The sequence below is a fragment of the Neopsephotus bourkii genome, unplaced genomic scaffold, assembly GCF_033783945.1.
Source record: "Neopsephotus bourkii isolate Nb327-2 ecotype Australia unplaced genomic scaffold, CSIRO-AGI_Nbou_v1 NB_1572, whole genome shotgun sequence".
In the NCBI taxonomy this organism is placed as follows: domain Eukaryota; kingdom Metazoa; phylum Chordata; class Aves; order Psittaciformes; family Psittacidae; genus Neopsephotus; species Neopsephotus bourkii.
In genome coordinates, this window is record NW_026902048.1 from 314,411 (window position 1) to 570,000 (window position 255,590).

General features: G+C 49.4%; 8 protein-coding genes and 1 long non-coding RNA gene across 19 annotated transcripts in view; 3 read left to right on the plus strand and 6 right to left on the minus strand.

Moving 5' to 3' along the window:
• Positions 1 to 3,370: 3,370 nt before the first annotated feature.
• Positions 3,371 to 36,394, minus strand: CORO2B (coronin 2B). The gene is made up of 12 exons (XM_061371118.1): positions 36,236 to 36,394; positions 18,682 to 18,882; positions 8,963 to 9,079; positions 7,259 to 7,408; positions 6,709 to 6,873; positions 6,019 to 6,135; positions 5,829 to 5,933; positions 5,443 to 5,539; positions 5,074 to 5,186; positions 4,592 to 4,682; positions 4,353 to 4,492; positions 3,371 to 3,940 (listed from the first exon to the last, which is right to left on the minus strand). The coding sequence occupies exons 1-12, from the start codon at positions 36,248 to 36,250 to the stop codon at positions 3,809 to 3,811; spliced, it is 1,443 nt and encodes a 480-aa protein (XP_061227102.1). The 5' UTR covers positions 36,251 to 36,394; the 3' UTR covers positions 3,371 to 3,808.
• Positions 36,395 to 57,878: 21,484 nt separating this feature from the next.
• ITGA11 (integrin subunit alpha 11) lies at positions 57,879 to 100,876 on the plus strand. Of its 2 annotated transcripts, XM_061371119.1 has the most exons (30): positions 57,879 to 58,055; positions 64,100 to 64,211; positions 74,429 to 74,538; positions 77,146 to 77,237; positions 77,471 to 77,585; positions 79,070 to 79,197; positions 79,822 to 79,970; positions 80,770 to 80,914; positions 81,294 to 81,459; positions 82,015 to 82,085; positions 82,873 to 83,017; positions 84,701 to 84,849; positions 85,067 to 85,207; positions 86,110 to 86,313; positions 86,770 to 86,900; positions 87,544 to 87,710; positions 89,953 to 90,095; positions 90,921 to 91,031; positions 91,240 to 91,325; positions 92,676 to 92,883; positions 94,398 to 94,496; positions 95,674 to 95,750; positions 96,450 to 96,539; positions 97,620 to 97,710; positions 97,816 to 97,929; positions 98,631 to 98,717; positions 98,891 to 99,001; positions 99,367 to 99,462; positions 99,591 to 99,704; positions 99,926 to 100,876. In XM_061371119.1, exons 1-30 carry the CDS (start codon positions 58,004 to 58,006, stop codon positions 99,995 to 99,997), a joined length of 3,576 nt encoding a protein of 1,191 aa, XP_061227103.1. In that variant the 5' UTR covers positions 57,879 to 58,003; the 3' UTR covers positions 99,998 to 100,876. The 2 variants fall into 2 exon arrangements, with proteins under 2 accessions (XP_061227103.1, XP_061227104.1); XM_061371120.1 differs by lacking the exons at positions 77,146 to 77,237; positions 77,471 to 77,585.
• Positions 100,877 to 105,440: 4,564 nt separating this feature from the next.
• FEM1B (fem-1 homolog B) lies at positions 105,441 to 111,410 on the minus strand. 2 transcript variants are annotated; one of them, XR_009728105.1, is made up of 3 exons: positions 110,932 to 111,410; positions 106,325 to 108,504; positions 105,441 to 105,946 (listed from the first exon to the last, which is right to left on the minus strand). XR_009728105.1 is itself a non-coding variant. In XM_061371140.1 (2 exons), exons 1-2 carry the CDS (start codon positions 111,177 to 111,179, stop codon positions 106,869 to 106,871), a joined length of 1,884 nt encoding a protein of 627 aa, XP_061227124.1. In that variant the 5' UTR covers positions 111,180 to 111,410; the 3' UTR covers positions 105,441 to 106,868. The 2 variants fall into 2 exon arrangements, 1 of the variants encoding a protein (XP_061227124.1); XM_061371140.1 differs by having other exon boundaries at positions 105,441 to 108,504.
• Positions 111,411 to 114,241: 2,831 nt separating this feature from the next.
• CLN6 (CLN6 transmembrane ER protein) lies at positions 114,242 to 121,254 on the plus strand. Its single transcript, XM_061371157.1, has 7 exons — positions 114,242 to 114,354; positions 115,254 to 115,368; positions 116,097 to 116,195; positions 118,455 to 118,643; positions 118,755 to 118,810; positions 119,644 to 119,766; positions 120,872 to 121,254. Exons 1-7 carry the CDS (start codon positions 114,272 to 114,274, stop codon positions 121,158 to 121,160), a joined length of 954 nt encoding a protein of 317 aa, XP_061227141.1. The 5' UTR covers positions 114,242 to 114,271; the 3' UTR covers positions 121,161 to 121,254.
• Positions 121,255 to 122,498: 1,244 nt separating this feature from the next.
• On the plus strand, positions 122,499 to 127,439 carry CALML4 (calmodulin like 4). 2 transcript variants are annotated; one of them, XM_061371090.1, is made up of 5 exons: positions 122,499 to 123,081; positions 123,189 to 123,219; positions 124,500 to 124,640; positions 125,803 to 125,991; positions 127,126 to 127,439. In XM_061371090.1, the coding sequence occupies exons 1-5, from the start codon at positions 123,079 to 123,081 to the stop codon at positions 127,221 to 127,223; spliced, it is 462 nt and encodes a 153-aa protein (XP_061227074.1). In that variant the 5' UTR covers positions 122,499 to 123,078; the 3' UTR covers positions 127,224 to 127,439. The 2 variants fall into 2 exon arrangements, with proteins under 2 accessions (XP_061227074.1, XP_061227075.1); XM_061371091.1 differs by having other exon boundaries at positions 123,069 to 123,081; positions 124,532 to 124,640.
• A 2,518-nt stretch (positions 127,440 to 129,957) lies between these two features.
• PIAS1 (protein inhibitor of activated STAT 1) lies at positions 129,958 to 192,057 on the minus strand. Of its 4 annotated transcripts, none has more exons than XM_061371139.1 (14): positions 191,556 to 191,714; positions 166,625 to 167,069; positions 152,118 to 152,202; positions 151,452 to 151,499; positions 150,100 to 150,190; positions 149,740 to 149,874; positions 146,529 to 146,634; positions 145,005 to 145,078; positions 139,372 to 139,532; positions 137,491 to 137,621; positions 137,004 to 137,181; positions 135,771 to 135,913; positions 135,427 to 135,464; positions 129,958 to 133,817 (listed from the first exon to the last, which is right to left on the minus strand). In XM_061371139.1, exons 1-14 carry the CDS (start codon positions 191,577 to 191,579, stop codon positions 133,782 to 133,784), a joined length of 1,695 nt encoding a protein of 564 aa, XP_061227123.1. In that variant the 5' UTR covers positions 191,580 to 191,714; the 3' UTR covers positions 129,958 to 133,781. The 4 variants fall into 4 exon arrangements, with proteins under 4 accessions (XP_061227123.1, XP_061227119.1, XP_061227121.1 ...); XM_061371135.1 differs by having other exon boundaries at positions 129,958 to 134,017; XM_061371137.1 differs by lacking the exon at positions 166,625 to 167,069 and having other exon boundaries at positions 191,556 to 192,057.
• A 1,866-nt stretch (positions 192,058 to 193,923) lies between these two features.
• On the minus strand, positions 193,924 to 203,255 carry LOC133221915 (uncharacterized). The gene is made up of 3 exons (XR_009728109.1): positions 200,161 to 203,255; positions 195,193 to 195,270; positions 193,924 to 194,379 (listed from the first exon to the last, which is right to left on the minus strand). It is a non-coding gene; the product is annotated as an uncharacterized LOC133221915 (long non-coding RNA).
• An 8,788-nt stretch (positions 203,256 to 212,043) lies between these two features.
• Positions 212,044 to 217,481, minus strand: SKOR1 (SKI family transcriptional corepressor 1). The gene is made up of 9 exons (XM_061371092.1): positions 217,348 to 217,481; positions 214,569 to 216,540; positions 214,386 to 214,482; positions 213,904 to 214,011; positions 213,752 to 213,823; positions 213,476 to 213,550; positions 213,324 to 213,398; positions 212,761 to 212,826; positions 212,044 to 212,659 (listed from the first exon to the last, which is right to left on the minus strand). The coding sequence occupies exons 2-9, from the start codon at positions 216,522 to 216,524 to the stop codon at positions 212,562 to 212,564; spliced, it is 2,547 nt and encodes an 848-aa protein (XP_061227076.1). The 5' UTR covers positions 216,525 to 216,540; positions 217,348 to 217,481; the 3' UTR covers positions 212,044 to 212,561.
• Positions 217,482 to 224,377: 6,896 nt separating this feature from the next.
• MAP2K5 (mitogen-activated protein kinase kinase 5) overlaps positions 224,378 to 255,590 on the minus strand; it is a 121,959-nt gene continuing 90,746 nt past the window's right edge. For 3 of the 5 annotated variants that reach the window (XM_061371148.1, XM_061371146.1, XM_061371145.1), the window contains 2 exons: positions 244,815 to 244,876; positions 224,378 to 224,766 (listed from right to left, as the gene is read on the minus strand). In XM_061371148.1, the coding sequence (XP_061227132.1) occupies positions 224,436 to 224,766; positions 244,815 to 244,876 (393 nt within the window). In that variant the 3' untranslated portion in view covers positions 224,378 to 224,435. Of the gene's footprint in view, positions 224,767 to 242,467; positions 242,514 to 244,814; positions 244,877 to 255,590 lie in introns of all 5 variants that reach the window. The other 2 variants (XM_061371150.1, XM_061371149.1) reach the window with 1 other exon arrangement.

Below are 255,590 nucleotides of genomic sequence, written 5' to 3' on the forward strand. Positions count from 1 at the left end.
CTGTCACTGCTGATTCTGCTCCTTCTGCCCAGAGCCAACAAAAACCCAGTGAAGAACCTCCTGGCATGACTCGAGCTCTCTCTTTGGAGGTTTTCTTTTGCCATTGCACTTGGCACTTTTCAAACGTGTGCGGAGAAAGGAGGTGGCAGCAGAGCCAGCATCGGGCGGGCGCTTCACCCTGCACATCCTCCCATGAGGACCACCAGCGCTCCCTGCTCCAGCACCACAGCTTTGCTGGAAGTGCTTAAATCAGTGTGGTTTCCCAGTGCTGTTCAGGAAACACCAAGGGCCTGTGACACCATGATTCCCTCCTGAACCCTTGGGGGTGCTGTGGAACATCTGGAGCGCCACATCTGTCCGAAGGTATGTCCAAGCACTGTCATCAGGCAGGTAGGGTGATGGGGCACGTGGCATGTACCCGGCGCTCACCAAGACACAAAGCCTTTTGGAGCTCCATTTCTGCACCAAATTCCCCTTCTTGTGTTTAAAAGCCTCCGGGAGGGGATGGGGAAGCTGATTCTGGAGACCTCGGATCTCTGAGGATCCCCAGATCTTGGGGATTTCGGCCCAAAAGCAGCAGAATTCCTAAAGATGCACTGAATTTGTGAAAATGCTTCATACTTTTTGCATGGAGGGTCCCTGAGTGCGTGCCTGGAGCCAAGTTCTATGAGAGCAAAGCTCCCCTTGGTTTTAAGTGTGCCAGAAAAAGCAGGAACCAGCATCCTCAGCAAACGGGTGGGAAACTCCCATTTTCATTAAAACAACCCCCGTAGGGGCTTCTCCTCTGCATTTGGCCCATTTTAGCCCTGATTTTGTATCTTCACCTGCAGATTCAGGGGTGTTTTCGTCTGTTCAAGACGTTGGGAAGCAGAGAATTAACACTGATCCCAAGCTCGGAAGCGTACGAGGAAGCTGAGCCGCGAACAAAGCAGCGCCCTCCAGGAAGCAGAAAGTAGGTCAGGTTGATAAGGATGAGCACAGAGGGACAGCAGGGACATGGAGGGGAAAAGCAGAGCAGGGGATACATCACCCCGTGGCTGGAAGGAGGAAGGGGCTGTTTGCTGCAGGTAGCTGAGATCTGGAAGCCTTTCTCCTTTCCTTATCCCTGAGGATGCCTGCTGGGATGGGAGGTGATTGCAGTTAGCGGCAGGACAGGAAGGGTGAGACCTCAGCCTGGGTTTGCATGGGGACAGCTTGGGAAGTGCTGCAGATAAAATGGATGTGTGTGGAGTACTGGGGCTGGGTAAGGCTCCTGGAGGAGCTGGTCCTGGGAAGCATGGGGGGCTCTGCAGGAAGAAGGGGAAGGGGGAGAGGCTTGAAAGGAACTAGAATGTCTGCAGGAAAAGCAGGAGGTTACAGACCTCTTGGTCTTATTTAGACCCTTGAAAAGTACCCAGAAGCATCTAAAATACATCAGAACCTCAGGTTCATCGGGGCAAAGGGCAGGGACATAGGGCAGGGGCATAGGGCAGGGGCATAGGGCAGGGCTGGAGCAGGTCTCAGGGCTCCCATGTAGCCCTAAAGCTCCAGGATCAGGGGTGATGCAGCAGGTCCCTGCAGCGATGCAGGATTGCACCCAGCTGATGGGGCCCTGTGCTGTGCTCAAGTCATAAGGTTGCAGCAGTGCAGGGAGTTCAGGGCTAAAATCTGATGTATTTATTGCCCCCAAAACGGGCTTTTCTGCTTTAAATAGCACCGGATGGTGCAGGAGGAAATGCTGGGAAAGCCAGGAGCAAGCGGAATGGTCCAAGAGGAACAGCAGGAACCTGGGCCAGGGTTTTCCCTGGGAGCAGCACCACTGATTTTGGATGAATCCCAAAGGGTTCAGCAGCCCCGTGAGCACGTTTGGGGGCTGTTCCCTGCACTCCAAAGCCCACTCAGAGCCCAGGGGACAGCATCCTACATCCCCTCGCCCACAGCACCCCCAGGTTTGTGCTGCTGTTTGCAGGGCTGGAACTGGCTCATTAATCACCCAAGTGCCATTGGGGTCATTGTGCATTGATTCAGGGGGCTTTGGAGAAACCTTGGCTCTTCTTTTAAAAGAGATGATGTAGTGCAGGAGATCCCAACACACCTCTGTGACTGAGGCCCTAAGACATCAATAACCTCAGCTGAGATGTGGTTCTGCAGTGGTTTCTCCTCCCAGTTATGAGATGGGATAAAACCAGGGAACTCCAGACCCATCACCAAGTGATAACACAGTCCTCAGTGCCTGAATAAAAGGGGAAATAAAGCTTAAAGCTCTATTTCTGCCTGAGCAGCCCTCGTGCTGCCTTCTTGCTTGCTCTCGCAGCAGAACCACCTCAGATTTAGAGCCAGGCTATGCATAAGGGGGGTTATAAGAAAGATGAGGACAGATTTCTTAGGTAGGACCTGCAGGGACAGGCCAAGGGGAATGGCTTGAACCTGCCCGAGGGGAGACTGAGCTGAGCTCTTAGGCAGAAGCTCTTCCCTGTGAGGGTGCTGAGGCACTGGCACAGGGTGCCCAGAGAAGCTGTGGCTGCCCCATCCCTGGCAGTGTTCAAGGCCAGGTTGGACACAGGGGCTTGGAGCAAGCTGCTCCAGTGGAAGGGGTCCCTGCCCGTGGCAGCACCTCCTCTGCACAATCAGTGCCTGTGCTCCTTGTGCCTCACCCCTAACTCCTGTGCAGCCCACAGCATCACCCCAAGCATCCAGCCACCATCAATCCATGCTGCTGGGACCTCAGAGCCCAGGGGAGTTGCTGCAGCAGAAGCAGAATCCACCTCTGTGCGTACCCAAAAGCGCTCTTTTAGGTCCCACCACCCTCTGTCGGGTGGGAGCCAGCCCTTGGCAAGGAAACAAATGAGCAGGCAAGGGTTTGGTATCTTGAAAACATTTTATTTCATCACTATTCCGTGGTAGCATAAATAATAGGCAATGACAGCACATGTAAAGAGGGGGGGAGCAGCGGGTGCGGGCACAGGGTGAATGAACAGGGAGGAGAATCCATCGCACTGGTGGTGCTGGGCAGTTCAGCAGCTTGGTTTACTGAAAATATATATATATATATATATGTGTAAACCAGCAGTATTTGGTGTCATTCCTGTGCTCACCCACAATACACTGATTGTACAGGCGTGCTGAACCCACCACACGTGGCTCCCCACCACTGCGTCCATCCCTTGGGTACCATCACCCTCGGGGTGAGCTGGGTGACATCCGTCCCCCTCCCCATGGCACTGGCAGTGGACAGGAGGATGATGAGTCCCTCTTTGCAGAGACAAAGGGAGCAAACCCCTCTCTGTTTGGGAACCCAGCCCCTCGGGGGGGTTAAGGACACAGTGCATGTGCATGGATGCACGCACACATGCGGAGCGACCCCGTTCCGCAGGCTGTGACACTCACCGGCTGTGCCGGAGCTGTTCCACAGCCACTGCCATGGGAAGGGTCCCCACATCCCACCCTGTGTTTGTGACCGAAGCCCTTCCCACCCCTGGTCCAGTTCTGTGCCCGCCCTCCCATCTTTGCATAGGAAACACACGAACAGCAACGAAGCTTCGCGCTCGCCCCGTGCCGGCTCATCCCGACGGAGGGGATGCGGTTCCACTACTTACTCCAAGCTCATGGCCCGGGGGCTTGTGGGGACCCCCTGGCTGCCTCTCATGCAGTAGCTCTCGGTTAAAGCAGTTTTAGTGCTAGACGGGACGAGGAGGACGTTATTTCCAGTTAGCTTTGCGGGCTCTGGGCAGGTCACTTGGTGGTGGCTCCTGTGGTGTGTGAGTGGGGACAGGGAGAGTAAAGAGCGAGTATAAACAGAGAGAGTTCCTTTAGAAAAGAGCCCTGCAGGTTAATTGTTCTTGGGGTTGTTCCGCAGGTTCTTGAGGGTCAGGTGGAGCTGCCGGACCTGGATGTCCTTCTGTGAGAGCTCCTCCTTCAGCCGCCGGATCTCGTCCTGCTGCCGGAAGAACATCCGGAGGAGCTGGAAGGGAATGGATGGAGCTGGAGGGACCGGCCCTGGGGCTTCACCCTCTTGACAGCCCCCCCTGGAGCTGCTTCACAACTCAGCTCCGTCTGCAATACAGCTTGATCTGCTGCTCGCTCAGCTTCAATGAGCATCGGGATACCCCACACATGCAATGTGCCAACTCAGCTCCAGCCAAACAGATTCCATTCGGGACTCAATGCTTCTGCAGCGCCTCCATATGTTGTGCCCAGAGGGTTTTAAGTAAAAAAGAACTCATTTGGGAGCTGAACGCCGCTCCTTTGTGTGCTCTGTGGTGAACGTGAAGCTGGAGGCTTCAAGCCACAAGGAAACACAGTGCCCAGGTGCTGTTTGGGACCTGCAGAGCAGTGGCTGTTCCCATCCCCATCCCCATCCCACGCTGCCTTACCTCATTCTCCGTCCGTGGTGGCACGTTCTCCAGCAGGTCTATGCCATTCACAAGGACGCTCCTCTTCGCCTTCACCGGTGCCTTAAAGACGATTCCGGATGTCTTCTTGTAGCCCTCCTTCAGCGATATCAGGATGGGATCTGTGTGGAGCAGAGAGTGGGGTGCAGGAGGTCAGGGGGGGCCATGGTCCCATCCCGCATCCCTTGTCACCCCCCCCAGGACAGCATCCATGGCTTTACCTCGGTTGACCCCGCTGAGCCATTCATCTGGAGTGAGGGCTGGCTCCGTCCCCGGGGTCATGGGGTAGATGTCCTCTTGGTATGTCTCTGACTGCAGACAGGGGGATAGAAAAGCCACCTCCTTTGTGACTGCTCAGCCTGCCCTGCACATCCTACTGTGCTGCACGTGGTTGTGCTTAACCCTCTCCATTACCAGGGCAGCGGGAGGTGATGGACTGGGGTTTGCATCACTAACTTAGATGAGGAATGCCAGCAAGTCTGGGATGGCAAACACCAAACCCAGCTCCAGTGCTGGGACCAAACCCTGCTCCAGCTCCAAGATACTTCACCAGTAGCCTCACATGAGACAATTCCTAAAATCATTCCTATTGAGCCTAAAGTAACCCTGCTTGGGAATCCCATCATAACCGCAGCCATTGAAGCAGCACAATGGGATCATCCCCATCCCACCCAGCTTGCTCCAGGCCCCCCAGAGGACTCACCCTCCTCGGCACGATCATGGAGATGGGCTCGATGAGCCCCTTGAGCGTGACGAGCTTGTAGAACCGGAAGACCTCGCAGGCCGACACGTCCAGCCCGTACTTGGGCATCACTCCTGTGAGGAGGCACAGGCATAACCAGGGGTGCTGCACCCGGCTGGGCCCCATCCGCCTCCCCAGCACCGAGCACCCCAAACACCCATCTCCAGGTCTCCAATGAATCAATCCCTGCTGTCATCACATTGAGGACATGGGGCACAGACCTTGGTCACCCCAGGGACGTTGGGAAAGGGATGAGCAGCTTTCATTCAGCACAGAGCACCTTTTGTCAGCTGCCTCTTGCACATTGAGGACCAGCAGCTCCATCCTTACCCAGTCCTTTCTGCGGGGCCGGGGAGCGGAACTCCATGAGATAACTCAGGTAGGGCTTTTCCGAGCCGATCTCGTAATAGCGAATGTTCCCATCACCCTGGAGCAGGGAAGAGGGATGGTTTGCAGCACATGAGATTGAGTAAAGCCCATGATAACACCCCCCATCCTTAGGGAAATACAAGCTGGGGATGCTGCAGGCCTACATCACCCAGAGGGATGCATCGCCACCCATTCAACAGTGGTGGGCACCTCTCCAAACTAGGCTTTAGTGGCCAAAGAGCTGCATAACGCTTTGCTGGGGGCTCAGCACAGCCCTGCTCCATGGAGGGTTCCTTTTGCCTCCCCAGGAGGTGCCACAGCGATGGGATGGGATGCGCAGCCCGTACCTTGCCAGCCAAGTACAGCATGTGAGTGTCAGCATCATAGAACGGGAAGAGGAGCCCCGAGAGCCCGTCGATCTCCTCCTCTATCAAGGGCATGGTCAGGTCTTCCTGCAGCAGAGGTAAAAGCCCTTGATTGAGCAGCCATGACCCAGGGCTGGGGCTGGGGCTGGGGCTGGGGGGTCCCGGCACCCACCTGGTCCCAGAGCGCGATCTGCCGCGTGTTCCAGCGCGACACCCCCGTGGTGAGCAGCCGCTTGGTGCTGCCCAGGAACACCACCCGGTTCACGCGGTGGTTCTTGCAGCTCGCCTCCTGCAGCAGGGTTGGGGTGGGAGCAAGGCATGGCTTGGGTTGGAAGGGACCTTAAAGCTCATCCAGCTCCAACCCCTGCTGCCCAAAGGGCAGGGACTCCTTCCACTGGAGCAGCTTGCTCCAAGCCCCTGTGTCCAACCTGGCCTTGAGCACTGCCAGGGATGGGGCAGCCACAGCTTCTCTGGGCACCCTGTGCCAGCGCCTCAGCACCCTCACAGGGAAGAGCTTCTGCCTAAGAGCTCAGCTCAGTCTCCCCTCGGGCAGGTTCAAGCCATTCCCCTTGCCCTGTCCCTACATCCCTTGTCCCAAGCCCCTCTCCAGGTTTCCTGTTGGCCCCTTCAGGCACTTTCTGTGCCACCATCCCCTGATTTCTACTACTCTGCACCAACCCTAAATCAAATAAAACCTCCCAGCTCCTACGCTTGGGATGGGACCATCCCCTCCCCACAGCAGAGTTACCTACGGACCCTGACCCATCCAAACATCCCATCACGAGTACAGGTATTTGAACCCATTTCAGTGTGATTCCTCCCCTGCATCCCGTTTCCATCCCCTGCCTCTCACATCACCCACCTGCAGGACCCTGCCGGAGCGTGGCTCCACCACCCGCAGCTTCTTGTCCTTGCAGGTGGTGGCCAGGAGGCTGCCGTCTGTATTGAAGGACATGCAGAGGATGACGTCCTTGTGGCAGTCGATCATCTTCACCGGCTCCCCTACATCCAGGTTCCAGATGAGGACCTGTGCGAAGCAGGGACGTTATCCTTGTGTCTCCGCTCCTGCTACCTCCTGTTGTGGCTGGAACTGCTCCATCGTCACCCACAGAGCCCCTTCCCCTCCATCCAGGGCTGCCCTGAAGCTGCTGCTTGTGGATCATGGGATCCAGAGACCTCAGAGCAGCTCCAGTGCCTAAAGGGGCTGCAGGAAAGCTGGAGAGGGGCTTGGGACAAGGGCCTGTATGGGCAGGCCAAGGGAGTCTTTGCTCTTATGATGGGGTACAAGAGGGCTGCAGACACTGGGTCTTTTATTCCAGTGCGCAGAATCCTGCTGCCTCCCATGCCCCAAGCAGGGAAATCCTTTGCAAGGGCAGCCCCAGGCAGCAGGAATGGGGCTGGCCAGGACTCACCTTATAGTCATAGCCAGCGCTGAAGAGGATGTTGTTGGTGGTTGGGTGCCACTCCACAAGGCCAACGCGCCGGCTGTGCCCGTACAGCTCCAGGACAGCCTCTGTCATGTTCCTCTTCAGGCCGCCCTCGGGGATCTCCCAGATCCGCACCTACAGGGTAGGATGGGATGGGATTGGGATGGGTCAGGCACCGGGAGGGGTTTGGGAGCCCCAGGATGACCCTGACACCCCCCCAAAGGAGCTCTAAGCTGCTGCATCCCTGCAGTGCCTCAGTACCAGCAGCCTCATCCTGCACCCTAATGGGTGTCCTGAGGTTGATCTGGTCTCCCACAGGGGGGAGAGCTCAGGGAGGGTGATAATTGTTCCACAAGGACAAATATCCCATGGGAGAGCATCAGGAGAGGACAGATGCCATTATCCAAACCAGTCTGAATGGGTACAGATTTGATAGTGAGGGGATAACAGGCATGATGACAGGAAGGGTTTCAAGCAGAGCAATAACCCAGATGGCCCATGGGAGAGGGTAAAGCCATAGTGATGCCCCAGGGGTGAGGCTGCACAGGTCCTCTCCATGCAGGGCAGTATGGAGGGAAGCAGGAGTCTGGAGCAGGATGGGTTGGCAGCATCACTGTGCTCCCCCTGCAGTGGTGTCCCCAGCCTGGGACCAACAGTGACCAAGAGCATCCAAATGCTCTGTTTCCTGCAGCTCGGACTCCATGGGGGCCTGAGCATCCTCCCCTTGATACTGTTGGCCTGAAGCTCCTTACACCTCCTGGAAGGGAGAAGGGAAAGCCCAAAGGTGCAGAACCTGCCCATTAGCAGCACCATGGGATGGGTTCGCACCAGGAGCCATGAGCCCCATTGAGGGGACACCCCCCACCATAGGACAGGGGGGGAATTAACTTCATTTCCCAGGTTTAATGATCCTAGTGAAGGCTTCCCAGTATTCTCCCTCCCTCCCAGCACTTCCTATTCCCCAGCGACTGAATCTAAAGGTTATGACTCAAGCTGGGAGACAGCTCACCATGATTCATGGCCATGATCTGAATCTCTTTTCCCCACTCAATATCCTCCTTGACAAGCTTTCAGCTAATAATAAATGCCAATATACTGAGCTGCAGGAGAGGGTGAGCCATCAGGAGGTAATGCAGTGAAATGCTAAGCATCAGGAGAGGCAGATTTGTAACTGGTTAAGAACTGGATCACCCCAAACCCTGTCTTCTGCCATGCAGGATGGGCAGTGCTGTCTGATCTCTGTTGTACAAAGGCTTTCTTTGTGATGCAGCCTTTGGGATGGACTTGGGTCCAGAAAACAGAGGATGCAAATAACTAACAGCTATATAAAGATGATCTGATTCATCATCCCCCAGCCTTCTGCTCCCATCACTTGATGGATCAGCCCCTGCGGTCCATGAGAGCAAGAGGGATCAATACCAGCATTGCTGTTGGGCTTGGGGAAAATGAAAAGCCCTCGTTGTGCACAGCTCTATGGCTTATTTGCATGGGGGACATAGGAAGAGCAGCGCTGGGATGAGAAGTGATGCTGGGGACAAGCAAAGGAGCTGCCCCTGCACCATGACTGCGCCTATGGCTCTGCAGTGATCTCTTTTCCCCTCTGCTCCAGAGGTGGTTGATCCATCCCCTACCCGCAGTGCCTAAGCTGGGTATATTAAAGGCAGGAGGTGCATGGGGCACAGAGCTCACCGAGGTGTCTTCGGAGCAGGATGCGATGATGTTCTCAATGAAGGGATTCCACTTGATGTCCAGCACATTGCCCTGGTGGCCACAGACTTTGGGGTAGTTCGGTTCGATCCGGCCTGTCTGTAAAAAGAGGACAAAGAAGTGACCAATTTGGTCTTTTCAAGGCTGGAGCCTCAGGGGAGCGAGGTCCCCAGCACATCCCCGGATGGGGCTTTTGGCTGGAGGAGACACCCAGCCAAGCCAGGCATTGGTTTTCCCCTGTGAATATTCCATCTGAAACCACAGGCAAAGGGGCTGGAAGGGGCTCGAGAGGCTCTAAACCAACCCTCAGGTCTCCAGGTGGATCAACCATTGGGCCATGCGTGAAGCAGTTGGTACTTTCATCCCAAACTATGGAAGCAGTGTTGAGCAAGGTGTGTGCACTCCGCAGGCCAAATCCTGAGGGACTTTGGGATCAACATTTAATGATGCCAATCACCCAACCATGACCCCACTTGATGGGATCCTTCCACACAGATGGACATCCTTAGGGATGATCCAGTCCTGACGTCCCGGCAGAGCTCCATAGCAGGGGACAGTGCTCAGCCTCCCATCAAGGCCCCCATCCCCAGTGGGTTGCAGGGACCCTGCAGGGTCACCCCATCACCTTTCCTTCCCCTGTGCTGGCTCTGTGCCGCAGTGGGAGGTGCTGGCATGCCTGGAACGTGCAGGATAAAGTAGGTCAGCCTGGTAGAGCCACTAAATATTTGATGGCCCTTCCAGCACTGACCTCCTCCCGCATCGAGCTCCTGCATCCGCTTAACACGATCAGAGCCGTGCTGCGGGTACCACGCTGCACCTTTACCACCCACAGCAAAGGGCAGTGGGCAGGAGGGCCCCAAGCAGCCAGATGAGACCCAGGGGCTCCCCCTGCACTGTTGCTGATGGGGAGGTTAATTTGGATGAATCAGCTCCCAGGGAGATGGGGCTGCTAATCGCTGCAGCACTGCATGGAATCACAGAAGGGGTTGGGTTGGAAGGGACCTTAAAGCGCATCCAGTTCCAGCCCCCTGCAATGAGCAGGGATGCCTTCATCCAGATCAGGTTGCCCAGAACCACATCCAGCCTGGTTTGAATGTCTCCAGGGATGGGGCATCCACCAAATGCATGGTTGGTGGTGAACTCAAAGCAGTGAGCAACGCAGGGCCAGAGGAGGGATGGAGATGCAGAAAACCATCACTCTGGGTGCTGAGAATTACAGGCAAACACAACCCTCCCCACGCCTACTTCATTGATTTAAAAGCACTTTCTGTAAGCTTTATTATTAGAGCAAAAAGCCAGTTCTTGGTTAAATTGCTGCAACATCTCTAAGTCATCCCTTGGACACAACCCACATATATAAGATAAGAACTAGGCTGGCCTTAAAACACCGGGGACTCAGTTATATGGGTGGTTTGTGATCGAGTTAAAGGGATAAAAATAGCTGCCTTCAGGACATGGCCAAAGGGACACCTCCAGCTCCATCACTGGTGGGGTACCAGGCTCATTGCTCCCCTCTGCCCCTGGATGCATAGAACCATGGAGTGGTTATGTCCCCACATAACACAAATCAAGTGCTCCTCATTGCTCCAGCTAAGGGAGGGCTTTGAGGGGCTGAAGTTCCTGCAAGATCTGCTCCTTCAGGCCCATGCTATGGGTTACATCGGAGCCGCTGGAGCCTGGCACGTTCTCACTGGAGGGATGGAATCTGGGTCACCAAGCTTCTCCTGGGCAGGGATCAGGGATCCAGCGATTAGGATTCACCGCGGCTTAAAGCACAGCTGCTGGCAAGGTCCTTCTAAGAGTGGTTAAATGGGAAACTGCAGCATGAATCCCTTATTCCCATGGGGTTTCCTTCTTCTTTCTTTTACTTGGCTCCTTGTCCTCTTCCATTTGCCCTGGGCTCGGGCATAACCCACCCCTGCTCTTGCACCATCCCTTGCTGCAGCATCTCCTGCATCCTCACTGCATTCAACTTAATTTTAACCAAAACCTCTTGATTTCTTGGTCAGAAACCCTCCCTTGTAACCAAAGCGTGTTTCGTCCTCTTGAAAGCCTAATGAATTTTGACATTCCCATCAAATCTACTGGGCAAAGGGAATCAGTCGACTGGTTGCTTGGAATTAAAGTGATTGTGCATTAACTTATGCTGTTAAAAGGTCTGTCCGCCTGGAATTTACCAGCTGCTCCATGAATTCCTGCTCCAGACAGCGAGTTAATAATGGCATCCTTAATGCAAATAGGAAAATAAGGGGAAAGCTGGATAATTGGAGCCGTTTGGGGAAGGGATGTCTGCTGGTGTGCTTAATGTAATAACCGATCAAGCTGTGCTTTGCATCCCATTAATTCACAGGAGGGCTGCTGGAGGCAGAGCTGCGATGGTGCTGCATGGGAATGCTGGGGTTAGGTATTGAGGTGTTCTCAGTGAAAAGCATCATTTTCCTAACTCTTCCCCTCCATCCCTTTTGGAAAACTCAGTTTAGTGGAAAACTGACTTTTGGGGGGATGAAATCTGCTTTTTAGGCTCTGCATTGGGGAGGCTTCATTTGTATTTCAATGAAGGGCTTGTCTTCAATGATTTCCTTTGTGTTAAAGCCCATGTACTCTCAGTGCTTGGTCAGGCCATGCCCCTCCTTGGATCTCGCTTTTGCAGGGGGTCACTGGCTCCCAGCATGGAGATCTATGTCCTGGGGGATCCTGGAGGTGCTGGGGGGCATTGCCCCACTTCTGGTGTGACAGCATCTTCCCAAGGGGCTGTCTCTGCCTCTGAGTAAAAGGAAGCATTAAAATCCAATGGTGATGTGTGCTTTAATGTATTGCCCTTCCCATGGGATGCTCCAGGGTTTGCAGTGCCAATGGTGGAATCCAGGCAAAGAAAAGCCTCCTGGAGGGGATGAGGAGCTGGGGGCACTGAAGGGACCATCCCTCTGGCCATAGCATCATCCAGAGGCACCGGCGCCAGAGGCTTGGGTCACCCTGGCAGAGCTGTCACAAAGTCACTTGGTTTTACCTCTAGAATCCCAAACTGATTTAAAATAGAGCCAATAAGAGCCAAATCTGGGGCTTTAACCAGGAAAATGCCCCTTTAGCTGCTCGATAGTGTCAGAAATGTGCACTTCGATCACTGCTGCCCATCTGGGGTGAAGCTGCCAGGTCAATGCAGGGAATAAAGCACATTAGTAGCTGACAGGAGGCAGGTTGGGGACCAGGGCTGAGGGTGGCAGCTCAGATCCGAGCCAGGCTGTTTGCTGATGGGTTCAGGCTCTCTGAGCGAGCCAAAGTGATGCTGTCGGTGGCTGGAGGAGGAGGTGGGAGCAGGATCCGGGCTCTTCATCCATCCCTGCCCTGAAACTGGCCCTGATGCAGGTTCCATCACACCAACAGGTAACAGCCCCCGAAGGGAAGGGGGGGGACCTGGTGTAACCTGCCCTAACTAGAAGGAGGCTCCTGAGTTAGGAATGAGCCTTGTGTTCAGTGCCCATCACAGAGCGGCTGATGGGGATGCGATCCCGTGTCCCATGCAAGGGAATGAATGAGAGTGGGACCTGCTCTAGTGGAAGGTGTCCCTGCCCATGGCAGAGGGCTGGAACTGGATGAGCTTTAAGTTCCCTTCAACCCAAACAATTCCAGGATTCCATGTATTTCCTAAACCCGGCTTTGCACCAGCTTCCCTGGAAATCCAAACCCAGAACATTCCCCAGCCCTTCCATTTCCTACCTCAAACCAGTTGTGCATGGAACACTTGACAGGAACAGCAGTGTCCATGCAGCATTGATGCCAGCTCCTCCTGGCTGGGGAGCATCCCCAAGGAAGGAGCCCGAGGTCACCCTTCCCCACCCAGCAGCTTCCCCTGAATGCTCCCTAATCCCTTATTAGCTTGTAGAGGGATCAGGGAAGCGCTGCCTGAGCCGTAGGGGATTTAGAGGGTTTCCCAGGAAATCCTTGAGCACACACGAGTCTCCAGTGGCTGAGATTAAGAGTAAATACATTTAGTGCTGTGTTTTTAAAGGCCTCTCCTATTTGAGAGCCAAAGGGGAGGAGGTTACACCGATTCCCCTGACCTGGGGCAGATCCCTGGATGGTTTCGGTACATGGGAAGCTCGCCGCAGGTTAACTCCTCATTAGGAACCAAGCCAAATGGAACCAGCAAAAGCAACAGGGAAATGGGACAAACCCTTGGCAAGGACCCAGAAGACCCATTGCCATGGAGCGGGGCTGCTTCAGCATCGCCCCATGGAGTAGCAGGGCCCAGCCCCTGGGATGGGGGAGCAAGCAGAGGGCTCCGGGCCCATCTGGGCATCACATCTGCACCACAGATGTTGAAGCAAAGAGTGTGAGAGCCCGAATGCAAGGGAGGTGTTGCACCAAGAGGCAGCGTTTGCTGCCCCCAGCACTCGTGCAGTTGCACACAGAATTCCCCAAGGGAATTCCCACTTGCAGGTGGAAGGATGCTGCTATTGCTCCAACGATTGAATAGAGATGCCCCAAGCCTTTCTCCACCTTCACTGCTATTCCCTTGCATCCTCCCTTATGCCAGGATGCTCATCCAGCCTCCAGCAGTGCAAACCACCAGATGGGAGCCATTCATGGCCAGCCAAGACTGAGGAGATTGGTCAATCCCAGTGGGATCATCCCCTGGGAGGGATGGGACACACAGCTGACCTGCCTGGAAGCTGCTCCAGGGATTCGCAGTCCTATCAATCCACTCAGAAACCCAACCCCAAAGAAATCCATGCATGGAATAAACAACATTGTCCATGGAAACACCAATTCCAGGCATGGGAAAGGTCTGAGAGGGCTTTTGGGTCCTGCAGGGAGTAACCTGGTTGTTGTGGACACGCTGCCAAGCTTCCTGACTGCTCCTGTGGGTGGGAACAGGGAGTAAAGCACGAAGCCAAGAAGGAAACTGGGAAAGCTCAGCTCAGGCTCTGGCACCTGAGAGAAGCAGAGATTCCACCTCCAGGAGAGCAACACCAGCAGTGAGAGCAGCCTGGAGCACCTGGGAGATGCCAGCAGGGAAGGGGATGGGATGTGCCCTGTGCATCCTCCAGTACTGTATCCCTTACAACCACTCCTGGCCATCCTCATCCTCCACACCTTGAGCAAACAGCATCAGCCCCCGTGCCTCAGTTTCCCCAAGTGATGCTATCCCTGTCTCAGGGTTGCTTTGGGATAAACAGCCCCAGATTTGCCATGTTAATCACCATAAAATAATCACATCCACGTATAAGCCTCATTACCCTTTTTGTTATCCACTTAAGCCGTGGAAATCATAAAGCAGGGAAAGAAATCACCGCTGCTTCATGCTATTCTGGGGGAGAAGGAGGTTTTATCTCCGTTCCTCCTTTTGCATGGCTAGAAATGGGGTTCAACGGAACAGATGCGCCCCATCTCACCCTCATTGCCTGTGCGGCATCCCTGCTGCCCTGGGAACAAAGCGGCGCTTTATCCCGGCGAGGACAGGCTCTAACCGGCAGAGGGGGCCGGCAATTGCCGCTTGGGCTGCGCTCCATGGGCCCGACCCAAGGCTTTGCCGCAAATAGGGCGGCATCAATGGGGACAGGATCCCTATTTCCCCTCCCAAGCTCCTGCTGGTCCAAGGACCCCGTTTTCAATCTGATCACCAGCGTTGAAACCTCGAATTGATGCTTTTTGACTGATCCAGGTGCTTCCACCCAGACGAGTCCCAGCTCTGGGCTTCCCACAGCTGCTCTCCTGTTGTCTCCTTGATAAAGGCAAGGACATGGGATAACGGAGCAGCGCTGCTGATGTGTCAGTTCTTTCTGTAAGCCCCAGGCCTCTTTGTTTTATGGCCAGCTCCAGGTTAAAGCAGGAGCCTCCTGCAGACTACGAGGGAAGTTCACAGGGAAAAATAGGTAGCACAGAGCACAGGAGGCTCCTGTGTCCTCAGTTTAAAGATAGAAAACCTCCAAGGACATGAGAATTAGTTCATTGTATAGAGAAACAGAGAGAAACCTGCTGGTGCTCTGAAGCGCAGCAGAAGCAATGAGAGCAGACGTGTGATGAGTGCGTCTGTTCTCTGCCCAGCCTTGGCACAGAGCTGTCCCTATGGACGGGACGTGCACAGGGCTCCCATGGGTGATGCTGGGAGCACACAGGCAGAGCAGATGCCACCAGGAGCCTGAGCCAAGCCAGAGCCAGGGCAGGATGCCTGGAGCACACATCCTGCTCCTCCTGCTCGCCAGCTGCTGGCCTGGGGGTGTTCATTGAATCCCAGCCTGGTTTGGGTTGGAAGGGACCTCAAACCCCACCCAGCTCCAACCCCTGCAATGGACAGGGACCCCTTCCACTGGAGCAGCTTGCTCCAAGCCCCTGTGTCCAACCTGGCCTTGAGCACTGCCAGGGATGGGGCAGCCACAGCTTCTCTGGGCACCCTGTGCCAGCGCCTCAGCACCCTCACAGGGAAGAGCTTCTGCCTAAGAGCTCAGCTCAGTCTCCCCTCGGGCAGGTTCAAGCCATTCCCCTTGGCCTGTCCCTACAGGCTCTTGTCCCCAGCCCCTCTCCAGGTTCCCTGCAGCCCCTTTAGGCACTGGAGCTGCATTAAGGTCTCCCCTTCAGGAGCCTTCTCTTCTCCAGGCTGACCCAGCCCAGCTCTCTCAGCCTGGCTCCAGAGCAGAGCTGCTCCAGCCCTCACAGCACCTCCATGGCCCCCTCTGGACTCACTCCAGCAGCTCCACGTCCCTCTGGTGCTGTTGAACGCAGAGCTGCAGGTCTGGGACCCTTGGGATCAGCCATGGGGCTGTCACCTCCATGAGCAGCCTTGTACCAGCTCCTCTGGCTGCAGTGATGGGCATCAGTGTCCCACGCACACAGTGGGGCTCAGCCCATAGCACACACCATAGCACAGCCCCACAAACAGCTCCCAACCAACCCCATCTGTGATGTGAACAGCCTTGGAGTTCAGCTTCCTATGGGTAAACAGAGACTCCCCTTTCCTGCTCCGGCTTCCTCCAGGCACGCAGGCAGATAACATTGTCTGGCTGTGCAAAACAAGCTCCCTTCATCCCCAGAAGACAGAAACAAACCCCTCCTGCAGCAGGGCAGGTGGTGCCAAGCACCCTTCCCCTGCCTAAAGGAAGCCCTGCAGCACCCAGAGCAAGCTGCATTGCAGCCCACTCCCCTTAAAGCAGCTCCCAGCATCCTTCCACACCCCAACACCATTGAAATCAAGCTCATTCAATCACACACAGCTGAAACGGATCCACAGATGGAGGGAGCTTCCTTCTCCCTGGCTGTTTTGGCCAACCCCAGGTAAGGCAAAGCCGGTGCTGCCTGAGGCACCTATGGGAACGCTTCCTTTCTCCCAAGAAAAGCCTGGGAATGCCATAAAATGCACCCTGGAGTGTTTGGAAGGCCAGAAGGAGGTGAAGGATCACCCATGGGGCTTTGTGCTGTCAATGGGGATGCTGCATTTCAGTGTTGGCACTAAGGGATGTGTGAGATTGGGCTTTGCTCAGCCTCTTGCTGACTCACAACACAGGGATGTTTCTCCCTGCAGCTGAATTTGGGACCAAATCCTTCTGCTGCTTCCCTTTGGGAAGCAAATCCTCTTCTTCCCGAGCCTGAGCACGAGCTCTCCTTCGCCCCCTCTCCAGGGATATCTATAGCACAAAACCCTTGCAGGGATGGGGAGAAGCTGGATCCCAATGGAACCTGGGGTCGTGCACCGCATGGACAGGCTCGGGAGGGATGGGGAACACAGAGCAGCCGCGCTCCATCTCTCCAACCTCCTCAGGTCACGGAAGGGGATGCGCATCCCTGCGTGGCTATGGGGGTCCATGAGGAACCAGCCTCTGCTCTGCAGGCAGAGGAGCATATGGCCCAGCGTATGCAAATGCTTTGTCACTTGAAGCAGAAAGCAGAGGGGTTTCTGGTGAGCGTTTCTGAGCAGAACAGAGGGCAGACGTGGGGAGGGGGCGCGAGGAAGGGATGGCAGCAAATCAAAGCCGGCGCGGAGCTGCAGTATCTAGGTTACCTTCATTATGTGCAGCTAAATATGGATGCCAATTAATTAGAGGGCTGCTGATTTCCAAAGAAAATCAGTTTACTCTTAATGAGCTAATCAGAACCTATTTAAATATCAAATAAATAATGACATGATTAGTCTGCACAAAGGCGTGTGCAGGCCCTTGACACGGGCTGCTCCGGCTGGGATTTGGTGCGCTAGTGCCAGGGTTTCCACAGAGATCCCTTGGGAACAGGATGCAAACAGCATCGTGTTCCCTCTGCTCTGATCCCATCGGGACAGGGCTGTGTTTGATAGGGTAAAAAGGGGATTTGCTGGCAACACCCAGTGATTAGCTGAGGATTTAAGGGCAGGAGCAAGCGGTGCGTGGATGGGCATCCTCCTGGTCCTGCTCCATGGTGTGAGGCTCCGGGTGCTCAGACAGAGCTCCTGGTATTGTGAATGTTAATAGGAGCCAAGCTGTGCTCTGCAATTAAAACTCTGATTATAATTTCTCCCATCTGTGGCTGATTCTACTCCAGGAATCAAGGAGGGATTCGGAAGGGATGTGAGCATTACATGGGGAACGCATGTGGTGTGTCTTCAGGTCACATACAGTGACTGCATCCTTAAGGGGAGTGAGTGCAGCTCCTCCAGTGTTAAACTGCTCCTAAGAATGAGTGTCCCTCATTCACTTCCCCTCCTGCAGCCTGTGGATCCCCCAGGACATGGCATGGGATGAAGATGTTGGCTTGGAGCTGTTGGTCTGGAACACCGGTGGGACAGCAGCAGCAGCATCAGTGTAACGCTGGTACCCAACGGCAGCGCTCAAGTTGTGTGAGCAGATCAAAGCCAAGGTGATGCTTATTTCATGCTCAAGGTCGCTGCTGCCTGCCTGCATCTGCCAGGAGACCAAACGTGGTCCCATGGGGCAGCTCCTGAAGCAGCAGCTGAGTGTACAGGAGTTTAAAGCTGCAGGAGCAAGAGATGTGTGGATGCACAGGGAGCTGGGGAAGCAAATACACGAGGAAGGGAGTAAGGATGTGCGCTGCAGGCAGGGCGTAGAGCAGACTGCAAACAGGGCTACATGATGCCTCTGTACAAAGTCCTTTGGATGGGTTCAGCTACAAACTGAACCCCGAGGCCCTCTGCACAGCACATAGCTCCTGGGCACTGGTGATGGACCCTGACTATAGATCTTGTGTGAGGTGGCATCTGCTGCAGTGCACAGAGCAAAAACCCTGGGGTTTTGCACTAGGAAACGAGGGTGTGCAGCCAAGATCTCCCTCTCAGCATCAAATCTGAGGGCTGGGGTTGTACGGACGAGCTCAAGGGCGAGGACCTGCTGGGCAGGACAGGGGGGTCTCCCTACTTCCTGGGAGCTGTGGAATACCGGGCTCACAAACCCAAGTGGCATCTCCATAGGGTGGAATGCGCCCAGTGTCTGCCCTGCCAGCACCACTGGGAGATGCCAACCGTGCTTTTAACAACGGTCTCATTTTCTTCCCAAAGGGAAACCCAAGCCATTAAAGGAGCCCTAAATCCTCCCTGCACAAGGAAACCCCAGGAAAGGACACCATGGGAAGTGCTCAAGGTTGGATGGGGCTTGGAGCAAGCTGCTCTAGGGGAAGGGCTTGGAACTGGATGAGCTTTAAGGTCCCTTCCAACACAAACCATTCCAGTGCAGGAGGGGATGGATCCTGCATCCACACATCAGGACCAGTCCCGGAGCCGTTACCTGCTCGATGGGGATGACGAGGAAGGAGCCGCCGCCGGCGCTCTCCGTCACGATGGCGATGAAGCTGGCGTTGACGGCGCAGAAGTGGTTGTCGTGCACGTTCTTGGTGATGGGGACGCCGTCGAAGCAGTGCTCCCGGCTCGCCACCTTCCCGTAGACGTTCCGGAACTTGGAGCTGCGGTACTGCGGGCGCCATGACATCTGCAGGGCAACACAGAGGGCTCAGCATCCCCCAGTACCCCGCTTCCCACCCCGTGCTCCAATAGGGATTCTGCCTTTCAAGGCATGGCGGTAGCGGGGCGGCAAATAGGACACCCTTGATATCAATCTGAGGTGGCACAAGGGACCGCTCACAAAAGGCATTAAAAGGCTCTCTGCTGTTGCAAGATTGAAGCTGCTCTCCTTTGGAGCATGAGCTGTTATCTGGAGCACGCAGCACCAAGGCTCCGTGGGCATATGACAGATGCATTAAGGCTTTTAATGCGGTGGCTTGGAAATGGATCAGTCTGGACCACATGAACGCAGGCAGTGGGGCAGAAGAAGAGCACTTAAGGCAGGGAGTGAGCAGCGCAGAGCTGGTCCAGGCTGTGCTCAGCTGTCTCGGCTCATTCCGTACAGGTTTTCCCACTTGGAATAACCAACAGCTTTGTAGGAGCACTTGTTCCCACTGGTGAGATGCCCTCAGGTACTCACCAGCTCATCAGTGTGGACCAGAGATCCCACAGACCCACCAGCTCATTCCAGTGGACTCTAGGGATCCTATAGACCCATCAGCTGAGATCTCATGGGTCCACAAGCTCATCCCTCTTCCCCATAGCATGTCCAAGCACTGCAGAAATGAATGTGCTTTCTCTGCTCCTCACCACTTTGCTTTTCCTAAGTAAAACTATGGACTGTTTTCCCATTTCAGTCCTCTACGAGCATTCCTTATGGCAGCACAAGTATCCATGATGAAATCTATGAAGATTTAAGGCCCTTCAAGCTCGCAGGGCAGTCTAAGTGTTTAAGCCACCTTAAAGCCGCATAACTCTTCACTCTATCCATACACATGAGGGCTCGACACCACTCATGTCTTCATATCTATTGACAAGAGCATGTAAGTGTGCACTTAAGCACTGGAGCATCTCCTAGCAAAGGGCAATGCCAGAGAAACGCTCCAGTGGCTCCTCTAATCCTGAAGAAATCCAATTCCCTGTTTCCATCCCCAAAACCCAGCACCATGGGCACAAGGTTGGGAGCACCAAGTGGCTGACCTGCTCTAGTGGAAGGTGTCCCTGCCCAAGGCTCTAAGGTCCCTTCATCCCAAACCATTCCATGATCCTAAGCTCACCACCTCAACCCATGGCTATGGGGCAAAAGGCAGAGGTTCGGCCATCCCCAGGCTGCAAGGAGAAAGGACACAGATCCTTGCGGATTTAACCCAAAACGAGAGCAGAGAGTTGCTGTTTTCAGCTGGAGACATCTCTGCTCTGCAGAAATGCAGACTCACGTCCAACAAAGCCCTGGGGATCGTTGCCAAACCGAGTCGGAGCCAGGCAGGACAAGGGGAAACAGCCCGAGCACAGCCTGAGGAGTGCCTTTCATTGGGTTTCACTCTTGCATCTTCCTTTGTCTGAGCGGTTTTCGCATTGAAATTTAACCTTTTATTGTGCAAATGCAGCACTAAAATGTATTTTGAGGGTGTTTGAAGCTCCCGATTTGCTCCATGGTCCCCAGACTTTGATTTCTGCTGTCTGTGCCCCTCTGTTCCAGACTGACTGCAAAAAAAAAGCCCCATAATCTACCAAAATGGGCCTTTTCCCCCTATTTTTGCCCCTCTAAACTCTTCAGATGCCTCATAGCATCTCCCCACACAGGAGAAAACCCATGTGCCCCACTGCAGAAACCCCTCTGACCCTGTGGGGTAGCAGAAAAGAGGCTCCCAAGAGTTCTGCATCCAGGAATTCAACCTGACAAATCACCTCCAAGCAAAGCACCAGCACAAATAAGCTCTGAGAAGCCCAGAGGTGGGTTTTACCCTTCACATGGGTCCTCCCATGTGTGCTGTGGGTGCTCCGTATTCCCTGTGGTCCCCAGCCACCGGGGTGATGCTGCTCCAGCATCTTTTGCATCTGTTTTTCCCCACTCCTCCCTGTTCTATTCCTTCTCCAAAGGCAGGGCCAGGCTCCATTCAGGAGCTGGGAGGAAGGAATAAGCCCAAGTGCCTGTTTCCCTAGAGAAATCCAGAGTTTCTTTCCCTTAACCTCAGCCAGTGTTTCCTGTATCCGAACCTCACATCATCCCACAGCCCCAGGGCTGAAGCAGCCTGGAAACAACAGAATCCCTGCTCAGGGCTGCCCAGAGCCCACATTGTGCTGCGAGAGGCTCCCGGATGGGCCCCTTCCTGCAGATCCTTGGCTTTGGAAGGTGGAGGAGGCCTTCCCAAGCCAGGAATAGATCCTGTGCCACATGGAGAGCCAGAGGGTTTCAGCCCCATCGCTATCAGGGAGCACCAGCCTTTGGATGGGGAGGAGCAGGGAAACGCAGCCAATGGGCAGTTTCATGCTGATGGAGGATTTAAAGCCATTTACAGTCCCTGCATAGGCATTGCCTACAAACAGAAACCTAGAAAGATGGTCTGGCCAAAATAAAACCACCAGTTTCCCATCTGGGTTCTCCCATTTGGGTTATTTCCCATCGCATTATCCCATTTGGGTGTTGTCGTAATTGATGTCTCAGTTCCAGATTGATGAAAACTTTGAGTTTCCAAGCAGATGCCAGCTTTGGTTTTCCATTTAACTGCATTATTCATTCCTCCACTTATTTTCCCCCACTATAAAGACTTCGACCTTCGCTTTGAAACTGGTGCTGCAGACAGGGACATCTCATGGAGCTTCCAAGCACCCAGGGGATGGTGGAAGGAGCAGGAGCCCATTGGACACCACAGCTCTACCCAGGAAGATTTCCCTGGCACCCAACTGCTCCCAAAGGATGCAGAGAGAGCACAAGGCCTCTGAGTGACCTAAGGGATGCCAGGAAGAAGGAAACCAATGAAAAACCAACACGTGAATGGTGATGCACAGCCCCTATGTGCAAACGTGGCTGCTGACAGGTTCCATGTGGGGTGTCTTCCCAGCAGAATACATAGTTCCACAAGAAACCCCACTTTATGATGGAAAACTGTTGAAAACCAGGTGATTTTTCTAGCCAGGAGGATGGGAATCTCCTATCTCGCAGCCTCTGCAATCCAGAGCAGTGCTGTAGCTTCAAATGGGACATGGTTCTCTTATTTACTTATTTATTTTCCTTCCACATATTCCTTTGCAGAGTCCTTCACTCCCTGGGGTTTCCGGGCTCGGAGGAGGAGGAATGCTGGAGTTTGGAGCTGCACAAACATCCTATTTCCTGGGGAAGGCTTTTGAAGGCGAGGAGGGGATGGAGGGGAGATGTGGGATGCTGTGGTGTGATACAGCACAGAGCATTTTGCAGATGGTGCTGAGGAAACAGCCCCTTCCCCAAAGGAGTGAGACAAAGCAGGAGAGGAAAGGCTGGAAAAGACCCAGTCCCGGTTCCACCCTGATCCCAGTGCCCTGAGCTTCCTCCCAGGGGCACGGTGATGGTGCTGGGGGCTTTGGATGGGTTTTGCATGTGGAGATTGAAGCATCCCGTGGCCCACAGGGTGGGGGGACATTGGCCATGACCCCGATGTGGTGGCGTTGGTGTGCTCAAGGGGATGGGGCCTTCCCCAACACTTAAAGAGAGACTTAAAGAGCGGAATGGCTTGAACCTGCCCGAGGTTGGACACAGGGGCTTGGAGCAAGCTGCTCCAGTGGAAGGGGTCCCTGCCCGTGGCAGGGGTTGGAACTGGATGAACTTTAAGGTCCCTTCCAACCCAAACCAATTGGTGACTATTGCATTGCTGTCTTCACCTTGAACTGAAACCCTTGCATTTCAGCACCCATGGAGATGAGCAGCATTGCAAACTCTTGGTTGGGTTATTTTCCCCCAAATTTCTTTACCTTTTCCTTCTCACTCACAACTTCTTTGACTTTAAAACCGTGCTCAGAACTCATCGATCCCATTGCAAATCATCCCCCCTCTATGCCCACACTTTGCTATTCTCTAAAACAGAGAAATGGGAAGAGGAAACGGGGTGAATTCAGGGAAGATGGGGGATGCTGGAAGCTCATTTTAGCTCCTGTGTGCCTCTTGCCCTGGTGCACGTGCATGAAGCCACAGATGTTCCCGGAGCAATGGCTCTGATGGAGCTGCTTTTATCAAGGGCCCAGCTCTGGAAGCCGTTATCCCTATCCTTTGCAATCCTTCAATATGCAATTCCTATGAACCTTGCTTTTTGAGCAATTCCCCACGTCCTCCTGATGCTAACGGGTGGTTTTATTTTTCCATCACCTCACTCTCCATGGCTCAGAGGCATTAAAAGTAATATTATTGATTTATAGGAGTCATTTCCATCCATCTCTGGATCCGGAGCCGTGTGCCACCATTTCCAGGGTTCACTCTGGTCCTGTGTTATTCCTGGACTCTGGTTTTTCCTTCCATTACAAAACTCCTCTCTTGTTTTGAGCAGAACTTGCACAAAACCCGAGAATACCATCAAGCACTTTGAAGTGAGGCAATGAAATAAATCACAGCACCCAGCACCACCGTCAGCCCCATGAAACAAGCAGAGGAATTCTCTGCTCCGCTCTGGTGGTTTTAGGCTCATTGCAATGTTTGGCTTCTTTAAGTGCATGAGGGGAACAGCGTGTCCCACATCCCAAGCTGGGAGGAGGAAACCCCTTTGGCAACAGGTTAGAGCAGAAAGCTGCGCATTGGGAAGCCTTGAGCAGTGATGCAGGCCAGTGCTGAGCATCCAGTACCCCTGGATGGGAGGAGGAGGATGGGCAGCGCTGCCATCCCGCTCCTCCTCTCCAAACAAAAGAACAAAGCAGCTCATTGAGGTTTCATAATGGGAACAAGGATATCTGCACTGGGGCTGGGGAACATCCTGCCTGCAGCTGAAATATCCCATTGAGGAGAAAGGCAGAGAAGGGTTTGTGTGTCGCTTCCGAGCTGTTCCTCAAAACCAGAGGCAAACACAGAGCTGGAGGTGGGGAGCACCCCAGGAGCAGTGTTACAGGTGAGGAGGCAGGGGTTTGCAGCTCTGGGTGAAGCCTGTCACACTCCCTGCACCTCTGAAGGGCTGCACTGGTATCTGACTGTGGTCCTGCCCCACTGCACAAGCAGATACAGGGAGAAGACGGGCGGGAGCATGAGATGTAGGTCAGTCAGCAAGAGATTTTCCATACACCCAGGGCTGGGTTAAGGTGATGATGCCAAGGAGCAGCTGCAGCCTGCAGCAGGCTGGTCCATGCAGGAGTGGCAGGGCTCTGACTTGCCTCTTTGCCCCAGCTATCCCAGGAGCTGCAGTATTCCATCGTGTATCGCAGGGCTGAAGGGGGTCTATAGGGATGCTGGGGATGGACTCTTCATTAGGGACTGTAGTGACAGGAGCAGGGGTAATGCATTAAAACTGAAACAGGGGAAGTTTAGATTGATATAAGGAGGAAATTCTTTCCTGTGAGGGTGGTGAGGCACTGGAATGGGTGCCCAGGGAGGTTGTGAATGCTCCATCCCTGGCAGTGTTCAAGGCCAGGTTGGAAGAGGCCTTGGGTAATATGGGTTAGAGAGAGGTGTCCCTGCCCATGGCAGGGGGGTTGGAGCTGGATGTTCTTAAGGTCCTTTCCAACCCGAACTATTCTATGAGCAAGATCCAGGGGAGCTCCCAGGGATGAGGAGCAAACCAGCTCTGTGGCTGCAGAGGGGTCAGAGCTGCCCCACTGTGGCTCCTGCTTCTTGAAGAGAAGGAAATGAGCTTTGAAATGGGCCTTTCAGCCCTCATTCAGTTTCACAGCAGAGAGCAGCTTCTGGAGCGATTCCAGTAACACAAACCCAGACAACTTCGTATCTTGCAGGCTTTTCCCTCGGATGGAGGCTTGGTACCCACACCCCATCAGCCAGATGCCATGGGGGCAGGCAGCTCTAACCCGGCGGCACACACAAACCCCACAGGGACCAGCGCATCCCTCATCCCCCCGGGGACAGCTCTGCCGTTCGCCTGGAATAAAAGGAACCAAGGAGCAAAAGAATCCAGCCCCAGTTTGGAGGCTTTTCAGATGTGCTGGCAGCTCCAGGCTGTGCCTGCCAGGAGCAGCAGGACACGGGGCTTGTCTCAATGTGGTTGCTTTTAAATGCATCTTTTCAAGCCTCGGGACTCTTAGCAACAGCAGCCCGGAGGCAGCTCCAGAGCTCTCTAATCCCTAACTAATTCCTATATATAGCGCCGGTTCATCTGCCTCGATCACAGGAGCTGTCAGAGGAATGAATTCCTGCTTTCACCTGTACAGAGCAGTGGTTTGGGGGGGGGCTGGCAATAACCCCCAGCCCTGGTGCAATGGGAGCCCTTCCTCTGTGCTGGAGAGGTGATGGGGGCTGTGGCGCTCACAGAAGCTCTTTGGGCTACCACGATGGCACGTAGCCTCCCATGGCCTTGGAGAGGTTTTTAATGGGAAATCAGTGCTCTTTCACTGTGGTTTGGATTGGATTTAGGGTAGATTTAGGTTGGAGATAAAGCAGAGGCTCTTCCCTGTGAGGGTGCTGAGGCGCTGGCACAGGGTGCCCAGAGAAGCTGTGGCTGCCCCATCCCTGGCAGTGCTCAAGGCCAGGTTGGACACAGGGGCTTGGAGCAAGCTGCTCCGAGAGGATTAAACCCCTTCCCAAAGGATACGGCACCTATTGACCATGGACCTGGGGGGGAGCCCACGTCCTGGCACAGCCAGAGGCCCGTGAAGCACTGGGATGAGCAGAGCTGCCCTTGTAGCCTAAATCAACGCTGGCAAACAGCAGAACACTGTAATCGCTGTATGGTAGGGGAGTCCCCCACAGCCACCTCCTGCCCTAACCTCATTGCTTTGCTTGAGCACAGCCCGTATATTCGACTCTCTTCGAAATGCACAAGGAGGAGCTGAGTCCTGCCCTGTCTCCTCTCAACACAGAGATGGGGGCTGCGCTAGCAAAGCCTCTATGGAGGAATTCTGCTGCTCCCTAAGGAAAAGCTTGAAATGAAACATCTATTTTTCGACAAGACACCCAGCATCGCCAGAATTAGTCATCAAATGCTTATTGTTCCGTGCACATTAGATTAGAGCCAAACAAATGCTGATTTCAATCTCCCCAGTGCTCTAAGGCTCTGATGCTTCTCAATTCAACCTTGAAACCGGCTTTTGTTCACGTTAATGGCGTTCACGCTAACGAGGCTCGGTAAGATTTAACACTTGGGCACATCCTCTGCTTCATTATAATGGCAATTCCCCCGCCGGGAGCAACACGTTCTGGCAGCGTGGAGGCACAATGCAGGCACCAAACCCGCCTGCAAGCCCGGATCCAGCATTGCCACACCACTGATGATGCTTCGGCCCGGGTACCGGGGTGCGTTCGCAAGCCGAGGTTGATTTAAACGGAGCAGCAGGAGCTAAGAAACAAGCCCCTGGTGTAAATTAAGCGCTTTCTCCTTTGTGCCCAGGGACGTTGGGAGCAGAGGCAGCCGGTTGGGCTCTCGGCTTGCTTGGGCTGCTGTTCCTGTGCATCTCCCTGTCCCTGCCTTACGATGCCCTGTGCAGGATGCTCACCAGGCTGCTGTGCATGCACCCCCCCAGCACACCGGGCTGGTGGAGGTCCCTCATCGACTCGACAAGAGCTCATGCAGACAGGGAGAGCATTGAATGTCCCATTCAATTCGCCATCCCAGGGGGCTGAAGTAGAACGCACAACCCTTCATGCCTAGGAGACAAACCCATACGGGGATGCTCCCGGGTGATTCCGGCCCGAGCTGGAGCATCGCTGGTGGCAGGACATGAGGATGAGCCCTGTGAGCCATGAGAGAAGCCATCTGTGACCCTCACCTCCCTGCAACTGCCAGCCCCACTCCGGATAAACGTGCACCACCGCCTGCTTTGTTAGAACCATGGAATGGTTTGGGATGAAGGGACCTTAAAGCCCATCCAGTTCCAACCCCTACCACAGGCAGGGACCCCTTCCACTGGAGCAGCTTGCTCCAAGCCCCTGTGTCCAACCTGGCCTTGAGCACTGCCAGGGATGGGGCAGCCACAGCTTCTCTGGGCACCCTGTGCCAGAGCCTCAGCACCCTCACAGGGAAGAGCTTCTGCCTAAGAGCTCATCTCAGTCTCCCCTCAGGCAGGTTCAAGCCATTCCCCTTGGCCTGTCCCTACATCCCTTGTCCCAAGCCCCTCTCCAGGTTCCCTGCAGCCCCTTTAGGCACTGGAGCTGCTCTCAGGTCTCCCCTTCAGGAGCCTTCTCTTCTCCAGTCTGCCCCAGCCCAGCAATCTCAGCCTATTCTTCTAGAGAACAAAGTAATAAGTGATTTCAATGCAATTTTTGCTCCTGAGAGCAAATGGAAGCAGTTAATGTACAGGGCACATTACCTGACTCATGCACAGTCAAGGTGCTCATTAACCTGTCCAGAAACCCTGGGACCAGCAGCAGGGTGTAAAGCAACATCTATTCATGCATCTCTTCAGCCCCCTCTTCTCTCAGGGGGAAAAGATGAATCAGCCATGCAGGGACTGAGTTCTGCTCCCATCTCCCCCCACCGGCTCTGTTTGCATCACCTCTGTGATGCTGGGGCATCTTTATGTGTTTGTACCATGATGGGAGACTCCATGCCCCCATCCCCATCAGCCCTTTACACACACACAGCCCACAGAGCAGGGGAGAGCCCTCTAGCCTGCTCTTGACAGCACTCTGGAGACCCAAATCCTGCAGCAATCAGCAAAGTTCCTTGTTTTCTCCTTATTTATGGGCCTGGCTGATGGCACAAGCAGCTGGAGCAGCAGAGGGAATGGCTTCAGCTCTGCACCCACCACAGGAAACACCTTTTGGGCTCTAATAAACACCGGAACGAGTGCTCTGAGTGGGGCCTCACAGAAAACATGATGCTATGAAACAGGCTCTCATGTCCCCAGCCCCTCCGGCCCCTTCACCCTGCCTGGTACAGCTGCGCACCAGTGATGGGGATGAGGGTGCAGATGCACCACAAAGCTAAACCCCTGCTGTGGGGCAGCAGAGGTGATGGGGGTGTTTTGCAGGTTGCTCCACAGCAGGGAATGCTGGCATTCCATGGGGAGATGCTTTTACAAACCCCAAGGATGAATCCCATCACCGCAGACTACACAAAGGACAAAAGAGAGATGAACGATTCCGAAGCCTATCTGCCAGCTGAGTGCTTTCCAGCCTGAAGGAAGTGACTGGGATTTCCCTGGAGTTCAGCTCTTCAATGCTGTCTTCCTCCTAGCGAGCCCGGATTGCCTGGGAAGAGCCTCTCCTCCTCCCGACCCGCTGGGAAACAAGCACCAAGCGAGGCCAGATGTCCCCTGGCCACGGGGCCGGGCTGTCCCCATGAGTCCCCATCCCTCTGTGGCCACAGCGCTGCTTCCCCCTGTCCCCAGGCACTCCTCATGGTCCCACTGCTGTCATGGACCGCTCGAGAATGATGTGAAGCATCCCTGGCACCGGCATTTGTGGTACCAGCAGGGGCCCCGTTTTGGACCATTTTCCCCCACCAGGAAAGCTTCCATAGGAGAAAACCCAAACCCCTCCTGGGCCCGTGTGCTGGGAAGCAGCACAGATCTCACGCTCATCCATAAGCTCTGTAAACAAGCAGCTTTCCTCCCACTCTGTTTCCCAACTCCTTCCCACCCGGGCGAAGCCAGAGGAAACATCCTGATGGAGCACAAAGCAGTTCTGGCCCCCGGCGCTGCCCTGGGTCACTGACCACAGGATTCCACTCTCCTCCCTCCTCCAGCTCCTTGCAATAACGTTTCCTTGAGTGCAAACTATTGCAGCTTCTCCTCAGCTTGGGAATGGTTTAGGGAACTCTGAGAGGGGGAAAACCAGTCCCTGTTCACGCGTTGGGATGAGCAGGTACCGGAGCCAGGAGCTCGTCCATGAGGCTTGTTTCACATCCCATCACACATCATCAAGACAGAGCCAAGAGACTTGGTTGCAGCAGGTGTTTTCCAGCCAGGACCCAGCAGTTTGAAGCAGAATAAACAGGGCTGCTGTATAACAGGAGAAAGGGAGGGTGCCCTAAATCCAACCCCTCCCTAGGTAACCGGCTCTTCAATAGTAAGGAAGTGAAAAGCCACCCGGATGGGGATTGAAGAGCTGCAGGATGGCAGGGGGAAGGGTGGCTGCTGGACCCTATGGTAAGAAACTGCTTGGGAAGATGCTATGGGGGAAAAAAATCCAGGCAAAAAGGAATGCCGGGAGCACCAACATTCCTCCTTCTGTGATAGCCGGAAAACATCCTTACCAAGGCCCAGCTGGGCCAGGAGCCATTGAAACTCATTTATCCTGGCAAACAGGACTTCTGTAAAGCAGGGAGACAGAGCATTGCTTTCCACCCAAAACCTTCCCTGGAGATGAGCATCCAGGGGGGTCCTCAGGCCATGGGGCAGCATCCCACAGCCTGAGCTCTGGTTGCGCCTTTCCCATCGCAGCCATTCCCGCACAGAGCCATTCGCTCCCGTGCAGCTTACAGAACCACAGGGTGTTTTTGGGGGAAGTTTATCCCGGTTGGGGCTAAAAGGAAAAAGAAGGAATTAAAAATAACAGGAAGAAAGAAGAAACAGACACAACCTTCTGAAGGGTTCAGGCTTCAGAGACCCGCTGCCTGCCAGTGCCAGCGGCTGCCAGAGCCTGGGTGCATGAAGGCCGCATCCACCACGGGATGCAGGAGGTACCGAGCCCCCATCACCATCCTGCCCCGTTCCCAACAGGGAGCTGGAGCCCGGACAAGCCCTTCCTTGTGCACCAGCACCCAGGAAGAGGGAACCCATCCCCACAATGAAACGGAGCCGTGTTCTTCAGGCGCAGGGAAGCTCACGGAGGAGCAGTTGCGACATCCCTCCCCTGCTCTGCGATGCACCCACATTCCTCAAATCTTGCCTTTTCCCTGCTTCTCCTTGGTTTTTAGCACAGACTGCTCCAGAATTGGGTTTTTTTGCATTTTATATAATTCTAAGAGCAGCCAAAGTGACTCTGTTTGATGGAGATCCGCTGTGAATCCCTTGGGAAGGCACAGGAGCCACCTGAGCTCCCACGGATGCTCGCTGCACACCACAGCTCACCCGTGTTCACCCAAGCACTATTTCTGTACAGTCAGCTTTCTGGGTGCCTGCTTAAAGGACTCAGCATTTCCACAAGAACCAAGTTTTCCATGGATCTGCTCTCTACTGATGTACAAAGCTCCACTGGGATAGAGGGTCAAACTCTGGGAGGAGGAGAGCCGCTGCTGCACTCAATAAAGAATGCTTTTCAGGCCATACAACTGCCTGCCTGTCCCTCTGCAGAGCCATACGGGATGGCTGAGGGGCTGCTGGGCACGGTACCATGTCCCTGGGCTGTTTCCATCCCTCTCCATGCCCACCGAGGTCCATCGGGATCCTCACCTGCCCTGCTCTGCTTCGCGGGCTGAGGTGCCTCCGGACACAGGGATCAGAGAAACGTGGGTGCTCCTCGATCCTAGAACAAAGGGAAACCCTTTAGTTCAAACCGCACCGCTGCTGCCTGCCCCACTGGGCACGGAGCCTGGATCTCGGCTGCACCAAAAGCACTGGAGGGATGCTGGGTGCTAACATGCAGCGGGGGTGCAGCCACCGGTGCCAGTGCAGCTGCAGGCAGCTAATTCCTAATGATAATAAGGTTAATTCCAGGCCCCCCACTGCGAAACCACTGCTGAGAGGAGGGATTTCATCGGGCTGAGCCACCCCTCATTCACCACTGGGGATATCGAGTCTCAAAGCACCCAATGCAGAGGCTCTGGGTGCTGGCTGTTGGCATGGGGATGGCCCCACCGAGCCTGCAGCCACAGGTCCTGCAGCCATGGAATCTCCAGACATCATCCTGGTGGCCCCCATCACTCCGGATCTCCCCCAGCCAGTGTGCCTTGGGGCAGGCATGGAGGGGATGGACCTGTGCATGGACAGAGAGGCCATTATTCCTTTGGGGATTCATAGCAGCTGCTGTACAGGCAGAGAGCAGGATGCTCAGGGCTGGGCTCTGCAAAGGGGTGGCGATGGCTGCAAAGGGACCCTTGTCTGTGCATCGCTGACAGCTCAGGTTTGGCACCCAGCACCCCTACAAGTCCAGGATCAGACCTTTTAGGTCCTTCCTGTCACCAAACCCAAGCAGCATCTGCTCTGTGACAGCGATGCCTGGCCCTGGCACCTCCCTATCCCCAGTGCACATCCCCACGATGACCCCGAGCCTGATGGGGCTTTTTGCCTGCAATGTGGCTATTCCCAACTCTCTGGTGCAGGAGACGGGTGAGGATTTTCCCATAAGGGTTTTTCCCAACAGGTTGTTGAGGGATTCACACAGCAGGTGGAAGAAACAACCACTCTGAGGGGAAAATCCAGATCCACACCCCATTGGGAAGACAGGGGCTGCAGTTGGCACCCGGATGCTTGTAGGCACACCTCCCATCCCTGTGCTGAGCAGGAGCAGGCGCTTCCTTGACTGTGCTTCCATAAGAGCATGAAGAAACGGATTGGAAACCCTTATTTTGGGGGCAGAGAGGTGTCTGTCACCCTTCGCTGCACAGGCTCCCCATCAAGCAGGGTCCCTGTTGCGCTCTCCACCTACTTGCCGTAGCAAGACCCCAACGTGGGATTTAACCCTATTGAACCCTATGTCCCTACTGCCTTCAACTCAAACCCCATCTTGGCTGCTCCAGCACGGCCTCAGCACAGTTTTGCTCCCCAGTGATGCTCAGGGCTCTGCAGAGCAGCAGCAAAGGGGCTTTGCCAACAGCTCTGCCATGAACAAAGGAGCCGAGCCTGGCGCTGGTCCCCTCCCCATGCGGGAACGATGGGATTCATGGATTTGAGGGGGGCTCCAGCAGCTGGCTCCATCACGTAGGCTTTGCTGCTGCCAGGTTGGGTAATTACACACTGAGCCGGGAGATGGGAATCCGGGATCCGATCCTCGCCGCCATGAATTGAACTATTCATCATTTGATAAAATGTCCATGCAAAGAAGGGGGGGAAGAGGGGGGCTGACCCCGCGCTGCCTCTGCAGGGTATGAATTACAGAGCCCAGCCAGCCTGCTGGCCGCAGACAGGCGATATTAGAGCGCCAGATTAATGCTGCATTGAGTTGCAATTAAAACTCATTGCAAAGCTGCAGGCCAGACAAGTTGCCTTTGATGAGAGCGATGCTTCTTGAAACGGGAGCTTCCATTTTTAGGCTCAAAGCAGCCCGTTATGCTCGTTCCCAACCCCCCGAAATCCTTCCATAGCTAAAGATGAGGAACATCCCCGCTGTTGGAGACAAGGGGGTTTGTTCTGTGCCTCACCAACAGCTCAGGGCTGAGTGCCTTGTTCCAGCTGGTGAGCAATGTGATCCCCTTGCCTCCTTCCAGCCCTGGCACCATTATGTGATTGCCACCCATCACGTGCTGCAAAGGAGCTCCTCCAGAAGAGCCAGCATCCTCCCTACCTGCCTCCATCACCCTCCGGAGTCCACTTTGCACCGTGTCTCACTCATGTATGGGCAGCCCGAATGAGGGGAGGATTTTCCTATTGCCACATCGCCGAAAAGAGTGGGGTTTTGGAGCAGCAAGAGGCAGAAGAAGCCCCACTGCTCCCACATCCACCTTCACTGCTGCCTCCCTGTCTCGCTCCCACCAGGAAGAGCATCTGCCCTCGATCACAGCCCTGTGCCAGCAGCTCGGCTCTGCAGAGAGCAAGAGTTAAAGGAGCCCTATGGTTCTGAACACCATGAGCAAAACCCCAAGTAACAATAAATGTATTAATCTAGAGATGTTAATGGAATTAATCTAATTTATTTTCTAGAGATGTTGGCTATCCAGCACCTAATCCATTACCTGGAGTTTATTACTCTCGTTTGGAGTCCTCAAGCATCAGAGCACACAGAGTGCTTCATCAAATCCATCTTTATCAAACCACCTAGAGAAGACTTCACCCCTTATTTCCTTGGCAATAAAGTCAGGCTGGGCTTGCCTTACTGCTGCAAAGCCATTTCCCCTGATAACATGGCCCAGTGCCTCCAATCGAGCTTCCTATTGATTGAATCAGTATCAGCTTTTCCATGGGATCAGCATTTGCCCCAGACAATTTAAATCTGCCCTCATCACCAAGGCAGAGGACACCGTGACTTGCCATCAGGAGCATCATGGCATTGGAACCACACCATCCCCATCAAGGGCCTCTGCAGTAAGTACAGTTCTACCTGGGTTAGAGCATCATTCATTTACTGTGATCATGACAGGCCATGGTTACAATCTCCTCTCTGGCCTTTGGTTTCATCTGCTTGCTGAGCTATGAGGATGAGCTGTTATCTCAGCAGCGTGGCTTTAAGGACTTAACACCAATTAATACATGGTAAAGCCAGAGAGAGCACAGGATAATTCACCATGGGACCCCCCGGATGCACCCACTTTTAAACTGCATCTCCCACGTAAACCCTCCAGACATTTGAAAACTCCATTCCCAAAATGAACGCACCCCCAGGCCCAGTAGCTTGTGTTCATGGTTAAGTCTATTTAGGGCTTTGGAAACTGCCTCTGGTGATGGGCGGGAGCTGGAAGCACCATTGATATCCCAAGGGACTTCTGCCATGCCTCTGCCTGCCAAAACACACCCGGCACAACCCATGCTCTGGGGTTCAACTTGTCAAGCTCCTCCCTGGCCATAGGATTCCCACTTGGGTATTCCCAAAGAGCCCTTTAGCCTTTGGATGGCAGCTGAATCCCGCTTCTGCTCTCCATCCTGTGCCTCACATCGCCTGGCTCCATGCTCTTCCCATGAGGAGAAGCTCATCCTGGGTGAGGAATTACACACACAGCCCTGCTGAAGCAGGCTCCTGCCATGAGAGCTGCCCTGTCAGCACTGTTTGCTGTCGCTCTTGCAAGCAGACTGCTTTATCTCCATCACCTTTGGGCTGGTTTGATGTCTGCAAGCAACAGAGACCACACCTGAGCCCCAGGCCCTCGCAGCACCACCTGCAGCAGGGATGATGCTGCCCGGATGCCTACAGCATCTTCTCCGCTGATGCCTACACCACCACCTTGCTGGCTCCGAATGCCATGCCCTACAATGCAACAGCATACTTTGCCATACAAAGCAACACCGTGCCATGCCACGATGCCAGGGAAGTGTTGCAGGGTTTGGGCAGCTCCCTGAGCACAAGGAAACTCTTCCTGCGTTTCCATCGGCCTTTCTCCATCTGTTTATAACCCATGTAAACCCTCCTGGGTAGCAAACTCCCCCCGCAGAGCAAGGTCTGGGATGCTGCCGCTGCCTGCGCTTCCTCCTGTGGGAGGGAAGGGGGTGGCTTGGGACAGGGATGCAAACAGCTTGTTGCACATCCTGACAGCAGATATTCCTGCTCCCTTCTTCCTTCCCTCCCACCAAGAGAAGCATTCCGTGCCTCCCCAGCTCTGCCTGGCGTCAGCACCCACACTTCATTTTCCAACCAGTTTTTCCCTAAGGATCAATTGCTCGGGATTACTGGCGAAGTCTGTGAAATCCTGCCCATGGCTCCTGTTCCCAGCATAGCCTGGGAAGCACCCGCAGCGTGGGAGCAGCTGCAGGAATGCTGTAGATGCCTCTCCCTGACAGCACTGGGAGCTGTGGGCTGTACTGGTGGTAGTTGGACACCTGCTGCTGGGCAGGATGCAGACCCCCAAAGACCCCTTTGCCTGGCCCACTGTGGGAACACACACGCGATTCCTGGTCCCCAAACCCTCTTTCCCCCCATAACCTTGGGTCACTGGGCTCTTCCCTTCGCACTGAGTCCTGGCAGCCAAAACCACATGGAAAAGCATCCCCTCTCCCACAGGTGCTTGTGCCATTCTCTTCCCACACCACTGGGTACTATGGAAGGACCAGCACGTGAAGGACACATTGACCACCTCAGTGCTGGGGTCCATGCCTGTGGCCTGATGCTGTGGCAGGTCCGAAGCTGCTCTTGACATCAAGACATCACCAAGACAGTCCATATTGCAGGAAATAAAGTTTATAGGGTGCATTAGAGCTTTACAGTGCTCGAGTAAAAGCCTGCTTTGTGCACATGACATGGATCTTCCCATTTTCCACCCCCATTCCCCGAAATCCAACAGCAGGCTCCTTCCCCATCCTACTGAAGGTGCTTTCCCTTCGCCTTCCGGCCCTTTCTCAGCATAGCTCTGAATAGACCTATTTGCACTCAGCAAAACTCCTGTTAATGAGAACTGCAAATGAGCCAGCCTGGCTTAAACCCACGACACTTGATGCCAGTTTGTAGTTCTTGTAACCCAATTGACCTTCCAGGTCCATCCATCCCTCCCTCTTTCCCTCCATCCCTCCCTCAGCACCCAGGCAAGCTGGAAGCACACTTTGTCTTGAAGGCAGATGCTGCGGGACAGCATGGGATGCAGCACGGGGTGCTTGGAAACACACAACAACAAATGCAAACGCTGGTTGGTGCCCAGCAAAAGCCCAGCAGGCAAAATGCAAGTTATTTGTTAAGGATAATGATGGGAGAGAGGGGTTCCTGCCCTTCACTGGGGAGCGTGGGCATGCTTTCCAGGCTCTTTGGAGTGAGGAGGGCTTGGGTCAAGCAGGTCCAGCATGGACTGCTCTGCTCCCCACGGCTCCACAGTCCATAGGCAGCCCCTTCCCTCCGGATGCTGCCATACCGTTCCATGCCGCACTGACCCTGCTGAGTGCTCTGGACCACCCTGAACGCAGCATCCCCCTGGCACAACCTCGGCGCAGCGATTTGGGGGGCCCAGCAGCTCCCCATCACCTCCCACACCCATCAACTCTGCTGGGGGGGGGGGGGTTGCTCAGCCCCTTGCACCCCACAGCCCCCCCACACCACGGTGTCCGTCCCCCCACTCCCTAGGCCAGCAGCCACCTGTAGAGGCTCAGGGTCCAGTCTGTGTTTGGGGGGGCTCCGCTCTCCCCGGCCCCCCCGGGTATAACCTCCAAGGGTTAAAAATGCAGCACAGCAGCGAGCCGAGGGGGGGGCGAGCAGGAGGGAGAGGCAGGAAAACAATAAACCACGACGAAATAACGTCATAAATCAGTGCGAACGAACACAAATGGGTAATAAATAATCAGATAAATAATAATAGAGAATAAGTAGTAAAGTAACAAAAGTAAATAGAATTAAATAATCAAAATAAAACAGATAAAATAAATTAATAAAAATATAAGAAAGAATAAAAAATAAAATAAATTAAAGAGTGGAATAACGGAAAATAATAAAATAACATAAAATTAAAATAAAATAGAAATTAAAAATACAATACAAATACAGTAAAATTAAATTAAAATTAAACAAAAAATAAAATAATTAAAATTAAATGAAGTATTGAATTAAATATTGAATTAGAAGGAACTGGCCCCGCTCCGCTCCCCTGCGCGGCCCCATGCGGGCGGCCAGCACCGCGCAGTGGGTGCCAGGGCCCAGGCCGGCCGGTCCTTACCTTGGTGACAGTCATGCGGGAGGCGGCGGAGGGCTCGGGGAGCTCCGCGGGCGGCGGGAGATGCGCGGCGCGGATGGAGCAGGAGGAGGGCGGGTATAAAACAACGAGGAAAAGGCGGCTCGGGAGCGGGAGCCGCTGCGCTGGGAGGGGGACGGGGAACGGGGAATGGGCACGGGCAGGGACCGGAGCGCGGAGCCCGAGGCCCGGAGCCCGAGGACCGGAGCCCGGCGCCGCCCGCCCGGGGGAGCCGCCGCAGCCGTCGGTGCTAGCGCGGCGGTGATGTCAGCCCGCGCGCCGTGACGGAGCTGGGAGGGGGGGCAGGCAGGGGGCAGGCAGGGGACAGGCAAGGCGGGGGGGACACACGACGACACACGTTGACACACGCTGACACACACGGACACACATTGACACACGCTGACACACACTGACACACACTGACACACACTTCCCGTTATTTAACTCTTTCCCAGCCCGAATTCCCGACCGATTTTCCCGTTCCCGCACCTGCTGCCCCCCCCTCCCCTCGGCGATGCGCAGTGATGGGGGGGATGCGGGCAGTGGTGACCGGTTAGAGCAGCTCGCACACGCTGGGAGCGCAGCGGGTCTCCTATCGCCAAGGCGGTGTCGGTGGATGCGGGGCGGCTGCAGCCGAGTCACCGGCTTCCTGCAGCGGGAGATGGGGATGCGCTGCAGGGTTCACACCTTGCTGCCTGGTCCCTCGCATAGTAGGGTGCTATAGCATCCGTAAGGGTCCTGTAGCATCCGTTAGCGTCCTGTAGCATCCATAAGGGTCCTGTAGCATCCATAAGGGTCCTGTAGCATCCATTAGCGTCCTGTAGCATCCATTATCATCCTGTAGCACCCATTAAGGTCCTGTAGCATCCATTACGGTCCTATATCATCCATAAGCATCCATCCATGTGCTTTTTTCCCTTCACATACAAGGTTATTTGTATTTTCCCCCTATTATAGGCAGTGACAAGTGATGCAAGAATTTTTTCCTCGGATCTCATCTCAGTCTCCCCTATGTCAGGTTCAAGCCATTCCCCTTGGCCTGTCCCTACATCCCTTGTCCCAAGCCCCCCTCCAGGTTTCCTGCAGCCCCTTTAGGCACTGGAGCTGCTCTCAGGTCTCCCCTTCAGGAGCCTTCTCTTCTCCAGGCTGCCCCAGCCCAGCTCTCTCAGCCTGGCTCCAGAGCAGAGCTGCTCCAGCTCTCTCCATGTCCATGTCCATATCCATGGCCTTGCACCCTTCATGCCCTTGCTCCAGTCACAAACACAGGAATTCCCTCCTGTTTTTCAAGATCCATATCCCTGGAGATGAGAGAAGCGCTGCTTGGAACCAGCAGCATTTTAGCTCCTGTCTCCTGGTGACAGGGGAACGAAAGCAGCAGGATACAGCCCCAGCACCGAACCCTCCAGCCGTTAGATGAGACATTGCACCCATTTATTGTACTGTCGCTGCATTACGAACACTTGAGGCCCATTCCAAGCACATTGCCAGGTCCCCTTAAAGGAAAGGACTCTGCCAATAAACAAAGGATTTCCTCCTCATAAGGGGATTATTGAGCCAAGAGTCTGATGAGAGATTAGTGAGGTTTGTTCTGGTGCCCAGCCTCTCCACAAAACACGCATGGATCTGGTACCACTGAACCAAGAGCTGTAACAGACTGCTTGTTCCTCTGATAGTCTAAAACCCAACACTGGTTTTAAAGCTCTGGGTGAGCTGGGCTGGAAACTGTGAGCAAGGTTAATGCAATTAATGTAGGGCTAATGACATCAGCCACCTCTAATTCCCGATCCACCCAGCGATGACCTCTTCCCTACAAAAAGCCCATTTTCCTGGGAGCTGGGGATAGAAGAGGAAGGCTCTGTGGGAATGGAGATGATGCTTAAAACTAAGCAGAGCTTGGGAAGGGACCAACATGGGATACTGAGGCTCGAATAAGCCAAAGTGGGAGAAACTGGGCTCTTGCAAAGCCTCACAGGAGCTGACGTGTCCCGGCTGCCGCCGCTTGTGCCATGGAAACAGCAGCACCCGAAGCCTGCTGTGCCTCCTGCACCCGTCTGGGGCCACTGGGATTAATTAACACCAATTAGCTAATTGAAACAACCCGCTTGGAGCAGCCAACTAGGACATCTGGGGAAGGTAGGGTGAAAAAGGGAAGGCTGCTGGGAAGGCATAGGATCCCATGGATGGATGGATGGATGGATGGATGGATGGATGGAGGCTGCAGCCACTCGGCCTCTCCACATCTTGCATCCCCAAACCCCAAATGCTGCTGCTGGGGGATGTTGGGAAGGGCTGGGACCCCCTTTCAGGCAGTAGATGGAGTGGGAAGGGATGGGGAACACAGGATTCTCAGCCCTTTCTGGGAGCAGGAGGGATGCTGGGGCAGTTCAACCATTGCTGGGGTGGGAAAGGGGGGATTCTGCAGCATCAGTGCATGAGTCCTGGAAGAAAATGGCATTGATGGATGCATGAAGCACGGTGGAGAGCTGGAGGGGGCCATAGATGTGCCCCATAGCCATGAAAATACCACAGGCTCCTTGTTTCACCAGTACAGCACAGCAATTCCAACCCCAAATCATTCAGCCTTTGGTAGCCTGGAAAGGATTTTATTGTATTTTAGATCAATATTAAGCTAGTGATAAGGCTCGGGGGCTTTGCTATTGGGGTTTTGCTTTGAAGGTTTGTTGGGACCCCATTAAGGCTCCAGACTGGACTTGGGGGGCCAAAGAGGTCCATTTGTAGCCCTGCAATGCCAGCACCCGCTCCCCTGCTGCAGCCCCAGGGAAAGGGAGATGCTCAGAGCATGCAAAGAGCTGAAATCTCCTTCTGGCACTGGATCCAGCAGAGGAAATGAACATCAGACACACTGCATGGGGAGGGTCACTTGGTCCTCATCCTCTCGGGAGTGTGCCTCTGGTACCCCAGGAGGATGCCTATGGGATGGGCAACAGCAATGCTCCTATAGGGCAGGATAGGATATAGGCTGCAGCAGTGCAGCCCCAACCCAAAGAGCTGTGGAGCAGAGCCCTTGCTGGAAGGAGCCGCAATTCCCACCTGGAGATGGAATTTCCCACCGGCACCGTGGTCCTGGGTGATGGTGAGAGCGGAGCAGCCGCGGTGGGAGGGGACCTGGGTGGGTTCAGGGCTCTGGGGTGTCTTGGGCTCCCTCTCCTGGCTCTCTGAAGGTAGAATTGCTGCATGCACGGGGATGGGAAGCTCGCAAGCCTCCGGGCGCACGCTGCGGGGACAGGGCGGAGGATGCAGGGGGACCCCAGGGACACTGGATGGGGGGGAAGCGGCAGTGAGCATCGCTTTAGGCGGGTACAAGCCCATCACCACCGCTGCAGCAAAGCGAACCCAGGCAGGGGGATGCTCAGGGGGCTGAACTGGGTTAATTAACAAAGCCAGGCTGGAGGGGGGAACCGGAGCGCCCATTCCCTGCCCGCAGCATCTGGAGCCCATGCATGGAGCAGGGCTGCGGTTCCGTCCTTCCTGCCCGGCGGCTCCTCTCACCCCTCTGTCTGCGCGCTGGAGTGACCGGAGCTGCTGAGCAGGACAAGGAGATGCCGCTGCCTCCTCGGTGGATGCGATGCACTGCAAAAACTGGAGCCTGCCTGGCTGGGATGGGCTGAACTGGGCTGTGGGCATGGGATGCGTGAGGAGCGCGGCTCCTGATGCCTCTGGTCAGGGGCTTTGGGACACATAACTACAGACACATCTCTCTCCACAGCAATACACCGCCGTGCTAAGGGGAAGCTCCTGAGTGAAATACTGCTGGAGCCATCCTGAACTGTGAGTGTGAAGAGACTCACTCCTGAGCAAGCCATGGCTATGGGGCAAGCTGCCAGGCTGAACTGGTTATGCCACAGATGAGTTTTAGCCCTTCAGTTGATGGAACTCTTGGAAAGACACAGCTCCATCACACCAGGCAGCCTGTGGACATGTGAGGGTAATAACGACGCCACGCTGTAACACATAATTACTGTGTCACCAGAGAGCCCTGCCTAAGAGATGATTCATGAATGGAGCTGGCCAAGTCGCTTGCTGCATGATGGCTTTGCTCTGGGGATGCAGGTCAGGCCCCAGCTCTGCACAAAGTCAGGAGATGGAACTGCTCGGTGCTTAGGGCTGGCTGGAGCGCTGTAGGGATGGACCAATACCAGTGCTCCCATCGGATGTGGTGATCCTGATGCTGCCACAAGTCTTCATATCCCCCCATCAGCAATGCCATTCCCTCCAGAATGAAGGATGCATGGTCCTCCCTTAGCAAGTACTTCATTCTTAAGCAAAGATCCACCGAGCTGGTTCCTCGCTCCATCACTAATGAGTTATAGCTCTCAGCGATGCTCCCATTGCTGAACTGGTGGAGCAGGGCAGCCAAAGCTGAGCGCGCTGTTTGTGCTCGCTAAAATTACATTGGAATAAATATAGCATAGACACTACCTCCAGTCTGTGCATGGCAAATGGTCCTGGATCATCCCCAGAGGTACTGCAGCTGTGAATTATACAGAGGTTCGTGTGTGGATTCCATAGCGGATAATTTATAGAGAAGGCCAGGGACGGGCTTTCATCTGCTTTGATGGAAGCTCGTCTGGAATAACAATCCGTGGTAGAACCTGGCACTTGGACCTCACTACAAACTGAAGCCCTTCTGCTTGAAAGCAAGATGTTTCCATTTAAAACCACTGTTAGCAAGAACAAACATCTCTCTATTACGGCCTCCTTTCTCTTCCCCTCCTTTGGAGTCATCTGGTTCGGATTAGTCCTGGATAAGGTCCCATTTTTGCTCAGGGAAATGGGAGGGGAACTTGGAGCTATTTCGACTCGTTTCAAGAATGAGCTGAATGCGGTGCACAAAGGAAAACGCGATGCGCTCCAGCAGGCAAAGGGAATCAAAGGGACATGGGAGCTCCTCCGGGTGGAACATCGCTCCTAACGGCACAGGAGATGGATGGTGGGGGCTCCGTTTCCCACCTCACATCAGTGCCCTCGGTCCCCAGTTCCCAGATAACCACCAAACTGGTGGCAGTGACCCCTGCAAGGGGGATGCTGTGGTTGAAGGGTGGGTTTAGGGGGGGCAGAAACCCAGCTTGGTTAGGCCAGCCCCAGGGTTGGGGCTCCCAAACTGCTTTCGTGGCACCCCTCATCTCCTCACCCCAGTGGGAAGTGGCTGTTTTCTCCCTCAAGGAGAAGGGAACCTTCCTCATTCCTGTTCCTAGCAAGGCTGCACAAGCTGGCTGGGAGGAAACCCTCCTCTCACGAGTGGGAAAAGCTATTCCCAAGGAAAGCCAAGCCGGAGGGAGCCTCCCAACACCAGCGACTTAAACCCAGCCCCTTCTTGTGGCTTGCTGTTTACACAGCGCCTGTTTAGAGCCAGCTCCTGCCATAGCTGCTAATTTGATAGCATGTGATGGGGTGGAAACGCTCTGCAGAGGATGACAGAGGGGAAAAGAGACATCACGTCAGAGGCTGGAGCGGAGCAAGAGGCAAAGCGAAGCGAAGCTGGGGTGAAGAGATGCTTAGATTTGGGGTGGGGATATAAATATCACACATTGTCTCTAAGGATATAGATATTCCCTTTGGGGTGCTCAGAGCTTGACCCTGCCTGTGCATGCTCCTGCCATGCATGCAGGCTGGTGGGCGCTGCAGCACTCGAGCATCGCGGTTGGGATGTAGCCATGCCACAAGGCACAACCTGTAGCAAGAGGAGAGCTACTTGCAGGCAGCACAGCAAGGGGAGGATGGACACGTCCCGCAAGCAAAGACCTCAAAGAGAGTGATTCGATGTGAGCCTGAGTTCCTGATGGCAGCAGAAGTAGGGATGTGCTTGAAGATAACCACGTGTGTGTGGTTGCTGTCTGCTGCTTCACCCCGGTCCTGGCCTCACAAGGGGCTGCCCATCCTCACTGGTGTTTCCCATCTCAGCTCCCAGCGCTCTTGTCACCGTGCTCCGTGCTGAGTGCAGGTGGCTTCAGGCTGCCCTTGCCCTGCACACCAGTGACACTGGGAGCTGTGGGCTCTGGGGTGGAGAACACCCTGAGACCTTACAGGGAGCTCATTTCCTAACCCTCATCACCCTGCTCAGGGAGGCAGCTGAGATGGGGTTCCATCTAACCAGGGTCCAGACTCCAGGCAGCACCAAGTCCCGTCTCCTGCTAGGGAACAGCACCCATTGGACTTGGAAACCCGGAGGATACGGGGGCAGGTCGGAAAGTGGCCGGCCTGGGAGCTCTCCTTGCAGCACGGAGGGCATGGAAACCAGACTCCAGTTTAAGCAGAGCATCCTGGCAAGCGTCCTGGGCTGTGGGAAGCCAGCCCGGGCGATGGAAAGAAGGGTTTTCCATAGCTCGAGCTGTTGTTTGGTGAATGTGCTTGGCAGTTGCCTCCAACGCGCATCTTAAAGGCAAACCCGAAACCTGGCCCGCTTGCTCTTTTTCCCCTCGCACCCCCAAATCTCCCTGTGCTCCGGGGGAGCTGCAGGGTGGGCAAAGTGACCAGGTCCCCTCAATGACTCCCACTGACCCACAGGGGTGAGCTGCCAAGGGTCCCCACAATGATCACATTCCCAGGAATGGGATCTGTTTCCCAACTGGAAGACCCCAGTACCCCAAACCTCTCCAACCCCCACCCCATCTGCTGTTCCCATCCGGGTTGACCTGGAGAAGGAAAGTGCTGAGATGAGAAATGAGCCCTAAGCCAAACACTTCTTCAAGTGGCTTTTGTGCACTCAAACACTTCATTTTGGGTGCTGATCCATTTGGGGCGCTTCATTTTGGACACACAAGCACATTTTGGGGGTGCAGGACTGCAGCACTGCAGTACCCATCAGGGACCAAGCGCAGGGTGCACGGCAGCATCCTTACAGGGCTGAAGCTGGGGTACCGCAGCCTTTGGGGGGTGCCGAGCCGGGAGCACCGCAGTGTTGTGGCGGGTGATCCCCCCATGTGCTGCAGTGTCCAGGCTTGAAGCTGTGGCACAGTGCAGCCCCTGGGGGGGGTGAAACCTGCCTCAAACCCAGCCTTTGGGGGGGCTGAGCGCACCGCACGGGTACCCCCGCTCCCCTCGGCAGCCGCGGTAGCCCCAGCAGCGCCCTCTAGCGCCGCCCGCGGCACGTTCAGGCTGTCCCTGCCGTCCCAGCGACCCCAGCAGCTCCAGGGCGCGATGGGGTTGATAAAGACGCAGATTCCACCCCCTCGTCATCACCTATATAGGAAACCCCGCAGGAGGCTGCGGTGTAACCCGGCCAATAGCAAAGATGATCCTGACCCGTTGTGAGGGTGCTGAGGCGCTGGCACAGGGTGCCCAGAGAAGCTGTGGCTGCCCCATCCCTGGCAGTGCTCAAGGCCAGGTTGGACACAGGGGCTTGGAGCAAGCTGCTCCAGTGGAAGGGGTCCCTGCCCGTGGCAGGGGTAGGGCTGGTTGAACTTTAGGGTCCCTTCAACCCAAACCAGGCTGGGATTGTGTGATGCTGTGAAAAGCCACCCAAGCATCCCCCAGGATGATGGATAAAGGTTGTGCTGTTTCAATGTGGTCCAAATGCTGCTGGTGAGATGTCACTGCAGTCCCTGCACGGGAAAGCCACAAAACGCATGGAACAGGGCTGATGGGTGCGTTCCCAGCAGCCAGCATCCCCATCAGCTCTGCTGTGTTTTACACATGGAAGTCGCTGACCCTAAGACTCAGTGCAATGGGATCTGCAGGGGTGCTCGGCCATCCTCACCCCTCTGTGCCTCAATTTACCCAGGCAGCACATGGAAGCTGCTGCCTTCCAAGCACTGATTCGGACAGGCAGGGGGCTCCTGCAGTTCTCTGGGCATATTGGTCAGACAACGCTTCACCCTCCAAAACCAACATTTCTGGTCACCATTGCTAACAACTACATCCCTTTCCTAAGGGCTTTTGCGCCCAGGAGGGATGAGTTTTCATCCTGCAGCCCCTTGCTGTGGTCATGGAGCAGGCGCATCCGCTCCCTCCTGTGCTGGTGGTCTCAAGATGCTCTTTGACCCTCTCATGGGGCCAGCAGCTCTCCCATCCCACCCACATGTGCTGCACACGTTTTGTGTGGCTCCAGGTGGATTTTCCAGGGAATATCAGCAGGACCCCGTTGGAAACGTGGGGTTGGGGCTGGTGGGGAAGAGCCCACTTGCATGGGGGCTCACAGAGCGCCTCTCACTGCAGAAAGGTCTCTGTCACTTGGTGCATGTTTGCCTCTCATTCTCCTTCCCTGCTGACTTTTGTCACCCCCTGCCATGGGTCCTGGTAGGAAAGCCTGGGATTGCTCAGACTGGGAGGCTTCCATTGGCTTTGCCCAAGCATGGATGCTTCAGTCCTCCTGCCCCTCATGTCCCCATTGCAGTGCTGCAGCAGGAGTGTGCTGCCGGCTGTGAGCTGAAGGATCAATGAGCTCATTAGGCTGCAAGTGCTAATTAGGAAGCAGCCTTTGCTTAAAAGGGCTGGGGCTGGCTCACAGAAGGGGTTTTGGTGGTGCTGAGCTGTGGGTGTCCAACCTGGAGAGACACCAAAGCCTTTCTGCCTGGCTTTGCACCCAGGGGAAGGGGCTTCCCAGGCTGGGTCCATGTGTCTGTATGAGGGATGCTGTGCTGGAAGAGCTTCCCCTTGCCCAGCTGTGTATGGTGGTCCCCTGTGTGCTTGTAGGGGACTCAGCCCCTCAGTGACACCTCCTGCATGTGCTCCTCTGCATGGGGTAAGTGCTGGGGCCTGGGGCTGCTCAAGCATGGGGAAGGGAGGATACTGTCCTGCTTGGTCTGTGCCTGTTAGCAAGGCTCACCTGTATCCCCAGCAAAGCCTGATGGACCTCACTGCATCCGAACTATGGGAATCTGGGGCCTCTCCAAGTGCTGTGTGCTGATAACCGGGTTGTCCTTGAGGAGGCTGTGTCCTGCTTAAAGGGCCTTGCCATGGGGATGTGAATCCTGAATCTGAAACAGCTTCCCCCCCCCAAGTAATGCATTACATTGGAATGAAGGGTAGTGCCCAGCCTGCCTGCCATGCACAGCGGGCTCTTAGGAATGAAAATGGGCTTTTACCCTCAGTCCCATGCCATTCTTTGCAATGGGGTCAGGAAAAGGATGACCCAAAGCACTGAGTGCTGCCACCTTCACGTGTTGTCCCCCTAGCCCTGAGCTAGGAGGGCTTTGCAAGGGGGATAAAAACACCTTGAACATGCGAAGACCCTTCTGCCAGGTTCACTTTGGATGCTGCTGGGTCCAGAGCACCCCCAAGATGCCAGAAATACCCATTTTGGGGGTGGTTCAGCTTTGCTTTATATTCCCCTGCTCAGCCTTACAGTGAATGGGGGGGGGTCTGGCTGCAAAACCAACCTGGGTAAGCATGGGGCTGGATCAAAGGCATTCCCATTTGGTCCAGGTGCACTTAGCACTGGGGAAGGTGATGAAAAGGGGCTGTGTGCATGTGTGTGAAGTGAAAAATGCATTCAAGATCCCTCTCCTATAAATCCCTGCAGCTGAACCGGGGGCTGGGACCGGCTGCCAAGAGCTGCAGAGGAGAAACCCGGCCTCTGGGTTGATGTTTCCAGCAGACCTGGGTGAGCACAGCAGTGATTTAGAGCTCCCCATAATGGTTCTCAGGTGCAGGTACATAGCGTAACACGGGCTATAGCACTGAGTGAAGGGAATGGCGCTGCTTCCATAGATGTATTAACAACGCATCATACTTAGGAGTAATAGAGACTTGGCTATATAAAGCAAGATATTTTACACGATAGGAGCATGAAAAGAAAGGTTGAAATAGTAGTTTTACAGTTGTGATGTGCTGTAATGATGGTTATAGCAGGGTTTGGGACTGGAGAGATCCAGGCTGGGTCTGGATTTGGGGTGCTCAGGTATCAAAGGTATCTGATGGATGAAGGCCGTGCTGTTTCAACGTGGTCCAGATGCTGCTGGGGTTATTGTGGTGAGATGTCACTGCAGCCCCTGCATGGGCAGCTGGTCCCTGAGGTCTCACTGAGCTTGGAGCTGATGGGTGCCTTCTCCAGCATGGACCTGACTGGTCCCAGTGGAAGGGGGATGCTGGGGGAAGGTCCCTGGCTTTAACCCTCCCTGGCTTGCTGTGCAGGGGTGCAGGATCAGACTGGGGATGGATGTTGCCTTGGCTCCTTCCATCATCAGGATGGGAATGGGATTGGGGTGAAGGCACAGGAACCACCTCTTGCTGTGTTTCTAATACATCACTAACCCAAGAGGACCCTTGTGGGTGTGGGTATCCCCCATGAGCAATAAACCCTCAAATCAGTCTGAGCTCGCACCCAGGTTCCCTAATTCCCTGTGGTCTCCCACCGGTATTCATGCAACACAGATGGAATGAGGGGAGGGAAAAAGCACCCTTAAAGGGCTCGCCAAGTCCCTGCTCATTCCTACAGGAGACGTCTGGAGCTTTCATGACATCATTTAAAGCTTCCCCCCCCCTTTCCTCAACCCATAAACAAGTCCATTTGCTATGGGGCTGGCTTCCCTCGCCCTGGCCACCTGCACGGCTGGCTGCCGCTGATGGAACACGTGTTTTCCCAGCAGTCTGGCCTGGAGGAAAGCGTCTGTGCAATGACACATCCTTCCAGGTCCAGCCTGCAGCCTTGCTGGGCTTTCCTGCCCTAAAGTGCTAAATAGAATGGGGCTGCTTCTGCTGGCGCGGGGGTAAGAGGGAGCAGGGATGCTCTGCAGTGGTGCTGAGGAGCAGGAGCAAGGAAAACCCCCCTTTACCATGGGTAGTGCTTGAGGGGTGATGGAAGTTGCCTTTGCTTATTACAGGCTTAATTAAAAAGGAAGAAAAGGGGATACTTGCAAGTTCTCGCATCCAGCCAAGCTGGGTGGCTGAGCTGAGGGTCCCCCCTGGCGTGCATCAGCCCATCCCAATGGAAAAGGCTGGGTTTTAGCAGCAAACTGCATGGAAATAATTAAAGCTCCAGGTTTACGAGGTGATTTCGAGCTTTTTAAATTTGCAGCTACCAAAAGATGTCGAGAGCTTAAAGAATGCAGTGTTTTGACCAAAAAAAACCCCACCAGCTGAAATGGGAAAGTCGGGACGTGCCATAAGCAGCCAGTGGGGATTTGCATTGGTAACAGCGGATGTGGGCACCGATTCCTTGGGGTTTGAGGGCTCTGGAGGATGAGATTTGCTGTTAAATTATGAACAACCCATTTTGCTCTAAAGCCCCAAGCTGTTTTACATATCAGACACCAATGTCACCCCATGTGGGATAAGCACTTGGCTGTGCTTCCCCTTGGGGTTTGTTCCACCCCAATGGCATTCTGACATCGAAAGAGATGCCTTTATACCTAACACTTGACTCCATCACAAATACGGCATGCAGATGGTGTACCAACATCTATTTGTGAATTGAAAGGTCTTCAAACCTGCTTCCTGGCAGGTTTATTTAGTTTATGAAGGTGGTTGTTTATTGCAGCATTGCCTTTGGTATCTTTCATGAATGAAATAGCTTCTCAGTTCTCATCACTAGGAAAACTGAAAGCAGACGGCTGCTTCCTTTACTTTTATTTCATTCTGATGCATGGGTTGCTTTAGGTTAGGATTCTCTCAGTGGTGAAGAGCTTTACGTGTGTCTGCTCTGAGGCCAGGATCCCTGCAGCATCCCCAGGCTGGGGCAGGGGTGTCCCTGCTCTGGGCCAGGCTTGCAGAGGACCAACAGCAGGAGGGTCCTGGCTGCATCCCTTCCAACCCAAGCCATCTATGATGAACCCCCAGGCAGGTGGGCAGCCCTGGGGATAACCCCTGCTCTGAGTGGGTACCAGCTTGCTGCAGTCGCTGGCACATCCCTGGTGCGTGCTAACAGGGAGTTCTCTGTTCCTAATCTGTCCCAGGCCCGAGGCTGGTTTGGGCAGCAAAACATCTTTGTCCTGTTACAAGCCAGGGCAGGTTCTTGCTGATGCTGCATCGCTCCCCATACCAGCATTTCTGTGCCACTGACTCATCCCACTCTGAAACAGTGGCTTAGCCAGTTCCAGGTTCTCCAGCTGGGGATGGTTCCAAAGGGTGATCCCCAAAATCATAGGAATGATTTGGTTGGATGGGACCTGCAAGCTCATCCAGCTCCAACCCCTGCCATAGGGACCCCTTCCACTGGAGCAGCTTGCTCCAAGCCCCTGTGTCCAACCTGGCCTTGAGCACTGCCAGGGATGGGGCAGCCACAGCTTCTCTGGGCACCCTGTGCCAGCGCCTCAGCACCCTCACAGGGAAGAGCTTCTGCCTAAGAGCTCAGCTCAGTCTCCCCTCGGGCAGGTTCAAGCCAATCCCCTTGGCCTGTCCCTACAGCCCCTTGTCCCAAGCCCCCCTCTAGGTTTCCTGGAGCTGCTCTCAGGTCTCCCCTTCAGGAGCCTTCTCCTCTCCAGGCTGCCCCATTCCTGATGTTTCGGGGGTTTTTGCACAGATTTTATAAGACCAGAGGCCAAATCCTGGCTTTCCCAGGGAGGAAACCAGTTTGGGAGGGGAAATAACCAGAAGGGAGTGTGAGTTTAGACCCGCATGGCTGGGTGAAATCTCTGCAACTGCTCCAGCAAAGGGGTGGCTCTTCCTCCTTCCCATTTCATGGCAAAAGCCGTGGAGGAAGCCAAAATCCAAGCAAAGAGAAACCCTGACAACGCTGGTTTATGATTTCAAGCCAGTGATGGAGTTAAACCTTCAGTGAATTCCCAGACAGAAGCAGGAGCGAGCAGCTCCGATGCTCCTGTGGTTTCAAAGCGATCTTGTCCTGGGACATATCTGGGATGGTTTTATGGACTGGAGGGAAGCAAAGAAACCACCTGCTTATTGAGGTAATGCATTCCTTGGCCTGGAATGCTGCGTGTGTGGATGTCCAGGATCCGTGAGGCACTGGTTTAGGCAGTGAGGCTGGCTCAATGAGGACCGGTCTGTCGGCTGCCACTTTAAGTGCTTTCCCATGTCCCTTTTTCCATCTCTCTCTGTTCCTTCAGTTGGATCCTTTGGAAGGTGTTTCCTGCTGTGCAGACGGGGCTGCATGGCCGGGCTATGGCCATCAGCGCAGCCAGGGGAGGGTGGAAAGCAGGGTCAGCGTTGTCTATAGAGAACTGCCTGTCTTTGTGATGTCTCCAACCTTTTTCCTGGAAGAACTGCATGTGAGAACGTGCTGGCATTTGGCTTTGGAGCAAATCCTCTGGTTTCATTAACAAAGAAAGCACCTTCTTCTGGCTGAGCTTCGCTTACAAACCCAGCCTTCGAGTTCTCCTTTGGCAGAAGCAGGGAGCTTGGCACTGCCTCGGGTGTCAAACCTAAAGCAGAGCACACAGAGCTGATGCCGTGAGGAGGATGCGTTCCCTCTGCCTTGCCCTGCTGCCTTCATCACCCAACTGGGTGCAGTTCTGCATGGTGTGCCATGGCCAAGGTCAGTGTGTGTCTCCTCTGCTCTCCTTTCTAAGCTGATCACTGTTAAACCTCAGTGTTTGCAATGCATGGACAGGGTTTGCATTGTACAAGAGAGCATTTGGGGAACTGGAGATTCAACACCGTTCCCAGTTTCAGAGATGATGGCCAAAGGGCTGCTAAATGCAGCTGATCTTGTGCCCTCGTGCTTGCAACTCAGGGTGGTAGAAAAGCTTTTGACCTTCTGATAAACCAAAGGGTCACAAAGCCCCATGCAAGCAGATTCACAAATGGAAAGCAAAGAGGAGACACTTTAAAAGCCTAAAGGTCCATGTGTGAAGGTGTTGGCTCTGTAACACTAGTGGTGGGGAGGGAGAAGAGTGATTTGCCCTTTGGGAGAGTACACGCTGGGGACATGAAGCACATTGGGATGCTCTAGCAAGAGGCAAAGCCCCCTCCATTTGCCCCATTGCAAGGCAGTCACTGCCAACCACCCCTCATCCTTCATCAGGGGATGCTTAAGTTAATGCAGATGATGGCTCACAGGGCAGCAGGGATCTGCATGCATCCAGCAGAGGCAATGTCCCAGGCTGCCACCTTGGCACAGGGATGCGGCTGGCTCCCAGGCATTGGTGTCAGCCAGGCAGGGAGCACTCAGCCAGTAATGGGCTTCCCAGAGCATGGGCAGCCAGAGCCTGGAATGTGTTAAATCCATCTCCAGCTTCTAAAAATGGCTCTCACCCTCCCTTCCTTTCAGAGGAGACTGTCTAGAAAATGCCAGGGCCGAGTGCTCTTGGAGTCAGGTGAATGGGAGCTGGAACCTGGTTCTGCTGCTCCATGGCCTGTCTGGTTTGGAAAGGCACTTGGGCTGCTTGGAGGAAGGTTTGTTACAGTGACCCAGCTGTGCTCTGGAGTGGGAAATGTCATTACTGTCTGCAGAAATGACCAAAACCGTTCAGTTCCTAACCTGCATCCAAAGGAGCATCAATTCCCAATGAAAGCAATGCGAGGGCTGGGGCCACCATGGTTTTGGATTGGGGTTGGAAGCTGGTGTGGAGGAGAGTGTGGAGAAGGTGGTGGGATCATCTTGAGCATCAATAGATTTCAGATCGAGTTTGTATTTCTCTTCCTGAAGGTTCTGAAGCCCTCCAAAGCTTGTGCTGGGAGAGGTGGGAATGCTGCTTCCCTTTAAGAAGGAAAACCCACATCTTTGGTGTCAGTGTTAAAGCTCTCCTCCTTTTCCTTAGCATTCCCCAAAGCACATCCCCAAAAGCACCGAGCTCTGACAGAGCTGGCTGGGTGATGCTGTCCCCACACAGAGCCCATCAAATCAGTTTTATCTCCCCATCCTGCCTGAATTTACAGGATTCCCCCCTTGGTATAGCTAATGAAGGATGAAACTGTGCAGATGCAAGTGATATCCCTTGTTTAATCCATGCGGGACCATAAGCGACCCAAGAGGATGCTGCACGGAAGATGTATGGTGCATGGGAGGTAGATGATGGCCAGGAGATGGATGCAGCACCCTTCTCCCAGCTGTGCCTCCTCATCTCACACACAGGGAAGAAAGCAGGTCTGAAAAGCTCTTTTTCTCCCCCCTTTGCAGAAGATTCTGTGCCCAGAGTTACTTTTACCACCCTGTATTTTCGCCTTCAGGAGGTTCAGGAGCGTATGAATCTGACTCTGGTGCAGTGATTTATGGCCTGCCAACTGCACACAGCCAGTTTGGCATCTTCTCTGACAGCTCAAGGTTTAAATGGCTTTACCGTTTGTGTTTAGGGCTTAGCTCTGTGTGTCACTCCAGTAGAATTAAAAGGGAAAAGACCCCCCCTCCATACTTGAATTCCTATTGCTATGGGGTTGCTCCAGACAGGGAGGAATTGCTATGTGCAGGCAAGTGGAGAAGGCAGAAACCTGCAGCTTGGAGTGGGAGACAGCATAATATCCATAACAGATAACTCGGGGTAGTTACATGGAAGGGGCTGGTTTTCCGCAGTGGGAAATGTCCCAAGGGAAAGATTGTTTTGATAAGAGAGGTATTTAATTCCTTCATTTGAGTGCTTGGGATGCAAGGGCTTTCCCAGGGCCTCTGCAGGGTGATGCATGGGGGATGCACAGTGATTCGGCTTCTTCCTTATAGGGGAAAACCCCCTTACTGTATGATTCCTGTTTGCTGTATACATAGAAGAGATAGGAGAGGTTCCAAACTGTGGTACTTGGGAATATACCTATACATCATATGCCTATGGGTCGGGAAAGGAATCCGGACCACAGTTACGCAGCACAAGCTTCACCCCAAGGGATCCATCCTAATAGCTCATTATCCAGGCTGGGTGGATGTTTGTTCACTCACAGTAAGAAATAAACAGGGAAAGACTAAATAAATAGGGGGAAAAAATAATGCTGGCTAAGTAAGCAATGGAATTCCTACGTAGCAAACACTGCTTTTATGGTTAATGGTCCTTAAAAACCACATTGGGAAAGCTGCTTGGATCACGACGTCACCCCCAGACACCTGGGGAGCTTTGGGTCCAGGGTCCTGAGCTTTTGGAGTCTCGAGTCATCTGTTGAGATGGGGTTGCTTATAGCTGGGCAGTGATTGCGGGGGCAAGGACCACCTCTTGGGGAGCGAATGGCTCAGATGCTGGATTTTGTACCTATTTGCTGCAAAAAGAGGCTTTTCAGGGGGATTTCCACCTCCAAAAGGCCCCTGTGAGCCCTGGTGCAGTTATGGGAGCATTTGGCCTCAGCACAAGCTTGGTGGCATGGAAGAAGGGGAGAGAAGCGCTTTGGCAAAGCCTCATAAATATGGCTTAATCTAATTGAGTGCTGGGAGCTAAGGGCCAAAGTTCTTCCAAACACAGCGGAGGTGCCAAGTCCCTGCTTTCCAGAGCTTAACTTGCTTCCCTCTTCCATAAGAAAGAAAGGGAAACCAACGGGGCTCTGCAGCACCACTTCACCGGAAGGGTTTCTCTTGGTTTAGTCTGTATTTCATCCCATTGTTGTTCCTGGAGTCGGCAGTGTTCACAGATGCCTCCTCCTTAGTTTGCTTGGAGAACCATGTGGATGGGGTCTGTACCTGCCTGGGATGGGGAGTGTAGGGGACGGAACCCTGCAGCCAGTATGGGATGCTGAGAGCAGGAACCACAAACTGCTTCAGCAAGGAGGCTGATGTTCAATGTTAATCCTATGGGATAACCCAAGATCCTCCTGCTCTCATCGGTGACACTCCTGTAGGTGCCTAGAGCATCTTCTCTTCCTTACCCAGCCTGCAGTCTCCCTCTGCTCCTCTGGACCAGGCTGTACCCAGGGCCTGCAGGAGCAAGGTAAGGGGGGAATGGCTTGAACCTGCCCGAGGGGAGACTGAGCTGAGCTCTTAGGCAGAAGCTCTTCCCTGTGAGGGTGCTGAGGCGCTGGCACAGGGTGCCCAGAGGAGCTGTGGCTGCCCCATCCCTGGCAGTGCTCAAGGCCAGGTTGGACACAGGGGCTTGGAGCAAGCTGCTCCAGTGGAAGGGATTGGAACTGGATGGGCTTTAAGGTCCCTTCCAACCCAAACCAGGCTGGGATTCTCTCATTCCATGACGTTGCTCTTGTCCCCAGGGTAGTGTGAATGATGGGGAGACCCCAGGGCTTAGAATAACCCTGGAGCATCCTCACGTCGCTCCCTGCGGCCCTGCTCTGGCAGGGCTGGGGGGGCTCTCGCTGTCTCAGTCTCATGCTCTATGGAGATGTGAGGCTTCCTGGCTCCACACGGAGCTGCCGGGCTCTGGGCTCTCTGTTTACATCAGTTTTGTTTTGCACAACCGAGTCTCCAGAGCCCTGAGCTCAGTGTGGCTGCTGATGGCCAGGCTTGACCCCCCCACGTGCTCTGCTGGACCCTGCTTGGAGCTGCCTCCATCACCCACGAGTGACAACGGCCTTGCCAGAGCTGCCTGTGGGTGTGAGCCTGACTCCAGAGCCAGGCCTTGAGCAGCAGGGATGGGTAACCTCAGCATCCAACCCGCTCCCATCCATCCCCTGAACCTGGGCGAGAAGCACCCCTGGGAGCATCCCAGAACCAGCATCCCCCCGGGGCTCCCAGTTAAACCCCCATCAACCCTGCCTCCGTTTATATTGGTGGATTAGGGATTTTGTTTTCATTCCTGGCCTCTGTTTACATTCCTTGTATCCTAGCTCTAATTCATCCAAAACTCCACAAGCAATAGCATCCAATACATGACACCCTCCAAAAGGTCAGGCACAAGGAGGCTGGATAAAGTGACCACACGTGGGAAAACCTACAGTAAACTGCTGGGATGACTTCAAATATAGGGGAAGGAAGGTCAGGCAGCTGGTGAGAGGGTAACACAAGCTCATATAGGGTTTGGAGGTGTCGGGGTGAGAGTTTGAGCTGGGTCTTGAGGGAGACCTTATAACCTTAATATGTGATGGGGCTACAAGAGGCATGGAGAGGGGCTTTGGGCAAGGGCCTGGGGGTATGGAACTGGATGAGCTTTAAGGTCCCTTCAACCCAAACCAGTCTGGGATTGTGTGATTTGGATGCACGGATACAAGTAATGTCAGTTCTATCTCTGGTGCACAAAGGCTTGTCCGGTTCAGCTGTGCTGCTCGGGGTCATCCGCACACAAGCTGTTAAGGGCACGGTCAGTGCAGCGTTCTCCTCATCTAGCTTAGCTAAGAAGCCCATCCAAGGTTGTTAATTCAGGGAAGACACGAGATCTTCCCTTTGGGAATGGCTTGTGTAATTCCATGACCAGCTCTGCAGCCAGCTGAGCTCGCTGCCTGGGTTGAAGCCCTCCCTGCCTGTTTTCCCCTTGCTTTTTGCTGGTTTGTGCTGGCCTTTGAGGAAAAGGCTGATGGCTGGGGAGGTAAAAACCCTGCCCAGGGCTCAGGTGCAGGGGTTTACTCCTGGGTTTGCTCCTGCTTGAAGGGATGGGGTGGTTTAATCCTGGTTGGAGCATGGATGTGATCCCCAATGTGCACAAGCCTTAGTTTGCACCTCGATACTTTCCTTAGCAACTGTCAGGTTTGCAGAGGAAACAGGAGGGTTTCTTGGTCCCAACCTGCTGACATCTGAGCCATGAGCAGGAGCTTTTCCTGGGAGCCAGGCTGTTTTGGGGTTGGAAGCTGAGGGCTGCCATTCCCCATGGAAAGCTGCTGCTTTGCTTGATTTTCAGGATAGAACTGTCTTGTTCCTCACTTTCTCCACTGATTTATTCCTGGCTCACCAAGGGCCCTGAGGGCTCAATGCCATCCTCATGGGGTTGGTTTCACATGGTGGGATGAGCAGTTAACTGGTGGGGATGGATCCTGCAAGCACCTGCAGCACCCAGCATCCTGGCTCTGCGTATCCCCTACTCCTACATCCCCCAGGTTTTCCAACACAAGGAAAACCATCCCAAGGGCTCGCTGAGAGCCAGGCAGAGCTTGCAGCGAATCTTTTCCTACTGCCCTTCCAAGGCCCTGCATAGGGACCGGCTGTTTGTTTGCAGCCACTCTGGTCTCTATTGGAGATGGTTGGTGCGTGTCATCCCAGTGAGGAAGCAGCACTGCCGCCTGGTCCTCATCCCCCAGGATGCTCATGTGTGAAAGCGCTCCGCTTGCTGCTGCATCCATCACTATCAGCAGCTGGGAGATAGGGGGAAAACAACCCAAATGAAGACCAAACCCCTCTTCAGCTGCCTGAGTTTGTGTTTCACCTCGTGGCAGCACATCGGGATCTCGCTGCTGCAGGCTGAGGTTTGTTTGGGAAGCGCTGCCTGCATTGGCTGGAGCAGCGCTGTCATTGGAGCAGGATCCAAAAATGAAGTGGGAAGGCAGCTCTTAGGGCGCATCCAGCTTTTATTCACAGCATTAATATCATATGATGAATACAGGAACGTGATCTTATATAGGCTTCTCAGCCATTAAAGAGCACTGCTGCTGGCTTTTCTGCTGGGATTGAAATACTATTATTTCCATGGGTTTTGTTTTTGCATCCATCGCTTCCACCAACAGCTGTTTACAGTTTGGAAGTCGTACATCAGCGTTGGCACAGGATAACCCTGCTCCTTTGAGCTCTTCGGCGTTTCTTGCATGTGAAAAGAGGCTTGTTCACATTTAGATGTCCAAGGGCGAGCACTGATACCTTGGCAGAGACTGATGCAGCCGCATCAGTGACTTAACCAGAGTTTAAACCAGTTCTGTAGATCAGCCAGGCAAGACCCCGTTTCCTTGCTATCCCAAATGGATCCCATTCAGACTAATGCTAAGCCCCCAGGGATTTGCAAGCTGCGAAAGGAAGCAGAAGGGGTCTGATGGACATCACTCATGAACCCAATACAGCTCTTGGGGGTTTCTTCTTCTGCTTTGCTGCACAGGAACTGTGGCTGGTGCATGGGAACCTCTTCAGGGCAGTCCTTTATTCCCTGGAAATCCGACTTTCCGCTGGTTTCCAGATTGGAAAGTTTGAGGCTGCTTGGTTTTCCATGGAGCTGGGATGTTGTGCTTGAGACCAGACCTGCTCTGTTTGGGGAGACAAAGAGGACACGAGGGGCAGGAGCCTTTCCCTGATCCCATCTTTCTTCCAAATCCCTTCAAATCAGCTGCTTCCAGCAGCCACTTCCGAACACCCCCTCTGAAAGCCGAAGCAAGGTGCGAGCTGCAGGACTGTGTAGGCCTTCTGTGACTGTCTTTATCCCATAAAGACCAGTTTGCCTTCCCGCCATCCCAGAAACGCATCCTGTTCCTTCCAGCTGCTGCTCTCCCCTGAGGTTCTGCTCCTTGCTCCAGAGTTCCATAGGGGAAAACCAGTTGGGAATTGTAGTTAGGAACCGAATGTATCCGTAAAGCAGCATTGTGCTGGTGGACCACTGTGCAAACAAGCTACAGAGCATCCGCATCCCTGCGCTGCTTGGGATCCCGGTGCTGCTTTGATCCCTCTTCCACACACGTCCCCTCCCACCCGCAGACCCCAAATGTGTTTTTCCAGGAGGGAAGGGGGGAGAATGAAAAGAAATTGGATCTTCCAGGCACTCTGTGTCATCCACGAGCATCTCGAGAGGAGCTGATCCCCCTCCTGCAGACCCCAGACTCGGAGGACAGAGACAACGGTGCCTGCAGCCATCCCAAAGCATCTGTGCTCTTGGCTGGGTGGGAAGGGGGGGACAGTCCCCATCAGTGACCTTTGCTTGCTGTTTTGCTTCCAGGGGAGGAGAGCTGGCACCATGGTGGTGAATGAGGCACGCAGAGCGCGCTGGTTTTGCCTTACTGTTGGCTGGGAGGTTGGTCTCACTGAGCTTTATCACTGCAGGCAGCAGGACTTGTAGGGAAGGACCTCCTGGGTCACATCTACTGCATGAATATTAACCACAGACTGGGTTTAGCTTCTATGCCTGGAAAAAGCAGCCGCAAGGTGCTGGATGGTCCCTGCTGGAGCCACCCTGGCTGGGATGTGTCCCAGTCCCAAAGCCATGCTGGGAGCTGGGCTCCTGCTAAAGCTGCCTCCCAGGCATGTCTTCCAAAGGGTATCCCCAGCCTGAGGAGGAAGGGAATGGAGAAAGTCCCACCCTGGGAATGCTGATGTACTTTGTGTGATTTCATAGATAGGTTTGGGTTGGAAGGGCCCTTAAAGCTCTTCCAGCTCCAACCCCTTCCACTGGAGCAGCTTGCTCCAAGCCCCTGTGTCCAACCTGGCCTTGAGCACTGCCAGGGATGGGGCAGCCACAGCTTCTCTGGGCACCCTGTGCCAGCGCCTCAGCACCCTCACAGGGAAGAGCTTCTGCCTGATTCCTGCTCCTTTGCTGTTTGCCTCCCCGGGGCTCTCCTGGGTGCTTGTGTCTGGGTAGGTGCTGAGGAAAAGAAATGTTGTGACCGGTTCCCCCAGCACTGCAGTGCCTTGCGGCATCACAGCAGCCTCCTTGGTGCCGTGGGTACCAGCCCCCCCTCTTTTCCACCCCACCTGTGACATCTGTATGGGAGCGGTACCCAAGCAGAGGTGGCATCAAGCAGATGTAGCACCCCACAACCATCAGTGATCCCCTGCAGACCTTCCATCACCAAGTCCCCATTGGGGTGCAGGGCTCCAGGGGACCCCAGAGGGATGCTGCAGGGAGAAGACTGGGGTGATGCCATGGGCCTGAAGATCCCAACTGGCCCAGCCCTGCTGGGGGAGCCGATCCCTAAAGGGTGCCTGTGTCCATGCAAAGCCTGTCCCCTCTGCCGTCCTCTCCTGCTGTACCTCCTCCAAGTTTCGCTCGTCCCTCCCACTCCCTCCCAATGCTCGCCTTCTGTCAGGGAGCCGGGAAAGGCTGGGATAAGGAAAGGGCTCTGTGAGTGAGGCTACCAGTCTGGCTGGCTGCCTCCCGCGGATGCTCGGGGCCGGGGAGCAGGGCAGCCGGCGTTCCCATGGACCTCCCCAGCGGGATGCTCCTCGCCTGCTCCCTCTGCCTCCTGCCTGGTAAGTGACTGCTCCCCTTCCTGCGCCCACCCCGATTGCCAGCACAAGGGGAAAGAGCCGGGAATAACTTCTGCTTGTTCGGGAAAGCTGCTGGAGGAAGCCCAGGGTTAATGAGGGTGTTGGAAAACTCATGCCAATAAGGGGGATGGAAAGGGATGGAGACCTTTGGACTCTCCAGGAATGAGTGGGTTGCTCTGCATCCTCCCAGCCCCCTCCTCGGCTGGGCTGCAGTTAGAGCAGGATTAGCCCATGTTTTTCTTAAGCATCAGATGGTGGGGGAATAAAACACCCCCCATAAATCCAGACCCTTTTACCCAGATTTAACTTTCGTGCCCCACAAGTGGTTTGTCCCATGGCACACGAGAGGGGCTGTGCAAAAGACGATTGTTTGGGGTTAAATAAGTTAAAGAGGAGGTTTCAGGCAAGCGTTTGGTTGCAGGAGGCTGCAGCTTCCCCCCATACGTGCGGGACGAGCCCTGCCAGGGGCTGGGATGGGAACGGGAAGGGGGGTTTAATGCTGCTTCCTGGCCCCTCGCCGGCGCTTTGGGGCTCTATCCCTGCGGAAAGAGCCTGCCCAGCCGCGGTCATCGCTGCTGTAATTCCATCTGGCACCGTCCTGCACGCAGCCAGGCCGGGGCTGCTCAGTGCTGGGAAGCAGGGGGGGAAAGGAGCTTTTCCCCATTACGAGGAGCGCTGCCACCGGCTCCGAGCATCCCGATGGAAAAGCGCGCCCGGGCGGTTTCTTTCCCTTTCCCCCCCCTTTCTAATTGCGCTGCTGCTGCATCCTTTAAAGCAAGCCGCAGCCGAGCCGACTTCCTTTGCTTAATAGGGACCATGTGTGCGCCCTGCATGGAGGCATCGGGCGCGGGGCTGCCTGCGTGGAGCTCCGGCCCTTCTTACGTGGGCAACCGAGCCCAGAGGGGGAACCCCGTTAGGGAGATGCTGCTCCGAGATGTGTGATGGGTACTGGGGGGAGCTGGGGGATGTGGCAGCTCTGCGTTGGGGTGGACAGACATGCTCCACATGAGCGTTTTTGTCCATGGGTTTTGCTGTGTCTGATTCTATCCATAGGGGGTTCTATCCATGGATGTTTCAGCCCATGGTGTTCCTGCTCGGTTGTAGAGTAGCCAGCAATGGCAGTGCTGGCAAAAAGGGTTCACGCTTCCACTGCTCCATGGTGGTCTCCAGACTAGGCTATATTGTGGCAATGGGTTGATGTGTTTTGATGAGGACTAACGCTAGTGTTTTGTTACCTGGAGTAAAAGGAAGTTTGTGCAGTGTGTGATACCCTGCCATGGGCTGAGCTGAGGGTACCAGGTTGGGATGTGCATCCTTGGGGATGGTCCATTTGCCTGTGCTGTTGCAAACCTTCAGGTGCTTCACCCAAGGTGTCCCTAAACTTTGGGTTGGGTCAGTTCCTCTTCCTCAAGGCTTGGGTGCAGTTCTAGGCTGAAAGTAGGGATGCTGGGCCATGGGTTGTTGAATTAAACACCTTCAGTGGCAGTGACTGGCCCCGTTGATCACTGACACTGCAGCTTCCAGAAGGATCCAGGGAGGATGAGCTGAGATAGAATCATAGAATGGTTTGGGTTGGAAGAGGCCTAAAAGCTCATTGAATTCCTGAGAGCAAGGGACACCTTCCAGGTTGCTCCAAGCCCCATCCAGCCTGGCCTGGAAGCTGCTCTAAGGTCTCCCCTTCAGGAGCCTTCTCTCCAGGCTGACCCAGCCCAGCTCTCTCAGCCTGGCTCCAGAGCAGAGCTGCTTCAGCCCTCGCAGCATCCCTGTGGCCTCCTGTGTATTTGTGATAACTTCCTTTGTGTCAAAGCATGCATCTGTTTCCCCTCACTGGTCCAGTTTTCCAGAGGAGGTAGTTGGCTCCATCCCTCTCTAAAGGGTCTCCAATTGATAAAACCGTCGTGCTGGCTCCATAGGGCACATTTGGGATTGTCCAGGTGGGTTCCCAAGGGATTCAGGCTTTGATGGCGGCTTTCATTTGGGTGGCTGCATGGCCACAACAGTGGGGCCGAGTGGAAGCCCACCTATCCATTGTCCATCCACTGGCCAGGGAAGGTCTCATAAACAACCCCCTGAGGTACATGAGGCCCTGAGAATCCAACACCCCCGCCCTCCTCTTCATTCCATAGCCTAGCACTTTCCTGGGGTCTTCCTGGGAAACGGGGCAGTTAGAGACCTGCCCCTATTTATTCCTGTTGCCATTGGTGTTATCACTAAGGAATGTGCTGCAAGTGAATAACCAACACGTTCCTTAGGGCTGCAAAACGTGCCCATCAACCAGCTCATCCCCAGCTTTCGGGGCCCAGAAAGCTGGAGTTATGGCAGCACAAGGTACTGATGTAGCTGAGGCCCTGGAGCTGTTTGTCAGAGATCCTGTGGGTGACCAGGAATGTTACAACACAGGAGCCGACCATGACTGATCCTCTGTGCATCCTCAGTATTCCCTGGCTCTCCATCCACTGGTAGCAGCCACCAAATCCTGGGTTGTTTCCTAATAGCTGATGACAAATGCTGGCTTTGAGATAGGGACCTGGAGGAGAATCTGGTGCTTTCAGCATCTCATTCAGCTTCAGAGGGATTAAAGCCAGAGGGAAACAAGGATGCATTGCCCTCCTTGCTCCTTCTCAGGGCTTGATGGCGTTTGCCCAAATATAAAGCTTAAAGATTTTGTAGATAAGCTAAATATTTCCATCTTCAGAAAAGAAAAGGTAATGTGCATGGTTATAGAGGAGGATCTGATACCACCGGAGCCCATGTGGTGGTGAGGATGGGGTCAGCCCAGCACTGGGTGGCCAGCAGCATACCCAGTGATGCTGAGGATCACAGTGGCGATGCTGAGGTCCAGGGACCTGCTGCACCATTGCAGAGTTCACCTCTCCTCTATGTGCTTGAGCAAAGAGGGTGGAATCAGGAGCAAGAACAGCAAGGAGAGTTTCCAAGTGCCAGACTGAGCTGCTTGACCCTGCACGCTCCAGGTCCAGAAGGAAATTCTTTGCAGCAGCCCCATTGCCTGGCTCACATCTTCTTAAATCATAAAGCTTTGGGGCTAAAGCCCCAACCATCTCATTACAGCAGAATACAGGCTTGGGGCATCACAGCAAGCACCACCAGGATGTGTTATAGCACCTTCCTAGAGTCCCTTTGCAGAGGTGAATCCCATTGCCTGCCCAAAGGGTGCAGGCAGGAGGCACAGGCAGAGGTATGGGCAGGAGAATGATGCTAGGGCTCTGGGAGCATCCCCATCCTCGCGGTTGCCCTTACAGTGAGGACTTATTTTTATCCTTCCTGGCAGGAAAGGTGCCGTTTATTCCAGTATTGTTCCCCAAATGTGTTTTGCTCTTTTCTCCTTAGTATTTGACCTGACAAGAATCAAAAGCTTGCACTCGACAGAAGCTCCAGTTTGGAAGGGAGATCTTGGAGGCTTCCTGCCCTTGGCAGCCTCGCAAGCAAAACATGTGGCTTCTGGTCACTTCTTTATGACAGTGGTGTCACTCCCGACAAGAAGATGAGGCTTGGCTCTTTGGGCTGCTCAATCTCCCTGACAACCTCTCAAAAAGCTCCCATTAGCTTAAACCCACTTAAATATCCTCTGGTTATTTATTTCCTTTCCCTTTCTGCCTCTAATGCACCCACATCTGGCAGCTACTGGAAAACCCTCCCTTCTGTATCCAGTGCCTGGAAGCTTTCTCCCAGTTCATTTTGCTTTTCCAGCCCCACCACCTCTCCTGGTCCCTGCTACCTGCTGCATCCCTACCCAGGATGCTGCAGCACGATGAATGGCACAAGCTGTTTGCAGCCCTTCTCCCTGCTCCCCCTGGCTCAGACACATTTGCACCTTATGAAGCATTCCTGCTATTTATTTGGGGGTTTGTGTTGCTTTCCATGACCAGACTGGCTGCACAATGGTGTCCTAATGGGATGGGGGTCCCCAGCTTGTCCCAGTGCTCCCACTCCCCCAAAACCTCTGCTTGGGGCTCTGCAGTGCAAAACCTCTGCTGAATGCAATAAGATCAGAACCAAACCCATCACATCCTCTTTGACACTTGCTCTGCAACCCAAGTGGTGATGCCTCTGCATTAGCTGGAATTGGACCTTGCTTGATATATAAAGATACTGATATATAAAGATATTGATATATAAAGATATGGGATACATAAACTCAAAGACCCCCCTCTTCCAGGCAGGTCTAGGATGCCACCCCACGCTCCCAGCATCCCTATGACCTTCCCATCCCTCCCTTTATCCATCACTCCTCTCAATGGCTGGTCCTGGCCTCTGCGTCTCCAGTGGGAAACAGTTAACTCCGGGAGGTTTGAGTTTGTTTGGTGATGTTAAATCAGGTCAATGTACCACAGAATGTGCTGGCTCCCATCCCCGCCTCCTTCCCCTCCCTGCTTTCTAGAGTTTCTGTTTGTAGGATCTCAAAGCTCCTTACCTCAGCGATCCTTGGCCACGCTCCGCTCTTCTCTGCTCATGGAGCCAGTGCTGCAGATCTGGACTGCAAGAGTTGGGTTTATCCTGAACATTCCTGCCTATCAAAACAATTCCCATCCCGAATTCTTCTGCCTGGGAAGCGCCATTCCCAGCCTCTCCTGTTGAGACCCCCTTTATACTCCTTTAAGTACCAAACGTGATCCTTCTGCTGCTTTTAAAGCTGTCCTTCAGGAGGATGCTAAGATGCTTCATTGGCATGAACCACCCAGCAGGTACTCTCTGCCCAAAGGTGTGTGAACATCCAGGATACCCTGGCTACCAGCATCCATCCCCGCAGCTCCATCTCCCACATGCTCCTCCTGGGCCATGTCCCTCTGTGCTTCAGCAAAGCCAGGGAGGAAATAACATTGTTAAGATAAAACCCCAACATCTCCTTATAGAGGCTGTGAAGTCTTTGCACCCATGGAGGGTTCAGGTATGCTGCTGGCCTGAGCAAAGCATGTGGGTCTCTGGATAAAGATGTGCACTGGGTATCATGGGCTGATACCTGTGGGCTATGGGATGCTGACCATAGGATATCATAGAATCCCAGCCTGCTTTGGGTTCAAAGGACCTTAAGCTCATCCAGCTCCACCTTCCACTGGAGCAGGGTGCTCCAAGCCCCTGTGTCCAACCTGCCAGGGATGGGGCAGCCACAGCTTCTCTGGTCTGCAGCATTTTGCATCCACCAGGAACAGAGGCAGTGCAGAGCTGGAGCTCCCTGCACAGATACTGCTCTTCCCCCTGCCCAGGGGTTGTCTTTGCCCGCACCAGTTTCTCCATGAACGCACCCATGGAAGCTGTGGCCATGATTTGGGCAGCTCCCGCACCCATGGGTAGGCAAAGGGGCATCTCCAGCAGCCCCAAAGCACCTTGGCCCTGGGTCCAGCTTCTGACAGAGGGAGGAGATTCCAGACCAATCCACTAGGATTTGCTCCCTGGCAAGCAAGTTGCTGTTGGAGCTGTCAGAGGGGAAGAGGGTGCTCTCCTCTCCTCCCCATGCCTGTCCTGATCCACTTTTACAGCAGCCTGGAAGGAAGACACCTTCCTTTATCATGGTTTATCACCCTTCATCAAGATGGGGTAAACCCAGAGACACCCTTTTGCCCTGGTGGCATGCAGGCTGTTGAAAGGGTTAACTCCAGGGCTTGCACAGCTGAGGCCTCTAAAGCCTATAATTGAACCTGCTTAAAGCTGCAGCTTTGGGATAGCTCCTTCTTGGGTGCTCAGTGCTGGAGGGAGGAGCGCTGGGTGCCTGCAGGTGAGGATGGTGCAGCTTCCCCTCCATCACATCTATGGCATAGAGCTGCTGTGCTGGGGTAAATCCATCCCTGTTCCATGGAGGATGCTCCTGGGGCTCATTGGATGATTTGTGGGAACAGCATTCCCAGGAGCACCTCTGGAGGTCACCATCCCAAGCCCTGCTCAAGCAGGCTGTCCAGGGTGGGGGTTTGGGTATCTCCATGGATGGACACTGGCTCTGAGCGCAGTGAAAAGGGGTTTTCTCTTCCCATCACAGCACTTTGACTGACAGGATCCTCCTTTCCTCTCTCCAGGGCTCACTGACACCTTCAACATTGACACCAAGAGACCCAAAATCATAGCTGGCTCCAAGGAAGCGTATTTTGGCTACACAGTGCAGCAGCATGACATTGGAGGGAAGAAATGGTAAGTGAGCTCTGTGCCTGGCTCTGGGGAGGGGGAACAGAACATTGGAATTCTCCTTCTGCTCCATCTAACCACCAGTTTGGGGTAGGCAGTGCTGCTGCTTGAGGGAAACTGAGGTTTGCTCTTGGTGATGCTGGTGCCAAGCCAGCCTGAGTAGAAGAGAGAATAGAAGCATCCTTCCTTTTGAAAACAGGTTTCTATGGGGGATAACGGTGTGGTTTGTGTCTGATGAGTGTGTGTATGGAAGGTGCTGTGCATGGGGCTTTGCTCCAGGCAGGTCCATGGCTCCCAGGGCCCCTTGGCCTCCAATGCTTGCTGGGTTTTGGGTCGAGGCCATCCCCTTTAATACAGTTTCCACCGAGGTGCCGTGGTCTGCAGAAGCGCTCAGACCTGCCCGCGTCCGTCAGGAGCAGGGGATGGGGCTTGGATGGGCTTTGCTCAGGTTTTGGGTTTCGTGGCAGGTTTTGCTCCTCGCCAGGGCTGGGGGATCCTGCACAGATGTTGGCAGGGACCCTCGGTGCTCGGCAGGAGCACATCTGGATGCTGCAGGGATGAGGGCAGCTCAAAACCCCATCAAATTCCCTGCAGCTCAATGGCAGTGGAACTGAAGGATGTGCCCTATGGGTGGATGACAGCAAACATGGGATTAGTGCAGATGGATACCACTGGAACTCAGCCCTCAGACCTGCACTGATCTTTGCTGGTGGGGTCACAGGGCTGGACCCTGTCCTGTGCCCTCAAGCTGAGCTATTTCACTGCAAGGAGGAGCAGGGAGGTTTGGTTTAACCTTGCTCTCCCAAACTTCCATCAGCATGGCCTGCTCGCTGCTTCCCTAACGGAGGGCTGGGGCCAGAAGCCCAGGCACGCTGTGGTGAGCCTTCCCCCTGGCTCCAGCCCCAGCTTCCCACAGGGATTGTGTGCTTGTCCCAGATGGTCCCGTGCATGCAGTTAATGGGGTGATGCTGATGCTGTGGGTGCTGTCTGAGCTCCAGTGTCCCCACTGCATCCCAGGGAGCTGTTTGCAGTTAAACCTGTGCTGATGTTTCCACTCTCTGGGTCGCTGTTGCCTTCCAGCTGAGACCTGAGTTAATAGTCATAAAGCTGTGAATGGTGGGATAAGGCTCAGCTTCCCACTGGGAACGCATGCTATGGGATAGGCTGGGAAGGGAGGAGGTTGCCTGGGGTCCAGCCCATGAAGCTGCCTCTGTCCCATTGCAGATACGGGTCCTGAGGAGGTATTTTAACACCCAGCATCCCCTCTGAGGTTCAGACCCACATCTGTGTGATGGTGATGCTCAAGACCCTGCTTCAGTTCAAGACCAAGCACGAGGTTGCTCGTGGTCAAGCTGAGTCTCCCCAGAAGCATTACCATGTCCCGAGCATCCTTGCTAAGCCATTGGGTTCAGTGCCTGCTCAGGCTGGTTTTGTTGCTTTGCAGAGATTTCTTCCCAAAGCGAGCTCTCTGAGGGGAAGGCCCTATGGAGATTGGTGGAAAACACCTACTTTTTACTATTTTCAGCCTAATTTTAGGTGTAGGTGCTCTTCTAAACATGATCCTGGCTGTGCCCTGGCAGAGGGACTGCAATTCCTGTGCTATCTCGGGGCTCTTACGCCTTTTTAACCCTCTTGCCACCATCACTGATGGGCTGGTCAAGCACTGGGGACCAGGAAAGGGAGGGGTTTTCCTCCTTTCCCAGCAGGACACTGGAGCAAAACCCTCTCTGGTTCATTTTGGTCCTTTCCCATCTCTCCTGCCAGCAACAGGCAGGACCCAGCTGTAGTTTTCTCTCCTGTTGGTTCCTCTGCATGAGGGAAGGGGATGTTCCCTGCCCAGAGTGCGTGTGCCCCATATGTAAGCACAGCATCTTTTTGGCTGTGCAATTATGCCATACAAAATGCCTGTTAAATACGTGTCCACAGTTAAAAATGAAGCCACTGTGACTCACTGTGGTTAAAGGATAAATGACTGAGCAAACAAAGCATCTATAGCATAAACCAAGGGAGCACAGGCTGAGCAGGGTAATAGTGCTGCTGAGCCTCAGCCAACCCCAGGAGCTGGCAGGAGAAAGGGAGATGCAAAGATGCTGCTGGTAGAAGCCAGACGAGCATCGCTCAGTATCATCCCAGAGGAGCTCAACAAAGCCTTTTGAAATGCATTGGAGCTAAATGGTTATCTCAGAAGGGGTTCCTATAGGAGTGATGGTTATAACAACGTGCAGAGACCCCGCTGCCAAATACCAAATGTGGAATCTGAGGACTTTGGCACCTGTCCTTCAGTCTGAGTCTTTTAAAGCTGCTTTTGGCTAGTGTGGATGGCTTTAGAAGGGTTTCAAAGCAGCTTATATATACACACACACACACATACATACCTATATATGTATGTGTGTGTTTAAAGACATATTTGAGTGTATACAAGCCCATATATCATATTCTCCAGGTATATTTTTAGTTGTGGCCATGTCCCTTTTTCTAAGCTGCTGATGAAGGAGCCAGGTCATTTGCACATGGGGGCTGTGAGTGCAACCCCAAAAGTGGAAAATCTGGGAGGAAAGAATGCAGGTTATTAGACTCCAGGGGGAAAGAAGCTTGGAATACACTGCTCAGAGCGCTCATCAGTTCAAGGGGTGGCTTTTCTCTGCTCCCCATCTTCCAGAGCAGCAAGTGGCTTTCAGACTTCTCTCTCAGCGTGTTCTCTCCCTCTTTCATTAAGCTGGAGGTGCAACCCAAGTGCCTTCTCCAAGTATGGGAATGGAAAGAATGACAAGAGGCTGCTGACATTGACCCTAATGAGTGGCTCCATAGAGCAACAGTCAAGCAGTGGCTGCCCTGCTCTGGGGTGCTCCTGGTGTCAGCAGTGCAAGTGATACCCACGTTATGGAGTCTGAGCATCCTTGATGAGCGTCATGGGTGGAACCTGGGGAAAATGGGAGCTCTCTGTGCTTGGCAAAGTGGCCTGGCAGGAGCTCTGGTTGAAGGTAAGTGAGTTGCTATAAGAGCAGAGATGATGCTGGTGTTGACCTGAAGTGGTGAGCAGCCTCTTCCCCAAGTCATGCCTTCCTTCATGTCATTGTGAGGGTATTTAAGGTGTGAATCACCTAAGTCCAGGAAGACTTACTGCTGTAGTTGGAGGTATCTGAGCAAAACAAGTGTGTTCAAACATGCAGTGAGTTTCCACAAATGGGATGCGTGTCCCTCAAATGTGGAAGCTCCCATCTCCATGTGTGCTCTTCTCATGCTGCTTGTGGGTGTTTGTGGCCAACAAACTGTAATCATATGGATTTGGGGGGAAAATGTTCTTAGAGGTCCAGAACTGGGAGAAAAAGGTAAAAAAAGCCTGCTCCATCTTTCACCTCCTCTCCCTGTTGCTTTTCTTGATTGCTTCCCATCATCCCATAAGCAGGAACTGTGTCACTCCCTAAGGAAGGACCAAAGAACCCATTCCCTGCTCCCACATGTGCACAGGAGGACACACCAACCACCGCCCTCAGCTCTTCATTGCCACCAGACACCCCAGTACAGAAGCAGGAGAGGCAAAGGAGCCTGGGGTGCAGGTTGTGCCTCCATGGAGCAGAGAGCAGCATCCGTGATGCTCCATGCAGGGAGTGCTGGGACTTCTGCCCTGTGCTGGCTTGTGGATGGGGGACTCGAAAGCTTCCAGCTATGTGAAAAATGAAGCTTGAGGAGAACTGGTTGTGGAAGGAAAACCCTGGGAATAAACATCCATTAGCCTTCAGAAGCTGTAAAACTAATAAACAGCATTCCCAAGCTGGCTGTGGCTGGGCCTTTGCCGATGCTGCTGGTGAGATGGGGCAATGGGCTTCAAGGGATGCAGGTCCAGTGTTTGGGATGCTGGATGCTCTCTAGGTGCTCTCACCCTCCTGAGCTCATGTCTAGTGCTGTCCTCACCCTGCTTTGCAGCAAAGGGCTGCAAAAGGGAGGACCCCTTGAACCCCTCCGTGCACAGCTCCCCACTGCCCTCAGCAGGAGCTCATCCTTGCAAGGCTAACCCCATCCCATGGGTGCCTGGAATGGGGCATCCTCCTGAGCCCCATCCCCACGGCTCCTCCAGGCACAGACATGACATTTCCAGTCCGAGCCTGGCCGAAGGCAAAATAGGAGGAGGGAGAACAGAGAGAAGTCTGCTCGGTGGATTGAAGGCTATAATTGTGCTGATCTGGAAAAACAGTTAAAGGTTTGCTCTTTCCCTACTACTGCGAGCGGCTCTCTTGGCTCCCGTTCTGCTGTGGTTTGGCCGGTACCCGAGCGCCTGGATTATTTTGGTGAAAGGGTACATAACTGCAGAGCATTCCTCCGGCACAGGGATCATGTCTACTCCCAGCTCTCCCTCCCACCATGCTAGGGCTGCAGGCACGGGCTGCCCGCATGGTGTGGGATGCTCCAGCAGCCCACCCCACCTCCTGCGCTCAGGATGGTCCCTTCTCTGGGACAATACGGCCTTTTTACCCCAGAAAACCCCACTGGCTTTGTTACAGCATCGCTGGGCTCTTTGGGACTGCTTTGCCTGGCACTTTCCCAGGGTGTCTTCGAGGACATGGGACATCTGACATCCCTGCAGCAGATCCTCCTGGCCATAAAGCCCTGTGGTTATCAGAGGCTCAGGGCTGGTTTGCATCAGCTGCATGTTGGGCCCTTTCCTTTCTTTCATGTGCTTTTAGAAAGCATTTGATCTACTCAAAAAATAGATGTGGTCCTTTGTTACTCACTGCAGGGCTTGCAGGAGGACATCCCCTTGCAGGCAAGCCAACACTCAGCCTGGTACAAACCAAGAAGAGGAAGGATAGCGTTTGCCCCCCCATCCAGCAAGAAAGCACCATCCACTTGGTGTTCTTGTTCCCAAGGGATCTGATGGGTGCCACGTGCAGAAATGGGGATTTGGGCTACACAGCAAATCCAGCAGTGGAGAGCAGCTGCTCAGGGAGACCTTAGGGCAGCTCCAGTGCCTAAAGGGGCTGCAGGAAACCTGGAGAGAGCCTGCCTTTGCTTGCTGTGATGCACAGTTGGGCTTTCCCCTTTGAGATGTACCAAGGTTTTGAGGAAGAGCTGGGGAAGACCCACTAAGGCCAAGCCCTTGGATCACAAAGGAAAACTCCCTCCTTGGTGTTTTCTAAGGCATTCGTATTGCACCATAGCATTAGCATCTATTCACCAGTGCCGCTACTGTAGTGAGGCTGGAGGTGGATGGACACCGAGTCCTGCTGTGCCACCACAATATACATGTGCTGCTCACTTAAGGTCTCTATGGAGGAAGAGGGTCTTGATCCTTCCCAGTCTACGTTATTTATCCATTAAATGGCCTTTGCAACATCTTCATTATTTAGAGCCTGGGGGACCTTGGTGCCCAGTCCACAGCAGCTGGATTGAGCTGTGATACTGGAGCTAGTGACCCACCAGTGCCTCCCATGCAGAAATCCATGGGGGGGGGACCCCTCCGACACTGTTAACCAGTGATAATGGGTGACTGGGGAAGAAAGCAAGAGGCACCAGGCAAGAACCAGAGTCACAGATCAGCATCTGCTTTGGAAACCTGCAGGAGGAAGCCAAAGATCACACGAGTCCTGAGGAACACGCGCAGCCTACAGCTAACACAGAGCAGCAAATCACTGCACCGCACTGGAAACCCACAGCCAGGCCAAGGATCATTGAGAGGCCTTGCCTGTAAATACCTCTTTATTGCAATAGCCCTAAGTACAAGGGAAAATATTACAGCAGGAAAACCAAGCAAGCATCATTAGTGCTGACCGCAGTATGCTGCGAGCTCCTCAGACGCGTTCTGCAGCACCATCAGAGGCTATTTTAAGGAGAGCACCACTGATTTTGCTTACTGGGATGCTATGGGATTGCTGCAGCATCAAGCAGGGCTCAGACCCTGCTTGTGCCCATGTCCTGGTGCTGGGGCTGTTCCCATGACGTGGCTGTTTGGTGTGGAGGGAGATGGTTCCCCAGGTCCCGCCTGGACACAGGAGGGGTTTGCAGACGTGCTGTGGGAATGGGATGTGTAATTAGGAGCATCATTCCCGGCTCAGCCCGTCATGCACAGCCGCAGGGGAAATTACAGTTGTGTTTGTGTTTCCCTTTGCAATGAGAGGGTTTGTGCTAAAGCAGGAGGAACACTGATCAGCCTTTGAAGGAATAACAACCGAGGGTGCTTGGGAGCATCATTGGCAGATGGACACCTTCTGCAGGCAGAGAAACCCCCTAACCCGCCCCAGATGGGGATGGAGCTCTGTCGCGTTAGGTTGTCTATGAGGTTGTCTATTAAGTACTTAGTAGATGGTCTGTTAACGTTGTCTGTGTTCAAGGCCAGGTTGGACAGGGCTTGGAGCAAGCTGCTCTGGTGGAAGGTGTCCCTGCCCATAGCAGGGGGTTGGAACTGGATGAGCTTTAAGGTCCTTTCCAACCCAAAGCATTCCATGATTCTATTAACTGGGGTAATACAGGCAGACTGGGAGTGAGCCATGGGCTCTAACACCCACCATCTACTCCATCCTGCATGGCCTCTGCTCCTCAGCAGAGCTGTCTCCTATTGAAAGATGATAAATCAACCACAGGTTGGCCAAATGATTCGCCAGAGGCTGCACAGAAAGATGCCGTCAGCCCAAGGGCTCATCTTCAGGTCCCACATCCTCCTGTGCCCCCTCTCATTGCCTCCGCCACTGTTTCAGCCTCTCCTTGGAATCCCACTAAGGGTTTTTTTCCATCAATGTGGAGAAAAACATTTCAAGGTCCATTCCTCTGTCACACTCCCTCCAAGGAGCTCCGATCCCGGTTAAAGTTTTCCATAGCTGAGCCCTCCCTTTCCTGAACCTCCTGAATCACTTCTTCATCCAGTTCCATCTTGACTAAATTAACTGCAAGTGAATTTGCCTTACAGGAGATTAAGTGTCCCATTGATTGAAAAATCCTGTGAAAAGTATAGCAGCGTCTCCATTCCTTCCCTAATCCCTGCATTCCCGGCTCACTAGTGAGACATACCTTCCTTTCCTGATTTCTTTCCATTTAATCAAAACAACTTCAGGCTCAAAATGAGCTTTTCAACGTCTCCTCAATGCACCCGGGGAGCCTGATGTGCCAGGGGAGGGTTATTCCATTAAAAAGTCAGGAATTTGATCGATGCAGAAAGGTTGAGGGGTCTCTGTGGGATGCTCGGGTTGGGGTATGGGGTCATCATGTGTATGGGGCAAGGGCTGAGCTATATCTGGGCAAAGATACTGGTTAATACAGCCCTGGCAGGAGAAAGGGCTGGGAAAAGCCAACAGCACTTAAAGGGCAATGGGTAGAAACTAGCAATTAATGCAGTAGAGAATAATGAATTAAGATAAATAGGGATGGAATAACCGAAGCAGAACCAGAGCCAGGCCTGTCGGTTTGATGGTGGGATGCTGGGGATGGGCACATCCTTTTGGCTCAGTGCAGGAGCATGGGAATACATCCATGGATTCTGAAGGGATGAACCCTGTGAGAGATTTCCCAGGGGAACTGGTTTCTCCCTTATTGATGCCTTCAACTCAGGGATGGATGTTCTTCCAGGAGGCGTGCTGCAGCCGAACATCATTTATCAGGTTCGTTACCAAGATAAGTGCATGAATGAGTGTCTGTGACACGGGGGATTCCACCAGATTGTGTTCTGACTGAGAGAAAACCCCCAATAACTCAATCAGCTGCGAGCTGCTGTGATTTTAATTGTCTCAGACACTGAAGCACAGCAGCGGCTCATCGGGTTGTGTGCTGCACACGCTGCTCACGTGTAACAAACCCCCTTCGACCAGCGCTAAAAAGAGATGCAAATTGAGTTTAACACATCATTTTGATGTTTGCAGCCCGGGCAGGGCACCAGCAACAGGCCCCAGCATGGGGGCTTTGCTTGCAAAGCAGAAGCTGGTTTCCGCTCTGCTGGTTGTGCTGGGGCTCCTCGAGTATTTCCACCAACAGCCTGGTTTTCCTTATTCCTCTTGTTTTTCCCAGATGAAAGTTAAAAATACATCCTCAGACATGTTGCTCTGAGCAGTCTGTGCCTACTGCATTTAATCCCCTCTTCTATTTTGCTTTTGTTGTCCCCATACGGAGCGCATGAAAAGGAAGGCGAGGGCGGGCTTGTTTGGTTCTTATTTGCTTTTAAGGCTTCATTTATTAGCCAAGCCATGACGCAAGGGCCGGCTGCTGCAGAGGCTTTGCTTGTTTAGCAGCAGGCTGTGGCTGATGGGGGGGATTGTCACCCTCTGGGGAGATGTGGGGTGACCCAAGGGTGTGTGGGGAGGAGGAGAGCGGGGATGGAGCAGTGAGATGCTGTGATTGGATTTGGGTGATTTGGGATGGAATTTTTCCTTTTGACAGAAAAACAACATTTAAAGCACAGATTTGCAAACCACAGAGTGAAGGAAATGGTTTGCAAGCAGGGCGGTGAGCTGGTGAGCAGAGCAGCATCTCTGGCAGCCCCCTTTGGGGACCACTCACAGCATCCTTGTGACCGGCACCTTTCAAACAGCTGGAAAAGCCTCTTCCCGAGCTGCCAAGTTTCCATGAGAATTTGACAGCTTCAGCTAATTAATCACTTAAATGTAGCTGGAAAGGGAAAACGATTCCATTGTCTTCGGGAGACAAGAATTCTGGTTTCATGAGCTCCACATTGCTGGCAGCGGCTGCAAATAGTTGGGCTGTCTTTGAGCTCCCAGCCCTGACGTGGGGCTGGGAACTGGGGGAACGCGGTTTGCCCTCGTCATCGTCTCACATCTGGATGAGATGCTTCGACCTAATAACAGCTGGTGTTCAGGAATGTTTATTTATAGGAAGGGTGACAGTATTAATATGTGAGTGCTAATCAATGGGAAAATCCTGGATAGGATTCCAGAGGGGGAGGCGCATCAAGGTGGAGCTGCTCTGAGTTAATCTTAAATCTATTTATGTTAAACCTGTGGGCATTAAGAATTAGGAAAGGAGAACTTTATCTTCCCAAGAGTCCCAACCTTTTCTTCTTTTCATCTTCAAGGTCTTTTTCTCTCCCTCTCCCACATTTCACCTCTTCCATCTTCCCCCCATGTCCGACCATGAGCAAATGGGCATTGACAGTGTGGCAGAGGGGCATGGGCAAACTCCTTGTAGACATCATGGAGAAGGTACCAGACTTCCCTGAGCTTCTGGATGCTGTTGAGGGCACCTCCATAGGGTTGTTGTTTTCCCCTGGTTAATATCCTCGTTAACAAAGAAGCTGTAAGACAGGGAGTACTTCCATGAGAATCCTTGAACGCTGCTTAGGATTTGGAGCTTTTTGGTGGCAAATCCATTTTACAGGGATGGAATAAAAGAATGAGGGTTCAGTGTCTTTGTAAGCAGCAGTAGCTTCAAAAATGACCATTTCTGGTCTAACAGGGAACATCTGTGCTGGGGACAGCTGCTTTGCCAGCTGCCGGGGAGGGTGATGCAGAACAAAAGGGATCCTGTTCATCTGGGGATCCACCGATAGGATTTTGACAGCAAACAAAAGCAATGGAGCAGATGTATTTTGGGCAAACACGCTGGGAGCAGAAGATGCCAATAACTTGTGGTTGAGGGTATTTTTGAACCAGCCAGGAAGGAATGGTCAAATTCCTTGGGTCCTGCTCTCCCCCTCCTTTGGTTTGCAGTTTTGTGCTGGTTTGGTCAAGTCTTACAAGTACAAGTGAGAAAAATACCTCTGATGTCCCAGATGCAAAAGTTCCTTGTGGATCCCAGTGTGAGCTGCTGTTACTGCTGCATCACCTCCTTGCTATTTGTAGCATCATAGACTGGTTTGTGGTGGAAGGGACCTTAAAGCTCATCCAGTTCCAACCCCCTGCCATGGGCAGGGATGCCTTCCACTGGAGCAGCTTGCTCCAAGCCCCTGTGTCCAACCTGGCCTTGAGCACTGCCAGGGATGGGACAGCACATTATTATGTATTTATTATTAGGATATAAACCCTTCCTTTGGTATGTGATGGGCACTGCTTCCAAGCAGCACTGAGTCATCATCCCCAGCTTATTGTCATGCTGCTGTCATGGGAAGGGGAAGCTGAATTAGTGCCTTTACTGCTTGCACTGAGTCAGGTCAGGGGGATGATGGTGTCCCCTCTACTGACACCTCCTGAACCAAGCCAGAGACTTGGGCTGGGAGTTCCTTGTCTGTGGGTTCATTCCCACACCTCCCATCCAGCCTTTGTGCATTGATGGACCCCTCTTTCCCACAGGCTGGTGGTGGGAGCTCCCTATGAAACCAATGGCCAGCAGAAGACCGGAGATGTCTACAAGTGCCCAGTGACCAGTGACACCCACAGCAACTGCACCAAACTCAACCTAGGTACCGCACATGGAGGCGGGGGGAGATGGGTGTTTTAACATGGTGCTTGTTATCACTGCTTTGGTCTGTAAAGATGCGCCCTCTTGCCCCAAAAGGGCAAGATTGTCCCCAAAAGCAGGAGGACTGCATGTTTTTGGAGGATTTTTAAATAAGGAATTCTTGTTCTCCTGGTGCTGAGCTTTAAGCAACATGGGGTAAAATCAAGCAGAGCAGAATGAAGTAAAGAATTTGTTTAATATAGCTTAAACTGGTTTATTAAGCGATCAGAATGACCCTATCAATGGATAATGGCCCCTTTAGCAAATACCTGGCTGCACATAGCACTGTCTGTATTCCCTCTTCAGGGGATGCTCAGACAACGTGTCCACTGCAGTAATTCCCTCTGCAAAGGCATTTTGCTCCCAGGACCCAGCCTGCTCCCGTGGCTTTGCTATTTGGGAGTTATCACCCAGCCCCACCACCTCTGGGCCCCATCAGTGTTGTCACAGGAGCAGAGACCCCAGGGATGCTCCAATCCCACTGACATCCCAATCCCATCTCCCTGCATGGAGCAAGCAGGCTCTAGCACCAACCATGCCAATATCACAACATCAGGACATGGCCTTCCAGGGTCATGGCAGTGCAAGAGGTCCCCTTTGCCCAGAGTGGGATACCTGATGGACACATCCCCATCTCAGCAGGGAACTAGAGAACGAGGGACATTTTCCATGGTCCTGAGGGGCATCGCTGGGGTTTGGGCAAGGTTTTATCATTGGAGCAGCTGGAGCAGTTGTTCTCACTTCATTTTTCATCATAATGAATCTGAACTATCCTGCTTTCTATCAGAGCTGATAAAGGGAGGAGGAAATCTGGATGCTCTGCAGTAGTTCATTGATGGGCTCCAGACTTTTAAAGGTTTTTTTAAGCAGAATTTTCTTCTTTTTTTCATTTTTATGTATTATTTTCTGTGAGAACAGCGAGATTCTTCAGGGAGATAAACCTTTTGCATGTGTAAATTTGAGTCTTGCTGAACCAGTCTTTTCTCCATTGGAAATGGGATTTAAATGAAAAGATGGGCTCCATGAGCACATCCTATTTGATTCATTCCCAATCCACTCACTTGTCTGGTTAGCACTGAGGCCATTGAGTAAACCCAGGCACGGAGGTGCCCTGGGGGGGAAGCCAAGCTGGCAGTGAGCAGGCAGCAGAGATGTCCATAGTGTGGAGAAGCAGGGGCTGAGGTTCTTGGGTACCAGAGCAGGACAGCGGCTGGCAGCATCTGCAGCTGGGATGCTGGAGAATTGATGACATGGGATAAACCCCCTTTTCCTCTGGCTTTGCTGTGGTCTATGCCCATGGTGGGGTGAAGCAACCTCAGGGTTGCTCTGCAGGGGAGAAGGGAGGGCTGTTGGAAGCTGCTCAGCTTCAGGCTGAGCTCCTTTGAGCTCTGGGTTATAGATCTCGGGTTTTGAGCCTCCCCTCAATTTAAACCTCAGCAAGAAGCTTCCAAAGGCCACAGGAAATGAAACCAGCCCCCAGGTTTACCATTACCTGTCTAGTTTCCTCCCTCTCAGGTTGCTTCTCAGGCAAAATAGCAAAGAGGAGCCCTGGGTCACAGGGAGCTGCATCACTCTGAGCCCATAAATAGAGGAATGGCAGTGTCTGTGTCACAGCTCAGTGATAGTGGCATTAACAGGGCTGCCCTGGGGGCTGTTCCCACTTTCTGGCTTGTGAAACACGGGAAACGAAAGCAATGCACAACGATAAACCAGCCTACTGGTCAGGCAATAAACCTTGAGATGCTGGAGCTGCTCAGAGAGGGGTTTATTCCTAGACTGACAGTAGAAGAGGTGCCATCTCTGACTCACAGCTTCATTGCCTAGAAGACTTTTCTCTTTCTTGGTTGTGGTATCTGAGAGGGAAAAGCCAATTCTCATCTTGATGCTTCCAAAATAAATCAAAAGCACAAAGTCTGCAGTGTAAGCAGGCAGAGACCACTGCTGCAGCATTCACCTGGATCCCCCTTGCTCCAGAGATGAGGGGGAGCACCACGGGGATGTGGGATGGGTGCTCAGCATCCCTTCTCAGCATCCCTTCTCAGCATCCCTTCTCAGCATCCCTGCTCAGCATCCCTGCTCGGCATCCCTGCTCAGCATCCCTTCTCAGCATCCCTGCTCGGCATCCCTTCTCAGCATCCCTTCTCAGCATCCCTTCTCAGCATCCCTTCTCAGCATCCCTTCTCGGCACCCCTGCTCGGCACCCCTGCTCAGCATCCCTGCTCAGCATCCCTGCTCAGCATCCCTTCTCAGCATCCCTTCTCAGCATCCCTTCTCGGCACCCCTGCTCGGCACCCCTGCTCAGCATCCCTGCTCAGCATCCCTGCTCAGCATCCCTTCTCAGCATCCCTTCTCGGCACCCCTGCTCGGCATCCCTGCTCAGCATCCCTGCTCAGCATCCCTGCTCAACCTCCCTGCTCAGCATCCCTTCTCAGCATTTTGTTTTGGTTTTGGTTTTGGTGTGGTGTGGTGTGGTGTGGTTGCTCAGCATCCCTGCTCAGCATCCCTTCTCAGCATCCCTTCTCAGCATCCCTGCTCAGCAGTGGTCCCTAACCTCATCCTCTCTCCGAAGGACGGGTAACGCTCTCCAATGTCTCCGAGCGGAAGGACAACATGCGCCTTGGCCTCAGCCTGGCCACCAACCCCAAGGACAACAGCTTTCTGGTGAGGAAAGGGGGCTTTTACAACGGTCCATAAAACCAGGTGCATGTACAAGGGCATGTAAATGCATGCAAATGCACCTCTCGGTGTGTTTATACACATGCTGCATGCACTGCAGGGCTCAGAAGCCTCACCTTCCATGGGGAAAATGATGCCAAAGGAGAAGACAGCAGCGAAGCAGCGATTCAAAGGTGGCTGTTTTTAAGCCATCCCTGATGCTTTGTTTCCCTCCACAGGCCTGCAGCCCTCTCTGGTCCCACGAGTGCGGGAGCTCCTACTACACCACAGGGATGTGCTCCCGGGTCAACTCCAACTTCAGGTTCTCCAAGACAGTGGCTCCTGCTCTGCAGAGTACGGGAATCAGTGGTACCCTGCAGCTCTAACCCTGCCTTTGAAGCCCCAGGGGATCCCTGTTCTCTAATCCCTTCAGCCCCATTGAGAAAACAAAGAGATGCCAGTGCTTGAGAGAGCAGAGGAAGTGATTGCAGGGAAGTGTTTCAAAGGGGGTTACTGGACACAGACATCTGGTAACCATTTTCCTTTTGACTGACACCGGGGGAAGACAAACCCCACCTTCTTCTTCCAAAGCTGGGAATAAAAGGATCCAGAATATTTTATCAGCACAGCTAGGAAGGCAAAATAGGGAAAGAATTCGGACCTTGGCCACACAAAACAAAGTGCTCATTGACTGGAAGCTGAATAGCTTGGCCCAAATCTGTGATTTGGGATACGTGATTTCATTCTGAGGTACTAAATAAGCTTCCTGGCTTTCCTGTAACAGGTAATAAATTGCAGAAGCCTGTCCCGCAGCATCAGGGCTCCTGGAAGCTCCTTGTTCAGTTGGGCACAGGGCGCGATGTCCCAGATCCATCACCCTTTTGGTGTTGATTAATCCTCATGGCATAAAGCAGGGCATGGGAAAAAGGGACTTTTGGGTGGCAGAGGCAGTAAAGGCAAAGCCCATCATGAAATTCTCGGTGTCTCTGCCCTCTTTATGGCCAGGAAATGCTTTTAGCCCTTGCTGTAAAGGGCAAGTGGTGTTTTAGAGGGAAGCTTGTGGGTGAGCACGGTGTCATCATTCAATAAGTGGGATGCAGAGGCTCCTGGGGTGAGCAGGGGATCAAGGTGGTAGCACACAGCTGAGGACCACAAGGATGGAGTGATCCCCATGTGACTCCGGTCCATGGATGCCCTAACCCATAAATGCCTGCAGTAGATGGGAAGGGCCGATAAATCTGTCCCAGGAAAACCCAGCATCTCCTGGTTTCCTGCAACTTTCCTCAATAATACTGTAAAGTGTAAAGAAGACAGATGATGCTGAGCAATTTTCCCCACTGAAAACCAGCCGAGTGCTTAAACCCAGAGCTGAGCCCTGGGGTCCTCGCTGGGGTTTTTGGCCGCCTTTCGCAGAGGATTGAATGGGAAGGGGAGGAAATGCCCGACTGGTGTTCTATGGCGAGTTCAGGCAGGGCTGAGGAGTGACTCAGGGGGAAAGCATTGCTCTGCGGGAGGAAAGGAGGCCGGATCCTGCCTGCAGGGGCCACCCTTTGAAGTATGCAGTGATATTAGACCGGATGAAAGCTTAAATCTGAATCAGAAAAGATGCAGCTGAGTGCTATTCTTAGCAAGTTCTCCAGTCCTTTCTCGGCAGGGAGGGTGCTTGTGGCTTCTCTCTACCTTGCCGAAGCCCAAAGGTCCTTATAATGACTGAAATAAGACTTTTCCCCCAAACCAATCATAAGAGCAAGCACCTGACTGCGAGGAATGAAGCCCTAAACCTCCCCTTTGCGAGCGCTGCCAAAAGCTCTCAATAACCCACCATGTGTTTTTCGCAGGATGCCAAACGTACATGGACATAATCATAGTCCTGGATGGCTCAAACAGCATCTATCCTTGGGTTGAGGTGCAGCACTTCCTCATAAACATCCTGAAGAAGTTCTATATTGGCCCTGGCCAGATACAAGTAAGACCCTGCCCAACTCGTGTGTGCCCCCCGTGTCACTCAGAGTCCCTTGGCCACGCTCATGGGGCCCTTTTCAATGTCTGGTTTCTGCCAGTATGATGCTATTGGTGCTGTTGGTTCTCAAAAGGACCTTTCAATGTGTGGGCTTTAAAGCTGAGCCCATGGAAATACTGCTCACATTAATGAGCTATGGAGAGAGCAGCCCCCCACATTCCAGCCAGGCACAGGATGATTCTACGGAATCCTAATAGAAGTATGTCCCTGTAGCAAGGCAGCTGGGAATTCATTTCCCTTCTCTTCCTATAAGTAATCATGGGCTGGTGTGGGCAGGGATCTGTGCATCCATCAACACAAATAACACCATGTTTAGAGATGCTGGGGGCTGCAATGGGGCACAGCACATGTGCGTCACCCCAAACCTTTACAGCAGGGGAGGAAGGGGCTGGCAGAGACTGGAAATACATCTGAGCATTATCTATGATCCCATGGAGGGAAAACTGGAGCACATGGGGACAGAGGGACCGATTGTGAGAGGGGCTGTTATTCCATGCGGTTGACCAAGTGTGCAGCCCCCGGCTATGCAGCAGGGTGTTGCATCCTTTGTGATATTCCTTTAATCCCCAGGTTGGAGTTGTTCAGTACGGGGAAGACGTCGTCCATGAGTTTCATTTAAATGACTACAGGTCTGTAAAAGATGTGGTTGCAGCTGCCAGTCACATAGAGCAAAGAGGAGGTACAGAGACCAGGACTGCCTATGGGATAGAGTTTGCTCGGTAAAAACCGCTCACCTTCCTGTTCATTCTGAGAGCAAGTTTTAAATCACCATTTATTCTTCTTTCCTCTCCCTCATTTGCTGTTTCTTGCTGCTTAGAAAGCACCAGGCTAAAAATGCTTCTGCAAGAAGGCTCTGTCCTCAAGTAGTGCTTTACCAATGATGCCTGGCAAAGCTGCTCCATCCTCAGCTGCAGCTGGGCCAGAAGGAATCACAGCAATCCCAGACTGCTTTGTGTTGGAAGGGACCTTAAAGCCCATCCAGCTCCAACCCCTGCCACAGGCAGGGACCCCTTCCACTGGAGCAGCTTGCTCCAAGCCCCTGTGTCCAACCTGGCCTTGAGCACTGCCAGGGATGGGGCAGCCACAGCTTCTCTGGGCACCCTGTGCCAGCGCCTCAGCACCCTCACAGGGAACAGCTTCTGCCTAAGAGCTCAGCTCAGTCTCCCCTCGGGCAGGTTCAAGCCATTCCCCTTGGAAGTTGCAGAGCAGACTGAAGATGCTTCCTCCCTCTGAAAGCACCCAGAGCTGAGCTCTCAGCCCCCGACCAGCCCCAGTGTTCCTGATGCAGATTTAGGGCATTTTCCTTATTAAAGGCTCCTCTCCTTCCTATCCTTATCTCCAGGTGGATAAAAACCCTGCTTTAAAGCCCCGCAGTTCCCTGAGGGTCCCAATTGCACCTCCCTGAGGGCTACCAGCCCAAGCACCCCTCGAGGTGCTCTGATGCGGGCGATGGGGCGCACATCTGGGCAGCTGTGGCCTGGCGCGGCTGAGCAGCCCAGGGCATCTCTTCACTTGCAGCTCGGAAGCGTTTCAGAAAGGTGGCCGGAAAGGGGCAAAGAGAGTAATGATTGTAATCACAGATGGAGAGTCGCACGACAGCCCAGACCTGGAGAAGGTGATCGAGGACAGCGAGAAGGACAATGTCACCAGATACGCCGTGGCCGTAAGTGATAGTAAAAGCCATACTGATGCACCCCAATGCAATGGGGCTGGCAACGCAGCCCATCTCCACCTCTCCCAGCACCTCAACAAGGGTCCTTGCTGCTGGTCCTGCTTTTAGTGGGATGCTTGGCTCTGGATTTGGGTTCTGGAGCAGGCGCCATGGGCAGGGACAGGCAGGACCCTGCATTACATCAGGCACCTGAATTGAATGAGATGTGCTCATCCTGGGCTGCCTGGAGGAATTACAGCAGCTCCTCTGATTGCTCCCACAATGAGGTGCCTGGCAGGTTCATTCCACATGGACACCCCTCAGGTGCTTTGGGATGGCTTTATCCATCACACAAACACCCCTGAGTCTTGTGTTTCTCTTTCAAACCTAGGTACTGGGTTATTATAACCGAAGAGGAATCAATCCCGAAGCCTTTTTGAATGAGATAAAGTTCATAGCGAGCGACCCAGATGACAAGCATTTCTTTAATGTCACAGACGAAGCAGCTCTTAAGGACATTGTGGATGCTCTGGGGGAAAGGATATTTAGCTTGGAAGGTGAGTGATGCCTGACATGTCCTGGTTTCAGGTGGGCTGTCAGTCAGAATCTGCATGGCTCACACCAGGGGTTTCCCTAATACCTGCTTGATACAGAACCTGAAATCATGCTTTGAATAACTTCATATAGAAAGAAGCATCTTTAGTTTGAGTGCATCCCTCAAGCACCAGGAGCACCAATCCCCTCTATCCAAAGAACACCCCTCATCCTGGCCACTGCTCTTTGCAGAGCTCTGGTGGCTTCACCCAGTTGCAATTCGGAAGCAGAATGCTCTAAATGCACATTTCTGTGGGATCTGGCTGAGAACAGCACCAGGGCAAAGCCCCCAGTACCTGTTAGCAGCAGGGTTTTGTGGAATTGTGGTGGTTTAGGGAGGCACAGGCTCATCTGTGGCAGCTGAGGTCCTTTGCGCTCCAGGTGCAGTAGAGGTGGATGCTCAGCCCCTCCAGGAAAGCAAAGCTTTAATTAAATACAAATATATAAATTAAATATATTAATTAAATACATAAATTAAATACAAATTCCTGCTTTTTTTCTTTTTTTTTTTTTTTAAGGAACCAACAAGAATGAAATCTCCTTTGGACTGGAAATGTCCCAGACTGGGTTTTCATCCCATGTTGTGGAAGTAAGAGAGTAAATGTGGTGGGGTTTTTTAATCCATCCCATGCAAGAGGGCACCCCTGTTCCTTTTATCATCCCTGTAATGCCACTAGCTGATCCCATGAGGAAGGAAGACCAGTGCCTTCCTTGGGACCAGCCTCCAGCAGCTCCGCCTGATGCACACGTTGGGATGTGCCATAGAGGAAAACACTTGTTGATGGTGGGATGCATTAGGTCGGTCCCTTTCACCCATGGGCTCTGCAGGCTGGCAGGTCCAAGGGAAAAGCACGCAGGGATTTGTGCTTGGGGTTTTCCAGGGGTGGAAAAGCACGCTGGAAATATAGGAATGGGGAGGAAATGTCACTGCAGCATGGTTAAAAATCTCCATCTTTGCAGGTGTGCTTTAGAAAATGGGTTGCTTTCTATAGATACCATTATTATTATATATAGTTATATATATAGTGTTATATATTAGTATTATTATATATGTCTTCTCAGAGAAGCTGTGGCTGCCCCATCCCTGGCAGTGCTCAAGGCCAGGTTGGACACAGGGGCTTGGAGCAAGCTGCTCCAGTGGAAGGGGTCCCTGCCCGTGGCAGGGGTTGGAGCTGGAGGAGCTTTAAGGTCCCTTCCAACACAAAGCATTCCATGATTCCACATAGTCTAGAAGTTGAGCTTTTAGGGACCCCGATGCGTGTTCACAAACAAAAGCATCCCACTGGGTCCTCTCATCCATCTCGGCATGATGGACTTTGCCCATATGGGAGGCGTGGGGGAGAATTGCCCTTCAGACTCCTCCTGCTCTCCCACAGGACGGGATCTTGCTGGGAGCAGTGGGTGCCTATGACTGGAACGGGGCCGTCCTGAAGGAAACCAGCAGTGGGAAGGTCATTCCCTTGCGGGAATCTTATCTCCAGGAGTTCCCGGAGGAGCTGAAAAATCATGGAGCGTATTTAGGTAAGAAAGCTGAAGGAGGCTCTGCTGCCAGGGCTCAGCTCATGACTTCATGCTCAGTAGTAGGAAACACAACTATTTCCCAAGTGACTAATAGCAGCCAGTGCTCCCAGTGGTGGAGACTGTGCCTGGCTCTTTGCGAGCTCCCATTGGACCCGTGTTGCTCAGGGATGCAGCGTACGTGAGCATCCTCACCTGGGAAGAGCCCAGTGTCGACCATGGTGAGCAGCACAGAAGTGCTTTCAATGCAGAAGTAGCTCAGACACCGTTCAGCCCAGGTCATCTGCAGCACTTACTGGAATGGTTTAAAAAGCAGCGATGAAATTCCATGCCTAGGGAGGAAATACCTGCTGGGTTAATCCGTTCCATGTGCGGCTGCTGAGGCTCCGGAGCAGAAATAACAGCCTGCTTATAAAACCTCCGGAGATGTGCGTGCCAGGATGAGCTGCCCCAGGGTTGGGATGCTGTGGGGTTGACTGCCAGCGTGTCAGGGCTATTCCCTGTGCTGGGAATATGAACAGCTCCTGGACATGGGGGTCATCCCGTAGGGTGACAGCCTGGAGCGGGGATGGCTGTGGCTGTGCAAGGGAAATCCATGAGAGTGTGTGGGAGCTCAGCTGGACTCTCGTTCCCATTGTCTGGAGTAAGAAATCCAGAAATATTAAGGAAATGCTTGATTTCCTTACTATTTAATATATAAAAATGGAGAATCCCAGCTCTCCCAGTGCTGGGAAATGGGGATTTCAAGGCTGACGCTTGGTTTAGGAATATCCCTTGACAGACATCCCATATAGAGGCAATGCCCAGGGGAAGAGGTCCATAAACCCTGATAATCCCTAGAGATACTCACAATTCAACTGGATGTGATCCCAAGTGATCTGATCCAGCTTCATGATTGGCCATGCTTTCCTAATTAACTTCTAATACTTAATTTCCTAAATAATTTCTAATAATTTATTATTATTTCTTTCTAATAATTTCTAATAATTTTCACTGACTGTGAACATGGAGGATCCTGGAGCTGCATTTGAAAAACAGGATTTTGCAGCTCCAGTGTTATAGTCCTCCATAATTCCACCTGCAACCAGGGCAAGTGCTGCAGCCCAGCATGCAACGTGTGTTGGTGATGCCAGGGATTGCTCAGAGTCATTCACTTGCATGGGGTTATTTCCATAAGGACTCAGAAGGAATAGTCCTGATGGATTCATGGCTCTTATCAGACTGCGAGTGTTAACATCAAGCATCAGCAAAGTCTTTCATGCCTGGTTTGGGATGTGGTGTTGGAGGGGTCTCGAAGGAGCAGGTACCACAGCCTCCTGGTGTGCTCAACCGTGCTGGTGTCTGTTTAACTTGATGTGATCCATGCAGTAAAGCCCTCATCCAGCCAGGAATTGGGCTCACCTTGGTGAAAGAAGGATTTTGCACGGCTGCATTAGGCAGTGCCAGAACTCTCAGCTCAGGGTGTAGGTAGGACCTACATTAAAGAAAGGCAGCTCAGAGCCAAGGTTGGGGCACCAGGATTGATGTGAATGGCTTTATCTGTGAGGAAATCTGGGCTTCTTGTTTCCTGACCTGGGAAGTGGCCAGAGCTGTGTCAGCAGCTGGGGGCCAATGGAAAGCAGATCCAAGCAGCGCTGGGAGCAGGCAGTGCTCATCCATGCTCAACCCATGCCTGCCCCCTTCCAGGTTACACCGTCTCCTCCGTCATCTCCACCAAGCACGAGCGGATCTACGTCGCAGGAGCTCCCAGGTTCAACCACACCGGGAAGGTCATCCTTTTCAGCATGCACAACAACAGGAACCTCACCATCCACCAGGCGCTAAAGGGAGAGCAGGTAATGCCTGCTCAGAATACTGCATGGCTTAACCCATGCTTCTCCATCAATCCTCACCCTTTGTTCACAAATGGTCTTGTTCAAATAGCTCAGCGCTGCAGCACATCCATGGGATGCCCTGGCTGCTGCTGCATCCACAGCTCCAAGCCCCATGGGGTTGAAATGCCCCCACTGGGGCAGTACCCCTGCGTGCCATCCCTTCCTCTGTCTCCTCCAGATCGGCTCCTACTACGGCAGCGAGATCAACTCCCTTGATGTCAACGGCGATGGCATCACCGATGTGTTGCTGGTGGGAGCCCCCATGTACTTCAGCGAGGGCAGGGAGAGGGGCAAGGTCTATGTCTACACCCTGCAGGAGGTACGCGGGAGCACCACGGAGCTGGGTGCTAGCACAGAAACTGCATCTCTCCCCTTGTGTCACCTCCCCGGGCTGGCTCCAGGCTGCGCTCACCGACCAGCTTCCATCAGGCACCCACAGGGCACGGCAGCGCTGCCCGAAGGCAGCTGAGCTTGGCACTGCCTCTGCTTTGGAGTAGGATCTGTCTGCTTTCCTTGTTTAGAAGCAATCCCAAGGGGGTTGCTCGCTGCCAAAGGGAATCCAGCCCGTGCTGGAGCAGAGCTGCATCGCCTCAAGGCTTTGCTGCTCCCGGCTGGATGAGCTTCCCGGTACCAAGGAGGTGATACACGGGGTGCAAGGGGGGGGCTTTGCAACACGGGGATGTCTCTATGGGGAAAGCCCCCGTTCATTTTGCCTCCCCAAAAGGGTTTCCTCCACGGGCACCCTCCTGCCCAGAGGCACGGGGCTGTGGAGAGCAGCCAGGTTGGTCCCTCCACCATCACTGCAGGGCACAGACAGGACATGCACCATCCCCATCCCCTTCCAGTGCTCTGGGGCAGGACCAGCTTTGCTGCAGCCCCCAGACCTGGCTCAAACTGAGCCAAATCACACCGGCAATGAGCATCCACGCTCTATGAGCAAGGCTGCAGATCCCGCCTGCGGCAGCAGGAGTCCCCATAAGCAAAGCACAGCTTTTCGTGCCGTTATTTACATAGGTTGTTACAGAAGGAAGGCAAAGCTGATGCAGGGCTCAGCATGCTCAGCAGAAAGTCCTGCAGCCCCAGGAGAGTCACCTTCCCTATAGAAGCTGCTCACACACAGCGCATCATTCGCTTGCCTTTGGGGGGTTTCTCCCTTTGCCAGGCTCACTGCTGATGGTTTGGGGTTGGGTTTTCACCTTTTCTCTTTGGCTGGCCCTGCAGAACCGCTTCATTCCCAGCGGAGCCCTCCTGGATCTGCAGAGCTACCAGAATTCCCGCTTCGGCTCCTGCATCGCCGCCGTGCCTGACCTCAACCAGGACTCCTACAACGACCTGGTTGTCGGGGCTCCTCTGGAGGACGAGCACCAAGGGGCGATATACATCTTCCTTGGCTTCCAAGAGACCATCCTGAAGAAGTACAAGCAGGTAGGGATGGTTCCTGCGTGTGCTTCGATTGTCCTCACCCTCCATCAGAGCAAATGCCATGTAAGGACTGATGGAGCACGATAAATTCACATTGTGAGGGATGCAAGCGAAAGCAAACCTAAGGTATGGAAAACATGTTGGAAATCAGGGGCAATGCTCAGCACTTGGTGCAATGAATTGCAAGAGATGAATCCCAGACGGGTTTGGGTTGGAAGGGACCTTAAAGCTCATCCAGTTCTAACCCCCTGCCACATGTATGGAATAGTAAATACGCAGAGTAAATTCAGCAGGAATCTCTGGATGGTGTCTCCAAAGTAAAACTGCTCTCATTGCCTGGAAAACTGTAGTGCAGTCACTTGGGAAGGGGCATCTTCAGAGGCCAGGAGGTGAACCCCTCCTTCACAGGCAGGGATGCTCCAATGGGAAACCAGGCTGGATTCTCCCTTTTCCTTTCAGCGGATAGCAGCTGCGGACCTCGCACCGGGGCTGATGTACTTCGGATGCAGCATCCATGGACAGCTGGACCTGAACGAGGACAGGCTCGTGGACTTGGCCGTGGGCTCCCTGGGGAATGCCGTGCTGCTGTGGTTAGCTGGACCATCTCACTTGGCACCCTGCTCTTCCAATGCTCACTGCAACATGCTGCAATCTTTAGAGGGAAAACTGATCTCCCAACAATCTCGCCCACCTTCCCACAATAACAAGCCCCTGTTCGCTGGGCAGTGGGATTGCGATGCCATTGGGCCCTAGAAGGATGTCAGAATTGGTTTTGCATTGAACTTCATCATTAGTTCCCCAGGAGTCTCAGTCCAGCTCATTGGTTTGTGGTGATCAGCCCAGGCTCCCCCTGCTCTTATTAAATAATGATTTAGTGTTTTCAAACATTGAATAATGGTTTGGAAAGAGCCTTGAAGTTATTAGGATGGAGAGCAGCTGTGGCCAGCAGAGATGGGCCACCCTGGGGTCTGCTACACGCATGGAAGGGGCCACAAATCCTGCTCTTGGTGCTGCTTCAGTAGGAGGCAAATAAGTGCAAGATATTCTTCAATGCTATATAGATGACCTGAGAGTAGAGCAGGACGCTGTGGTGGCCTTTGGTCTTCCTCAGCACCTGCCTGATGTCAGGAAAAGGGTGAATCTGGAGGCTTCTGGGCCACCTCTGGAGGATGCTTTAGATGTGTTGTGCCTCCCATGCCACAGCCCATCTCCTGACCCTTGCTTGCCCCGCAGGTCCCGCAGCGTGGTCCAGATCAACGCCAGCATCCGCTTCGAGCCCCCCAAAATCAACATCTTCACCAAGGACTGCAAGCGGAACGGGAAGGATGCCACCTGCATGTCGGCCTTCATCTGCTTCACTGCTGTCTTCCTCTCAGCTCACTTCCAGACGTCCAGTGTGGGTGAGTGCAACAGAAACCCCAATGTGCTGTTTGGGTCTCAGCCCTGAGGGAGCACTCAGCTTATGCCATGTGCATCCCATAGCTTGACATGTCTGCAGCAGTGCACGTTGCCATCTGCCACATCCCTTTTTACCCACAAATGTGCCTCTATCCTGGCTCATGTAGCAGGGACGATGGCTCTGCTATTAAGCATTGTTGGGAAACACCCCAAGGATGCAAGCTTAACCGTGTGTAACCTCTTCCCTCCCCTATTCCCTTGGCCTAAGCTCTCCTGCCGCTTGCCTTGCCATGGTACGTGTGACAGGGATGTCACCATCACCTTGCCAGCCAGCAGGACAGGAGGGGATGTGCCTGGACCACGTCCTGCAGAGCTCGTCCATCCTCCCTGCTGCAGCAGCAGGACACATCTGCCGACCATATGTGCCTGCTTCCCTACTATCCCAGGGAATCTCATTGAAGCTATTGGCCAGCTCTGCTGTTAAACCCTTGCATGTTGCTGTGACCCCAAGTCTACCCAGTGGGTGCCTGTGACTCAGCTGGAGCGGGGGAAAGCGATAGTGCCTGGCAGATAGCAAACACTGTCATAGGAAAATCAGATCCCTAGGGAAAGAATCCTGATTTGCCCTATGAAATCCAGAGTTTTCCCCCCAGCTGCTGCCTTTGCCGAGCTCGCAAGGATGAAAAGCTGAGTGGGGTTTCCTTTATCTGTTTAATTTCACACTTATTCCTACCCAGAAGAGCCACCCCATGGACAGTGTGTGCCGGAGGGCGATGGCTGCTCTTTGCTGATGCACGGTCTGCATCACACTGGGGTAGCGGGTGCGAATCCCACCCTGCTTGGCACTGGTTGGGAACCTTTGGTTTCTTTTCCAAAGCACTGCAGGTGGCAAGTACCTCCAGTAAAGCATCAAGGAAAGTGCCTCAGGGTGCAATACCTCCAGCAGAAAGCTCCAGGGTACAATCCCTCCAGCATGTGAATGTATGAAGCAAATAATTAGATACCCTGCATAGATTTTGCACAGTGCCTTGTAATAATGTGTTTTTTAAAGCTCCTCATTTGACTTGGAGAGAAACAGGTATTTCTCTTGGGCTATTTTCTTTGCCTAAAAGAAATGCATGTTAGAAACAGCCAACACTAACCCGACTTCCCTCATTTTCCCATAGTGTGCTCCCTGCCACACTGCTCCCAGCAACAGGGGTTTGAGTGCACAAAAACCCATTTCTCTGACCTGGAGTTGCTATGTAGTGATGGCACTGCGTGGTGCTGATGGCACTGTGTGGTGCTCATGGCACTGCATGGTGCTGATGGCAGTGTGTGGTACCGATGGCACTGTGTGGTGCTGATGGTACTGTGTGATGCTGATGGCACTGCGTGGTGCTGATGGCCCCGTGAGGCGCTGATGGCACTGTGTGGTACCGATGGCACTGTGTGGTGCTGATGGTACTGTGTGATGCTGATGGCACTGTGTGGTGCTGATGGCCCCGTGAGGCGCTGATGGCACTGTGTGGTACCGATGGTACTGTGTGGTGCTGATGGCACTGTGTGGTTCTGATGGCACTGTGTGGTGCTGATGGTACGGTGTGGCTCTAATGGCAGTGTGTGGTGCTGATGTCACTGTGTTGCTTTAATGGCAGTGTGTGGTTCTGATGGCACCGTGTGGTACTGATGGCACTGTGTGGTGCTGATGGCACCGTGTGGTGCCGATGGCACCGTGTGGTACCGATGGCACTGTGTGGTACCGATGGCACTGTGTGGTGCCGATGGCACTGTGTGGCGCTGATGGCACTGTGTGATACCGATGGCACTGTGTGATACCGATGGCACTGTGTGGTGCCGATGGCACTGTGTGTTGCTGATGGCACTGTGTGATGCTGATGGCACTGTGTGGTGCCGATGGCACTGTGTGGTGCTGATGGCACTGTGTGGTGCTGATGGCACCGTGTGGCGCTGATGGCACTGTGTGGTACCGATGGCACTGTGTGGTACCGATGGCACTGTGTGATGCTGATGGCACTGTGTGATGCTGATGGCACTGTGTGGTACCGACGGCACTGTGTGGTACCGATGGCACTGTGTGATGCTGATGGCACTGTGTGGTGCTGTTGGCACTGTGTGGCGCTGATGGCACCATGTGATGCTGATGGCACCGGGTGGCTCTGATGGCACCATGTGGCTCTGATGACACTGTGTGGCGTTGATGGCATGGTGTGGTGCTGATGGCCCTGCTCTCCTTCCTTGCAGCGCTGCAGTACAACACCACCATCGACGAGCGCAGGTACACGCCGCGGGCTCACCTGGACGAGAGCGGGGAGCGGCACACGCAGAAGGAGCTGGTGCTGCTCGCAGGGCAGGAGCACTGTGACAGGCTCCAGTTCCACGTCCTGGTGAGTGCAATGGAGGACAAGGACGGGGTCTCCTCCTCTGCAAGCGACCAAGCAAGGATGCTCTTCAGCTTGTGCGAAGCAGTGATGCACTGGGAGATGGTTAGAGGAGCCTTTGGCTTCATGGGGCTGGAAATGAGCATCATCTCCCAGCCTGCATTTCTTCACACTGCATTTCATGGAACTGTAGAATTAACAAGTTTGGAAAAGACCTACTATATCATCAAGTCCAACCATTTGATGTGGTCAGGGATGGAGCCGCTGGGTCCCCAGGCACTGACTTCATTGCGGACCCAGCTTGTGCTGTGCTCTTTGCCATAAGCAACTAGCCATGCCCTCAGGGAGGCCATGAACTCCTGACTCCCGAGGCAGGCTGGTTCTCCAGCCCCAGAATCAATGAAAACTCATTCCATTGGGAAACAAATGCCTGCTTGCAAGTCCTCAGTGTCCTCGCTCTTTGCAGCCCTCTAACCACCAGGGTCCCTTTCCCTGGGTGCTGGAGCCGGCAAAACCTCTGCATCACTCGCAAGGAGCAGCTGATGCACAACCCTGGCTAAAATCAGACATTCCCAGGGAATGATGAGAATATTCCTTGGCCAGGGAAGGCCGAGCTGCCAGACTGGCCCAGCCCCAAGCCCCAGCCTGAACTGCCGTGAACTCCTGGGGAATTCGAGTCTGGAGCTCGGGATGGAGCTTGTGATTTATCCCAAGAAGCATCTCACTTCAGAGCATCCAACTGCAGCCCGTGCAGCTGCAGCAATGCATGGGGAGGTCTCATAGAGCAGCAGGAGCCCTGTCCTTCTCAGAGATGCTTTCTGTCTGTTGCAGGACACAGCTGACTACGTGAAGCCGGTGACGTTCTCCATTGATTATGAGCTTGGGCACCTTGAAAATGGCCCCATGCTGGATGATGGCTGGCCCACCTCGCTCAGGGTCTTGGTAGGTAGCAGCACTGAGCTCCCAGGGTGCCTTTTATCAGGTCAGAAGTTTTATCTCTGATTCATCTTTAATATCTCAGATTTATCCCCCTTGTGATAGCAAGTGTTGGACATTCACTCCAGCCTGGGGTCACAACCCATGTCCCTTCTGCTTGGAGTACAAACTGGAGCACAAATCGTCACCGACCGGCCCTTGTTGTCCCATTCAGGTCCCTTTCTGGAACGGGTGCAATGAGGATGAGCACTGTGTCCCTGACCTGGTCCTGGATGCCAAAAGCGATGTGCCCAGTGCCATGTGAGTAGGTCACTCGTAGCATCCTCCCAAAGCGTTATCTATCACACACAACCCATGCTCCATAGATTTGGGCATCACAACTGGTCCTTCTTCCAACGCCACCACCACGAGGTATTCCTCTGCCTGCTCATTGCCTGGAAGGAATTGGTGGTTTTCCAAGGAGCCCACAAAACTACTGATACTTGATGCCATGGTGATGAGCCCCATGGAGACAAGTCAGTAAATAACAGGGGGATAAATGCAAGGCTGCCATTGCCCACTTGGCAATTACAGGCTTGACTCACACAGCAGCAATAATTATACACTATATCTCATTGCTTAAAGAGCTCTTAAAGGTTATCGAGGAGCACAGGAGCCTGAACAACCACCTCCTGTTGACAGCACTGGGCTCTGCACCATGCTCATGACCAGTGCTGCTACCTGGGGGTTACTTGTACCCCATAAATCAGCATTTGTTGCTCTGTGTCTCCTCTAAAGCCTTGGCTGAGCTTTATAGGAGGTCCTGAGGCTATGACCCAGGGCTCAACCAGGAGGGTGCCCAGCCCTTGTTGGGCTGCACTGCAGGAGTTGCAAGTAGGGATTATGCATGGATCTTAGTGGCTGGAATCCTACAGACAACCATGGGCAGATTCTGCAGCTTGCCAGGGTGCCAGGCCTTTAATTTGGTTCCTCCTGAAGCCCATGAAGTTTTCCCCACAGCATCAGTAGGAACTGGGTCATTCCCTTCAACAGCAGCCAGTATGGAGGTGGTTTCTGCCAAGAAAACCACTTTGGGGGTGATTTGTAGCAACAGAGCTGTTCCTTCAAACGGGCATCCTGGTTGCTGTGCTGTAAGAGGCAGAAAGTGGCTCTGACAATGGCACCATCCTATACTTTCCTTTCCTTCTTATTTTTTATAGATAAATAAATATATGTATATAATAAATACATGTATCATAAATACATATATGAACATATATACACATATATGTGTGTATATATAAATAGATATATATAAAAACCATATATATATATAAAACCAATACTCAAACACCCCTCCAGCCTGCAAAAGCAGCTGCTGCTGCCATTGCAAAGTCTGTGATGGCAAACTCAGTGGGAGAGAGACCTCAACCAGACTGAAACCTTTTGCTGATGGTACGGGGTCTCTTTTCCTTACACCCCAGCTGCATTCAGGGCTCCTGACTGGCTCGGGGATGAGCCAAAGCAATGGTCCATGGGAGGAGCTCATGGATGCCTCTTTTCCATGGTGGTGCTGTAGAATGGAGGGAGAGCAGGGGTTTCCTTGCAGCATCCTACCCAGCCGTGCCCATCAGCGCCCTGGGGCTGGGATTTGCCACCCTCTTCCCACAGGGAATACTGCAGGCGCGCTCTGCGGAGGGCACCACCGGACTGCTCATCCTTCACCCTCTCCTTCGACACCTCCGTCTTCATCATCGAGAGCAGCAGGAGGAGGGTGGCGGTGGAGGCGGCGCTGGAGAACCGAGGGGAGAACGCCTACAGCACGGTCCTCAACATCTCCTTCTCCAGGAACCTCCAGTTCGCCAGCTTGATCCCCAAGGTGAGGCTGCGGGGGCAGATCCAGGGCTTTCCAGAGGCGCTCCTCATCCCGGCCCCATGAGAGAGCTGCGTCCTAAACCAGAGCCCAGAACTGCCTCCATCCCTCATAAATCAGACCTGTTTATGGGCTTCGTTTCTGAGCACTTCGCAGCCCTTTCAGCTCTTTGGTTTGGACCTTTGAAAGCGCTTGGGTTTTCAGAGCCTGGGAGAAGGTCAAACCCGGATGGGATGATTCCCTCTTCATTTTTCTACTCCAATACACTAAAACTGCTTCCTGCACGTGGCCAAGTTCCTGTCAGGGGGGAAGTTCTGCAGCTGAGATAGAACTGCTGGAAGGATGGGATGATAACGGGAATACGGCCGCAGCTCAGGTGATGCCACTTCTCTATGGGTGCCCATCACGCCCCATTCTCACCCTAACCAAGATTCCCCCTCCCTTTTCCCAGCTAGGTTTGGGAAATATGCTGATGCTGCTGAGCCCTCCCTCATCCCCCAATGACTTCATTCCCGCCCGCACATCCCATCGCCTGCCTTTGTTTTTATTAGAGCCGTGCCAAGGGAAAATTGTGGGGCACGTTGCCACAAGATGCATTTTTGGATAGATGATTGCAAGTGACGGGAGGGGGGAACCTTCCTGTGATGCTCCCAAGCAGAAAGCTCCGTGCAGGAAATCATTGTAGCTGGCTATGGAAGCATCGCTGCTCACGGGGTCCTGGATGCCGCTCCTCATAAATAAGGGGGCTGCCAGCTGGAAGGGATGGGTGTTTGTGTCAGAGGCTGTACAGAGACCCAGTGAAAAGTACTTGTGGCTCCAGGCAGCCCATAAAGTCAGCAGATGAGGCAGAAAGTTCCGGCTGTCACTGGTCATTGCCAAGGCATTTCCCTGAGGCTGGTGCTGGGGTGTTTCAGCACCTGGGTTGACTTCTCTGGTGGCAGCAGCTTAAACTAAGACCCTTGGAGGGTCCGGTCATCTCTTGGTGGGGATGGAACTCTGCATCCAACCAGGTTACAGCCTCTTGTAGGGTTGTTATGGCTTGTTTTCCCATCCCACCCCAGGCTGTGCTTGGGCTTTGTGATGGGCAGGAGCTCCCCCAGGCTGGCTGGGAGGTGTTCAAGCAGCAGGAACATAGCTGTTGGGACCAGGAAAGTCAGTATTAGTGCTTGGCCATGCAGAGCAATGGCTCTTGTTATCCTTGATACTTCCCTGGGACTCCTCTCTCACAGAAAATACTCTTCTTCCCAATTACAGTGCCCAGAATAACCAGGTTCATTCATTCGCTGCTGTTGTTAAATGTCTAAAGAGGCTTTAAATAGGAAAGATGGAAGTTGCCTGCTAGAAATGCCCCTCTCCAGGAACGGCCCTCAAAATGCAGCTGATGGGAAGGATTCCATGGGGTTGGTTGCTTCTGTTGCTTTTGCCAAATATGAAAGCCTCTTTTGGGCCCCATGGGTGTGTGTTTGCTGCTTCTGTATGGTCATGGGCCGGTATCATTGACACTTCGTGTCCCATTTTAGGATGACACCGACATCAACATCGACTGCATGACCGAGGACAAGAACCCCAACAAGAAAATGTGCAATGTGAGCTACCCCTTCTTCCGAGCCAGGGCCAAGGTAAAGCTATTCCCTCCTACCCATGGCATGGCTGCAGGGCTGTACCCATCCATCTTTGGGCTGCGGGGGGGGGGGGCTTTGAATCAGATTTTTAAGGATAAATGGTTGGTTTCTGCCCTTTCTCTGTGCATTGTGGGTGTTGGAAAAGCACATTAAGGAAGCCAGGATGGGTAGGATGCTGCCTTGATGGTAGCAGAGCTCCAAAATCCAACCCAGCTCCTCCAAGTGGAATGATTTGACTCAGTCCTTTGGAGCAATGTAATGCTGGTTTCAAACCACTGATGGTGACTTCCCAGAGCTCCTTCCTCACAGGATGAGGCATTCCCTGCATGAGAGGTTTTCCCCTCTCTGAACACCCAGGGTCCTTCTGGACCCTTCTCCAAGCCACCTTGGGCTGGTAGCATCCTCCTTACGGTAATTCCTAACACTTAGAGCAAGGCCAGGTCCAGTGAGCATCACTTTTATATGCCATAAACCCCTTTGCAAGCATTACACGCAGCATTAAGGTGGGCAAGGAAAAGGGGGAAGATGCCAGTCAGTCACTGGGGCTTTGTGTGAAATCCCATCTGGTCCTGGCCCCCCTTGGGAAAAGCAGCCAATACAAGTGGAATATGAAGGGAAAATCTTTCTCCCCCCCATGTCTGTGTGAAGCCTTTCCTTGTCAGAAGCCTGATAACACGGATGAGTTCCAGGCACCTCAAGCTCCCAAAGCATCCCTCCTGGATGCCTGTGGCTGCCCAAAGAGCTCAGCAGCCTGACTCCCCATGACCTATGGGGGCTGAGAATGCATCTGCGTGGCATCAGGTAGTCCAGGCCCTGCCAAAACAAAGACAAGCTGGGAATGGAAATCTGGCCTAAAGAGCAGCGGGAGCTTTAATATGTGACTGCCACAGCGCTCACAGATGGGACATCCATCATGGGTTATTGTGCTTGGCCGTTCCCCATGCGGATGGGAGCGAGCGGCCTCACTGCAGTGTTTCTCATCCAAAGAGAGGGATGCTCACTCCTCCAGTCTCAGACACAGTGCAGTGCATGCAGCTGAGAGCAAAGCCTGCAAGCCCCCCTTCTGTCCTCCCAGTGGGATCAGGGGGATGCTCCCATCCAGAGTTCCCACACCGCTCCTAGCTGGTCCTTGGGTGTTTTTTCCCTTCCTTGATGCTTTCTCCAATCCCCACAGGTCTCTTTCCGCCTGGATTTTGAGTTCAGCAAGGCCGTTTTCCTTCCAAGCTTGGAGATCTACTTGGTGGCCAACAGGTTAATGGGTGCTTTCCCTCTTGCATGTGCTTGCAAGGTCATCACAGGATGTTGCATGCCAGCACTGGGTTTCCTTCTTCCATAGCCAGAGGTGATGCTGGAAGCTTTATTCAGGAAATAGCCATGATACATATATATATATATAAGTATGCATATATACATATATATGTGTGTGTATATATATAATATCATATATAATTATCAATCATCTGCAATATATTATACATTATACATTATACATTATATATTCTATAACTAAGCCATGATATGTATGGATGTGCTTATGTGTGTATATGTATGCATATATACATATATATGTGTGTATATATATAAAATATCAGATATTATTATCTATTATCTATTATGTATTCTATACTTTATATTACATATTATGTATCTATAGTTGCATGCTATATATTATTTCTTCCCAGAGAAGCTGTGGCTGCCCCATCCCTGGCAGTGCTCAAGGCCAGGTTGGACACAGGGGCTTGGAGCAAGCTGCTCCAGTGGAAGGGGTCCCTGCCCATGGCAGGGGTTGGAGTTGGATGAGCTTTAAGGTCCCTTCCAACCCAACCCATTCCATGCTTCAGCCACAAAGCAAAGTTCATCCCTTCCCACCTGCTTCCTACGATCCCCCCCAAATCCATCAGAGTGGAGCCGGCTCCTGCCTCACCCCCCTTTGCTCTGCTGCTGTTTCAGTGACAGTGAGGAGAAGGAGAGCACCAAGGAGGACAACTTTGCCCACCTGAATTTGCACCTGAAGTACGAAGCCGACCTGCTCTTCACCAGGTGCGTGTTTGGAATGGGAATGGAGCTCATGGGGTTGGGATACGGCTCACAGGGAAAACCAGTGTGGGCCCAGTGGGAGCTGTGCTCAACCAGAGCCCAGTGCAAGCAGAGCTTTAGTTTGGGGGGATTCGGTTAGAAAAGGGGCTGAAGGAGCCATAAAACCAGGGGCATCCTGATAAAACTCACCCTTTTAAATGCACAAGTGTTATTAAATAGGTGCGAGGGCAATTCATTTAAGGGGGAAAAAGTACTTATTGTAGGGAATAATGTTCATAACATGTGTTAGAAGCCAGTGTCTGGGCCAGGAGCCATCCTGCTTTAGGGCTATGTGGGGAAGGGTTTGGGCATCAACAGTAACTAAAGTAGAGCATCCTTGGTCCAAGGAGAGCAGGAGCTAAGGCACAGATTTATTAACCTGATTATAAGTAAGACCCACGGGCCCCAGAAGCACATTCCTGGCACTGCTTTGCTGTAAATCTGAGCAGATTTGGGAGGCCTTCTGTTAGTTATTTTTTACACTAGACCCAATGGGGCACTGAGAATAAAGCCACTTTAATAAAGATTTATGGGGGGGGTGTTTCAATTTAATAAATATCAGCATCACCCTCATGGGAGGATAAAATCAAATCAAATTTGGGGGGGAAACAGGGACAGTTTGGGGGGATTTGTGCACCCTGTCAGGACACTGGTGAGCAGCATCCCATCACACGTGCTCCAGATGGGCGCCCATCGGATGCTCCTGACTCCTTTCCCTCCTTTCCAGCTGCTAAACAGAGATGTGTTTTATCTCCTCTGATTTACACAACATTCAAACCTGCAACCAGGCCCTTAGGCATCTCTGTTCTATTAAAAAGGCAAGGAAACAATCTACCAAGAGAGGGGAAATGGTGCAGAACCTGCAGGAAAACGCATCTTTTCTGCACGCGGTGGAGCCAGAGCATGGTGTCCATCCAAAAAGGGGCCACAAGACCCCTTCCTTTGGCAGTCTCCCTGCAGAGGGGCTGGGTGCTGGGGGCAGCTGGGTGCAGGGCTGCTTTGCTCCGAGCTCACCTCACGACTCGTGGTCCTTTGTCACGACAGAGCATCGAGCCTGGACTACTACGAAATCAGGTCCAACAGCTCCCTGGAGAGATACGACAGCATCGGCCCCCCCTTTCATTGCACCTTCAAGGTAAGGTGGGGGGTTTTCAACCCCAAGCACTGGACGTGCCATGGTCCCCCTGTTCATCCCAATCCCATGGGATGCTGTCACCCCATCACATCCCTGTCCTCGCAGTTGCAGAACCTGGGCTTCTTCCCTGTGGAAGGGGTGACCATCAAGCTCACCATCCCCGTGGCCACCCGGGCAGGCAACCGCCTCCTGCTCCTGACTGAATTCCTGGTGGACCAGGTAGGAGGGGGCTTCACCCCATTTAAGCACATGTGGGTCCCTTCTGCTCCAGGTGGGGATGGGGGCACCCCATGGGTCCCCTCATCCTTCTGCAACCCCCCCTCCCAATGCTCACACCTGCACAGGCAGCCTTGGCTCCTGCCTGGACCTCTCCATTTGTATGCATTTGGCTGGAAACATGGAAAATGGTAGCAGCCAAAGGGTTCAATCCAAGTATTTCTCTGAGCTAGACCTGCATCCAATGCAATGAGTTATTGAGGGGCTTGAAAGCATCAGCTCTGCATGGGATGGACTTGAGCAACCTAACAGAGGGCTAGGAGCAGACCCCGGGGCATCCCAAGCCTCCTGCAGTTGTGTGGGATTCACGTGCTGGTGATGGAATAGAGAGTTTATGGATGGATTTGGCCTCAGTGGGGGTGTTTTGTACTGCAGCTCTGCCAGAGCCCCCATGTCAGCCCAGCACACAGGCTGGCATCCAGGATGGGGATCAGTCCCAGGCTGATTTGTGCTGGGGAGAGGCACAAAACATGGGAATCATCACTTGCAGTAGGATGCTGGATGGGCTCCTTTGGGGCTGGGACTGTGTAGTGCAGTGACCCCAGCACCAGCAAAGCCCAGGATGGGTGCATGGAGCAGGATGCAGGGAGGTGGCCACTGTGGTCCCCATCCCCGTGCTTGGAACCCATTGGCTTTTCCTACAGGAAAACACGACCTGCAACACGTGGGGAAACACCACTGACTACCAGAGGACACCGGGCATGGAGGACCTGTCCCGCACCCCTCACTTGGTGCGTACCTCAATGGGCCTGATCCCAGCCCTAGGCTGAGCCCTGGTGCCCCCAGACCACAGAGAAATCCCCCAGCACAGGGACATCCCATGGGATTCAGCTCCCGCTCCCCTCAGTGAGTACCAGGGGGTTTTCATCCCCTTCTCCCACATCCCAACCTTCTCCCCTTGCAGAACCACAGCAACTCCGATGTCGTCTCCATCGACTGCAATGTGAAATTAGCCCCCAACGAGGAGCTGAGCTTGCACTTGCATGGCAACCTGTGGATGAAGTCTCTGAAAGCAGTAAGCCCTCCCCAAGCAGATGTGGCTTTTGAGGAGAAATCCCCCAAAGGAGCCCTTGCACCACAAAACCCCATGGTTTGGTTGGGGTTTTTCCCCTCCTGTGATTGCCTTTCCCCCACCCAGGAGTCCAGCCATGTGTGGGGTGATAAGACCACTTATTCTATGGGGGTGTGCATCCATCACCCCGCGCAGCACCTCAATGGGTGGTGTTTAATCCTCTTTGCTGTACTATAACCACACTCCTTGACCCACATCATCCTCCGCACTGATGCAGCACGCAGCATCCCAGCACGGATGTAACACCCGGATGGGGCTCTGGGTCCTCTCCCGTGTCTGATGCTCACATCCAGCCTCTCTTTGCGCAGCTGAAGTTCAAGTCACTGAAGCTCACCATGAACGCTGCTCTCCAAAGACGCTTCGGGAGCCCCTTCATCTTCCGGGAGGAGGATCCCAGCCGCCAGGTAGGACGGACACATCCGGATCCATTGGGAGCACTGGGAATGCTGCAGCATCCCCACCATCATTCTGTACCACCATCGATCCTCTCTTGCAGCCAGCAGCAGTGTAGTGTGATGTTCTCTCCCTGCAGATAACATTTGAGATCTCCAAGCCTGAGGAATCACAGATCCCCATCTGGATCATCCTGGGGAGCACCTTCGGAGGGCTCCTGCTCCTGGCCTTGCTTGTCCTTGCGCTCTGGAAGGTGAGCAGCCCTTAAGCTCAGCAGAGACCCGCATGTGTGGAGGGACCCCCTGGCCCCACAGCTCTGTGTCCATGAGCCAAAACCAGCCCTCTTCCTGCCTCCGTATCATTCATACTCAGGGTCTAAACCTCCCATCAATATCAAGATGAAGGGGAAGAGCTTCCCAGCCCCCAGCTGAAGTAATGGTGGCCTTTCCCTCTGTTTCTCTTTGATTCCTGCAGCTTGGATTCTTTAAAAGCGGGAGCCGCAGGCGGGCGGCAGAGCGGGAGCGCAGCACCCAGGGGCTGGAATGATGCTGCCAGGGCCACCAGCGCATCCCCTCCATGCCCCTTCCCAGCCCCTCGCTGGTTATGGAGCAGAGGTTTCCCCTCGATGCCGAGGGATTTGGGTGCTGAACTTGGGTTTGCGTCGAGCTGCGAGCACAGCCCTTGGTGTGTAACCACCCAAACAGCTCCGAATCGAAGACAAACCAAAGCCTGACACAGACCAAAACCCCGCTGCGAGAGGAGCTCCGAGCTGGGGTTGCAACCCGGTGGCAGCGGCGTGGGGACCGAGGGGCCACTGAAGCGACCGTGCCCATCACATGGGGCAAACCTCGGGGCTGCAGATACCTTTAATAGCCTTAAATAATGGGAATTGCTCATCCTCATGGCTGGGCTGTAGTAAGAGCCCTGGGCTTTGCTGGCCACAGCTCCCAAACTGCGCTGCGTTCCTTAACCAGAGCGATTAGGCGGAGATTTTAATTTGCCTTCTTAATGCACTGAATACAAATGATAGCAAATTAAAGCACCTTAATGCAGATCTCCCGTGCCCAGCTGTACATACTCATTCCAGACCCATTTACCTGTTTGAACAAAGGAGAAAACCCAAATCCAGTTCACTAAACCCAAAGAGCAGTTTGTAGCAAACCCCTCCAAGGGAGCAGTTTGGAAGAGCTCGTGGCCAGCACGGGCCCACTGGTGTATTATAGCTGTACATAGCAGGGGGTCACGGGAGGATCGGTGCTGATGGGTTGACAAAAATCTGTCTTTTTGCATAACAAACAGGATTATTTATGCTAATGTTAATTTTATGGACGCCCAGAAAGCAGCGTATGGGCCACCGGAGGTAATGAACTGTGTTAAATCCTGACCCAGTCTTTTGTGAGGATTCAAATACAGTACTTTAATGAACGGAGAGTCTCTGCTTCCCTTCTGTGCTTGTCCAGTTCTATGCCTGGGAATTAGAACGCTTGCACCCCTCTGGGATGCAGTGGATCAGGATGGGGCTCAGGCTTGCTCCTCCACTTACTCCCTGTGGGATGCAAGGCTTTCCCAGCCTGTTTATAGACGGATGCTGTCAGGTGGGATAAGCGAGGAGGAAGGTGTGATCCCGCATCAGCCCCAGGCAGCGCATAACATAGGGGGGGGACTAAAAAGCCTCTGATTTTTCCTTGCTGGATCTTCACCTTCCATGGGAAGTGTTCTTGTTGGGAGTTTCCAGCTGATTCGGATCTCAGATGCCCAGGGCCCGGCCGGGGTGCAGGGCTATGCTGGAGGGTGGGTACGAGGGTGGGTGCTTGGTGCTCCATGAATCCAGGGCAATGCTGACACTGTCAGAGCTCCCCTGGCCCTAAAGAGACCACGTTTCCCCAGTTTATCTCTTCCCTCTCTTCATGCTCACCCAATTCCCTGAGCACTGTTGGAAGCGCAGAGAAGGATGCACAAGGATAACAGTGGCATCCTTACAACCTTCTATGGCCAGGAAACAAACAGCCATGTGTGCGTGTGTGTGTTTGCATCAAGGCTTTGGCCAGAAGCATCTCAGCCCTTGGTGCTGACCTTCAGCAAGGAAAAGAGCTGATCATCAGCAAGGTTCCATCATCCTCCAAGGACACGGGGGTGCTGGGTGGCCTCCTGCTGCCATCCAGAGCCAGAGCCACATCTGAGGGCTTAAATACATGCCTGTGTGTATGTATTTATTATGTATTCTCTTTATATATATAGAAATAGATGTCTATGTGTGTATGTGTATGTATGTATACACACATACACACATACATATATATAAAATAGTTATATATATATAAAATGGATATATATACACTCCAGTTTGGTGAAACCAGGTTCACAGGCAAGACAGTGCAACAGCTTGAGTGTGTTCACACATATGCGTTTGTGTGTGAACATGTAGCTATGTATATGGGTACATGTATATAGGTTTGTGGCATATGTGTATCAGTAAGTGTGTGTGTATATAAGAAAGCATCTCCAGCCTCTAAATAGAGGAAGCTGTGGTCAGAGGGGACCCTGCACCAGCCAAGATCTCTCTGCATATGTATGCACACACACACATAATGTGTATATATATATGCACACATATATATATGTGTGTTTGTATGTGTATATGTGTGTGTGTGTGCATATGCTTATGTATTTGTGTGTATATAAAGCATAGCTGTATATAAGACAGGTATATGTGTGTTTGTGTCTCTATATATACATATATATATATATATATATATATATATACAAACACACAGGTCTATACTGCCCATATCCACATACCTCCTTCCCAGCAGCATCCAGGGCCTGCAGCAGTGGTTTTGCCTAGTGCCTGTCCCCTGCTGTGGGCTGATGGCTGTCAAAGCATCAGTGCTGCTCCAAAAACATAGAGGGTTTGTAACTACTGAGAACTCGGTTAAAGCCACTCACACCAACAGCTTGTACCAATTTAATCCCAATCAGTGCAGGTAAAGCAGCTGAGCTTTATTTCAGTTCACAGACTCAACAAGGGATGCTTTCCACCAGTGGTTTTCTTTGCTTGCTGACGCTGAGGCTCTAGGGTAGGGCTAAGCACCATTTCCCTCCACAGAGAGGCAGAAGTCTGTGGAATAAATAAGTGAAAAACTCAGCTCTTCACGCAGCTGCATGATGCCAGGACATTTGAGGGCTCTCTCCACCACTTAAGGACCACAGTTTAAGCAGAGCTGACCCAATGATATGAGCATTTTTAATGTCAGCTGCATCTCCCTCTGTGTGCAGTGGCACTGCCCTTTTGCATCCCTCTGCACAGAGGGACCAACATACTGGCAAGCAGGGATGAGGATTTGCTCAGCATCCCCCCAAGCACAGGCTGGCCTCAGCAAGGGGTATTTCTAAAGCCTGTTTGCTCTCCAACATCATCCCCCTGCACCAAGCCAGCTCTGTAAGTAACAGACCAGCCCCTATAGGCACATACACACACCACCCCTGGCAGAGGGGATGCTCTGCCCCCTTTTCCCAGTGAAAGAAGCACCTGTGGGGTTTGTAGGGAATTTTACCAAGAGCTTTAAATAACTCCACAAAGAACAATCACTCTCCTTCAGCTTTTAATGCTTGAAAGAGGGATTTCCATACTAAGGAGAGGGAAGGTCCTGGGACACTGAGAACTGAGCTAGACTCTGCTCATCCACAGGCGTGCAGGAACAGGCACCCAATGGCGGTTTTCTCCTGTCCTTTGGCCAAGAGCTCTCACTGCCATAGTGAAGGCAGCAGAACAGCACGTCCATGACAGCACCTCCCAGGGCTGCAGGCAAGCAGGGACCTGTCTTCATCAGGAACTGGGATGAAGACCAGGGACAGCGCTTGAGGCAGGAGCAGCTTTACCATCAGCTCCCGTCCATAGCACAGGCACTCCCTGTCTTTGTGAAGTGCTTTGCAACCCACTGACAAGAAGTCTGAGTGCTGCTTCTGGGTAACAGCATCGTCTCTTTTCAGGTCTTCACATACAGAAATCATCCCAGGAGCAGCATGGACAAAGCAGAATCTCAGCACACACCCTGCAACGCAGAAATAAAGCAGGAAAGGATAAGCACAAGGTACAGCAAGGGATGGAGACACAGCTTTTCCACACGATCATCTGGTGTAACATCTTTTTCTTATTAAAAAGGCAGAATTTGGGGAGGAGCAGCTTCCTTCACCTTATTATTACCAACAGGTATTTCAAGCACGCATGTTTGTTCCAGGAACGGTTTTATACAGGTATTTCACAAGAACACACCACTGGGAGTATCCGTGCCAAAACCAGGTCCTGAGTTAAAACAACAGTGCAAGGAAATACTGCCTTAACCAGCAACACAGCACCTCGACACAATTGCCAGTCCATGCGCTGCTTTGTCATGCAGCAAGCAGTACAAGCTGCGTTGGGTGCTCAGCCCTATCCCCTCCTTCCCCCCATTTCCCTGCATCAGAACCACCAATTCATTTTTAACATGTGTATCATGAATTATAAATCATAGAATCCCTGGTTTGTGTTGGAAGGGAGCTTAAAGCTCATCCAGCTGCAGCCCTTGCATGGGCAGGGACCCCTTCCACTGGAGCAGCTTGCTCCAAGCCCCTGTGTCCAACCTGGCCTTGAGCACTGCCAGGGATGGGGCAGCCACAGCTTCTCTGGGCACCCTGTGCCAGCCCCTCAGCACCCTCACAGGGAAGAGCTTCTGCCGAAGAGCTCAGCTCAGTCTTCCCATTTCAGAAGTGTAAAAAGCAGCAGGAAGGCATCAGGGCTCTGTTTGAAGCATGTGGCACACACACAACAGAGGAATTTTTCCTGTAATCCATACAATTTATATACTGGTTAATTTTAACTGAGTCAGCTCCGAGCAACCGTCATGGTTTAATCCCAGAGGGTAGCCCACAACCACGCAGCCCCTTGCTCACTCCCCCCCATACTCACCCCATGAAAGAATGTAAACCCCATGGGTTGAGGGAAGAGCAGTCCAGTAACCGAGGTGTAACACAAAACCAATAATAATAAGGGGAATAACAAGGGGAGAGAATATAACAGGTGAAAAGGAAACAACAAGCACAAGTGATGCACAATGTAATTGCTCAGCACCCACCAACCGATACCCAGCCTGACCCAAGCAGCAATCAGTCCCTCCCAGGTAACACCCCCCCCCTCCCAGTTTCTATACTGGGCATGGCGTGCTGGCTAGTTTGGGTCAGGCATCCTGTCTTTGCTTCCTCCCAGCTTCCCCTCCTCCCTGGCAGAGCATGAGAGTGAAAAGTCCTTGATCAGAGTCAACATTACTGGGCACCAACTAAAACCATCACTGTTATCAGTGCTGTTCCCAGCCTGAAAGTCAAAACCACAGTGCTGCACCAGCTACTAAGAAGGAGGAAAATAACTGCTACTGCTGAACCCAGGACACAGCTAAATAACAACCATCTGCTATGGGCACCCAAGTTGTCCGAGTTTTGGGTTCAAAGCTTCAGTACTAAGAGATGCAGCCCCAAACGGGACACTAAAAGCATTCCCCACATCTCACAATGAGCCACGGGTACTTAAACATTGGATTTTTCTGCACTTCCAACAGCCAGGCTAAAAATCACCACCATAAAAACTGAGCAAATACAAACCTGCAGCTTTCCTGATGACTTCAGGTGCATAGAGCAGGAGGAAGACCTTTAGGGTCGCAATTTACAGTAACACAAACACCTTCCCAACCATTTCATACCATCCACTTGCTGCATTAAGGCCCTGGGTGGCTGAATTTGGCTTTGCCATTCTGCCTCATGTTCAGCTGAGAGTCAAGGGGTTCTGAGTGTACCTGAGATACAAGTGACAGACACGTTTCTCATTTAGGAGCAGAGGAAGTTCACGGCTCAGAAGACATGGTACTTGTAAAGCTTTTCCCTGGAAGGAGACACAAGAGCCAGTGCTCGTGGTCCCATCCAATCCAAGCAGCACTAGACAAGAATGAGGGGTTAGGAGGTGATTCTTCCACATTCAAGGTTTATTTCTTTGTCATACAAATAGAAACGTGTGCCCAAATCTCGCCTTGAAGGAAGCTCTACCCCAGATTGTTTAAAAAAAACCAAACCCTACAGAACATTCTTTCATCATCTAACAGTTAAAAAGCTGCATTGAACAGAACCAGGGTTCTCAGTAGCCTGTCAAAACAAGTGACATTTCACTGCCGGAGCATCTGCGACTTCTCCCAAGGAGAAGCACTCTCTCAAGCAACGGCGTCATTATACAATCAGTTGCTTATCATAAAAGACCTTATGATAGGACAATTTTTTAAAAATCAGATTCAATAGAGATTTTCATAATGAAAGGAGTAAAAATCACATCAATTCCTCCAGTCCAATGCAGGGAGGCACAGACTCCGCTCATCCGGAAAGCCAGGCTCAAGCAGTTTCAAGGAAGACTCTCTTTGGCGACAGACTACTCCGTTAGGAAGATACAGCATCTGGAATCCAAGAGTGCAGTTTTACATACTTTGAGTCGATCAAGGTGCGTGTTGATCATTGAAACAACAGAAGAAAACCAAGTTAAAAGCAGTTTGAAATGTTGGGACACACAGACACAAATACCCTATCAATTTCTAGGTATCCATGCATGATCTTTAGAGATGAGCAACTCAGCTACATAAAGAAAGAAACCATGACTCGGGTTGGTTTTGTTCACTGTGCAAGTTCCTTTTTCAGAAGTTACTCCATACTTACTGCAGTTGTGTAAATGAAGAGCTTGACATTTCAACTCTTATGACACGAATGCATCGTAGCTGAATTGAAACCTGTATTTCCTAACAGAGCATTCCATACATCTGTATGTTGGTAACTGCTGTTCAAAACTTAACTTAAAAAATACAATACCTTTTATTAAACATTACCATCTTCGGCATTAACTGAAAGGCATAAGGAGATGGTGAGGTATGAGAGCAAGGGACTGCTCTGTACATCCAGACTTCATCTTAAACCAACTACCACGTTCCAATTGTTCTTTGCCACCTCACTCCAAGAAGGTTTAAAGTCCACAAAGCCACTGCCTCAGTGACACGGGCTTTCAGAGGCGCCTTTAAATAATACCTAAAGCTGCAGCTCCTCAGTGGAGATGTGCATTGGGAATAAAAACATTCTGCACAAGTGACACTGGCATTCTTTTCATTCTGTTTAGAAAAACAAAGAGATAACGAAGCAATTCTTTTAATCAAAAGAAACGACTCGAATCTCAAACATCAGCTGTTGACCACAGGGAAATGATGGGGCTTTTTCCTTTCCCCCCTCCCCGAGATCTGCAGACGGAATCCAAAGGAACCCAAAAGAACCGAGACAAAACAACTTCAGGTATACATATTCATTCTGCTGTCTGCAACTGATGTCGCCCTGGGATAGCACCAGCACAAAGGTTGGATGTAGCCTAGTGAAACTTCACAAATTCTTCCAGAGTTCTGGGGATCTGGTTTTGGTAGCTGATGTTGTAGATCCGTACTGCTCGGGCAGCCAGGCACTTGAGACTCAGCTTCATTTGAGTTTTAAGGAGTATTTCCGACACCCCTGTTGTACTTTTATCAAGAGGGGTTTTCTTCTGCTTATTCGTCATGTCTGTATGAGCACCGGCCTCCACCAGGTTAATGATGATGGAATGCAACGTCAAGAAGTCACTGATGGGCCGGTGGTACTGGACGATGATGTGGAGAGGGCTATTCCCTTCGTTGTCCACAGCATTCACGTCCGCACCACAGTCTAGCAAGAGCCTTGTGACAAGTGCATTGGGAAAGCTGCAGACATCATTCGTGTGGAAGTCGTCAACCGGAGTACTGGAGTTGACGGCGTGGTGCAGCAGGCTGGAGCCGTCCCGCGTCCTGGGGTCGAGGTGGATCAGGTTATAAATCTGCTTGTTGATCCGGGACCGATTCTCTTCGCTGCACTGGGTCTTAGTAGAGATGCAGACTAAGTAGAGAAAGGTGAAAATGTTGCATTCGTAGTTGTCCATGGCCGTGTGGATGTCAGAGTCTTGGGTGGTTTTGATCCGGGACATGCCTTGCTCTATTTCCAGGACACTGCACCTCAGAACACTCTCAATGTCCTTGGCTTTAACGGGCTCGTTCAAGTGTATCATCTGAGAGAAGACTTGAGCAAACCTCAGGAGGTCTTTATGAGTGTTCCTGTTGCCCTTTTGCCTTAGATGCAACGCATGGAGCCATAGCTTGATACACTGTTCAAACTCCATGTTATCCGCATAAACAGCCCCACGGTAAATAATGGGGTGAGAAACATCAATATTGTCCGAGCCCAGAATTCTCTCCCGCACAATGAGACCTTCCATGTGAAGGGCATCTCTGTCCTGCCTAATAGACTCTAATTCCTGAGGAGTCCTGCATTCAGTCCTGTTTCCATAAGCTTCAATTTGTGGAAGAACCTCTTTTTCAATGATATTCTCGCTGTCTCGGTACCTCTCCAGCATTGCTAAATATAAATAGTGGTAAGTCTTCATTATGTCATAGTTTTCTCTGTCATTTGCAAACGAGGCACCCAAAAGTTCCAGAGCTTCAATCCGGCTCCTCCGATCACAGTCGGAGTGAGCAAGCAGCAGCTCTACAACATCAGCTTTGCAGCTCTCAGCAGCCACTTTGAGCGGGGTCATCCCGTGGCCATTGACCATCATCGCCGCCTTCCACTTGACCAGCTCCTTCACTATCTCCAAGTGGCCGGCTTCGGCTGCGAAGTGCAACGCCGTGGCACCGCAGTGGGCTATGGCGTTGGGGTCGGCGTGCTGCTCGAGGAGGTACCTCACCACGTCCGTGTGGCCTTTGTAAGCCGCGATCATAAGGCAAGTGTTGTCATACTTGTTGGCGATGCTGATGTTGGCGTTGTTTTCCACCAGGTACTTCACGATGTCCAACCTGCCGTCGAAACACGCGGCCCTCAGCGGAGTCGAATTGGTCACCGTCGTGTGGTTCACGTTGGCACCATGACTCACCAGCAGCTTCACTACTTCAAAGTGGCCGGCTCCTGCCGCACACCACAGAGCTGTGGCTCCATCAATGACAAAGCTGAGAACACAAGGACAAGAAACAAGCAGTTACAATGACGCTCTTGGGAAAGCATCTTCTGCAAACGGCCACAGGCACGTACATACCCGGCCATCAAAAGGTGTTTTATAGCCTGACTGGGTTGTACTTGAAGGAATGTACCTGGACAGCCAAAGGAATGAGGGACTTACCAACACACAGACCCCTGAAAAGCAGCAGCGTTGGAAGCTGAACATGAAGCACTGGCACAGGGTGCCCTGAGAAGCTGTGGCTGCCCCATCCCTGGCAGTGCTCAAGGCCAGGTTGGACACAGGGGCTTGGAGCAAGCTGCTCCAGTGGAAGGGGTCCCTGCCCATGGCACGGTTGGACCTGGATGAGATTTAAGGTCCTTCCAATCTAAACCATTCCAAGGTTTTACAAAGCTTCAGAGCAGTCAGGATTTAAGCCATGTTTTGTTCCCAGGCTGCTCTGAAGACCCCACCTGCAAGCTCCAGCCCCCAGCCTATACAGAATGAACAGCCACAAGAATCACCACTACTTTGATGCCTTGCTCCACAAACTGACACGTTAAAAGACAGAGAAAAAGCTTTCAATTGACTTACTGACACAAACATACAAACTGTAACACAATACAGAGGCTCCAGCAGAAAAAAAGGCTTAAGAAGTTCCTACCTCTCCCCTTGTTGTCTCTCCCCAAGCTGCAGAATTGCCACTGCTTCCACTGCACCTGAGAGACTGCATCATAAAGCAGCCCAGCATTGTTACACAAATGGAACTCCAGGAATCAAATGCAATTTAAACAAGCAGAAGTTCTCATAAGCTGGGCTGCATGAGCTCTGTTCTGCGTCACGGCCTTGCAGACAGCTTGCTGGCGTTCGTAAATGAGGGGATAGTTTAGCAAAACATCACTTTTCCCTAAGTTGTTTTTATTCCCAAATCCCACAGTCATGTAATGACAAAGATAAAGGCTAAGGTCCTTTCCACCCCCCTGACTTCTGAAGTGTAGCAACAGGCAGCTCTCACACCGCAGTTAACACAAACACCCTCGAAGCATATCCCAAATCACAGAGGGATAAATCTCTTATTTCCATGCGCCCAAACAGTCACGTTTCCCAAAGTTAAAACATCATGAGACAGTGACTTAACAGTGATTTTTATCGTTCTATGATAAAGCTCTCACGTAGCCCAACAGGATTAGTTGTGGCTGTGGCTGTTTATAAAGCCAACCCCTCCAGACAACGCTGCAGAGGCTGTGCAAGGCCATCCACACCTTTATCCACAGTAAGAAGTTCCTCATTTTGCAAATAATGGCATTAAAATGCTTTCATATTAAATCAAGAGGAAAATCATGGCCTGGGATTTGTTCATCCCACCTCAATAGGAGGTACTTTATTAGCGTGCCACAGGTGTGCATTTACAAGCCGAAAGCCCGGAGCCCAAACAAGGGGAGCTGCTGTGCCACCTTATCTCACAAGAAGAATGACAGCAACGCAGGGATCACATGCCGCCTCTCCCCTTGGCTCCCACTGTGCCCATTGTGTCTCAGACAACACCTCCTTTAATGTGAGCCAGGCAGCGGCTCTGGCAAGCAGATCATCACCCCATCAAGGCCAGAAAACTCAGAGAGGAGGGGACACAGCCCTTCCTATTGCTTTCTGTCAAGGGAGGCCCTTTCTTTGGCCGAATTTGGGCAGACCTCACCCAAAGTTTTCTCAACTGGTTTTTGCCTGTGTTAAAAAAGGGCTGGAAGAGAAGGGGAAGGGAAAAAAACCCTAACAAACCACACAGGGAAGTTGCTTCCTCCCCTTTCATGCATGTAAAGACTAAGCCAGCCTGTCCCTGGGCCAGGCACAACTCCAGCTCCTCAAGTAGAAGCCCAATGAAAGATGTTCAAAAGACCAAGCTACCGTCACCATTAGTCAGCCCTATGTTGGAGATGGACATACAGGCGAGGCCTTGAACACTGCCAGGGATGAGGCAGCCACAGCTTCTCTGGGCACCCTGTGCCTCAGCACCCTCATAGTGAAGAATTTGACTCATTTCACTCCCAACCACCCCATACACCGCTCCCAGCAGTGACGAAGGGATGCTCCTCGGGATGCCTCATCTGGACCCTGGAAAACCCTCAGTTTGAGGGAGAAAGGCTCGCAGTGCACAGGTACCACCCCCCGCTGACCCATACCTGCTGTCACTGGCAGCACGGAGCAGTGTCACCCTTTGGCACAACCAGAGCAGACCATGCTCAACGACAGCATGGGGCAGGGGGGGAACCTCATGAGAGCAAAGGCATTTACTGCCCATCACCCATCAGGCACCGGCTCACACCCACCAAGGCGCTTTGACGGCTCCGAAACCCCCGTTCCCCCCCCCCCCGGGGGAGCGGTGGGTCCCGAGCCCCAAGCCGGTACCGACGCCCGGTGCCCGGCGGTGGCCATGAGCTCTACGTACCCGTCGAAGCGGACCGTGCCGGTCTGCTGCGTCTGCACGCGGTAGTGCTCGAGGAGCAGGCGGACCACCTTGGTGTGCCCGTTGCGGGCGGCGATGATGAGCGGCGTGGAGCGCTGCCCGCCGTGCTGGCTCACGTAGCCCAGCAGGTACTTGATGTCGCTCTCGGAGCGGTTCAGCAGCAGCGCGGCCAGGGTCAGCACTCGCCCCTCGCTCGCCGCCTTATACACGTACCCGGCCAGGCCCTCCATCGCCGCCTCCTCCTCCTCACGACTGCGGCCCCGACGACCGGGCCTGGGCTCGGGCCTGCCGGCCTGCCCCGCCGCCGGGGCGGCCTCTCCCTCCGCCTCCTCCTCCGTCCTGCCTCGGTGCCCACCGGGGGGCACATGCGGCCCCCTCGGGGACAGCCGCCCCACCCTGTGCCGGGCCAGCCCCCTCGGGCCGGCGGCGAGACGGGGCAACCCCAGCGCCCACCGCCGCCTCACCGGCACCGCGGCGGCCCGCGGAGCATCGCCCGTGGCGCGGCGGGGATCGAACCCGCGGCGCGGCCGCCGCCCGGTGCCGGGGGGGACCCGCGGAGGGGCTGCACCGCCACAGGCCGCGCACGGACCGCCGCCGCTCCGCCCCCGCCGCCGACTCCGGAAGCGAAACCGGAAGCGCCGCCATCTCTGCGGAGTCCCCCCGGCAACCCGCGGCGTTGCACGGGGGTTCCGGGCCGCGGCGGGACTCGAACCCGCGGTGGGACGAGGCCGCCTCCCCTTGTCCCAGGGTGTCCGGTGCTGCCCGCCCGACCCCGGTCCCGCTGCTCCGCTCGGGCTGTCCTGCACTGCTCCGGGCTCCGGTTCGGTCCGGTAGAGTTGGGTTGGGTTCAGATGGGCTGTGCCGGGGTGGGCCTGCTGCTGTGGGTAAGGGTTGGGTAGGGTTGGATTTAGTTGGGATGAGCTGGGCTGGGTTGGTTGGATTGGACAGGGTAGGTTTGGATTCATTGGGTATGGGTTGGTTGGATTGGGTTGGGTGGTGGTCACTTGAGTTCGGTTGGATTGGCTTGGGCTAGGTAGGATTGGATTCGGTAGGGATGAGTTGGTTGGCTTGGGCTGGGTTAGTTTGGGCCTGGTTCAGTTGAATGGGATATGGTAGAGTTGGATTCATTTGGGATGGTTTGGTTGGATTGAGTTAGGTAAGGTCAGGGTAAGTTGGATTGGATAGGGTAGGGTTGGATTCAGTAGGAGTGAGTTGGTTTGACTGGGTTGATTTCAGAGGGATTGGATTGGATTTGGTTAGGGTGGGTTTGGTTAGCAGGGATGGGTTCAGTTTGACTGGGTTGGCTGGATAGGGTTGGGTTAGGGGGATTGGGTTCAGTTGGATTGGGTTGGGTTGAGTTCAGCTGAATTGGGCTGGTTGGACTGATTTGGGTTAGGCTGGGTTGGGTTCAGTTGAACTGGAGTGGATTGGGTTCAGTTGGATTGGGTTGAATTGAGTTCAGCTGAATTGGGTTGGTTGAACTCAACTGGGTTAGGCTGGGTTGGGTTCAGTTGGATTGGGTTAGGTTGAGTGGGGTTCAGTGGGGCTGTATTTGCTGTTGTTCATATCAGTTTCTTGTTCCTTTAAAGGGATCAGCAGCTTTCATCGCCTCGGACGTGACTCCACCCCACCAAACCTGTCCTGCCCAGTGAGCACACGCAGGACCTTCATCCTTGGCTTCAGGGACACCATTACCAGACTCACCGCACGTGCATCACCTTAACAGAGAGCTGCATGCACCTCCCCTGCATGGCCACCTCTCCTTTCCTGCACACAGATGTCCCCTAGAGACCCTCGGGAGGTGCCCCACACTGTGATCAGTGACATGAGACCGATCAAGGCCGCGGTGAGTAACACGATACAGAGCCTGCGCCACCAGCTGTTCCGTGCTGTTGTCTTCAAGGGGGTTCAGTATCAGCTGCATTAATAGTTAAACTCATGCAACTGGAGCTGCAGCTCGTTGTGGAACGTTTGGCACAGGCTGGGCTGTGCATTATGTATGGGAGCCCAGCCATATGGCCAAAGGAGCCTTGGAGAGGCAAGAGGGAGGTGAGTCAGGCTGCGGTCATCTCCGCGTGTTCAGTCAAGGAGGATCGGCTTTTAACAGGCACGTAGGTGCGTAAGGTACAGCGTGACAAGCCAGGTTCATGGTGAGTTTAAGTGGACCTATCTCATCTCAGTGATCTCCTTCACTTCTCAAGGATATTTCAAGGCCAGGTTGGACACAGGGGCTTGGAGCAAGCTGCTCCAGTGGAAGGGGTCCCTGCCCAGGGCAGGGGTTGGAGCTGGAGGAGCTTTAAGGTCCCTTCCAACCCAAACCAGTCTGGGATTCAGTGTGTAAACCCCTGAGCTCCACCACGCTCTGGTCACTGGAATCCTCCAACAACAAGGTCAGAAGCCAAAGGCTTCCAGTGATCAAACCAATTAGCTCATTAAATGCTTGTGATGGCTGGAAAAACATCTTAAACTGTGTCTCCACTTGAGAAGTTCTGTGCGTTTCAAATGCAGATGCAGCTCCCAATTTAAACAAATTCCATAGGTACAAATCAAGTCCCAGTGGTGCAGATCCTTCCCTGCCTCACACTTTTACCACCCATGGGTTGCCCCAGTCTGACTGCATTTATCCAGGCAAAATGGGAGAGAGGGATCAGAGCATGGTGCCCACATCTCCCAGCCCATTGCAGTGATAATGTCCATTTTCCTTACAGCAAGCACAAGTCATGTCATTCCAGGCTAACGGAGATGGGATGTGCCACACGTACTGATTTGCTCGTGGCCGTAAGCGAAATTTGCAGCACCTTATTTCTGTTAAACCTCGGGTTTAAGGCGACACAGGGATGGCACGGAACAGGCTGTATTTAGCATGCTCTGCAGCAGGCTTTTCCCATCTCTGGATCTCATTTTCCAGGCTGAGTGGGGATGCATCTCAAGGCACCAGGGCCGAGAGCTCCTCACTGAACGAGGAATTAAGGAGTTAAACATCCTCCTTCTCCTCGTCCTCTCTTAAAACCAGCCAGGATCGAGCACTCGGGATCCGGAGAGGGAAGGGAAATAAAACGATGTGCATGGGGTGAAGGCTTGGCCGAGAGGAGCCGAGCGCGGCCGAGTAGTGACGAGTAGAGCCGAGGCTGACCGGGACGGGACGAGCCGAGCCGAGCCGAGTAGTGACGAGTAGAGCCGAGCCGAGCCGATCGGAGCCGCTCCGCTCCGCTCCGCCCCGCCCCGCCCCGGCCGGGGCGGTCCCGGTGCTCCCGGCCGCGCAGCCGCCGCTCGTCCCCGCGGGGCCGCGCCGGGACCGGGCTCAGCGGGGCCGGGCGGGCACATGCAGGGCGCGGCGCGGCGGCGGCCGTTCCCGGCGGCGGCCCCGGGCTCCCCGCAGCCCGCAGGGCCTCTGTACCCGGGCAGGTGAGCGGGGAGGGGGGGCGGGCACGGAAACGGGACCCTCCTCTTTGTTCCCCATCCACCCCCCCGTGCCCCCTGCGCCCCCATCCCGGGTACCAGCCCCATCAGGATGCTGCGGGTGTCCCGGGGGGTCCCAGCCGCACGGAGCGGTGCCCCCGCTCAGCCGTGCCCGGCGCATCCGGACTTACCTGGGTCCCCCCGGTGGGTCCGGGATCCTCATCGGCTTCCAGGGAACCGCGGCTCTCCCTGCTCATCCAGGGCACCCCGGCTTGTCCAGGTACCACCATCGCCTGCATCCATCGGGTTTGGACCACTGGAAGCACAAGCTCGTAGCTGATCTGCTCTGGGCACCAGAGGAGAGAATTTCCTCCACTTTCCCCATAGGGAGGTGAAGGTCCGGTGGTGCTGGAGCGTTATTTGATGTGAAGACCTTAGCAGGGTTGGATCAGGCCTCACTCTGCAGAGGCAGAGGATCGGAGTGGGAGATGAAGGTGCTAGTGCGTGCAGAGCATCCCTGTGCTGAGTACCACCGGGCAGCGATGCATGTTTAGCACTTGGAAGTGCCACGGGAGTTGGATTCTGCTTTGTCATGCAAAAGTTAAAAATAGTTGCACTTAATTCAGTACTTAAGCTTTTCATCCTGCTTTTGTGCTCACTTCTCACCCAGGAGCTGCCTTACGGGGATATTCCAGACTGTATTGACAACACTTTGCCTTTCCATGCTGCCTCCTACTCTCTTCACCTCTCAGTTTCGTTATTTCAGATCCCAAAGCCTGGATATGCACCAGCAGCAAGGGAAGCCCAGGGTTTGGGTAGGGATGCAGACCTGGAGGCTGCTCCCTTCCTCCTTGGGAACCTGTTCTAGGTCTAAAGGCTGACACTGTCACTTCTGTCACCTCCAGGCATGGAGCGGTCAAGAGCGAGGACACCTTCAAGACCTCCCCGTTTCACTTGGACCTGTGGTTCTACTTCACCCTGCAGAACTGGGTGCTGGACTTTGGGCGTCCCATTGCCATGGTGAGTGCAGCAGAGGCTGCCACTGCTCTCCTTCCTGTCGGCTTGTGTAGGGTGGAGGATGAGGACAGAGCCATGTGGGCTCCCTTGAGGAGCTGTCCTTGACACAAGGATCACTGCCATGTACTTGTGTAACTGGTACCAAGCGTGTTGCTCCAGTCGTGGGGCAGCTGGGATTCCTGCTCTTACAGAATGGGGTGGGTTGGAAGGGACCTTAAAGCCCATCCAGCTCCAACCCCTGCCACAGGCAGGGACCCCTTCCACTGGAGCAGCTTGCTCCAAGCCCCTGTGTCCAACCTGGCCTTGAGCACTGCCAGGGATGGGGCAGCCACAGCTTCTCTGGGCACCCTGTGCCAGCGCCTCAGCACCCTCACAGGGAAGAGCTTCTGCCTAAGAGCTCAGCTCAGCCTCCCCTCGGGCAGGTTCAAGCCATTCCCCTTGGCCTGTCCCTACAGGCCCTTGTCCCAAGCCCCTCTCTGGGTTTCTTGTAGCACTTCGGGCCCTGACTGAGGTGTAAATACCCCCATTTCCAGAGTGTGCTTTTAGGGATGCTCACTGCAAGAGGACACCCAGCTCCGTTACTAACAGCTACATGAAGCCAAGCTGCCACTTAGTGAGCAGCAGCAACCCAAAGCCAGGATTTTCTCTCTCTTTCAGCCAGCAATGGGGCTGTACCCATGAGCTGGGTGGTGGGGATGTCCTGATGTGCTTCTCTTCTCCCCCTTCCTCAGATAATCCTACCTTTGGAGTGGTTCCCTCTAAACAAACCGAGCGCTGGAGATTATTTCCACATGGCTTACAATGTCATCACACCGTTTCTTCTGCTCAAGGTAAACCTTGGGGTGCAACTGTTGGGTTTGTTGGGGTTTTTGATACTGTTGGTTGTAAAACCAGGGCAAACAGCACCGTTCTGGGAGGGCTGAGAGTTTGCTTGGAACTTGTGGTGTGAATGGGAAAGGATTTGTGGTGCCACCTTTTACAGAGCAGGGCAGTGACCATCTCAATACAACTCCATTCCCTGCATATACGAAGCACATTGCTTCCCCCAGGAATTCCACATTCCAGAGGAATCAGAGCCCTTCTCCCTGCCTGAGCCACAGCATGTTTTTAAGTCAACATCCGTGCCTTAAAAGACCTTTTGAGTCAGCTGGAACTGGAGTAGATTTTCTCAGTTGCTTACAGCTTAATTACACTTGCTCTTTGACATTAGAATTGTAGCTTTAGCTTGAATTCCTCTTGCTTCAGCTGCCAGGCACTGGCTCCTATAAACCATTTATGAGGTTAAAGACTCTCCTGTCGTTAGAAATCTCCTTACATTAAACACGCAGCAGTCAGAAGGTAGGCAAAAGCAATTATAAATCAGCTAAAAATTGAATGACATCCTAAGATGGAAATGATTTTCTCTCTCCTGAGCCTGGCTGGGGGACTTTAAATGCCGTTGTGGCCAAAAAGGAGCATTGAGGATCCATCCCTTTGTGGGATGCGGGAGCTCTGCAGCTCGACGTGACCCATTCCAGTCTGACACAGCCAATTCTGAAGCTTCCCATTTGCTGTCCTGGGCTCTGCCAGCAGCACAGCACGAGGGGTTGGTCCCTAGGAAAACCCATTTGTTATTCAGGGTGCGTTCCTGTGCCCAGTGTCCCCTTGAAGGACGCGTCCCATCGTCCTCCAGCAGCAGATGAGAGCTCTCCTGGTCCTCGTCCTCCCTGGATGCAGCAATTACAGAGAAAGGAGAGGTTAAGCCTCAAAATGAAACAGAAATAAGGAGCTTTTCGCTGTTGATGGAGGGCTGCAAAGCTGCTTTGGCAGCAGGGAGATGGGAGGCGAAGGTGGCCCCGGTTGATCCTGCACTGGGCTGATGCACATCCCCTGAGTGTGTCCCTGAGGCTGATCGGTGTCATCCCCAGTTCCGGAACCTCTTGAGCTGGGATTCGCATCCTTTGAGATCTTCCCCAAAAGAAGAGCTCCTTCATAGAGAGAAGCTCCTGCTCCTCATCCCCAGCCAGGCCTGCGGGAGATCACCCCAGGCTCCACATAGCACGGGGCTCCCACCAGCCTCACGTGGATGTCCCTGCCTCCACCCAGAGTGAGCTAAAGCTGATGTTCAGGGGCTGCCTCAACCGGTTTTGCTGCCACTCGGGTATTTCTAGACTGAGCTGAGCTCTTAGGCAGAAGCTCTTCCCTGTGAGGGTGCTGAGGCGCTGGCACAGGGTGCCCAGAGAAGCTGTGGCTGCCCCATCCCTGGCAGTGCTCAAGGCCAGGTTGGACACAGGGGCTTGGAGCAAGCTGCTCCAGTGGAAGGGGTCCCTGCCCGTGGCAGGGGTTGGAGCTGGATGAGCTTTAAGGTCCCTTCCAACCCAAACCAGGCTGGGATCCTATGGAATACAGAGATGAGTGCGATTCCTGCAGGAAAACAAAAACCAAACCCCAAGCAGTTCACCACGAGTCCTTTGAAAACCAGTCACTGGAGAGTTATACAGGAGCAAGTGGCTCTTAGCCAGGGGAGTCGAGTGTGTGGCTGAGTGCTGCTGGAGGCTCTCCCTGCCACTGGAGGGCACAGCCAGCCTTCCACATCCATAGACCCAGCCGTCTTCCACAGCAGAGGAACTGAGGAAAGCGGCTGCCTTTTTGTTTCTCATTAATCAGGTTTGATCTCATCTGGTGAAGAAATTGCTCCAAGTACTCCATTAGAAGTACTGGGTCACTGATTGGATCTCTGCATTGACTCGGGATGAGGGTTTGCTTTGCAGAAAGGGCCTAAAACCAGGGGTTGCAAACAGGGATAAAGGGTGGACACAAACCTGGAAGCCTTGTAGGCTGCTGGAAACCTGCCTGGGATGTGTTTGTGGAAAGCAGCCATCAGGGATGCTCATTCTGGTGTGCTTGTGTGGCTCTCCCTATGGCAGGACTGCGTTGTCCCTGCAGGGTGCTGCCCACCACAGCTCACAACTCCAGCAGCACAACCTGCAGCCCTCCCCTTGTGTTTTGGGGGTGATTTGTGCCAAGCACCATGAATTCAGGGTGGGCAGAACCTGTCCCGTGTCTCTGAGGGTCCTACCGCGCTCTTTAACACCCCTCTGTGCTTTTAGCTCATCGAGAGATCCCCCAAGACCTTACCAAGATCCATGATCTACGTCAGCATCATCATGTTTGTCATGGGCGCCAGCATCCACTTGGTCGGAGACTCCGTCAACCATCGCCTGATTTTCAGTGGGTACCAGCACCATCTGTCTGTAAGAGAGAACCCCATCATCAAGAACCTGAAGCCAGAGACGCTGGTAAAGAGGCTGCTTTCTACAAGCACTTAGCCAAAACCACATTGATTGCTTGGTGTTATATAAGAGCCTCCCGTTCCCTCTGCCCTTCTAAAGCTCTTTGTTGTGTTGCAGATTGATTCCTTTGAGCTGCTGTACTACTACGATGAATATTTAGGTCATTCGATGTGGTAAGTGACTCCGTCTGTGCAGCAGCTTCCGAATGCAACGGGAGGAAGGGCAGAGTTGAGCTGATCAGAGCTTAACAGGGGGAAAACACAAAGCCCAGCTGCTCATTGCTGGCTGGGGGTGGTGTAATCGGAGCCAGGGTGATCGCAGTGGATCTCTCCCTTGGAAAATCACCCCATTTCCCCTGGTTTTGTCTCTGTCTCAGTGATGTCTCTGGGATGTGGCAGTTGTTTGACAGCCATAGGGATCGATTGTCAAACCGTTGGCTGTCATCTCCCACAAGATGAGGCTCGAGCCCTTTATTCACTCCCCTCCTTCGCTGTGCATCCTCCAGCGAGAGGGCAGGATTGCTCTCAGTGACAGAGACCCCTTGGCCATGGGGATCCAGGAAGCTCAGTTAGGATCTGATTTCAGCGCTGTTGCCCCACGCTGATCCCAGAAATGCTTGGTCCAGATGGACAACGGGCTTCATCCAGCCTCACACGTACCCAGGGGCAGGAGCACAGGCAGTGCCAGAGGTGTCCATGCCCTGCTGCTCTGCCTGCACCAAGCACCCCAGAAGGGTCTGTTCCTTTATCCCCTGCCAGATAATCCTGAGGCTGCTCAGAGCAGGGGGAAATCCCTCCCCATGAGGCTTTCCCAGTTTATTCGCTGTTCCTGGAACGCTGCAAAGCAGCTAAATCCTGTTCTTTTATATTAGAAAGGGCTCGGAGGTTACTGAAGGCCTGGTCCCCATCCTGTGTTCCTGGCTCATGTGCATGGTTCAGACTGGGGGGGGGGGGTTTGAAACGCTCCCCAGGCTCCCACCACTGATCAGAGCTGTTTGTGCGTGCAGGTATATCCCTTTTTTCCTGATCCTCTTCATATACTTCACCGGCTGCTTCACCCCTGTTGAGGAGGAGAGCAGGATGCCAGTGGCTGCCTTGCTTCTGATGGGGCCCAGCAGCCTTTATTACTGGTAAGTGGCTTCTGCCTGCTCTGGACGGGTCAGGGATGAAGATGGAGTGGCCCAGAAATCCCAGAGGCAGCCCCGCAGTGTGCAGGGAGGGCTTGTACCTTCCCCAGGGCTGAACTTGCTGCAGTTTCTGCTCTGCAGGGCTGGAAAATCAAATTAAATCAAATCACATCAAATCCCATTGATATTTGCAGCCACTTGAAGCCTTTACAAGCTGGGATGAGTTCAGGGTCACCCATCAGCACTCCCATCCCTTCTTCAACCGCAGCTGGTCACATTGTGACTGCTGGAGCTCCATGGTATTTGCTGTCTCTCCCCCTTCAAAGGCTGCCCTTTGCTCCCCTGATGATTTTGGGGTGCTCACCCGGTGCCTGCAGCGCATCCAAGTGGTCTCAGCTCACTGGTGGCAATGGGGATGCTCTCACCAGCATCCAGACGTCACGCACAGAGCCCAGGCCATGCGGGTGCTGCTCAGGCGCTGCCTCCTCCTCTCGCCCTGCAGGTCCTCAATAGCCTTTTGAGAGAGGTCTTATTTATTTCCCATTCTCATTAGCCTCCTCTTCCCACACGGCTTCCCTGATGGCACCAAAGTGCTTCCCATTCATCTCCAGAGATGAGGCTCGCTCTCACCCGAGGCTTTGCCCCCTGCCGGGGCTGCTTTTATACAGGAAATTAAGTTCTGATAGTCAAAATCAGCAGCATGCATTGGTCAGTGCCCAGTTCCCCCAGTGCACTGCCTTTAACTCCATCAGCACAGAGCGTGAGTCCTCCTCTCCCTCCTAACACTCGCTCAGGGCAGGCTGCTCCCAGATACACAGGGATTTCGGGGCTAAATAAGCACAACATCCATGGGACAGAACCAGAGTCTGGGTTGGAGTCTGCTTCTGAGCATCCCAGAAACAGGGCCCAAAATCCCATTTCTCTTCATGGAACCCATACGGTTGTTAAATCCCTGATCAAGTGAAGCCAAATCACAGTTAAAAGCTGGCCAAAGGCAGCAGAGCTTTATGGGATGTAGAGCAGAAGGGGAGATGCTCGCTCCAGGCCAGGCTGGAAGCGCCGTGTTCTCCATGGGAGCACTAATGGGATGGGTGCCTTTGCTTTGCAGGTACCTCGTGACCGAGGGCCAGATTTTCATCCTCTACATTTTCACTTTCTTTGCCATGATGGCTTTGGTGATGCACCAGAAGCGCAAAGGACTCGTGCTGGACAGCAATGGGCTTTTCCTCTTCTACTCCTTCATCATCACGCTGGTCCTCATTGCCCTTTGGGTGGTTTGGCTGTGGAACGACAAAACCCTCAGGAAGAAGTACCCCGGTGTGATCTACATCCCCGAGCCGTGGGCATTTTACACCCTGCACATGAGCAGCCTGCAGCCAGCAAAGGAAAGTTTTTAAGTTTTGATATTTTAGAGGGATTTGGATTAAAAAAAAAAGAAAAAGAATTTAGTTTTTCTAAGTAGATGTGTTTCAAATAAACTCCTGACCAACACGAGCTGCACGAGGCGTGAGTCAGGCAGAGGCGAGGGGATGGTCCTTGTGACTTAAAGCCGGGGTGTTTAAAGGGGTTATGGCAGGGATGCAGCATCCCAACCCTGCAGTGGTCCAGGTACCGCCATTGCCACCCCAGGAGCATCCCAGCCTTTAACAGGAGTCAGGGATTGCAGGGAGAGCTCCCATCCTCCCCATGTCTTGGCATTGAGAGATGCATCCGCTGCTCCCACACTGCCCCCAGATGAATGAAGCACGCTGGGAAGGGGCTGAGCTGCCCTACCTTGGCTCCATGTGGCGGCTCCTGGGGTCCTGGCCATCAGTGCTAGGGTTAAGCCCTCATTGCTGAGTGCAGACACAAGTGCTGGTGGCAGAAGGACCAATTCCCCATGAATGCAGCCCAAAAGAGCATCCATGGGGCAGGGGGTGAGGTCCAGCACCCGGTGGGGTCTGTTCCCACTTGTCACTTTTCCAGGCTGAGGTGATGGAGCTGAGCCCCTGCACCTCCAGCTGCATCCCTGTGATGGGTTTATGTCTATGGGGTTTGTGTTGGAGCCCGGTGTGGCTGAATTCAAGTGGTAGAATTGAAAAGCCATTAGCAAAGCACAGCAAAGAAAAGCACTTGGTAAAAGCTGAGTGACTCTGGCTGCTCCCTGAAGCAGCTCTGCCCTTTGAAAGGAGGCTCTTGAGGTTTAAGGACCATGAACACGTCACTGTAACAGAGCAGGGTCCACCCTGGGAAGGGCTGGTCCATGCTGCAGTGGTCACTGTGGCCACTCAATCCTCTGTTCTTGGGTCTGGATCTCCACCACAACCTGGCATCGGGTACCTCGTCCCCTCTCACATGTGCTGACCCTGCTGCGGGGTTTCCTTTTGGGATGGTTCCAGCACCAGCAGATGCAGAGGGGCTCAGCACCACACCCCATGCACCCGCACCGCTGGCTCAGCCCCCCTGGTAGGGTCAGGATGGGACAAAATCAGATTCATCCATAGCCCTTGCTTTCCAATGGCGTGAACACCAGCGGGGTGGCAGCAGCAGTGCAGTGCTGGGAGGGACCAGAAGACGGGAGCAGGGCTGTTGGTCCGGGCTGGTCCAAAAGCAGCCAGGTTAAACCTCAGAAGTCTCCATCTCACTGCAGCTCCCCAGCAGCAGCATCCCCTCTCCGTGTGCAGCAAGACCTGGCAGCGCTGGAGATGTCCTATCCAGGCAGCTCAGCTGAAGAGATGCCAATGAGCAACAGTGCAGACAATGGGGAGCTTTAAATCCCTTACAAACCCTTCCCCTCCCTGCTGCCTGGTGCCCCAGCTCAGGGCACGGTGCCATGGCCAGCAGTGCCCAACACCCTGCACCGAGCCCCAAGCACCTCCTGCTGCTGCTGCCACCCCCAAACCCATGCACCAGCAACCTGTGGGGCTATAAATGCCCCTGCCCCGTCCCCAGCAGCCACCAGTGGGGTGGGTTTGTGCCCCAGCAGCAAAGCTTAGCACAAGGTGTGCAGCTATTGGGGATCATTGAACCCTTTGTGCTGCATGAGCCCATCTCCACCCATCCCGGCCCCAGCACCCATAAACCCCGACCCAGGGAAGCTCTCACCCCGCTCTTCGGTCCCATCGGAGGCTCTGGGAGCGCCGTTATCCCCATGGCGCGTGAGCGGGAGCCGCGGGATCCAGCCTGGCAGGGATCAGGTCTCGTAGCCATGGCAGCGGGGTATTTATTACAGCCTCTCTCCACCCCGGACTTTAGCCCTTAATCAAGGAGGAAAGCAGGAGCCGGCTCCTCCAAGCCTCAGCAGCAGCGCTGGACACGAGGAAGAGCCCCTAAATAATGGTGAGTGAAGCGTTTGGGCTGATACAAACCCCTCTGCACTGATTCCCATCTGCATTTTAAAGCTTTTCCTGTTCTCTTTCCTTCTCCTTCCCCTTTCCACGCTCCAGGCAAAATTTCTGTCCCAGGATCAGATCAATGGTACGTATGGGCTTGGTCTGGGTTTGGTTGTTTCTTCCTATTAGCAAGGTCAGCTTAAACCTGTGCATATAGATCTATATACGGATGGATAGGTGAGATTCGTTAAGTTTAGGTACCTATAAATGGCATTTCTCCCCTGTCGCCTCCTCCCAGCTCTCCAGGGGATCTCTCTGCCCTGAAACCAGAGAAATCTCCCCAATTCCAGCACAGTGCTGGGACCTGACCCCCCCATTCCCACCCACTGCATTGCAGCGGGACCAGCAACCTCCCAACCCCATGACCCCCCCCAGCCCTGGCCAAGCCGCAGCAGGGACCAGCACTTGCGGTGCTGGGGTTTCCTATAGGATGGGAGCAAAGGTGGAAGAGGAAGAAGGGGCCTGCAGGAAGTCACTGGGAGGCACCGGGGCTCTCCCCCAGGCTGCGATGGGAAGGGTTGGACAGGGAATGGCTTAGGCCATAAGAAGAGTATTAATGTAAACCTGATCGTCTGCAGCGGCCTTGGGAGGAGGCGGGCGGGGGGGGGGCACAGCACACACAGGGCACTCAGTACACTGCAATAGGGTGTAGAGAGCCTGGAGAAGAGGAGGCTCCTGAAGGGGGGACCTGAGAGCAACTCCAGTGCCTAAAGGGGCTGCAGGAACCTGGAGAGGGGCTTGGGACAAGGGCCTGTAGGGACAGGCCAAGGGGAATGGCTTGAACCTGCCCGAGGGGAGACTGAGCTGAGCTCTTAGGCAGAAGCTCTTCCCTGTGAGGGTGCTGAGGCGCTGGCACAGGGTGCCCAGAGAAGCTGTGGCTGCTCCAGCCCTGGCAGTGCTCAAGGCCAGGTTGGACACAGGGGCTTGGAGCAAGCTGCTCTAGTGGAAGGGGTCCCTGCCCGTGGCAGGGGTTGGAGCTGGATGGGCTTTAAGGTCCCTTCCAACCCAAACCATTCTGGGATTCCTCCCTTCCGCCTCCCTCCCTCAGCATCCTCTCCGACCCCACAAAGGCCAAGTACTCTCAAACACCGTTCTCCATGTGCAGCAGCCTGACTCCACTCTCTCACTTGCTCCGTTAGGCTCAGTGCCCCCCTTTAGCTCCGCTATCCCCAAGCATGGATTCTCACTGCCCTTGGCACTTACCAGGGCTGTGTGTGTCCCGGCCCCCCCATCCATCATCCTGAAACGAGACACCCCCAGCAGACACAGTATCCCTGCTGGAACCCGACCGGGCCGTGGGGAAGGAGGCGTCAGCGGCGGCTCCGCATCCCCCCGCAGGGAATAACGGCTTTGGGTTTTAATTAGAGTTCAAGGAATGTTTTTCCCTCTACGACAAGAAACAAAAGGGGAAGATCAAGGCCTCGGACCTGCTGGCAGTGATGCGGTGCCTGGGAGCCAGCCCCACGCCGGGGGAGGCGCAGAGACACCTCCACTTGCATAGGATCGGTGAGTGCAGCCCATGGGTAACACATGGAGATCAAACACGGGTAACACATGGAGATAACCCATGGGTAAGACATGGGGATAACATATGGGTAACACATGGAGATAACACACGGGTAACACATGGGGATCAAACATGGGTAACACATGGGGATCACACATGGGTAACACATGGGGATCAAACACGGGTAACACATGGGGATCAAACACCGGTAACATATGGGGATCAAACATGGGTAACACATGGAGATAACACATGGGGATCAAACATGGGTAACACATGGGGATCAAACACAGGTAACACATGGAGATAACACATGGGTAACATGGAGATAACACATGGGTAACACATGGGGATCAAACACGGGTAACACATGGGGTTCAAACATGGGTTAACACATGGAGATAACACATGGGTAACACATGGGGATCAAACATGGGTAACACATGGAGATAACACATGGGTAACACATGGAAATAACACATGGAGATAAAACACAGGTAACACATGGGTAACACATGGGGATCAAACACGGGTAGCACATGGAGATCACAGATGGGTAACACATGGAGATAACCCATGGGTAACACATGGAGATAACACACGGGTAACACACGGATGAAACAGATGGGGAAATGCAGCTTCCCTGGGGTCTGGAGGCTGCCTGGAGCCCCCCCAGGTGAAACAGGCAATGCAAACCAAGGGCAGTCACCAAAGCCTATGGTCCGATGGGATGGGAACAAAGCCAGATCAGTGCATGGGTTAAAGCAGTGCCATCGGGAAGGCTTCAAGGCACTTGTATTGACTGGATTTTGAGGCTGGGAACCCGTCCGGTCCAAGAAGAGCACTGACAGGTATTCATGTGCAGGTACACAGATGAATTCAAAGCACAGGACAAAGAGCAAAGAATCACGAGATAAAATGGGCCGGATTAAGAAGGCTGGATGCTAGGCCTGGCATAGACCTTATACACAGCAAACCTGGATACACAAGTGCTATAAATGGGTTTTAGGGCAGGAGAACCCCCAGGTATGGGCCATCCTGGTCCAGACCAGAGCCAGGCAAAAGGTGCCCAGGACAGGGGAAAGAGGAAGGGGATGCTGAGGGCAGGATGCACACTACAAAACTGAGCCATTCCTAAGGGATCTCCTCTTATTTTTCCAGACAAAAACGCAGAGTTGGATTTCTCCACTTTCCTCAACATCATGTACAGGCAAATGAAGCAAGAGGAGCCCGAGAGGGAAATCCTCACTGCCCTGTCCATGATAGACAGGCAGAAGAGAGGCATCATCACCGTCTCAGAGCTGAAAGCCAAGCTCACCCGCCTGGGCGAGAAGCTCTCCGAGGAAGAAGGTATTTGGCAGTTCAAAGATGCATCAAATGCCCCTCAGCTGATTTCCTCCCTGAATTCCCTTTGGGAAAGGACCAGGAGGAAGTCGCACACCCCAGGGAAGGGATGCACACACAATGCCCAGGGCACAGGCTCATAGCATCTTGCTGCTGTGTCCACCCCACCAGCACCAGTGTCACAGCCACACAGTGAGCTTGTGCCTTCATTGAAAAGGCTTTCCCCACATAAAACCAGAGCCCCCAGGGGAGCCCAGACACACACAGAGCAGGGAGCACTCCCCAAGCCAAAGAGAACCATTAGCACCATCAACTCTAATTAGATGCATGTGAGGACAAAGTCTCTTTGCTGTCATCAGCCTTTAGCCACACCACAATGGGCAAGCAGAGATGCTGTGTGTTGCAACCCAGATGCCTGTTCACCCAGAGCCCTCTTCCCTTGCTGGAGTTGCTCCCTGGGATGATGATTTATCACACAGAGATGCTGTATTTAGTGTTCAGGTGCTCAAGGCCAGGTTGGAGCTGGAGGAGCTTTAAGATCCCTTCCAACCCAAACCAGTCTGGGGTTCTATGATTCTAATGGCTTAGTCTGCATAAGAGAACACTGTAAGTCAGGCAGCTGCTGTCACTGCCAAGGAGTTCCCGAAGGCGGCATGAAAAGCATCCCACTGCTCCCAGGTGCCAACTGCACAGTTCCCACTTCTTCAGATGTATTTTCAGAGGGAGCCTTAGAGCTCCAGCTGAGATACTCTTCCTTTCCGAACATTAAAGGCCCACCAACATTAACAAGTTGGGCACACCACCTCTATGAGCACTAAGCCTGGGCTAAATTGAATAGGAGCAGGTTTGCTATTCAGCCCAAATAAGCCACCAGAAGCAATTAAAAGCTGGTTTAGACTAAATCTGTGAATGTTTTCCATGTGGATATCAAGGAGATAGGCACCTCTGCTCCAGAAAGTTAGAGATCTACATCCAAGTGTGAACTGGAGATAGCTCAAACCCCATGGGGATGGTACCAGAACTGATCCCAGAACTAACAAAACCGGTTTGAAACCCAAATCCTGCAATGCCGCTCTTGTGAAGAACACAATCTCTGTACCCTCTGCCTCTCTGACCTGTGGCTTTTGTCCCCTCTTTCAGTTGATGACCTGCTCAAAGAAGCCAAGGTTGGACCCAACGGAACCATCCGGTATGAAGAATTTGTCCACAAGATTGGTCTTCCAACAGTCGATTACTGAAACCGCGACCAAGAGATTTGGTAAGAGCAGAACCTGAGGCTTTCTTGACTTCAAGTTTTCCTACTTATTACTTGGACTCAGGAATCATCATTTGCCTTTAAAATCCCTCATTATGCCTTCACAACCGTGCTTACACTCACACAGGATCCCACCCCATGCCTGAAGGAATGCTGTCACCAAACCTGAGCTGTTATTTGAATAAACTGCATCTCACATCCCTTGTGTAACGTGTGTCCTGCTCAAATAGTAGCTAAAATAGAACAAATGGAAACTAATAATATCAAAAATGACTTTTAGAATGCATTTAAGTGCAGATTGTGGCGTGAATGGGAAGTTGTAGTTAAGGTCTCACAGTGACAGCATCCCAAGAAGTCAGCATCACCACAACCATTTCCTGCTTCCACACACCCAAGCTCTGTCTTTTGTGGAGGGATTCCCCTGGAAGCTCAACTGTGCAATGACAGTGGTAAACCCAGTACAACTATGCACAGCTCCTTGGATCCAGTGCATGATGCCATCAAGTCACCAGCCGCATCCCTGCCCACTATCCAGAGCATCACAGACACGCAGCACCAGCTCTCTGCTCCCCCCCATCAGTGATGCTCAGCAGAGAATAACGTCCCATTCTCCAATCACAGCAATGCCCTACAATCAGCACCTCGTTCTTCCTCTCCCACTCCTCCAGCACACAGCACCTCTGTCCTGTTGTGCCTCTGTCCCATTACTTGTAAAGGCACAGGGTCTTCAGCACCAAATCTCTGCGCGGTGAAGCTGGTTTTGAGGCAACCCACTGGAAATGCTGTGCTTGGTCAACGTATCTGCCCCAGGTTCTAGGCTACCCACCAGGGACAGCCTGGCAGGGAAGAACAGGGCCAGGCAATTCAGCTTCTCTGCAGCAGGGAACCTCACCCATCTCTCCTGGCGTTGGAGTGATGAAAACCACTCTGACCCAGACCGGTTATGACTGGTCTCACTCCACCTGGATCTGGGCAGCCTTAGTTAGGATCCACAGACCCTCATATGAGATTTAGGACCACATACAGCAGATCCTCTCTGGAGGCGGTCAGAAATCCACACAGACCATCACGCAGAAGCAGCCACATGCAGGGAAAGGCCATGTTCCTATGGGTCTGCAGTGGCTTCTCCCCATGGGAGGCCCTTCCCTCCCCTCGGCCTTCCCTCCTTCCTTGCTCCAATGCCAAATCTTGGCCACTGAAGCAACCAACTCATCCTTTGCTCTACCTGTGAACTGATCAGCAGTTAAATCCTCACAGCCATAGCACACACAATACATTTATCCCCTACTGAGACACGCTGCATTGCCTGAAGACCACGGAAAGCATCATCACGCAGGGCTGGCACACAGAACCAAACAGGACTGGTACTACCACAAATATGGTTAGAAACTGGAAAAATAAAACCAAAACTGAATTATGAGCCAGGCTGGACACAGGAGCTTGGAGCAAGCTGCTCCAGTGGAAGGGGTCCCTGCCCTTGGCAGGGGGTTGGAACTGGGTGAGCTTTAAGGTCCCTTCCATCCCAAACCATTCTCTGACATGAAATCCTAGCTCTTCCAAATCAGTGTCTCTGTAAGGCTAACAGTTATTCTCATGGAGTATTACACAGGGGGGGGAAAGGCACAAAAGACCAAATGAGATGCTGAATGCTGTGCAAGGAATGGAAGCGGATCCAGGATGTCCCTCTCAGTCCCGTATTTAAGACAAAGGGCAGTTTTGTGCCCAATCTCCCTTGATTCAGAGCCAAGCTGGAGAGCCTGCAGTTCTCAAGGCAGCAGTCCTGAGCTAACCCAGTAAGCTCAGACTCAGACCCTGATATGCCAACATGAAAAACCCTCTGAAGAGTAAAGGATTGTGCTTGGAGGGGAAATGAACTTTGCTCAGTGTAGAACTGACAGCCCTTGTCATGTCCGTCTAATGCATCAGCATCTTCTTACTCTATGGATAGAAAATGAACCGTTTCTCACATTTAGTGTTACAAGCAGCTCAGCACTCAAACACTCCAGAATAACAGCATACAGTGAAATAGAGCAAAGATTCACTCATGAAACCAGCTCCTACCAACAGCGAAGAATCAGACTTCCTATGTACCTCTCTTCCCACCTGTCACTGTTAATCCCAGTGTTTGGATACAAACCTCACCTACCTCACCATGGAGCCTTTCTGCTCCAGTGCCTTTAGGAGCTCTGCCTGCCCACCAGAGCCCTTCCAACCCTCTGCTGTGGAGGCATCGGTGATGGAAGCGAGCACAAACCTTGGCTGCTGTGAGCATAATCACCTTATGAAACATGGAGGGCATGTAGAAGCATTTGTTTCCAATATGCATCAATAACCACATTACAAATGATCCAATACACAGCTTAATACTTCCCTATTGACCAGAACAGCTGATGAACAAATCCTTTCAGCTGTAGACAGTATGAGAGCTTGTATGTCATGGGGATGGATGAGCTCAAAATCACTTCGGATTGCTCCACAGTGGGTCTGGGATCCTAACAGGGGGTCACCCTACCCAAATACAAGCAAACAGAAACCCCCCTTCACACGCACTCCAAAACCAAGCCATAAAAGCCTGGAGAGACAATACAGACATTCCATGGCACAAACCAAGCGGAGGCAAAGCATCCCTGGCCAAAAGGGACCTTTGCAACGCATCAGTTTGCAGAAAACACCCTCCTCTCCCCCCCCGTTTTAATTTCCCCCCAGGAAACACAACGTAACTGAATGCTTTTTATTACATCTAAAGATTTCTACATAAACAGGTAACATTCAATAGGTAAACCATTTTTTTTTTCCAATGCATATAATAAATATTTTCACTTGGTACTTTTATACAAACTGACATTGGTCTACTATACATTTTTAAAAGCCGTTTACTGGTTTGGCATGCCGTATGGAAACTAAGAGAAAGTTTTAAGGCAATGAATGACAGCTTTCAATTCATGGAATTAATGGTAATTTTAATATTCTGCTTATATACATTTTCCCTTTGTTAATTAGAACAATTAACAGCAGCACTTTCGGGGACCACCAGCAATTTTCCCTTGTTAGAAATCTAAGCTCTGTTGAAAAGGAGGAAAGAAAACTGGTTACACGGACAAAACAAACCCTTGTCTATTCAAAATGTGCTTAAACCCCTGAAAGGTTAAACTGCAGTGAAGAATTCTTTTGTCAAGCGTTCTCCTCACAGCCTCAGTGAGGGTCCAACAGAGTCCAATGACAACCTACCAGTCATCCCACCCTTGAAAGGCGTTGAGTCCTTGCCACGGGGAGGAAAGGGCGAGCCTGCAGTCGCTGTCACATCTATTGTTATGGAAGTGCTACCAAGATCTTAACGCATGGCCTAGGTTAGAGCATCTAAGGATGCACCAGTAATGCCCTCGGAGCTTTCAAAGCCACTTCCACCCTGCTATTAAACAGCTGTGTGCTCATACCTGACATAAAACAGGCACCAGTGTGTGCACACCCCACCTCTCTGGTGGAAGAACTGAAGGACAAGAGACCTCCAGGCTACGGATCACAGAAATTCTGCCACGGGCAGCGAAAGGAGCTCTGGACTGCTCTACAGCATCTTTGTTAATACATGAACTAATGGAGATCGAGTTTGGGAGTGACATTCGCGTGGAACTTGTCGAGAACTCAGACTGAGACTTCTACCAAGCAATGTTAACTGTGGTCAGAGGCACAGAGAATTATCAGCAATAAAGAACACCCTAGCATGAAACAGGAATACTCACAAAGCATATGGGATTAATACCACAAAGGAGGACTTCAGAACATGTCTGTCCCTTCTTTGTAGAGCCATGAGGTTCAAAAATATCACCGGTGAACTGAACAGCCTTCCTTCCCTTCAGGGTAACTCACGAGGAAATGGAAGTCGTCACCATCTGACCTTGCTTTCCGAAAGCTAAGCCAGGCATAAAGATGCCGGATCCTGTGTCACCACACACTCGCCACGGTTCATTTTAGATGTGGGTTAACAAGACTTTACTACCACTGTCAAGAGTGACACAAGCTGCTCCTCAGGTCATCTTTAACAACACAGTCAATGGAACGTCGCCACCATCGTCAGCACAACAGCCACCAGCTCTCCCAATGTCTCCTGGGTGGTTCAGAACCGGGGCCACACACGCTCCGCGTTACACCGACAGCACTTGTACTCCAGGTTTACAAAGGGTATTACAGCAAAGCATATGCTCTGAAGTTACCAGGTTAGTATTCATGACTAAAATGTATGAGATATATTCCTAGTGTAGGTTTAATCACTTCAAAATCAGACTGAGTTTAAAAAATAAGTATTTCCCATTTTCTATCCTTTTATTTATTTTTTTTTAACTGACATTTAATAAATTATAAAATTGGTGTATGGTGAAATATATATATCAGCCAGATATGTATGAAATACACATGCATGGGAAAAACTATTTAACTCACTTTGAACTCACACACACGGATCTATAAATACATATATACACACACATATACATATAAACACAAACAGTTGTTTCCAAAATTCAAGTCAACTATTTAGTGGCAGAGGGATGCTGTAAAAACACTAAAAACGATTTGGATGCCACATAAGGTGAACCTCTCAAATAACCATACGACTGATCATACAGCAATACCTAATGCTACTTGGATTAAAGAGGGAGGGTTTTTTTCCTTTTTTTTTCCTTTTTTTCCTTTTTTTTCTTTTTTTTCTTTTCTTTTTTCTTTTTTTTAATCAACGCAAGAGTTTTCAGACAACTTCATAGGCAAAAGGTGGCCCTCGTCAATGCTCAAAGCAACTAACTGCAATCAACGGGTTTGGACATGAAAAGGTCAGACAAGAATCTGCTCACTGTAGTATTCCTTAACTCTCTTTTCCTGATAAACTTGTTACCTGCACTTTCAACCAGCTATAAAAATAGTTTTCACACCAGAGGAAATATTTACTCTCTCTGACATGGACTTTGGGACACAAGAGAATCGCTTCCTTCCCTCCCCCTTCTCTTAACCTTAAAGAATCTCCTGAAAAACTGCATTCCAGCTATTTACACGTTTCACTCTTTAATAAGAACGGATCAGCCCAAATGACCCATCGGTTCTCAAACAAAAAGGTTTTTCTACGTCATGCACAACTTAAAAAGAGAAAAGAACCCAGGGAGTAAAGTATGGCTCAAAGTTCAACAGAAGTGTGTGGAAAACCCAGGGGAATCAAAGGAATTACAAGGCCAAAAAGAGAAAACTGAGTTTTGAAACCCACTACCCTAAGAGACTTCAATAGGTAGCAATCGTTTGAGTACATGGGCTACAGGGTGGGGCTTTGCTATAGGGTTGGGTTTTGGTTTAAAAGACTCACATCGAACATTGAGTATTCATTTTGATGGATGTGACCTCAGAAGACAGCGTGTACCAAGACCATTATTGGCTGCACAAACCATGCAATAGTGTGTTGGTATTTGTATTTTTGTCCTTTTGTTGAAGAGTTCACTTTGAAGCAGAAATCTGATCTACTGCAACTAAAAGTAGGCTTCTCCAGCCGGAACAAGTCAGGCCTCAATTCAATAGGCCACTTACACACGCATGGCTAACTTGAAAGCACAAGCAGCTCCACATATTTAAAACTGACACATGCTTAATAATTTGCTGAGTAGGATCTTAAGATATTCGACAAGGATTTCATAGTAAGTTCTTAGATACAAACCCCTACAGTCCAATGTGTCAATGCTTTTATCTGGGGCTAGAGCCTATAAAAGTTCTCTGTCTTGTCCCACATAAGCACAGCTAAGTAAATTCCTCAGCCTGAGATTTTATTGAGTCTGGCCCTCAAGAATAATTGGTGCACTAATGAGCTTGTAACATGCTTGACTAAAGCATGGAATTCAAAACGATCTGAAGAGAGGGTCACACAGAACCAGAAATGACCAAAACAAATCCCAAAAAGCCAAAGCCACTCCTGAAAGGCTCTGTCCTGTGAACAGAGGGGATGCTGTGGAACTCTTTTCAGTAGGCTTTCTTCCACTTGAAGCATAATGAAATCTGCACTAAGTGTGGGATGGGGGAATTAGATTCCACCACCAAAGGTAAATGACCCCAAGAGGAGAAAAACCCCTCTCATAAGTTTGAACTTTAAAAGTTCAGCTCCATTCCTGTTCATGTTACTGTGAAGAAAATAATGCCATTTGTGTCCAAACTAGGGGGGGGAGGGGGAAATAACTCACATGACAAATGCACAGGTGTAAAATCTTCAGCATCCATAGAAATGAACTGAAGCTCCTTGTTTTTGTTAATTTTTTTCTTGTTTTGTGTTTTTTTTTCTTATTTTTACCAGTGAGGCCATCTTAGGTTTATATACAAAAGTAAAACTGAAAATATACTTTTGTTCTCTGTACACATAAATTTTTTTCCCTAAAAAAGGAAAAAAACTTGTCTATGTTTCTAACAGAAAGTAAAACCAAGCACAAAGATTTCCTCGGACGAGTTCATATATTCCAAAAATCAGTCCAACGAAATAATGTCTGGTATGATACCAAAGATGGACGCCGTGTCCGTGCTGCTCCTACTTGCAACTGGATGACCATGATTCTCTCGCAGGCTGTTGGAGGAAACAAGACTGCTGTTACTGCCACTATTGCTACCATTTGTGGCTGGCAGAGAACTGCTTCCTCCTGCATTTAGCTGATCGAGAAACATCTGAGATGAAGTGTATGGGAAAAAACGAGAGTGTAAGAGTTCTTGATCATCTGATGCAGAAACTGCCGCGGCTGCAGCGGCAAGAAGGGAGGTGTTGTAATGCTGGGGGGGGAAAAACAACATTTGCAAGTTACATTTCAGACACTACAGTTGTGATTCAGACCAGCACAAAAGAAGGTATTTGTAAGCTAAAGCTCTGACAGGTTCTGGGTATCACACCAATCTGGCTACTCAATTGCTCTGTAAGGCAAGGACTGAGGCAGTGAGCTTCTACCTCTGCAACCCTTTATTTCTGAAGCCAAAAGATATTGGGAATACTAGTATCAGCAAGAACAAATGCTAAAGAGGTAACAGTACTGCAGGACACCCAAAGCAGTAAGGACATGGTCAGCAGCAGCACTCTTTTACCTCTTCATAAAATTCCCTGTTGGAAAAATTCCCCCAAATTCAACCCAACATTTTGCCATCCCTCTGCTCTGCTCAAAAGTCACAAACCAACCACCGCTGGTGAAACTATGTGCTTAATCACTGCTGGTGGAGGGAAGAATACTTCTGTGGGAAATGCATTTAGAAATAGCACCCTTAGTCCTGCTTGATGGCAGCAAGAGCTGTCCCAAGTTACGCTCTCTGCTGGCCAGCCCCTGAAAAGCAAGAACTGTAGCTATCAAGAATCGGGTTTTAAATATAATGTCTCTGCAGAGGAATTCCGCTCTGGATGTTTCTTTCCACTGTGATGAAACACACGTGGGCTATTCAGCCTTGTTCCCCCACATTCATGCACTAGTGTAATTGTATCATATCAGTGCATCAGATTCTGCACGACTTGTTTCAGAATAATTCTCGTATCTCTGTTTCACTCAATATCAAGATAGTTTTTCTGAATTCGAACTCTACAGTGCAGGCTCTGGTCTTAATTATGGGAAAGTATCCCCCTACAGTTAGTGCAATCCTCCTGCTTCAGACAGCAGAACGTGACGGGACCAAGGGCTTGTGAGCCACCTCAGCCCCTTGTTTTCTTGGAAGCACAGGAGGAAAAGTGACCCAGTGGGATCAAGCTGGCAATCACCACTCGCCAACCCAGGCTCCTTCTAGGGAATGACTTGCTTAGCTCCCACAACTAGAGGAGCCAGCACCAATCTAGCACATTTCAGTAAGTATTCACAGGAAGGTGGCAAGCAGAGTCTGACAAACTGTCAAGAGCCCAGGACACAAACTGAGGTGGCTGGGGGACCTTCAGTCATGGCTGAGGCTCACGTCACCCCACAACAGTGGCTGCCTGAGCTTAACCCTTGGGAACGGAAATGCTTCTCTTTTGTTAGCCCTTATCCTACACCCCTATTTAGGCAATGCTCGTGTTTGATCACGGTCTCTGTGTGCATAAAACAAAGCTGCAGGCTGCCTGTATTTACACCTACATCATACATCTGCTCCTTCCTTGCTTATGCATCGATGCCAGCAAGTCCTTCTCAGAAAAGAGTATCTGCCACATGACTTGATCTTCCTTGACTTACCTGATTGTCTCCTGACAGGAAAGGGAAGAAATCTAAACCTGTAAAGAGCCAAAGGAAAAAATTAAGATTCTCAAAACAAAACAGCACCTCCCCAGTTTCCCCCCCACTTAGGCCGAAATTAAGCCAGCATAATACTGGTGATGCTTCAGATTCTCTTCACTACCAGAGCCCTTATAAACCTTATAGTATTTTCAGGGGGTCTTAAATGCCATCTCATCCTCTGTGGATGCAAAACTGTATTTTGCACTACTGCACTGTCAAACCACTGCGTGTTTAAATCCTTCTGCAATAGTTATTACTGCATGGAGAGCTGTACTTACAGCTACCAACAGTCAGAAGCTCACCTTGCAAGTCATAAGGCATAGGTGTCATATGGAATGGATGCCTGTAGTCTTGGATAAGTGACGTATTGATGTAGCTGGTGTCAACAGCAGGAAGGCTTGGTGTTCTTGACACGGGTGATGCTTGATGGGGTAAATTTAAAATACTGGAAGAAACAAAAGGCTTGTTACAGGTGTCAAATACAGTCCTGGCTTTATTGCTGTCCCAAGCAGGGCAAGGCTATTTTCAAGTATAACACAAAGCCAACCTTGCAATATGCAGTATGGGCTTTGTGTCAGCTCCCCTATTAAATGCCAAAGCTTCACTACAAAGCATCACAATGCTACAGCTCCTCACCAAGTCTGGCAGGGAATGGAAGCAGGGAAGAGATAGGAGCATAACATGTTCCCCAAGCTTCCTTCTCGCAATTACATTTGATCAGGAAAGTTCATCCAGTCCAAGAGAGCTGAAGCTCAGCAAAATAAAAGCTAAGACAGGTTCAGGCTCAAACAGTAGAAACTGATTACTCTCACTATAAACAGCATTGGGATCTCTGCTATGAATATGTTACAAATACTAAGCCAGGACAATCCTAAAGGTTTACTGAACCCCGAAATCCCCCATACAAATCTGTGTAACCACACATTTATACCCTCCAAGGTAAGTGGCAATGGAAGACAGGCAAAAAGGTCTTGAGTTTTAAGTGATCACTGAGTCATTTACGTGACTGGAGTAGTAACCACTTCAACAACAGGATCTCTTCAGTGCAGCCTGTTTTCATCCCTACATGTTTATGTAAACAGGGTGCTATTAACAGCTTGGCTACTTAGGTGTAATCAGGTTATTCTGGCATCCTTTATTACTATGCTACTGGCAGCAATCACCAGCAAAACCCACACAACTCCCATACCACACCCATGTTTCTCATTGCTCACTCTCTCTATGGGCTGCTTTTACATTTCTTTAGGGAAGAAAAACATTTCCAGATTTGCAAAAACAAAATCCTCCTAAGCCACAACTTTCTGCACCATTTTATATTCATTTTCACAAACACAGCTGAAAACTGCATCACCTTACACACTTGACAACTCAAAAGTTATTTCAGTCTTGTTAAGCCTTGCGACCCAAGATTAAATCCATTTGCTATAAGCTTCTAATCCAGATACAGAGCTTTCTAGGTACAATTTCTTTTGAAATGTATTACTACTCTCCATCATGAGTACATTCTCTCTGCACTGGCCTGTTTTTATCCTCACCCCTTATTATTTAATGGTGATGCTGGAGATACGGAAGGACAGCTTCTCTTTGCAGATGGTTCTTCATCTTCTTCATCTGATGAGCTATCAATGGTTAAATCGATCACTTCCACCTTCTTGTTTTTATTTGACTGTTGGTGAGAAGACACCTGATGTTCCAGGGAAGAGCTTATGCATCCTATACAAAGTAAGTCAACATTGTAAGATGTAGATTACAGCACTGCTACGATCGTCGTAACATCAGAGCTTATTACATGTCTTCACAAAATAAACCTTACAACTCAGAATAAAAGACAACAAAATTACATAGCTTTGATAACTTAAAAGTACCATCAGCCCCAACAGGTATTACTCAAGTAATCTCTTACAAATGATCATGAAAAGCTTCAAACATAAGTGCAAAAATGAGCATTTTGAAAAGTTAAAAGGAACATCCGTACTTAACAGTTCAGTGTATCCAGTTCATACACCCCAAAACACAACTTACCATCAACTCCGTTGTAAGATGCAGTTACTTCCTGCACTTCCTTCTTTGATCTCATAGGAGCCCAGGATCCATCCTCCTTAAACTGAATTTCATCACAATCTGTACAATACTTCAGGATTTCCATGAATAACCTGTCAACCAAAACCATTGAATATCAGTCCTCAAACAGAGCTTAACACCTTTCTTACTCCAATACCTTTATTAGTCAGTGTAAATATGAATTACTGTTTCAAGAGTTGAAAGCTGCCATTGTTCTACCCTTCTTTCATCCATTTCCTTGATAAAAAGGAGTCACTGAAAAATGTAAAGGATTATCTAAAACTCTACACAATTACTTACTGCAAGAGAGGAATCCTGCTGAGCTCATGACACAGAACTCTGTTTCCCAAAAGGAAAGAAGAATGTGAACTAGCATTAAAAAAACCAATCTCCTCCTAACCCATACTTATCTTAAAGGAGTCAATATACGTGAGCATGTAATGACTACTATTTCCCAAAACCTCTTTAGAAGCTGAAACTTTCTACCAAAAGCTGAGCATGGGAATCTGAACTTGCAGCCTCTTCTACTAAGCTGCGTCTCCCAAAACTTGTAGGATCCTGGCACCACATCACTCCTAGTGGCAATTCCAGCTTTCGACCAAGACTATTCATGTGGTTCTGCAGGAAAAAGCTTTGCTTTAATTAGTGAGAAAGTTTGCTCTTTCCCGGATTGAATGCCTTCTACAAATAACCCTCTCTTTGGGATGCTGTAATTGCATCACTTGATCTCCAGTGTCTGTACCTAGCAACACAAGTAAGGAAAATGTGTTGTTTTAATTAGTACTACTCTGAGTCTTTCCTATTTTAGGCTGAAACACAGAACAAGGAACCCCACAGATCTTTGATCCAAAGCAGAGGACCTGAGAACCATGCAGATCCAAAGCAGCCTGTGCCAGCCCTAAGTGTCTCTTCAAAAGCTATTGCAAGGCCTCAGAGTGAACCCTGAGCAATCTCCTGCTTCGGTAGCAGGCCACCAAAATGAAGCACCTACTCACTAAATACAGATTCAGTCATTTGTGAGGTGGTTTTCTGGTGTTCTGTTTGTTTCAGGGGGTTTTAGTTTCACTTTTGGGAGGGTTTGTTTGTTTGGGATTTTTTTTTGGTTGGTTGGTTGTTGCCTCTTTTTGTGGTTTTTCTTTGAGGGAAACATTCTGAGAGTGTTCTCCAAAGATTCTGCTTGTTCTCTTTATCACACTTTGGAAAGAAGATTCCTACCTAAGGAATTAAAATGCAAACCCAGGACTACATACTTGGCATTTCTTCACGGAGGTGAATACTAGATTTCTTAGGGGGGGGGGGTATGTTTCAGAGGTAGGCAGGACCAAGGAATCAATCTCTGTCACTTTCTTTATACAGCAGCTCCCTAGCTGTGAAACTGTACATAGAATCATACATGCATTTGGGGGGGTGGTGTGGGGTGTGTGGCAGTATTTATTTGATCTAACATGAATGTCTGCTCTCAACTAGACCAGATTTGTGCCATTGCTCCATTAAAAGACAACATGTGCTGTTTTCACCTAGGAATGCAGCACTATGGAACACTGGGGGTAAAAAACCCCAAACCCACAACTATTCTAGGCAGGATAGGTCAAAAACCTACCTAGGATTGGAAAGAGCACCTTTCATTATTATTACCTTTAACAGTTTGATGACCACAGTTCTTCCAAAATACTGAATGAAGGGGTACCTTGTTAGTAATTCTTCACCAACAGCAGGGAAATTAAATAACTTAATCCAGATCACAGCCAGACAACCAAGATTTCAGATCACTGCATTCTGTGCAGCACAAGAACACTAAGCAGAGAGTGTAAAGTACTTTCTTTTGACTCAAGCTTTACTTACCCATCAATAATGAGATGTTCATAGGGAGCCTTCTTATCACAGACAGGGCAAACCCAAGTTGGTTTCTTTTCATTCATTTGAATATACAGAGTGGCATCAAAACACTGCAGGTGGGAGCAAGTCAGGGCCCTACAGGGTATAGTTAGCCGCATTTTACCAAGCTTTAAGAGAAAGAAAAGAACAAGATTAAATCATTTTGGTATGAAATTAACAGGCAGGGCTTTTCTGTCTGAAAAGAAACAGAGACTGGTCGAGTTCTACTCCACAAACTCTCACAAATGTGAGTTTTGATTAAAATACATGTCACATAAACCGTTCCCTCCTTCCTATAGGTTTGATTATTGCATAGAAGTTACTGGAAGTCTCATTTTTAACTACATTTTACCAAGGAAACTGAAGACTACATCCTTCCATATACCCTGGACAAAATACTGAGCTCAAGTAGCGTAGCAGTGTCCTGAATGAACCACAAGAAGACTTCTTCATCAGTACTTCAAATGCTGATGAGCGTGGGTCAGAGCTCTTCTATCCTCACACAGCTGAAGTCTGTATTCAAGTTGCTGTCTGTACCTCAGGCAGCAGGGTACCACCAGAACCACTTGTTTAACTTGACAGTCACAGAAGCAAGCACATAGAAAATGCATTCATGGATCATTTCCTGACATGTTTCTCTAACCATCATTTTCACTCCTTTCTCCAGGAAGTGACTACTCACAAAATAATCCACACCTGCTAACTATTAAACCATTTTATACTCCTCCTGCTGTGATAAACACCACTGCTATGTATCAGTTGTGAGCCAGCCTGAAATCTCCCTGCCTTTTTCTCATGTAAATACAAGTAACTGACTGTGCCCTAAAATACCATCATACCTTTTCAACACTGCAAAGGGCCTCCAACTGATAACAGAAGATGAGACGGGAGAAAAGGAAGAAGTTCTTTACTGTTAGGGTGGTGAGGCCCTGGAATGGGTTGCCCAAGGAAGTTGTGAACGCTCCATCCCTGGCAGCATTCAAGGCCAGGCTGGACAAAGTCTTGGGTGCCATGGTTTAGCGTGAGGTGTCCCTGCCCATGGCAGGGGGATTGGAACTAGATGATCTTAAGGTCCTTTCCAACCCTAACTATTCTATGATTCTAAAATGAGTTCTAAAGTGCACTTTGAGATGGGGACCACCCTTCCTTCAAGTCTGTAGTCAGTGGACAGTGAGGTTTTGCAGGTCAGCACAAAGCTTCCATGAGTTTAATACAAAAGGCACAGCTGAGTGCTCAAGCTGAGCAGGCAACATACGAATGCTACACAGCAAAGGTGCTTAGGCTAAATTGTACAACAGGACTATCTTTGGGTTGGATAAACCAATGCTAACCCAGACCATAGAACATCATCATACGATTACACTGAATGCAAAACTGATTACAGTGAAAGGCATTTCATCTTAATCTGAAATTAAAAATCTTGCTCTCCTCAAACAAACCCCAAGCTGTTGTTTTCTAGCAAAGTGCTTACGCTGCAGTTTCGGAGGGGCTTTAACTGACCACACTAAAGGTAAGAAGTAGGAATGTCTAAACAAGACTCTTCCCACATTAAAAAACAACAAAACAATTATATATTCAGCACTATTTATACTGCATATTTAGAAGTTATATATATTTGACTAAAATAAACACAACTACTTCATTCGAAAACCTTCAGCCCATTCTAGCAGTCGACAGGATGAGGAACTGACTTTAGTAGGGCTTAAAGCAAGCAGGGTGGCCACACATAGTGATTCTGAGCAATACAGGATGGGTGCCACAGGATGGCACTCAATCTCAGAATATCAGAAAACTAAAATCACATCAAGAACAAAGGCTCTACACACAGTCCACTACTTCCTCCATGATGCTTCTTCTCATGCATCCCCCGTAAACAGCAATCCCTCCACCCCATTCCCAGCAAACTCAGCTACACGAGTGGATCTGGCTTGTTTTGCTTCCTTTTGGCTCTCAGTCACTGTCACAAAACCCACCACCAGATGGGAGGGGAGCGGAGAACTCCCTAGGGAGCCGGCAGTAATGGTAGTGGTGAGCTCAGACTGCAGGAGGTGCTGTATGTGCCATGTGTTTGGCACCCCCTCCCCCAAAATCCATGACCAAGCACATTATTTCTATGCCATTGTCAACCCCCAACAAAGCAAGGCCCCCTGATCCATGTCTGTTAGGAATTCTTATCTCCCAGATGGCAGGTCAATGGCTCATTTGTCTTCTGGGCACAGTAAGAGTCTCCTAGTTTAGCGAGGATCAAGAGTAAGGGTACCACAGATAAAATCTAGATGCTTCTGTGTGATGCAAAAGAAAACTAAGGAAGGTCAAAGCCACGTGCTGCAGGAAGAACACAAATACCTGTCTCCTGAGAAAAAAAGCAGACTTAAACCAGAACATTTTTTGGTATAAAACCTCTTAATTTCTAGGCAGCGCTTGGATTTAACAGAAGCCATACACATGCAGATGGAATCAGCATACTCAGTGTTAACAAGTGGATGCCTCCTTTCCCATTTTTGGCATTGAACCTCCTGGATCAGCTCTGCCGTGCTGGCCAAGCTGTGTCAGAACCGACAAAAGAAAAGGTCATAAAAGAAGGGATGCATCCCAACTTGTGAAAAACTGTTTCCCAACACCGTTACTGTTTTGATTCCTGCCTGTCGGCAGCCAAAGACACACTGCCTTCACTGCTTTTACAAGCATACAAAACACTGCTATCTGTTCATGCTAAAATATGCACCTAAACCAGGAGCTGAGGAATTGTAAACAAAGCTGCAAGCCCTCCAGGAACATGCTGCATTTGGAATTTTTGTTCACTTCAATATCTGATCCGGCTGCAGAGCCTGTGGAGTTATTTATTTTCCTTTCAAAGGAAAAACAAGACCATGAATTCAAGTGTCTTCCTGACATACAGCCCCAGCCCTGCCCATTTGCTGGTGTATCTCGGATGGATGCAGGCAGCAGTTAAGGCCAGCTTTTTCAAACGTACTCCATGGGCTGGGAGGGAGAGGAGGCCTCTGTGCTAAAAAAAGCTCAGCAGCAAAACAAAACACGGTCAGAGGAAGCTGCCTCGCTCTGTGCTTTACTTTGAGGGCAAAAGAGAGGTTCTAAAGTCTAAACCTTCCCTGCCCAGGTAGGCAATTTCACTGAGTTTATTGAAGTACACACACAAGAGATTCGCCCCCCTGACAAAGGAGATGGGAGAACAGCAGCTCCCATTAACAGAGCTGAAGATGCACCGTTCTGTCATTTTTGGTTGTGCTGTTGGAGACCAAATCAGTGTTTTCAATGTGGACTTTCAAAGCATACGCTGTGCATTCAAGCATTAGAAAGGAAGCACAAAATATTGACCAAAAAATTCTCCCTGAGCCAAATGCTTACAAATGAGCAAGTAAAAATATGGGAGCTATAACAGAATTACATTCAGACCCGAGGACAGTCTGAATCATCCTAATAACATTTCTATTCATAGGCCAGGTTGAAAGGTACAGCCTCTGAACCAACGAGCTCTTGCAATGATGGATTATTCCAAGAGCTACAGTGAAATAAGACAGCACTGAGTGAGGAACATGCTGGAAAAAATGTCAAGTGTGTAGGTTTTGTAGAGAACAGAGATAAATGCACTCAAAATAATCTGCTATAGACTTTGTTTTGTATGCCTATCAAAGTAGTAGTGCATTTCAAAGAGGAAATACTGACAGGGGTAGGACTTCTGAAGAGCTACATCCTAACCTCTGATTCCTGTTTTGGTTTTACCCCTGGCAGGACTCTGAGAAAGCAAAGTTGAATTTGACATCTTTAGGTATAAGCAAACTTGGGAGTTTTACAAGCAGTGTTGTAGAGGATATTCCTGCTCTAACACTAACTCATCTGCATCACAGTCAGTAAGGAGATAAAAACGCATGTAAAAGCACTGCAGAAGAACTTTTACCAGTAACAGAGGCAACTGAGACAAACAGAAATGTGTCAGAACATTCCCATGGAATCATCTATAAATCAAAACAGGCGCCTCAAGTGGCAGCTCTGACAAATCAGGTACAAGTGAAGTAAAAATCTGTAGCTCCAAGACGTATGAAGGTTAGTTTAAGATAATGAATTAATACACAGGCACTTCCGCAGACATTTAATTCTTACTAACAGATTACTATTTTTGCCTGTACTGGAAACTCATTTTAAATGGTAAAACCATTGTGCCTAAAGAGTAACAGGGAACCCAGCAGGGCTCTCGTTGTGCTTTCTAGAACAACAAAGCCCTAACAGCACAACAAGAATTCAGCTATGACAGCTCAGCAAAAGCAGCTGCCAGGTGTGGACCTGAAACACTCCAGTGCTCTGCATCTGCAGCAGTTTTGATGCGGCATGTTTCATGGGTTTGAAATATTACAGGTTCTGAGGTTCTAAGTTTACAGATCAAGATATTATTTGTAAATGCAATCCCTTTATTTTTCTTACATGAGTTTTATCTTCCTTATAAATGTGTTATTAGTTAGCATCAGTGCTGATATGGAGAAAGTCTTAAGATTGAAGATCTTGAAAATACCACATTTAAGGATTTACAATAACCTAATGCATATACAAAAAGCAACCACAATGTCAAATATGCTTCTTCTGAAGCAAGGCTTATCTATCTAAAAGGTTTCTCTCTTCACACTGGGAAAGTTTAAAAACATACTAAATTACTTGAGAAATAAGCTTTAATTCTGCAAGAATAAAGCTAGTTTTCTTCCTAGATTTCAAAACTGAAAATTTCACGTCAAGCTTGAGCAGATTGAACCGAACCAGGAAACAGATGTATCCTTCAAAAGAGGTTAAAAAGCTATACTGCAGTAAAGATACCGCGTCAGTCACTACAGACAGCGAGTATTCTGAAGGTGCATGGGACTTGAAACAAGATCAAAAAAGCACACATAGTATTAATGTTGTGCAGTTTACCCGTGATAACATAAACCCGGGTATGAACTACCACTTACCTCTGTATCTGCTTGGTTAAAAAACAAGTGTAGGTCAAGATAAAGTACATCTCTGCCTCTTCCACGTTCAGAGAATCCCAGGTTGGAAGGGACTTCAAGGATCACCTGATCCAACCTTTAAGGTCCAACCTTCCATTCAGTGGAACTGTACTGTCCCACTTCAAAGTTGGAATAAATCCTGTCTGACCAACCTCTAGGAGACTGCTTCAGTTTTAATCTAACATTATTAAGTGCTCAAAGTGTACATCATATCATCAACTTCACTTAAAAGATGCTCAATTCTTTGACTGCAGACACTGGCTGAAGAGTGATTTTCTATCGGCAGATTCACTTACCTTTGATTCCACTGAAAGCGGTTTTATCATTACCAAGGACACAAACTGCACACTCTGATGATCAAGTGACAGATTTAAATGTATGCTTACATACACTTTTGAACAGCATTTTCAAGTTAATGGAATACTCATTTTCTCAGGGGGATATCACGTGCTTAAGCACAGTGGCAGGTACCTTCCACACTGGGTCCCTCTCCCCACAAAGCTAATACACAGGCAAACACAAGATAACCTCTACTGAATAAATGTCCCAGAACAGCCACATTTTGATCAGAATCAGTTTTGAGGGACTAAAAACCACAAAACTTACTGGACAAAGGAGAGAAACTCTTAAGCTTGTTGTTGCAATTTCACTGTCTGGATCGGCAGTCAGTTTCTCTTTAACTGTTATTGGAAAGAAGAAAAGGTTTATTTTACAGATGATCTCAAACACGAATTGGATGATAGAGAAATAAACCCAGTCTGAAACTTTCAGTTTGCCATAGGCACTGGAAGCAAGCAGCGGTGACCATTGTTTCAGGCTCACACAATAAGTATGTATCCTAAGCAGTCTCTACTCTTTAGAAAGACCATAAATGACAAGATTTAAGAAAGTGAAAAGCAGAAAAGCTCATGTTAAACCAAGATCCCTAGAAAATGTATTTATACAGAGATGTCTCTTCTCATATACATGCAACTTTGTGCTTGACAGTTATTTAAAATCTACCAACAAGATGAGCCACATTGACTTGACTGTTAACTCCAGGCACATTAAAAATGTGTTAGTAACTCCCACGTGGACAAGCACCACTGGAAACCTCTGAAATACTCATCAAGCAACGCTGTGATTTAAAATTGACGAGCAAACTGAGAAATAGGCTATCAGAAGTACCCTGACAAAATCTGAGTTTTAAATAACTGCAGTGAAATATTAGCACTGCAGAAGTCTTTCATCTCAACCCATCCTCTGCTTAAGGACTGGTTTATGTGCAGTCATTTGCTACATGAACAAGTCAGCTCCATGTTCCTCCTGCTCTGTGAACTGCTCCTACACCCTCATTCTCACCCTGTATACACAGGAAACTCTACATTTTTGTGCATACAAATCACCATTCTGCATTAGCACAAGCTAATGCCATCGCTGTGTACCACTGGCTTTACAGCATTTACTGGTGGGCTAATTCCTTCCCTTTCGGAGCAGGTCCTGTGCTGTGTACAATGCACATTATCTGAGTATTAAAGAGTATGACCCACAGCTGTCAGGTGCTGCATTTTCACCCTCTTTCCCAAAAAAAGCAGGTTTTGCTTGCATTTTTCTTACACAAACTTATACCAACATGTACTAGTCAGAGACAACAGTAAAGCAGGAAACCTCACACTCAAATTTGGAAGGGGGATGGGAGGAGCATTGTGCTGGACACTCTCTAGCAGCCCCCTCCACAACATCGTGCCAAAGGAACAAAAACTGTGTGGATGGTGACTTTCCTCCAGTATGTCGGCATCAAGGTTCGTATCAGGCACTTAGTCCAGCCTTGCTTGAGGTACTGAATTACCGGTTAACTATATAAATACAGTTGTCCTATTCTGAGGAAACAAAGCCAGTATGGCTGAACTGAAAGAGATTCTCTTGCATTTTTTCCCTTCACAGTGTCAACAGGGTTCCTGGCCTGGCTCCTAGTACAAACAAAAGCCTCTGAGTCTTTCAACTGGAACTGAATACAAAGAACACCACTATCAGATTCTCAAAACCCAGAGAACTGTAGGAAGTCCAAACCTCAGTTAGCACAGTCCTATTTCAAACCTCCTGTTACAAAAGCTATTTTTCTTTTTGAAACAAGTAGTACATCAGACATACTTAGTGCTCTAGAATGATCAGGGTTCCGTATTCCTTTTGCTCGCAACCTCTGCAGTAACACCGTCGAGGACAGCTGCTTTACCAGATAGACTGCCATGGAATAGTTCTAGAAAACAGAACAAAAGATCAAAGTAAGAACTGTTTTAAGCAAAAGACAGCTTGTAGTTTGTACAATGCTTATGCAATTTGTTATGTGATTACAGGGCACTGTGTTTTTAAAGCAGTTACAAGACTTTAAATGGCAAAGTTTTCAGACTAGAGAAAACCCATTTTGCTTCAGAAAGTTCACAGGGCTGGAGCCTGAGAGATGCAACAATAGTGACTTCACGCTTCACTGGTATTAGATTGAGCTGCAAACCAAGCTATTAGAACAGCATTTAGGGCACTTCTGGAAGTTTTACATTTAACATGGGACATGCAGTTAACAGCCCGTTTAAGGGTATTTTTAAACCAGTAACATCGGGTACTGCAGTTTTGGCAATACAATTAAGGGAGGTTGTCAAATCAAATACAATCAAAACTTCTTTATTTTTTTATTTTAAGAAAAGCTTAGCTTGTTTTCAAACAGGGAAATCAGCAGTGATGCCTCTTCAAAAGCAAAACATAAAAGGATTTATCATCTGCGGTACTCCCTACTCAGTCTGGAAGCACTCTTCAACCTTCTTTTTCTTATCTTTCTGCACTTTCTGTCTATGAAACGCTAGCCTCGCTGCCAAAGCTGAACAGGAGTAAGGCAGGTAAAGAGATTGAGAGCTCAGTGGGGTCAAGATGTACTCTAGTGAATACAGACTAAGCAGGCAAGAAGTCAGTGCTCCCAGCTGCCTGTCCTTTCCCTCTGGAAAAGGTTTGGTCACTTCCCCCATCACTCTCAACACAGCCCATAAGAACATTCCCTATCAGTGTCAGTAAAAAGCTGTGGATGTTCACTTCTGCCACTACAGAAGATAATCTGGCACACAAGCAGGTCACATGCAGCCTTAACATGGACTCTGCCAGCTCCCCTGTACACGGGTAAGGCTTCCTCCAAGGGATGAGCAGGAGGGCAGAGTCCTCCTCCTGGCATCGCTGATGGATCTCAAACCACAGCCTGGGATTCGGGAAGCTCTCATTTTTCTTGTAAGCTCCTAACAACAGCAGGTAATAACTGTCTGCCTGAAAATGTGATCTTGCATTAAGCATCCATCACCCCTCTCTGCCCCCACCCCCAAACCGGAAAGGACAAGATTTGTGTTCTCACATTAGGGTACATCAATTACTTTTCAATATAAGCAGTACTCACTAAACCCATAGCTGCACGGATACTCTTTAAATTGACAAATGAAAGGCTTCCCCAAGCTACTGTCATGCATGTTCCCACTAACAAAACAAACAAATCCATACAACTGTGACAACTACCATCCTTTATTTAGGATGCCACCCGAATCCAAAGCTGGGATTTCAGTAATCTATCTCACCATAAAACTGCACAAATTGAAGCAGCATCAGAAACACCCCATTTTAAATATTTTATTGTGACAATGACTGTTTCTCCCATCGTTAAAAACCACTACTGCTTTAACTTGCTTGCTTAATGCCTCAATTAGTATAGAAGTTAGAAAAATGCTAATTAACATTGTGAAATTATTTACCGACAGCTTGAATCTACAAAGCTAGGAACTCGCCCAAGGCAACTTGTACAGAAGGCTCTTGAAACAGATTGTGTAAAAATCACAATTATGACTTCAGGAAAGGTAGCGTACACCAGTTGAGACATGCAACTGGCTCTTAAGGGAAGGGGAGGAGGGGAATTCAAATGCAGTGCTAGACAGGCACATCCAAATAGAAAGCAATTCCTCACATTCAACTGCCAAGGTCTCGGACAATCACTTTAGGAAGAGCCTGAGTGGGGATGTTCTGAAGGGCATCTAATTCTCATCTAATACATCAAGAATTAGCCGCTCTCTCCGGTTTTGTTTTGCAAGCTAGAGATTAGCCAATACGGGTTTTATAACTGGAATATCCATGAAGCCTGAGAAACCACCTAGTTCACAAGAGACTGGCTTAAAGTCCACACAGGCTTGTGACATGTCTTTGCCCTCAACCCTCACCAGTATTCTTAAGCAAGAGTGCAGCCCTGTATTCAGAGCAATAGCCAGGATTCACCAACTTCCATGCAGGCACTTCCACAATGTAAACCAGAGCGGGTTCATTTTTAAAGGCTCATTTCTGATACCTGCAGTTCTCATTAGGTAAGAGAAGGCTTTTAAAGGAAGAATTCATCCATCATTTATACTCAATCTGAATGGAGACTGTTTTACGCTCCACAAGAAATCCATCATGAAATACCGCCGTGATGTTTTACAACTGGCTATTGTGCATGAATGGGCTGTAAGCATTTTTCCACACTGGTTCAGGAATCCTGGGCTTTGCACACTGACGAATTCTTGGACAAGGTTTCATCTCAGGACAATTCTCGGGCCTTCTGAAAACAGGATGGTTGCAACGGCAAAGCCGCTTTTTCAAGTACATGTTGGCCCTATGCTGCACAACCAGCACATTTTTTGCCATCAGTGAAAGCAGTGCACTAATTCATGGACTAATTTATTGAAGTAACTTTTGCAGCATGTTCCAGATTTAATTAGTCCAGTGGAACATCAGCAATTTTATAATACCACTCCCAACATCCTCCCCACAGACACAAAGTTATAAAACCACGACTTTTTAAATATTAAGTATAAGGGTAGCAGTTGTGAGAAGAGAAACGTAAAAAGAGCAAATTAAATCTCTTGGGCCCTGCTGAGTTGCTGGGCTTTGTGTCCACATTTACAGTTAGGAAAGACCACCCTGTACTGGATGTCATGTGCTAGATACAAGTTGAAGCCAAGATAAGGTTTGTTAAGACCCTAAAATCAGGCAAACCTTGTAGTGTGAAGTTAAATATGCAAAGAAAAGGTTTATGGGATGGCTTGCTCTTATTATCTTCTCGGTGCTCAGAGACGGGGGGGCAAGGGTAAAAAGGGAGAGATCACACCAAAATATTTGAGGGCTACTGCTCGAAGGGAGCACGTCCTATCTGCCTAGCATAAAGTAATACAATCAAAAGGAAGAGTCTAGTGCAAAACCATCAAGGATTTTCTGCACAATTAAATCAGCTTATCTTTCAGATCTTTCCAACAGATGCCAAGGCAGAAACTAATAGGCTTTAAGCAGCATGATGCACCAAGTTACTTACTCTTCCAATTTCTGCAGTCCATGAAACAACGATTGTGTTTGGTACCGTCGTAGACAACCTGACGAGTGAGGTAATGTTGATTGGTCGGCTGGGTCGCTTTGGTTCAACACCATTTTTGGTTGGTGGAAGATAGCCCTAGAAATCAAAGTATTTAATCCCTCAGCAAGAAACAGATTCAATACTGCTTTTGCCAGTTTCCCCTCTTACCACAACCCTGCCCTGATAAAAGCTGGGTCTCACCTGAACTGTGCTCCCTCTTCAATTTAAGGAGAGAGATACCAGACCATAAAAGCTGATTTCTGACAGACAGACCCTAATAATGCTATCCAAATGTATATATCAAAATAACACTTTACTTACTGGAAGGCTGCATGGTTTCCCATTTACTTTCACACACAAATTGGGTGGGAAGTGATCTTCTTGTGGACAACTGGTTTCCGATAAGCAAAACCTAAAAGCAAAGAAGTTCTGTCATCCTTCACTTTTGAAGTGATTTAAAAATCATCTCTTTCTGGAAGGAATGTCTTTTCCTCTGAGTTATGACAGCGTGACAGATCTTGCTAAACACAGCCCTCAGATTAGCTGTAGCGATCATTAAGCAGGAAAGCCCCCCAACATTACAGGTTTGGATTAAGATGGTTGTAGGTTCCTCCTCAGATTTCTTGAATTCCTCAGACTTACTCATTGTGATCTGCAGGTTCCTGTTACATGAGACAGATCATCCCAATTTCTTTCCTACCAGCTCTCCAGCCTGACCTCTTGATAAAAGCCCAATCTCTTCAACTCCCCCTCCTCCAGCTTTAGTAAAGCAGGCAGCTGTTCAGCCACAGCATCAGATGTTATCCTTGTGCCTATGTCAAGCCTCCTACAAAAGTTCAGGCAGTTTTATTTATTTACTTAAGTTCAGGCTTATTTGCTGCTGGAACTAAAGTAAGACACACCCTTCCTTGTCCTACCAAATGTGTGTAGGCCAAGCCCGTAGACAATAGGCATTCAAAGGACCTAAAAGAGCCTCTTACAGCTCCACTGGATTTCTTCCAGGGGACCTGTGCCATCCATGCAAACGTACCATCACATCAGGGTACGGCTACTGAACCCAGCTAACAGGCTGCTGCTCTCAAAGAGGGGGAGCTACCTTCTGTCCCTCTGTTCCCTCATGTCCTCCTCACTGCTTTGTCCATCTCACCCCACACCAAGCCAACCCAACTTGCTGATCAGCAGAAGGTATCCCAACAAGCAAGACTCAAAGCAGTTGCTTTCTGACTGGCAAGTTACAGCTCACCACACAGGCATGACAGCGGGATGAAAGGCAAGACATATGTTTTTGACAGGAGCAAAATCCAAGTCAGCTGTGCTCACAGCCCTCCATGGAATTACAGGGATACATAGGATTTCATCAACTTACATTTGTCAAAACCTCTAAAATAACCTACAGGTTAAGCCCCAGTAATCTACCATGTATGTTATCTATAGGCTCCATGAAGTGTTCTGACATGCCAGGTATCAGGCCACCAGCAACTTTTGGAAAGCTGCATGTAACAGGGACGAGTAGCTAAGTCTGCCCTTTTCAAAGCAGCTGACAGGAAGTTTTCCTCAGGAAAACAACAGGATGAGACTCTCCTCCACAAAGGAAAGCCTGACCTACTGGGTAGCAGAGATCTCATGTATTTTGGAAAACAACAGCATCAAGGACAGGCGATGCAAACACATACCTTAGCTGGACCTGTACTGTGAAGTCACATTTGGTCCCAGAAATATCCCTAGAAATAGCAGAACACGGGTTAAAACATACTGTTTACACACAGGTTCATCAATGCTTTCTCCGACTTTGCTCTAAGTTCAATGAATTTAAACCACACTTTCTCGTATATGCAATGCATACCACTCTTCCCTTCTGCTCAGTCAAATCACCACTCTCAATACACATTAAAAGGTCTATTTTCTATTAGTCAAAGTAAATCTACCAACTGCATTCTCACCTGAGCTCTGTAACTTCTTTTTGCTTTGTACAGCATAAGGAAAACTGATGGGTCATCATGAAGTACCATCTTTATAGTGACTAAACACAGAACTTGACAAAGGATCTGACAAAGGATCTGACAAAGGGCTGCACGAAGGAGAGTTATATATTTCTACAGCACTTCGTGCAAGAGAAACCTACCCAACAGTCACTGGACAGTGGTGGTATTTCATTCTCTCTTCCTCATCCTTTTGCTCTCCATCAGCTTACGTATAAAGGAGAAAAGAATTCCCCAGAAGAGGGAATCTACACACACACCTGTGTTCTTTAAGAACCCGTTTCAAAATGAAAGACAGGATAACCTAGTTCCTTGGCTTATCTCTTTCTATTTAAATGCCATACTACTGATCAGACTCACATTGAACTGCTGATTTGCTGCACTTGCTGTGGCGTCAGTGCAAACGCAAAGCAGGTTTCTCGAAAGCGCTGGCTGTTATCTGAGGCTGGAAGGAAACAAGAGATCATCACTTTACAAACACCAAATGGAGAATAATTAACAGAACATCTCCTTTCATTTAAGTGTCAACATATACACATAGAGTTTATAGCAAGCCCAACAGTACAACACACATCTGTTTCTGTAAAGAATTTTAGAGCCAACAAGAAAGTTGCCATTTCAACCCTCCTGTAAATAAAAATACAATGAACAAGCTCTATATGCATAGAAAGCAGGCATTTAAAAAAGTGATACAGATAACAGCAAAGCTGAGACAAATCAGCTCACGACTTTCCATCAGTCATGGTAACTTAACGCTAAATGTTCTTTGATATCAGATTAAAATAGCCTTAGGAATTCTCATCAATCACTTTTTTATTTCCTTTAACACAAGAGATCATGGATTAGCCTCTGAAAGCAGAGAGTGATCGAGAAGTGCAACACACACAGAGTTAAATGCACCAAATACTGAACATGCAAACAACTCATGAGATACACAAGCATGAAATCTGGTTTTAGAGTCCTTCAGCTCTGTGCCACAGTGCTCCATAGCGCATCAAGCACCTGCTGAAAACCAAAGTAATGTTAGATACCTCCCAGACAGTGCTTGTATCTAAATCACATCCCTTCCCCAGGGCTGCGGGCACCACTGCAGTACACAACCACACACACTGGCAATGAAAATGGCTTTTCTGAAAAACAGAATTACATTTAAAGGAAGAGCATCTCCCCAGACAACAGTCCAACATGCCCATCAACACACGCAGTAAAGCCGTGAGAAGCTTGCCATTCCATTTCATTATTCCCAATAATGTTATAAGGTTATGAATAACTATATTGTGTATTAAACACTGGGTAAATTCATCATTTTTTGTTTTACTATAACCCACTTCCTGACTCATCCCTGACTGACAGATGAGTGACTACTTCGGGGTGATACTTCAGAGACTTTCTTAAAAACAGCATGTGGTAGGTTGGAACCAACAATAGAAAAGACATTGACTTTATATAAATATTAACAGCAGCAATCTCACCAGATTACATTTATTTCTTTCTCGTATGACAATGCTGAGAGATCTGTACATTTTATTACATTATATGCAACAACCACACGCAGTTCATTATCAGTTGCTCAAAAGCCAGATGAACAGATAATATAGACCAAACAGCAACCTCTGTGAAAAACCTATTTAAAAGCATCCAGTTATATAAATGTTTGTATTTTATATGCATATATTTCTTCTTTTCCTCAATAATAAGCTGTACTGTAACGTCCAAAGCAGCATCCGGGCTGAGGTGCAGCCTCGTGTTACTGTTCAGATGCTCATGCTTACAGTACCCTGCTTCTATTTTTACTTTAATACCTTTTCGACTACACTTCTTCAAGTGAGAACCACGCTGAGCCTCAGACAACTGCCACTTGTGGTACCACAGTGCAGGGATTTGCAGGAAATATAAGCACAATGTATACAATTAACAATGAAAACCCATAACAATATTTGGTCTTCAATATCATTTTGTACCTATTTTTAGCTATAAATGGAAGGATCAGAACCATGTACTGTACTCAACAGAAGAATTAGCAAAGTCAATGCGCTGCAGACCAGAGAACTGAATGAACTCAGTTATTCTTTCAGATTTTTACAGGATTAAATGCAGCCTTATTCTGTTGGGTTTATTCTCCTCCCATGTGTTGTTTCTTTACCCTGGAAATTGTCAGCTCTGGCTTTATTAGAAACTGTCTGGAAGGTCTTTGTGAACTTTTGTTGTGAACTCCACCACCTTTAATTAAAGGACAAAGCTGCTGAATGTTTAACTTTCATTTGAAACAATTATCCAAAGATGCTAAACAACAGCTACCAAAAAAAAAAAAGAAGGCCTAGGCCCACATTTCCCAAGCAATCTTTCAACTGCTCATCTTTCTGCTTGCTTTGCTTTCGCAGCATCCTCAACTGAAAGAATCAAGCATGTGATACAGGAAACAAACAGGAGGAATTGAAAGTCACTGCACAGCAGGAAAACTATGGCACAGGGAATTACGGTGGGATGACTGCCACAACTGGAGTTTTCCTCTATTTGTTACTGGCTGGTATTAATGCAAGATGTATTTTTGTCACACAGTGATGTGTGATATTGAAAAGTGGGGGTCTAAGTTCTATGTTCAGTTTCATCATGCTCTTGCATGATTTACACATTACAAAGGCAGAAAATTCGGAAGTACATTCTTCAGGGCTGACACGGGAGCTTTGTAATTCCTGTTTTCTTCAGGAGCTGTGGCTGTAGCACATCTATAAGGTAGTAAATAGCTTGAATCAAAATCTTTACAAAAGAAATCGCCACTTCAAACTCATAGCCATTAAAATACCAGAGAAACACCGCTAAGCATTACCAGTATCTGCATTGTGCACATGGCAGTGAATGAAGTTACTCTTAACTAGAATCCACCTAAAATGAAGAAAAGGGAGGTGAGGTGTTGGAGTTGGGGGAGGCTGGTTGGCTTCAACACTATCAGTTTAGACTAAGAACAAAAAGGCTCCCAACATTTCCTCTTCTGCGGGCTATTAACTTCATAGAATCCCAGCCTGGTTTGTGTTGGAAGGGACCTTAAAGCCCACCCAGCTCCAACCCCTGCCACGGGCAGGGACCCCTTCCACTGGAGCACCTTGCTCCAAGCCCCTGTGTCCAACCTGGCCTTGAGCACTGCCAGGGATGGGGCAGCCACAGCTTCTCTGGGCACCCTGTGCCAGCGCCTCAGCACCCTCACAGGGAAGAGCTTCTGCCTAATGTCTAATCCAAATCTACCCTCTTCCAGTTTAAAGCCACTCCCCCTTGTACAATCACTACATGCCCTTGTAAAGAGCCACTCTCCAATACCCCTTCTTTTCATATGCACTCATCTTAATAACTGTAAGCCAAAGTCTATGAGCTGATAGATCAGTGGTCTTCAGTGACTGGAGATATACTTCATCACATGCTGCTTGATGTTTTCTTTGCTGCAAACCAGCATTAATATACACATGCCATGTTGCCAATACATTGCTTTTGTGTACAAGCAATCATTGTGATTACCACGGGAGCATGGCCAAATTGCAAAGAAGGAAGAAACAACTTGTTAATTAAGAAAAGATGATCCAAAAGCCAATCAAAATATTTCAAAACTCTTGACAGATCGAGAAGTAGAGACAAAGAAAGGCAGACAAGAAGCTACCTTACTCTAAACTATGGTCAGGCTCTTCAACTAGCTTTAGGATACAGCTCTAACACCTTGGATGTGGAACTAACTGGACAAAGCAAATTTTACACCAATTGCCCAGTTCAGTGTGTGCTACCACATGTAAATCTAGCCTTTAGGAACAGGCACATTTCAGACCATTATAAAGATATAATTTTAATCTTTACATTCAGCATGATATTAAGAACTGGCAAGAACAAACTATGCAAACAACAAACAGAATCAGTTTAACACAGGCACAAAAGGACTTGTAAAAGAGGCCAGGAACAACAGTGAAAATACCAGGCTATCACATTGGAAAGCACAGCTAAGTTTTACAAGGGCTGTGGTGGTTAAAAGCATTACTTCCCTTTTCCAGCTCTCGGCTGAACCCCACCATTGCCACTCTACCACCAAGACACCAGGCTAACTTCCCACCACCTGTGCCAGGGAACCCACTCCATAGCAGTGTTGGCAGCCAGGTGACCAAAAGGAAGGGAGGGCAAAATACACCTTCCATTACAAAGGCATGGGAAGTTAATTCAGTTAAATATGGCAAGGAAAAGTCAACAGCATTGTAAAGACTCTTGCTGCACTTGAAAACCAACTGCCTGCTGACTTTGCTGCCTCACCTGCAAAAACTAAGGCTGTGAAAGCGTTTGTTATGGGGAGTATGAGGGACACGAAAGGGGCAGGTTAGGGAGGAAGACCTTGTTTGTGCCTCTGAGGCTTGCCTAAGAGGAAGGAGAAATGCAGCAAACCGAGCCAAAAGCATCCTCTAGAAGAGAGATGAAATATGTTTTCTCTTTGTGGTTTTCTCTAATCTACTCCCATATGGTTTTGCTCAATCTTTTCATACCCATATCTATTCTTCTTAGACCTATTTATCCTACAAACAATGCACAAGAATTTCAACAAAACACATGAAACAGAGCTAATGTAGCAGCTTCACTATTAAATGCTAAGCTTACCTATGACTATATAAACTCCTCTACTTCCAAGGACTTCAGACTTCTTAAGGAAGAGACAGTGGAAATCTGGAATTTGAGAGTGTAGAAAAGCTAACAGATTTCTATTAGTTCATCTGCTGTATCTGCTGTGTTTAACACCACCGAACAGATCCTGGCAAGTCAAGCACATCATCTCCTTTCAAAGTTCTGGAGGATGATTAAAACCAGAAACACACAAATATAGAGTTTTCTACAAGAAAATCATTTTGATGGCAACCAACGCCCTGCAAACAACTATTATTATTTAACAAAAGGAAGGCAAAAATAGATCTGCAGTTGAAAACTGAGTGGATTAAAATAGACTTTCTAATCTAATAAAGCTGGAATCTAGCCAGGAGAACAGAGTTAATATGAATATTCTTAAAGTTGCCAGGAATGGGTTTGGGGGGTTGGGTTTGGGGCTTTTTTGTTAACTATGAATTATAAAGTTTTATAACCTGTTCTTCAGCACTCTGCAAATGGTACAGAGTCAGAGGATTAGTCAGGAGTGGTTCACAGGCCACGTCTCCTTTGCAACCTCAACAAGGAGGTACAGTCCACCAATGTCTAATGGACTTTTTTCATTTACATGTAAAGAACCCAAAGAGAGTCACTGAAGAATAAATGCCACGAATCACAAGCATCACTTTACCTGGCTGCTAAAAACCTGCCTGCATAATTCACAAATCTGAAAGGGCAGGTTTTGAAAGTATAATAAAAAGCTTTTCAAGCAGACCTGGGTAATTAAATGTGTGTCAACAAGGAGAGTTTCAGACAAGATGCATAAAATCCACTTCTCATCTTACCAAAATCACACTGGTTTTGAGGGGGTGCTGGAAGGGGGTGGGCAGAGGGGAGTATCTGCTACTTCTTCATTCATCCAGCTTAAATCCAGGAAAGGTAATGAATAAAATCTGCATTTCCTTGTAAACATGTACATACACTCGGTGGACCAGCACAAGCTCGGGTCTGTTGTCTCTGCAGGTCCCCAGCGTTAGCACAACACAGTCTAAAAAGCCTAAAATGCTGCAGAAACATTACAGAGCAGTTTCTTCCTCACAGCTATTTCTTCTTACCAATTCACTATCACCACGCTTTCCTGCATTATTCCATGCTTACCTCACTCAAGCAATGATCCAAACAGCATATGGGATTGGTATACATTAAGTGAGAGTGACCCAATTATGCAGTGCAGGTTGTATATTTTGTTAAGACATTGCACATGAGTAATGAGTTTTCCAAATTTCAGCAAAACCTATTTTAATACATGACAGTAGCACTCACAGGACTAAAACACTTAAAATTCTACATGAATGTGCATATGAATTCTATACATCAGTGTGTATATAGATGACAAATATATTACTTATATAAGTAATAGTGATGCATAAAAAAACCCACCATTTCCTACCAATTTTCTTCTTTATTTTGGAAAAACCTGACAGAGCTGGAGTGAAAAAAGAGCCCAGCTTGAGTGGCTGCATTTTCTACAGCTCTAAAAATATTCTGTTCCACCTCACCAGTACCCAGGGCTAAAAATAGCCACACAATCTTTCTGCGGTAAAATACCTCTTGCTGCCTTGAGAAAAAGCCACTCTCTAAAGTTTCCATTCAACAACAGATACCTTCAAATCTTTAATGAAGCTGATGTTATCGTGTTGTTAAGGTGGTGATGCTTCCAAATGCAACTGCAGCTGACCATCATCCTGCCAATATACAATATAATCTTTTCCATCTATCATCACCGAGCACAGCTTATTAAAGAGTGCAGGGAATGAATTACCTTCTAATACAGAAAGATACGTGGACTAAAATTAAACTTGCACTTTACACAGCAGTAATTACCTAAGTTCAGGCCCTGAGAAAAGCTATCATTGAACTGGCCTATTACCAATGATTTCCAATAATAGCGTGTTTATTTCCAAAGGCAAAAATAGTTATGTTAAGTAAGAGTATCAGGGCTATAGCAGATTTTTGCTCCATGCTGTAAGATAAACAGGAGATGTCAAACTGGTTCTTCACTAAGAAATACAGAACATAATTTGGTAAGTCGAATTAGTCAAAAATCAGCCAGGAAAACCTAAGCATTGTAGAAGTTATCAGCCCAACACATCAATAACCCTGCTTATCTTTCCAAGATAGGTTAGATACCTCACGCTGCTGCAGCACAGACGTTCTGCTTTTTCTGTTAAACAACAGAAGGCATTGTATCAATTTATGTTCAGTCCTCTTTCAAATAGCACTGCTGAAAATTTCACACATTGCCTCCAAGCAAGACCAAAATGACTGCATTTAGATTAAGGCACAGAAAACATTTACCTTTGGAAAAGGTAAAATTCAGACAGGCTTTGAATTACGTTCAAATGCAGCAAAAGCCAGGAAATCCATAACACAATAATACACACATATAGCTCCTCATAATATAGTTTGTCCAAAACCTCTTGTATCAATCCTGAACAAGGTTCATTTATACAACTGCTTTTGGAGGTGAGATCAACTGCCTGTGTCCAGTACGTTGTAACAACTCTGTAGAAGCAGACACCAAGCAGCGAGATGGTGGGGGGGGAAGAGAAGATACACCATAATGGGGGATCTGAACATCTCAGGATGCATCATGAGCCCTTTTAAAGCCACCACAACTTACCAAGTTCCTGGGTAACGCAGGTGTTTATACATAAACACTTCCTTTCCATTAACCACAACCTCTGAGCACCAAGCTCCTGCCATCTCCTGGAATCAAGCAGTGGTACCTTTGAAATGACTACCCACCACACCCCAAATGGCCTGCTACCCATTAAATACACTCGTAGTGTGCAGTACCAGGTTCCTGGAAGACAGGAAAAGCCTCTTGCTAAAGGCCAGAGCAGCATCAGAACAGGCCGAAGCTGGACTCTGCACTCTGACCAGCTTCCTGCCCAACATCTAAGAGCAGGGCCCTGAAGAAGCAGTGGGCTTTGGGAGCTCAGTAGCACCGAGCTCATGCCCAGCACTACGAGAGATCCCAAATTCCCATTTCTGTTTTGTCACCTGCTCGCTGTGACACCTCGGCCATTTCACTCCATTTCAGCCATTTATCACAATGGATACTGCATGACTTTTAACATTTCAAAACACTTCAAAACTACTTGAAAGGAAGCTCTGTAGTAAACACACAAATCATTCCTTTCCTTGACAGCAGTGATTAGCTCTTAACCCACTTCCATGGGTTACAACTTCACTACGCACACACTGGATCACTGCGGAGTGGCAGTGCCGCACTCTTCACCTTAAAAGAGATGAAAAACGGACCTCAGGTTCTGGTCAGTCTGCTGCATTTATCACTTGAGACCTTTTCTAGGTTCTGCTCAACTTCAGCGTTACAGTTAACACTCAGAAGGAACAAGCAGAGCTAAACTGGGGGTGGGGAAGGCTGGAAGAAAAGAGACGTGAAGGAGCTTATTTGAAATAGTGCCTAAATATATATATGAAAATAGCCTGGAAATACTCCAAGGGCTACAATTAATGCATAAATATTACATATTTTATAACTGTCTATAATCTGGTGTATAAACAGAATAGATCAGCTGGAAACTGTGCAATTGGACAGAAATTTAGGTTTGGATTATTGTTTTTAATCAGTCATGTATAAGAGCATTTCTGAGCAATGAGGGTTTCTGAAGACCTTCAGTAAGCCTTAAGGGACAACTTCATGCTGACCTTCCATGCAAGAACACTCTGTGCTCCCAACCCACCTCTGAGAATACATCCACCTACTCCAGCACATCTGTTCCACCATTTTGCCAGAGGGAAGGAACACCACTGGATTCTCTGTACTCAAGTCACTTCATCTCTTTAGGCACCTAAATAGATGTCTCAGAACATAACTGCTGCCATTAAGGCTTGCAAATGTTAGCTTCTCTTCCTAAGAGCACTGGCAGCAAACACTTGGCATGAGCGGCACTAAAAGCTGGCACTGCCACATCCCTACACAGGGTCTCTGCTTCTAGCATGTTTTTGTTCTCAACAAGAAAGTATCAACTTTCACAATGCTAACAGGAAGGGTAAAATATAAGTTTAAGGTTCATGGTTTGATAACAGAGTCCCAGGATTAGCACACCCCATATCGTCTTTATCTAAAAGCCATCATAAAGGCAGATAAAAGTATCTCTAAAAGACGGAGCTACTGATGACTTCCAAGTTCCAGCAGCATTTCCAACAATTACTAAATGATTTCAACATCTTGGTTGTAAAAATACATACTGCCATAGCAGAGCTTCCTCTCTCACACTATGCAGGCACCACTGCTAGGCCTCAAGCTCTCCAAGCACTCCACAGGGGACACCACGCCAGGCTTAGGTTGGTTCACTGATTATTACGGATTACTCACATGCTTTTGAGTCAACCACGTGGTTTGCTGTAATTCCCTTTACTAAAAGCTTTAATTAGAATCATAGAATACCCTGGGTTGGAAGGGACCTACTGAGCCCAACTGCTTATGAAATTACCAGTTATCAAAAAGATATCCTAATTTGATCATGTAAAACAAAGTGGCTTCCTGGATCCATTCACATTAGAGCAGCAGTGTCTGAAAACATCCATATCCTGTAAGGTCCTGGAATTTGGGCAATCTCAGCTCTACGCATGAGGAGATTGAGCAATCTGCTAAAGAAAGCAATAATAAATTATACTCCTCTCCTTGCAGCACAAGAGCTACCCAGTTGGTTCAAGCTCTCTCAAAAGAAAAAGACTCTAGACTATGGAAAGATTCCCTATATATGAACTTGAGGCATACCACATGCAAATACAAGTGGAAGCCAAAACAAAGAAACTTAAGTGCACTGTAATTCTAGTTGAGCTGCAGCACATGAACAAGACAGAGCTAATATTTCAGCTGCTTCTTGCACAATTAGAAGCTGTAGAGCCGGAAGTCAGAAAGCTCAAGCCCACATTGAGAATATAGTGTTTTGTTGAACTTCCTCCCCCAAAGTACATTTAGAAAAATAATAAACACAGAAGACAGTAAAAGCGTGACTTTCATCTAAACCGTGGTACTGACTGCACACAGCAACAGATCAGCTTGCTGATACAGGGGAGGGAGAAACACTTGCCAAACTAAACCTTTCTAGATTCCAGCCTAGATTTCGAAGTGAATTGTTTAATTGTTCAACAGCTGCACCTTGAACTACAGGCACCCTCAAGATTTTAGGCAGATCAGGCGCAAGAGCCATCTTCAAGAAGGCAGCATGTCCAAGTAGCCACGATCCATCACAGTCAAAAAGAGACTCTCAAGGTAAATGCAAGTGAGAAGCACAAACACTGGTTGTAAGCACTTCATTCTTGAGGGCAGGCACCAGGGTTGAAATTCTGCTTCCTGAAATCCTGGTAAGATTAAGAAATTAAACTAAAACCTAACCAGATCAATACAAGCCTCACAAGAGCCATCAGAAGCTCCTTTCACCCAATGGAGCCAGTCTGGCAGCATGCTATCTGTAATTCTCTGCCTCCCCAAAACACTTGATGTTTGCCTCCTCCTTACCAGAAGCCTGAGACTTTGTCCTGGTTTTGGCTGGGATAAAGTTAAGAAACCCAATTTCCGTGGCTCAGATGCAACTTTCAATGTTGTTTTCCATATCATTTAAGCCCAAAGCACAGCAAACAAATTCTATGAGCACCTGTATGCCGTTCGGACAGCTTTTAGAAGAGCACCATAGCCCACAGCCTCTTAAATAATCCTTTAAACTGAAAAGGTTAATTTCCTCTTACAGGTAAGTAAAGGCCCATATCCTAGTTTAAATGGTTTCTGGAACAAGTACACAGCTAAAGCAATTAGGAATGCCATGTGCTGTAACAAGAAGTATTTTTAACATGTTGTTTAACTAATGTCCCTTCCATCGTCATTTGGCAAAATTCTGGTACTCGTTACTCATCTCCTAGCAAGCACATTTCACCACACAAAAGATCTTATCTGTGTGGTAGAAGTTACTCTTAGAAAATCAGCCCTAAGCTTAAAAAGCAACCAAACAGCAGCATCTGTGCACAGAGGGCTGAAAATGGGGGAAAATGAGGTGAAACCGCAGCTTTGCTTGAGAAAATAACAACCAAAATTCTCCTGTTTAAAGGAGGTCTTAGTTAAAACCAAAAGAGGAGTCACAATAATAAGGCAACTTTCATATATTTCATCAAGGCCAATTGGACAGCTTTTCCTCCAAAACGGAAGAGAACCATCACAGAACACTATAATGGTTTCTGTTGGAACACCTTAAAGCTCATCCAGTTCCAACCCCTGCCACAGGCAGGGACCCCTTCCACTGGAGGAGCTTGCTCCAAGCCCCTGTGTTCAACCTGGCCTTGAGCACTGCCAGGGATGGGGCAGCCACAGCTTCTCTGGGCACCCTGTGCCAGCGCCTCAGCACCCTCACAGGGAAGAGCTTCTGCCTAAGAGCTCAGCTCAGTCTCCCCTCGGGCATGTTCAAGCCATTCCCCTTGGCCTGTCGCATCAAATTGTTGTTAACCATGGGGCAGAGAGCTCAGATTTCTCACTAGCACTGCAAGAGCTCAGTGCAGACTCATCCACCAACATGGATTTTCAGGATACAGAGCTTTCCCAGCTGGCTTCTACACAAAATTTTGCAATGAGGATGACTAATAAAATATGGATCAAATTCACTTCCCTACTGAACATGGACGGAATATCTCCTGTCTCAGATAAACAAACCCACTGACAGCGTCCTTGGGAGTAAAGAAAACTCTGTCACTCCCCAACAGCACAGCCGGCAGAACCACAATTGTCAGTATCAGCCACACAACTCTGCAAGAGCTATGCGGGAGTCCTGGGCTCAAAAAACACTCAGAAGGAAGCAAGAGACTCTGCAATGTGAGCAGAGTAACAGCAGGAGAAGAGTCCCACCGCCAGCAGGACCCGGCTGCTATTTTCAGTTCTTCAAACAAGAGCAGGTTGAGGTAGCCCAGGCTGCGTTTACGAGTTCAACTAGCTGGGCAAGTCTGCTCTTCTGCAAGCTTCCTACTCCCTGCTGCAAGTTGTACGGGCTGCTGTAAGACACAGAAAGTTGTACAAGTTAGCCAAGAGCCTTCTAACGTTCGCTTGTCACTCATGCTTCAGCCAGCCACGCTCAAGTAAAGCTCCTCAGAGGGTGGTGGTGAGGCGGGCACAGACGGATGCAGCACTGCACTTCCCCCTTGCCACAGATCCAGTGTGTCGGTTTTAATCACAGTTCAGAGCTACATGCTGAGGAAGCAAGTGTAAGAAGGTAACATCCATTTCCTCCTTTTGTTCTTGACATTAAAAATAATAGTTAGCTGGTTTAATTTCCTTATCTGTTATTCACATTAGCTTGTGTACTACCCACCTACATGAACTATCTGGGTACAGAACGCATGTTCAAGTGCCCTGCTGTGCAACTCCCTTCCCCGAGGCTTTGTCAAATCATTGCTTTTCAAATTAATAACCTCTTCTTGACTGGATAGAAGACTACTGCAGCAAACCTTCTGAGCAATTCCACCTTGACTTGGGAAAGACCAGGGAGAATCACATCCAAAGATGTGCCACGCAATGTCTATCAGGTCATCAGTCTGGTCCTGTGGTGGAGGGAAACAGTAAATTCAGACATTTCTTATCCCTACTGCCTGAGGAATCTGATGGGAAAACGCAAGCAGGAGATGCTGAAATGCTGGCTAAGGAGAAGCTCCGAGAGTTTGTAATATGTATCTGCCATTCGAAAACAAAGCCAGGGAGCACAGAAATTTGACATCTGAGGAAACAAACCCATAATGTTTGCAGCAGTGAAAAGGATGCCCAAACCATTTGGGGCACTTATTCAACAAATCATTTAAAGCCTTGTTACTTAGAGTAACCATTTAAATGGAGAAAATTAACACAAGTCTGCTCCATACTTGCATTTGAACTGTATGCACCATTGCTCCCAGCTGCGTATCACTGGTTATGAATCCAATAGGTTTTTTCGTTACCATATATGTATTTATTACTCTAAAATACCTTCATGACATTTACAGTTAACAATTTTACAGTCTGTAGCAACATTACTTTCCAAAACAAAAGGAAAACCAATCATTCCACAAGGCCAAGTACAAGGTCCTGCACCTGGGTCAGGACAACTCCCAGCACAAACACAGACAAGCAGACAATGGATTAAGAGCAGCCCTGAGGAGGAGGACTTGGGGGTGTTGCTAGATGAGAAGTCCACTGTGACCCAGCTTCAGTGTGCAACTGAGCCCAGAACCAACCCCCGTGTGCTGGGCTGCACCCCCAGAACGTGAGCAGCAGCTCAGGGAGGGGATTCTGCCCCTCTGCTGTGCTCTGGGGAGACCCCCCCTGCAGCCCTGATCCAGCTCTGGGGCAGCAGCACAAGAGGGACGTGGAGCTGTTGGAGCGAGGCCAGAGGAGGCCATGGAGATGCTGCGAGAGCTGGAGCGGCTCTGCTCTGGAGCCAGACTGAGAGAGCTGGGCTGGGTCAGCCTGGAGAAGAGAAGGCTCCTGAAGGGGAGACCTTAGAGCAGCTCCAGTGCCTAAAGGGGCTGCAGGAAACCTGGAGAGGGGCTTGGGACAAGGGCCTGTAGGGACAGGCCAAGGGGAATGGCTTGAACCTGACAGAGGGGAGACTGAGACGGGCTCTTAGGCAGAAGCTCTTCCCTGTGAAGATGTCCCTGCCCATGGCAGGGGGCTGGAGCTGGATGAGCTTTAAGCTCCCTTTCAACCCGAACCATTCTAGGATTCTACATCTGCAGAAAAGAGTCTCATGCTAAACAAAACCCCCTAAACCCCTAAATTAACTGAAAGCACAGAGATTGCTTAGAAAGGTATCTGGTTGAAGTTTGAACCACTTCCATTTTCTTACTCTGACACTCAGAGTCCACAAAGGGGGAAAAAATATTCTATTGAGATAAACTCCTCAAGCAATAAGACATGACAGAGTGAATTATCTCTTCAGTTTGGGGCTGGTTTGTTAGACATGGAGCTGACAGCAAAGTGTGCTCACCACATCTAGGAATAAATACCATAGTTCCTGCATTGGAATGCCTTATTGGAATTACAGCTTTAAGTATAATGTAAAAGTGATGAAACACATACTGAGTACCTCATTATCCTTACAACCAGCATTGCCTGGAATGCTTACGGACCAATTAAGCTTTAGATTAAAGCTAACCAGACCCAATATAGCTCTTAAAAGAACACCTGAATCAGAAGATGAGATTATCAAAACCTATGTTTTTACCCTCAATTTTTTAGTTGTAACAATACAAAAAAGCATATAAACAACTGTGCAACATGCTTCAGAAACCTGCAGGCCACCATCACCACACACGTATCAGGCCTCCCACACCCTGGAGCTGTTCAGACTGTGAGTGTAAAGTACCTGCTCATTTTTTGTTTACAAGGGATTTCTTCTGCAAAGGACATTTTTTGCCACTCACCCACCATCTCCCTGGATCTACTCTCACAAAGCTTTTCCTCCCACCAGCTATTCTCACAGTGAATCCCTTCCAGGGTTTCAAAACAGCAGAAGGCTCCAACATGCAAGCAGCCCCTTCAGAAACCAACAGGACTATTGTATTGAAGCTGGTTTTTAAGGGTATTAAAAGTTAACCACGTTGTTAAGTGCTGTGTGGAGTCAGTGCCAGAAAGAAATCACACATAGTTATATAATGCTCTGTAAGCATCAGATTATTCTCAGCAGCCACACAAGTGATTTAGACCTTAATACAAAAGACAGTTTAAAGAAAAGTAGCCACGAAGGCAAAAGAACCACAAGTCTTCCTGAACTCAGGAGTTTGGGCTGTAACAGATCACATCACAGACCCAGCCTGGCAGATTCTTTCCCAGCACAGATGAGATGATTTTGTGGCCTTGATGGATTTGGGGGTATTTTTGTTTGTTTTTTCAATAATTAAACTGTATGGCTTATAAGAACTCCTGAAAGCAGACAGGGTTTTTCTGTTTTGGAGGGGTTGGTTTGTTTCTTGTCAAGCTCACCCCTTCAACATAACGGATCTTTGAACCATATTTAGTGGCTCAGCTAAAGCAACTAATGAGTGTTACGTAAGATGTCTCTCCATGTAGAACAATCTGTTCCAAAAGTTACCAAAAATAGCAATTCTCTAAACACTGGTGTGATGCAATATTTAACCAGCTACTGCATTAGCAGCCGAATCCATCCATTACTAGTTAAAAAGAATAAAGACTTGAGAGCTTACTACAACGTCTGCAACCTTACCTAGGCTGGTAGGTTTTATCAGCTCATCCAACAAGTCATAAAAAGGTAGCTTCTGAAGTTTTATGTCGGGGTGGACAGGGTGGAGCGCAGATGTGAGATGGGGGAGTTCCAGTTCATGTTTAGGTCCCAGAAGCGACACGGGAAGCAATGGTGAGGTGGCAGGGTGGCCATCGTAACTGAGCTGTGGAATGGTAGACGGAGACAAAGCTGCTGGCATGGAGCTCGAGTGGACGCTGGGGATGGATAAGTCTGCAGGAGTCATGATTTTCTGAGGGAACCTTCGCCTATAGAGTTCTTTGATTTTCATTTGTACGGCAGGGCTGCAGCCAGCCTTTAACAAATGCAGTGCTTTCGTGAGGAGTTCGTGTTTCCGTCCGTGCTTGTTCCTCCCCGCGTAACCCAGAAGTACTTGCAGCTCAGACACTCTAAGGCTCATAACCATTTGCTTAAAAGAAACAAAACAGGAAAAAATTAGTATTCAAGCTACAGCATCTTAAACACTGACATCAGAATGTGGCTTAACCCCATCAAGCACACAGGTTTCAAAGGCATACGGCTCTTCCCCCACTGATAATGTGAAATATAATACAAACCATAATTGTTCACAGATATATCTACTTAGAAAGTCTGTAATGAGCAAATTCTAAAGGAGTTTCCATTTGCCATACACAATGCAGGACAGGAGAAGAGAAAAGGACAAGTTGCCAGTACACAAAGCTTGCAAATGCAATTATTTTCCACTCCCTGTTCTGCTGGCATCTATAATGTTAACAGTTTTTTCACATTGGCAATATCCAAGTCTCCTGTACTTGCAGCTGAAAGCTGTGCCAGTCCTTAACTCTGGAACATTATTTCACTTACAAGTCTTTCCCTCACTTTTAGCCATGCAGCATAACTAATCCACGCAGGTTCAAAGGAAAGGAGATAAATGACTGATTTTAAAGAGAGTGAGAGAAATTACAATACAATTTGTGTGCAACCCCATATCATTATTACTGAGTTAAAGGAAGCTTCTTCCGATTTCGCTTCCTCTTCACATCAGAGCTGCATGTTCTGGACGGGGGAGTTGGGCTTTGCCTTCTATTAATTAGCATCTTCATTAACACTGTCTTGTACTGTCTCCCAGTATGGTCTAATGAACCAAACTGGTCTGACTTGTCAACTGTTTCACCTCTTCAGGAACCAAGTAACCAAACCAGCAATGGCCTGTGCACAGTGAGTGCTTCCTCCCTGGTCCAGCTGGAGCCAAAAGGCAATTTATACACTTAATTTCTACTTTAAAACTTCATTCAGCGCTGACAGCAGCTCGGTTCACCATCACGTGTCCTGTGACACCAGCTCAAGTGGTATTTCTGCAGAATCCTGCATTCCCAAGAAATCACAAGGATATACTTGATACTTGAGGTATATATTTGGGACCAAACCAGCTAATTCAGCATATCAGGGTTCTGCCATCACTGAAAGCTGAATAACCAAACTAGCACTTGCCTTTGCAAATAACCTTTCAAACAGAGTAAAAATGCCCCATCCTCTCTAGCTCTCAAAACTGTGCAAAGTACTCACACACACATTACTCAAGCTATTTTCACATTCATTTTTAAACCTGAAGTGCTAATCTTAGACAGTAAGCTATGCCTGGCTTAGCTACAGCAGCCCCAAAGCCTTATCGATTCCTCAAACCTCCAGCAGCACCTGCAAGAGATCTTCCAGGCACAGGTGTCCACAGGAGGTATTTCCCTATCCTGAAATAGGTCGCGTTATTTAAAAGCCCTAAATCAGATGATTCATGTATTTAATGAGGTGTGCACCAGGCAGATTTAACTACAATTTGCTACAAGATTTCTGCTCTGTTGAGCCACACCAAGAGAAGTGAATGATCTTGCTGCAAATCTCAGCTAAACCTTGCTGCAGCCTAAAGCAAACACTTCAGATACAAGCAGGACTTCGCTGGCATTTTATCCTTCGAATACCCAAGAATATACTTCACACTTTTAACCATGGGACTGTCATGGAGCTACTAATAAGAACAGACAAGGTACTTCTGTCAGAACCAGAGATGTCTTAAAAGAACAAGGTATTTCAGTTAAGATCTGAAGTGTTGACAGCTGAAAGGGAAGTGAAACAAACAGATCTGAAACATGGAAAAACACTATTTATATATTTATAATGCTTTACAAGCATTTCTTCAACAGAATGAGTAGTTACAGCTGAAGGGCTTAATGCCTGCTACCATCACCCCGCAAAGTCACTTCCTGAGTACAACCTCTCAGAGCTTCACCCTGTACTTGTTTTGTAATAAACTCCTAGGCCCAGCTTGCAAAAGCACTGAAAATGAAGAAATCATTGAGCTAACAGAGGAGCTCCTGCTACAGGTTGGGTTTTTTCTGGGATTAAAGGTAGACAAGACTTAGAAATAAGCAGACAGAAAGCAGGGGCCATCCTGCAGCCAGGCTGACAAACCAAAACAAATACATTCCCCAGATCCTCCCACCCTTGTGCATTCCTTACAAAGGAGGACAAGAACCATTCTGTTTGCAATGTTAAGGGCACTAACAGATACATCGATCAAAAACAGGGGAGAAAAACAGCACTAAAGGCTTGTGGGTTTATTACAGTTTCATACTTCATTGAGAAACCTTTCTTCTGCAAATATAAAGAGACAATGACTTAAACCACCACCAGCCCCCCTCCAGACTCATCCATAGGGCTTTGCCAGCGGATCGTGTCAATCAGTGGCTGGGGAAGCAGAGCCCAACAGGCAGCCGTGCTGGGAAAGTCTCTCCTGTCACTGCAACATGAACGTGAGAATTCCTCTCCCCTCCTCCACCACAGTTGTGTTTTATTTGAGGACACAGCCCCAGCTCCATCAGCAGCAGTGCCACTGCCTGGATGAGCACGGCCCAGGCTACGAGCCCTTGGCCTGGGTCACTCTGGTACCCTAATCTTAGAACAGGCAGGGTAATTATAGCAGGAAACAAATCAAGTGCTGTCAAACCCACAGAGTAAATACAGTGAAAAGCTGCAATTTGTGATTTTTTTGCTCTGTCATATCTCACCTCATCACAATTCACACACACACATACCCCCCCCTATTGCTGGCTTAGGTACAGCAGCAAAGCTGAAGGGCAAAGACACAAAACATTTTGCTTCAGGAAGTCTTGGGGTTTTTCCCCTGTTGCCTGGAGTAGTAAAAAGATCACTCACAGCAGTACAGCTGCATCTGCAACAAGCTACACAACCCACCACAAAGAGCCTGTTTCCCAACAACAGCAAATATCCACAATGCAAGTAACTGCCCCTGTCTCTGGCTGTTTATCAGAATTGACAAAATGTGTGGGTTTTGCTTTCCTAACACAAAAGAAAGTAACAAAAACACAACCAAAAAAGCCCAACCAAACAAAAATACCAGGATATATACAGCTACTAAGGGCAGAATGAGGAATAGCTTGCAAACTCCAATTACAAGCAATTAGGTGCACAAGAAACTGATGCTGTTTGGCTAGGAAAATGTTGAGCTACTGGCTACTTGATTAACTTTGGTGTGAGAAATGCAGCAAGCCAGTTCCAGACACAGCAAATCCCAGTATCAGCCACTGGGTGTTCTGTTGATGATGTGCATTTTGGTACCTGTCATATCTAGGCAATATCTAAAATTCAAAGAGGGTAAGGACAGTAGAAAACCTGCTTGAAGTGTAAGAGTATGAACAAGCTTTACAGAAACTCAACTCATCTCAGTGTAGCAGAGAATATCTCTATTTTGACTCCCTGTAAAGACCTTTCCAGAGCAGGTAACTCATCTATAAACATCCACCTGACATTTCCTGCTCGACAGCACAAAACCAACACATGATCCCCTGCACAACCAGCATTAGTCACTGGGATTATCAGGCTCATTATACATCTTCCCCCTGCAGTCCACGTCCCCTTATCCAAGGCTTGTGACCACAGCCCATGCTTCCCAAAGGAAGTCACCCCATCGTGTGTGTCAGGTCCACAGAAGCAAAGAGCCCAGTTTATTTTCCCACCTCCCAGTTGCTTGTTTCCAAATCTGTGCCTGTTCTCTCCTGCCAGACTGTGTGAACCCACCCATGTGATGCAGCTCATGCTGCAGGCACAGGAGCATCCCCCCATTTCTGTGTGTTGAGGAAACAGCCTCAAGCCATTCATCTGGCAACAAGGATTATTTCCTGCTCCACTCCTCCTTCAGATAACCTATAAGGTTTGGAAGAAAACAAGCTTATGGATGCAAAAGCAATCCATGGGCGGCATCCTACATCATTCACCTACTTCACTCCATGGCTATCCACAGGAAAGGATGTTCTACATACAGCACACTCTCAAAAAAGTTGGTACGCTGGTTTTAAAGCTAACAGCCATGAAAAGTGAAGTCCCCCAAACCCAAAACTGCATGGAGACACTGAAGAGGTAAGGAAGAACAAGGGAGTTCTCCAGCACATCCACTAAAGGACTATTAAATAAAAAGCACCAGGCTGCAACATCAGTGAATGCTTTGCAGCTCCTGACTCACAGAGTTCTCTCAATAACCAAGCATGTTGGGCTGGAGAAGTGTGTCTGTGCCACACAAAAGGACTATGCTGCTTTGGGAATGCTGCTTTGACATTCAGAGTAAATACTTCACCAGGAACTTCAACTTCTAACAGAGCAGCCATCATGAGGAGTCATTTACTTCAGTTTCCCTCTGCAAAGAAAACAGCCAAGATAAAACTTCACTTAAAAAGAACAATTTTCCTCACGAGCCCAGTTATTGCTCCCACCAAGGAAAGCCACTCAGGCCAGGCAGCTTCCTGGCTAGAGAAGTCCAGTTCTTAGCACAGGTTAACAGGTCAGACCAAAGAAAATTGCTTCCAAGAACCAGACCTTGTCTCGCTGATCTACGAAGGTTGGGAATTAAGTTTAAAAATACACAAAATCCAAGTGTTAGTGCCTCTGGATAAGAAATCCCATTGATAACCCCACCCAGCCCCACCGGCACGTAGTTCAGAGAAGTGTGACTAAAGAGACAAGCAGTCAGGCAGAAAACACTCTTTCTAGACTGGAAAATACACAGGGGCTAAAACACTGGTTTGAAATGCAGGAAGACGAGCTCCAAGTCCCACTGCTCAAGAAAGGCACAGATACAGGTATCTGCTGAGATCCAGCAGCACAGATAGTGAGCTTTCTCCTTTCTTCCCAGTTTTTGAAGGGAGGGACTTCCCCGAGAGGTAAAAAACAAGCAGCAGCCAGTAATGGAGTGCAGGGTCCATAGGAAAGCATAATTGAGAACGCTGGAAATTCATCACTATTAATACCAGCACCACAAGGTCCTGTCTTCAAGCATCTTCATCCACCAGCAGCAGCATTAACAATCCCAACAATGTGATGAATGCATTCCAGAAAGAGGATTTCCACATCCCCGTAATCAACCATGGGATCTATCTGCAGAATTCAGTAAGTTCTTTCCAGGTACTTATGATAACTAGAAGCTGTGAATAAGTTCCAAAGCGCATCTAAAAGATTTGCCAGTGGAACAAGAAGCTTTTGGCCAGGTACTACACCACATCTTTGTGCCTAAAGCTACACAACAGGTCCTCCACAATTCCGTAACCATTAACATGGAAGTTAAAGGGGAAAAAGGAAAAAAAACACCTCAAACACCAGCCAGAGATGGAAGGAGACAGTAAAGGGGGAAAAAAAGAAATGGAAAAAAGAGATTCCAAATGGGAGGCCACCCATTTATAGCTAGTGATTTGGGACAGTGACAGTAAGTTTCTTGTGCTACTTACATAGTGATTAGCAATAGCTTACTTCAAATTAGGCATCATTATTATAGAAGAGGGCAAGCACTGCAACAAGTCACTTCAAAGGAGAAGGGTAGGACAGAAAACTGCACCCTGTATTCCTTGGAAAGCTACAGAGGGGCCTCCGCTCCAACACCCTGCTCAGCACCTCACCCCAGCACCCCACCCCAGCACCCAAGGGATCAGCTCTGGCTGCAGTCTGCATTCACAGCATGGGCACAATCAAAGCTCTAAGGCTGTTTTCAAGGACAACACAGATGGATATTTGCCCCTTATGCAAGAAGGAAACCACTATTAAAGGAATTCCATAGTGCACTTCCAAAAGGCACTTTAAAACAACAACAACAAAAAAATCAAAACTGTTCTTTTTTTCTAATCAAAGCAACTGGGAAGCATTAGATTAGTATGAAAATGGGTTTGAATTAATCTCAGTATAGCTCCAACACCCAGCTGTAAAAATAGAGTTCTTGCATGCTATGAACAGCCTCTTTAACCCCCAGTATAAATATTCTGAAGAGGAAAGCAATACCTGAGCTGCACGAGCTCTCTACAGTTACACAGACTGAACTCTGGGGCTCTTCAGACATTTAAGATTTGTGAAAATGGGAAATCGTGATGGTAAAAATATTCCCATCTTTTACGAAGGCGCATTCCTTAGTCCTAAATTCTATCTGCAAGGCTCACACGAGGAAGCTCTCAAGGCTAAGCTATAAAAACTGGAACCAGCCTCCTGAAAACCTGCAGGAGGGAGTGAAAGGCCCAATTCATGGAAGCTCCAGTGCCCCAGTGACAGGCTGTAACTTCCTGCGTTTGTCTCCTGCAACCAAAACACTCAAAGGTTGAAGTCACCGTAATTCAAACTGGGGGGGAGGCAAAGGCACAGAACAACAGTCGTAAATACACAGCGCGCTACAACCTTTAAGGGGGTATTGGTTCTCATCATGAAAAACTCACCTGTCTCCTGGAGCAGTACGTACCGTGGTTTGCCAAGTAGGGCAGCATGAAAAGAATAGGTACAAAACAATGGCAGGTACAGGTGTTATTTGCCTTGTTATACACACAAGGCAATATTTCTTAACCAAAGAAACTCTCTATTTACACAGTATATCAGTGCTCATAAAGAACATGCTGCAACTGTAGGACCGAATCTATGCATTCGCACAGCTGGCAATAAAAATGGGTTTAAAATGTGTCATCAAAACGATGGCCATAAATTGTAAATGCCAAAAATAGCCTGGCCTGCTCTTGGTATCTCCATGGATATGAGCTTCTTTAAGGTCAAACACTGTAGTCATGATTTTCACCAGGGAACGTTATTTCGCCATGCTAGTAGAGATATTACACTATAAAGCTGACGTAATCACGTGTTATTTACTTTAGCATGCACACAAACAATACATTTCCTTGCAAATGATACAGTTGTGTATCTGTTAATAGGAATATTATGACCCTTGAACCAATCTACCTGAACAATGAAGCTCAGATTCAAGCGCCTGCTACCACCAGGAATCTCTGGTGATAAAGAGATCACCGAAGAAGTCTAGTAGTGTTCAGTCTACAGGGCTTCTAGACAGGAGGTCCTGCAGTTTCCTATCACCATCCTTTCATATTCAGCTCATGTAGCAGCTCACCAAGTATACTATAACCACTTAACTTTTAATTCCAAGCATTAACAAGAATAAGGAGCATATTCCATATCTACTCTTGGCTTGCTTGTACCTGTTATGCTGGGAAAAGTTGACTACCCTTAAATTTACTAAGTTTTAGTAAGGTCAGAGTGATGCTGCTTCATACATGAACACTAATTAAGCTCTCCCTCCAGCCCACAGCTCAGAGGCCTCCATCTAATCCTGCACCAGTGACACTATCAAGTTCTTAGATATGCCTGTTGCTTACTGGAGACAAGAAAACCACAGTGATAAAAGTAACACAACTGACTGAAGAGTGAGAGTATATTGCAAAAGAAAACAGTGAGACAGCTCTAGCCCCACTGAACTGCCTGCTAGGAACAACAGGCAGAGGTTGGAATGTTTAATATAATCCCCATGTGTTAAAAATTGTCTTATGCTTTTTACAGATGCCTGTGGTATTTTGCTATGCTATCATATATGTAAAATATCTTCAAGTTAAAAGCTCTGACACATACGACCTGGCATGTCAGCATACACAATTGCCCTTCTAGCCCCCCTTTTCCTAGAGGTTATTTCCTCTGGAAGAGAGACTGAGCAGAACAGACTGTGTGCCCACGTACCCAAATGCCACTCCAGTGCCTGAACATTGAAATCACTGTGGGATCTGCCTGGTTTTCATACGATGGCTTGCCAACCACACTGCATCCTGCCCTGCCTCCCACTGCACAGTACCACTGCCGCAGCCGGCGGGGAGGGCAGCTGGGGCAGGGACTTGCTTAAACAGCACAAGCTAAGTTTGTTGGGAGAGAAGTCTGCCAAGCCTCTAGTCATGTCTAAATTGTGTTTGATTTAAAGTAAGTCACATTTTATCTTAATCCGTAACGAAAGTTTTACCGTTCTCAGGAGATTTTATTCACTAGGTGAACTATATTATTACTTTTGGTATTAAATAAGGTTGCTGACACAGTAGTAATCTTCCTTTCAGTTCTTGGAGACTCTAGGTTTTTTTCAACCACACTCAGTTCTCCCTGGTGCATTTCTCTGTGCAGATGGGAATTATTTTTACAGCACTATACGCTAGCATGATTTTCATGACAAGTAATTGCAGAAATACCAGTTTAGACATCTCTGGATAGAAAACAATGTGCCTCTCCGAAGGCAAACAGCTCACATCTAAGGCCAATAACGAATACAATTCTTCTCAGCTATTTGGGAGAGGGTCGTTGCCAGACAAATTTACTTTTTATTAAGAATGTTCTTATCCTTAACTAAGCCTTTCAACTGGCTGACAGAAGAGCTAATTCCTATGCAATAAGCTTCGGCGGAGCCCAAGCCAGCCGCACACACAGCTGTCCAAGGAGCCTGCTAAACACAGTGTGCCCTGTTATAATATCTCTGACAAATAACACAAAAGGTCTGCATTGGTGTAATCAAAATAGAACTTATACAGCATTCCATAGTAGCCTGAATGACTGTCTCTGCATAAAAGACAAAATAGGACCAAGAAGTCTCAGTTTCTGAAAGCCCCATAGGAGTTCACAGGAGCTTCTCCTTCCAAAGTGATTTTAAGAAGAAAACATTTTAAAATATAAAATTAAACTAAAGCAATGGTTGCATACACAGATTACAGACAGGGACTTTACTCCATGAGAATCCATTCTGACATTCTTTCTCAGCACAACACTAAGAATGAAGCTCCAGTTACCTTCTGAATATCTAAAATACCTGCATGAGGCACATGTAGCTTTTGGAAGTCAATTTTGAAAGAAAGCTGGAGAAGAATGTACCTGGAATTCAATGAATGTACTCACATAGCAACATGGATAAAGAGGCAGCTTCCACAACCTCTTAACAGCAAGACATACAATTTCAAGACCTGCATTCTTACATCCAGGGTTTGATGTTGGCTTGCAAGCTATTTAAACCTCTACTCCATCAGCAGACATTATTTCTTTGTATGTGTTCGCCAACTTAAGCATCACTTCATTAAAACAAATTATTGCCATAATAGATGCATATTTGCCTCCAAGAGTTAAATACCTTCTTATTTCTGTACCTTCAGAGAACTGCAGAGTGATGTATTGTCCCCGTGCCACAAGTTATCACTCAGTGCTGAAGAGCCAGTTGTCCACTATACACAAACTCTGGCCACTGAATTGACTTCAAATGATGTAACTCTTCAGGATACAAGATCATACAGCCAAATATAACCAAAACACTTCAAGATCAACTAGCCACTTTTTTCCCCCTCATTTGTCCCATTTTCTAGGAGCACAGTTGACACACAACATCACCACTGACTATTCTTCTGCTATCTCAAAATGTTTTAATTAACAATCACACTAAATTTGGATTCTGGCTTGCAGGCTGAAGCCAGGATGTAATTGAATCTCATTTCCCTTAAAAGTAACCCACTGCTATGTTCATTCCCCAAGAGAGGGAAAACTGGAAGACTGGAGTTCTCTCACACAAAAAGACTGCACCAATAGTTAACAACCTCTAGCATAAAAAGTGGGGAGGAAGGAAAGGCAGAAGGGAGGGAAAAGAACAGGAAAATTAAGAGATCAGATAAAACACCAGGTATGGGAAATAATCGTTTATCATTAAAAGATTTCCCCTTCCCAAGGAAGAAACAGAACACAAAAGAAATAAATCTGCTGACCACAAATACCTATGAAATACACTGGCCAAGACCCTATTCCCTCCTAATCCTGGCCCACTGAGAATAATAATTTATTACTACTGGCAATTAGTCTGAATTGTTACCAGAAAAATAAGTAATGGAGCCAAGAGTTCCCACCGTGTCAATAAGCTGAGAAGAAACAGGCCATCAAACACACTGACATCTGTATAGCCCTAAAAAAAAAACAACCTAGTCATTCTGCACACCATTGCCTTATTTCATAAGGAATTCATGTCTACAAATTGCATAAGGAAGCCAAAACACTTCTTTTTAAGTAGTCAGATAGCAGTAAGGCATCAAGACTAACTAAAAGCTCAAACAATGCTGAGAGACGTTCCTTTTACATCACTGTTCCTCAGAGTATCAGGGGTAAAGGACCACACCAGTGAAGTACCTGCTCACCAGTTCTGGGGAAATTGCCCCAGGTTTCATACATCAACGTTCTCACAGCACAGACTATCTCAAGTTGGCCTCTACTTTGATGATGTACTGATTTCAAGCATGTTCTAGTGAAGCCCTTCAAAATCACACCTTTAGCGCAGTTCTAAGACTTCACACAGTGCAGGCAGAAAAAGCATTTTCTCTGCTCAAGTCTTCCTCCTTCTTCAGGAGGAGACACCCATTCTCTTGCTTTTCCCCTACTTATTTCTTAAACAAAGCCATTGTTACAAAGCAGACTTGATGTTCCAAGTCCTTTTCATGCTCCTTGCTTAGCCCTAGTCCTTCCTAGAAAAAGATTGTCCTAGACGTTTGCTGGAGACCAAACTAGGACTAACAGTCACTTCTTTGTTCCTCAGCTATTGAATGTTTTGTTCAAGCATAACCATTTATCTGGGAGCCACTTCCCTGCTTCCCACATTTTATCTATCAACACTGCAGTGGCCATAAACAAAAAGATAAAAGAGGGAAGGTTTGAGGGAAAGTAATACTTTTTATTATATTTAGAGAAAGAATTTGCATATCTGGTATTTTCAACCATATCAACTAGTCTAAGAAGACTTACAACCCTTCGTGTTTTATAGAAGCATTTACCTGTGAACCAACAGGCTCAGGTTTTCAGGCACCAGCCTAAAAGCTTAAGACCAAGAAGCAGCATTAACGTGTTTACATGACTCTCCAGTCCATGACTACTTTCATCAAGTCATGACATGAAATTCAAGGTTATTAAACACAAAGCAGTCAAAATTGGAGAAAAACTTAAATTTCTCATATGTTCTTCTCATTATATAGCTGATAGCTCAGGACAGGAACTTGGGCATCACTACAGACAACTCTTCATGTGGCTACAGCCAAACAAGCATATTTTCAGGAAACTAGTAGGCTACAGAACCTTGGGAGGTCCCTTCCAAGCTCACATTCTGTGGATGAGAGTATTTTTCAGAACTGAAGGAAAAGTCAAAGGAAGGAATCAAGAACTACAAGTAAGATGTACAACATATCTAGTCATAGAGCCCTTCCAAAAAGGCAAAGAATTTCAAAACACACACTATAAGCCTCAAAAACTTGGGCAGAGTTGGACAGGAATATGCGTACCCAGGACTACCCTAGGAACCCATAGGTCTATGCAACCAGATAAGAACACCACATAGTAGAATCACTCTTACATATCCCAGCCCATTTTCTCTGTCAACACAATATCTAGAATAAAGAGTAGCCACATAACAGCAAACTGTCAGCATGAAAACTATGTGTGAACCACATGTGGCCACCAGTAATTCAAGAAAAGTCAGTTTTTCAAACTGAAGAGCTATTGTCTGTCACAGCACAATAGGGAACACAAATTATAGGTCTGACTATTTATAGAGCAGTTAAAATGTACACTAAAGCCTAATATATTCCTAACTGTAGAGATGCATTAAAAATTTGAGGTATTTATTTATTGCACACAACAATATGACCTAGAATTAATATTTGTATCGCATATTGAGACAGGTCAATTTTAAAGTGCCAAAATACATTTATTATTATAGAAATTAGTAGCTGAATGAAAAAACAGTCTATGTCACTTGTCCAAACCCAGGTGAAAATACTGGCAGTTACAAGTTCATCTCCGCTTGCAAAACCCTACTACATCAATACCCAGCCTACTTCCCACTGAGATGGATTCAGGATCCTAGGTCAGTCAAGTTAATGAGACATGGATGACTCCTCTGGCTGCTACTCACGACACTAAGGCATCAGTAAGACTGTCAAGAATCACACTGATTCCATTCCAAGTACCAGCACAGCTTGGAAAGAGAGCAATAGAGTGGCACCGGTGCCAAACACTGGCTGCGTATCCTGGGGAAGCCATCTAAAAGAGCCATGGAGACAAAGAAAGGGAAAGCAGGAAGCTCAGTTTTTCATATCACCCACAACGACTGGTTTCTTCCCACTATGCAGAAATGCAAAAAGATAATAGAATAATAGGAGAGGAAGCAGACCTCCCTGCTTTTCTTCAGCATTCAGAAGAGGATAAAGAAAACAGTTTCAAATGACAACATGCAGCCACAGACTGAGAAGATGCATCTTAAGCAAGGCCCTGACAAAGCTGATCCTAAACCTACTTCACCCCTCAGAACTTGGGCTACTCTGCCCTTCTATCTTCCACTGCTGCCCACAGCAGAAAATGGTATTTTTGCATGTATTAGCTGTACCTCTAGGCTGGAAGACAAGCATGCAGTGCTTAAGAACCCATTAGCTCGCAATGACTAATCCCAGGACAAAACACTCAGCAGTGCATTAGAAAGCTAAGAGTACATTCTCTGTGCAGTATTTTCCTGGCCCACACAGAGCACAGACAAGGCCTATAGAAACATTTCTTTCCCAGTCACACTGGTACATGCTAAGGAGAGATACTAAGGATACTTGCTCACTGGGAAGAAGGCTATTTCATTTCCCAGTGCCATCAGCGTGACACACTGTGCCCCTCCCTGCCACCTCATCCTTCAAGCACTGTATTTTTACCATCGAAGTAAGACTGAATTCTATTAATCCATTCACACAATAACCTCTGCCCTGCATGGAAACAAACTGCTTGATGGAATTAAGGTTTTTATAAGCCAAGTTGCAGCCACACCTAAGATTAAAAATACATGAAAACCATTGCGAGTAAACTCCAAAACCAATACTGCATTTAACTTGGCTTCAGCCACAAGAACAACCAGAATTGAAATGAGCTGCCTAGGAAAACTCTGATATCAAAGTTAGAAATTCCATGGATATCTTTACCAAGTAAAAACAGAGGGTGTGCAGTGTTTCTGCAGTGCTGGCTGCAGATACACACTGCCTTGCCGAGCACAGGAAGGAGGATGCTCCACTCACTGTTCCTTTTCATCTTCACTGACCAAACTCTTGCCCCACCTCATTAACCGCACTCATCCAAATCCCACTCTGAATAGGAATTTGCATATATACAAGCCTTTTGCAGCTCATTAATGTCATCTGAATGGCTCTCACATGGTCATGAATTTATACTCTGCCTGTCCCTTTGTACACATACAGGTCAACAGCACGGGGGGGGGGGGGGGGGCAGAGGGGGAATTATTTAGGATCTCGCGACAAAACAAACCATTTTCTGGGTTTCAACCTAACATTTTAGTATGAAGTGTCTTCACCCTTCTGCTTCCTCATACACTCACCAGATAAAAATCAAGCTTCGACTTCCAGGTAAGGCTGTTGTAAGCATTGTGTTACTTCACAGCCTTGCTCAGCCTCTATGTCAAAAGCAAAGGACAGTCTAGTATCAGGGAGAAAATAAAACCAGAGGCATCGAGACATCAGTCATGCACCGGCCTGAGGAATGAAGGAGCCAATGAAGTTAGTCAACTAATATTTAGCTCAAGCCCTTTGCTAACCTGTGTGAACATACTCCAAAAAACAAAGGCACATTTGAAAAAAAAACCTTTTCTAGTTAACTGAACATAGGAAACAAGTTTCAACACATCTCTGCTTCCCCTTAAAACAGCTTGGCACCACCTCAGAGTTCTACATATGTTTAAAAACAACAGAACAGTACAGGTCAAAGGAAGCCATGTAAACCCAGTCCTCACGCACAAGCTGGCTGTTCTTGCAGAATTAATAATATTTTCTTTAAAGAACAAACCATAGATCTTAAGCTGGCTATTCAAAGTTCTTTCTATTACCAGCATGTCCCAGTTGTTCCAAGACTAAACAATAGGGGAAGGTCACGCATGGAGTTCTGTAAGGGCCACGCTGGCACACAGAGCTTAACCTATTCGTTAACGACCTAGAAAATGAAGTGATCAGTGGGGTGACAAAGTTGCTGACAATATGATGTGGCTGCAAACTGAAGAATGACTGAAAGGCCTCAGTGACAGAGCAATTCAATGTACATAAACACAAAGCGATGCCTATGGGGAAAAGCAGCCCAGGCAGACCCAGCTTTACATGTAAAGTGATGGGCTCTGGGCTGACCTTTACCACACTAGAGCGAGCTCCTGGGCCCAAGATAAACAGACATGTGAAAACATCAGCTCGGTAGCAGGCAAACACACAAATCACTGTTAGAAATCATTAGGAAGGGACCAGAGAGCAAATGAGAGAGCATTCCACATTATATCAATCTCCAGTTCACCCAGAGCTCAACGTGCGGGAGGGTCTGGTGGTCTCAGCTAAAAAAGAAAAGGAAAAAGAAAAAAGAGAAGAAAATAAGATCTCTTAGAAGTGGCAGTGTTCACAGAAGCATGACTTCCAGAATTAAAGACCAACAAAAGCTAAGCCTTTTCAACCTAAAACCTGGGGACAGATGTGACAGCAGTCTAGAAAGCCATGAACAGCACAAGGAGACCAGACAGGGATCAACTGTACTGTTTCTTTCATTACACAATACAGCAACCAGTGGATGAAGGTCGCTGGAACCAGGCTCAAAAGAAAATGAGAAGGCTCCTCACACTGCACGCAGCAGAACAACAGAAGTCCCTACTAAAACACTGGGGACAAAAGCAGCTCAGGAAGAACCTGGGCAAACACTCAGAAAATAAGATTTATTACACTTGTCCAGCCAGTAACCCCCACCTGAACCCCCAATGGGTTCAGATGATTGAGCTGAAAATAGCTAGAGACCAGGAGAATATTGCAGGGAGGTGACACCTATCTCTCTATACTTTGTCCTGGTTTTGCTTTTCCCTGTGCACTCACTTCTGGAAGCTGTAGGAGACAATACCAGGCCAGATGGACCCTTGGCCTGAACCAGTGCAGCTACTTTTACATTCTTATGATTCAGTGTATAATGCATGTTTATTTTTAGCCATTTCCTCAGAAAACCCAAGCGACGTCAAAAGCCTCTAATAAAAATGGTGCTTCTCAACTGAAAACAGTCAAATTTTAACACAAAAAAAAGGTTAAAGTAACTGAAGGAAAACCTGGGTATACACCCTTTAGAAAAATATTATCTAAAATCCTTGTAATCCAAACCGACAACAGTTCTAATACTTGATTAAAATAATGTGAAGCCCTGCCATCAAGCAGCCTCAGCAGATTTACTGACAAGATACTGCTAAATCAACACAGAACCTAGGAAAAAGAACAGCTTTGCTTCTGCACCACTGCTGAAGCTTCAGCATTATTCATTTCGGTGCAGTACATTTATAGGGGCACTAACAACCCCATAAGACAGCCTGAGCAGAGCTTTCTCCCACTTTTCGCTAAACTCCAAGCCTACACAAATACTTGGACTGTTTCAAAGCCTCTTATTTTGCACCAGAGAAACAAGATACAACATCTGCACAAAAGTGAGATCATTTTGTCAAGGGAGTCTCAGGAAACAGGACGAGGAATGAATGCATCAGAAAACATTCTCATCCACACAACTTTGTACAACGCACTCCTGCAGCTCAGATTACAGATTTTACCTGAACCAAACACATTATCCTTATTGGATTTGGCCTCTGCTTTTTAATGAACAAGTAAGTGAGATGCACCTATGCTAAACTGCCAAGCAAAACTGGGCTCACTGCTATTTCCATTTTATATATGCTACGCTGTGTGCTAACTAATTGTGTTTTCAGTTGAAACGCTGAACAGAGCGGCCTTTTTAAGTCCAGACCCTGCTCTACAAAGAGGGCAGGAGGAACACCTTGGAGAAGACTGCAAATGAAGGTAAGGAAGGCGTTTCAGCTCGGAACGATTCTCAACTGTCTGTCCCACTTTGAGGGCCAGTGCATTTCTTCATGTAAGCAGAAGTAAGCGATCTGCTTACGCAGCGAATGCACAGAGGTGCTCTTCTTCAGGGAAGGCTTTCTCAGGAGGAAGCTCCAGCACTGTCACATGCAGAAGAGCTGGAGGAACCTCACATAGGCTGATCAGACCACAGGAATGCAGAAGGACCAAGATTAGACTAGACCAGTGAAGGGACTCTCAGGACTACTAGTCGTCCTGCAGAGATACAGAGAGCCAGTTTCAATCCCAGAAGCAACCAGGATGAAGTATTTTGCTGAACTCTGTGGTTTGGTTAGGCTACCAATCTGCTCCCCTTTGTGAGCCTCAAGTAGCAGCATCAAGCAAACACATGCTCAAGAGGGCCAAGGCTGAAATCTGATGGACCTAAGGCACCCTACTGCAAACCACATGCTCTGAAAACGTTGCAGAGGACAGATCCTATGGCTGCCCAATGTACAGTACAGAAAGGTAAAGCCACAATTCTGGCTGGCTGCTTGAGCATGTGCCCACTGGAAGAACCACCATGAATATAAACCCCTACAGCTTCAATGTGACCTTCCAGTGTACCTAAAGTGTGCTGTAGTTTTATATTTTGCCAGCTTTTTGGAAGAGAACTCGGGATTTTTTCCCTAGTATAAACCTAGCTTAGAAAATCAGGCCTCTAATCTCAGCTCTTCCCAAAGAGTCTGACTTAACTCCTGCCCAACAGACACTTCTGAGAACATTTATCACATATGTTTGCGCACTTGAATGGCTGTGGCCACAAAAAATGCTGCTTCAGGAAGTGAAGGCAATGCTGCAACCAAGCAGTAAGGAGCCTGAGCTCAGTTTTCCATCTGCTTTGTAACCACATGTTTTATGGGAGGGGAGGAAAGAGTGGGAAAGCTTGGTACACCAATTTGCAAAATGGAGCCTCCTGGTGAAGGGATTCTACCTGCTGCCTGTCATCTGCCATCATCTCCCTGCTTTTGAAATCTAATCTTTTCAAAGCAACCTCCACTTTTTACACTGATACCAGTTGACAGTCTCAGGAAATACTTTTGCACATTTCTGAGTATTTTTATGCATCTTTTTATGCATTTTTTATGCATTTATGCATAACATAAAACCACAGGAGAACTACATCTACACCATGGACTCATGTGCCCAAATCCCATTCCCAAACAAGCTGCTGGTATCTCAGTGTCAAAGATGGGAGGTACAGCAAGATGAGCTGGCAATAGGCTGGGGGGAACAGAGCTTGTAAGCTTGGCGAAGAGCAGGCTTTGGAGGAACCTAATAGCAGCTTTCTAACATGTAAAGGAGGTCATGTAGAAAACAGGTACAAGGTGAAATAAGAGCCTAAAGTAAATAAATAAATAGATGAACAAACTGTTTTCACTGTCAGAACAGTTAAGCAGCAGAACAGGTTGTCCAGAGTGCAGTCTCCACCCTCACAGGTTTTAAGGACCAGACTGGATAAAGTCCCAAGCTACCTGTTCTGACCTCATAGTCGATCCTGTCTTGAGCAGGAGGTGGGACTAGAGAGCTCCCAAAGCCCCTTTCCAACCAAGATTACCAAATAATCCATGGTCGGGATCAAGGGAGCAAGCAGGTGTCAAACTGAAAATAAAAGCAAGGAAAGCTGACAGGAGAGTGCTACTGAACTCTTGGTTTGAAGAATTTAGCCTGACAAACCGTATCTGGGCTGGAAACTGGGGGAAAAACACTCTTCAGAGACACTATAAACATGCAAAGCACAGGGAAGAAAACATCTACAGGAGATAAAGGGATGCTTCACAGCTTACTGTTGTGGGAAAGTTATTGGCTGTGTATCAGCCCCAAAGCAGGGTAGAGATTGAAATTCTCCCTTTCTTGCCCTCTCCTGCTGTTAGTAATTCTAGGATGGAAACTGGCAACTGAAGCATTACCTACAGCCCATGCAGTCCTGGCAGAAGCAGAGAGGAAGCAGAACTCATACATGTTTATTAGAATGCATCCAGAAAGCTCATTACCATTTCCTAAACAAAACAAGGGAAGTTCACTACAGAGCAATCTTCAGAGATGCACATAAAGACAGTAACACTTATCTTTCTGTCCTCTATGCTAAATAAACTCTAGCATACCCACAGAGTCTCTGCTCTGCTGCAGAGCTTAGGACTCTATCCTTACCAAGCAATGGTTTTAAAAGCTCCTCTTCCTCCTCCACTCATTATCATGCCACTTCCTATATAAATCTCTTGTATATCAACTCCTACTGACATAAAGGTCAAGCTAAGGTTGACCTTTGGTCTAACTGTATACTAGCTTTGCGTTTCTGTGTTTCACATATTATAGGCAAGCCCCATAATACCCACCTACTCTCTCCTAGTCTTGGATACAATGCTTGCTTACAGCACACTCTGCTATCCCTCCAGTGTATGTTAAGCGAGAGAATATATCAGTAGGGACATGGCAGTACATCTACTGCCATCCCTAATCCCAACAGGAGAACAGGATTAAGCAAATTGCTGACAAACTCCTGGATCAATACAGTTGCAACAGACACAGGAGTCTCAGCAAAACAATAAGAAATGACAATCAGGTTCATACCACAGCACACAGGGAACAATAATATAATGTTACCTGGTTTCACTTGGTTCTGGCTGCCACAGAAACTCTGGACAATAAACTAACATCTCCCGTCCTCAATTCCATATATTCTCATTTTTAAAGGTTTAACATCTTTGACTTCTTGCTGTAGCCCCAAAGCTTCCAATTTACTTTGAAATCGACACATTTTGTGGCAGTGACTACTTGTTCAAAACGGCTTTGACAACATTGAGTGAAATTACAGAAATAAGCACCTTTTCGTAAGCCTCTGGAGCTCCTTTCTTCTCCTCACCCTCTCCTTTAACTACTAAAAGAATCTACTTTTAAGAAAGGCATTTATTTTCATAAACAACTGAAGGTCCTGAATGCAACTTTTGCATCATAAAATCCAATCCTGCTCATTTTAAAAAGCCCAAACCAACACTCTGAGCATTTACTGGTCTGCACAGAACTGGAATAGTGACAGCTCCATGTGACAATCCATAGCCAAGCTCTATCAAGGGGGTTCTGAAATTCAGCTGCCCAAGCATGCGTCACAGCCAGCACCCAAACAATAAATTTCCCCTTCTCTTCCCCATAAGAAGAGGACAAACACTTCTCTGTGATTCTTACAGGCACATTTGTGTGTAACCAGGGGTGAAATTCCCACTTACAAGGGACAGCACAAGCTGAGGCAGCTGGACTGCAAAAGACACATAGGATATGTGTTGACAAGTTTTTCATGTAAAACACACGCTTGCATCCTTCACTGAAATCATGGCTTCCAGAAGGCTTTTACTGCTTCTCATGGAGGGGAGAAAGCAGAGTCTTCCATTAGAAGGGCACCCGTAACATCTTTCATCAAAGCAAAAGTTCAGTGGAAGCGCAGCGGCAAAAGCAAACGGACACTTCTAAGACACCCTCAGGTTTGTAGGTAAAAGTCTTTCCCTTGTGGAGCCAAAGGGCCAAACACCATCATCATGTAAGAGAAAAACTGCAAGAGATGCAATCCATTTCCCAGCCATAAATCCTCTGGAACTGGGTGATCCCAAGACCTCACAAAGTAACCCTTTCAAAACAGGTACTATTACTTCAAGTTTCAGCAGAGATCAATGAGCCCCACTGATGGAGTTCCAATTAACTCTGAGGTTCAGCTCTGAACTCACTCATAAGAATTACTACAATAAAGGTTACAGGAGAGGGTTTGGAGAAACGCAGAAGTTGAGCACTCGGAAGGCCAGAGAGGACTTGGGGGTAGTTCCAAACAGGTACAGGCAGCACTGGAGCCTCAAGTGTTTGGAAGTTCTGTTGGGTTTTCACTATAATGGCACTAAAGAGGAAAATGATCAGATGTTGATTTCTGTGAGAAGCGATCATAGGAACTAAAATCTACAATGCCAAACACATTTGTGACAAGTCTGCACTTGCCTCAGTGCTCTGTATGAATGCAGATTAGAGTATGGACCACAGCAGTCATCCACATCCCCATAAATGACTTCAGTATCTGGATGCATCTTAACTGCCTTCACTCCACTTCATGGGATGCTTTTACATACTTGTCTTGTGTGCCTGACCCATAAACATCAATGGCCAAGCAGTCCTGAGCCCTTCCCCTCCCCAGGCTAACACTTTTCCCTTATTCTCACAGAATAAAGCTAAGTAAGATGCATCTTGTACCCGCCTCTTCACTTCCAAGCCTTTCAACTGCAATTTCTAAATACATTTATAACCAAAAGATAAATGAACTGTAAATCCATTAAAAATAACTACTACAAACTACCAGTTCTTTTCTTCCTTCTCACAAGTGACAAGGAGTAAGAATTTCACTTGCACAGGGCTGCAAACACTTCCAGGATGGCCCCTAACATTTGTGAGGGGTTTATATAGCAGAAGTGCACTGACACTACATTTACATGTATGCAATGTGCAATCTGGGTTTTATTGGCAATAAAGAAGTGTTATGGATTGGGGCTTTGACAGTTCAGCAGTGATGCACAGCTGCCAATTTTATTCATCTGATATCTGCAATTCCAGTGTTGGAGACCAAAAGCTCAAAAAAAATAAATACCTAGACCAAAATATAGTTAAAAATACAATTATAGTGACATACAGCAAATTACAGGCATGAAAAATAACGTAATCCGTGGACTCAGATAACAATGAGAAGTGGATTATATTGACTTTAATCACAGAAATACACAACCCCAGCAACTTATAAAAGGATTAAGCAAAAATAGCTCGTAATACAGAAGAGTGAAATTCTAATTGAGCACTGGAATAGGCAGCTTACACTTATTGGCATTGACGATGCAATTTAACACAACCACGTCTCCATACCAGAGCTCCATTTGTTACTATCATCAGCAGCACCACCACCTGAAAGCCCTGCCACCAGCCTCTCCCCCTCAAAAAGCTGCTTCCCTGTATGGAGGGGAGGGGTATTTCCCAGCTGAGCACTTTTAAATGGGTTGTTTTCATCACCATTGTGTGGAAACGCTATTATGAATTTTCATTCAAACTCTTGGCTCACTTTTTTTAAGTATAAATTGTGTCTAACAAGAAACACACCAGGGATCTCTTCAATCCCCAAAGGCACTTTCTTAAAAGGAGAGAGAACAAAGGAGAAAACCTCCCAGCATGGGCTTTCCAAACCAGCTTCTTAGGACAGTATCAAGAATGACAATACTAGAACATAAGCTTTTCTTTTTCATTCTTTGATCCATGTATAATTGAATTGATTATTGCAAACTGTGTAATGATTCCAAAAGACTCAAGGAGAAGGCAAAGATCACAACAATCTAATAACCAATTTAAAGAGATGTAAGAAATATTGAAGGAAAGATTTAATCACTCAAGTATACTCCTTCCAATTAGAAAGAGCTTTAAATAGCATACCTTGAGATAAATTAGAATCTGTATGCAATTATACAGGAATAGTAATTAAGATCAGGAAAATTCACATAACCCTCAGCCTATAGAGTCAGGGAAGTACTTTACAGCAGAACAGACTTTTCAGTTACCTTGTTTCATCAACAGAAGTGAAAACATACTGGTTCGACTTATCCAAACCTTTGAGAGTACCAAAGAATCCAGTACCATTCAGCCTGGGATCTGCAAAGTATGTTAGATCTTATCTGATTATTTTCTTTCCGATAGGACAAACATTCTCAAACAGAGCAGGAGACTGAAATACTCTTGATTGTGCCACAAAAATACATTACAGGAAACGCTATTTCATGCTTTAGAACTGTAGGAAGCTACGGTAAGGAAGAATGACCGCTGCTTTTCTGAAGGAAGCAAGAACTTTAGTTTTACTTATGCGTTTGGCAACACCACCCATCACATCACACTCCCCATTTTACATGTGCGTCCGTGACTTACACGTAACCCCATGGCTCTTTACACAGGAAGGCAAGAAAGTTTTAGGAACTCGAGTTTCTCTGACAGACTCTATTTGGCAAGGCAGGTGAGCTACTGCACTGCTTTGACTTTACAGGTCACTACAGCTGAAATCAATGCCATTTGCTAATCAATCAAAGGAGAAACAGCAAAAGATTTTACCTAAGAAAACCAAAATAATCCCAAGAATTTTGCTGTTCATTCTTCAAATAGCAGAGCCCTAATCACAAACCCTCCCTCAGTCACCAACTTGCAAAAGGAGGAGGGATTTCAAAGCCCGTTTTCTGGGGATGTACTCCTGTGCAGCTGGGTGCAGCGCGTGTTTCTAAGATGCAGCAGCTTTCCATTAGCCACATTTTTCCACGGAGCACTCACCTCATCCAGTACCTAATAACCGAGCTGTACTACTGGAAAAACGGTGTGTAACAGCTACAGCTCTAAAGAGAAATCTTGTGCCCCCTTGTCTTTCCCTCTCCTTCCTGACAGAGCAGGACACACCCACACACCTCTTTTCTTTGTACAGCCTAGAGGAAAAAAATATATATATATATATTGAAGTCATCAAAGTATGAATTTATGAAGTAACTGCTTCACTTATGTAAACTGCCAAGCCCCTATAGCTAGCAGAAAAAGCCTCACCAGCTTTTCACAGTGCAGTGCTACCATCCTGCAGTGCCAGCTTGCAAGCAGCACTGCACATCCTGAGCAGCAAAGTGAAATTGAAAAGAAACAACTCGGTTTGGCATTTACCCTTCGGCTCCCTGAGGCAGCAACAGTACTTAAAGAATAAAACTGTAATTTCTTGCTACCGGTTTTCAAGAAGCAGGTTCCAGAAATAGCTCAATAAAGAAGGCCGGGGTGACACACAAACACAAATATAAAGCTCCACCTGTAAAGCTGCAGAGGAAGAGAAAAGGACAGGCCTCTTCACTACTCTGGTGTGTATACATACCCAGAGGCTCTGTGATGGACAGGCTTCAGGTTTCAAAGCTCCCGAGATCAATGAATTGTTGATTTTCATACTAAAATCGTCCCCTTCAGCACTGTGCCTTGGCCGCCATCCTGCCATCTTCACACACGTCAAAAAAACCCAACTTTATTCCCTAGCTCTCATCTCTTTTAATGTCACTTGAGTCAGTTTTGCATACGAAGGCATCACATAAACCCAAGCCGGCTACAGTGCAGCAAAAACTCTTTAGGACAGGTATGACAGCGCAACGCTCCAGTGCCACGAGACTAACAGGAGTTTAACGTGGGACTTGCATCTCAACCCTTTATCTCAACACGTGAAGCAAAGAGAACTTTGAAGACAACACAGCTCAAGCAATACACTCTGCAAGACATCCCCAGCAACAAGGGGCACAGGAGGGTTTAAACGAGGGTGTTTGTCCTGACATGGCAGACGGAGAGCCCAAGAGCTGGAACACCCACAAGATTTTGTTCTTCTTTACATCCTGACAGCTCTTTAAGCATCTAAAAATGAAAGTACAAGAAAGCTTTGATATGGAGAAAACGGAGACCTACTGAAACTCCAGGGAAAAACAAAATAATCCCCCAGTCTTACTCTACATATTCTGTAGGTCATGTTGCATATTTAATATACTTCTCATCTCTGCCTTTGGCTGTATTAACTTTAAAGTACGAGGCAGAAACCCTCCTGATGAGTAACGGCCCTACGACAACTACAACGAAGTTTTAAAACCCCTGCCAGGTGTGGAAAGCAGAGTTTGCACCCACACACAACTTGCCAAAGCGGCTGGGAAGTTTTCGGGGGGGTCTTTTCTGTTGGATATATTTTATTTATATCCACTTCTTCCAGTGCACAGCTTGGACACCTCATCGCTCACTACTCCATGTTCCACTACGGGTAGCTGGTCAGAATACCTGGTGGGATGCACTAGAAGAGGTCCTCCCTCTGCTCCTCCGGGGCTGAACTCCACCCAAAACCACCCCGTAGCCCAGCGGGACCCCCTCCAGCTGCACCCACCGCGGAGCTCTAACTTCGCCCGAGGGCGCTTCCGAGCACCCGGCTCGCTGCGTCCCGCCGGGTGACAAGGGCAGCCGCAAGCTTCCCCCCTCGGAACTCCGCAACATCTGCCCGTGACGTTCTCTATTTACCGGAGGGGGAGCGGGGCGAGGCCAGCGGGGCTCCCCGGTCCGCCCCCCCCTCTCGGCACCGGGCTCGTTAGGAGCCGGCCGCCTGTCAACGGCGGGCAGCGCCGCTCCTCGGGGCTCCCTCCCCGCCGGCGCCGCTGGCGGAGTCCCCTGGAAACTTTGTGGGGAGCCCGGGGAACCGTCCCCCGCCTCGGGAGCGGCCGAACCGCGCTGCCCAGCGCCGGCAACTCCCGGGGGCTCCCCCGGCCGCCGCCGCCCTCACCCCCACGACGACCCGGCCTAAGCCAAACCGCCCCTTCCGCTGGCGCTGAGGGGAGATCTGCCCGCTCGCCCCCCTTTCCCCCGGGACCCGGCGGAAAGCGGCCGGGCGGGAGGCGAAGGGAGGACAGCTCCGCTCCCCGCCCCGCTCCGTCCCTCAGCCCCCGCTGCCGGCGGGGCGCCGCCGCCGCAGCCACCCCGGCCAGGCAGCGCCGCGGAGCCCCACGGAGCGCCGGCAGCGGCTCGCCTCGCCCCTCGGCGGCGGGGGAAGCACGGCCCCAGCGGCCCCGAGCGCGGCAGCGAGGGGCATCGTAGAAGGAATTGAAGCTGCGCTTTACCTTTAGTTCCGCACTGTCCGCCATCTTGCAACTCCGGGCGCAGGCGCAGTGAACCCCGCCGGGACACCGCCCCCCCGCCGCCCCCCCCGCCGGCACGCAGCGCGCAGCGTTTGAATCGGGGCGCCATTTTGTCCCTGCTCTGCGCTCCGCCGGGAGGGGGGTCTCTGGCAGGGAAGGCTCGGCGGGGTTCCCCACACAGGGCTCCGAGGAGCCGCGGCCCTTCAGCGGGGACGCTCCGAGTTCGCCTCCGGGGGGCAGCGCTTCGCTGCTGCCGCCCTGACGGGAAAGATTCCCCCCTGAGAGCGCCGTCCCGCCTGCTCCGCTGGCCGCTCCGTGAGGGCAGCTGCGCGCTGAGGGGGGAGCGGGCGGCGCTCCCGAGGCACGGCCGGTGAGGGGGCTCGAGCCCCTCCGCCGCGGGGCCGGGGCCTGCCTGGGATGGGGTCACCAGAGGGAGGAGGAGGAGGAGGACGCGCGTTCCTGTAGCCATAAGTTGATTAAAATTGCGATTTGCGCCTCCGCTTCCTGCTACTTGACACACTTTAAGGTGCTCCGGGAGTGGCACAGCGCGGGGGTCCCCTCGGCTCGGTGCCTGCTCTCCCGCTCCGCTGAGGCCGGCCGTAGGTGCCGGGCCCCGGCCCAGCCGCTGTGCACCCCAGGACAGACGGGGCAGCGACTTGCCTCGCTATCGGTACCGGTGTGAGCCGCAGCACCAGGCAGGCAATGATCGGTTTTATTTCCCTGAGCCTACTGCAGAGGAATTTGGGGGAATCAGTGTGAGGCTTCCCTCTTAGGAAAAGCAATGCAGGTGGTTTTAGGAAGGCCTACAGAAGAACGGAGCTTTTAGGTCAAAACTTCACCATGTCATATTATTTTTGAGTGATACGTGGATTCTTACAAGACCAGCCAATGCAGAAGGGAGAAATATACACTAAAAATGCTACCTGGCAAGGTGACTACGTCAGTGGTGATCGGTTTAAATACAAGCATTTGAGTCAGACACCTTAGCTTGATTCAGCTTCCTTTTACCTGTATGTTACTCAATAATGATACTTTCTCCACTTGACCTTTACTTAGTGCATAGGATGGAAAAAATCTGTTGAACACGGCCACTATTGTACATCCTTTTAAGTGGAAAAGACAAAATTTTTTGGTTTTTCACAGCTGCTTTAAAATTCATCATTGTGCATTCAGAAAGCACTTCAATTATCTGCATTGCAAGACAAAACCAGCATTAATATCTCTATGCTACAGATTAAAGAAAGCATGCTTGAGGCCACATAGGGAATCGGCGGTAAGAAGATTACCACTCATGATTACTGCTGAATTATAATGTACCCCATATGACCTGAATAGTTAGCCACAATTTAAAGTTAGGTAGTTTCTATTGAGAGAAGAATGTGATAGCGGTATCGAGTAGCTTTTTTCTGCCATTCTCCTTATTGGTAAGGCTGTATATGAAGTTCTGATTCATGAACAACAGAAAATAACCTATATCTCCCCCCAGATACTTCATTTCAAAGCATTCCACCCATAAACGTTCCCCAGCTTGGTCTCAAGACCAGACTGACAGAAAAGCCAGGAGCGTCTTTGGACTCCTCGCTCTGGTACCCCTCCTTCTTCTCCCAGGTCATCCTGCATCCCATTTCTGTTGCGGATACACCAAGTCTCCACTGTTCTCATTGATTTCTTTTACAGTTCTCAGCGTTCAGCATCAGCATATCAAATGAAGCATTCAGAAAATGAGCAATTAGAAAAGGCTGATAAGTAATACTCTGATACTTTGTCTTAATGCTGCATGTAATGAAGACTTATCAGTGTCTAAAATGCTGGTTTGGGGAGGGGGCAGGGAGCTAGGCAAGATAGCTAAAAAAAATAAGAGTCAGATGACTACCCAGTACACCCACATGTACCATAATTAGCTGATCTATTTCAGTGGTCTGAACCAGCCCAGTTTAGAACACTTCATTTTGAATTGAATATGGTTAATAATCATGATCTATGAGTTTGTGTCTCGTTTAAAGAATTTGTCAAAAAAAAAATCTATAGTTGAATAAAGACAAATCCTTTTTTACAATTACCTTTTTTTTCCCCCTTAAAGAGGCTTGCAGCACAGCAAACAGTTCTTCCTCTGCTTCTTCACTTCCTACCAAATTCAGTGGGATGTGGACATGTGCTTAAGTGCTTTGCTAAATCATGGCATAACACTATCAAACCTGACACATGGCCATAAACCACAGCGTCCTCTTTCAAAACTTGCTTTAAATAAAACGGGCTGGGGATGTCTTCAGATACATTAAAATAAGGAAGTGAACTAAAAGAGAGGATACAGAATATTCACTTGAAAATGGTTCACTCTAAATACTGTAAATGTTTTTACAAATAAAGCTAACAACAGGCCCTTTATTTTTCAGCTTGGACTGCTGCTAGTCACTTCTTTTTTAACGCAGTATATACTTTACCATGAAGAAGGAACTTAATGTGAAAAGCAATCTGTGCTTCTATTTTTAGCCAATTATTTACATGTAATGAAATTTTGTTCCTCTCTACTCCGGAGGCTTAGATGATGGTTTCTTTGCCAAGAAAAGACTTTGTCAACACACAGTCATTTTCAAAGGGGCTTTCAGTTGCTCCAGCTCTGCTGCAGCTCTGTCAGTGATGGCAACACTCAGATCTGTCACGATTCTGTCTTTGTTTCAAAAGGACGTGCTCATCAAGTAATGCAACTGGGGTGTAACCAGAGCAGGTAAGAGCACCTCCAAAACAGTCTTCTCATGGTCAGTCACCTCCATTCCCGAGCTAAAACCACAGTACTTTTTTCTTTTACCTTTGGGGGAGAGAGAGAAGAATAAAGATCAGTGTTTTCTTCAACCAAATTGTTGATATTTTCAATTCCCAGTTTTTAAAAGTTCATTTTCCCCTTTTTGCCATGTTACAGTGAAATAAATTACTTCCACAGTCTACCTTCCACCCTCCTTTCTTCCATTTCTTCTATTCTGTAACCTCCCCCAAAATGTATCAGATCACATAATTCACTTGCTTAAAAACATTTTCAGACACAATAACACTTTTAAAACAGATATGCATTTTTTTTGTACTACATGTTGTTCTCATTAGTCCGAGTCTCCAAGACTTCTCCCTCTTTGCCTAATAGTCTAAACTTACTATTCTCAAATGTAAGGAGGGGGAAGGAGTATAATATAACTTAGTTAACAATAGATTTGCAATGACCCTATTTCCTGCTAGAAAAACATGGCCAGGCCGTTCAAACTATCTTTTATTCCTGGAGGCATAAAGATCATTTAGATGTGTCACTGAAACAGACTTTTCTGGTGGAAAAAAAAAAGAACAAACCAGAAGTCATTCAGGTACATTTTAGTGAAAAGGGCTTGGCTATACGTGAAGAAAATGGAGCAGCAGTACATCAGATAAAGTCAGTCCATCCTTCGTAAGCAACATATGCGGCATTGCGCAATATGCGGCATGGTAAGTTCAGCGACATTGAGCTACTGGGACTTGGCTGGTACACACACCTCCCCTTAAATTCACATCCTAGTGCACTATTGTATTCAAGTGTATTATACCCTATTATGTTACCATAATCTCTCAAGTTGGGCCCAAAATAAGGGCTGCTACCTACTTAGAAAAGGAAGATTGACAGCATCTTTGCTGCATGTGGTGTTAAACTTTACAGAGGGGGAGTTAATCACCTGAAATCCTAAATCAGGGAAATACAGGATCATTTTGTTGATGTCATGTCTTTTATATCCTTAGATCTCCTGGTATAACAATGATATCGCAATATGGAAGGCATATGTAAATGGGTTACTATAATCTTTAATTACATATGCAGTGTTACGGCGTGACACATCCCAGCTTCATTTGCGTATTTCCTGTTCTTTCAGTTCTTTCTTCTCAACTTGCCTTTCTGCTTACACTTTACAGCACTCAGTACTCAAAGCCTACCATGGCCATGGTACTGACTCTTCCCCATTGCAATATTTGCAAATCTTTTAGAATTTAATTGCACTCCTTGTGCAATTTGACCACCCTGTATATTGTGTTCCCCGCCTGGAATGAGGCATTCCAAGTCAAGCTCAGTTCTCCTATGTACTTGAGTGCTATACAAAGCATTGCAGCTGCAAGACAATAGTAACAGGCACAACAATTAGCCCATTCTTTAACACTATTTGCTTAACCTTTTCTGCTGCAGCACCAATGGATGATATGTGCTTGCTCATAGCACTCTCCTAATGTTCTGAAGGCCTGTCCTTTGTAATTAAGCTATTTATTTGTACAGAGGCAAATGAAGTATCAATTGTATCGAATGGAGACTACATTTTTAAGGTGAGGATGAACAGAAGGTCTTCCTGCCTGTTTTTACTGCCACGGCTGCTGACCGTGACGCACAGAACCTACAGATCACAGCGACCTTTTCCATTCTGCCCAGTGCCTTTCATGTATTGCACCTTTACAGAGCAAGGAAAGTGCCTGGATTACCTCCAAAGCAGCCACAGAGGCACCATGGAAAATGCCTTGTTTAGTTTTATACGTAACAACAGCCGCCTCAACAGCAAAACTCATGCTAGAGGAGTTTTATGTCATAGGGGGCTGCTTTCTCTACTGCATTGAGGCATACATGTTAAAGACAGCCCAAGCTAGGAAGGTATCAGCCTCCTACTGGCATTGCAGCATTTAGTTTAACTTACCTAAATTAAACTTCTGTAACTTTTACCTCAGGTAAACTCCCACAGTTGCACAGATCTAGTTCTGTATGTACTACCGTTCACTTTTCTCTGAGCTTGTATTTGAATTATTCTACTTTTTCTTTTAAAGTGAGATTTTTTTCCCTTTAAGAAGAAATGGTCATTCCCGAGATATTCATCTGCACTTGTAAAAGCATTTCCTTTGGCTGAGCTGAATCCAGATTTTTCTGTCAACAAAATTCCATTTTGCTGAATCACAATTGGAATTTTTTGTCATTAGCACCCATTTTCACAATGTGTGGACACAGCAGGAGAGGAAAGTAAAAAGCGACTGCAACAGGTCATCACCAATCCATACACAGTTCTGTATCAAACTAACACCTAGAGTGTCAGATGCTTCAGCTTGAAATTGGCCAAGAACTATTCAAACCTGAGGACAGAAAACCCAGAAAGCTGCATCTATTTCCCAAACACCTTCAGCAAGGTGAGGCAGACTTTTAATTAAGCTGTACAGACTTGCAGCATCAGCAAAACCAGGTTTTAACTGTGACAAACTCGTTCATTCCAATTAAAAGTGATTTTATGCAAGACTGCAAAGTCCCAGTGCTTAAGTTACCTTCCACAGATACTAAATAATTTCTAATAAGCAAAGTTCTGTGGGAAAATGGTAAGAATCAAGGTCCTAAATTTTCCAGAACTTTGAGGGTAAATCCTTGTTCTGATGTTTCATGTTACTTCCCCCTTTCCTGTACTCACACAATACATGTAAAATACTGAAATTTTCATATAATCCTCATTTATAACAATTTTCCATGGGGCATCAGTCACAGAGTGGTCTAGAAAAAGACAAAGACCTGTTACAATTTGAGTCTCTTTCCTCTTTCCTGTCCTACAGCTTCCATTATGGACCACACAGAGAAGCAACATAGAAGGAAAGGAGTAGATTATTACCTGTAGAAGTAATTAATGTAGGCAGTATAGGAGTAAATCATGCTTATCTTCTGCTTTTCTTTAGCTCTCATCTTGCCTGAAGTGGTTCAGAGCAGAGGTGGATAAAATGCTGAATGAAAAGCCAGTAGCTAGGCTGCACCTGCTGGCACAGAGACAGTATCTGGTATGAAGCACTCACATCTTTATTCTGTACCTAATCACTATTTCTAAAGAACCACTTTAGTCCTGGGAACATTGTAAATAAAGCTGAGTTCCAGTAGCAAGTGGAGTTCAGTTTAGATGGCTCATCTGAAAACAACAGGGCTAATTATACTGTAGCAATTACCTGAAAATTATATGTATGTTGTTTTTCTGCCTGTCAATACTGCTATTTTCAAACTTCGCATGGTTCTCATGGGTTGCTGCAGCAATGCTGTCCCCAAACGGCCTTCTGCTCTCACCATTAACTCAGCCTTGGGTTTGGGGAGAGTGGTTTAGAAGTTTCAGCTGCAGCATGTGCTAGTTAGCTCACACCTTTCACGCTCACCTGCGCTCTCCACCACAATATAGCCTCACCTGCACTGTGCTTGAGAAAATTCTTTCATTTTAATAGCCTTTCGAGTATGGATTATGAGATTCTGACTCTATAATAGGACTACTAAACCAGCATCAAATGAAGATTTACTCTTGCACATTAAGAGATACTTAAAATTCACCCTATCCTGCTCAATAAGATCAATAAATGTCATAATTCTGATTTTGGAGAGTTTTATTTCCTCAATACCAGCATGGCTATCACCTGTTTTTCATTGTTTCTTTTAAGAGCAACCAATAAAAGCACCTAAGACAGCAGGCAAGTGCCACACAGGTGAGTGTTGCACCCCACTCCCAAGACGGGAATGCTGTCTAGCAACAAGAACAGGAGAAAGGGAGTCAGGAATTTTTGGATCAGCTCCAAATAGATTCCTGCCATATTACCTGATTTTGACCAAGTAATGGGATAAAATACACTTGGAATGACTCCTTTGTGAAACGGGGATGATGATGATAATAATAGCTATCTCCCTGGACTGTTGAGAGGAAAATAACATTTGGAAAGCACTTTGAGATTCTTGGATGAAAGGTAATGGAGCTGGAATGTTTGCAACATTAAAATAAGTTGGAATAATGTTAATATTTATTGCAGACAGTGCTTTCATCTTCAAAGCTCTTTAACATCAATGAATTAACAAAGAAAATATTAATAAAGATCATATTTATCATTGAAACTATTTTCCCAAAGCATTTATAAATTGATCTGCCTCCAGTTAAAAACTACTATTCAAAAAAAACTAAGGACCAGCTCCAGTATCATGCACTAAATCCCTAGTGGTCCTGTCCATAGCAAACCTACTTTGAACTAGGAATTGTTAGTTTATACTAATGAGGATAATTGGACCCTAAGCCAGTAGCACTGACGTTACTGGGAGGGTATCACCCACTACCAGGGATGGAAAAATCAAGGCAGCAAAGGAAGAAGGAAGAGCAGTGGTTAGAAAACACCTCTGCTTTCCCAGAGAGTCCATGCCAAGCTGTAGTGAGCTGGAGGTGGCGTTTCTCTCTGCAAGAGGGTACTGGTTTTAAGCAGGTTGTTGTGTCTCTGTAATAAGCTACAGAGAACTGAGACACACACTGTGCCACCAGGAGAGATATGCAGCAGCTCTAGATATTTCTCAGGTAACACATAGAATTTAGAGCATCCCAGACTGTTATCCAAAGGAATTGCACACTTTAAGTATATTCTTACTGGCACAGCTGCAACTATCACATTATCACTGGGAAGCACAGCCCAGCAATTTACTGAAAACCAGTAAATGAGACCGTCCTTTCCAAGCGCATTATCTGCATTGATTTTGAACGACTGCTTAAAGAACAGCAAGGGACCTTTCCCTCTGTGTTTGCTTTACCAGCCACCTTCCCCACTGCAGTCTCTTCAGCTGTAGAGATAAATGAAACCAGAGAAAACCCATTCTGTTGTTATTTCTCCCTACATACACCCCTTTTATTTTGAATTCAACATGTTTCCATAGGTCTCCTGCACTACAGCAAACGCAGCGAGTCGCTGGCACTCTCTGCTCATGGACTCGGATACATTCCAGAGCACAATGGGCTATAATAGATTTTTCTTCCTTTGAATCTGTGGTGTGCTTCATAGACTCTGGAGGTCATTTCAGGCAGCCCATCAATGTTCAATATCAATATTTCTGTTCAGTGTGTTCTCTGCCCACCAATCTGCAATGTGCACTCGCCAGATGTGCGTGCCACAAAACCAAAGCATTCCTCTCGTTTCTCCAGACTTGCTGTGAAAAAAACACCCCAAACCCAAACCCTCCACATTATCTGTGAAGTGTTTTGTAGCCCAGTCTTGTCAAGACTGGTGCTATTTCTTCAGAGTTGGCTGAAGGCTTTGCAAAGTTATTCACAGATTAAACTGTCCCGGTTAATCTGCTATACAATGGCGTCCAGGCAGAGCTTCAAATATGTTTGGGTTTGGATAGAAATCAAACGTTACCTTTGGGAAATATGCTTATTCTTAACATTAGACATAGCTTTTGGGTTACTTCCAATAACTTTGTTGAATTATAGGGAGTTTGTTATTGGGTTTTCTTTGTGCCCTGTATTTATGTGTCACGGCTGGACAGACACTGTTTTGTAGCATTTACAGTTCCTAGTGCTCTCAGTGCTATCAGGGAGATTTGCAGGCATTCATTATTCCACCTAACACCTAGCACATGGCCAGGATCCAGTTAGGAGCATACCACCACTCTGATGTGGGCTCATGAGGGTGGCACAGGTTGCATTTTGTAGGCTAGGAAAAAAACCATGGGAGCAGGAGACAGTAGTTCTATTAACAAATATGCCATAGCTGCAGAAAGTGTTTTACTGACAGGCAAGACTGACGTCCAGACAAACAACCAAGGTCTTTTTCTCACCATGTGATCTTTTCATAATCCTCCATTTCTCTCCTAGATCAACAGGTTCCTCTTTATTTGTCATTGTCAGCTCTTAGCACAAAGAGCCTTTTGTCCGTAGCTCTGACCCAAACACACAAGACTATTTTGTGTCCATTCTTGGCCATATGCTTTCAAACGGACTAATGGGTTTCCAAGCTATAAAGCAGAACCTTGACCCCGCAAGGGGAGATGGTTGTGTGACAACATCTCTCTGTTTTGACATCATAATTTATCCCTGTTTCAGCACAACCCAGCAAAAACTCTTGAGCCCAATCTGCTCCAGAGCTCTGCTATGGATACCGATGCTGAAATTGCAGCAGCAGCAGCGTCTGACGCGAAGGCTCAGAGCAGGAAAGACCTGAGCCAGTCAATAGCTGCCTCTTTATGTCCTCTTCTAGTTCAGGATCAGTGGTGTGATGAAGCTATCACGCCTCCTTTGTAAGGCAGCACATGTTGCAGCAGCAATCACACTAGCCATAAAGCCCAGAGGATTCAGAGCCCTGCCACAGTTTCCTTCTGCTCTGTTATTTCAGGTCCCATAACGGATGCATTGCTGCACCCGTGGATGTCACTCTAAAAATGCATTACCAAGGGAGGAACAGACAAACAAGAAAGAGTTACTTATTTGCCCCATTTCTCAGATTGCTGGACTACATCACATTGCACTCAGCCTGCCTGATTAAGAAGGGTAGAAAAAGCGACTGATGGCTTGTATGAACCTTGCTAGTGATACTCTGCATTTAACACAGTACAAAAAGAGTTCATACCCTTTAATTGGCACTCGCTCTGAACCATCATAGAAACCCTTTTGTTTTCCAGTGGAAATAGCTCTAAAGCCAAATTCCTACCTGTCTGTTTCAGGGTGTGTCTTTGCCACATCACATAACATGGGTTTGCTCAAGGTAAAACCTGGAGCTTCAAGGATGGCTTCTTAAGAGACACGATGGGGAATGCTGAGGAGAAGGGGGAACCTGGCCCTGATTTTATTTTTCCTCATTTCACTTCTTTCAAAGATCTGTATTTGATGCATCTGCTTTTCAGAGACTGGTGTCTGTGTCTATGTGTGACCCATTTCGTTTAGCAGCCACTTTCCCATGTGTTTAACAGAGCTTGTGGGTTTCCACCATTTGCTGGTGCTCCAGATGAGGGAGGAGAAGGAAAAGAGCTTCTTATCTCCCCCTTCAGCCCTTATCTGAGCCTGCCAGCTGGGTCATGCTAGGGTGGTGGCAAGGGGGAGGATGGACAACATCTATGGGGAGATGAGCACAAGGCTTATCTACGCATAAGGGAAGGGGGAAACCTGCACACCCCAAAGCACCGCTGATGTTAATAGCTGCTCCAGACCCAGGTTTGAGGGGCAAAGAGAGCAGCATTATGTGGCCTAGAACTGCCATCACCTGCACAGCCAACACCAGCGAGTCCTGCAAGTGGAGGAGCCCACCATCATGTTCTTAAATGAAGCATCAGCACATACAGAAACCAACCCAAGGCACTTTGTTTGCTGGAGTACAGCCTCAGGGGGTCAAGCCCAAGACTAACAGCATTATACCATGGCTGTCTGACAGGCTGGGGAGCAACAAAGACCAGCCTGTGCTCAGCCATCCTCAGAAGGGCAGAACAGAGGTTTGCATCAGCAGGGCAATCTCTCCAAAGCCCCTGGGTGGGAATTTTCCCTTCCCAATACTACTGATCAACCTGAACATACAGCACGAGCTCCCTCCAAAACCTGGCTTCAACGCTGTGATGCGAGTTACTTTGGGTTACCCAAGATGGAGCCACCGTCTCCCAGTTACACAAACAGATCTTCAGGGATTTGCAGAGCATTTAAACCAAAATCTCAACCAGAAATGCGATGACAGAATTCCTCTCAGAAGCCCTGTTACGTGCAAGTGAACACCAAAGCTTTTAATTTAGCTAAAAGATCTCTCTGCAAAGAGAGCGATGTACAATTTGTTCAGGACTAGTTGACAGATGGGAAAATTAAGTCCTCTGTTATTGTTCCATTTGCTGGATGCAAAAGAAATACTTCACACCTACAGAGGGCTTGGAGAATGGGAAGAGCTACAGAAATACCAGCTCTCCAGACAAAACGTACAGATGAAAGTGTCCGGGTCTGATCCTGGAAGATGCTCCACGCTTTCAGCTCGTCTGGAAATCAGCCTTTTCCTTAGCATTCCTCGGTGATTTTCCTGTGGTAAAGCAAAGGAATAAACGGGTTAATTTAGTATGAGACCTAAAAAATCAGAGTTACACAAGATCCTTTCAGTCTGACGTCCCCACCCTGCAAACTCTTTCAAAACAGTAAGTTCTCTTTTTCAGTTGAAATTTCCTTGTTTTTTTTAGAAGCTGGAAGCCTTTCACTGCAAGGTCTTTCTTTTCTCTACTAATAAAAATAGGCTATTAATACCATTTTGCCCTTTTTCATTGAAGCTACTGCGCAGTTTTCTTCCATCTGGGAGCCAAAACTATACCAAGAAATAACTGGCACCTCTTAGCCAAATTGCTCAGAGAGGACCAAGCAGTTGGCCCCGCGCTCACATCTGGGCTCTCTCAGACAATGAATAATGAATTAATGGGACATTATGGAGCAGACTTGAGGCCAAATTCAGTTCTGGGAAGTGCAGTTATTGCAGAGCTGTCGCACCAGCCATGGTCCCATATGCCAACCAAGGCCAGGGCTTGAGCTGACATAGAAATCGACTGTGTAAGAGGCCAATAGGGATTAAGCAAATACACTAAGACAGAGAACACGCAGCCCACAGGAATATCCAATTTCTTCTTCCACACAGCAGCAGCACAGCATTGCCCCTCAGTTTAAAGCCCCAGGTCTGGTTTGAGGTGCTGAGCTGTGGAGCGCCTGTGTTGAGGACACCATGTATCACAACAAGCAGGAGTAAACTGTTGGGGTTTAATTGGAGCCTGTTCCTCTTTATCAGCTGGAGGAGCAACAGAGCCTTCTCTGGTTGCAGATTCTGCTTTGATTACAAGCCTGGTAACAGCAGCTTCACAAAGGGATAGGAAAAGCCTATCCAACACCCAAGACCTTTCCTGTGGAGCACAGCAAACCCATCTCCCATGTGGAAAATTCCAGGGGTGCTGAAAGGCTGGAGACAACAGCCAGGCACCTGCCTAGTTATTCCCTTGCACAGGTCCTCATGCATTTGCAGTTCTTTTTGGGCATCCCTTTGCTGAAGCGATGGTCCTAGGAAGACAATTGAGTACTTTGTTGTTAGCCAGGATGCTGATTTACCATTGTTCCCTTGGGACGCACCTCGGGACCACGGTTTGCCTGCCTGGCTTACAAGAAGAGCCTCACTGAAAGCAAGAGTCAGTTGAGCCGAGCTTGACCCTCCATCCCCTTTGCTCCCTGTCCCGAGTTACCAGGCACTTGCAGATGTCTGTAGGAAAAAAACCTGTTTGCACCTTTAGCCTTTTTACTGCTCTTTCTAATATTTCTTTGCCTGTGAACGTTTCTGAGGGGAAAAGAAATCCCGATGTAAATCAAGCCCATTGTTTTCACTGAACTGTACTACGGGACTTCAGAACGTGGTTGTGATTTGCCACATCTGTTATTTTTATGCATTGTTTTTGTGCCAAGAGCTTTATAAAAGGTGTTCTACAACCACATCGTATCACATAATCCATGCTTCCACAATCAGGAGCCCACGTGAGCCTTTAAGGAGCAATCTCACCAAGTGTTTCTATACATCTTTTAGCCCAGCCAGGCTGAGATAGGAAGATGAACTATGGCTGGGGTTTCCTCCTTTCTCCTGCAGCCTCCACTGTTTGCTGATGGCCGCGTTCATCTGTGATCCACGGTGGATCACTCTGCATTTGCATTCGGAAAGCAAACATATTGCTTGAATCCTGTGCACTGTGTAACTGAACAAGCAGAGGTTTATCCCCTGGTTGCATATAACAGGATCATCTCTTGTCAAGACTCTAATGGGTTCATTGCTTTCCAAATATTGATAGATGAGCATTTATCACATGAAAAGTAAAATACATTTGCCCTGAAAGCTGTGGATGGACAGTTGAATCGAAGGCTGGGAAAACAAGAGTGGAAAGCTATTTAAATGAAGACCCACATTCTTCCCTGTGAGCTGCCTGATCTTTAAGAGCTCTTCCAACCCAAACCAGTCTATGATTCTAGTAACAAACAAGGAGGGATCCTAGGGAACCACAGCATCTTCTGCAAAGACCACTTGTGGAACACTTTTGGAGCACCTCAAAGAGGTTTGCAGACATGGGGTGCCATCCAGGCAGGCAGGGTTCAGTACAGAGCCTGCTGCCACTCTGGATGCTCACTCAGCAAGGCAGCTTCAGCTCCATTGCCCCTTTTCCTCCCCACCTTCCCCTGGGATGAACAACAGTAACCAATGGTTCACCATTAAAACAAGCCAGAAACATCTGCAAGCCTGAAGAGATGCTATTTCTGGAAGAATCCTCCAAAGGAGACTCTTCCACCTGCAAGGAGGGACCAGGAGTTTGGATGTGATGGAGCTCTGCTGCGGAAAGGCCAGGTTTATTGGGACACACTCCACAGCTCTGCTATAGGTGAGGCTCTGAGAACTTTGGAAATTTCCAGCCTGGCATTGCTTTAAGTGAAAAGCTCCATCTTGCTCTCCTGGGTCAGATATCCTGCATGCAGTTTCTAATTTGGACCACAGCTCTGGAAAACTTGATTAGAGCTGTGAAAACAGAATTTTTATTAGGGAGAACTGAGCTCTTGCCAAGGGTTATTTTTCAAGGGAGCAGGACCTAATCCTAGAAGTAGTTCCAGGGCTGTGCTATTCTGGATGCCCTTGCAATGGTTTATGGCAGTTATGCAGCCAAACCTGGACTGACTGGTAATGTTTGCTTTGGACAAGCTGCCACAGATGGCAACCAACTGCAGATGTACTTCTCAACCTGGTGCAGGCATCACTGAAAATACAGCTTCTCTTTTTCTGCCCCTCACTTTTCTTCTTAGTTTCCTTTTTACACAATTAATATGTGTATGTATATTCCTAAATACACACTGCCAAAAAACAACCAAGCATTTAAAAGCACGCAGAGAATAAAGTCACATACCTGCGCTCGGACAGAAGCCTGTTAGATGTAATCACCAGACAGACAAATCTCTTTGCCAGCTTTCAAAGCTAAAAGTTCTGAAGAGTCAAATATAGGCCCCTTCTTTAGGTGGATGTTTCCCAGGGAACAGTACATCAGTTTCCCCAAGGGAACCCACAAAGTCTGTGGCGTGCACTGACCCTCTGGAGGGGGCTTTACCTCCATACAGCAAGCAGTAACTGGACTGAACTGAGCCATAAATCCAGGAATGCATGGGAAAAGAGCAAATTAAAACGTGCTATACTTGGCAGGTTCCTTTGCGAGCACAGTGCTTGTGAAAGGTGACATTAACAGCCCCAGCAGCTGAAGGCTGCTCTTTCTTCCACAGCTGGGGTAGCACAAGCAAGAGCAGCAAAAGCTTCCCGAAACAGTGCTCCCATCCTCTCCCAAAAGGGCTTTGCCTTGGGTGAGAGCTCCTGCAGCATCTCCTGCCCGGCACAACCACTCAGAGCTCACCACTGGCAATTCAGGATGTGTTTGGGATGAGGAAGCCACCACCAAGAGATGCCTGGGATGGGGCAAATCGGCTTTGGGGAGTCCAAGACTGTCTGTAGGACACTTGGGCTGGCAATGAGCAGAATGGGACCGATACCCCTGCAGGCTCTACATGCAAGGACTGTGCAATGCATCGTGCCCACTGCTCCCTTCCTACAGCACCAGCTAATTGCAACAGAAGTGTCTCTGGGCAGCCAGACTGCCTCAGTTCCCAAGAGCCCATCACCCCGTCCCTGCCTCTTACACAGGACGCACTGGAAAACATCCCTTCTCCAGCACAGGCACCAGTCCCGCTGCCCACCCCCTCCCCAGTTAACCCACCCGCATTTAGCAGCTTAATTCCTCCATGGGAAAAGAGTGAGAATTAATTTGTTAGTGTCAAATTCTAGCTTTGGATGTGCAGGCTCAGCTCTCCCGGACTTCAGTGGAAGCGCGGCCTTCCCGCAGGCAGCCTGGGCTCGGCGTGTGCGTAGCGTGCTTTGAAGCTGGGCTGGTGTTAGGAGGTGTGAAATACTCGAGAGAGGGGAGCTCACCCCTTCTCCCTGCTCCATCACCGTCAGGCAGCGGAGCGGAGCGGGAACAAGAGGCGCGATGCGGGAAGCCAGATCCCACAACTTCATTAAGAGTCAGAAAGGAGATCAAAGGAAGGAATTTTCAGCTTTCAGGAAGGAAGAAAAGGGGAAAAAAAAAAAAAGAAAAGAAGGGGGGGAAAATATGTTTTAAGTTTCCAAGAAACCCAGAGTTTGCTTTGTTACATGGAAATAAATAAGTGATTTCCTCGGCGAGGCAGAGCTACCCTGCTGCACGCCTTTCTCTCATCCACGCAGCACGGGAAGCCTTGTTTGCACCCAGACCTCCACCAGTTTGATTAAAGCCATACCCCTGGTGTGTGGGTGCACCAGGTTAGTGACACCCTGCTCCTTGTCCTGCCCACGCTTGTCCTTGGCATTCTTCAATAAAAACCGAAGGACGCCAGCCCTGCTCTTCACTGCACAAGTTAAACCTATGTAAGCAAAGCACCGAAGACAACAGCAGGAGGAACCTCCAGCCAGTCAAGGACCAGACACACACACACACACACACCTTGTCCCTAATCCCTTGCAGCCAGACAGGTCCCAAAATAGCTGGATTTTCCCCCTAAGAGAGAGCTTTTTGGGGTTGCCAAGGTGAGGCAGCCAGCAGCTCACCCAGTGCTTTGATCATATCTGCATGTTTCGGGTCCACTTCAGCCACCTGGATGGCTGTGGTGCCACTGGGCAGCATCCAAGAGACCACCCAGGGTCACTGTGGGGCCACTCTGGATCATCTCAGGAAGGTCACAGTGATGTTGATGGCTGGGAAAAAGCAGATAGGACACCCAGCTTCAGGCAGGGCAAAGAGAGGATCCAAAGTGGTGCAGAAGAGCTGGCCTCACCAGCATCACCTTTGGGAGGTGATGGAGCAAATGGTGCCAGAAAGCATTTCCAAGAGGCTAAGATGATGGCAACTGGGAACAGCCAGTGCCAGTTCCCCTGGTACAAGCCGTTCCTGATACTCTCTGCAATTAAAGGGCTGGCTCTGTGGATGAACAGAAAACAAGGGGGTTTATTTACCTTGACTGTAGCAAGGCTTTTGGCTCAGCTTCCCACAGCATCCTCAGAGCCAAACTGGTGAGATACGAACTGGGGAAGTGGACAAGCAGGAAACCTGACCACACTGCTCAAACACTGTGTTTGGGGTACAAAGTCCAGCAGGCAGGCAGGGAGCAGTGCCATCCCTCAGGATCAATACTGTCCCTATTAGCCACCAGGACGATGGGACAGAGCATTGGCAGATGATGCTGAACTGGGAGCAGCAGTTGATGCTGGGGAGGACAGGACTGCTGGTCAGAGACTGGCCAGGCTGGAGAAAGGACACTGTGAATGCAAACGCCATGAGAGCAGCTTCGCAGGAAGGGTCCCGATGGGCTGAGGTGTTTGGGGATGGAGCACACATTGCATGGGGGGATGTGGGGAGAGTGGCATTTGTCCAGCCAGGAGGGGAGGAGGCATAGGGAAGGTCTCACTACTGCCTGCAGATCCCAAATGGGATGGTGGAGAGAAGGCAGAGTCAGACCTCGGAGGAGCAGAGCAAGAGGTGATGGGCAACATGAGATAGATGATAGCAACCCTGAGTAGATGATAGGAAAACACTTACTCTTGTGATCGTGAGGGAGGTCAAGCACTGCAGGCAGACTGGTTTGGGCTGGAAGGGACCCGAATGCTCTATCAGTCTAAAGCCATTCCCCTTTGTCCTGACCCTACAGGCCCCTGTCAAAAGCCCCTCTCCACCTTTCTTCAGCTCTTCAAGCCTCAGCTAAACACAGCCCTGCGCAACCTGGTGTCAGCGGCCCTGATCTGAGCAGGGTTGCTCTAAAGCCACCCACAGACCTGCTGGTTTCCAGACCCACCTGGGCTCGGAGGTCACTGGAAAAGGGAAGATGTTTTCCCTGTGTCTCTGCACAGTGCTCACCGCTACACTTGACCACAGTGATGAACCAGCATTGGCAGAGCTGAATCTCAAACCCATCTTCTGGTCTGGCCAGGACCAGACAGCTCCTTCTCAGAAAGCTTCATCAGGCAATTAATTTTCCCCCCTGTCACCAACAGCAAATAGTCCCTTGAAATCAAAGGGACAGATAAAACGAGTTAACACTTCTTCAGATGCTTGCTGGCAAGTTCCTTGTTCTTAATGATTAGACTTTCCAAGCAAATGTGTCTTTTGATGATACAGTTGGTGGAACCTAAATAATCCTCATGGAGGCAAATTAAGGACCATTTTCCTCTCTTTTAACTCGAGCGTTAGCCTTCCCAGCGTGCACCCCAGCACAGCACTATTTATCTGATACCATCCCCTATATCTGCCGAGAGCCTTATGCATTTACTGAAGAAGAGTCCATCCTCACTTTGGGGCAGAGCATCTTCAGTTACCTGTAACAGTACCACTGGTCCAGTGCCCAGAATCAGACCTGGGAGCCCCGGTCCAGCTCCTGACACCAGGATTTCATGGGAGAGCTGCTTTATTCCCTCTCCCCTGTGTTGTGGGGAGAAAACTCCACATAACCTGATCAGGAGGTAACCTGAAAGGGACGTGTGAGCCTATAGGGACTGCCTCCCATCCAGGGCACCCCAGCCCGGCATGGGCAGGACTGACATCCGCTCCCTGCTTGTTCAGAGCACTGTGCAAGCACCTCTTGCGCCAGGGATGGACTCCACAGCCTCCCCGCTGCAGCTCCGCCGGGCAAGGCTCGGACTTGCCTTTCCCAAGGGCTGATTTGGGGCAGTTTCCATGGGAGTTGCTCAGAGCCTCGGCTCAAACCCAGGCAAACGGAGCGGGGAGCGCAGCGGAGCGGAGCTGAGAGCGCCACCTCCTGGCCTCTGCGTGCAGCTGCAGCCGAGCTCACGCAGGGTCAGTGGTGAGGTCCGGAGCCTGCGAGGCACTGACCAAGCAGGTCCCTGCCATGCGTGGCACCCAGTGCATGCCGCAGCATGGGTGCCATGGATCCCATCCAGTCACACCCTGACCAAGCCTGTCACTCGATCCGTTGGGGGCTTTGCATCGCTGCTGTGGATCCACCAGAGTGCATCAACCAGCCCCGAGTCCACCAGGGTGTGAGAAAAGCACCCAGAACCCAACCCCAACTCCAGTGTGATGGCTCAAAGCACTTCCCAGAACGAGGGGCCAGGCTCCATCCAGTCACCATGATTCTGACCGGGGGGGGGGGCTCTGGTATTTGCACCCCATTAAGAGGTAAGCTGCTTCCAAAGGGGACTTTCAGCTCAAGGATGCCACAGAGGACACTGCTCTGTCCCTGGGAGTCCATCTGCTGACCTCCAAATAAATAGCGTGTACAAGAGGGAAATAGCACATGGGGAGAAGCCTTTGCAAGGCTGGAGGTCTGGTGAGCAGCTTCAAGGAGATGCTCTGCCACTGTTCTTTCAGGCAAAGAACAACCGCATCAGCTACGGCAAACAGACCTTCTGCTTCCCCCAGTTCCAAATTCATCACAGGCTCAAATACACACACTGAGGCTTTTCCTGCTTTAATTATTTAGAAATCCTAACTCTGGCTCTTTATTGTCAAGGGCTGTTTCCACATTCTAGCGTTTTAAGACTAAAAGAAGAACAAATCTGAAGCCTTTCCCTCATCCTGCTGGTGAAGTTTAATTCACTCTAATTATTTCATATGACTTAGACTATAATAGTTTCATAATTTCTAGTATATTAAGCACTTAATACGTTGTGTCATTTGAAGTCGCATATTAAATTCAGCAAAGTACGTTTTAATGAGAGCTAAGTAGTGTGACAATATTAATATAACAATAGCTCATTTTTGCACCCATGTTGGTGAGCGCTGCCACTGCGCACGGTGTGTCCAGGCAGGTGAGCACAGCGGAGGATGGATGGGCTCCTGGGTCAAGGAGCTGGTGGGGAAAGCTTGGGAATAGGACAGCAGGAGGTGGGAAGGCTCCACACACCAGGCCCAGCTGTGGGTCTGAGGTGTCCAACCCCTTTAAGGTACAACAGTGACAACAGGAATCTAGGCTGAGCTTCTCCATGGATCCTGTGCAGTCACCCTGTGCCACCTCCAGCCCATGAGGTACCAGTGGTAACCCAGGCAGAGAGGGACAGAGGATCCCAGACTGGTTTGGGTTGGAAGGGACCTTAAAGCTCCTCCAGCTCCAACCCCTGCCACGGGCAGGGACCCCTTCCACTGGAGCAGCTTGCTCCAAGCCCCTGTGTCCAACCTGGCCTTGAGCACTGCCAGGGATGGGGCAGCCACAGCTTCTCTGGGCACCCTGTGCCAGCGCCTCAGCACCCTCACAGGGAAGAGCTTCTGCCTAAGGTCTAATCTAAATCCACCATGCAAGGAGAGGTTCAGCTGCTCCTCTACAAGCTCCAAAGGCACCCAACTACCTCACTCGCCCAAGCAACCAACCCCTCAGCTCACAGAGCTTGACTCTGCCTTTTATTCATCTCTTTGCTCATGTCTCCTTGGTCTATGCATCCCTCCCATGTCCCAGCAGTAAGATCCCCATTCCCCAGGGCTTACCTGCTTGTGAGATGCTACCAGCAACCCCAGCCCTGCTGCTCATGGCCATGTACCACAGACATCTTCTTGCAGCTCACCCAGCACAAAAGGATGCCTGGCCCCAAACGAGCCACAAGAGCTTTACTTGACGCTCTCAGAAAAGAGCAGAGCCAAAGGAAGTAGTTGGAGCGCTTTCACCCCAAAGGTTTTATAACCTTCAGCCCAGCTAACCACATCCACATGTCCCTGCGATGATCTCCCTCACCCGCAGGTGATGAAGGACGCTCTCCTGCCCCAGCACAGCTGATCCTAGGGTCGGGCACTCAATTCCCGCAGGGAAAAGCCGTGGTGGGTTGCTGGGGGGGTAGGGAGAGCAGATAGCGCCTGATGAAGCTCCTTCGGCACCTCGGAGTGCTGCGGCTGCCGGGAGCACCCCGGGGGCGGTGACCGTGCCTGCAGTACCGGCTTTGCCCACGCGGTGGCGGCAGTGCCCGCGGAACCGCGGCTGCTCCCGTTTATAACTCGCCCAAAGTAATCCCGGCGGATCCGCGCTGCGGAAATCCCGTTCGCAGCGCAGCAACCGGGATGGGCAACGTGTACCCACCACCCCCCCTCAGGGCACCCTCCAGCCCCGATCCCAGGATGCTCCCGGTCTCCGCAGCCCCGGCGCGCAGCGCTGCGCTGTGCATCCCCCTCCCGGTAGCCCCGGTGCGCTGCAGGACCACGGGGCAAGGTGCAAACCCGGCTCTGTGCCTCCTCCCGCTCCCGGAACGCCCCAGGACTCCGGTGCGAGGTGCAATTTCCCTCCTACCCGGTCCTTGCCCCGCTCGCGGCCCTCCAGAATGCCGCGCTAGGTTAATCCCGGGCTGAAAGCAGGTATTTAGGGCTAATAGGTGTGCGAGCACCTCCGCATCGCTCTCGGAGCTCATTAATGTAATACTTTCATGTGTGAAACGAGCATATAAATGGGCATTAATGAGCTCCCGTCTGCGGCGACGAGGAAGGGGAGGGAGCGGGGAACGCGGCAGGGGAGCGGGCAGCCCCCCCCAGCTCCCGCACCCGGTGTCGGGCCCCTACCCCAGGCCCGGGAGCAGCCGTCGGGGCCCGGTGAGCCCGAACACGGTGTCCCCGTGGGGGGGGACGGGACCGCCGCACCCCGTCCCGGGACAGCCCCACGCAGCAGGCGGCTTCTTAAAGTCGGCTTTTATTAAAGAACCCAAAATCACGTACAGAGGGGGCTCTCCCCAGAGCGGGCGAGCGTTGTTCTGCCTCCGGAGGCCGGAGCGCCCCGTAAAGTGCTGTTACATCCATAAATGTACGGGGGGGGGGGGGGGTGGTGAGGGAGGAGGGGGGCCCGAAGGGGAGGGGAATAAATATACATCATAAATAAATAAAGATCCAACAAATACTGTACCAAGAGAATCACAGTACATTTATATCCATTGCACATCGCCACTTTTGTTTCCAGTCTGGACAAGGGTGGAAGAAGCGGACACACGAGGGGATAAGAGGGGCTGAGCGGGGGGGCCCTGGGGGGCGCGGGGCTCGGGGCAGGGGGGCCCGGCTCCCCCATTCCCGGCCATTCCGGGGCCGCTCCCCGCCGTATTGCCAGTCCGAGGAAAGTCGGGCTCCGAGTCCTCTATGTACAAGTGTCTCCTCGTGGAAATGGCTTGTGTGGGCTCTGCCCGCATGGCTTCGGGGTTCGGGGGGGTCCGGGGGGGGGCTCACTGGGGCAGCAGCGGCGGCTTGAAGGAGCAGTTCCCCGTGCAGTGCCGCGGGGTCAGCATTTTGCAGGAGAAGTGATGCAGCGCATCATGGGCCTCTGTAAAGGGATGGAGCCGTCACCCCCGGGGGCCCCCCAAAGCGCGGAGGGGGGTGTCAGCCCCCATTTAAATGAACACACACACACACACACCCCGATACCTTTCAACTTCTGCTGGATGGCGTAGCGCGCTTTCCTCTCCTGGTCCAGCTCGTTGCACAGCGTGTCTGGGATGGGGGAGAGCATCGTAGTGCGGATGGAAGGGGGAAAGGGAACACGGGACGGGGGAGGAGGGAGGGGAGCCGAGCTTGAGCCCCCGGCTGATTTTACGCCTTGGGTTTTAATTTAGCCCTGATGGAAATTGCTGCGAGAGGGAAGATTTCGTTCGTTCCCGTGTGCTGGTGCCTCGCAGCCGCTTGCGGGGAGGCTCGAAATGCCGAGGAGAAGCGGAGCGGACGGTAGGAGAAAAGAAAATGGAAAAGAAAAAGGAAAGGGAAAAGAAAAAGATGGAAAGGGGGAAAAAGGAAAAGGGGATAAAAGAAAGGAGGAAAAAAAAGAGGAAATAAAAGAAAAAGGGAAAAATAAATAAAAGAAAAAGGAAAAATAAAGGAAATAAAAACGGGAGAGAAAATTAAAGAAAAAGGAGAGGAATGGAAAGGAAAAAAGAAAAAGGAGAGAAACAAAAAGGAGATTAAGGAAATGAAGGTAACGGGCCGGGCCTCACCTCGGACGATCTGGAGCTGCTGCACCATCTCCTCCCGGTACGCCAGCTCCCGCTTCATCTGGTCCTGGAAGTTATCTGGGGGACACCGGGGGGGGGGGGTCGGTCAGAACCGTTCCCCGGCATCGGCCCCGCTCCCCGGGTGTCTCCGGTACCTTTCAGGCTCTGGAAGTCCCTCTCCAGCTTTTTCCTCAGCTCCATTTGCTCCAGGACCAGTTTTTGTAACTCATCTGTTTAAAAATACATGGGGGGCTGAGGGGAGCCCGCACTTTTCCATCTGGAGGCGGCTCAGCGCGGCGCTAATCGCATTACGTTACATTAATCACAGGAGTTAATCACTCCTGCCGAAAACACAAATACCTCGAGCGGCGGGGACAGGCCGGGGGGTCCCCCCAGAGCCCCCCACCGCGGGGCACCGGTCCCCGCCTCACCTCGGGCCAGGTTTTCGATGTCCTTCTCCACCAGCTGCGTTCCGGCCACATCCATGCCGAGGGTGTCCTCTCCTGCGGGGGGGGGAACACTGCGGGTCAGCCCCATAGCGGGGCTCGGCGGAGCCCGCATCGCTCCGCGGACCGGCGCTTACCTCTGTCGGTATTTACAGGGCTGGGATGAGAGACATTCCTTTGGTCCTGATAGGATTTTCTGGTCTCTAAATCCTCTGCCGCGGAGTGATTGTCTTCTTTATCTTGCTCTTAAAGGTAATAAACCGATTTTCAACCGTAAGCAATGAAAGTATGGTCCTGATATATCCTTAATTACATAATTACGGACAAAGCCCTCGTTAAAACCTTCTTAGCGGACATCCTAATCGCTTTGCGGTTGGAAAGTAGCTTGCGGCAGGAGCTCTGCCCCCCGCTCCCAGTGCGGCCCTGACAGCCCAGGCCCCGGGGGGGGCCTGGCCCCGTCCCCCATCCCAAAACCGTTTACCCTCGCTTTTCCCCCGTAACGCCCCGAACGAAATCAGCGGCCCCGGACGCCCCCCGAGGCCGAGCAGCCACTGGGGGGCAATGCCCGTGGCCGCGCCGTCGGTGCGCACCGGTCCCCCGCCCCCCCGGCCCCAGTTACCCTTCGCCTCGGGGGGGCACAGGAACGCGGCCGGGGCTCCCAGCGCGGCGGCGGACTTGAGCGGCTGCAGATGCTCCCCCCGGTCCGGAGCGAACACCTGCAAGACAGCGAGTGAGGGGAGCGGGGGTCCCCGCGGGAGACCCCTGAGGGCAGGGTGTCCCGCGTCCCCTCCCGGCCCCGCACCTCGTAGCCGCCGCTGCTGCTGCTCCGCTCGGGGCTGCCGTCTGGGGCCTGCCCGCCCTCCTGCGCCACCGGTTCGGCCGCCTTCTCCTCGGGCCCATCGGCGGGCGGCGGCTCCTCGGTACCGGCCAAGAGCCGGGGCGGCGGCGGGTCCCGTCCGTCGGGGGGAACGGCGGCGTTGTCCTCGTCCTCGTCCTCCGGGAACCGGTTGGACTCCACGTCCACCTCGGGCTCCTCGGCCGTGTCCCCCCCGGGCGAGAGCGAGCGGTAGCTGGAGCTGCCCTCGCTGAGGAAGTCCGGGGACAGGTAACCGGGGCCGCGGGGCGCCGCGCCGCCGTACGCATCCCGGGTGCCGTAGAGCTTGGCGATGCTCTCGGCGTCCTTCACCACGGGGCGGAAGGCGGAGAGGTAACTGCCCTTCCTGGGCAGGGGCAGCGGGGCGAGCAGCGCCTCGTCCCCGGAGCGCTCCTCCTCGCCCGCCGCCCGCGACAGCGCGCTGGGACAGCGCTCGCCCTCTGCCCCGGCGCCCTCCTGAGGGGTAGCGCTGCTCCTCCCGCTGCCCGACGGCTCCGAGCCCTCCAGCTCTCCGTGCCGGCCCGACAGCCCCGGCGGCTCGGCCGCTGCTGCCGCCGCCGCCGCCGCCGCCGCCACCACCACGGCCGTGGCCGCCGCCTTGGCCTGGCTCTGCGCGGGGTACGGCGGCACCGGGAGGCTGCCTGCGGCCGGCCAGAACACGGGGAAGGAGGGGTAGACCCCGGAGTCCTTGGCGGCCCCGGGCTGGTGCGGCGGCTGCGCCGGCTGGTGCGGGTGTGGGTGCGGGGGTCCCCAGAACATGCCGGGGGGCAGCGCGCCGCCCTTGCCTGCCTCGCCGCCCCCCGCGCCGCCCAGCGCGTCCTCCTGCTTCTTGGGGCAGAGTCCGAAAGCGGCGGCGGGGAAGCCGTAGGGGTGAGGGAAGAGCGGCGGCGGCAGCTTCTGCAGCATCCCGAAGCCCTTGCTGGGCACCGGGATCACCGGGTAGCTGCGCACCGCTCCCGCCCCGCCGTGCGCGCCCGCCGCCCCGCCGTGAGCCGCCGGGAGCCCCAGCGCCCCTCGATCGCCCGCCGGCTCCTGCCCGCTGCACCGGAGGCTCTTGTGCGCTGGGGCCAGCTCGGGGCCGGCGGGCGGCGGAGGGTGCAGCGCGGCCTTAGCGGCCGGGGAGCCGGCTCCGGGCCCGCCGGCGGCCGCCCCTTGCAGGGAGAAGGTCCGCTTGCGGGTGCCGCCGTTGAACATGGCCTTGACATCCTCCCAGGCGTGCGACAGCTCCTCGGTGGCCGTTTTGTCGCTGAGCTTGAGGTGACGGCGCCAGGAGTTGAAGTTGGCGGCGTCGGGCTGGGTGTACTTGGAGTCCGGGGTGCGGTGGGAGTGGAAGATGAACTTGTTGGGGGAGAAGTACATGCTGCAGTAGCTGCACTTGATGCACTTGGCGCGGGAGCTGTTGTAGCGGGCCGGGATGAAGCTGCCCCGGGAGCCCCAGGCGCACTCGTGCACCACGTCGAAGGCGAAGTTCTCGGGCAGCTTGGGCGGCTTGTGCTCGCCCAGGAAGGACTTGCAGAGCCGCTCCGCCTCCCGCTTGGTGATCATGCCGCAGCGGCGGGAGGAGATGGGCATGGCCCCGGCCCGCCGCAGGATCTCCAGCTGCACCGGCGTGCACTGCACGCAGGTGATGCCCAGGGCCACCCGCCGGTTGTGGATCTCATTGTAGCTGTAGTTCTTGAGCAACGTGTTGGAGATCTGCGCCAGGCACAGCCGCTCCTGCCCGTCGATGACCAGGGACACGATGGGCACGCCGTAAAGAGAGGTCTCACCCACTTGGTTGGGCTTGAGGGTATTGGAGCCCTGGTACGGCTGCAGCTCTTGCTTTGAATTTGGGGAGGAGCTTGCATCTCTCCCATTTCCCATCTGAGTGGCGATCGCCTCCATTCCCCCCAAAACGCCCCTGCAAAACGAAACCGGGGAAAGGCGCGGGTTAGCAGCGCTCCGGGCCCCGCCGCCGCGCCCGCTCCGCCGCCCGCATGGGGCCCGCTCGGCGCTCACGACCCCAGCCTGGAGCCCTCCAAGGCGCTTCCGCAGGACCCCCCCAGCCGGGGGCAGGCCCAGAGGGGTTCGGCCGAGCCGTAGCGCATCCCCCGCGCCGCAGCCGCCGGTACGGAGCAGCTCCCGTACCCGCTGCCCGCAGCGGCCCCGGGAACCCAGCGGCTGCGGCTGCCCAGGGCAAGGGCGTCCCGGCCGGCGGGGGGTTGTGGGGGACCCCCAGCCCCGGGTCCTCCGGAGGTGCCGCGTCCTTTCCCTTTGTGCCGGCTCGCCGAGCAGGGCCGGGCCGCCGGTTGCGGCGAGCCCCGGGCGGGCTCCAACGAAACGCGCCGGAGGATGCGCCCGGCGAGTCCCGCAGCAGCGGCGCCGGGGGGGTTGGCGAGCCGGGAGGGCCGAAACTTGCCGCTCGGTGCCAGGAGCGGATCGGAGCGGGGCTCGGGGAGCTGCGGCTCCGGAGCCCCTTTGTCGTGTCTCCGGAGGGCGATTAGGAGCGGGCGGATTAGGGGCCGCGGCGGGCAGGACCCTCAGCACGTAGCAGCAGAAGGGCAGCAGCGAGCCGGGCAAATTGGCTTAGCGGGGAGGGCTCCCGGCGGTAAGCGGCTTCCGTGGTAATGACACCAAATAACGGGGAGCGCCCACCGAAAACGAGCCCCTGTTCTCTTTCCCCTTCCTTCATCCCCATCCCCTCCATCCTGCCCCCGGTCCCACTTACCGCTCCGCGGAGCCCGGCTGGACGTGCAGGCTCTCCTCGGGGCTAGGGGCCGCAGCCCGGCGGCGGGGCCGCCATCGGCCGGGGGGGGCCCCTTCCCCACCGAGCCCTTGACCGCGGACAGCCGCCGGGGAGCGGGGCGGGCGGGCAGCGGCGCGCCCTTCACCGACGCCTCGGGGCCGCCGCCCGCCCCGCCGCCGCGTCCGCCCGGGCGCGATGCAACAAGAGCGAGTGACCAACGGCGCCACCGAGGGAGGATCCGGATCCGTACTTGGAGACGCTGCACATTGATCCGGTGACAGCTAAAATAACGGGAAGACACACCCACTTAGCACCAGCGTATTTACATTAACTGCCTCCGGGACCCCGCGGCCGTCAATCACCGATGCGCTCCAGTCAATCACGGCGCGGCTTTAAGGCACGGCGGAACGGGGCGGGGGGGGGGCGTGGGGGCCGCCACCGAGCGGGGGGCCGCCCGAGGTAAGAGCGGGGATCAGCCCCGGGCCGCACCTACGCGGGGCTCCGCGCACCCCCCCCTCCCGGTGCGGGTGTCCCTGGGGGGAGCGGTGCTCGTTGAAAGTTTGCGCGGGGAGCGGGCGGCAACGAAAAGAGGAGCGCGGGGGGGGACGGCGGAAGGACCCCATCGAAATCGGGGAGCGCTGCTCCCGCGCACCGCCCCCCCCACCCCGGGATGCGCGCTCTTCCGCGGGGCGCGGGTGCGGGAGGGGAGTGGGGGGGCACCGGCCGGTAACGAAATCACCGGGAGGGGGCAGCGCGGGGGGGGGACCCCGCGGTTTTTCGTTCCCCACCGAGGCCCGCGGCACGGCGGCAGGGCCGGCGGCCACCGGAGCGGCGGGGGGGGGACACACGGGGCTCGGCTCCGGTGGCTACCGGTCACTGCCGGCGTGGTGAGGGGCCCACAGCCGCATCCCTGCCCTGGACGGGGTCCCGCATGCAGCGCTCGTCACGGCCGCGTTAATTAAACTGTAATTAATCATCGCGTCCGGCCGCAATCGGCGCAATTACACTGATCAAACAGAAGTTAATAACGGCGCGGATCGCCCCCAGCTATCACTTTTGTGCGTGTTCCCCCCCCCTCCTTCCTCGCCATCACCACCGGCACCGGGAGGATGCGGCCGAGCCGGCGCGGAGCGAAGCGCAGGTGCGGAGCCACCCATCGCCTCCGCTCTCTGCCGCGGTCGAACCTGCCCCAGGCCAGGCTCCCACTCGGAAAAGGGGCCGCGGGTCCCACCGGGACGTCCCGTCGGGGGGGACTCGGGCCGGGCCTTGCTGCGCGGCCTTCCCGCAATGATCGCAACCCGAGCCGGTAATTATTCCTCTCTTTTTAATTATTTATCTCCCCTCCCATCATCCAGCTCCGCAGCCGAGAAGCGCGGGAGCCGCGTCCGCGCAGGGCCCGAGCCCCGCCGCCCCTTTCACAAGCCGGGGCTCCGTTGAGCCCCCGCAGTGGCTGCGGGACTGGCTGCGGGGCACCGAGAGCGGGCGGCGGCGCGGACTGAGCCGGGGTCGCTCCTTCCCATGGCCGCTCCCGTTGAGAGGTGGGGATCAAGAGCGGTCCGAGATGACGCGGCTCAGACCCGACTCCCTCCGCCGGGCCCTTCCCGGGGCCGTGCGGCCGTCCCGGTGCCCGCAAAGCTCCTCCGGAGCCAGGAGCGGCGGAGCCGGAGCCGGCCCCGACGGCGGTGCGGCAGCGCGGAGCCCCGAGGCGGACACCGGCCCGGCCCGGTCCCGGCGCTCCCGCTCCTCGCAGCCTCCGTATCTTTTACCAGTTGAATTGACTGCAGTTTTTGTCAGTTAATTAGGTTTAATTTACATAATTAGTACAGTATAAAGAGTATTGGGGATAATCAGGAGGTACGTCTCGCTTACTGTGTAAACACGGATTCGGAATTAAAAATCAGATGTAATTAAGGCGTGTGCGCGCGGCTTTTAATTGTAATGAATTTCTAATTAACACTCAACGATCGCCACATGCGGGAGCCGGGACGTTTGCGGGCACCTCCGCACAACCCCATACACACACACACACACACCCCTCCGGGACTGGGGTGCGCGGCCGCGGAAGGAACGCGGAGCGGTCGCGGCGGCGCTGGGCAGGACGCGGAGCCCCCACGGGCCCCCTCCTCGCCCCGGGCCGGTGCGGTTGGGGGGGGGTGGGACCGGCGGATAATTTAGGTTAAAACTTAGGGAGCCGTGTCACGGGGTGTAAATAAATAACGAGGCGGGGACGGGCGCGACCGGCCCCTCTCTCTTTCTCTCTCTCTCTGTCTCCTGGAGGGCTGCGCCGAGATTGCCACATAAATCACGGCGGTCTAATTCAGTGGAAGTTTAATAAACGCCTCCTATTGGAAATGAATGTTCCCCATTTAACAGTTGTATCAGCACCATATAAAACCATGACCCCAATAAATTTAATTTTAGAGGCCGATCAATCCGGGCTTCTCTCTATCGATCCGCAGCGGCTCTGCGCCTCTGCAGCCTCTTCCGCGGCCCTTCCCGGGGAGGCGGGGGAAGGGGAAGGAGCGTTTCGATTAGGCTCTTTATTAGGAAAAGATTGCTCCGAGAGGCCTGAAAATTAAGCGGTGACATTTTAATTACCGGACATTGACACAGGGAGCGGGCGGCGGCGCTCTGCGGGCCGGGCACACCGCGTCGGGCCCGGGATGAGGACCGGGAGCCCCCCCGGGGATTCTGCCGTGAGACCCCCGGGGAGTCTGCGGGGTCCTCCCGGTGCGCCACGGAGCCCCTTCCAAGTGCCCTGGTTGTGTGTGCCTCCCCCCCACTGTATAGAGCCCCTCTGTGCCCCCCCATATGTGCCCCCCCCATTTATGCACCCACCAATCTAAGCACCCCAGCTCCCACACCATGCATCCCCCCACCTACACACTCTAGATCTCCCACCATGCACTTCCCAACTATGCACTCCCCATCTATGCACCCCCTCCATCTATACACTCTCACTCCACCACCATGTGTTTCCCCCCACATCTCTCACTCCATGATGCCCACCGTGCCCCCCCCATGCACCCTCTATTCCCACCACACCCTGGCTCTACCCAATGTGCACCCCTTGATGCGCCTCAGCTCCCCCACTGTCTATCCCCCTCACCTGCTTGTTCCCTGACTCCCACCCCCCATGGCAGTGCTGCCCCTCACTTTGTGTCCCTCAGCTCTAAACCTGCCCCATTTCCCTGGGCCGGAGCAGCTGCGGAGGAACGCAACGAGCACGATCGATGGACACGATTTTATTGATCAGCTTCAACCAGCACCTTCGAGGAGCTGGAGCAGGATGAGCCCAGGGCAGCAGTTAACTCATCCAGGCCCGGCTGTGCGGGGGCAGCCGGGTACCGCAGCCATCAGCACGGAGCTGTGCATCCTATGTGCTCTGCAGGGAAGTTCGTCCTCCTCCTGCCTGCAGCAGCCCCAGACACCCATTGGCTATTAAACACCTCCCGGCCTGCCCGGCTCCTTATAAACCTTGAACTTCCCCGGCGGGACTGGAGCGGGAGCAGCCGCAGCGGGGTCCCGGCGGTGCAGCAGCGGCTGCAGGAGCCGGAGAGGCTCCATCTATAAATCCTGTCCTTAGTGCTCACTTGTAGTTTATGGCCAGACCCTTCACTGAAGGTAAAGCAGCCCTGGGTCAGCGCAGCTCCTCGGCAGCCGCAGCGTTCCCACTGCAGCTTCCTGCTGGGACAGGCAGAGATCCCTGTGCTTCACTCTTCTTAAAGCACAACCTTCTTCCTATTCAATGGGACCATCGTTCTCTAATGGAGACAGAGATTCCTAATCTTCTTCCCCAGTTTGGCGTTCCCAGCAGGCTGGGTAGCCCAGCAGTGCCACACTGTGAGCAGGGGCAGCAGGGTGAGGGCAAGTCCAGGGGACAGTCCTCCCATCCCTCCTGATTCCTGCCCTGTGGTGCCTGTGAGCGTTCCCCAGGTTGAGGGAACCCCAGGGAAGGCTGGAGATGGGTTATCCTAAAATACCTTCTATAGCTGGGAACCTCCCCATCACGCTATGGGCCCTGGTGATCCATCTGGAGACCCCCTCCAGCCTGGGGACACCATGCAGCACTTGGGGTTTGGGAGGTGCCATCACCATAGGGGCAGCCTTAGGACATCAGTGGTGGCTGAAGTCACTCACAAAGGACCTCAAATGGCTGAACAGAGCCTCTGTGTGGAGAAGCTGAGGCCAAAGCTGGTTCTCCTGCAGGTGTCAAGGAGCTGGAGTCACCTGGGTTGTGTTCAACTCATCCCCATTGGCACATTGAGGGCCGCAAGGGAAGGTTCCCAGCAGCCCGGTGAGGGATGTGGGTCCTGGGGGTTGTTGTGGGGTCTCTGTGGCTGCACATCCTAACAGGACAGACAGGAAAGAGCCTCTGCACGAAGCTGCTTTGTCCCCACCAGCCTCGGGGGCCTCCTGCTCCAAGCCCTTGTGAAGGTGAAGGATTTGCTGCTCCATTCGCTGCCTCTAAGGGCTGAGGGTGAGTCCCAGTGCCCTGGCCCCTGCCACTGATGACTTCAGTGATGAGGAGCCTCCCCAGAGCAGAGCCTCAGCTTGGGGAATGTCACCTCTTGCAGCCCCTTGACCTGCATCTTCCCTCCTCTTCCTCACCAGGCAAGGCTCAGGCTCCCCTGGGTGCAGCTCCTGTCACCACACAGCAGTTTCTGCTCTGGGCTCCCCTTTGCTCTCCATCAGCACATTTTGCTCCCTGCAGGAATAGGGACATTTTTATTCCCAGCAAAGACCTAAATTCCCAGGGTTTGCTTCAGATGCTGCCCACACGCTCTCTGCATTACGGGGACAGGGGGTGCCTGTGGCCCATCCCTTTTCCATTGATGCCTCCAGGTAAACTTTCCCTGCAGGACCACAAAGCTCCACGAGGCAGATTCAATCCTCAATCATACCCTTTGCTTATGCTCTTGGGTATCAAAGGGATCAAGTGAAACTCCTACGAGCTGTTTCTATAGTGCTCAGTTACTAACACCAGCATATTGCTGTTGCCAGCCCTGTGTGACAGACCAGGGAGAGGGACAGGTCAGAGACCCCTTGCAGCCCTCAAAGCCTCAGCCCACTGCCATTCCCCTTTCCTGGTTTCTCTGCCAGGTGCATGTGCATGGAGAGCCACACACAGAGCTTCTCAGGCTGTTATTGGGAAAACAAAGACTGATGCTTGCCATTGGGAAGCTGACAGCAGGATGCACACAGCCACAGGATACAAACCCCAACATATTCTCTAATTCTATGCTGCATTTAAGGGCAAACAGCCATGGGCTCATCTCACAGGATGAGCTTTGCCTGGCAAGGATCACAGGCAGGGAAAAGCAGAAAACATGGGAAGTTTTGGCACAGACAGGACGTACCCAGTGTTTTACCCAGAGCCTGAGCTCCACAAACACGCTCCCATAGGAGTCTGGGTCTATTGGTACCACCATGACTGAGGGTACAGGGAGAGGAGACGGGTGAGACCAGTGTGGGGCTGCTGGTGGGGTCCTTAAATGAGCTGGGGAACTGGAGGGGTCACTCTGCATCTATAGCACCCACTGGTGAACTGATGTTTGTTATGCAACCCCCCCCATGCCATGCTTTGTGCAGGCCTCAGCTCTGGAGTATAACACTGCTGCATCTTCTACATCTCTTTTCAGCCAAGGGATGCCCTGACTCAAAGTCCAGGAAGTTGTAGCAGGAAGGAGGAGGTGTAACAGAGGCTCCAGACCTCCCTGTGATTGCTGGATTGATCGGCACACTGATGATGACAGGGAGGTTAATACGTAGCCTGGTGAATTATAACACTGTCAGCCTGTTAGCCGGGAGATGTCTCACATTCCCATCCGCTGGCATCCGCATGGATTTTCATGGTGATGTCTTCCCCTCCTGACCTCCTGCCAGGGAAAGTGAGAGGAAAAGCCTTGGGTTTACTGACTTTTTAACTCAACTCAAGAGGGAGACTTTTTATCCCGAGAAAGCTGCTGCGAACTGTTAGAGACAAATAAATGGAGGAGCTGCCTCTGGCCTGGTGGCTCACAGGGAAGGGATTTGTCTCACTTTAGCAGAAGGACCTGGAGGTATCGGGGCCATTGGCTCATTCATCGTGCTGTGATCTGCCAGGGAGGTTGTGACATCAGAGCAATTAAGACAAACTTTAGTCTATAAGTTCATGCCTGCAACCTCTATACTTCGAAAGAAGACAAATGATCCCTCCAAGGAAGGAAACAAAGCCTTTTCCAAGCTGCCTCCACAGTAACATTTAGGACTTGCAGTGGTTCAGGAGGAGTTTTCCACCAAACTGGTTTTTAAGCTGCTGGTATGTAATAAACTACCTGAGCTTTGGGGTTTCTTTAGCAAAAGTTTATTTCTAATGCAAAGACAAGCAAACACAAGCCCCAACCTCCTGCTCCACCCAAGTCCCGCACCCCAAACTTGCCTTTCATCGTCCTCCTCTCTTTGTCATAAGCATCTTAACACAAGGACTGATGAACTCTGTGTCAGCCTGCTGTGGGAACGTGCTCAGAAGGTGCAGGAGTGAGAAACACACAGCACAGCCTTTGCAATTGGTCTTTCATCTACAGGAGCCTTTGCTCGACCCAGCTGCACCCATCGTTCAACAACTCTGATGGAGGAAAACAAGGGATCAAGGCAGAGCTGAGAAAGGCAAGATGCTCCCAAGCAAGCCATGGACTGCTGTGATAGGAAGTAAACCCCTGCAGCCTGTTCTCTGGCCACAAGCTCAGTGGATGCTGCATGAGGCTGTGCTGTGGCACCCAGCTTCCTAAGGGGAGGCACCACTGAGAGGACGATGCTGACCTACCTAACCAGCTTTTACTCTGGAAGGGCAAGCCTTCACCTCCCTGCAGGATGGGCAAGTCCAGATACTTCTACTTGTGTTTGCTTTTGTTTTACATTTAAACCCAGTATTTAGTGATGTCTGCTCTCAAAAGACAGCCAACAACTCCTCAAGGAAATCCTCTCAACACTCATTCATAAAAAGACTTAACAGTTAAAAAATACTCTGGAGCCAGGAAATATACAATACATTCAATAACAAAAAAAAATATAGATATAAAATACTTGCTTTAAGGCTGTGTACAGTTTAACTGAAGATAATCTGAGGACATGAAATTGCTCAGCAACAAAAGAAATGCGGGAAGAGAATTCCTTAATGTGGTGGTGAGGGAAAGGCAGCAACAAATATCCTGAAAGATTCTGTTGATGCTTCTAGAACATGTTTTTAGTGAGACATGATGGAGAGTGTGAGTCCAAAGCGTGGGGCTGGTGCTGCTGGTCCGGGATGAGCTGTTGTCACTGTGGTCCCTGGGTTGATCGCCGCTCCTCAAGCATCCTGCACACCCACATGGACACGACTTCTGCATTCCCATCGTTGTACTGCACGATGAATGGGTGGCCCTGGGAAGTGGGATAGGCAGAGTTAGCCAAGATAAGCACAACCCTTCCTGTGAAAACACATACAGATTGGGATTTTAACTTTGGGGAAAAAATACAGTGGGACATAGAATCATAGTGGAATAGAATCATTAATGGAGTAGTTAGTCCTTTATCAGTGGAAACCTTCCGCCTTACCCTGCGTCCAGGAATCCCTTAAATGGATGGTTCTACAAATCACCTAGGAAAGAAAGCAATATCCCTGCCAGGTGTTAAATTCCTTTTGTTACTTGGTCATGGAGCTCTGTGTCTGCACATGCAGCAGGACCCAGCGCCAGGCTCTGCAGCACTCATGGTGTCTGTAAGGGGAGGGATTTGGTCATGCATATACATGCTTGTACATGTCATCTGGAGTGATCAGTTGATACAGAAATGAAAATACAACTGAAACAGGTCTTCCTGAGAAGGTATTGTGGAAAAAGGAATAACTATGAAATATTCTCGCCCATAAAGGCAAGGCAGGCACTGGAAAACCGTGTCTCAGACACCTCACAGAATCAGAAGAGCATCTCAGGATGAAACAAAACCATGGCCTGCAATTTCAGCAGCCAGCTTAGGCAGCTCATGTCTCAATCTGGCCCCATTCCTAGAGATGGGAACATGCCATCTTCAGATGAATCTCAAATGAAGTATAAAAAAACCACAGGAAACCGAGTACCGCAATTACACAAATGACTGAAAGAAAGCAATCGCCAGGAGAAACCATCACAGATGATGAAAACCTCCACTCCAAATCACTCAAAAGCAGCTCGGTTTTTGCAACACTAAACTTCATAGCTCTTGCAAACAACGCCTGAAAGTAATCAGAGGGGGTTTGCTGGGGAGCCTTTGGGAAGGGTGACGTTCATGTGGGAATCAGAGGCACCAGGCACAGCACTGAACAACAGCATCTGCACAAGGGGAATGAGCATGGGTCTGACGCAGGGCACGGGAAGCCCGGTGGTCGTCTGGGTTAGGATGGCACCAAGCAATGAAGCAGCACCAGGCTAAATAGAGCACAATAAATCCTCACAGCATCAGCTCCAAGCAATAAAACACTCTATGGGCCAGGGCCAGCAAACACAGGAGCCAGAGGAATAAAATATGCCATTATCTACAAGAGTTATGGAGGAAGCGCAAGGTGCTGCTGCTTCAACTCCTTGGGATGGCTGGAAATCTCAGCTAGAACTTCTTAGGGAGAAGTTTGACATGTGGAGGGTCCTCCTTCAGATCTTACTGGGATCAGCTCAGTTGCTTTCCCAGTTAACTACGTAGATAAAAGACAGAAGGAATGCTCTGGATCCTGGGCCCCAGGATCAGCCAATCTCAGCTGTAGACAGCAACTTTGAATCTGTCCATTGGAAAATGGTCCACGGAAGAACAACAACATATCCAGAGGTACCAAAGTCCATCTGAGAGCTTTGAAGACAGCAGCAGAGAGTTCAGTGCTACCAAGAGAGGATGCTTGACTTTAAAATGATGCATTTAAGTTCACAGATGCTTGTGGCACTGAGCAAATGGACAGTGTCTTTTTCCTTCCAACACCTGGCTACTAAAAAGTTTTGGTCTTGAATGCCTAACATTAAGAACACTACTAAAGACAGACAGCACTCTCTTTTTTATCTCCTGTACCAGACACCCCCATGTCGGGGTTGCACTGTTTTGCTAAACAAATTCAATCTGAAATATTCCTGGTTCTTACCTATGGAAACAGCTCAAGAATAGGTACAATCAGGAACAGGGACTGGCGTTTATTCCCAAGCTGCCACGCACTTTCCAGTGTGACCTTCACAAAGCTGCTTAATCTCCCTCAGCCTCATGGTTAAAAAGGGAATAAATGACTCTGCTCTCTCAGAGGAGTGCTGTCAGGATCAGTGCAAGCACGTTAGGCCCAGCACTTTGGTATTTTTTTGGGTGCAAAAGGTGCCAGAGTAAGGTGAATGCTTATTATACGCACGGTAGCCTAGAAATAGCTGTTTTGCCTCTTAAACAACACAACAGTCAAGGACAGCAGTGAGAACTAGGGAAAGACAATCAAAAGCCCACAGACAAGGGAGAGCAGATGCATTGGGGCAATTAGAAAACAGCTATTAAAGCCAGTCCGCTTCTGCCATGAATCTCCTTTACGATGGAGAGACTCCCCGCAGAGGAAGACATATCACACCCACTATATCCTTGTGTTTAAGCTACTCACAACACGCAAAGGGAAACTGCAGGCTATGCAAGGTTGAAAACATCAGCTAGCCATGCTGCTCCCCGTTTGCTTTGTTTTGTGAGGTTATTCCATGGAAGCCTGGTGTTTTACACACTCACTTTTCTCCCTAGGAATAAGTTTAACTTGAAACTACTCTTCAGGCTTCCCCTGGTTTCAGGCTACACTGCTCTAGTGAGGATTTTCTCAGGCTGAAGGGATGCTCTGACTAGATTCCCTCCAAAGTCCCCAGCCACTGTGGCTGCAGGAGCAGCAGTCTCCTCTTCATAAGGACACCCCAATGGGTTCTCTGCTTTTTGTCACTCTTCAGCACCTGGTTCCCTATTTCCCCCTTTTTAGGCATCCAGAGTACTGCAACCATTAACTGCCACAGTCCAAAACACATCTTAGAAACCAGTGCCTTAAACTAGAGGTATCTTTGGAAGGAAGTATGGAAGGAAGGGGCAGGAAGATTCAATTGGAAGGGAAGGAAGAAACAAGGGTTCAAAAAGCCAACTGAACAGGTGAAAACCAAAGCTTCTAAGGGAGAAATGCAGCTGCCGCTCCCCAGGTCTGGTGCATGCCCATGCTACGTGATGGGGCTGGGTGAACTGTCACTTCAAGGAAGGAAAAAAATGAGAGTCACAACAGCGTGGACATGATTCATAAATCCTGGTCCCCGAGTGCCTCAGCCACAAGAGAAGTCCCAGCCCTGACTGCAGCAGTGAGCAATACATTCTAAACCAAACACGAGCAACCTGCTGTACTTAACAATATTCCTGTACAGATTTATTTGGCGTTGCAAGGTAACACTGAATAAAGTTAAGTGTGTGGAAGCTTGAAATGCATTCTCTGTTGTATCAGCCCATTTCTCACTGCCCTGGTGAGATCCCAGTCTGGTGGTGTGGTGGGCACAGATCAGTCCTGCACTCACATCCCCCTGGGCAGCAGCAGTTGGGGTGCTGAGCTGTACCCATGCTAATGTCAGCAGGGACCACTGGCACTTACAGAATCCCAGAATCCCAGACTGGTTTGGGTTGGAAGGGACCTTAAAATTCATCCAGTTCCACCCCCCTGCCATGGGCAGGGACACCTTCCTCTACACCAGGCTGCTTCAAGCACCATCCAGCCTGGCCTTGAACACTGCTAGGGACGGGGCACCTGTCCTTTGTGAACTGGCAAATAAAAGATGGATGTTAAACCTTCCTCAGTAAAATCACTGCAATGGAGACTTGGTGCCCTACCAGCCATGGTTCAGCCAACATCTGAGTCTCAGGAACATGTAAGAGCTCATTACAACACTGACAGGCATGACCATGGAAGGATGCACAACACCAAGGAAAGAGATGCTCACGAGAGGAGCCCAAAGGTATTGTGGGATGCTCCCATGACAGATCTGATCCCATCCCCAGGAGTTTCATATTGGCTCAGCCCTCTACACACGTTCACTACAAAGCAGTTACCACCTCCTCACCAATTCCTAAATATTCATCCTTAAAAACGCCTGGCATAAGTAACCCAACATACCAAAGCAGCAGAAAATAGGCTGAAAAGCCACCACCAAACTGCTTCCTCAGGTTCTGGGCTGCCTTATCCAGGCCGTGGTTGGGCTCAGCAGGATGCACAGCTCCACAGTGATTTCTGCATCCGATGGGAAGCGTCCACCAGTGAGTGCACAACACCTTGGAGCTGAAAAGGTCAGGCAGGACGGGGCCAGGGCTAGCCCCAGAGTGAGTGTCAGCCAGCCTAATTTTGTGTGTCAACCCTGAAAATTAGATAAACAATGACAAACCAGGCTTTTTAAATGAACTTGTCTCATCTCGTTCTCTTGATAAAGGGTACATTTCTCCCGTCGCGGTGTCCCACCAGACAGGTTAACTCTTTCAGAGGGGAGCACCTCGCAGAGGGTGATGTAAATCATTTAAATATCTGACATGAAATTAAAAGGGCAGTGCCCCCCTGAACACACAGCCCTGGCAATTCAAACTCATGGCTCACAAGCCATCAATCATTTAGCCCAGGCAATTAAATTGCCATTATTCAAGGGTAAAAGTTCCATAATTTTACCTACCCTTAAAATTCAGCAATTTGCTTTCATGGCCTTCACCAACTGGCCTGAGAAATCTTCATTTCTGATAATAACACACCCAGAGCTTATTGCAACAGATTTTCCATCGCATCCTTGGCAGGACACAGACCCACGGGCCTTTTCCAGCACCAAGTGCCCACTTGCAGCTCTGCTCTGGATCTGCTCACTGGCACTGCTGGTAGGAGCAAGGCTGAACTGTCCAGGGGAGACCAAAGTGCCCCTGGGACTGAGCCCTACAATGCAGTGAGAGCGAGTCCATCAAATTTGCCCTTGGCTTTCTTACAGCTGAATCACAGGATGGTTCTCTGGGCACCCTGTGCCAAGGCCTCAGCACCCTCACAGGGGAGAACTGCTGTCTAAGAGCTCATCCCAATCTCCCCTCTGTCAGTTAATGACTACATGACACCCAAACATAACCACAACACCCAGCAGATCAGAAATGACAACAAAAGGCCTCATGCTTACAGAAGGTATGTTAGGAAACACGCAGCATTGCTGTTGATTGCAACAGTGCCATACTTTTCATGTTCCCCTTTACAGGAATCCTCCCAGACTGCGCAGTTAAAGGCCTGTGCTCCATTTATTACAAAGAGGCACAGACAAACTGTGCATTTCATTTAAAAATCTGAATTCAGCCTAACAAAAACCATAATAAAAAGACCCCAACTGTTGCAGCCACAGACTATCAAGACAATGGCAGTGCCCTTAGACAGCATTTCAAATACAGTTTATTAGTGTGTGATATGAAAAGGGTATTTTTATTGCATGATATAATGCAATGGGACCTTGGGCGCTCTGCAGAAGGACCCTGCACTCAGAAGTGTAATGAACCCATAGTCCAAAAAACATTATGCTGTACATTAACCTATCATTAATGGCACATTAGGGCTAGGGGCATTGCACGCTTGCTGGTCAGGGCTCCATCAGGACAGTATGGAGGAAACCACTGTCTTCACAGGCTTAAAACAAATACAGAAAATAAATATTACTGATGGCTACAGGCCACTTTAAGGGAAGCTCACTCTGCTTTACATGTGATTTTGATGGTATTTTTTGAAGGGGAGAGGGAGAAGACAATCCAGCACTATTAGAAATGGCACATCACTGCACTGGCATTGCAGCACTGAATGTCACCATGGTGCATCAGATGCATCCACACGGTTCTTCCTGCACAAACATGGCACATCTGAGCACTGGGGTGCCTTTTAAGAATAAGAATGATCCTGGAAAATAAGAACTTGGCTGTGAAATGGTGCACCACAGTTATCCCAGCTAGTTCTCCCATTGCTACTGATGTGTCTATGCCATTTACAGCTCTTCTAATTAACTGAGGGCACATACTCAAGGGGAAATTCTTGCCCATTCACATGTTTAATGAGAACACGAGTCAGAGCTCCAAAAGGACAAAAATACATAGATCTGGAGCTGTGCTACCTTCCTGGGATGCCTGGAAACACAAAGTGCTGAGTAACCCAAACTACCCCAGACTGACCCCATATCCCCCTGCACTGACCTCAGCACGTGCAAGATTTCATCACTCTACCACTGCATCCAGTAGTGGAGGATTTTACATCTAGAGCTCCTGCCTCCAAGGACAAGCCAAACTAAATGCTGCTCTAATTATCTGTGCCAGCTATCCACAAGGCCGATTTCTGCTCCCACAGCCAGGAATAGCAGCGAGGAATCCTCAGGCCAATACTCCCAAAACATTGTTAATTCACAGGCACAGAAGGTGTCAGAGTCCTCCTTAGGGGCTGCTCCATGCAGAAGGCTTCCCTCCATCACTCTCTTATAAGGCTGGATTGGGGTGAAAAATGTGAAGGCTTCAAACACTCACATCAATCCATGGAGACATGAAATACACACACAGGTGAAAAGACCCTGCAAGATGCAGTTTAACTGTGATCTGGCTGTTGTATGTCTTGGCTTACTTTTGCAATCTTAGGATGTATTTTGATCATAGGAGGCAACCCTTTAAAGGAAAGGGTGAGCACCTGAAGTCCTGAAACAGCACTGACTGGGAGACTGAGCATGCATGTCTGGAAAACATGCACCCTGTGTCCCAAAGCTACAGCAAGGTCAATCCTTTCTTAGACAGACATTCTCCTCCACAAATGAAGCCTCCTTGTCTCTTCCACCTGCAGCAATGTCCCTGAATACGTCAAATCACAGCAAGTTTAACCATAAAGTACCAGCTTCTCCTATGTACTTGTATGGCTGCCTTTGATCTGGGACCAAGCGTTACTGGCCCAGTTCTCTCTCCCAGTTCTTATCCCCAGAACAGCGACTATTCAGGGCAAGGACTGCCTCTTGCTGTGCTTGGTAAGGAATTCAGCATCCCTGAGAGCCTGTTCTCAGCTGGCTGCTGGAGTGAAATTGCCCATAGCAGGGGCCAAAGTCACTTTAATAGGTCTTTGGTGCTTCACTAAGTGCAGGTGCCTGCAAAGACGCTGGTGGCACAGGGATCCCCAGGGTCTGAAGACAAAAGTACCCCGAAAATAATGTTTTCAGAGCACTTCTCACCCCTATGAGGACATCACCTGTAGCTTCTGCCAGCTTGGGCAGCAGAAAGCACCACTTTGTTTAGACATGAAGGAGGGCCAAGAACACATCCATAAGCAAAAATCAAGTAGCATTAGTCCCCTTGAAGTTTCTGCTCTCATTCCTCATTCCTTATGCTGTGCAGGTAATGGCACAGCCCCAGCCTGCTAAACAGTTCCATGCAGAGTGGCAGGCAGTGGTGAGTTTTGTTTGTTGCAGGGCCTCCCTAACATACACTGTAATTAAAATGTTGATTACTAAACAGCTTAAATATATGACAGACAATGCAGTTAAAGCCTACAGTTAGGTCAATATGTGATTTAGATTTGCCATTTAAAAACTCTCATTTAAATTTTGCATACATTAATCACTACCATACTTCAGTGTTCTGATATCCACCTGACTACACTATTAAAATAAAACTTGCTGCCCCAGGGAAATCCTACTTATTCTTAATTGTTTCGAGGCTTTGATGGGCTTTTAATCTAAGATTAATTTATGCAATTTTAAATAACTCTTCTTATGATTAATAAGCTTGAAAATTAAAAGGAGTCTAAAGCAATTATAATGAGCATTTGGTCATAACCTCATTAGGAGAAGGAGTGAAGGATACAGCTCTGGAATTCTTACAAGACTACAATTTAAGGTTACTTTCAGAGGAGTCAAACATAGTTCTGAAATTGCAAAGGCAGATTAGCCTAGGTCAGTGTTAGAACTATGGCTACCCAGATTAGCACGCTAATGATTTTATCCCTCTGATGATATTTAAGATAGTGAAAAGATGATACAAAATGTATTAAGCAAAGATAAATGGATAACACTACTGAGCAGCGAAGACTTGGAGGTGTATTTCTTGTTTACCTTTTTTTCCCTCAAGAAGGATTCCTTTTATGTGTTTTTTTATTATTATCATCTATTTGTAGATTAACTTTTTTACCAATGCACTTTTCCTTCTTATATGACAAAGTTAACTGCAAATGATTTTTGGCTGGTTCAGTAATTTTGTTGAGCCACCAAAATTCTACTGCAATTTACAGAATCTGCTTTGAACCATGGCAATACCCAAGCACCTGGATGGACCAAGAGGAAGAAGAGCTTAACTTAAACCTGAAAACCTCAAGAGGAACTGTCCACACATCACTCCTCAAGTCCCATTTCTAAACAGTGATACAGATCATTATGATTACAATGACATTAATACTAAAATCCTTTTTTCAACCTTCTTTTGGGCACTGGCCACAGCCAAACGATGCGCTGGTGGCCCTAAAAACAGACCTCAGAGATCCCTTGTGCACCTGACTGATGTGTCCAGACTGGCAGCTCATCACAAGACCCAGGGTCAAGAGGGAATGTTTCTGAGGTCAGAGCATCAGGAATCAGTGCAGCTCCACTTTGTAGCATGGACCTGACTTCAGACAACTCAATCCCCTCTTACTGCAGGACCCAAGGGTGTGCATACATGGATGTGCCTGATTATCACTGGTCTCTTTCTGTGGCATAGAGCAGTCTTAAAATTACTACAGAGTTTTGGTTTTGGCTGTGGCACAGAGGGGTCTATTTGCCCATCTGCAGATCATTCTTTCCAGAGCAGTTTTGCTTTTGATATTTGCTGTTAAACCGGTAACTGTCCTTGGCATGGCTCTTGGTGCTTAGCTGACAAAACGAGCTCACTCCCAGCAAAGGTATTCTTTTTGTGATGACTCTTACAAAAAACTAAGGCAACCAAAATATGATTGGAGTGTGCTTTTGCAAGTGCTGCTGAGGTTAAGAAGAGCTGTAGAAGAGGAATAGAGAGAGTGGCCCAAGGCTGATAGGAGTATGTCAACATTAGCAAGCTGTCGACAACAGAAGCAGATCCGCCGCATGAAATGGTTGGGGCAATGTTTCAGGGATGGAAGAGGTTTTACTTTTGACCAGCTCTGGTCTGGTTTGCAGACACAGCACCCATTAGTAGCTGGAGCTCATTAGGTGTGTGCCTGGAGCACACCTACTTTGGTTTAATTTGAAATCGATTCATGAGCATCAAGACTTGCCTGTGATGAGAATGAAAAAGTGGTACCTTTGAAAGAGCAGGAGATTCACACCCAAAAGGCAACCTGACCTGATCTCTAATGTTAATGGAGATGCACCTGCAGAACGTATTCAACTCATATCACGCAAGCACAGGACTGCTCCCATTGACACCAAGGAGAGCTAAGTCAGACGTTAAAAGCTGATAGAGCATTTCCTTCAAACAGGGACTACGTGTTTGTCCGGATGGAGAAGGAAGGTGGAGAAAACAGTTGTTTTCTCCAAGTTTTGAGAAACTGAGTTTCTACTGAGAAGGAAAAATTAAAATCACTAAGATGGAATAAACTGAAACAACCTCCTAAATGTTTTTCACCCAGATCTTGGAGTAGAAAATGCTGTGTGCGGACGCATGTGTGCTCACACAGCACACAAATAACAACAATTAACAAAACTAAAAAACCTGGAAAATGATCTGTTTGGAAGCAAAAAGGGAGAATGGAACAGCCTGCAGCTCGCTAGCATTTAATGGTGAAGTGCCTGCGAATGAGCAAGTTGGTTTTAGAAGGGCTCCCTACAATCAAATTGCAAGACATGCCTACACACTGACTGCATCTAATGCAAAATAACACCCCCATGTTTGCCAGGATTACTGAAAAGACCAAATAAAGCAAGTGTTAAATGATCTGATATGAACACACTGTCAAACCAATCCTGTCTCAGGACCAGAAAAAGCACAGGTATGAACCGCCACCCAAAAAACCACATGGAGCCCTACTGAAAACACAGAGAAGGTGGCAAAACACATCACCACTAGTTGGCTTGGGAAAAAACCCATTAAAACCCCTCTGAAACTCTCACAAAGTCACTGAACAATCGACCAAGGCCACGCAAACCATTTACATTCTCAGCACTGTATTTGAATGCCACCGTTCCCTGGAAACCCTGTCTCCCTCTGGCTACACCGGTGTAACTATCCTGATGTACACCAGCCAAGCATTTACACCAGTGTCTCCCATTAAACCCAAATGGGCAGATGAACTTTCCCATGACTGCGGCTCGTCGTGCTTTGCCATCACAGCCTCAATAAGGGTGCGCATTCCCGTGCTGCGGGATGGGAGCGCGAGCAGCCGGCTCCGGAGGACAGGCCCCAGCTTAAAGAAGAGAGAAATAGGGAAAAAAACACCCCATCATGTTTAATTTAAAAATTAGAAACTGGAGCAGACTGTGAGCACAGAGGTTGATTGAAACAGAATTTAAATTCCTGTCAAGCCCATTTAAACACAGGGGCCCTTCATAGACAATTAGCTGCTCCCTGTGAATGCTGAATAAAGTCGGGCCTGGTCACTGTTAGAAGAGAGCGAGCCTACTGTGAGGAGCTGGAAAAAAATTAACTAAAATCCGGCTCTATGAAATATTCAGCCTCCCCAGTTTATTACAGGGGTTTGGGAAGTGTAAACAAGACAAAAATCGATTCCTCGGTGCCCTCCAATCAATCCCCCAAAATGGTTAGGGCATCTGTTTCTGCTAAATTCTGTTTACTCTGGCAGATTTGCCTTAATTGCAGTTGTTTATCTCCCATTGTCCCCAGGGCCCTAATCTCCCGATTACTAATACTTAACACTCATTTCACATCTAAAGCTACTTCTAATCCTCAACAGGTTTCTGGGGCTCTTAAAATTATTGAAACAAGGGAGAAGGGAGATGCAACCTCTTTGTGAAAGGCACATTTTCTGATCTGCTACCAGCTGGGCCCAATCATCACCAGGGATGGCTGCAACAAAGGTGCTAAAAGGCTCTTTCACAGGCACTGCCGCTCCACCGGGAATTCTGCGGATAAAGAAGAGCTTTGATGGGGGGGGGGGGAAACCCACCCAGAACAAGAGGGCTATAACAGTCCAGCCAAATAAAGTTACTGTCATAATCAACTGCTGTCAATCACAATGAAAATCCAATTAAAAAATCTTTCAGTGCAGCCCCTCTTAAGTAGAAAAATGTCCCCTATTTATATGCGGGTTTTTTTTTGTCAACCACACAAATTAGAAAGTGGTATTAATTGATTTTTTACTACTTTAGGCCCTGATCCTCCAGCTGAATTTCTGTGGATGCAAGAATCAACCGGCACAAATCTGATTAAGGGATTTGAGGCATAATGCACGCAGGTCACTAAGAAGCCATATCTCTATCTCCTGCTTTATACTCTGCTTATTCATAGGCAATTATTACTCTTATTTAATACTGCAGGAGCTAATCGGGATACAGACCCACAAGTAGCTGGTACTACACAAATGCCAGCAGCTTTAATCTATGCAGTGTGTTTGAATGAATTTTCAATTCCAGTTTCATTATACAAATAAATATCGCACACCGGTTTCAACAGTTGCCTCTCAGAGCAAATTCCTCGATGCATCTGGAATGAACAGGAAGGCCAGAATTCTGGGAATTAAAGATACAGCTCTGATTTTGGAACTGTTTATAGAGATTAAAAAAACCCCACAAATACAGAGCGAAGACAGCTAACATAAAAATACAAAGGCAAATGCACATGTTCTCAATGTATCATAATTGAAAGATGTGCAATTCTGCCACCAAAATGAGATGTAAATATTTGCCTCCCTGCCTGGAGAGCTACAGAACAACCAGAAGTGCCAAGTGAAACATTTGCTCAAATTAAACCGCAAAGCCCAGGAGACCCAAGTAACCAAAAATATTAACTGCATCACCCTAAGCTGTTGCCAATTTGGTTTTGCCCGATTTCCTTAGATTTTCAACGCTTTCTGGAGCCAACTCAGGGAAGTTCTTTCTTCAATCATTTCACTGGAAAGCACTATGTTATGCAGCTTTCAGGGCATGTCAGAAAGTCAGATGTTCACATTTGTGGTAAAAAGTCAGTGGTTGTATGAGCAAGGGACTGCAGAAGGCAGTGGATGAATGTAATGCCTTCAAACTCACCACACACACAAGTTAACCTTGTCATAGCCTTAGTCTTCTGTAATTGCTGGATTTAGTGACACTGATTGAATGTATTTCTCTATTTCCAGAGCTGGTATCCCAAGAGATGAAGAAGAACAAATCATACCCCTAAGGACAGAACTTCTTTTGTTTTGGAAGACAGAGGGAAGGATCCATAACCCACCTTTCCCCATTCCTGCTGAGTGGGGAATAGGCTGAGCAATGCAGCCACTTAAAAGAATATATATATTTTTTCTCCATTTCTTAAGCTACCCTGCGCAAGAAAGATAAAGAACACACAGTAGCAAGCCCATCCTGAGCCCTGGTGTGAAATCCTAGCATCACTGAAGTCAATATAAATATTGTCATTGCCTCCCATGTACATCCCCTGTATGTCTGAATTGACAGACTGAAGATGGTGTTTACTACCTATCATCTACATTCAATGGTTGCACTTCATGATCTTTAAGGTCTTTTCCTTCAACCTAAACAATTCTACAACTCTATATTTACAACAACTAAAATACTTGTCTCCTTACTTTTTTCCTTGGGAAATCAGGAGCCCTTTCCTTCACATCTGGCATGCGTTTTTTTGGTGTCTGTCAGAATTTCTCCTTGTCATGGGGTGAATAACTGGGATCATTGTGACAGAGGAGAGTCTAAATGTTTGCAAACAAAGCTATCCATCGCGGCTCCAAGCACGGATGATTTTACACTGGACAAATCACTGCTGATAGGAGATTCTGAACTGGTGGAGGACAAAAAAACCCCTAATGATTGTAAACATGCAGAGAGGGAAAATTCTTGGCTTGCTGCAATCCAGCAACGATTCATCAAAACCTAGATAGGTGCAGACAGAAAACATTGATCTGTAAAGGTGTCTTTGCAAGATTTATGGGACGTGATTGTGAAAAGCAGATTGCAGATGCCCCTCTGGTCTTTCCCAAAAGTTAACACCAACAAAACACCCCAACCTGTACAGTCATCTCAGCTACTCAGTGATGCCACTGCTATAATGCAAAAGCCGAATTACCTGCTGGGGGAAATCCCATATTGACAAACCTAAGTGGAGGTATTTTACTGGCTTTATTCTTAGGTTTACATGAAAATCCAGGTAGGATTATGCTGATCCTTCACTTGTTTGTTTAAACCATAGAAGTATTTCCTAAGAGCTACAAACACAGCGAGCTGCAAGCAAGTTTAGCTCTACCTGGTAAGATGTGCTACTACCCAGACCCCATAAAATACAGTCACTTAAAATATAGTTACATAAAAGCCTTGTATTTTTAATTTCTATTTTTGAGAGTCTATAATATCTTAACATATTTAAACACAAAAATATATGATCCATCTGAAAAAAATGACCATTGTAGCTAATAAAGATAAGGACCCCTGATCTAAATGCCATCCCTGAAATGGAGAGGGATTGCTGAGCACAGGAACATAGGAATGGGGAATTTCAAAACTGAGAGAGGCTTTGAAATAAAAATCCCAAAGAACAACGTAAGTTTTCCATCGGGTCACACAGATTACGTACAATTTACCCTGCAATCTTCTAAATGAATGAAACACCAACATAAAAAGCATCGGTCATTTAAATTTTAAGGAGAAAAGCTAGTAGTTGTGTTTGAAATTTGGAGACTTCAACAAAAATTATTAGATCTGTGCTAAAGCAATCAAGTGCAGAAAGTCACCAAATTCTTGGCCAAAAGCATTGCCTCTCCCTGCCCAATATTGTCCTTGAGAAGACCAACCAGCATCCTAAACTCTGCTACTTTTAAGCATCCATGGAAGAGCATAATGGAATAATTGGTACCTGCCTGACTTTTGGTATTTCAAATACAATTTCTTTAAGTAAATCGTTTTCATTTAAACAGCCACGTGTAGCAGGGGAGAGTTCAATGTTGTACTAACAAAAAACTCAACCAGACTTCAACAATTCTGCTGGCTTTCTGAAAAGCTCCCTCAATCTGCAAAATAAAAGGCCAAGCTTCCAGCTAAAGAAGAGATTTTAAACAATTACCAAAGCAGGATAGTGATATCATAAAGGCAATTTCTGTGCTAGCTTGTTTTCTGAAACTCTCTTTGCCTCTGAACAGCTAGAACAGATAATAACTATTAGTAAATCAAACTCCTGCAATATCCAGCTGTGTCTCACACATTTACATACAGATAGAATGGGTATATGTTTTTAATATGTATGCGATACGTACTTTTACCACAGCTGAAGTGCATGCTACAAAGGAGGAGGAGAATGGGAATGGAATCAGCATGAGATAATAAAGTGGCCTAGATAAAGTATTAGCCAGCGATTGATCTCAAACAGGGGATGCTGCTTCTCTCTGACCTGATTACTTACTATGCATAGATTCCATTAAATAGAGCTTAGAATGGAAAGCTGCTGAAAAATACCGTAAATACAGTCAGATCTACAGCTTCCTGAGCCAACCCAGCCTGAGGATGCCTACCCGTACACCCGACACGAGCAGGAGTTTAAACCTCACCATACCTCCACATCCCAATTGCTAAATACAATGTATGTCTGCATTTCCCTGGGAGGCAGGCTTGTGATGCCAGGAAACACTGTGGTTTAGGTGAAGACTGGAAGTTCACGGGAGGGAAAATAAAATATACAACAGAATTGCTGAGATTTTCCTTGTTGGAAGGAGAGAGAAGAGAGACAGAGGAATATGCTAACACTGTGCAGCCTTCCCTGGTGCTGAAACAGGAGTATGCTCAATTTAATTGACTGTATGCCTTCCTCTTCTTAAGAGGGAACAAACTGGAGACAAAAGAGCAGACACTGTAAGCACAAGGGTCAGAATAACCACCAGAGAATTATAAAGATCATTCCTTTCCCTGGATGGACAATTTTCCCCATTGCTTGGTGAAATTATTTTGGTTTTGCTTCTGTGGAACAAGCCCATTCATCAGAAATATTTGGAAACAATTAAATAATTGATCTATATTGTACAAAATTATTTATACACAGAGAAACTGATGGTTCTATCTTGTTTTGTGGATGGGTCTACAGAAGACATGGCATAGCGACGGAGAGTGAATGCAGGAACCTGTTTTATGCCGGTTGTTCAGGGAATTTGGTGTTCACTTGCACAAGAGTATCTATGGTAATAGAAACCTGACTTTATGCAGGAATTTCACACAGCCTTGGCTTTGGCCCTATTTTCTGACAAAATGTGCTGCAACTTCTATAGAAAAAATAAGGGCTTCCTAACATGATAGATAGGGTAAATCTATCCCTGCTGCAACCCCACGACTTCACTGGCACTCCAGGTATCGTGAGCTGGCTCTTAAAACACATTTAACAATTCACTGAGTATCAGGAGAGTAGAAGAGGATTGATGTTCTGTTCCCTTCATTTTGCTTTCAGTCTTTAATTATACTGAATTGGTTACAAAATAGTGACTTCCAGTATAGGTAACATCCACAGGGGGGAAAGCCTGTGCTCCACTGTTTTGTCAGAAGCTAACAATGATTATGGGTTACACCTTTCATCCTTGCTAGTACATTTCTTCCACATAAAAAAATTCCCTCAAACCCAATGAACAAGGTGAAATCCTGCTCTCATTAAATCAACATTAGCCTGACCTTGATGAGGATTTCACTGATAGTAGCTGCATCACTCTGCCCGCTAATATGGTTAGCAGGGAGATGCCCATCAAATGACAACAGGGATTTCAGAAATGGATGACGTGGAATTAAAATGACTGTAATTGTGGTGAGAAATTCTACAATTCAGAGGGTGTTCAGTAGCTTTTGTTCTGGCCCTGTTTTCCAACAAAGTATGGCAAATTATACATACATACGTATGTACAGATATGCTGTCTGTATAACAGACATATTATGCTAATGCATATATGCATATGAGTTTTATAAATGAAGTGCTCCTTCACAAGACTGGGCAAGTGGAAGAAGGCAAAGCGCTTGACTGAAGAGCAACTACTGAGCTAACAGTGAGTGTAACAGCAAAGCACAGGGTGCTCTGAGCCCATCAGGAGGGAATTTAGGGCAGCGTATGAGGGTCAGCCATGCTGCAGGCAAAGACTGGGTCACTTCTTCGTTTCAGTAGCGCTTCACCTCATGCTTTAATACTTGTAGTTACAAGTTCATTTATAATTGAGGAGAAAGAAGCAAGAGGGGAAAAATGCATTAAACAAAAGATTTTGTTTAAAAAGTAGGAAGGGATTTTTTGCACCCCCCCAAGTTGCTACAAATTCAGAATTATTTTACAAAATACCTCCTTTAAAGGGGACTAGCACACTCCAGGGCATGTAGTTGTAAAGATAAATCTGTGCACTTCCCTGGTACTGCAGGCACTCACCCTTTGGCCTCATGTTTATGACTCTACACCCTGGAGTGGTGTTATTGCTTACAAACATACATATATACTTATGGGAGTATGTGCGATCTGCAGATGTTTTATTTATAAGTGGCAGGCCTATTGCATCACTGAAAGAGGCATTTACAAACAGATATAGGTTTTATGAAACCCTATTCCGTTGTTTTAATAGCTAAGCTATCCAGCCATAGCATAATAGTGCACAAGGTAAATGTGTCTACATCTCTAGAACCTGTTCCAAGTTTTCTCAGATGTGACTAACTGCAAGAATTTCCCAACCATCAAAAGTTAATAAAAAAGACAAAATAAGGCAGTGCAAGCCTTTGGTATGACACACACACCACCACCAAGTGGAGGGGCTCTGATAAACTTTAAGGCCTCATTTTACCAAGGTATTTAAGCAGGTGCCTAACTTCAAATGTAGATCTACTGAAGTTAATATCCTTAAAATGAGATTCACAGTTAAATACTTTGCTAACCAGCATCTAAATTGAGACTAGTCTGGGTTGTGAGATACCTGCCCCAGGGCATCTTCAGAGATTAGCCTTTAACTAGAGAATAGCTGCATTAGAAACACTTGTTTACTTGCAGTTCACAGCATGTAAGCAAGAAATGAGACACCAACGTGTCCTTCTCTTCTTAAAATCTGTTAAATTATTCCTAGATATTTAATGCACAGAAATTTTGACGATTTTACATAGGACTCCAAGTCACAGGAAACGCAGCATATAAAGAAAAGTAATTAAATATTTAAAAATCAAAGATATTTGACGTGAGTCAGAGGGGACCACAGCTCTTATCTACAACAGAAGCTCCTGTAAATATTTGGTTTGATACAGTATTTTTCTAGCTGCTTAAAACCAGTCAAAACAGCACTCTGCACTAAATGCACAGCCACAAGGGACCAGGCTGAGCGCATGTACCCTATTATTGCTTTACTGAAAGAAAAAAAGAAGGACAATTGCAAGGCAAAGAAGTAGTCTCTAAGCTCAGATTCCACCACTGAGAGCCCTTCTAACGACAGACCAAAGCTACGTATTAACCTAATCTTCTGCAGCCAATCTGATTTCATTTTACATGAATATAAGTGAAAACAGTGGCTCCTGCATTTCATTAAAAAAAAAGACTACTTTGACCATATCCTCTGTTTTCAGTCTTCTGATTTTGAAAGGTTAAGACTGGCAAATGATGACAAAAAGTGACCTATATTAAGCTGTAATCCCTGGACATACAAGCTGAAAAACCCAGTGTATTAAGCATCAAAATGGTTCTGACTGAACCTTGTCACTGGCTGTGGAAAGTTCTGTATTAACTCCCCACATCACAAGTGAAGCTTTGGCCATAACAAAGGTAACAGCAAGATACCCATCAGTGGAATCATCATCACTCTACCTCTGGTCTGTGTGCTCCCTGTAAATATGTAATTGCAGCACAAGCCAAGAACAGTTTAGATCTGAATGTGTGAATGAAGAAAAATGCAGAGAAGAACAGATACACTTCTACATACATGAATAAAGATACTGAGGGGCTCTGAAGTTTCACTTACCATTAAATCTTCGGGTGCTGGCCTTTCCTTTGGTTGCTTTTTCATGCTATGTGTATAAAACAAAACGTTCATATGTAAACCACCGCTCATTTATTCTACTTGCTTAAATACTGAAGATCTCTTTTAACACAGTGAAGAATTTCCATGTATGTCTTAACTTACGCATGTGCCAATGGAACACAGGGGTCCTAACAGCGGCCAAAACGTTAATGGGTTTATTCCTTCCCGCCCATCCCTCCCTTTAGGGGTGCAGTGATCTACACTGTTTGTAACCATGAAAGTGTGTAAATACAGAGATCATTGAAAAGCAGTCAGCTCAGAAGGCACAGTAAGCTGATTCTCATTTTGCTAGGGATTATTACATAGCTCAACAACAAGTATTACACAAACAGGTGGGAAATTTAACTCTAACACTAAACAGCTTCAGGAGCATGCACAATACCCTGGGGTTTCTACCTTAATTTTTTCACATTTATTTCCATTACACTGCAGGGTGATAGTTCATTACACAGCATTAACCTGTTTATAAGATCATGTTTCTCATCCAAATAGTCCTAGTTTTCTGTGCAACAGGTGCAATTAGCTATTGAAGGCTGTGCTTAGCTGCATGAAGGAACACAATAACATGGCACAGAGGTGACCATCAGGAGCTGCCTACTGACTAATTGGATTACATCCAAACAGCCAGTCTTTATGGCATAACCAGCATAAAGTCTGTTACGTCGTTCACTTGACATCTCCAATATGCATTAGGAATTGATTGCTTAAATATAGTTTCCTCTTATTCACCTCATTTTTAAACAGCAATGTCTCCCATTAAAAAATACAGCCAATATAACACTACATCCAAAATCTGTGCTGTACATTGGAGGATTAACACAATTTACCTCCCCTTCAAACAATTCCAAGCCCCTCAAATAATGCAGCATTAGCAAGTAAGCGAGCTGTCTGACGAGTAGGCTGGGAGCAGTTCTAATCTGACAGTCCAAAGTAGCTGCATCCCCGGGGAGAACAAGGCTATTAGCCACCATCAGTTATGCTTCAGTTTGACATCTGTGGAAATTTTAACACAGGTTATCCCTCCCTCTGCCTCAATAAGAATGGGTTATTTTTTTTAGAGAACAGTCTGGCATCAATTTGTTTTGCAAGGATAAAAAGCACAGACCTCCGCATCACACACACCAGTTAGTTGTGCTGCAGAACCCTGCAAATCGTGCTGCTCTTTGTAAACTGAAACTATTGAAAACGGAGGCCTATGTTACATAAACTTTAATTATTTAGTTGCTTTAATTACCCGATCATCAGGCTGCTTTTTGTGCCTGTATTGTTACCCGCTACATCAGTCCTGAGAGGTACTTTCTGTGTTATATATTCAAAATTCAATTTACTAGGTGACTTTTGCCACAGCGGCTCTGGCACAGAGAACCTGAAAGTGCCTCAAAGCCTGACCTATAGATCTACATGGGGCCGAGGGCTGCAAGGACACATCCCTGCAGCAGGATTCCCTCTGATCCACAGGGCTGCAGCTCCCAGTGCCACACACTGAGATGGCTCCATCTGATTTAGCACAGCTGAGCATCGAGCCCTGGAAGAGCACGTTCGCAGAAGGGATGCTTCTCCATCAAACACGTCTTTTTGCAGAATTCAGGCTTGTTTCTTTTTCCATACATAAATGGCTACCGCCCCCCCCCCCCCCCCCTTTCTTTTTTGGAGTGGGGGGGGATGCAATAGTTGAAAAAGGATTTTCCCTTGTTTCTTTAGCATAGCTCACCCTCAAGATTTATATCCTCTGGTCACACAACAACTGTATTTGTTATTCGACAAATTCCTCCTGTCCCCAGTCCTCCTTTAATTCAAAAGGTTGTCAATGAACTATTCAGTTTTAAGCAAAGAAGATATACCCAGTAGTGTGTTTTAAAATAGAGCTACTTACTGAAAAGCCAATGCATTAATGGAGGCTTCTTGCCTTTCTAAATATGGAGGCGATTTAGTAAGTAATATTTTAAAAAGCCCTGAATAATGATACTATAGACACGAGTCTTTGTGGCTTTTTTACCCTTGGATGAATCCTTCGGAGTCTCGGCTCACAAGACTGCACCCACATTGAGGGCAGGTTTATTAAAACAGGAAAAAAACCCTTGTAAGTACTTTTACGACCCTTTGTGTAAATAACGTTTACATAATTTAAACAGTTTGCTTAGCTTTGCTGCCCCATCTGCCCAAGGCCCCCAAGTCCCTCTCCTCTCAGAAAGGATGCAAGGAAAGCCATAAGGTCTCGCAGAGCTGCGGAGTTAATGGCATGTATCATTTACATTGAGGGCATGGCATGTTTGCAAACTGAGCTTACCATTGAGTGATGAAGTGTACAAATGGCTCAGAGAACTCCCCGGCTGGAAGGACGGGCGATTCCTGGGATTGGATTGAAACAAGAAGCAGAGTCAGAAGGGGAGAAGATAATTTTTTTTAGCAGAGTAATATAACGGTGACAAGAAAACCAAAAAAGAAAGGGAAAATCAAACCCCCAAGGAAGCGACAAAGCCCCCTTTTCACACAGACAATCTGAGGCAGAAAGGCACAAATTCTTCTGAGAATGTGTTATAAAACACTGAATTTCAACTAATGAGTATTACACAATGGGTAAAAACATGTGGAAAGACACTGAGGGGAGGTGAAAAAAGGACAATGATAGCCACAGGGTAAAAAGGAAGGTAGGGAAAGTGTAAATGAGAAATTAATGATTATTTAAGTAACACACAAATGGTCTTGTAATTAACAAAGAGCTGTGAAATTATTCTTGTGTTGACCTTTGTTTCTTTCACTGCATTCGCTATTTATTTACACTCATGTTTATTTACACTTATTCATTTTAGAGGCTGTCCTCATGTGTTGTCTGTGCTAGATTTAAAAGGTGAAAGAATTTTTAAGAGGGAGAAAAACCCCCAAAACAGGATTTGCCAGGGGAGGAAATAACCCAGGGTATTTATGAAAGAACAACAGAAAAATAGATTAAGAGCACAAGAAACAACAAAATTACAAACAGGGAACAAACAACATCACCATTTGCAAAGAAGGGCTTTACGAATTTAGGAGTTTTTCCAAGAATGACAGAGAGCTCCACTGTGTTTATAGTGTAACAGCTCAGGATGTAATGAAATTACACTGCAGAGTACTTTAACAGTGTCATCTCATTAGACCTACAGTTGGAACAAGAGAGCCACATAAAACAGGCAGCTGCAAATGACTCCATTCTCATCTATTCTCATTTGCTATTAAAAATACCTTTCGGCGTCTTTTTTCCTCCCTGACATCCCTACACAAAGTACCCTGCAAAGTATGATACATGCACCTATTTAAATTAACAAAGGAATGACTTATTTTAATCTCACTGTGCTTTGGAGTGCTTTGGCCATTTGGATGAGCAATATATCATTACATACAACCTTCCAGCGCTGCAGGCAAGAAACTCAGAGCGTGCAGCATTTGGTGGGAGCCAAACAATTTCTCTAGCACACAACTGTGTCAAATGCATGCATGTATTCATTATTGAGAATGCGAGGAAATAGCTTTGATGTAGTGGAAAAAAGAAGATGATAAAAGCACCTCTGCAATGTGTGTGCCATTATCAATGGTGGCAGATAGACACAACTGCAGAGCCTCCTATGTGATTAGTAAATATACATATAATTGCTGTGGCCAATTATCAGAAAAATGAGATCGGTAATTACAAGACAGAAAATTAACTAGAACTCTTATTAAGGCTTTGTTTCCAATTCAAACAATGGGAAACTGCTGGAAAATACAACTAAATCAAAAGTAACTGAAGAGTAAAAGGAGAAGCCAAACCTGCTTTACCATTTTCAAAGACTTCTATTAAATACAAGGAGCGTTTGATAGAACATGCCCAAACCCTCTTTGAACTTAAGACCTGGTGAGAGGGAGGTTATTGCTTCTCAACTTATAAATGACATCAATATAGGAAGGTTTGCACTGGAGAGTGGAAGGAACACAAGGAAATAAGCATTGCAATTAAACTTTCCCCACTTCAAAGAACTGTGTATGGAAATTATTCACGTTAATAGAGAAAAAGCAGAGTAAAACAGCAGGGTTGCTCATCCGGCGTGGAGCCAGGCAGGTTTTACCTCTCCCCAACGTTCTCCCTTGTCCAGCAGAGCTGGGCTTGCACCTGAAGTGGTAAAAGCCACTTTTCCAGGTGGGATGGACTCCAAGAGAGCAGGTAGGAAATACTCTGGGCACATATTACACATCGTGTTGTGAAGCATCAGAGCTCATTCCCTGGGGAACTGGCTCTGCCCAGCAGTCCACCCCTGCTGTTTATTTTAAGTACAATGCAAGTGAGGAGCTCATCAGAGGCGTCCTCCATCGGGGCTGCCAGCTCTGCTCAGTCCATGCTGGGGAGCAGGACAGGCAGCCGGCGCTTCACACTCATTTGGGAGGTGATAATTTCTGCAATCACAAAGAGATGACGAACCCATAATAGAGTGAAAACTTCATTATGAGAGGGGAGGAGAAGCTGATGAACTGCTCTAAAGCCATCAGCCTGGCTCTCCCAGGCTAAGCTGGCCTAAGGGTTCATGCAGCCAAGGGAAGAACTTGCTCCAATGTCAGGATTGGACACACAGCTTGACCACACAGCTCCTGTACTGCAGCACAGCCAGGAGATGATGTGCTCTTCCATAAGCATGCAAGAAAAAAATCACCTTGATGAAAGTGAATGTTAAATAACATGAGATTTTCTTGGGGGTCCCATAATCTTCTGTACAATGCAGGTATTTCAACCCCATCCAGGCCTATTCCCTTCTGTTGTAGACCTGTCAGCCATGCCCATGCCTTAGTTGACTTGCTCTCAGGAACTCCAGAAGGGTTTGTGTGTGTAGTTGTGAATGGAAATGAACACAAACTGGATTCCAATATGAAAACTAAATGCTTTAATAGAGTCTCCCAAGGATTTTAGACTGGGTACCCACAAATTTATCGGCTATTTGCCTGACAAACTGTAAACCTTTTGGAAGAGTGCATCCATCTCAAGGAATACTTGCTAACAAGTGTTCGAGCAGAAAGATCAGTGCATACAAAAACCTTAAATCTCACTCTTGTAAATATAAGCCAGTTGTTACTTTACAGCACAGGAAAGCCAGGGGAGAAAGAGGCAGGTTTGGGGTTTAGATGAACCAGGAAAGTAAGGACCCTCAACTGCTTCCAGAGGTGAATACTGAAAAGCTGCATTTTACCTTAGTTAGAAAAAGAAAACATGCATTTGGGTGTTTTTGGATGTCCAAAGGGAAACTGATGATCCAAGTATTTCAGTTTCTGATACGGCTCTATGCATGTCCATGTGAGTAGTAGAAAAGTGAGAGTATTTTGTAGTTAAGAGCTATTTCTAATGAGAGAAAATGCTGCTACTGCCACCTCTATAATTTGAGCAATCACAAAGTTGTATCAGACATAAAGCACTGAGTTCCAGAACAACACAAAGTATATACACACTACTTTGTATCCTTAAATTCCCTAGACTTCATCTGACACTCAAAAGAGATGAAAACAGGAGGAAATAAATACACAAGTCTCTGCCAAGTCTACACCATTTGTGTGGTGCAATCCAGTCCCATTTGAGGTAACTGTAGGGAATGGTCCAGGCACACTCGGCCTGCCTGATTTCACCCACCTGCACAATGAAATCACCCTATAGGGGCAAATAAAGAAGAAGCCCAAGATTCTGAAGGAGTAAGGAACAGGTATACTCACTTTAAACCTGGGAAATATTTTCATTTTTGTTCAATGCCCTATCTTTTAACCAATATCATGAAGCCCTATATACTGAAATGCTGCTAAAATGGCAGTAGACACAAATGGTTTTAAAGGTCAGTGTACTGTTGGCCTCTTATATCCCCAGCATATTCCTAAGACGAGACGTTTCACTGAGCATCCAAGCAATGTTTCCACCACAAGGATCCGCTGCAGAAGAAGACCAGATCAGGCTCTGATTTCTCAAAACCAGCTGAACTGTGCACACACAGTGAGAACGGGGAAGGGCAATAGGAAAAAAGTTTGAGTGATGCCTTTGCCTTGTGAATAATGAACAGTTCAAGAAGGTCAACCCATTACAACTGAAACCGTTTAATTATTAATTATGCACAATCTATGAGCAAAAGGACAAGTTCAGAATGTTTAATGTGTGGTAACTCCGACTGGACCCTCTCTTGGCATTTTGTTATTAGCACTTGTCAGCAAGGTGCTCAGGCATAAAGAAAAAAGCACAGCAGCACAAAATCCGAGCTAGCAGGAGGAGGCAAGGCTTTAAACTTCAAACACTGCTCCTGATATTTAATTTATAGAGTGCCAAGGCTCTGGTATAAACCTTATTGACTTCCACGGAGTTAGGGGAAGTCACATTATCTAAATGAAGACCTGAGAATGAGAACACTGAGACAATCCCTCCAAAAGCCCTCTCTTTTGAAGGGGGTGATAACATTATTATCTGATTCTTTTTTTAATTCATAGATCTGAACAAAGGACAACGGAACCATCTAACAGAGTGTCCAGAAGTCAACCAGTCCTTTACAACCTATGCAAGAAGAGCCTGAATTACAGGTCCAAGCATTCTTCTCACCTACTTCTTGAACCTGTTATTTAAAATGTCTCCTGATTTGTTTGCTTTCACTAAGCACAGTAGTAGCAGAGATGCTACCAAAGCTCAGGAAATAAATAATGTCCAGCAAGCCCACAAATAAACATGGATAAGGGGCCCTTCCCCTCTTTTCTGTGCAGCTCTGAGGTTTATCTCGACAAACTCGAGAAGTAAATTCAATGGGTAGAGCTCTGAGTTCCTTATTTTCTTTGGAAACACTCTTATGTCAATGAAATATGGGAGTAGTTCTTGACAGGTAACATACACCAAAAGCATCCCCTGCTTGACACAGTCTTACCCCAACAGACTATTTCTTGAGTGTGAAATATTTTCTCAAAGCAACTGATAGAGATTTATCATCACATCCTTTCTGAATAAAGAGAAAGCCACCATCTCCCTACAACAGGAAAATCAGCAAACAGCTTTCTACATAAAACCTTCAAGAAGGGGATGGCAAAGCCTGCAGCTATGTGTTAAGTTCACACCTGTGTTCCTCCTACAGAGGTCGGTATTTCCAGTGGATCACCCACTCGGTACCAATAGGTTTTATTCCCTCTCCTCATGTGCAGACTCACTCTCTGGGAAGGGTTAAATTTCCCCATTCCCCACAGCTACTGCTATTTTGCAATACTTGCTCCTCAGTGAAACGCCTGTGCAGAAGGAAATGCCATGGTCCTATGGCTCTATGGCCACAAGAGGGAAGTTAGCATAACCCAGCAAACCAAACTTCAGTTCCTCTCTCCTCTGGGTTTCCCCAGCACACCCTGCCTTTGAAATTATCATCTCCTCTGGGCAGATACTCCTATTCTGCAACTTGGCCACTGATGCTGAAACGCCAGTATTTAATAAATAATGCGTGTGCTTTACAAAGCATTTCTGGCTTATCACTTCAGCCTAAAAAATCTCTAGGATTACAGAGTTTTTATGCGCTCCAGCTTCTCTTTTACTGAAGCTTTCAAAGAGCACACAGATTTTTATCTTGTGGCTGCATTTTACTTTGTGGCCAAATAGTGATTTTTTTTCAGGCAAACTTAAGTTTTACATGCATCAGAAATGCTGCCAGGTGCAATTGCATGTAATAAATGCACTGCAGTTACTGAGCTGTTTCAATGAGACCAGCAAATTACAACATTGTACACATTCAGACTTACTTCTACAAGGACAACCTAACTTTTGCAGCATTCCTAAATAAAATAAAACAAACTAAATCCATTTCTGACTTTCCATCTACTTCAAAAGCCTTGCACAAACCTAATGGCAGCTGATTTCCTACCAGTAACAAGTTTGCAGAAGACCGCGATGTCTGGAGGTGGCTCAGAGGCCCAGACTTGAAAGCATTTCTGGACTGTCCCCGTTACGCTCCCGCCCCCAGCAGGAAGGTGAAAGATGATTACATCTCTGCGCCAGGTCACTTCTTGCTCTTTTCTTAGTAGCAGATGCCAAATGTGACAAATTATATGTGGGGGCATTTTGGTGTGAAGTTTTGTCTGCTGGGATTGGAGTGTCAGCAGTAAACTCATTTATTTCCAGATCTCTAGCTGGACGGGAACCAAGGTCGAAAGGCCAGTGTTTTATCCACCAAAACACTCAGCCTACCTCAAATCATGTGAGAACCAGCTATTCTCTCAGCAGCACTACCTGCTCCCCAAGTTCTTGCAAATCTCTTGTATGTGTAACCTACATCATACCAAACACATGCAGACATTCCTGGTTGGGTAAGTCAGTAGATACTTGGGGCTCTTTTGTTGTCACTTCTGCAGTGTCTGCGACTGTGGGATGTTTTCCTGAACCCAGAAGAAGAAAGGAAAGAAACAGAAGAGTGTAATTAACATCAGGAGTAATCTAGAGTGGACTACATGACGTTTTCTCCCTCTCCCCAAGCTTTGTATTTGTTAGTGCGGCTCTGCAAAGGGCCCTGCAGATAAGGGAACAGGTAGCTGGAAAAAACAGGTTAATCCTTTAACCGTAACTGTAATTGCTTTTTCTCTAAAACAAACATCAGAATTTTTTCTTCTCATTGCTGGTCTCTTGTCGATCATAAGGCAGCAGAGCACAGCAGTGTTTTGGGTAGATACACACACATCCGCACATTTCAGATAGCTAAGGCACAGCAGCATGAAACATAGCCTCTACCTGTTCGCACCAAAGGGACTCAATTGAAAAACTAAAACCATTTGTTGTTCCCTTTTTTTCTTCCTCTGTACACTCCCAATGCATTTTTATTGCTTTTTCATAAAACACCACTGCAAATAATCAAGCATGACCATTGACATCCACAAGATTGAGTTTTAGGAACCATTAAATGAGCTTGCCCTCTTGGGAAGGTTCTTGCTCAGGTTGGTCTAAAGGTAATTATTCAGCAATTCCTACCTGTGGTTTTACCTTGTTCCTATATAAGTTGCTCAATCTCATACACTAGTAAGGTCACAGTTTCTGTCTCAATAAAAGTATACCCTAAAACAACTTATCCATGGGACAAATTATAGTGGGTTTTTATCCACATGCACACACGCGTGTATATCCTAACACCAGCTTTTCTTGCATGGAAATCTGCAAAACTCAGGGAATTTTCAAGGGTTAACTGTAACTGTTTATACATTAAAATCGATACCTGAGACTCCAAAGAGAAATTCCTCAAGAAAAAAATAGTCTTGCTTCATTCTGAGCCTTTGGAGCTTTCCACTTCATTTATAGAAATAGCAAAACGTGGTCCTGATGGACAAGGTCAGCAAATTCAGCACTTGAGAGGCAACAATCTTCATCGTATTTTTTGATCAAGCTGAATGTCCTGTGAATTTTTAAGGCTGTGCCACAGCAATAAATAGAGGGATATATTTAATCAGGTATTAAAAAAAAAAAAAAAAAAGAAGGGAATAAACCCAACTAATAGGATACATGTATTAAGTGCAAGTTATTTTTTCCATTAGAAAATGTGAAGATTTAGTGACACTGAAATGCCTCACAGCTCAGCATCAACGCTACACCAACGTTAACGGATGCTGTTAAATGTTTCGAAAGTACAAATTTAAAGAGAACAAAAAAAAGAGGTCTTTGATTCGTGGAGTTTGCAAAGTCCTTGAGCTAGATTAAACTGCAGTCTTGTGAGACCGAGTATCTCTGTGGGGGCGCTTAACAGAAATGCTCAAGAAACTCATGGAAAGCTTCTCACTACTTACTCATGAAGCGATCAGAGAAAGGATTCGTGAGTACAACTAATTAATTTTGCTTTCACATTTCTGGCTGACTCATCAAAACAGGCACTTTCCCCAATGCTGCCTCCTATTTGTACAAAGTAGGATTTGCTCTTGACAGTCTTCACTCCTCAAGCTTCCAATGTCATTGGAGTAACACAATAATAATTCAACTAAAACTGATAGACAAAAATTAAGTTCGTTTTTTTTCCCTAATGCAATACAGTTTAAAAACATAAAAGCCAAACCCAACACCTAAGTCACTATTACACAAGCTATGGAAACTGAAAGCAAAATTCATTCATTTCAGATTCTGAAGAAAGGGTTAGAAACTAGAGCTGATGCTTAACTACAGCACTTGTAACCACAACTGCTCCAGTACAGTGAAACTGGGTTTACCGCAACCACCCAAGGGGCTGGCAATAATTGCTTTCCTGGAAGGGATACTCTAACTAAATAAAGGTCAAAGAAAATAGCCCTGGAGAGCTTAAGGGAAATTTAAAGGAGTTGCTCAAGTCAGGACTGCCTACTGGATGCATTCCACAGTGCTAGTGCTGTCCATCCAACCTTCTCTGGATGCAGAGCGGACACCTCTAAGGCCAAAAGACATGGGATGGAAAGGATGGGATGCAGACATGCTGAAAAACAGGGAGCTGCCAGGTTTGGTCTTTTGGGATCTTATAGACTCATATAATGGTTCCGGTTGGAAGGGACCTACCCAATGAGGTTCATGTGCACTGCTCAGTGCTTCCCATACAACATGTTGGTGAGTTGGAGACAAACTAAGTTGAGTGCTAGAATATTAAATGACTCTCAGCTCCCAAATAACAGCAGACTGCCCTTATTGCTGGCTGTGATGCAGGATAAATCGCATTAACAACCAGTCTATCCTCATCTCTGGACCAGAAGCAGGAGTCTTATGGTGGGAGATGCTGCTATAATGAGGACCATTGCTTAAATGTGCGTGTCTTATTTGTAGCTGGATCAGATTTCATTTTAAGTTACCACATGTTAAAAAATAAAGGTCCTGGCAAGCATGTATGCTATTCACACATGCTCCTTGCTAATTCTGCCATCACAAAATAATCCCAGAACCAATGCCATTAAAAGGCCTATAATATAACAAAAAAAGGCAGGCAGAGTTCATTCTGATTTGAGAAGAACCATGCCTATGTTTTTGTTAGATTACCCTGCTTCTCACATCACTTACTCATTCTGCAGGATTTCTGCAAGTAAATTTAAGTTCTAGAAAATGAAGATACTTTTTAAACTGCCAAAGTGACCTCTTACATCTCTCATATTTCTGTAACTAAGAGTCAGCTCCAAAAATCTCAGCTCTGCAGAACAACTAAAAACACCCATGGACAGTTTTTCTTCCACTGTACAGCGTTTGAGGGAAGTAACACAGAAGCAACCTCTGAACTAGTTCAGTCACCAATAAATCCTATGAATTAATGGTTATGAATGACCAGAACGTTAACTTTTGGATTCTTGTTGTGATGGAACATGAAGTTCTCAGCATTGCCCTACAAAACCCAACCAACTACCAGTACAATAAGCAACTATTATAAAGAAACAAAGTCTCTGTTTCATCATTTTAAAACACTTCTCCCATGTCAGGTTCTGGAGTTTTTAGCCAACTCCAGTGGGAAGGAGCAGGATAAGCATGCTACCAGCAAAGACCCAATTACAAGAAACTTTCTCTTCCACAAAGCTGTTTAATCACAATTTTAGGACCCCAAAGTCCAAACCATTCTTTGTCACACAAAGGGACACATTAAGGCACTTGAGGACCCAGAGTTTTCAACTGCAACAACTTCAGCAGATTATTACTATGAACCTACATGATGACTTAAGATCCTGGAGGCAGCTCAATCCCAGCCTTGCAGATCTGCTTCTCCCATAACCTGACGCTACATCTCATCCTCAAGCCGTGCCATCATGGGAGCACTGCTGTGCCCTATCAGTTCAGAAAAGAGGCGAGCTGCAGATCATCACTCCTTGCTGCTCTGATCGTCATTACAGTAGGTGGGGAATTGTGCACCAGCATCACTGGGCTCCTATTGCACAGGAGAGGGGCTCTGCTCCCACCTCCTGTGAGTTTTAGGACCTCCTTACAGCCAAGGGGAAAATTTGACCCAAAATTAGCAGTCTTACAACACTGAGCATTTCTGATCCTGAATACTCATGGTAGCAACAACAGCTGTGCAGTACCAGATAGTAAAGAGACTTCGTCTCTCAAAAGGTCCTTGTGTAGAAGGAAGAGTGCGTATGAGCCAAATAAGCAGGTCCCTCTGTTGCTCCCCAGGAGGCACATCTTACAGAAGACAAAGTGAGAAGGGTTAAGAAAAACCTAGTCACAAGTTAAACACATTTCCTTTGAGGCCTTTGTACACAAGACAAGGCTGGGGGTGGCAGAAGGATCTATTAAAGTCAATGCTACCCATAAGCTAGAACAGAAAAGCCTTTAATATAAATGTTCTCCAAGACACTGCCATGCTAAGAGTTTGCACTTCCAGGTGTGGCAGCCACTATCTAAACACTATATATCTTATTAAATGACCCCATAACAACACAGACGAGCAAATAACACTACAGAGCCAATCCATCCTCCTCTTCCCCCCAGGCTCTAAACGTTATGGCATGCAACTTCCATTTAGACATTGAGTGTGTTGCAAAACAAAGTGAGTTGCATTTAAAGAACTTTCAGCTGAGCTATGCTCTGTAACCTGAAGTCTTAACGTGCCCATGAGCACAGGACACTCTGAACCACTACCTCAGGAGAATGGTGGCTCCGTGGCATGCTGGGGAACGTGAAATAAGTTACAACAAGTAGATACCAAAAGGCAAATGTTAAAGCTAGCTCGGCACTCAGGTTCTTACAGTCTGCACCAAGGCTGTTGGTTAAAGATCTTGTGAGAAGTTTGGAGCAATTCTAATCCTGAGGAAAAGAAGCGGAAGCTGCAAGGAGGTCTGTCATAATCTGCGGCTCTTTAGGGCTGTGGTTTAGAATAGTGAGCTTGGATTTAGGCACTAGTACCAGCCCATTTAAAAGTAATTTGTCTAGAAAATATGAGCGTCTTTAACTGACCTTCTTTAGGATGGAGATGGGCTTTTGCTGGTGGTATATACAGCACCGATGCTTTGGAATTTCCATGCCTCAACAAAAGATGTATGTAACAGGAATAATAACGGATGAAAAAGATGAAATAAACAGAATTGCCTAAGACCCTCCCAAAGAACCAGACCACCATAAAGAGCCAGGTAAAAGAGCCAGCGATGCTGG

Excerpts from the sequence above, each read along its gene's own strand:
- FEM1B (XM_061371140.1), bottom strand. The coding sequence starts at position 111,179 with ATGGAGGGCCTGGCCGGGTACGTGTATAAGGCGGCGAGCGAGGGGCGA. Across the intron at positions 108,505-110,931 it reads GGCACGGTCCGCTTCGACGG|CTTTGTCATTGATGGAGCCA; the intron begins GTACGTAGAGCT and ends TTGTGTTCTCAG.
- CALML4 (XM_061371090.1), top strand. Across the intron at positions 124,641-125,802 it reads CCTCCACTTGCATAGGATCG|ACAAAAACGCAGAGTTGGAT; the intron begins GTGAGTGCAGCC and ends TTATTTTTCCAG. Across the intron at positions 125,992-127,125 it reads GAAGCTCTCCGAGGAAGAAG|TTGATGACCTGCTCAAAGAA; the intron begins GTATTTGGCAGT and ends CCCCTCTTTCAG.
- CORO2B (XM_061371118.1), bottom strand. Across the intron at positions 5,934-6,018 it reads AGATCGCGCTCTGGGACCAG|GAAGACCTGACCATGCCCTT; the intron begins GTGGGTGCCGGG and ends CCTCTGCTGCAG. Across the intron at positions 4,683-5,073 it reads CCATGATCGTGCCGAGGAGG|TCAGAGACATACCAAGAGGA; the intron begins GTGAGTCCTCTG and ends CCCTGTCTGCAG.
- ITGA11 (XM_061371119.1), top strand. The coding sequence starts at position 58,004 with ATGGACCTCCCCAGCGGGATGCTCCTCGCCTGCTCCCTCTGCCTCCTG. Across the intron at positions 77,238-77,470 it reads CCAAGGACAACAGCTTTCTG|GCCTGCAGCCCTCTCTGGTC; the intron begins GTGAGGAAAGGG and ends TTCCCTCCACAG. Across the intron at positions 81,460-82,014 it reads AAGGATATTTAGCTTGGAAG|GAACCAACAAGAATGAAATC; the intron begins GTGAGTGATGCC and ends TTTTTTTTTAAG.
- CLN6 (XM_061371157.1), top strand. The coding sequence starts at position 114,272 with ATGCAGGGCGCGGCGCGGCGGCGGCCGTTCCCGGCGGCGGCCCCGGGC. Across the intron at positions 114,355-115,253 it reads GGGCCTCTGTACCCGGGCAG|GCATGGAGCGGTCAAGAGCG; the intron begins GTGAGCGGGGAG and ends TGTCACCTCCAG. Across the intron at positions 119,767-120,871 it reads CCCAGCAGCCTTTATTACTG|GTACCTCGTGACCGAGGGCC; the intron begins GTAAGTGGCTTC and ends TTTGCTTTGCAG.
- PIAS1 (XM_061371135.1), bottom strand. The coding sequence starts at position 191,579 with ATGGCGGACAGTGCGGAACTAAAG. Across the intron at positions 146,635-149,739 it reads GGACTGCAGAAATTGGAAGA|AACTATTCCATGGCAGTCTA; the intron begins GTAAGTAACTTG and ends TCTGTTTTCTAG. Across the intron at positions 137,182-137,490 it reads ATCTTACAACGGAGTTGATG|GATGCATAAGCTCTTCCCTG; the intron begins GTAAGTTGTGTT and ends TACTTTGTATAG.
- SKOR1 (XM_061371092.1), bottom strand. The coding sequence starts at position 216,524 with ATGGAGGCGATCGCCACTCAGATGGGAAATGGGAGAGATGCAAGCTCC. Across the intron at positions 213,551-213,751 it reads CATCGAAAACCTGGCCCGAG|ATGAGTTACAAAAACTGGTC; the intron begins GTGAGGCGGGGA and ends ATTTTTAAACAG. Across the intron at positions 213,399-213,475 it reads GGACTTCCAGAGCCTGAAAG|ATAACTTCCAGGACCAGATG; the intron begins GTACCGGAGACA and ends GGTGTCCCCCAG.